At 39.7% G+C, this 257,929-nt stretch overlaps 1 protein-coding gene across 3 annotated transcripts; it reads right to left on the bottom strand.

Moving 5' to 3' along the window:
- Positions 1 to 12,990: 12,990 nt before the first annotated feature.
- Positions 12,991 to 131,308, bottom strand: NFKB1 (nuclear factor kappa B subunit 1). 3 transcript variants are annotated; one of them, XM_019415962.2, is made up of 24 exons: positions 131,200 to 131,308; positions 106,087 to 106,132; positions 101,637 to 101,712; positions 97,014 to 97,051; positions 93,011 to 93,109; positions 63,850 to 63,998; positions 53,676 to 53,839; positions 51,484 to 51,642; positions 49,720 to 49,824; positions 47,168 to 47,259; positions 44,915 to 45,053; positions 37,553 to 37,696; positions 36,150 to 36,239; positions 33,999 to 34,184; positions 32,726 to 32,867; positions 29,140 to 29,254; positions 23,851 to 24,052; positions 23,227 to 23,396; positions 22,784 to 22,886; positions 20,144 to 20,268; positions 18,689 to 18,755; positions 18,197 to 18,369; positions 17,293 to 17,461; positions 12,991 to 13,833 (listed from the first exon to the last, which is right to left on the bottom strand). In XM_019415962.2, exons 2-24 carry the CDS (start codon positions 106,123 to 106,125, stop codon positions 13,676 to 13,678), a joined length of 2,904 nt encoding a protein of 967 aa, XP_019271507.2. In that variant the 5' UTR covers positions 106,126 to 106,132; positions 131,200 to 131,308; the 3' UTR covers positions 12,991 to 13,675. The 3 variants fall into 3 exon arrangements, with proteins under 3 accessions (XP_019271507.2, XP_019271499.2, XP_019271516.2); XM_019415954.2 differs by having other exon boundaries at positions 97,014 to 97,054; XM_019415971.2 differs by lacking the exons at positions 93,011 to 93,109; positions 97,014 to 97,051; positions 101,637 to 101,712; positions 106,087 to 106,132; positions 131,200 to 131,308 and adding an exon at positions 76,057 to 76,080.
- Positions 131,309 to 257,929: the final 126,621 nt, after the last annotated feature.

The following is a 257,929-nucleotide window of genomic DNA, read 5'->3' on the forward strand; positions in this document are numbered from 1 at the left end:
TCCGTATCAAACTAAAGAATTTTCTGGGCCGGGTGCTCTGTGAGGTAGGCTTTGAAATGCATGAGCCATAATTTACATCACAATTCTGCCCTTACTCACTCAATCAAGTTACTTAACTTCTGTGTTCAGTGTTCTCGTGGTGAGATGGGAATAATTACATTCACCCTGTACCTTTGTTTTGAAGAATAAGTTTTAAATTTAGTTGGAGGGCGAGGCCCAGTGCTGGCAAGTAATGAGGGCTCTGTAAATGGAAGCACCATCCTGGGATGTGAGAGAAGGCAGGGTTTCCAACCACACTGACATGGGTTGCAAACCCCAGGTTCTGAGGCCTAATGGTTGTATAACCTGGGGTTACCACTTGACCTGCTCTTTAGCTCATCTGTAAAATGCAGATAATCTCTAACCTTCAAAGGTAGTTCTGTGGACTAAACAACAGGAGCAAAATAAATGCTGAATAAATGGTGGCTGCACTTTACTTTTTTTTAACATCATAATCATTTTTACCCAATTAATACATGAGGCAAGAGTAAAACTGAAGCAAATAAAGGCAGATGTCTTCCAGATGTATTTTTAAGAGGGGAAACAGACATCAGAACAGAATGAATTTGTAAAGGAAGAATAAATTAATGAACAGACAGAAATATAAGCTGACAACAACTGTTGAAAGGAGAGAAATATGCTACATACACATCATTTCTGTAGGAGAACGGTAACACTGGAAACATTCTTCCACACTCATGTGTGGCACTGTGGTTAGTCATTTCTACCATCTTAATAGATTTTATTTTGCCACATTTACTGGATTAGAGTCTGATGTGCTCACTCTTGGCTCTGGGTTTGAGAAGACTTTTCTGTTAGTAGTTATGCAAACATTAATAGAATGGAAGGAGCAGGATCCGGTCCTTCTGCTGCACTGGATGCAAAGCACATTCCGGAGAGCGTGAGATGAAGAGAGGTCGGTTCACAGGATTCCATCTTCTTGTCTGAGAACGAAGAGGACAATAAAAATGGTAATTTTCTCATTCACATTCACTGTAACTCTTCTTTATTTTTTTTCTTACTTGACTTTTCATTGTGAGGGGTTTTCAAACCATGGGAAGTCACTTGGAAAATAAATAGGAAGATTGTTTTCTCTGTTGGAATGAAAGTGAACTGGAGCGCAGGAGAAATAAAGCTGTGTTTCCCACGCATTCCCAAAGTGACAGAGACCTAGACAGAAAGAGTAGTCTCTTGGGCTCTCAGAAATGAAACTTACTCCCCAACTTGGAAAAATTGTGGGAGAAAAACAAGTAGATATTATTTGTGCATGAAATCCAAAGCATTTCAAAACATGCCCAGAGTCTGCTTTGACGGTGAATGTAATCTTATCAGTTCAATAAGCACATAAAATCTAAAGGGCTGTGCAGAAAACGTATTTAATAATATTCTCAAGTGAATGAGGGAATTCTTGTTTTCTAATTGACTTATCAGAGGGCATGAACCTGTGTGATACTGTACAAACCCCTAAAAGTCACAGACAGATCCGGTATTAAGACACATCTGTGTTCTGACTCTAAGGACTATTTGACTTAAGAATGTATTCATTCATTTAGCAAGCATTTATCGAGGAGCACTCTGAGCATCAGGCACTATCCTTGTCCCCGGGGGGATTGCAATGAAAAAAGGCAGACCAGTTTCTGCCCTCCTGGGCTGTCCATTGTACAGGTGTCCTCGAAAACCAACCTCTGTGCTTCAGGGCCCAAATATAACGCAAACACAGAGTTTGGGATAAAGGGGAACAATAGCCAGGCAAAGGGGGTTGCAGCAGGCTCTGGCCTTCAAAACCTGCAAGCCCCTCCACCCCCAGGAAAGGGCTGGGGGGTTTATAGGGAAATACAGCATCCAGCCGGTTTCGACAGGAATTCTGTATGCTGCCAGCCTCCTTAGTCCAGTTAGTCGTTTTCAGGGTGGTATCGGGTTCCTAAAGCAAAAGGCTAAGAGGGAGGTGGGGAGCTTTGCAGAGGAGAAGAAAAAGGTTACTTTATTTTTTTATTATTATTTTTTCAGTGTATTAGGATTTATTTATTTATTTATTATTTAAATCAAAGTTAGTTAACATAGTAGGGGCACCTGGGTGACTCAGTTACTTGAGCGTCCGACTTCAGCTCAGGTCATGATCTCACTGTTGGTGAGTTCAAGCCCTGCATCAGGCTTTGTACTGGCAGCTCAGAGCCTGGATCCCGCTTGGGATTCTGTGTGTGTCTCTCTCTCCACCCCTCCTCCTCTCACGCTCTGTCTCTGTGTGTCTCAAAAATGAATAAACATTAAAATAAATTTTCAAAAAAGTTAACATATAGCGTAATTGTGATCTCAGGAGTGAAATTTAGTGATTCATCACTTACATAAAATCAAGCTCTGCTGAAGCATTAGTGCAGCCATTTTGATTTTTGTTCAACTTCATGCTTTTAAGTGGTTTCAGGGGGAGACAGACAATAAGCAAGTAGACAAGGCTATTTCAGCTGGTGGCAAGTCCTATAAGGTTACTGTGACAGTGATGGGGAAGCTATGTTAGATAAGGCCATCTTGCTCAACACTTTAGGAAAAATTTTTTGAAAGTTCATGATAAACAAATGAAAAAAAAGTTTTTCAACTGAGAAGAGAGTCTTAAAAGACCTTACTGTAGGGATGCCTGGGTGGCTCTGTTGGTTAAGCATCCGACTTTTGATTTAGGCTCAGGTGATGATCTCATGGTTCATGGGTTCGAGGCCCGCATCAGGTTCTGTACTGGCAGCGAGGAGCCTGCTTGGGATTCTTTCTCTCTCTTTCTCTCAGTCCCTCCCTCCCTCCCTCTCTCTCTCAAAATAAATAAATAAACTTAAAAAAAAATAAAAAGAGAAGCCAGAAATTAAAAAAAAAAAAAAAAAAACCCACAAAACCCTTCACTGTAAATACCTGAGGAAGAAAAAGGACAATACCAGGTAGTTGGCTAGGCTGGGCTCTGAGCTTGTGATTGTTAAGCTGAGGCTGAGCTAACCTGCCAGGATGTCTTTGAGCCCTTGAATATGGGCCAAATAGTGAATGGGTTTTTGCAGAAATAGGGGTATTGCATCACTGTGTCAGGTTTTATCACTATCTCTCCTTATATCTGTAGACATGGGTTACTGAATCCTGCCATGAAAGAAAAGTTTGCAACAATAATGCAGCTTAATCCCTTCCATCAGATCTCAGCCTTTACACAGGATTTATTGAGCAACAACTTGTGGCACACTATGCTATGAGCATAATACAACGTACACACCTGTAAAAGGATGACAGTAACACCTAAGCGACCCCAAATTCCTGGGAAATGGGATGTCGGGATCATGGAAATTTCTGGTTAGGAACTAGTAAATCATTCCTGGTTCATCATCCACGTGAGAACAATACTCTTGTTCTTATTCTGTTATTGTTACTTATTATGGCTTTTGTAAAATTTACTGGATCTTGGGAGCCAATTCACATATTTCTAATCGGTGGGGCAGACATTATTGGTGGGCCCCCCCTACAGCTGTTGTCCCCTCTTCTCTGCTAATAGAGGTGACTTTGTGTCCTGCCTCAGAGACTGAATTGCAATTGGTTATACTAATTGGATTCTCCTTTGCCAGTGATTGGTCTAAAGTGAGGCACGTGGCCCAATTCTGGCGAATGAAACACAAGGTGGCATTTAATGTAGGGTTTGCCGAGACAGCAGAGTGAGGGGAGGGGTAGGTTTTCCTGCCAGACGAGAAACAGACCTGAGGACCTGAGGAGGGACTCTACTGTTGGGTGAGGTTGAGAAGCTGCTGTGTGAGGACCTGACACTTGGAGCTGCTGCAGCCTTTTTGTGAACTTGAGGAAACATTATTGACATGGTGGGACGGTGGAGGGAGTGTCAGAGATGTTGAACTGTTGAGTGAACCCTGTAATCTAACTCCGGTCTTCTTACAAAAAATAAGGCCCTATTTTTCTTAATCCAGTTGTAGTCAGGTATTCTGATTTTATAACCCAAAGCATGTGAATTGATATAGCCGTTAAGGGTATGAGCTTTGAAATCAGACATAACTTATGTTTGAGTTCCAGAACCCCCACTAATAAGCTGTTCGATATTGTATTTAAGTTACTGAGTTTTTCTGTGCCTTAGTTTCTTTATCTTTAAAACTGGAGTAATAAGATGATAATAATAATACTAATAATAGTGAAGGCTTCATTAGATGATGCATACATACGGATAGCACACAATAACTATTCAACAAATGTTAGCTATCACGATTATCCTTTCCTCTGTGTTAAATCATCAAAGGAAGACTAAGCACTGAGTGATGGTTGGGTACCAGCCAGGGGAGCTGCTGAGAGTGAGTGGCTGCAGCAGTGGGACCTGGAAGGGGGAGTGGTGAGCACCTTGATTCCTTCCCAGAGCCTTAAGCTCATCACCCTACTTGGTCATTCTGAAGTTACAACTGTAGAAAGTGAGGGTGAGGTCACACAGGTCATATTTGGCCAGCAGATGATTTTGTTGGCACAAAGAGTGGTTTTAAAAGTCGAATTACTTGGGGCGCCTGGGTGGTTCAGTCCATTAAGTGTCCAGTTCTTTAAATTTTTTTTTTTAACATTTATTTATTTTTGAGAGAGTCAGAGACAGAGTGCAAGCTGGGGAGAGGTAGAGAGAGAGGGAGACACAGAATCTGCAACAGGCTCCAGGCTCTGAGCTGGAAGCAAAGGGCCCGACTCGGGACTCGTACTCACCAACTGCGAGATCATGACCTGAGCCGAAGTCAGATGCTCAACAGGCTGAGCCACCCAGGTGCCCCAAGTGTTCAACTCTTGATTTTGGCTCACGTCTTGATCTAGCGGTTTGTGAGATGGAGCCCCATGTCGGACTCTGCACTGACAGCATAGAGCCTGCTTGGGATTCTCTCTCTCTCTGCCCCTCTCCTTCTCTCTCTCAAAATAAATTGATAAACTTAAAAAAAATTTTTTTTAAGTTGAATTATTTGTTACCATTTAAAAAAGGGACATTCTGGGATGCCTGGGTGACTCGGTCAGTTAAGTATCTGACTCTTGATTTTGGCTCAAGTCATGATCTCATGGTTTGTGAGCTCGAGTACCACATTTGGCTCTGCACTGGCAGTGTGCAGCCTGCTTAGAGTTCTCTGTCTTCCTCTCTCTCTGCCCCTTCCTTGCTCACCATCTCTCTCTCACACACACAAAATAAATACATAAGCATTTTTTAAAAGGGAACATTCCATTTAAAATCTAGATCTATCTATCTCTGATCTTGTAATGATATAAGAAAAGAAAACCACTATTTGCTTAATCCACTCACAGTTATTTTTATTTTGTAATTAAAAGCATTCAAACACATACAGACCATGAGCCTGGAGGTCAGACATAACTGGGCCTTGGAGAGGGTGGTGTGGGCGACTGGGTTTTCTCCCAGTTGAGGGACTCCTGGTCATCAATTCCCTGTACTTGGATGTCTCTAGTAGGGAAGTCTGTGGAGGCCCGACTTATCCTCCACAGGGCGGGTGAAGGAAGAACCCTGCTCATTTATCATGGGAAGCCAGCCCAAGGTGGGTGAGGGACATGCTTCCCTATCCATATTTTTGGTGCTTGAACAAAAAGATTTTTAGCTCATCAAACTTGCAAATACAACGAACTAGATTTGGCCTTTTAAAGATCCAGATTGTGTTTGTGCGTGTGTGTGTGTGTGTGTGTGTGTGCATGTGTGTACGAGTATGTACGCAAATGAGGCCCGCATGCAGTGCAGTGGCTATGGGCGCATGCTCTGATATTGAACTTCCGATATGCAAATTTGGCTCCAACACAGACTGAACTTGGACAAATCACTTAAGCTCCACACCTCTGTTTCCTTATCTCTAAGATGGGCTTAATAGTAATAACTAGCTCATAAGACTGTGAAGATTGAAGAAGGTGCAGCAGGTACAGCGCCTAGCAGGGGTGAGCAGGAAATGCCCTAACTGGAATGATCAGGCCTACAGGAGCTTACACTGTTCTTGTCCAAAGAAAAAAAACAATTTAACTCTTCTCTACTAAGGAAAAATAATCACCAGGCTTCTGTGACCTGAATTGAAGGGAAAGCATTCAGGCAGAAAGCCCAAGAAGTTTCTAATTCCCTCTTCTTGTAGGCCTCTTTCCATTTTTATTGAAGCAAAAAAAGTCGAGTAGCAAGAGGCATGCCAGCTGTTGCATGATTGTGCAAAATTCTGCTTCTTCCAGCAGAGGCCTCCTGTGCACAGGAAATGAGGCTGGCGGGGCGGCGGAGGGGGGACGGCGGAGGGGACAGCCGTGGGCCACCACACTGGTTTCCAGGAGGCTTCCCCTGAATAAGGCAGGAAGGAGGGGCTGGGGAAGAGTTTGCAGGGCCTCCTAATGCCGGATGCCCTAATGCCAGTGCCGCCCAAATGTGCAAGTCTTTCTTCAAGGAAAGAAAGAAAGTGAAGGGAGGGGGTTGGGGGAGGGAGAAAGCAGAGGGGAGAAAGAGAAAGAAAGAGACAGAAAGGGAGAGAGTGAGAAAGAGATAGGGAAAGAGGAAGGAGAAAGGGCGAGAGAAACAGGAAGAGAGGCAGAGAGAGAAGGGATGGAGGGAGGAAAAAAGGAAAGATGGAAGGGAGGGAGGGTGGAGGGATTATGATTTTTAATCCTAATTTGATTACTGTGGGTGGATGAGAACTTGGCACAAAGCCTCTAGAAGAGGTGAAGGATGAGGGAGAAGTCAGATGAGCGTTTACAAGGCGCCGTAAGGGTGGGAGCAGTGGCGAGGGACGGAAACCCGAGTTCAGGCGTCATCTGAAGAAAGGCAGGAACCTGGTGAGGCAGAGGGAGTGCGGGCATGTGGGTAACACGAGGCCCACGCATTCTTTCTTGAAACTTTAAATCTGGGTTGCTTTGCCTTTCAGATCTAAAATGGTCCCTGGCTCCTGTAAGTGTGCATATGTTGATCGTCACTCAAGAGGTGCTCTGGGGGTAAGAAGTCAGGGCCAAAGGGCGGCTTTGCCCTTTCCAGATCAAAACTGGGGAGAAGGCCGCTAAGGACCACTGGCTTCCAGGAGCGCGGGAACATTTCCGGGGCGGCCCTGCCCCCTGCTGGAGAGGTCCCGTCCCCGTGTCCCCGTGGCGGTGATCTCAGGCGTGGCGGGAGGGGTGCAGGCCGGGGACTTTCGGGAACAGCGGCGGTGGAGCTTGACGGGGCTGGGACTTCTGGTCCTGGGGCGGGATTCCATATTAACACGTGGGCCTCGGGAGAGTTTGGAGGCCCCGCCTGGCGTGAATTGTTGGCAGAAGAAGAGGGGGAAGCACTGGCAGAACCTGGCAGAGTGTGGAGGACCCCGAAGCAAAGGTGGGGAGAGGGACCGGAAGGAAGGCCAGGGGGTAGGAGACCGGCCTGAGCGCGTGGCCCCTCCTGGGGGGCTGCTCGCAGGGACCAGTGTGGACGCTGGGTGATGTCACGTGTGCTGCCGATGGGACGCCGCTTTCCCGCTGCTCTGCCAGCCCTCAGTACCTGCTCTTGGCAGATTCGCCTTCCCTCTCGTAGCCCTGTCTGTGTGACCTTCCCTTTCGGAGCAGCCACGCGTTCTGTGATGGGTTGCAGAGCCAGGCCGAGGAGTGCCGTGTGAGCACTGAAGGCCGAGTCCAGACCTCGCTGCTTCCACTAGACCAGGAACCTCCAGGTACCTCGGGGGCTTTGTCATGTTGCAAAAAAATGGGCAGGAATTAAAACCCCTCCCTGTTTACTTCTCAGATTGTTATGAGAATAAATATTTGAAAATATTTTGTAAACGAAAGTTTTCAGCTTTTGTATTTTGATTTTGTTTTCAAAACTACAAAAGGAAATTTATTTCAACAGCAAAAGAGAACATTTACATTCGAACACAGTGATGAAAGGATGTCCCGCGAAAGAAAAAAAAAAAAAAGCCCCTAACATGGAGTTTTTTATTTGAATTTCTGAAACAAAATAAGTTGGGGATTCTTGCCTTAGGAAAGGAAAGGGGGAACAGCACAACACTTCTTCTTGCCAGAGCATAGTCCTTGCAGCTTGGTTGTCTAGTATCCAGCATCAATTCATGACCTACCCTGATCCTCATACACTCCCATCATGGGCCTGGAGGGTTCATCTCACCGTCTTCAGCACCAGCCTGCTTCCTGGGCCCCAAGAAGGAACCTCAGGGGAAGAGGTTTCCAGAATTCTGTTTTATTTGTTATTCTTGTGGCCTGGAGAGAATATTATTTCACTTAGAACTCCCTCCTGTTCCTTTTCCATTCATCGCAGAAATGGGAATGAAGGCCCTGACCGTTCTCTGCAGATCACAAGGAGGATAAACTTGCTTGCCCCTCTCCTTTGGGCAGGATCCCAAGGGCCACGGCCCCTTGATGCCCCTTAATCTTGGCATCAACAAACCCAAAGTCTCTTGTGTGGCGTTGAAGGAACTACAGACCACAGAGGGTGGAGAGCAGGCTTCTCCTCGAGTCAGTGCAAGAGCATTAAGACTTGGCTGTACCTTTACCCCGTCCTACCAGGTCTGATACCCTTGCTCCTCTGTGAGGATTTCCTGAAGAGAAATTTACAGTGCGTCTTTCATTCTTAATCCTGGGAAATGGTTGTGTTTGGTGATGGCCATTGACCATGACTGCAGGGGGACTTTCAGAGTGAGTGAGTGTTTGCATATACATTGGAATTAGAAAGAACTTCCAGGTTCAGCCTCCTCCATCAGTTAGGTAAAGAACTTTGATCTGTGCCAAACATGGGATCAGTTCACCCAAATCAACCCACTCCTAATAATGGGAACAAAAGTTGATCACCCTATAGCTTCCCCGCTCTTAGAGTGGCCATGAGACTGGTCTATTCAAAACTCCCATTTAGTGCCACCTGGGTGGCTCAGTCAGTTAAGCTTTTGACTTTTGATTTCGGCTCAGGTCATGATCTCATGGTTTGTGACTTTGAGCCCCACATTGGGCTCTGAACTGGCAGTACAGAGCCTGCTCGGGAAACTCTGTCTCCCTCTCCCTCTGCCCCTCCTCTGCTAACAAAAAATCTCTCTCTCTCAAAAATAAATAAATAAACATTAAAAAGAAAAAAACCCACCAAACAAAAAACCCTCCAAAATTCCATTCAAAACTCCCACAAGTACTTCTCCACGCTCTTTTCCCCTTCCAGCTATCTGGGACTGTCAATCCCCAGCAAGACCCTGGGAGCCATGGGCTGGAGGAAGAGTGACTGTCCACCAGGATCCTTTCATGACAAAGTAGAAGAGAGACACCCTACCTACCCCCTGTCCCTGCTGCAAATGTGGCTATTAAACTGCCTTACTGGAATTGGGAGATCTTGCTGTTAAATATTTTATGTGTGCCTTAGTTTACTCATCTGTAAAACAGGAACGAAATTTTTTACTTCACAAGGTTTTTAAACAAGTAATATGAGCACTAATGAATGATGGCCACCCATTGTAGTGCCTGGCACGTAACAGATGCTCACAAAATCCTTGTTGAATACGTATCTTCATTCCTGGAGGATTGTTGTGATATTTCAATGAAAATGTCATTTTGGAAACAGAGATCAAGATGGAAAAGCTAGTTGATGGAAATGAAAAAATGATATTTCAGCCCCTTCCTCCCTCTGTTTTAAGAAGCTTGGACAATCTGAGGAACTAGTCATTTGTCCAGGGGAATGGAGTAGCCTATTATAGGTATCATGGAATCTGTAATACAGGAGGATGACATCTGTTTAATTTCAAGTCCCTTTTTAGTGTCTTCCCCAACCAAAGGACAAGAATTTATAGTCTCTGGGATTGGTGTTTAAATAAAGCAGCAGGCTATGGGTACCTGGGTGGCTCAGTCAGTTGAGTGTCCAACTTTGGCTCAGGTCATGATCTCACAGCTCGTGAGTTCGAGCCCCGCGTCAGGCTCTGTGCTGATGGCTCAGAGCCTGGAGCCTGCTTTGGATTCTGTGTCTCCCTCTCTCTCTGACCCTTCCCCACTTGCACTCTGTCTCTCTCTCAAATAAACATTAAAAAAATGAAGCAGCAGGTTTATGTTTTTTTAAACATAAAAAAATGACAGTAAGGATCATAAACAGGATCAAAAATTCCTTGTACAGATTTGTATGGATTTTTTTCTTTCTCTTTGAAATATAACATCTTTCCTTCAGAGGACTTAGACATCATTAAAGAGTAACCTCGGGGATCACAGACCTAGATTTGAATCCTGGGTAAATTAGTTAATATTCAGATTATCTGTTCCCTCGCTGTACAATTGGGGTTAGGTATGTACCTTATAGAGATGTACTGTTGCCAAAGGGATTGCACATAAATTTGCCTGGCTCCTTCCTTTCCTTTGTCTTGCGAAGGTGCATCTTGCTAAGACCCTCGGCTGGTTTGTGAGGCCGCACTCAGTAGTGACCAGGAATATCCACATCATATAAAGTTACTGCAGAGGACTCAGGGGGGTCGTGAGACTGCCCAGCCTGCAAAAGTCTAGGTTATGCCTGCAGAGTAAAGATCACAAAGTTCTGAGAAAGCTATTTTTAAATGGCTTCCTGCTGAGAGACCAGCTTTCTGGAAAGGTTTATTTCCGGCCCATTGTAGCTTTCCACCTGATCTCCTACAATCCTTCTGGTATTTATCCCCATCTGCTGGTACAATATGAGAGACACTCCTTCCTCAGAGGCAGACGGCTGTTGATAGCCTTTTTGCTCAAGCACCATGCAGGGGCTCAGGCCAGCACTGAGATCTGGGAGGAGAAAGAGGAAGTTTCTGGAACAGAAGAGAAACAGGGCTTCTTATTAAAGAAGGGGAATGTTATTTTTAGTCTCTGCATGAGTTGCTTTTAGTTGTTCCTCTGGGGAGTCAGCTTCTCTTTAAAGTGACTCTCTGGTATGGGAGCTGTCAGGTTAGAGACCTGGAGAATGTAACACTCCACACAGAGAACTTAAAATATCCACCGTAATTTTACTCGTGAACCTGCTATTTGCTCAGGGCTCCGCTGAACAGCTTGTCTCTACTTGAGCAGCACGGGCTAAGGCAGCTTGAAGGTTAGACGGGTGTGACGAATGGCTGGCGACTGGAATCCTCTCGAGGCTTCCTTCCCTGATGCATCTGCTGGTTGGTACCGGCACTGGCTGTGAGCTCAAGTGAAAGCCATTGGCTGAACACCTACATGTGGCTTCTCCATGTGGCCACTTGGCTCCCTCAGAGCATGCTAACTGGGTTCCAAGAGGGGGCCTGGGCAGAAGCTGCATTGCATGTTCCTACCTAACCTCGGAAGTCACTTAGCATCACTTCTACCCTTATTGTAGGCCTCCATTGACAGAGAAGAAATGTAGGCCCCTCCCCTTAGTGGGAGGAGTGTCAGCATCCACAACTTAAGACAGGAGACCTGTGTTGGCCTGTGGAGAATGACTGCCACAGAGAGGAACGGGTGGAGGAATGGAGGCATGGGCTTGTTGTTGGAAAATTAAGGAGAGCAAGCTACTTTTTCTTTTACTTTCAAGTACAACTTTCAAACACTGGAAGAATGGATTGGAGCATGTGGAGAAATAGCAATGTAAGAGAAAAACAGAAGTAGAATTGAAAAAATATATTTTCTTTATTTGGGACACACGGTGACACGAAGAACCCAAACTGGTTTTACACCAGACGGCAAAGTCTTGCTTAGAAAGGCCTCCTCTATTTCAAGATTATTCATCCATGATTTCTAGTATTTCTGTGGTTTAATTTTTGATATACTTGGAAATCATTTTGATGAAAGGAGGGAACTGAGAGTTCAGATTGACTTCTTCCAAGTGATTAACCAGTTGGAACATACACTTACTGATTAACCATCTTTTCCTTATTGATTTGAAATTTATCACATCCTAACTTCCTATTTTGGGGTCTACTTCTGGACTCCATTATTTTAATCTACTTTCATATCCTACACTCAGATAATTCTCCAACCCGTGAGCTCTGGAACTAGACAGATCTAAATTCAGAAGCAGCTTAGCCACTGCCTACTTGAATTCTTGGGCCTCAATTTGCTTCTGTGTAAGTTGGGGATAATTGTATATATCTGATTCGGTCATTTTCAAGATTGCATGACTTCATGTGTTGTGCAAAAGCGGAGACCATTAGCTCCCAGCCCCGTGCAGGTTGGGCTCTCTGGAAGCCGGCTCTGAGACGGAGCTTCATGAGTGGGATGTTTATTTGGGGGTGCCCTAAGATCAACGCCTGTGGCTGGCCAGGGGAGGAGGCAGTAACTGGGCAGGGGGAAGACCTGTGTTGTGATGCGGACCCAAGCACCAGCCCAGCCAGTGAGAAGGGGCTCGAGCACAGACAGCCCTTCAATACTGTCCTGGGCCGACCAGCATTTGTACGCCGCATCAATCAGTGTTACTTGAGGCCATCAGCGAAACGAGTGTGACCTGGGTGAGGTGGCTTTCTGAGGCTGAAGCAGCCCCCAAAGGAACTGACAGGTGGAAGCCTTTTGCTAAGTGTGTTCCCAGCGGCCGGGTGGACGTGTCCTTTGGTAAAGAGGCTTTCTTGGTTGCCTGTCACAGAGTTCACCACAGCCCCTCACTCGAATGCTTTTCATTTCTCCTCTCCCTTATTTCCAAGTCTCTTGTGAACATTTCCAAGTGATGAACAGTTCAGCAGAGATTCACGCTGGAAGGCTGCCTGTCCCGAGCCCTCTGGTAGGCGGCTGAAGTACTTTATGCATCACAGAGGCACTGGGAACGCACCGAGGTGTGAGGAGGAATGATTTTGCACGAGGTGGAGTAAGGTGAGGCGATACAGCCTAAATGAAACGAGCCAAGCAAGGATTCGACAAACCCAGAGCTTTCATCTCACCTTAAAACACTTCTCTTTTGATCATTTTTGTTGTTCATTTCTGGGTCAAAAACTTGACTCTGAAGGGGAATGTGAATGTGATAACCAGGCTGTGGAACGATCCCGTGATTACAGGGAATCATCTCAGAAAAGTATTTCTGGAGATCAAACAAGATGAGGTCATCAATTTGCTTTTCTTTTTATTATAAAAGTAAAATAAAAAATAGCATTTATAAATCCAACATTTTTTCCTTTAAAGTATTTGATCTAAAAAACATATTTACAATAGCAAAATGCAGAAAAGGGGGAAAATACCATTTTCAGCACTGATTGTAACCATGTTTAAATATTGACATGTACAGGTTCTTTTTTTCAAATCACATAGATAACCACATTAGAAAAAGCAGTAAGCCTTTTTTATTATACACCGTGTGACTCTCATTTAAAAATATTCCTTTTCTTAATCCTTAATCTGAGTGCACGCCTGTGCTGTGGACGGCCAGAAATAACACCAGGTGGACACTGGGACACCTTTTAATGACAGTGGGAGCGCAGCAAGGGGACAGCAGCAGTGACCATGGAAAGCAGCCGGTAAAGCTCAATAAGCTAATTCGCCCACAAGGAGGCGCCAGCCCGGCTCGCCGTGACCGCTGGAGCAGCTGGAAGTGGACGGGACTAACATTCATGTGAGAACCAAGAAAGGAAGCCACCTTCAAAAGGCCTTGAATTAAATTCCGAGTGATTCAGGCAGGCTGGTTTTCCTCTGAGCACCTCTGGATGCCCTTCGCCTTCCTTCTTTTGGACAGTGTGGTGGAATTTCAGAGCTTTGGTTTTACATGGTGCGGGGCGCTGCCAGCAGGCTAGATTTTGCCTTCTATAGGTCCTTCCCGCCCGTACTCACGGGGCACTTTGTTAAGAGTCAGCAAGGAGCCGCCGCCGGTCAGAGACTCTGTAAAGCTGAGTTTGCGGAAGGAGGTCTCCACGCCGCTGTCACAGATGCTGTCGTCCCGGACCTCGTCTGGGGGAAGAAGCACAGATTCACTGGGGTGCGGCTGGGCAAAGGCAGAGTCTTAGCTCTCATACACCTTCCATTCTGGCCGGCCTCAGGGTTTGGATCTATAAGGCTCGTGGGCTGCTTCTGCCTATCGGGTTCCCCAAGTCACCGCGCCTCCCCGCCCGCGCTGCCTGCCTGTCTCTACTGTGCACGGTGAGGGGAGGAGGGAGAACCTTGAGAATATAAAAACTGTGAAGACATCAAAATTAGTCAAATGCTTTCACATCTCTTTTTTACCATGTTTATCAGAATCCTTTCTGAGTTCTCCTAACTCACAGTGTACTTTTTTTTCTTAGAAATCAGGTGTATTTTTCCAACCACCATATTACCTATTTTATAGCTGGGAAAATTGCTGAACCCTGGCAAAATAAATGGGTGACAGAAGCAGGAGGTAGAGATGAGACATCTCTCCGGGGCCTCACGTGCTAGTGAACGCTGTATGTTGCGTCCAAAACATTCTGGTGGCAAAGAAAATAAGGTGATTATGATGAAAATGAGTCTGTACTGAACAATAGGTCAAATTCTTGTTGAGAAGTGTCTTTAGAGATCTGAACAGTGTTGAGTTATTCCCCATAGAGAGGAAGTGATCAAAGAAACACAAGTCTAATATACACAAATCAAAATGATACCTTCATGTATATTCAATTCCAATATTAAAATATTAAGACCTTAATGGCATTGACACGGCTATTGTCTTCTAATTGACTTGTTGAGTTAATCCAATGAGCCAGTCTTTACTGGGTTTCTTTTAAATTTTTAAAAAATGTTTATTTATTTTTGAGAGACAGAGAGAGCATGAGTGGGGGAGGAGCAGAGAGAGAGGGAGACACAGAATCCAAAGCAGTCTCCAGGCTCTGAGCTGTCAGCACAGAGACTAACGCAGGGATCGAACCCGCGAACTGTGAGATCATGACCTGAGCTGAAGTCGGACGCTTAACTGAGCCACCAGGCACCCCTCTTTATTGGGTTTCTATTATGTGCCAGGAAGTACAAGGTATTTTAAAAACAACTACAAGTCAGAAATCAAATAAAATTTCAAAAATATAAGTATTTTCTGGGTGCTGGGTGGCTCAGTCAGTCGGAAGCATCTGACTTTGGCTCAGGTCATGATCTCACCGTTTGTGAGTTTGAGTCCCACAGCAGGTGAGATCAAACCCCGCTTAGGATGAGCATGAGCCCCACTCAGGGTGAGACCCACTTCTCTTTCTCTCTCTCTGCCCCTCGTGGGATTGTCTCTCCCTCTCTCCCTCCTCCATTCTCCCTCATTCACTGTGCCCTCTCTCAAAAAATAAAAATAAATAAAATAAATAAAATAAATAAAATAAAATAAAATAAAATAAAATAAAATAAAAAAGATATAAGTATTTTCCTGTTTCTTTGTGTAAAAGGAGCACCAGGTCAGGATATAGGAGATGTGGATTATTTTCCTGGTAGTCACATTATTCCTTTCTAAAGTGCACAACATCTGTCCTTACTCTCCTAGGAAGGGCCCTGATAAGTGACACTTGTGCTGAAACTGAAAGGCAAGAAGGAACCACCAGGTGAGGATCTTTGTAGGGAAGGGAAAGAGAAGGTTCAGGTCTTAAGACTGGCTCAGACCTGTGAGCAGAACAGTTGCAGGTGGGGGGGCCCGGGTGGTGGGGCAGGAGGAAGGGCATATGAAAGCATTTACAAGAGAGAATGGACAAAGGGACACTGCCTTTATTTATTTATTTAAATATGTTTATTTATTTTTGAGAGACAGAGCACAAGCTGGGGAGGGGCAGAGAGAGGGAGACAGAGAATGTGAATGAGGCTCCAGGCTCTGAGCTGTCAGAGCCCGATGTGGGGCTTGAACCCAAGAGCTGTGAGATTATGACCTGGGCGGAAGTCGGCTGCTTAACTAACTGAGCCACCCAGGTTCCCCAGGGACACTGCCTTTATTACTTACTGCTCTATCTTCAAAGCCTTATACTGGGCTAGGCACTCAGGATGCACTCAATAAAGATTTGGTGAATGGATGAATGAACTGGAAGGTATAAAACGGGAGTGACATAAAAGCAACTAATTTTTATTTTTTTCCTTTTTTTAAAAAACTGTTTATTTTGCGAGAGAGGGAATGGGAGCAAGCGAGTGGGGAAGGGAGAGAGAGAGAGAGAGAGGGAGTGAATCCTAAGCACAGAGACTGATGCGGGGCTTGATGACCTGAGCAGAGATCAAGAGTTGGACACTCAACCACCTGAACCACCCAGATGCCTCTCGCCTTTTTTTAATAGCACTAATTTTTAAAAAGAATCTCACTATCTGTTGTGTTGAGAGTGGACTGAAGGGAGGGGGACAGCCTGGAAGCAGGGAGACCGATGAAGAGCCGCTAGAGGAAGTGGGGCAAAAAATGAGGGCGGGTGCACAAGGGTGGTTGTCTGAGAGCAAGGACTGGGCTGTGTGTGAGGTGGTTTCTAGCAGCAAGTGTCCGTGGGCAAAGTCTCAGATTTTTGTCTAAACCTGGAGGATGGCAGTGCTTCTGCCTGACATGGCCAACTGTTCATCTTTCAAAGATGAGCAAATTCTAGTTGCTGCTATGTTCTCAGTGGTGTGTGAGCCGAGGACACTGGATGAGTCAGGAGAGGGAAGGGGGGTGGGGGGTCCAGACAGAAAGTGCGGAGTGGTCGCTGAGAGAGGGCAAGAACCCATTTACAGGGAAACAAAGGGTTATTGGGCTGTGCTGGGAGTCTGTTATGTTATGTGTTTCAGATGAGTGACGGAGGGGTGGGTAAGGGTCAGTGCTGTAGGTTGGGAGGAGGCGAAGAGAGAAGGTGAAGCCATTGCAGGGGTGGAGGTGAGGAGCTAGGGTGCTGTGGTGGGAACTGGGGCCAGTCGTGGCTCTATAAGCCTTGCTCTGTATGTTTCTCTCTCTCTTTTTTAAAGTTGTTTTTTTTTTTTTTTTTTTTTTTTGAGAGAGATAGAGCAGGGGAGGGGCAGAGAGAGAGAGAGAGAGAGAGAGAGAATCCTAAGCAGACTTTGCACTGCCAGCGCCCAGCCCGACATGGGGCTCGATCCCACAAACTGTGAGATGATGACCTGAGCTGAAATCAAGAGTCGGACACTTAGCCGACTGAGCCACCCAGGTGCCCTCTGTCTTTTTTAATTTTAAGAAGTGAGAGAAACACTATTTGCCTTAACCAGCCACATCATGTGGTTTTTAATATTTATTAGGAACTGAAGTGACCCACAGATTAATGTGACTGTTCCTGGGGACAGCCCCCCACCTGACCGGTAGCAGCAGGAGAGGGGCAGAGGGTAGAACCTGTGAGCTGCAGGGGGAAAGACAGACACACTGGACCATGTACTCAGGGAACGATGGCAGGGAGGACAGCCATATCCCAAGACACTGAAGACGCAGTCTGGGGAGCAGAGATGATCTCAGCTGTCCTGTTGTTTCCTTACCTACTGGTGACCTTGTGGAGGCAGGTGAGAGGGGCAGTGAGAGGGTCTTCCCTGGGCTGGGGGCTGCAGTTCCCGCGGTGCAGAAGGCGGCCTGGATCACTTCAATCGCTTCGGTATAGCCCATCTGTCTCAGGGCCTCCACCAGCTCTTTAATTGTCCCCCCAGAGACCTGTGAGGAAGACAGGAAGAGTGTGTCCCGGTGCCAGGAGCAAGTGGGCAGGCTGTCAGCATGACACGCACCACCCCCCTTAACCCCCGAGAGCGCCTGGCGGCACTGGAGGGGTCAGAGGGAAGAGCGGAGAAGGAGACACACGGTCGTCGAGTGGAGTTTCCTGTTTCAGCTCAGAGACCACTCAGGAAATCACAGAGAAGTGGCTTCCAGTAAGCACAGGGGACAGAGAGGGAGAGAAGTGCTGAGGCAGTGAAACTCTACCTGCAGCGAAGGTCACGCCGTATCCCTGTTTGGGCTGAAGCTCTGAAAACCACCGAGAAACAAGAGCTAACAAGGAAATCTTCAGTAGAAAATAATTTCACCTCACAGAACCCTTCCCCTCACAGAAAGCTGACTCCATGTCCTGCCACAGGATGAAGGCATGTTCTTGGGGCCAGGAAGGTAACGCACATGAATCACAGTTTGTTCGGCGGGGGGAGGGTCAAAGTTCCCTCTAAGTAGGATTTTTGCAGGAAATCGCAAGGTATTTGAAAATAGGGAACACCTGAAGGTATCTGAAAGCTGTCTTCTTACAAAAGCGGGTTTCCACCCTGGCCTGGGTCACCCTCCCAGGATATGAGCCATGAGTGACTGGTTTTCCTCCTCACAGTTAAGGGAGGGGGGAGGGAACCAGGCCCAAGTCAGCGATGTTAACAGAGGAGGGTCCAATAAAAATGTGAGGTGATGTGTTACCTCGTAGTTGTCCATAAGAGTTTTAGAAGGAGCGGGACTCAGCCGGAAGGCATTATTTAGTATCCCCAGGCCTAACTTCTGTGCCAGGGTAGCCCAGTTTTTGTCTGGATCAGGGATTTCTAGCAACTTGTAGAGCTGCAACTTGGCATCTTCAGTCAGCTGTTTCATGTCTCCTGAAGGAATGAAGAAGAAACACGGCTGTTCTAAGCGACCAGAGTCACTCTGGAGGGACTGACCATGGCCACACGGCTGCCCTCTAATGCCCAGTGGGAGCAGTGAAGCTCCTCTCCTCGCAGTTGGCAGAAGCCCTGCCGAGTAGCAGCACTATACGCGTTTTGGTAGATTACGACTGGATATTCCCCCTTGCATACGTCCAGGATCTTCTGATTCTGAAACAAGCCACTGTGCCTTTCACAGTCCAGCCTGGATAATGCTGGCTCTCCCTCACCCCTTTAAATGACAGTGTGGAGAGGACACTGGTTAAGCGCTCACCTTGTGCGAGTAAATCATCGGATGTAAACTCTGGCTCATATGGTTTCCCATTTAATATATCAAACACCTGTTGGGAAGAAAATCATGGAAAAACCTTACACATTAAAGGCGCCAGGAGGGGAATCAGTTTCTTTATGATCAAGAATTGTGTCCTCCTTAGGAGGGCCTAGTACCCCAAAGGTGGAGGAATGGGAAGGAGTCAACACCGTGACCCATGAAGTCATGACAATGCCCTTTGGGGAAAGAAAAGTCCTGGGGGCTCTGGGGCCAGGAGGCTGTGCTCTACAGGGGCCTCTGAGGTGGGTAGGAAGACCCAAGCCAACCTTGCAGAGAGCCAGGGCCACAGTCCTTCTGAGGGACGGACACCATCCAGGCCACCAAATCAGCCATGTGTTGGCACGTGATGTCTCCCTGGGAGCCAGGGTGAGAGCTGAGCTTACTCAGAGCTGTGAAGCTATGCCTCTTTGCTGCCCCCCCCCGCCCTCGTAAAAGCCTTATGAGAATGAGTTTAGTAAACTTGATCAAACAGGTATAGTAATGCTCACAAGGCCTGATGTTCTCTTTCCAGCACCTTCTACATTTTAAATTGAGGGGACACAAAGGTCTCAGGTTAAAAGGAAAAATAAATTCCATAGCTACAGAGACCCTTCTGTGTTCTCTGCAGTTCACTTTGGGTGTGCTGACTTAGGTAAGGACAACATGGGGTCACTGAAGTGGGTTATCTTTCTGTGTTCTGTGGTGAGGCTTCTGGGAAAGCCAGGTGCTCAGCATAAAAGGGGAACCGTGTGGTCTCTGCCAGGGTCACTCAACTCAACACCACGGCCCGCGAAGAGGCCAACAAGCAGTTTTTGGATGTGGAGCAGCGCTTGCCCCTAAGAAAGTCGATTTTGTTGTGTTGGAGATCAACACTGGTTGGAGGGCCAGCCTCCCTCTGGCTCTTCTTCCTGGGCTGTAAAGACCTATCAACTGTTTGCACCTTCAGATTTCAGGTCACTAGAGTTTGGAGGAAGAGTTGAAGTTTATTTACTATGTTTATATTTATTAAAGTCCTCAGAAGACTCCCTGGGTTCTTTTTATGTAAAGGAGTCACTTACCATAGTTCTAAGACAACTGGAACATCTATCCTAGCTTCAGAAATGCAGCTGGGAACAATTCTGGTGTGAGCTCAGAACGGGAAACTCTTACGTGAGTTGTGTGTTTTCTCCTGCAGAACCCTCTCTCACAACTGAACCCTGATCTGATTAGGCATATGCTTTTACACTCATAACTCTCCTGACCTAGATCTTTCATGGATAGGCTTTTCAAGATAAATATGTCTCTTGACAAGCAGACTTTCTTAAAAATAAAAGGCATGTGCTTTGGGGAATAAAGACCCAGGAAGACCATCTGTTCTTATATTCCTGAATCATTAGCTCCCTCTGGAGCTGCCATCAAATAGCCTGGAGCCACACTCACCTGCCAGTTGGTGGCCATATCTAGAGGTGTGGTTCCAGGCACGACTCCTTCATCCTCTCCATCTTTTTCCCAAGAGTCATCCAGGTCATAGAGAGGCTCAAAGTTCTCCACGAGGGGATCTGCACCTGTGAAGTCAAGTTACACAGCATTAGGCAAACCCAGATCTTGTTGACTCTGAACTGCTTGCAGAGCTCAGGTTTCCAAAGGCAAAACACAATAGCTCCTAGAGGCAATTACACCTGGATAATTTTTATTTTTCCATTTTATTTTTAAAATATATTTTGGGGGGGGGGGGCGGCAGAGAGAGAGAGAGAGAGAGAGAGAGAGACAGAATCCAAAGCAGGGTCCAGGCTCCGAGCTGTCAGCACAGAGCCTGACATGGGGCTCAAACTCATGAGCCACGAGATCCTGACCTGAGCTGAAGTTGGACACTTAACCAACTGCGCCACCCAGGCGCCCCCACCTGGATAATTTTTGATACATAAAACATGTTTCTACAGAAATATTCAGAGAGCTTCTTTTAAATTCTAATTTATTTTGACTGTAAATATGTCTGATGATACCCTATATAGCTACTGACATTTTCAACAACAAAAGACGTGGAGTACCCTGACCCTCACATTTAAGTCTCTAGGACGGTTTTCAACCGAAAGATGCACCTTTCGTCTGAGGGGTAATGGCAGCAGTTTACAGGGACTGGGGTGTGCCCTCAGCATTAAGGTCCTAATTTTCTGTTTAGGTTTGTGCCCACCACTGCACACTCTTCACTCCATTCTCCCACTTGCTCAATAGAACAAAGAAACTTGCTGTATAGGGACAACATGCTCAGTTTTCTTCCTGGGTACAGCACTGCCAGGGTCCCGATCCTTAAACAAACAGACACCACAAAAAAACCTTCTCTTAGGAGGTACAGTTATTGAAAATTTTAGGGCTGCTCTTGGAAGAATCTAGTCTGCTTCTTAACGTGTAGCAAGAAAACACCAAAAGTCACTTAGAGATTAGAGCTAGAGTTACTTCTTAAAGGCTTAAAGACTGTTTTTATGGGACTGTTTAGTCTGATGTCTAACAAAACGGTAGTAAGTTCAGAACACCCTTCTGGGAAGAACTTGTTTTTATCTTGCTGGGAGAATGTTAGTTTTGTGCCAACTTCAATAATAGGAGAGGGCCTAATGAAAGTCAGAGAAGGATCTTCATGCTGTTTCTTAGTTCTTCCTCCCAGGCCTGGCCTGATCTTGAAGGCAGGGAATGCCACGTGACCATGGAAACAGTGGAGGAACTAAGAGGAACAATGTATGGGCTGGAGAAGGCTGGAGGAGCTGAACTATATCTCTCCTCCTTAAGTGACCTTCTTCAGGACTTTGAGCTCAGGACTAGGATTTGCATCTGAGTTCCTTCATTTATATAGTGGAGAAACCGCTACTCGCTACTCCTTTCATGGGATACTGAGAATTCAAGGGAAAGCATTTTTGAAAAGGTTATAGCTTCTTGTCTGAAGGAATTTCTTAATTATAATCAGTGACTACCCAAACTATGCATACATAACTGCAATCAGAGTGTCCTGCTCAAGAGAAAGTTCAACTTGACAAAGGCTAAGAAGAGGCTATTGTTTCTTTGGATACGATTTTGTTTACTAGAAAAATGTGGGGCTCTCAAATAAAAAGTTTGTACATCTTCCTGGACTCAATTTTGAAAGAAGGTACTTACTTCACTCTGTTTTCTTAAATTTATGAAACATTTACTTCCCAAAAAGGTTTTAATAATCTCTAAAGTAAATCAGATATGCCAGAGAAGGTCTGAGATACTAATTCCATTAAACATTTGTTGAGGTCTAAATATACAAGGCAAGAGAGATTCAAGGGTGAGCAGCGATAATTTTCTATACTTCACAGGACTAGAGAAGTGAACGGAGTAACACCTGCAAATCCTTGAGCAAAGTAGGAGAGAGAAACAGAGTAGAGAGAATAGGGTCTGGAGGTTCAGACGACCAAGTGTGATTCACAGGTATGCCACGTACTGGGACCCTGGGACTGGTACCCACAGGTCTCTCCAGTCTGCCTCCTTGGCTGTGAGATGGCAAAAATAATAATGGTACTTACCTCAAAAGGTTATTGCAGATTAAATGAGACCATGCATGTGACATGCCTGGTACACAGTAAGGTCAATAAAGGCTAGCCATTTCTAGTGCCTCGCATATGATAGTACTCAATACGTGACCCATTTGTTTTTTCCTATTATTTCAACTTCTAAGAGACCTCTGTTGCCAAAGGAAATTTTAAAATTATGTCATATACCAGTAAACTTTTTTCTGCAGACTTCTGGCAATGTCTGAGGCTGGTACTGCTCAGAGTTCTTTAAGGAATCAAATTCAACTTTTAAGAAGATCTTCTGTCGTGGGAGTCACCTAAACCACGAACACCCAAAACAAACAGATGAAGTAGAGAGTAAAGATTGACATGCCCATCAGGATGAAGCCCGGGATTACTAGTCCAAAGAGCATCATGCAGTTAAAGCGTGATTTGTATTTACTCATGCCTTTCAGCAGCAGCTCTGTGGCTTAAAGAAGATGACATGGCTGCTGAATTGGGGTTGGGTTTGCACTCCTGATAGCGTTTTCCATTACTAACCGCCAGGCCGCCTTACCTGCTGCTTTGAGAAGAGCCGCCAGCCTGGTGGACCCTCTCCCGGCTGCTATGTGCAGGGGTGTGGTTCCATCATATGTGGTACTGTCTACATAGGCATCACCCTAAAATCCAGCCAACACAGGAAAGAGTTAGTGGAAGGTTCTCTCACGGTTTAGTCCCCACCTTCTCCTGTCAGCATGACCCTTCGGTCATGTTAATAGGTCATATTACTAGCCCAGTTGCTATTTGGGGCAGACTCTGTCACTGAAAACATCTCCAATTAGAGATACTGGGCAGATGGTGTCAGGAATGCCCGAAGCTGCTACTGTGGAGCCTTGAGTAGATACTGAATAAACAGAGGTACTGTAAGGAGAAAACCTGTTACTGACATCATTCCTTGAAAAGATGGTCTCAATTCCCTCTTGGGAATTGAATGCCAAGGCAAATACGTGTGTCCTTTACCTCCAGGAGCAGACAGCCAGCAAGGGAGATGTTGTCCCGCTCCACAGCTAGGTGCAGCGCCGAGCGCCCCGACTTCCTCTCCTGGGCGTTGACGTCGGCCCCGGCGGCCACCAGCAGCAACAGACAGGCCATGCTGTTGCTCATCACGGCTATGTGAATGGCGGTTAGACCTGCAGCCCAAGCACAGGGACAGTCATGGAGCTGGAAGGCTGCTCACAAGATGGCAAAACTGGACCCTATGGAAGGAATGCTGTCAAGTTTCAGCACGCCTCGTGTCTCCACTCCACACGGCCTCAAAAGGTGCTGTAAGTCTGTTGTTCTGCATGTAAACCCACAGTCTGCTTGTATGTTCTCAGGAGAAACAGAGCAAATAAACAATCTCTGGATAAATGATGCTTTCTATGCTCAGGCCTCTGCTTTTTCCTCCTACTAACTATTCCAAATCATCTTTAAAGAAATTAGTTATGGTGAGCAACAGAAATTCTCACAAGAGATGACGAACTCCAGGTGTCTAAGGAAAGCATTTTGGGGTGCAAATCAAATTACACACATTTATCAAATAGCTACCAATTGTTTAAAGAGCAGACAGAGAAGGTTATACCATAATGTGTGTTTGTCTCTTACCTTCCCCATTAGGGTGGTCGATAAGTAGTGCTGCCTTTTTGTGCTTGAGTAAAACACTGAGAATTTTATCTTGTCCTTCTTTGGCAGCTAGGTGCAAAACAGAGTTACCCAAGCGGTCCAGGAGGCTCAGGTCGGCCCCGGCCTTCAGCAAGTCCTCCACCACAGCCTCCTGCTTGGTGATCACGGCCAAGTGCAAGGGTGTCTGGCAAGTAGAGAAGGGGCAGGAGATACACTGGTCAGTGGCAAGCACCTGAACCCATGGGCTTGGTAGCTGCCACTACAATAGGTGGAGTCATCCCTCGGGGCCATTTCCCATTGCCAGATTAACGCCTCCCTACCGCAGATGTTCCATATCCTGTGCTAATGGAGTGTGTATGCTGGACTGCTATTGAGCCATGCAATAATTAAGATTATTTTTATATTTAAAATTCTTAACAGCTTTCTTGTTTCTCATTACAGCCCGCTGATTGTTAATATGTGAATTCTTCTAATAATAAATTTAAATTTATTGAATTTCTAGTAGGAATCTATCTTCAGCTGATAATTCTGTATGTTAACAAATCAAAGCAAGGCTACAAATTTACTGAAGAAGTTGAAATGAACTACTCAATAGAAGCCAATTAACAAAGGTGCCATGATTCTACATTAATATGGAAAATGAGTTTGCTAAGTTAAAGAATATTTTTCCATGGACTGGCTCCATGAGGCAAATCAATAGAACTCTGGCACCTCCATTGTAATAACAGGTGTCAAAGGGTTCTAAATGTCTTTTTTAAAATTAATTAATCTATTTTGAGAAAGTGAGAGCATGACCGGGGGAGGGGCGGAGACAGAAGGGGACAGAGGATCTGAAGCAGGCTGTGCTGACAGCACAGAGTCCTTATGGGGCTCGAACCCACGAACTTCGAGATCATGACCTAAGCTGAAGTCGGACAGATGCTTAACCGACTGAGCCACCCAGGCGCCACAGAATTCTAAATGTCTTCACCAGGACAATAGAACTATCTCACTAAGAGGGCTCGGATGAACAAACAAGTGGAAGTGCCGGCACCTAATAGGTGCATAAACAGCCATCTGACTTAACTCTGCCCACAAAGTAGTGCCTCGGAGAATGCAAATGAGATGTTTTGCAAACTGAGTGTTTTCAAAATGAGCAAGACAAACACAATCAGGAAAGTATCTTTCAAAGAACTGAGGTCACCGACAGAGAATGGCAGTATATTTTTAAACAAATCAGTCTATTTCACAGAAGTCTCTGAAATCCAGTCTGTCTAGTGACAACTTGCCTAAACTTTTCTCCCTCAGTAAGCGATCACTGGCCACAGCAGAGCGACAGCAGGTGAGCCACAGCACTCTGGCTGCAGGATGACCACAGCACAGGAGATGCTGAAAGACGCTCCCGTGGCCGTGTCTCAGTTACAGTGATGAGCTCATACAACACAAACAAGACAGACTATTCGGCCAAATTACCATTCTCTTTTATGTTTTTCATCTTTTACAGCTTGAAATAGAATGATGTCCTCAAAACTTTAGATACTGTAGCCAAGAGCCTTCTTCTCAAAAAATAAATATGTTAAAAAAAAAAGCCTGCATTTATTAATCTAAAATGCTATTTGGGGGAGATGAAAAAAGTCTGAAAGAGAATGAGACGGTAAAAAAGATCTGAAATTACAAAATATTATACGATTCAGAAATCAGCAATTATCTCTAGACTTAATACGATTTTTTTCATGTTATACAAATTCTGTTACTATGATAAGCTTTTTTTTTAAGTTCTCTCCTATAGTATCACCAATTTTTCAATTTCTTAATTTCTATGAGATTTCAGGATGTGGATCTTTAACCCCAGAATTATAGAATGTAGTGTGGATTGCATGTGAGAGTATACGAAAATGTCTATATATTTCAAGTATATATGTTTATGTAGCCAATATATGGAAAAGTACTTACAAATGTAATAGTTGTATTTGGGAATGGAGTTGGGAGACTTGTATATTGCCAGGGAGGGCAACTTTTGAGTTTCTAGTATATTTCCTTATGTACCATTTAAAGAACCATGAACATATATTATATTTATAAAAATTAAAAATATAAAAGAAAAAAACCCCACATGCACAAAACCCCCCACTAATGTTACATGGGAATGTATGCAAACAAAACAATCCATATCAAACACATTAGAGTGGTTGTCTATGGTCAGGGGGAGAAGAAGAGGAAGGGTTTAAAGGCAACAGATTTCAGAAATGTTTTCAGAAGAATCCTAACTCTATACACTTGGATTATTTTGAGTGTATCTCTAGAGAGTGGGTGGGGAGAGCGATCTGATCATGACAGATGGTCACAGAAATGTACTAAGATTAGTGAATGGTATTTTGGGAGGTTGTCTAAGACAATTGCCAAATAATCCAAATTACTTAGAGAACTCTATAATTTTTCCATCAAGAACAGTTAACAGAGAAACTTTACAAAGATAAATGCAGCCAACTTTTAGCCTTTTCTAGTTCTCAGAGCAAAGTTGTGATTGGTATATGTTTCAGCCATACAAGGCATACCAGGGGATCCAGAATCCTTGCCCATAAATGAGAGCAGTGGTAAGTTGGGGGAAAAATGGACTTATGGTCTCCTGAGAGTCCCTGTATCAGAAGGCGTGGAAGTGTCAAGGGTGGTGGTTTTGAGATTTTTGTGTGTGTAGCCTACTGGAGAGAGTCTCTATATACGTAACCAAATGATACAGTAAGGAGGTTAGCACATAATAAATCACAACTACTAATCCTGCTGTGTGGTGTCCTTTGCAGAGCCTATTTATAAACAGAAAAACAAGTAATTCCTTGAATCTGACCTACAGGCAGTGACGTTAAGCAGTCTTTGAGAGGAGGACCGAGAAGTGACAGTGTCCCGTTCCCAGTTTTATTTGCAAACTTGTGATGGCTGAGAGGAACAATCCGTCCTAAAGCCCGAGAGAATCAAGCTTTACGGGCCAGATGACTCTCCAAACACCAACAGCCCCCAAAATGGTATGCGAATCTGAAGACATCCTTTAAATGTCTACCTAAAATTAGAATTCACTTTCATTGCTTTATATTCTCAGTCAGTGAAGAATCCCCAACTTCATTCTTCCTTTGACATTAAGCATTACAGCCAGGGAAGGAGCCTAAAGCCTTACATCAAATGGGAAACTTACTTCCCTTCTCAGGAAACACCTATGCACAGATAAAAATCTAGTGACAGCCACATGTAAACATTTTAGTTCGTTTGCTTTGAAGAAATAAAAATGATTCACAACACCTGCTTTAACAATTGAGAAGGGGAACAGGTACTTTACTGTGCAATTAACTGCACATGATTGTTGTCCACATTTTTAGAGTGACAGATATGCCTGGACCAGGCATCCGAACACACCATCCAGGCCAGCAAGGGCTGGGAAGTCACTTTGGGTGCAGTGAAGGGAGGGAGAAAATGGGAAAGATGAGAAGGGGCCAGACCAGGAGACTGGGACCAAAGCCAGGTGGGCTGGGGCAAAGGCAAGCTAGGAGGAGACTGTGCTCCTGGGCAGGAAATGGAACAGCCCCGGTGGTAGCGTGCCCCTAACCAGAGAGACCGGCTCCGACGCCAGCATCCAGGCTTTGGTTCCGCCAAGCAGAAGTTTCGATCTCTGCATGTGCCTATCAGGCACCCTCACAGGGTCCCAGCTACCTTCTCTCTGCCATATCTGCAGACTTCTGTACCAGGGTTCCTCGAGTTGCTTTTGAGCCCACTGAATTCCTGTTCAAACCTGATCTGGGCAAAACTCTGGTGTTCCCTGTTTTCCTCAATTTGAGATGTCTTTCTGTTTTTGAAAGACACTTTCTCCTCAACCAACCTTTTTACCTTTCCGTATTCTGATTTCAGCACCCTTTATTTGATACACACTTAATCTAGATGTTGTAAAAATGTGTTTTAGCAGACGTCAAAATTCTTATAAATTACTGGCTTTCCAACTTAATTTTTTTTCAGTTGTATTTTTCTTGACAAATATGATGTATTACTCTAGGTTTCTCTGTACTGCATATTTGAAAGCTGCTAAGAGAGTAAATCTTAAAAGTTCTTATTGCAAGAAAAACAAATTTGTAACTATGGGTGGTGATGGATGATAAACTTATTTTGGTGATCATTTTGTGATTTATGCAAATATCAAATCACTATATACCTTAAACTAATACAATGCTATATGTCAGTTATATTTCAGTTAAAAAAAGAGAGAAGAAAAACAGGTGCTCAACATCACTCATCAGGGAGATGCAAATCAAAACTACAATGAGATATCACCTCACACCAGTCAGAAAGGCTAAAATCAAAAACTTAAGAAACAAGTGTTGGTGAGGATATGGAGAAAAAGGCACACTCTTGCACTGTTGGTGGGAATGCAAACTGTTGCACCCACTGTGGAAAACAGTATGGAGAATCCTCAAAAAATTAAAAATAGAACTACCCTAAAACCCAGTAATTGCACTACTGGGTATCTACTCCCAAAATACAAAACACTAATTCAAAGGGATACATGCACCCTTATATTTGTAACAGCATTGTTTACAATGGCCAAACTATGCAAACAGCCCAAGTGTCCATCAACAGATGAATGGGTAAAGGAGATGTGACACACACACACACACACACACACACACACACACACGGATATTATTCATCCATAAAAAAGAATGAAATCTTGCCATTTGCAACAACATGGATGGAGCTAGAGAGTATAATGCTAAGTGAAATAAGTCAGTCAGAGAAAAACAAATACCATATGATCTCATTCATATGTAGAATTTAAGAAACAAAACAAACAAGCAAAAGGGGGAAAAAAAGTGAGGAGCAAACCAAGAAACAGGCTCAACTACAGAGAACAAACTAATGATTACCAGATGGGAAGTGGGTGGGGGGATGGGGAAAACAGGGGATGGGGATTAAAGAGTATACTTAGTATAATGAAAAAAACACAACAAATTAAGAAAAGAAAAAAAAAAATGGATCAACTCTTTGACAGATTTCTAAAGTGTAAACTTTGTCTTCCCCCAGCATGAGTGGGGGATTTCTACCGTGGAGTGATTTCTATTACATTCATAGGTTAAAGGATCCTAAATCATAAATAATATTCCCAAGTAATGGGCTTTTAGGATATAACTTATACAACAATGCACTGTATTTTTGCTACTGTTAACATTATTAGAAATAATACATATACACATGCACACGCACATGTGCAAACACGCACCAACGGTGAAGTTTTCTTCAGTTGGTGTTTCTGCTTACCTGGTAGAGATCATTTCTCATATTGATAATGTCATCAGAAATCAAGCCAGACGTGACTTCTAGTAGATCCCTCACAAGCTGGGCATGAAGATGGATGATTGCTAAGTGTAAGACACTGGAAAAAAAAGAGTGGCAATAATCAGCTGAAGTGTTAGTGAAAAAAAAAAAAAGATTTCCAAGAAACGATCAGACTTGCAGACTGAACCTGGCTCTCATACTTAAGTTTTATTTGGGCCCCAAATGCCTTGAATATGAGGTGGGGATGTTCTGTTGCTTATCCAGGCAGCTACACTCACTTACCATGCTTGCCTGGCCTCTAGGGGCATTTTGGTTTGACCTTTGAGGTATACAGGGATCTGGGCCTTGAGGCAGAGAGGCCTAAGTTCAAATCCCAACTCTGTCTCCCTGCAGTGGTTTTGGTGCATTTTCTCCTCTAGCCTCTTCCTGGCTTCCCTTTACATACAGATCATGTATGGAAAATGCCCAGCACTTGGAACTATTCAGAAAAATGTAGTTACTTCACCTAGCCTTGCCAGCCTCCTCTAAAACACAGTGTGGTGTCTTTTTAAAGATCTTTCCAGACCCCAGGAGGGGAGGATAGGGTTAGGCTTTTAACTACTGGGAGAAGATTCTTGAGGCAAATTTCTGAAGGAACAATGTGATTATATTTCTCCCTTGTAAATATTCCCTCTGCCTGGAATGGTTTTGCTCCTCTTCTCTGCCTAGACAATGCCTACTCCATCCTTCACATTCCAGTTCAAACCTCACCTCGTCTCTGAACTTCCTAGGCGGACCACACTGTCTCCACTCAAGTTCACTGCTTGTTATGCAACTGTAGTTTTTCGTATGCCTTTCTCCCTCTCTGACCTGTGACCTCAGGGCTGGTTCTCCCTGGGTCAGCCTCAAGCCCTGGCACACAATTTAGGCACTAAAATTTAGGCACACAATTTAAGCACTAGGACCTTATGCTAATGAGGTCGAAAATATCGGCAGGTGCCAAGCATCACTCCTAGGGACACAATGTTTTAATTGTTAAAACAACTTCCTATTAAAATTAATTTGAAATGATGCGACACTAACAACAATAAAAGTTGTTTAGAGCTTCTATTTGCCAGACCATCATAAGCAGTTGACATACGTGATCTTATTTAATCACAACAAGAAGCCCTGTGAGGTAGGTTAACATTATCCTCATTTTTCAGATGATGAAACTTGGACTTGTAGGTATAAGAGAACTCAAGTCAGGTCATATAACTAGTGAGTGGTGAAGCTGGGAGGCCAGCCCAGGTCCACCTGGCTCCAAAGCCATCTCTTAATCCCTTAAGCCACCCTGCTGAGGGGGCACATGGGCACTGCTCTGTGGAGTCACAGATGGACACCTAAGATAATGAATATTCCAAAGTATGGACAGATTGTGATACAGAGCACACTCAAAGTATCGCATGGTGGCAGGACAGCTGGGCTTTGAGGCACAGCCTCGATTTTCTCCAAATGAAAAATCTTCGGTGTCACTTTATTCAGACCTCTTTCTTAGCAAGAGCAAGTGTAAAATTTTACTAGGGATTAACATTGGCACAGGAGGGCCTGAAAAACTAACTTCTGACTTCATTACTTGAGAGAGCAAATGATGTCAAGGGGTCACTACTGACTCTTGAAACGTGAGACTGGAAGAAGACTTCTAAAAAGGGCTTCAAGTCTGATGCAGCCATGACGCATTTGTACCAAGAAAAAGGTCATACTTCAAAACTGCCTAGAAATTTCCATGCGCAGCTCAGCATTTCATAGCAGAAGTACATTCTCTCTCCCCCTTAAATCCTCACACCTTCATGGGAATTTCCCCAACACCAGAAGTTCTTTTCTTTTCTTTTCTTTTCTTTTCTTTTCTTTTCTTTTCTTTTCTTCATTGTATATGCTGTGATGACTAATGGTTACAAGATTCAGATTATTAGCTGAGCGTGACGAGTTCAATGAAAACGAGACCTGAGCTGTGAGGACCAATGGTTTTCCTTTGTCTGCATTCTTACGAGGGCTCCTCTTTGGTCTCTCCACATCGCTCGTCTCTGCCCTCTACCTGTGGCAAGCCCCGAGGGCCTGCTTGCAGGAGGAGTATGTTTGTGGTCCTAGGAGGGGACTCTAAGTATTCATGTTCTGCTGGGTGGGGAAAGTCACCTCCTTGGTCCCTCCATATGTGTCCTTACACATGCGTGGTGTATGGTGTATGAAGGGAAGGCTGTGGAAAAGATTTCGGGGCATATGCATTCAAGTGGGTGCATTGAGGGGAATGCGTGCGTCTTCCCCTCAATGCACCCACTTGAATGCATGTGCCCCGAAATCTTTTCCACAACCTTCCCTTCATATACCAGCAGCCCTTCCTAGCTTCTATGTGCTCATCTTTCTCAGGCTCATCAATGCAGCAGGTCCCTGAAAATATCACTTGAAACCCTGTTCTATCTTGGTTAACTGCTTTCTCTTGTGGTTCCATGTTATTGAGTGCTAATTGGATTCTTTAACCCTGTAAAAGCATTCTGCTGTTCGCAGCATTGCATGAGGAAGGCTGTACCGGTTCCTCTCATACTGTATAACAAGGCCAGTGGTTATACCACATCCTTGGTTACGTTGCAAGGAATGAGAACAAAGGTCTCTGTTTGAAACCCTGAGGTTGGCACTTTCCTGAAGTGTTTGATTCAGTTTTTTAACTGAGGTTGAAAACATAGCACTCAGGAACTCCTCTACAGAAAAGGGTTTCTCAGTGTTGACACTATTTTAGGAAAGTTTTAGATAAGGCCCTTGACTCGAATATGAGGGCTGTTGTCTCTTGTTATTCTCACTGGCTTTTGAGATCATTTTGGAGTCTCGATGCGAGGACTCCGAGAACTGTTTTAGAAAGAAGCCAGGTGCTTTGCAAATATAAGCTCAGTAACAGCAGAAACGGAGGCATGCTGAGTGGAATGTTGGACTCCCACACAGCGTGGGTTATGGCTGTCACAGGAGTCTGATCCAGTCCCAGACTGGTAACCAGTAGCAGAGGCAGTAGGGAAGGAACCAATAACTGGGAAAGAATGACAATGATCGCTTACTTGTTTTGTTACCATTGTTGTTGTGCTGTCTTTACTGGGCTTTTTCTTGACACTACTACCAGGAGAACTGTGCAGCCGGGGTAACAAGTGCTTTAGGAATTTGGTTGGACCACATTTATTGTCATCTCATTTTGGTAAATAAAGCAGATGTTATTAACCCAATAAATAAATACGTGTTTGTTAAATTTTATCCCAAATGTTATCCCAATAAATAAAGCAAGGTTTTTGAAAACGTACCATTCCCCGCACATATCTTATCCTTCTTGCCCAGCCTGATGTGCTCTTAGATGAAGGCTTAAATGTTCTAACGTCCAACAGGTGGGAACCACAGGACCGGAGAAGCAAATTATGGATTCAACCTCACTGACACAGGACTGTCCGTGACAGTCTTCCAGTTACAGGACCCAATACCTTTAAACAATTCTTTTTATCCCTAGCCAGTATGCATACGATGATTTTCTCACTTCCTTACCCTAAAACAACCTTTGTTTGCAAAAGTCCTGACTTACCTGTCCCCATTCTCATCCTGCACTGCAGCGAGATGGCGCTGAACAGCCAGCAGCATCTTCACATCTCCTGTCACTGCGTAGTCAAAAAGGGCATTGGCATGCCGCTTGGCCAGCTGCATAGCCTTCTCTAGGAAGAGGTTATCTGCAAGGCAATGAGCACAATCACAGTGGAGTTTCCTATACTTGCTCTACGGGTGTGGCATGCCTGGGGCCAAAACCATCAACATCAGTGTTCTGATACCTCGACCCACATCGTTTTAGTTGCATCTGCTCCTTTCAGTGCTCCTGGGTTGCGTTCGTTAGCAAAAGCACAACTGCACGTTGGCTTACTGACAAATACAGAGGCTGATCTGAAAACTCTGTCTGTGGTTTGTTAGGGGAAAGAAATTTAGATAGGTCTGTTATTTCAGGGGGAACAATCAGTCTCCAAATAATGTTGATTGGCTTGACTATACTGTAAATAATCAATCTCTTGATGAAATAATCCTTCATTGGAGTCTTAAACCACTGTCTCGTTAGGCAAAGTGTCAAAAACCACAGTCTCTGCCACAGACTTTCCCTAAGCCATCCGTGTTCTTGTGAAGTTTGCTTCAAGGTCAGGAAAAGGCAAATTTGGACCTGAGGGTCAAAACCAGTATGTGGCCTGTTTTTATACGGTCCCCTACCTAACCATGCTTTGTATGTTTTTAAAGCGGTATTTAAAAAAAAAGAATTTGTGATAGAGACCATAAGAGGCCACTAAGCTGAAATATTTGCTCTCTTTCCCTTCTCTTTTCTCTAATGAGTACTGGTTCAAATTACGTGCAAAGTGCACTGTCCCCCTTAATCCTAATTGTTCAAAGAGGGCATCAAGGTAAAAGGAAAAGTTCTCATTTTCAGGCCAAGTTCTACTTCAGTGTGATGGTCCAACTACGGTCTAGAGGAAGAAGACTATTGAAGTTATGGGAACTTCTCTATTATCTGTGGTGGAAATGAATTAGATTATCTCCCACGATATCCTAAAACTGCATAATTATGATTGGAGAATGCATATGCATATTCCAGTACTTTATTCAGAGATAACACAGGGAAAATGGAAATTTCAGTGTGAATTAAATGCTCTGACACATGCTTTTCAAGAGGCATACAGGACTCTGAAGGGCACACCGAACAAGATATTGATATATCATTTTTAGATTAACAGAAAATAAACCGGTCTTCTGACAATAGCTTCCTGGAACCAACCTATCCCCTCACCAGTCAATACAATGTAATCACATGTGTACTCACTTACCCTGAAACCTAGAATTCTCTTCCTTTACTCCTACTGTATACGTCAGGGTAACTTCATCTTCTCCAGTGCCAGACTCCTTATCTTGTTCTGTGGGTTCAGTTACTTTCCCAGAGAGGTTCACTGCGTCTCTGTCCACACTCTTGCTGCAACCCTCAGGGTCATTTTTAGATGGGGAGTCTATGGTTCCTAAGATAAAAGCAGAAACATTAGATTTTTCTCACTAAATTCCATTAAGTGATAATTCCCTGTTTCAGCGAAGGTCAGATAAAAGATAGGCAAGTTTACTGCAAAGGGAAAAGAAAAACAGTAATTTGAAATTCCTTTTAAAATACTCATATCATAGGTAACCTGTTTTGGAGCTATTTTAAACTCTCGCGTCTCAAAGACACATTTTTACGGAGTGTGACATATTCCATTAGTTTCAGGTGTACAATATAATGATTTGATATTTGTATATATTGTCAAATGATCACCACAGTAAGTTGAGTTACCATTAGCGCACATAGTTACAATTTTTTTGTGATAAGAACTTTCAAGATCTTAAAAAAAATTTCATATACACTTTTAAAAACTTACATTTCATTCTGTTTATTTGTAAAGGAGAAAAATGAAATAAAGCTCTTCTGTGAATTGCAGGGAAGTGGAATTTTTAAAGTTTAAATAGAAACAGAGGAGTTATGGGGTGCGTGGGTGGCTCAGTCAGTTAAGCTTCCGACTTCAGCTCAGGTCATGATCACACAGTTTGTGAGTTCGAGCCCTGCATTAGGCTCTGCACTGACAGCTCAGAGCTTGGAGCCTGCTTCAGATTCTCTGTCTCCCTCTCTCTGCCCCTCCCCCACTCATGCTCTGTCTCTCAAAAATAAATAAATGTTAAAAAAAATTTTTTTTAAATAACATATAATAACAATAAAAAAAGAAACAGGAGTTATGGGGTGCCTGGGTAACTCAGTCAGTTAAACATCCAACTCTTGATTTCAGCCCAGGTCATGATCTCATGGTTGAAAGATCGAGCCCCCTGTGGGGCTCCTCACTGAGCCCAGAGCCTCTCTCTCTCTCTCTCTCTCTTTCTCTCTCTCTCTCTCTCAAAACACCCCAAACAAACATGAATTATTTTTTTCCTAATGCTAATTAACCAAGCAAGTTGTTAAGACATAATATCAAGTCACATTCTGTAGTGTGGGAGTTACTCGGTATGCCATTTCTGTGCTCTTTCCAGTCTGACCATATTATCTGGCAGGTACTATGAAAGCACCTATGTTTTGTGAGCAGAGCTGGTTCAAATCCAGGTCCTGCCAATAACAGATATGTGCCTTCAGTGAGTGAATGAACCTTTCTGAACGTTGGTGTCCTCTGTCCATAAAATGGAGGCATTACTATTTTCCTTAGAGCAATCATGAAGATGACAGTTAAAACATGTAGAAATAGCACCTGACATCAAACAGGCATTCAATACATGGGAAGACTTTATTGTATTATTGCTTCAATGGGTACACTAGAATGGACACGTAATACAAGCTACGAACACAGCATGTGACAACTGCATATGAAGGGATGCATTTGAGGGGAAAGGCCATCCCTATAAAACTCAAAATGTCTTCAAAAGTGTAGCATTTGAGAAGAAAACAGGAGAGGACAGTTAAGTTTGGTGACTTTTTTAGTCAAGTGTCTCCATATGTCCCTTTTTAATGCTCTTTTCTTCCCCTTGTTCATGTCACTTAAGAAGTAAATATAGGGGCGCCTGGGTGGCTCAGTCGGTTAAGCGGCCGACTTCGGCTCAGGTCATGATCTCGCGGTCCGTGGGTTCAGGCCCCGCGTCGGGCTCTGTGCTGACAGCTCAGAGCCTGGAGCCTGTTTCGGATTCTGTGTCTCCCTCTCTCTGACCCTCCCCCGTTCATGCTCTGTCTCTCTCTGTCTCAAAAATAAATAAACGTTAAAAAAAAAAAAAAAGAAGTAAATATATAAGTAGAAACATAAGATTGGGAATAGAATTTATATTTGCCACAGGAAATAACATTTTTTTATGCAAAAGTATCTTCTCAGTTTACCTGCATTTATCAAATTTTTTCAAGATGACAATGTGATGAGTAATAATATAAAACTTTTAATTTTTCATTCTTTCTTCACTATTGGAAAAAAAACTGTATTACTTACCATGTTTCATCCCAGCATTAGATTTAGTGGTTCCAGGATGGAAGGTAATTCCACCGTATGTAGGGAATCCATAGTGGGGGAAGCCATACCCTGAAATGGCAAGCAAAACTAATGAAACCTCATGATGGGTGTATGTGTGTGTGTGTGTGTGTGTTTTATGAAGAGTCAGCAAAGTTTGGTGTCCTTCCCTCAGGTGAGCACAGGCTTTGGTGTGGGAGGGCAGAGTGCCCGACGTGGTGCTGCCATTGTGAGTTAGTAAGACACATTGTGGGGATCATGGGATGATCAGAATTCCACTCGGACCAAGTTTACATTTTGGCAACTCAGGCAATGCCCAGGCCTGGGGCCGCATGGAGGAGTTCACGCTGGAGAAAGTCTCCCACTGTTGTGTGGGAGTGCTCACCACCCAAACTCAGACTTGCTGACACAGAGGGCCTTCAAATAATGTCTGGCAGGAAAAACTGAACCAAACAAAATACAAACTACCGAGTCCTCAAGGAAACATGACCACACTGTGCATGCTCATGCATTTTTGGTGGGAGCATAAAAAGTCGTACGTAAAATTAGAGGTCATACTCTCTGACATTGTAATTTTACTTCAAAGAATCTAATTTACAAAAACAGTCTGGAATAAAAGAAAAACAACGTGGACAAAGGAGATCAGTAAAAACAATAAAAAACAGGAAACGCATTCAAGTAAGTAATACTATGGAATATTCACTTGGTGAAATATGAGTCATTAAAATGATCCTTAAGAAATTATGCTTACATAATATTTATATTACCATGGAGGAAATGCTTATGTTAACCCATTAGGGAAAAGCAGCATATATGACTCCATGTACACAATCATTTATGATAATAAATAACTAACGTAGGTAAATAGATTAAATACAATGCATTATGAAGATTGTAGCTGTACTCATGAAAATGCAAAAAATATCTACTGTGACGTTTGCACAGAATAAAATTAGAAGAAGTTAACCTTTGATGGCAGGATTTTATGTGTCTTCAGATATTCTACAATGCTAGTATATATAACATGAAATCTTTTTAATGTTGCCAAAGAAAACCAAGACAAGTATAGAAGCAAAGAAGGAAGGAAGGGAGGGAAGGAGGAAGAAAGGAAGAAAATATACCAAAACGTGAATAGACACGTTCTTCATATAACTGAACTTGAGTGACTGTTTTTCTTCTTAGAGTTTTTGGTATTATCTACATATTGCCAAGTGAACATGCATTTCTTTGAAAAAATACACTTATTAAAATTTTAATTAATTTCCTATGTCACACTCAGTAACGTCACAGCCACTCAACCCACAGACCATCTGGGAAATCTAGGGAAAGACAATTCTAGCTTCTCCAACGGGAAAAGCTTTAGGAAGAGGAGACTCAATTCGTACCTGGACCCGTACCTCCGGCACCCCCTCCTCCACCGCCACTGCCAAACATGCCTCCACCTCCAGCTCCAGCACCACTACCGCCGCCGAAACTATCAGAGAAATTAGGCATGAGCTTCTGCCGTTTCCTCTGCACTTCCTCTTTATCTGTAGTTAAAGGAAGAGAAACCAAAGGAGAAAAGACTGATTCAATTCCACAACTAGCCACAGAAAGAATATTGATTCTGATGGTATTTTTAAACATCTTAAAGGGAAACAGAAATCACCCAAGGAGGAAGAGATGCCAAATTTCAAGAAGCATTATATTTATTCCAATGGCTATGAAGATGGAGAACCAGCCTCGGAGAGACCACAGAACAGTACACACCCAAATCCTCTCTACAGTTAAGAAACAACAGTTTCTGAAGTCCCCAGTGTCATTCAAATTAGCGAAAGACTAGACTTCCCATCAATTATTAAGATACTAGAGATACCAGAGAAGAAAAACAATATTGAGCATTTTCATTTGGTCATACAAACCACTATTACCAACCAACTAACATTTGTAATGCATCTACTGTGAGCTAAGTGCTAAGGGGAAAGAGAAGAATGAACAAGGTCTTTGCTGTCAAGAACCCTCCAATACAATTGAAAGGTTGTGGGGGAAAGACTTGGGAGAGATAGCATCATAAAGCTCTCTATGTTAAATTTATGGTTGCAAAGCAGTGTTCCAGGGGGTCAAAGGAGAACTTCCAGGAAGTACCTATGGGCTGGAAAATTCAGGAAAAGCTTTCCAGAATCTACTTTATATCAGGAGAGGGCAATGGGAGGATGAGCTGGAAATGGGATGTAGAGGCAAAATAATGAAGGAAAGAATGCGCACTGTGTGCTTATGGATCAGTCTAGCTGAAGTGAGAGTTTAGCATAAGTGAGTCTTGAGAAGTGGGGCTGACTGGAACCACACTGTCGGGCTCCTGGATTGTGAACCCAAGGAGTTTACAAGCAGGAGGGCCACTGGATGTTTCTGAACTGGGGGATGATGTGTACAGCGTGCTAGTTTAAGAAGATTCATCTGCCACTGGTGTGTAGGACAAAACAAAGAGTCAAAGTGAGAGGCAGAGACAGTGCAAACGGAAGGGAATGGGGCTGTTCCTTAGTGGTCACCGTGATAATACAAATGGGTGGACCCCAGGAATGCAATGAAAGAGGGATTGGCAGTCATTGGTGACTGAGGAGATACAGGAGGCCGAAAGTCTAAAGACTTGACTTAAAACACAGCGATGCCCTCTGAGATTTTTGGCTGTCCAGGTCTAGATGCCATTTGCACTATCATTCCTCATTCCTCGTGTCGTTGTAGTTTTTCTTTTGCTTCTCACTATCTGTTCTCCCCAGCCCACTGCCATTGTGGTCCATTATTGAGCTCTTGTTTCTTCTTTCTGTTTCCCTTTCTCTTCTCTCATTTTCCTATCATGTATTTTTTTTTTCCCCTTCTCTCTTTTGGACTGAAAGGGTGATGTAAAATTTCTGTTTAAATAAACAGGCAATGTGGTATTCTTTTTTTTTTTTTTTTCAATCAGCAGCCTCATACTTAACAATTGTCCTATTTCCAATTCTTCAATGTTAGTTTTGGCCATTGCTTATGTCCAGAAAGATCTCTACTTATTTCTAATTTTGTGGTTATTTCAGCCATCTCAGGGCTCGAAAGAATGCTTTTACTGATTATTGCAGTCACCTGAGCACAGCTGGAAGACTGAAACATGGAAAAGTAGGATAGCAAAGTACCCTTAAAATAATCCTTTAAAAATGGATCATGTCCAGACCTGTTAGGAAGAAAGCCAATGTGGGTCAACTTTGAAGAGAATGTGCTTCTACTAGAAAGCATTGGCCTCAAAGTAGAGAAACTTTACAAATTTCCTTTTCAAAGGTTTTGAACAGATTTATAAAAATTTTCCATCAGTTGTACTATAACCAACTAATAGTCATACTTATTACTCATCCTATAAACTGGGGATCTCACATTGAATATTAGTTCATTAGAAATATGAAACACAAAAGGGAAGCAGACAACTTATTCATCTTCAGGAGTACATGTTATCTGCTGATGTGTTCTACCAAAGAGATCATTTGGTACTCGCTATGTACTTTTTCTGTTTTATAAAACAGAAATGTTCAATGGTTTTATTTTACTGTAAAATGGGAATTTTTCAGTCACTTTAAAAATATTAACTATTACACATCCACTAAGATTTCAACGACAAGAAACTGATACAGAATATTTCATTATGACAAGTTTTTAAATAAAAGAACCAGCCTGAATTTCCCCAAAATTGAACATGGAGATAGTCTCATCACATTCATGTATCCCTGTGGTCTGCCTTTGACAGTGGCAGCATGGGTTGTACTATGAAACATCAACCTATTCTAGAAGGGACCTAAGTGGTCCTTCCTTTTACAGAAGAGGAAACAAAAGCTATGATGATTAAGGGACTTGTCAGAGGTCAGGGCAGAGTGAAGATGAGATTCAAAGCCAGTGAGCTTTCCATTCTATTAGACTGCCATTCTTTGGGAAACACTCCAAAATGTCTTTGCTTCCTTTAATAATTGGTGATTGCAGGTAATAGTCTAGTTCACAAATGTAGATAAACTTTTAGTATCCACCTCGTTTTGATATGTGTATGCCTTCAAAAGTATCTCATTCGTGTTTTTTGGGTTCTAGTGTGCTAGTAAAGATGTCTGCATCTATCCTAAGCATTCCTTTCATAATTTAAGGATTATGATTCCATTTCTTCTGATTCTCCACCTTTTCAGACTGAAAAATCACATGGTCTTTTTTTTGCCGTTCATATAGCAGTTCCTCAACTATCTTCTTCCCTTGCCAATTGTCCCTCTCTCGATTATTTAACTTGTCTTCCCTAAGCCCAACCATCTCCATGACATTTTCATGAGGTACAAGGTCAAAAACTATATCAGGTGTCGAGTTCTGGAATAGATGGTTCTGTACAATGAAAGGAATATGTTGTATTTCTTTGTCTGATGTCCTCCTTGATGGCACCCAACAAATTAACAGCCTTTGGGATAAGGATGGCAACTTGGTTGGTCAGGCAATAAGTCAGCTCCCATATTATAAGAGCCAAGATATGGAAGCAGCTCAAGAGTCCATCAACTGATGAGTGGATAAAGAAAATGTGATATATATATATATACACACACACACATATATATGTGTGTGTGTGTGTATGTGTGTGTGTGAGTGTGTGTGTGTATGTGTGTGTGTATGGCATAAAAAAAATAAGATCTTGCTATTTACAATGACATGGATGGAGCTACAGGGTATTATGCTAAGCAAAACAAGTCAGTCAGAGAAAGACAAATACCATATGATTTCACTCATTTGTGGAATTTAAGAAACAAAACAAATGAACAAAGAAAAAAGAGACAAACAAAAAACCAGACCCTTAAATATAAAGAACAAACTGGTGGTTACCAGGAGACTGGTGGGGGATGGGGGAAATTGGTAAAGGGGATCAAAAGTATACTTATCATGACAAGCACTGAGTAATGTATAAAATTACTGAATCACTATGTTGTACACCTAAAGCTAATATAGCACTGTGTATTAACTAACTGGAATTAAAATTAAAACTTAAAAAAAAAGACAGCTCTCAGATATATCTCAGCATCTACTATATGACATCTACTAAGGGACGCCTGGCTGGTTCGGTCGGCAGTGCATGCAGCTCTTGATCTCAGAGTCGTGAGTTCAAGCCCTACCTACATGGGCATTGAGACTACTTAAAACAAAATAAAATATATGACATATACTGTTCTAGATGTTGGAAATGTACTAATGAACATGAAAGACCAAATCTATGAACTAAAGAATATTCTTCCTATTAGAGGGTGGAAGAAGACAATAGATACCTAAATTCGTTGATAGGACAATTTTGCTTACTGATAAAAATAATGAACTACACAAAATTGACACAGGGAATGACTGCAGGGGCTGGGGCAGTGGAAGGTGTGTTCAATGACCTCTGAGAAATGTACACAAAGATTCCCTGGGTTGTATAGTTTTAATTCATTTTCATACACTTACTCTTATATTCTTATTTAAAAAAAATTTTTTTTAATGTTTATTTATTTCTGAGACAGAGAGATACAGAGCATGAGTGAGGGAGGGGCAGAGAGAGAGGGAGACACAGAATCAAAAGCAGGCTCCAGGCTCTGAGCTGTCGGCACAGAGCCCGACGCGGGGCTTGAACTCACAAACTATGAGATCATGACCTGAGCCGAAGTTGGTCTCTCAACCAACTGAGCGACCCAGGTGCCCCCACTTACTCTTATATTAAATGGCCTGTTACTTCTCTCTCTCTTTTTTAAAAAATATTTATTTTTGAGAGAGTGAGAGAGAGAGCAGGGGAGGGGCAGAGAGAGGGGGGGAGAGAGAGAGTCCCAAGCAGGCTCCACACTGTTAGCACAGAGCCTGATGTGGGGCTTGAACTCATGAACTGTGAGATCATGACCTGAGCTGAAAACAAGAGTTGGGTCACCCAGGCTCCCCGGCCCACTACTTTTCTGGTTATATGTCTGGTGTGATTATTTCTCCTTGTGATTATTTCATTTTGGGATTTACAATCCAGAAAGTTTTACTGACCAAGGTAATTTGTTACCTTCAATAAAACAGTTCTAATCTCACAATGAATAAATATATGTTACAATATATGTTGGCCATTCTTTCTGTGGAGCTCAACTTCTAACTCTTATTTTTCCAGATGATTCTTCTTACTTGTTTGTATTACATGGAGCTTTTAATCAATGACAGCCTGGAAGTGCTTGAAGCATACAGGTAGGAATTTGAGCTTTCAGGAGACCCCATTCTCTAACCTGAGCATCTGATAGATCCTATTATGAATGAACACCTGAACATGCCCTTGCTGTATCTCACTCTTTTGATGAACAAATACCACTGGAAAAGGTAGACTGGCAGCCTAGAAACCAAGCTCAGCTTTGAATGTTTCTCGATGCATACATGTGTAGGTAATCTGGGTATCCTTTTTAAACATAATTCTCTGTGTTGAAAAAAATGGACATTATGTTAAGACATATTTTAGGAGAAGAAATTAATTGTTTCCATCAGAAAGTCCAAAAATTTCTCTCCTGTGTCTATTTAAAAAAGAGTGTTTAATCAAAAGCAGTGATTTTCATCTTTCTGCAGACTGAAGCATTTGGAAGACCTCAGGTTGTCACTGGGTGGGGAAGTGAGGGCAGGTGGGCTGGCTCCCCACCTCCACTGTAGTTATTTATTTATTTAATTTTGTTAATGCTTTTTCTTTATTTTGAGAGAGAAAGAGAGTAAGAGAGAGAGAGCAAGTGGAGAAGGGGCAGAGACAGAGGGAGAGAGAGAATCCCAAGCAGCCTCCAAGCTGCCAGTGCAAAGCCTGACATGGGGCTCGGACTCGTGAACTGTGAGACCATGACCTGAACTGAAATCGAGAGTCAGATGCTCAACCAACCGAGCCACCCAGGCAACCCTCTCCACTTCCACTTTAACCAGAGCCTGTCAGGTGTATGCACTGGGATTTTGCATGAAATCTTATGTGGACTGGGGGGAAAAAGGCTCTTTTGTTGATAATGTTTTCACACCACAGTAATGGAATGCTGTGAATCGGGACCATCAGTAAACAGGTCACGATCTCTGAAAAGAAACAAGAACTCATGGAATCATCTTCTAAATGCTCCCACCACAACATGAGTTACAGGCAAAGAAGCCCTCTTCAAGGATCACACATCACATATTGCTACCACAGGATCCAACACTCATGTGGATCATCACTGCAGCACCTTTGTGGCTTCAGACATCAGCCAGGACCTGGGTGCTCTGTGACGATCATTTCATTGACCTCCCACTATGGTCTCACTTCCCTCTAATCCAGGGGTTTCTGATTTTGTTTGTGCCATGACCCCTTTTTCAGTCTTGTGAAGTGTTACGGATCTTTTCTTAGAATCATACCTATCAATATGTAAAATTACAAAAAAAGCTGATTATATTAAAATCCATTTCTATCCTTGGAACTCTTGGGGTCAGTGGACTCCAGGTTAAGAAATATCTTTGAGCAATTTTCCCATTTAGGGGCCTATTAAATACACTCAATGCTGAATTTCCCACCCTGCCCTCTTGAGTTCCAGTCCTGCCTTTTGATTGGCAGGAACCAAAAATGTAACATGTTTTAAATTGAGCTCCCTCTCTGTCCACTCAAACGTACTTTTGCTCCCTGGATTCTTTCACCAACTCAACCATGTAACAACCTTCCTAGGCTGGGATTCCTGGAACCATCTATGACTCCTGAATTTCTCCTTCACCTCCTACCTCAACCAGCATCTGGGGCTTAACGCCACTGCCTCCTTGCATTCCTTACACTAAGACCTTTAGGAACCTCCCCATTTCTCACTTGGATTCTTGCATTACTCTTCGGACTCTTCATCTGCTGCTCAGACAGTTCCCTCAGTGTTCATATAAGGAAGTCAGAGCCATCATTCCAAACCCAAATAGGCCTGGTAATTCCCTTATCCAGATCAATCAGAATTCTTCAGCTGCCAATCACAGCACTTCTGAGCCTGGCCTTGGCCTTCCTTACCTGTCTTGGTCTTCAGTGGTCCATCTCCATGCCCAAAAGGCTCATTTCTCTCTGAACTAACATTAATTGTTCAGCTCCTCAAGTTTCCAAGCCTAGGAAACACTTTCCTTCCTTGTTTCTCACCTAACTACTGAAATACACCCCCAGGTTGAAGGACCTTGAAGAAGCCTACTTCTTGGTGGCTTCTATAGAATTAAGGGTCCTCTCTCCTTGGCATTCTCATAGGTGTTTGTAGATGCTTCCCTTTTGGAGCTTATCAAAATCATAAATCACATTATAAATATGTAAGGAGACTATCTCCCCTTCTCAGGGTATCTTTTGTGAGGAAAAGAATGGTGCTTTATTCATTTTTATGGTTCTGCACTGCATGGTGGCTGAGTATCCTGTTTTATCGCCTGAGGCCAGATGATGGAGGGGCTGAATCTCCTGAACAGCAAGCCTTATCATAAGGTCCATCTCAACTGCCCAAACCCCGAGATCCTCAATAAATGACAGATTCTCAGATTCAAAGACAAATTCTCAACTGTCTAAATCTCATATAAGCTTGGTAAAAATAAGATTATTTTGAAAGGCTGGACTCAATTCCATGACCCCAAAATAGTATAATACTTCTCTCTTCTCTAAAAATAAGTACCATGGGCCCAGGGGCAAGTTCCTAGGAAGCCATTCAAAGGAAGTGAACAACTAATCTCTTCTAATCAGCTTTGTCCTTTTACCGGAACAGTCACAAGAATGTAAGTAACCCAATTACCTTTGATTTCAGGGTAGTAGAGAAAAGGTTTGGGTTCGCTAGTTTCCAAATCAGATTTCCTCCGAAGTTGGACAAATACGGAAGCCGGTTTTGTGATGTTGACATCTTTATACTTTGGCGTTTTGAAGACGATGGCAAACTGCAGGATACAAAGACCCAAACATTAGGGTAGGCCTACATTTTGTTTTTCCAGCAATGCTACTCATTAAACGTATTAATAATTATGTTTAATTAAACTAAAAAATACAGCATCCTAGAGAAAGTTACAAACTCAGAATTCTATACCCATACATTGTGATTAAATTGCCACTGTGAATTAAAATGAGACTATGCTAGGGGCACCTGGGTGGCTCAGTCGGTTAGGCGTCCGACTTCAGTCCAGGTCACGATCTCGCGGTCCGTGAGTTCGAGCCCTGTGTCAGGCTCTGGGCTGATGGCTCAGAGCCTGGAGCCTGCTTCCGATTCTGTGTCTCCCTCTCTCTCTGCCCCTCCCCCGTTCATGCTCTGTCTCTCTCTGTCTCAAAAATAAAATAAAACGTTAAAAAAAAATTTTAAATGAGACTATGCTAATATTTTGCAAATCTTTATTTTTATTTGTCTAATATTTTAAATGCCTTCCAGTTGAAAATAATCATGTGAGTAAAATGCATCGCATACACCTCCTTCTTCTCTTCTAAATCAGCCTTAAAGTGCTCCAAAATTATTTACAAGGCAACATCAGAAAGACTGGTTGTCAAAAGAGAGAGTGAAGAATGTGCTACTACAATGAGCCCACAGGTTGGCTGATGAGAAGAGGAAGCTAAATCCTGCAGAGACATCCTAACAGGGTCCGTGTATTTTGAAGGGAGGATGGCCAATGCTCTAGGGATAGAGGGCATTCTGTAACACTTCTAAGACAACCTCTTCATTAATTTCTGTCAGTGCCACAATAGTTAGGCATTTTTGCAGTTTCTTGTTTGATTTTTTTTTTTCCACTATGTGGTGTATTCACAAGGTTCAAGACTTTGTAAAATACAGAAAGGTATACAATGGCATATAGTGAAAATTCTCCTTGCCAACTCCCATCCCCCAGCTAGGTGGTCCCACTGTGTGCCTGTCCCCAGAAGTAAACACAGTGAAATTATTAATTCTTTTTGTATTCTTCCATAGTTTCCTTATGCATATGCAAACGTGAACATTCAATCTTTCTGACATCGCTTGGTTTTATATCTTTAAAAAATTTTTAATGTTGTATGTTTGAGATTTTTTCCATATTCAGAGATTACACATTCTCTTTAATAACTGCGTAATAGTTCATCACACAGACACACCATAATTTATTTACTGGCCACTTATTGGTGGACATTTGGATTGTTTCCAATTTTGTGTGTGTGAAAATAGTATTTCTCAATCACTCAGAGTGATGGAGACGGGGATATAGCATTTCTATCTCTTAGTCATACACTCAGTTGTCACTGGGAAATCTTGATTTATCATAATGATATCAGCCTATAGTAGAAGTCTCTTCCTTTCAATACTTTTCATTAGAAAACCTTTTCAAAAGTGTTGTCATAATTACTCTGGTAGAACACCGTAATGGACCGATTGTGTTCCCTCAGAATTCGTTATTTTGAAGCCTTAACCCCTAGTGTGGCGTTATTTGGGGAAATGGCTTTTATGGAAATAATTAATGTTAAATGAGATCATGAGAGTTGGGTTGTGATTGGATAGGATTAGTGGTCCTATAGGAAGAGACACCAGAGAGCTTACTCTCTCTCTCTCTCTTTCTGTCATGTGGGGACAGAGCCAGAGGCAGCTGTCTGCAAGCCAGGAGGAGAGAGCTTTAAACCAATAACCAACCCTGTTGAGCCTTGATCTGGGACTTCTAACCTCCAGAACTGTGATGAAATAAATTTCTGTTGTTTAATACACCTAATCTATGGTATTTTGTCATGGCAGTCTGAGCAGTCTAATACAAAAACTTAAAATATTTCCACTAACAGACCCAAGGGCCACTGCCTTAATGGTTAGGTGATCAGACACCCAAATGAAATGCCTTGACATGGTTTCAGAGCCAATGGACTAAGGCTTTGCTCATAATTCTATGGTAGGTGACTTTTCTGGAAGACCTGCAAGAGTCTTAAAAATAGTACTCTTTTATGAAAGTTAAATAAGTATGATTTTTCCTTTTTCACATATGGAAATTAAGTACTGAATTTCAACGAGACAGAAAATGCAAAATCATCATCATCAGCATTATCATCATCCACTTACTTGTCTATGAACATCTGTAGGAGAAAAATCTCCAAATCCTTCCCAGATTCCACCATTTTCCTCCTCTTCATAAAATCGAATTTGGATGTCATCTGCAAACAGTCACATTCAGGTGTTTAATTTCACATAATAATATTTCACAACATGCTAAACTTTCAGCTGGTTCAAGATTTTACCTACAATGTACTTAAACATTTAAAAAAGTAGTTACTAAGAAATAGACTTTTAAATCATTTGAAATTTTCAAAATTACTGAAATTTTCTTTATTAGTTACCACAGTAATGGACCCTGAGTTTCATTTACATTGAGAGAATACTAGATTTACCTATTCAGTCTGACTTTTCTCTTAATCAGTCTTTGCCTTTCTCACTTCTCCATCACTAACCCAAATCATTCCTGAGGAACATGAAGGATATTGAAGAATATCAGAACCCCAAAAGGTGGTTCGAACACCATATAGATCTACATAATAATATTTAACTTACATGAAGTTAACTGCATGGCAAGCACTAATTTAAGTGAATTATATGTATACATTAACTGACTTAACCCCCACAATAACTTTGAAATGCAGGTGTACTATTAATATCCTCATTTTGCAGAAGAGAAACTGGAGTGCAAAGAGATTAAGTAACTCATCCAAGGTTGAACAGCTAGTAAATGGAGAAGCCAGAATTTGAACACAGACTCCATCCAGGTTCACGATCATTCTACTATGCTACTTCCCTATAATACTTTATCAGTCCATATTGGGAAGTTGTTACAAATATTATATTGGTCAAGTCCCTTTGGATTAGACTGCCTAAATTTCACACTTGCATCATGGACTCTACTTCTGCAGAAATATGACAATATAACTCAGATTGACATCTCTCTGGATTCACTTCCCATTTTATAGGAGGGACTGCACTATTGACTTATAAAAACTAAGTTCATATTTCTATTTAAATAGAATTTTAGGGATGCCCAGGTGGCTCAGTCAGTTAAGCATCCAACTCTTGATTTTAGTTCAGGTCATGATCTCATGGTCTTGTGAACCTGGGCGTGGAGCCTGCTTAGGATTCTCTCTCTCTCCTTCTCCTTCTGTCCTTTCACTGCTCATACTCTCTCTCTCTCTCTCTCAAACAAAAAAACAAAAAAACAAAAAAACAAAACCAAAAACACCCACAGAATTTTAGAAATGTTGGGGTTGGAGGTGGATAAAACATCTCACTATCTCCTGGTTGATTCCCTTTCTTTCAGGTAGGACTCCCTTAAATCTAGTTACTAAGATGCTTTAAGACAGGCAGCTATAACACTTCTTTTAATAAGAGAAGTAATGTAATGATAATGATTAAGAATCACATTTACAAATAAAGGTACTCAGATTGTGTTTACTCGCTGTATGCACACCAAGAATTTGGAAATGCATATTACTTGGATACAATGGGTTAAAAGACTAATACCAGGATATGCACAGAAAGTGTAAACATTTTTTGGATAAAGATACATGCCTTTACCTTACAATCTGATCCTATTTTTTCTGACTTTTTAACCTCAGGCCATTTGCCTCAAATGAGAATTTTCTTTTTTTAAAGTCATCATTCTTTTATTTAGGAGCTATATTTTTGGTTACGCACTCCTTACTTTGAAAATGCTCATCATTTTGTAGTGAGTAGATCTTTATTACACTATACATTCTATCACTGTATTTTAAAAATGAGTTGTTTGAGAAAATAACACAATCTCCTTCAGCTTTTGCTAATTTATAAATCTTGTATCATAGCTAATGAAAGGTAAATGCCAAGAATGTTTTCTGAAAGTGAAAATTCTGAGAAACATGCTCTGAGAATTTCCCCACGGTTCCTATTCTCTTTCTTTTTCTTAATGACATCAGAGTGTCACATGAAAGTATCTGGAGAAGCTCTCTCAGCTTCTCAGTGTTGCAACAAAACCGTGCAAGATAAACAAAATAAACGATTTTATACTATGTAAAGCATTATTTATTCTGTGTCCATGTGCGTGCGTGTGTGTGTGTGTGTGTGTGTGTGAGTGTGAAGCATGAGCTATTATTACTCATTTATTTTAGTTTAACTAAGTTCAGATAGCAAAATTTAAAGTACAGAAACACTTAAATGTCACTGATTACAATTGTCATTATTTTCTTAATTCTCTTTACTTCTATTGAAAAAAAAATCTTTTTATGATTATTTATTGGTTTTGAGAAAGACAGCAAGCATGAGTGGGGAGGGGCAGAGAGAGAGGGAGAGAGAAAATCCTGAGCCTGATGTGGAGCTCGAACACGTGAACCAGGAGATCATGACCTGACCGAAAATCAGGAGTCAGACACTTAACCAACTGAACCAACCAGGTGTCCCACGACTATTAAAATTTTTTAAATGAATTAGTTGGGTTGAAAAAACACAGACATATTTGGAAGAAGTGAAATGTGTAAATGTTCTAAAGGAGTTCTATGGCAGAAGAGGGATATTATGGGATTTGCTGTCAAAAAGGGACTCACAGACACACTCAGAATTACATTTCACACCTTGAGACTGGAGCATATATTTACCTTTCTGAACCTTGTCACAGAGAAGGTAAATCTCTTCCCCTCCAGTTACACATCCAGCTGTCCTGTCCATTCTTACAATTTTCAAGTTGGACGCATTGGGGGCTTCTGTCCACAGGAGAAAAACAACAAACATCATGGTTTATCCTCAGCTTCACAAGCCATTCTCTTATGGGGAATCCTGCTCTTAGCACACATTAACCAAAAGAAAGTTTAAATAATTTATTGTGATGAGCATTAATATACAGAATTGTTTAATCAATATGTTGTACATGCTAAACTAAAATAACACTGTATGTTAATTATACTTTAATTAAAAAAACAAATAGATGCTTTCACTCATCGCTTTAACAAGGATACAAATAAAACAAAAAAACCTTCGCAAGTCTTCAGAAGTCTTCACTTCTTGAGCATGGATCATTCATTACCACTCAAACAAATGGGGCAGAAAGAACAGTGTTTGTTTCTTCTACTAACACAGTAAGAAAGATTCATACAGAAAGAGAAAGAGTTTTTCTGATGTTTCAGGAAGTTCCAAACCAATGGATTCGTGGAATTTCATTTGGGTCAAGACCTTCAATTATTTCCATGATACCGATATACTATTTATAAGAGTCTTAAAAATGTAGAAAAAGCACAATTTTCTTAAATTATTTATACATCTTTATTTTACAGAAAAGAAAAATGGAGCTGTAATATTTCTTTTCCCCAGACTAAATTAGAATTCTGTGTGGTTAGGGGCAAAAGTTTCTTGTGGTAATAGTATAAAGCTTCCTTTTTTTTTTTTTTTGCTCCCACAGCTGCATTTTAAGGTGATCTTTAGTATACAAGTCTACATCATATTATAACTCTTTCACTTCCCTTCAAACTTGTTGAAATTAGAGAAATCAGTTAGCTGTTGTACTAGAGGCATGGAGTTTTCTACTTAGACCAAACTCTATAAACTTTCAGCGAGCCTAAATATCATGCTTGCAGGCTCTTTTGAAATATTTGTTCAATAAATCCTATACATAGCAAACAAGAAATCTGCATGGTAAATGCTGAAGACCATTGTAAAACTTTTTTAAAAAGTTCTAGGAAGTACAGACTGAAATAGAATTTTGAAGCCATGTACTATCTATGCTACTCATTCAGCTAACCCTCCTCTCTCGATAAAAGCTGTACTATGTAAGAATGAAGATGGACTAGAATAACAGTTGTTTTTATTAACATCTCTTTAGAGCCTCAATGAAAAATATTGAGATATTTTTCTATCTGAGAGTACCAACAGTATAGGAATTCATAAATAATAAAAGATTTGCCATTGTGAAATGGCATGTAAGAGACCAACATGTACATGTGAGGAAGGATAACCATATTTATTGGGCACCTCATAACATTCACTTCTAATCTAGACATCAACTTTTTTTAAGTTTATTTATTTTTGAGAGAGAGAGAGAGAGAGAGAGAGAGAGAATCCTAAGCAAGCTCCTCGCTATTAGTGCAGAGCCCGACACAGGGGCTCGATTCCACAAACCAGGAGATCATGACCTGAGCTGAAGTCAAGAGTCGGACCCTTAACCGACTGAGCTACCCAGGCGTGCCTAGACATTAACTTTTTAAGCTAGAATTTAGCATTCCCATTTTGTAGACAATAAATGTGAGGCTCCAAGTGATTAAATTACTTGTCCTGGGACTTTGAGCTAGTAAGTAACTGCCAACGGTAGGGTTAGAAGTCGGTGCTTAATGCTACACCAAGCTGCCTCCTGTTAGAATTCAAGGACTCACTGCTGTCATAGATGGCATCCGATACCACGGGTTCCAGGCGCCTTGTGAAGCTGCCGGTGCTATCTGGGAGAAAAGCTGTAAACATGAGCCGCACCACGCTGAGGTCCATCTCCTTTGTCTGCTGAAGAGCTGCCTGGCGGATGATTTCCTTTTCCCGATCTAGGACCATACAGCACCGTGCATTCATACCCAGGGAAAGAGTAAAGTGAGCACGTTTTAGATAAGATGCTTTTGTAAAGCCCAAATAAAGAACATGAGTTAAAATAACTCTATTTTTTCTTTTGCAAGTATCTGTATTGCTAATAAAATTTTAAAAATTGTCTCATTTATATCACCCATATTAAAGGCATCAAAAGAAGACCTGGATTTTCTCTGGATTACAGTAAAAACTGTCCTCTGTGTACCAAATTACCTCTCTCTTTTTTTTTAAGTTTATTTATTTTTGAGAGAGACAGCGAGAGCACAAGCAGGGGAGGGGCACTGAGAGGGAGAGGGAGAATCCCAAGCAGGCTCCGCGCTGTCAGCACAGAGCCCGAGGCAGGGCTCAGATCTCATGAACTGTGAGATCATGACCTGAGGCGAAATCAAGAGTTGGACACTTGGACAGAGCCACCCAGGTGCCCCCAAATTGCCCCTCCTCTTTCTTATCTTCTCCTGACCTCTCCTTTTTCTCCCTACAATTATAGTTAAAGACAGCAAAGATGTGACATAATGGAATGCAACAAGCTGATGACACATCAGGTGTATTGCAAGCTGTGAAAATTAAGTATTCCAAAAGCTCTGTGAGCACAGGGACTACGTTCATTCCACAGTGCCCAGCACAGTGCCTGGCACATAGCAGGTGCTCAAAAAGTGCTTCTGGAGAAAGTCAATGACTCAACTGCATTTGACTCCTCCTTTGCCTCCTGGTGGAGCTTTTGTGCTGATGGATATAGTCATATTTAACTTACTACATCATCAGAGGTGATAATTCGAGTGGTGAGTACTATAAAAGAGCTACAGATGAAGAGGTATGGAATTGCAAAGGAGGGGAGCATCCAGAGGCTTTGGAACAGAGGAGATGTATGTATGTTCTAAATCTTGAAGGGATGGTACAACTTGAACTCATGAAGAGAGTAAAGGAAGGCATTCCAGGAAGAGGGAGCAGCAAGAATAGAAAGAATGTGCCATGGTGAGGAAGTGAGAAATCATGGTGCCTCTGTGGAATAGCTCAGTTTGGCAAGAAGGTATGCAGTGGGAAACAGTTGGAAACGCAGACTGGGGCCAACTTACAGAATTGGGATTTTGTAGACAGCAGGGCAATACTGAGCGGTGGTGAGGTGGAGGCTTTTGTGAGACCCATCTGGTTACAGGGTATACACTGGATCACAAGTGGGGAGGGACAGAAGCAGAGCAAGGAAAATGGAGTGAGGAGTGGAGTGTGCGAGAGAGCACGGAAGAGCAGGGCCACAGACTAGAGATGCAACACAGGCAAGAAGGGTTCAGAGGTGACGGGAAGGTTTTGGGTCTGGATGTCAGAACATGTTCAGTGGAAAAACGGTGATCGATTTGGGGTTGCTGGAGTAGGAGGTGATCACAGGATTACCAGACCAATGGACAAGGTTTAAAAGCAGACACTTTTGTACGTGTGGTAGGACAAGGATTGGAGTTGAAAGAGAAAAGTACAGGTAAAAGCAGGAAAACACAAAATCATAGCATTTGTATGAGAAAGAGAATAGTTTATGATGTGCCTGAAGAGCCCAAAGAGATTCCTTACCATAAGGTGAGCGGGGGAAGGCAGAAGAAGAGGTGTTCTTTGAACTAAGTGTTGAACTATGAACTGGGTTTGACAGGCTGGAAAGGGCAGGGTGGGGTGTTTTAGGTAGGTACCTACAGAGGTATGAATATGTATCAGGTATCGGGGGGTAGTAATGGGGAGAGGTGGGTACATGATGGAATTGGAGATGAATCTGGAAAGGTGGCTGGGGCCAGACTGAGAGCTTTGTGTACCAAGCTAGGGAGATACAAATTTTATTCTAGAAAATAGCAGGATGCCGTCAAAAGGTTTCTGAGCAGGGAAGGTGTGGTGGTGGTGTGGGGCACTAAATTCTGGGAGAAGGAGAACCATGAGGCACACAGAGGAGCACCTGGTCTACACACAAGCAAAGGAGAGCCTGATCTTGAAGGATCAAGGTTGGTGGCATGGCACTCACCTGTGAGCTGCCGGTCTCCTCCGCCTTCTGCTTGCAAATAGGCAAGATCAGGATGTACCAGAAGTCCGGGATTGTAGCCCTTTGTACATGCCTCTGTCATTCGTGCTTCCAGTGTTTCAAATACTTTTTTCTTTGTCACATGAAGTATACCTAAGTTTGCAAAGCTGGAGAAAAAGGCAAAAACAGCCACAACAAGCACTAAAGGTTAGGCAGTCAATGACTAGAGTCTGGTTTCACTTTAGCAAAATGGCTTTTAAAAAACACACAGGCCTCAATCACTGGAGCCCACACTGTAATCAAACACATTACTATTTCTACAGTGAAACATATAGAGTAGAGTTACCAAGGAATAATAAAGACTATAAACCACCACACATCGGGTCAGATTGGGTTTTGCCACCAAATGAGTCTGTGGCGAACTCAGCAAAATCTTTTGGTTTTCAGAGTTTATTAGATTTTCAAATGATGATTAAGCGAGTAGGGTATACGTGTGTGTGTGTGTGTGTGTGTGTGTGTGTGTGTGTGTATACATACATATACATATACATATACATATACATATACATATACACTACTAAGGAAGTTTTACCTAGACTCATTTTAAACAATTTTCCAGGACAGTTGTTTAAATTTTTTTTTTCAAATTCTGAATACAGTACTAACTTATCTAAATTTTTTTTCTAAAGAATAAGAATAATATTATAACTCGAAGAATTTTTTTCTTTTGGCTCATCTTTGGCTTTCTGGATAGGATTTAAACTCTACATGGAGTCCCATCTTCTGTTGGGTGATCTGTGAGGCTGGAATTATTACCACTAGAATGCCATCGAATTCTCCATGTTTTCAGGATGGAGCACTTTTATCTCATGAAACCTACATACCTATAGGATAAAACATTTTAATAAGCTAAATAAAGCAATTTAAGGGATTTTGGAGAAATTATATAAAATACTCCAGACACTAATTTTTAAAGTTCATGAAACAAGAAAGTATATTCAATAAACATAATACAACAACAAAAAAGTACTTTACCAAGGAGACCCATTCATTCAACAAATATTTGTTCAGCTCCTTATTAGTGCCAGGCAGTGTCCTGGATGCTTTTGTCAGCACTCAGGAATCCCTCCCTCCATAGAATTTATGTGCTAGTGTAACCAGAGAGAAGAAACAAATAGAGAAGCAAATTTTACGGTATAATTGAGAAGGCATTAAGAGTACCAAGAAATAAATAAATAAAATAAATAAATAAGGTGGGAACGGAGAAAAGGAAAGGTACACTTAGAACACATGATGCTTTAAAGTAGGGACAGGCCAGACAGGGAGTCACTGAAATGATGACAAGTGAGCAATGACTGAAAGAAGGTGAGGGAAAAGATGTGGATATACGGAAAAGTATTCAAGGTGGAAAGAGTAACAAGTTCAAAGACCCCGAGGGAGGACCACGACTGGTGTTTTCGGAAGACAATAGCAAGGAGGCCAATGCTGCTGGAGGAAAATCAGCAAGAGGCCAGTAATAAGTGAAAAGTTCAAAGAGCCGGGGAGCCTGTGCGGCTCAGTCAGTTAAGCATCCGACTCTTGATTCTGGCTCAGGTCACGATCTCATGGTCGGGAGATCGAGCCCCATGTTGGGCTCATGCTCAGCGCAGAGCCTGCTTGGGATTCTCTCTCTCTCCCCCTCTCTCTTTGCCCATCTCCCGATCTCTCTCTTTCTCTCAAAATAAATAAATAAACATTTAAAAACAAAAAGAAAAGTTCAAAGAGCAAAGTGGGGGCACAGATCTTTTAAAGCCTTGTAAGCTTTTGCCAAGACTTTTCTTTTGCTCTGGCTTTTATTCAGAAAGAAAGAAAAAAGATTAGTAAGGGAAAGACAGAAATATTGTAACAACTGGACTAGATGAAACAAAGACAAAGATAGTCTAAGATAATAAGGACTAAGATGGTGTGGGAAGACCAGATGAACTAGGCGAAGAAAATATAGAAGGTGAAGGCAGAATGAGATGAGCACTCATACAGAGGTCCAGAGATACAACGAGACACGTGTCCAGACAGTGATAGAAAAAAGTAGGACATGATTGTGGCATAATGTATACATTTATTAAATCGCTATGCTGTGCACCTGGGACTAATGTAAACATTGTGTGTCAATTATACTAAAAAAGAAAAAGTAGAATAGCTGAGACACACAGAGAAGAAAACAGACCAAGAGAATATAAACTCCTGAGGGCAGAGATCTCTGGTGCCTAGAACAGTGCCTGACATATGGGTGTCTAACACGTGTCTGTTGAATAAATGAATGCATGAATTAGCACAGCACAGAAAAGGTGCAATGGGACATGATGACATGCCTGGAGGCACAGGTAGTTTTTTAATAGAAACAACACCTCCATCTTTTGGCCTTTTAGGCTGGACTCCTATATAGAACGTGTACCTCCATATAGGTAATGACACTGGCAAACATCTGTTACACTTTACCACATATAAAGTGATTTTCATGCACATTATTTAACTAATCCCCGTGAAAAAGGCGTCATCCTTATGTGAATAACTTACTTACTCTGGTAATAAATGGAACAATATAGAAGCCAGTCTTCTGTTTCAGATAATGATGGGAGTAACAGAGACCAGATTGAGTCTTTCACCTTACATAACATAAAACATATGAAAAAATGGTTTTCCAACACTGAACAATGGCAGCACAGGACACTGATCCTTAAGAGAGCAACTAAGGTGAATCCTACAATTATGCTGGTTTAATGCCTAGAGTTTTCTGATTGCAGCATAGGAAGGGAGACTCTAAACAGACCTGGCCATCTCCCCGAGTTTGGAGATTGAGTTAAAAATCTGAGAAGGCCAAAGGGGCCAGAATTCACAGGCAGAGAACCAGAGAAGAGCCACACACAGAGATACTCAGAGATGTACACAGGTTTTGCCTTGAGTCTTCAGCTAAGTACTGATTGGAGATGTGTGTGACGAAACAACCTAAGGCTGAGGAAAAATCTAAACAAAACAACAAAAACAAAAAACAAAAAACAACCAAGAAAGAAGCAGACAAAGATTTCTTGGAGCACACATGGGGCTGGAATAGTTCAAGAAATCTTGTAATACATAAATCATCAGCATGAATATTCAGAAAGTTACTGGCTTTGCAATGGTGTCAAATTAACCCTAAAGGCTGCTCCTGTTTCCCTAACAAAGCTTAGAAGTAAGTCTAGGAAGGATAAAACTGCTCCCAAATTTAATTTCTATCAATGTTCAAAAATATTCAAAGGCATACAAAAGAAAGAAAGAGAGAAAGAAAGAAAGAAAGAAAGAAAGAAAGAAAGGAAAGAAAAAGAAAAAGGACAGCATGCAACAATCCGAAATTCAAAATGTCTGCCATTCAATCAAAAATTATCAGGCATGCAAAAAATAGGAAAATACAACTCATAATGAGGATAAAAATCTATCAATAGCAACAGATCCAGGTGTGAGACAGAACACAGAATTTAAAGACACATACATTGAAATAGCTATTATGGATATATTGTATAGGGTCAAGATAATAAAAAGCTTTAGAATATTAAGGAGACACATGGAAGATATTTAAAAAAAGACCTCCAGCAAACCTATAGAGATGAAAAAACGGCAATGTCTCAAAAGATAAATACACCGAATGGAATGAAAAACAGATTAGACACTACAGACAAAAGGATTAGTGAACTTGAGAACATAGTGATAGAATTGTTCAAAATGAAACACAGGAAAAAGAACAAATTTTAAAAAGACAGATCTCCAGTGAGCTGTGGGATAATTTTAAAAGCCAAATACACATGTAATTGGTGCTTCAGGAGAAGAGGAAAATGAGGAGTGGATGGAAAAAATATTTTGAAAAGTAATAGCTGACAAGTTTAAAATTTATTTAAAAAAACTATAAACCCAGAGATCCAAAAATCTCAATGAACCCCAAGCACAAACAACATGAAGAAAACTACATTAATGCCCATTTAATCAAACTGCTTCAAATTAGTGAGGAGAAAGGAAAAACTAATAAAGAGAAAATCTAGAGCTGATAGAGAAGATACGGCACTTGATGTGAAGAGGAACAAAATATCAGGAGGGCAGCAGACCTCTTGATGGAAGCAAGGCAAAAGCCAGAACACCTATGGGGTAGTATATTTTCAGAATGTGAAAGAAGAACTCTGTCAACTTGGAATTCTATATTCTTCAAAAATATCTTTCTAAAACAGAGACAAAGTAAAGAGCTTATAGACGTTTGATAACTGAAGAACTGATCAGCAGCAGACCAGCAGTAGAAGAAAAAGGAGAGGAAGGGCTTCAGGCAGAAAAAAATGGCACCAGACAGAAATGTTGACCTATGAAACAGAATGATGGGCACTGTAAATGATAAATACATGTTTAAATATAAATACTTTTTTCCTTATTTAAAATTTCTTTTAAAAGATAATTGAGCATAGGGGCACCTGGGTGGGTGGCTCAGTTGGTTAAGCGTCCGACTTTGGCTCAGGCATGATCTTGTGGTTGACCAGTTTGAGCCCCATGTCAGACTCTGTGCTGACAGTTCAGAGCCTGAAGCCTGATTCGGATTCTGTGTCTCCCTGTCTCTCTGCCCCTCCCATACTCATGCTCTGTCTCTCTCTGCCTCTCAAAAATAAATAAATGTTAAAAAAGAAAAGATAATTGAGCATTAAAAACAAAAATAAAAAACAATATATTGTGGAACTTATCACATATATAGATATAAAATAGAGTACACAATAGCACAAGGGCCGAGAGGGGAAACTGAAGTGTTGTTCATATATGATATATGAAGACACACGGTGTTACTCAAAAGGAGACTAAGATAAGTGAAAGATGTATATAGTGTAACAAGCTGTAAAACAACTTCTAAAAACTATAGAGGTATAAACCAAAAGGAAGATAAAATAAAATCATAATTAATCTAAAAGAAGGCAGAAAAAAGTGGAAAAGGGGAACAAAAATCAGACGTGACAAGCAGAAAACAAATAGCAAGAGGGTAGAATGAAACACAGCTCTATGAGTAATCAGATTAAATACAGATTATTTAAACACCTCAATTAAAAGGCAGAGAGCATCGGATGGAATAAAAATAATAAGACCCAACCATATGCGGTGCATATTTACTTTGAATATTAAGACACAAACAGCTTAAAACTAAGAGGATGGAAAAAAAAATGTTCCAAGCTAAGGTTAATCAAAATAAAGCTGAAATACGTAAAACAGTATCAGTCAAGGTAGATTTTAGAGCAAAAATATTACCAGGGATAAAAGAGGGTCATCTCATAATGATAAAGGGATCAATTCATTGAGTGGACATAAGAATCCTAAATGTTTATGTATCTAATAAAAGAACTTCACAATACAAGAAGCAAAATCTTACAAACTGGAGGAAGAAACAGATATATCTATAAATATAGTCTGAGATTTCAACACCCATCTGTCAATAATTTCTAGAACAAGTAGGGGGAAAGTCAGTAAGGATACAGTAGACTTGAACAACACTATCACACAACTTGACCTGACATTTTAGAACATGCATTCAACTTGATTAGACTAGTCATTCTTTTTAAGTGCACAAGGAACATTTACCAAGACATAACATATTCTGATCCATAAAGCAAGTCTCAATAAACTTAAAAGGACTGAAATCATACAAAGTATCCTCTTAACAGTATTGAATTAAATTAGATATCCATAAATGAAAGATATCTAGGCAGGGGTATATTTAAATGAAGAGGTAGTAATTAATTGTCGAAGCTGGGTGATGAGTACAATGGGGGTTCATTATGCTATGCTTTCTACTTTTGTGTATGTTTGAAAATTTATAGAATAAAATGTAAAAGAAAACAAGAGTGGACATTATTATTAACAGACAGCACATGCAACTTAAAAAATCGAGAATCATAAATGTTAATACATGGGAATTCAAGATGATACAGCCACTTTGGAAAACAATATGGTAGTTTCTTATCAAGACAAATGGACTCTTAGCATCTGTCCCCTCATTTTCACTCCTCTGTATTTACCCAAGCCCCCCAAAAATGAAAACTTATGTTCACACAAAAAGTGGTTCTCTCATCCAAAATGGAAAATAAACTTCATGTTCTTTAGCAGGTGGATTGATAAACAGACTGTGATACATCAATACAATGCAATACTACTTAGTCATGAAAAGGAATAAGACCGCTGATACACACAACAACCTGGAGGAATCTTAAATGCATGATACTAAGTGAAAGAAGCCAGACTCAAAAAGGCTACATATTGCATGATTCCATTTGTATGTCATTCTGGAACATTCCTATATGTATAGGAGACAGATCAGGAGTTGCCATGGGGTGGACTGCAAGGTAGAGCTGACTCTAAAGGGGCACACAGCATTTTGGGGGCAATGGTACTATTCTATACCTTCCTTGACTGTGATTCTTATTTGAGTACTTGTCAAAATTCATAGACCTGTACGCTTCAAAGAGTTAATATTAGAGGCGCCTGGGTGGCTCAGTCGATTGATTGTCTGACTTCAGCTCAGGTCATGATCTTGCAGTCTGTGAGTTCGAGCCCCACGTCAGGCTCTGTGCTGACAGCTCAGAGCCTGGAGCCTGCTTCAGATTCTGTCTCCCTGTCTCTCTGCCCCTCTCCCGCTCGCACTCTGTCTCTCTCTCTTTCTCTGAAAAATAAATCAAAACTAAAAAAAATTTAAAAAGTAATATAAAGTGACCAAAAGTGACTTTAATTAGCAGCCAGGTTTGAAATCCTCTGCACTGTGCCAGATGTTTCCATTATCATCATCATCATCATCATCATCATCATCTGAGAACCACTGCTGCCCTCTGGGTTGGTTTGAATCCCCATGTCATTAGGTTGGGATTCTACAGTGGCCCTTCCATCTGGCCCTTCTACCTGTCAGGACTCAAACACTGATTTATAGCTGGCACAAGATTCAAAAGCACCCCTGACTCACAATATATACTTTAATTTGGAAGTTGGACACTTCCAATTTCACTCCATATTTTGTCCATTTTCTCCAAACAGCATCTTTTCTGTGTGTTAAGGTTTAATATTATGAAACTGCTAGTAATCGTTTTTGGACCTACAAAACCACCAATTTAATAGCTCATTGACGGAGGCCTTGTTTCTCTTTTATATTTATATATTTACTTCTAGTGCTTACAATTGGTATATGCTGTAAATATTAGTTAAAAAAAAAAGACTTCACATCTCTCTAAATTAGGGCTGCCAGGAAACAGAGGGTGTGGTGATTATTGGTAAGGAAAGTGGCTTAAAGAAAGTCAAGTAACAGATAGTTTCCACTGATTGAAAACTTCAGAGAACTAAAATGTTGTTGAAACACATTGTTGACCTTCAAGGTCAAAAATAAAACACCAAATTAAAATTATTTTTATGAGGACAGACACTAACAGCTAACTAAACAAATGAGTAAGAAATACGAAGACAAAATGAAAGCTAAATAAAAAAAAAAAAAGTCTTAAGGTAAAACCCCACAGATTTAAGCACTCAAACCTCCAATCATGCCTTAGTCATCAAAAAATGAGTATTTTAATATGGATAGCAAAATATATTTGAAAATAGAAACTAAATTTTATTGATAAACCTAAAGAAAAGTTAATTCTTTGGTTTTGATAATTTATTTAATTTTGTTTTTATTTTTTTAATTTTAGTTTTAGTATAGTTAACATATGGTTTTGTTGTACAATATAGTGACTCGATAGATTCATATATTACTCAGTGCTCATCAAGGTAAGTGTACTCCTAATCCCATCTCACCCATCCCCTACCCATCACCCCTCTGGCTTTGATAATTTAAAAGTTATTTATCTCCTCAGTGTCATTTTTTATAGATCCTCTTTGATGTGCTGGATTGGTGCCCTGCTTGTGAATATATACTCTTAACCTAAGCTATATTAATGAAAATAGGTAATCTTGATTCCATTTCTAGTATTGACAAATCTAAGGAATAACTCTGGCTATCTTCCTAAATTTCTCTCTGTGCTATTCTTACCTACAAGTTAGAGCCAAATAATAATAATCAATGACACTCCATAAATAAGTATGTGGCAAGTCTGCTCATGTTAATTTCGTAGTATTAGCTAATAGTTCAGACTAGAATTTGTGAGAGGTAAAAGGCCTGGAGATAAACTATAGAACCCAATGCTGATATTGTATAAGAGAAGAAGTTAAAGTGCTCAGGAAGTCATGCAAATTGCCCCCAATCCTACTGTAGAGTGTGACAGAAATGAAAACAGAATTCTGGTTTCCAGACTCCTAGCCTGATATTCTCTCTACTAACATGTAACAGGTTCTGACATCGGAAACTTAAAAAAAATTAAAAAGTAAGAGAGACAAATAAATCACGAAGGAAATATTATATTTTAGGAAACACTGTAAGCATAAGTTTCTCAGCTAAAAATCGATTATAAAAGGAGTATCAGTGTTTCATAGAACATTCTGAAAAGGAAAGTCTACTGAATCTATTGTAACTTTTAAGTGGCATCCTCTTGACTAAATTTCTCAGTGAAACTGTATAGGGTCACAGAATCCCGCATCACTATGATGAGACATCTTGATAACCAAACTTAGGTCATGTAGATGCTCAAAATGTTTGTTGAATGAATGAGTGAATGAATGAGTTCTCCCAACTACGGAACTCCATTACAAGAGAGGAAAGGATTTCCTCCCTTTCCTTAGAAACAGGGAACTTCTACTCCCGCTCGCTGTAGGTCTCAAAACTAAATAACCATTAGTTCCTTCTAAAACCCTGGAAGATTACTAAGCCAAGCCACAGAAACACCAAATTATAGACAACATACTGGCAGCTTTATAATAACAAATATTATTAGTAAGGAACTTCATCTATAATTTCCTCTAAAGGCTGTGATTATCACACAGATTAAACAGAACCAACACTTCAAACTGACAGCAGCCTTTTGGGGTAAATCCGCAGAAACACTAAGTGATCAATTAGTCTGAAACTCTGACAATTACCCTGCATTTCAAAGCTCTCCTAGGTCAGTCGGGAACTGTAAAGAGTAGTCCAAAACAGACGAGGAACCAACTGTGACATACAACAGGAAACAGGCCAGTCTTTCAAGAGAATGTTGAAACAAGTTCATATAAAGCACAACAGAATTTTTCAAATCAATTTAAACTTCTTCCTCCAATCTAGAGTCTTTTTTTTCTCCCCTAACATCAAAAGAATCAGATTTTAGTGACTTAAAAGAAAGCTCTCTCTCTAGGTTTTTCACACTTGAATATTTTCACAGTCAAACAAAGAAATACCTAGGAACATGAAAGTTCAACCTCCCCAATAACAACCAACTTAAAACTTGATCGGAATTCAAAGCCTGAAATGCTACCATCAACTTAATTACAGTTGATATAAATAATTCCTTTCTTTTGAGTGAATAGTCCAGATTAACTGGGATTTTATCATGAACTGTTTAAACCAGCAGTAGGACACCCTAGAAGACATTCTTAAAAATTAAACAAAATTAATTTAAAATTTCTTACTCCTTTTGGGCTGAATTTATTTTGTAATACTTCATTCACTTAAAATTCCTTGTTCTATCTGTCTAACTCTTAAATGAGTATGTCCCTTTGTATTTACATTTCAAGTCTAATGAATGCCAAAACAAATTTGCATTCCTTGGCTTCTTAATCTGAGCACACTTTCTAAACAACATAGAGCTGAAACAATATTTATCTATCTATTTCATGGTGAAAATGTTCACGCTATAAATCCAAACTCATTAGTTCATTAAAAGAATCATCAAGGTGTTTATTTCTGCCACAGTTAGGTTTCTTCTAATTAGTCCTTATCTTTATCTCCAGAAGGAAGATACTGCTGAAAGTGGTACAAATGCTTCATACATGAAGTAACCATAATTTATTATCCCCTCTGGGCCACTTTCGAAAGGGGGTGCTATAAATAATTTGGCCAGGACCACAGGTACAAAGTCAGGAAAACCCAGACATGTGGGTAATCTTTCTCCTGGGAGTTCAAGTGAGAACTCACCTTTTCATTTTAAGGCCCTCTGAGGATCTTGGGCAGGTTCCTAATGAAACGGGTGTGTTCCAAGCCTTCGGGCGCCATGTTTATCTGATCATACCTTCCAAGGTATCATCCACCCTCACTTACCCGACCACCATGTCCTTGGGTCCGGCGGTTACAGTGCAGATCCCGTCCTCACAGTGTTTTCCCACCAGGCTGTGTGCATGCAGGTGGATGTTTTTTCCATTTGTGACCAACTGAACAATAACCTTTGCAGGTCCCACATAGTTGCAGATCTATACGAGAAGCACATTGAAAAAGTTAGTACATCTGACTATACTGTAGCATGGAAAAACACTTAAGACAAACCAGTAAGTATAAAAAGTACGTGATACAATATTAGGCATACCTATACATATAGGACCGCAGCTCCATTTTTCAAACTGGGTGAGGAGCAAATGGTGGGATGGAGATCAATTAAAATGCTAATGCCGGTTGTTAGTTGTTGTGTGTGGAGAGGATACACTCCCGCAGCAGGCCATTTCTAATGCTGCATGTACTGTTAAAGTTGGAATAGCACAACTCGGCTGCTGTGTAGCCATGAAGCGTCCCTTTCCTACTAACCAAGAACACACTTCATCTGCACCCTAATCACAACGGCCAGCCATGGGTGCTGGGAAAAGATCCATGAGAAGGGATTTGGGACTGATGGATTGATGGAAATAGAAGGAGAGAGAGGAGTAGAAACAGTGTACCTCAAGTCTCTGCCATGAGATTAGGCAGGAGGTGGAGTCTTGCCAGGGAAGGGGCTCTGAAATGTCCTCGGTCAGGACACATCAGCCTTTGGCAGCGCTCTCTGCTATGAGCTCTGACAACTGAGTTACGTATATCCAGGTCGCAGTACGTCAATTCAAATAAATGCACTTCCTACGTGCAAATCCTTAGATCTGACACCTACTTAGCGCTTGTCTTATAAAACCATATTTTTCCACTTAAGATAACTCATCTTTTTAAGTGTTATGCCTTTAAAATGATGACAACAGCAATAAAAAGGAAGTAGCATGGAGAAAATGGCATTTTAAAGCAAAGACAGCTTGGACACCCTTTCTCCTCTAGTTGGTCCTCCAGCCCCCTGTAGCAAGTAGACCACAGATTCCTCCCTTGAGAAAGCCCCAATATTAAAATCATACTAACAGAATAGACCAATTTGCCTTATGTTTACTTTTCTGAATCCCACAAGGCAGAATTCTGTGATAAATTCAGCCAAACTATTGGAAATGCACTATATTTCCTCAAAGGGTAACCAGGCACCCTGGTTTGCCTGGGACAGGGTGGGGGGTGGGGTTCCCAGGGCTTTCAGGCTAACACTGGGAAGAGTTCGTCACCCTATTTCCTTAGCGCATATTTTCTCCCTTTGAGGGAGTGAGTGAACCTAAACCCAGGATCTCCCAACCATATGATCATTAGAGATATTTTAATCTGTACAAGCAGCCCATAGCTTGGAAGGAAAAGAAAGTGGACAGGAATCCCATCTAGCCACAAATCTTTGATGTAAGTCTTTCTGACATAAACTTGAGGAAGAACCTACACTTGCCAATTAAATTTCTTGGAAAAAGACAGAATCCCTTTCAACCAGTCTACTTCTCCTATAAATACCATCAAACAGATCCATATTCCATTGAGGCAAGGTTTTGTTAGGATTTTTTCAGTATGGATTTTTTTTCCCCAGTCCAATCTCTCATTGCAAGAGTTGAGAAGAAGTTGATCAGGGCTGGGACTGTTTGGCAGAGGGTTTGGGGGAGAGAAGTTTCCTGCCCTGAGCAAAGGACAGAATCCTTTCTAATCAATAGTGCAGCTCCCCTCGAAAACCCTAGGGCCTCTTTGCCCGAACTTCGGCCCAGAGCTGCTGCTAAAGTTTGCTTTCAAACCCTGTAATGCTCCTTCCCAAGAAGTGGCCTTCTGTCCTTGCAGAGCAAACTCATCACAAAGAATGTTAAGGATTAAATTTGTTTTTGACCACCAGCTCAAAGCACAAATAAATAATTTCTTAAATAGGTACAGCACTTAAAAAAGCCTTCTGGGCATACAAATAATTATGAACTTGGTTTCTTTCCCTTTTAAAAGATGCAGAAGAAAGCCTCTGCCCTTCAGGACAGGACAGGACAGGACACGGAATGAAAAGTTCTGGGTTTGCTCCAAAACTGGTTGTTGTGCCTGCATACCCCCTGGATTGCCGATGCCAGTTCAGGGCCATGGTGTCAACATGTGAGATCAGCCTTTGTTATGATGACATATTCTACAGGGACTTCTTTAGCAGTAAATGAACAGTGAAAAGCACTAAATAGACCATGTAATTGCACTTCTAAGTGCATGGAGCACAGAAATGCAACAGTGTAAGGCATGATGAAATGCTTCACTTGGGTGAAATCAGGGAGGCTTTCCACCTAAGCAGAACATCAGAAGGAATCCAGCGATCACAGCCCCATCGCTCTGGATAGTGGGACCCTTCAATTTCCCCACTGGGAAGGAATCAGTCACTAGCACTGAAGGAAAGAGTGGGAGGTGTCCTCAAAAAGTACTCACATCTTTTTCTTGCTATTACTTCATGAGCGAAGGGTGGCAAGAATGAGGAACTGAGTAGTCTCTGAGGTAAAAGGACCTGAAAAAGTTGCCAGTGACTAATGTGCAGTTTGATCCATTTGAAAGACTTCAGGTCAGCATGGCATCATCTGGTTTTTACATCGACCACAGGGCAACGACAGGGAGGCCCCTGGGTTTTGTGGACTTTCCAAAATACTGACTGAAAGAAGAAAGCTGAAGTGCGGGGACAGAAAAAAAAATGATACTATTTTCAGGTTATGTGGCAGATGAAGAAAATGGAATTCTACCTTAGAGGAGGGTGTGTTTCAGAGAATGCCACCATGACTGAGAGCTATTTGCAACTGATTCAGAAATTCGTGTCTTCTACAGAGAATTCGGTTATTTTTATTCAGCCTCCCATTTACTTCTTTGAATAGTGGTTCCCTTGAAAATTACCTTTACAGAAAGCAACTGTATCTGCCAGGAAGGCTGGGTTTATTTTTGAAAGAGTCTGAACATAGCAGGCTCTTAAATGCTAAGAGCTTAAATATAAGTTAAGCTTTTCAGTGGAAGCGAGGGAGACAAAGGTGAAAATGTGAGTAATCAGCGACCGAGAGACACTGTAAGCATGTACTCCAGGGGCAGACTAGCTAGGTTTGAAGACAATTTCACCATTTACTAGCTGTGTGACCTTGGGCACTGTTTGGTTCCTCGTTGTAAGGATTAAATATGTTAAAGTCTTTAGAACATGGCCCAGCAAATAAGAGCAATATACAGTGTTAACTACTATCTTCTTGATCCCTGTAATGGACTCCCCTCCCTGGAGATATTAAATGATACACCTGCCCTGAGGTGATTTTTTAAAAATTCTGTCTTAAAAGACCAATTCGGGCCACTTTTATTCCTAGGGTAAGTTCCCCCTCCATCCCCCCCCCCCACCCCTCACGTGACATATTTTATTGGGCTTTGTTAATTTTCTAGTAATAATTGTGTTATTACAGTAACAGCTATCATTCTTGGAGGTGCTCAGGATTTCTCAGCTCCCTTGATGAAATTAAACCTTTCTTCCAGGAGCTTTATGACTCAATACCTACTGATGACCGCGGGCTTTTTGAGTAAAAACCAGAAACCTAGTGTCGCAGATAATACCAAACTGAGTCAAATCACCTCCTTTTATTTCAAGTTACTCTGACATGCTCTAGCAAAGTTCATACTGGTTCTTAAGAGGTGATTAACTAGGCTAAAATTTTCTGGGAATTAGAATTTGAAATGTCCAGTTTACTTACTGAGTAAATTTGACCACATCACACTGGCAGAAGAGTTAACATGAATGTATGAGGGTGACACATGAAGTAGTTCTTTTCTGCTTAGTTTTTCTCATGAATGGATGATGGTGATGATGATAATTGGTGGGAAGAAGGAGGAAAAACATCCACAATTTTCAAACAGAAATCTACACTAACTTTACTTGCATACCTAACTTTGTCCTCTACTCCTAAAGCCGCAGAGCAATGTGATTAAATCCAAGAGCTCTTAAGTCATGCTGCCAGGCTCAAATCCCTCTGCTGCCACTTATCAGAGCCGGGTCAACAGGGAAAGATGGTTAACATTTCTGGACATCAATTTCTCCATCTTTAAAATGAAAGGAACAATGCAGTTGATTTCACAAATTGTTTGAGGATTAAGTGAGTGAATACATCGCTTGGCACCTAATGGGATTAGCAAACTCAAGGATAAACCCATTCTCCTCTCCAGGCTATTACTTCACTGATAACCAAAAATGTACCCATTTATTCAGTATTTATTAGGCTCCTTCTAAATTTCATGCACTGCATGCAGTAGGTCAGGGAGTGAAGGGATACAACGTGAGTGCAAAACAGATAGAACTTCTGTTCTTATGGGAATTAAAGAGCGGGGCTGATACTACTCAAAGAATCTCACAAATAAATGTAAATGCCTAACTGTGAAGCCCTTACAAAAGACATACATAATGGGGATTTGACCTGGTCAGGAAGTCAGAGAAAGCTTCCTGAGGGAGTAATGAGGGCTGAGCTCTGAAAGAAGGGCAAGAGTGTAACAAAGGAAGGTGTGGGTGGGAGACAAGGAGCTGAGAAGAGTGTTCCCAGCGGGGAGAACAGCATGTACAAAGGCACTGTGGTGAGAGTCCCCCTCTTTGTCTCCCCAACCATACTCATTACTACCTCGGGGGGTGTCCCTCCCTTCTCTTTCTTATTTAGAACCACTCATTCCTCAAAGTAAGACCTAAATATGAATCTTCCATGACACTCTCCTCACCACTTTGACCCACAAAAACCCACTACTGTCCCCTTTTGGGGAGAATGTGATTGGAGTGGGGCAGGAACACCAAATCAACTGATTACAACAAGAAGGTGGTAACACCAATTGGCAACTAAAGGGTTATTGGCTTATCTCTCTTGCTTGTTAAACTCCCAGAGCACATACACCAATACCTCCTAACATACTGTTCTCGTGAAAGGGAAGGGAGTATGTTTACTCAGCCAATCTTCACATCAGCCCTGTGGGGTCAGTAGAGGTATCCCATTCCACAGCTGAGGGAAGTGAGGCACATTAAGGTGAAGCGAACTGCCACCATTCCCATAACCGGAGTGCTGGGAAGCCTTCTGAAGCCGTCTGTCCAAAGCCACAGCCAACTCACATTTTCCATTACGTTGGCTACTGCTGGCTCAACGACTTTCTCTTTTGTGTGTGTCCAGTCTGCCCAGTGTGGTGCAGCTCTCCCTTGCCTAGTACGGTGCTGGTACATGACAGCTATTCCTGAATAACCTGTTCGTTTGGTTTTGTTGGTGTGTGATGTGAGAAAGGAGGACTCAGGGTCAGTAGTGAGGTGGCAGAAGTACACTTGTCCTCTTGCAAGGCTCCGCATTAAAAAAATCATGCCACAGACATCATTCAACCATGCCCTCATTCTCCCCTGTTCGGTTGCAAGTCAGATTGTAAAACAAGAAGTTGAAGGAGGAGGCACAGGGAGAGGGAAGAAGGAGGAGCATGAAGAGGAGAAAAAGGACAGTAACAGTTTTCATAATATGTCTTCTCTCAGTGATGACAAATCGATGTTATTGTTCTTTATTATCTGTCGAGCACCCAGGGAGTATCGAATAACCTGTATTAAAGGAAATAGGACACAACCATGTCTAACACAGTTTCTGGCGTAGAGTAGGAAGATGCTTGGGAAGGTTAGTTCTTTCTTTTTCAGGTAAGGGATTTAAAGCTGATCCAATCTGGGATCAAATCGCAGCTCTTTCTTCTTCCACCCATGTGGCCTTACATAAGTTTGGCAACCTCTCTGAGCCTCACGTTCCACATCTACAAAACGGGTCAATGATGTGACCTCAGATGGCTGTTGTGATGTACTGGCACGTGGCGGGTACCACGGAGGCACCAGTTTCTTTTCTTCTCTTTTATTTATAAAGGGCCCGTTTCTCCTTAGGTCTCTCGGCAACCCTTTTGGGTAGACAGGGATGGCACTATCATCCTCATTTTGCGGATAAGAAGACAGAGGTTCAGACAGATTAACAAGCAACGTAACCCAAGGTCGAACAGCCAAGACACGGAGGGACCTTGGAATTCGTCCCATGCCTTCTGAACGTGAAGTAAGTGAGGTGTTCTTAGGTAGGATAATGCGAAAATATACTCTTTAACACATTCACTGGTGATGACAGGGTTGTTTCTCCAACAATGCTCCTGGCTTTGCCCTGATTCAGTCACACTCTTTTACTTTGTTTATTGCCCTACTTGTTTGACCAACAACACATATGACTCACATGTTAGGCTGGGATAAGAAAGGCAAACAAACCATGCCATTAAGACAACAAAACATGCTAAGAGGGTGTTATCCACAACACAGAGAGAGGGATAAAATCTCTGTCTACATAAAACTTTGAGTTTTCTGCTTTAAAACTTTGAGTTTTCTGTCATACTTTGACCTAAAAATTTTTTTGTCTGTTCTATTTTAATTTTCAGCTTTATTACATTAAGAGAGCTGCTTATAAATCATGATTCTTTCAGAGAATCAAGTAACACTTTTCTTCAGGAATTGTTAGGACTTGTACCTCAACAGGTGTCATTACCTCATTAACAAATTACAAATAAATCTTTACCCTTCATATGGCCCAATTATCCATGGCTGCAAAAGAACACGGGAGGAGTACACGATACGTAACTTAGGGTTGAAGTATGTTACAAATGTTCACTTATAAGCCAGTTTTTTGGGATTTGGGTTTAGGCTGAAATAGTGGCATTCTGGTACCATTTCTTTTCTACATCTCTTACTTTCCTCGCTGCACTATGTGCATTCTCAAATTCTTTTGCTGTTGTTGAACAAAGCATGAAATATATAATATCTAGTCAGTCCTTCAAAAAGATATCCTGACTCTTGACCACTTCTCACCACCGTCACTGCTGCTCCCTGGTTTAAAGCCATCGTGATCTGTCTCCTTCCCATGCCTGCCCCACTTTCCACTGCCTAGTCTCCTGAGCCATCCTGCTCAAGTCAGGTCATGCCAAGTCTTGTCACTCCTCTGCTCAAAGTCCTCCCAAAGTGAAAGCTGTTGAAGCTGAATGATTAGTACAAGGGGACTCATTATGTTGTTCCAAGTATATGTGATTAAGATTTTCCATGATAAGAAGTTAAAGAAAAACAACTCCAAGCCCTCCAGTGTCTTTCCATCTTAACAGCCCCGGGTGAACTGACACCCCCACCTCCATTTCCCCTTTGATTTTGTTTCTTACTGCTCCCAGCCAGGCGGCCTCATCGGCCTGCGGGCTGTTCTCGACCTGGCCAGCTCAGCTCCCGCCTGAGAGCTTCTGCACTGCTGTGTCCTCTGCCTGGAACGCCCTTTCCCCGGACACCTGCATGTTCTCTTGCTTTCCTTCAGGCTTTGCAGAAATGCCACTCTCTCAGGGGGACTTTCGTTGCTCACCCTACCCCTGTCTAAACCTGACCACTCCAATCCCTGCATTCCTTGCACCTTTCTTCTGCTTTTTCTTCCTACTAAATACCATTTAATTCACTGCACATTTTACTTATATTTTGTCGATTAGAATAGAGGCTCTATCAGAGTAGGGACACTGATTCCTTCCTGGGTAAATCTCCAGTGCCTGCAATATTTGTCACATCGTCAGCATTCAATAATTAATTGTCTAGTGAATGCACAATTAAATAATTAAGATACAATTAAAATGTTATCCATGGAAGGCAACTGATTAAAACATAAAGAGCTGTATCAAGTAGGAAGTGGAAATAAGGCAATTATATTCCTTCTCTTGTTATTTTGTCTTTTCAAAAAAATAAAATGGCTAGATCCTGGTGTCACCTCTCAAATAGGCTATTTAAATTAGAACATGATTATTATACACCAGAACATTAGCCTAAGTTGGTAGAAGGGTGTCTAGGTAGGGGTTATAGAACCCCAGGATGGTGACAGGATGGTAACTGCTGAGTGGCAGGAATTCAGGCAGCTGTGGGAAAGTGAAGGGAAGGTCACTCTTAAATCATTTCCCTGGGAAACCCAAGCTAGCAGCTCTTAAAGTCCAAGACACCCCCGCATACTTTCCTCTCTTCATCCTAACTGCTGTTGCCCATAAGGCATTCTTTTGCTGTGCTGGAGTCTTAGCACCTGCCTCAAATCACTATTCTTTGCTTTGTTATTGCCCTCAGGGACCCAGAATTCGCATTTCTGGTCCACCCCATTTTCACCGTCCCTTCCTCCTCTTGTGAGAAGGCTCTTTGAAGTTCACTCTGGTGACTGACAGGAATAACCACCCGCAGGACTTTATCATGATACAGTACAGCTACACCTGCAAGATCTCAATCTACTGGGCTCCCTTTCAACAAAGAGCACCAGGCTCTGGAGTCAGACAGACCTGGCTCTGAGTCCTGGCTCTTCCCATTCCTAGCTGTGTGCTCCTGGGAAAGTTACTTAGTCTTTTTGACTGGGTTTCCCATCTGGATAATGTGAATACAAATATATAATCTCTGAATTTTCACATGGATTAAAGAAGATCATTTAAAGGGTCTAGTACAGTTCTTGATACGTGGCAGGCACAAAATAAAGGACAGTGGTTCTTTTTAAAAAGATTTTTTTTAATGTTTTATTTATTTTTGAGATAGAAAGAGACAGAGCATGAGCAGGGGAGGGGCAGAGAGAAAGGGAGACAGAATCTGAAGCAGGCTCCAGGCTCTAAGCTGTCAGCACAGAGCCCGACGTGGGACTTGAACTCACGGACTGTGAGATCATGACCTGGGCTGAAGTCGGATGCTTAACTGACTGAGCCACCCAGGTGCCCCTAGGACAGTGATTCTTATTTGTGTCTTCCTGTCTTAAGCAGTTTATTTGCAGTTGAGATTTCCTCTCACTTTGTTGAGAAGGTAGAAGCCATTGCATGAGAATCTTTTTAACCTCCCTTCTCCTTATTGCTCCCCAGGCTCAAAGTGTCCCTATTACTTCACATATCCTCTCCTAATTCCAAGAAAGGTAGGTCTGTTCCCGTTTCCAGAGCTGACCACTCTGTTTTTGCCTAGTGCCATACTTATGCCAGACATCCTTGAATTACCTCTCTCTTCCTCTCAAGGGGACCTTTCCTCTTAGTCACAAAACATGTATAATCTTTTTCCATATTCTAAAAAATCCCTTTCCTGATAATGATGATGACAACTGTAAAGGTTAGCATTTATTCAAATCTATGGGCCAGGCACTACACCAAGAAATACAGAATGATTCTTTAATTTCATCTTCTTTAATAACCCAGTGAGAAAGGTTCTTAAAAGGTACTTATATGCCTGCTTCAGTGCCATTCTCTTTTTCCTTACCAAGTATGCAAACAGAGCTCTGATCACCCACGCTGTACTTCCTCTGTAGCCTACTGAATCTGTAGCCCTTTGTAAATTAACTAAATCCCCTATCCCTCAAATGAAAAGTGCGTCAAGGTCATGATTGACTCCACGTTTCCAAACCCAACAGCCATTTCTTATTCTTCATCCAGTGTAACCTCTCAGAAATCTGGGATGTGTGTGTTACTGTTCCTTCTTAGAAACTGCCCCCCCATCACTTTTTCGACACTTCTGCTAAGGTGCTCTCCTTCCTCCCCAAAGAGAAGTCTTTTCAGAGATCTAGCCCTTGGTCCACTTCTAATCTTTACCATGATCGCTCTCTTGATGCTCTTATCTGGTTTCCCAGATTTCATTGTCTGTGCCATGCAGATAACTCCTTAATTTCAATCCCATGTGCTTATCTTCCTTTTAAGCATCTGTAACACTTTCAGCTGTTTGTTGAGCATCTTCCTGTCCATGACATCCTTATAACTCAATTTGCCCGTGACTGAACTAATCGCCCTTGCTCTCGAACCTACTCTACTGGCCGACAGACAAAACCACCACCTTCCACACAATTGCACCAGAATCCTCCCTATCATCCTAGGTTCTTCTGCTGTCCTTCACATTTTAATCAGCTGCCAAATTTCGACCAGGTCATACCTCTAGAATCTCTGGCAATTGTCTTTCTTCTCTATTTGCATTGCCTTAGTTCATCTATCTCAACCTGAACTCTGAGCTTAACTCCTGAATAATCACTGCAGTTCTTCTAGCTGGTGTCCCTGTGCCTTTCCCTTCCAAAGTCCCTGAGCACATTGCTACCAAGTTTGTATTCCTAAAGCACAATGCTGAGTACAGCATATCAGCCTTATACTGAAACTTATATAGTAATCTAACCATTTCCCACAAAACCCAGACTAAATTCTTGAGCGATACACAATCTGGCCCTGTCCTACCTCTCTAACCTTATTCCCACCTTTCTCTTTCACGTACTCTTCATGCTAGCAGAATTATCCATTATTCCCATTCAACCTCAGATTTCTACTTTTGAGGCTTTGCTGCGGATTTTTCTGCTTGTGCTGTTTTCTCGAGCTAGATCTTTACTTTTGCATTTCTACCTTTCCCTCAAGATTCAGGCCAAAACCTCTGCCTCAAAGTCTTCTATGACCAACCTAACTAGCTGGCTCTTACAAGTCTGTCTTGGGGCCATCAGGTTATTCATTCTTCCATTCAAAAAAACAAAACAGAACAAAACCCAAAAAACAAAAACCTAAACAACTTTATTCAACAGTCTCTACATGGCAGTCACAGGTGCTGACTATGTAGTGGTGAATAGAACAAACACAATATTTTCATATTTCAGGTCTTTAAGGACATATCTCAGTTCTTCTGTGAACTGATTGATCCTTGAGGACAAAGGCGCTACTTAATTCTTCTTTCTATGTCCCCAACCCTCAGCACAGAAACTTTTAAGTTCTTCTTAAAAGAACTAATGACTCTGGTTCCATCTTGGGTTTCAGTACCAACTAACTAACTAAATAAATAAAAATAAACAAAAGAACTAACGACTGAATAAATCGTTGGCTTCAGGCTACCCGGAGAACGAAGGAGCAGCAAAGTGCTCAACCGCCCTGGGCCAGCAGTGACTGGAGGCAGCTGACACACGGCCCAGCAAGCTGTCTTACTCTGAGGTCTGGGAGGTCTGGGAGGTCTCTGCAGAGGTGTTACTGTCCTGTGATAGGGTCTGTCTCACTAACACAACCATGAGGGATCACCCTGAGGAGTTTCTAAAAAGTTTCAACAAAAGGCCAGTAAACTTGTGAAATTCTCCTAACGCTACTAACTCCTTGGCTTGGAATCACAGTTGGGACATGGACCCCTGGCACCATCTTCGTTACTTAGAAGACTATTTTTTGAAGCACTCGGACTCCCTTAGGCTTTTCCACTGAGAAAAATAACTGCCATTTACACACAGACCGGCTGCAGGGATGCTACATCTTTCATTTTTATAAGTTAAATTCTCAGGTGAAATTTAACCCTGACGTGCAATTTCCCAGTTGTGCAGGGGCTGGGCCAACGTGGTGGGATGGGTGGAAAACAATCAGCAGGGTAGGTTCCTGGTAAAACAGAAGTGAGACCAGGAGGAGGGAAGCACTGCCTTGACCACAGGCCCTGTGAGATCGGGGCGGTGAACCTCACACTCACCAGCCCTGCTTACACTCTGTCAGTGCGGCGACAGAGGAGGGCTCTCCGGGCCAGCATCCCAGAGACACGCCGGCACCTCCCACCCGAAAGCCGCCCTAACTTTACCGTGTCCATTTATGCTGTCAAATCACTGAAAAATATCCCAGAAGTGCAAAATCAGGAAACTTTAACCTATCTAAAGCTGTAACTTATTTTCAAGTGTGACCCTGGGTTTGGGAGAAAACAAAAGGGATGCTGGCACAGTTTGTACAGTATGAATAAATTGTGCTTAATGGAAATGCCTCCAAATTCGTAGATTGGTGGAAGAATGTTCTCCTGAAGTCTGCGAATTTTCAGAGAAGTACGTCTGGGTTAATTTTTGGTGCTGAGTTTTAGCGCTCCAGTGAGCAGTTAGGGTTCTAGCCATCAGTTCCTGCTGCAACCCTGCGTTAACCACCTGTTCTCCTGGGCCCGGAATTCTCTGTTTGCAGAATTACTATATAAGGTCTGAGACATCTTCCAGCTCTAAAATTCTATGATTCTTTCTTATATGTAAAGTACACACAGGACAACGCCCAAAGATCACATTTTCAAACTGAAGAAAAAAAAAGTTTAAAATCACAGAATTTCTGAGTTGGAAGGAACCTAACAGATAAACTTAATTTTAAAATTGCAAACATTTTAAAAACATTTCACCACAGTTACAAACTGAGAAAACATACAATCAACACTCAAATTACCTGTTGCATTGGGGCCTCTGATAGCATGGAAAATCAAAATTCAGAGACAAAGAAAACCTTTATGTTAGGCAAAGATTTCAACTTTTGTCATTAAAACTGAAAATGAGTACCCATAGTATTTATTTTCAGTTAATTCAAGGAAGGCGCTGCCTTGGGCAGTCAAGTCCTGATAATAAAGATCTGTCTTTTCTGGGGATATGTTAGAAATGCTTCAGTTACACAAAGGAGGGGAAAAAACAGACAAGCAAAACAAAGTCAGAAGGAGAAATTTTAGTCTTCGAAAGTTTTTTCTTTTAATGCATACACACTACATAAAAATAATCAGAAGGATCAGACCAACCATAATTTTAGGTTTCTGATTTATTTATTCTTTGAAAATAGAGATTATTAATCAAAGTTGTTAACATTGTTTTTAAATAAAGTTTCTCAACACATTGTTTTTGACCCAAACTTGATTTAAGATCATTAAGATTATCTTCTGATTCTGATACTCAAATTTATTTGGGATTAGATAACCACTCCTTTCTTTCCTCTTAAAGGCATACAACCATCCTCATGATATATTTTTCTTGCTTAGAAAAGCTATTCTATCACTTTCATGGAAACCCACTGGTTAAAGAAGTAATTAAATAATTTGGCTTTCAATGACTGAAAGTACGTAGAGACATCATAAAATGATGTTTAATTTGTACTGGAATAAATACAGCTGCCTGTACAAAAATGTGGACCACTTTGGGAAGAAGACAATTAACGGCTCCTTTCTTCAGAAGGAAAGTACATAAGATAAGGCATTTCAACTCTTCTTCCGTGATTTCCTGTGGAAAACCCCTACTAAATTAGGAGAATTATGAGTGAGTAGAATTGGGAAATTTTCTTTGTCTGATTTCTTGTTGCCATTTTATTGGCTAATTTACATCCCAGACATTGATGGAGCAAAAGAGAAAACGCGACCTAAGTGTCAGACTGAGGTTAACCAACATGTTGTAGCATCTACATACTATGATGTAAGCAAAGGAGGAAGGGGGAAACACCAAAATTTCTAACAAGCTCTAAAATAACATCAGCCAGGAATCTGGAAAAATGGCAGGACTTTAAACCTGCAAAAAAAACCCTTCAATGTGATAACTTCCTATTGTTCAGTCTGTATAAAGTAACTGAAACACAAAGCATATGAAGGAAATCATACACTTTGATGCTTGGATGAAATGTTCTGCAAGTTCTTAATTTCTATCATTTTAGGGATTTGCCAGAAAAGTGTAACTGCCCTATAACCAAATCCTGATTTCCTTTATTATACAGTTACTAATTTATTAAGCAAAAAAATCTTTCTAAAGGCATTAAAAAAAAAAAAAAAAGAAAAGGAAATTTTCTGACCTGTAAAGGATCTTAACAGGAGTTAGCTTCCTTGCTCTGTAGTCTTCCAGTTTATTTATAAACCAATCCAGTGACCATGAACTTCATCCTGAGGCTATCTATACATTCTACCCGCAGGCAGCTGCTCTAACTCCCAGTGGCAAGGAAACCTCTTTCCCCTGGGGCTTCCATTCATTCCATTTATTTCATCCTCTTGTGATGGACAGGATAAAGCTCATCTTTTCTTTCCCTTGATAGCCATTCACATATTTGATGACAGCCGAATTCTCTAGGCTATAAATCTCAGGCTCAATGACTACTCCCTTCTGAAGAAGGTTTGAGTTCTGTCACCATTCTGCTCTGAACACACTCAAGGTGCTTTCTATTTCTGTACAAATGTGGTGCCCAGCAGTGTACACAATATTTCTGGTGTGTTCTTTCAACAAAGAGTGGAAGTGAGACCACCACCTCCTTGGTCTTATATAGCATACTTCTGTTAATGCTGCCTAAGGGGGAATTACTTACTTTTTGGATGCATTCATCTCCTTTAAAATGTAACTGCTTAAGAATTTAGCTCTTTGACCCAGCTTTTCAAAACTAATTTGAACTTAAATTGTGTTATCTATCACTTCATGTTCCTGCAGATGTGATAAGGTCTCCATTGAAGGCACTGATAAAATAAATTGAAGTGGTCAGGGAAAGATCTCGAGGCTGGAACTCTTCCTCTAGGTTGACATCACCAGAATGAGAAATACTGCTAACCCCTTAAGTACCAATCCAGAGATCACCAGCATCTCACTATTTTACCCCTTTAGAAATCCTATAAAACAAGACATAGAGGTACATTTGGTGTGACTGGTTCTTACTAAGGTGCCTGAGATGGATATCCAGCTCTCTAGCCTCTGGTTTGGAAATATACCTATCAAATGCCATGAGCATTCTGTCACAAATTGGGGGTGGGGGTGGGGGTTGTAAGTATGTAAGCAAGGAGGTGATCTCAAGTAAGGCTGCATTTTCCCCTAGCTCTCCCCAATGTACACGCACGCACGCACACACACACTCATGCACGCATACTTGCACACACACACTGCAGAGCATCCTTTGAAGAGGCATCCCTCCGGCAACTTTTGGGTAACAGCTGTATTATCATCCTGTATATGTCTGTTTCCATGTAACCCTGGGGGCAGAAATGATCACATTCATGTGTGTGACCATGGAACATAGCTCAGCACTCTGACTGGCATGTGGGCTGCACTAGATAAACATGTACTACATGAGTGTGAGGAAGGGAGGACAGCCAAGCGGCCTTTGAAACCTATACATGGAATGTTCTAGGTTTAGATGGATTCAGGTTTCTGAACTAGTAATCCAGAACACAATTTATATCAAGACTCTGATTCCTTTCCTGTCTATATTCTTATTTTTAAAAATAATAAAGCAGGGGTGCCTGGATGACTCTGTTGGTTAAGCATCCTGACTCTTGATTTCAGCTCAGGTCATGGTCTCAGTTATGAGACTGAGCCCAAGTCAGGTTAGGCTATGCACTGGGCGTGGAGCCTGCTTAGGATTCTCTTTCTCTGTCATCTCTCTTTGCCCTTCCCCTGCTCACATGTGCTGCGCTCACACACAACCTCTCTTTCTCTCTCTCAAAAAAAAAAAAAAAAAAAAAAGTTAAAAAAAACTTGACTTCACCATGATTTCTAAAAAAGTCTAGTTAATTTCCTATAAATGACAGATAAAGAGATTGATAAATAGATATTCGAAAAACAGGGGCGCCTGGGTGGCTCAGTCGGCTGAGCGTCCGACTTCACCTCAGGTCACGATCTCGCGGTTCGTGAGTTCGAGCCCCGCATCAGGCTCTGGGCTGATGGCTCAGAGCCTGGAGCCTGCTTCCGATTCTGTGTCTCCCTCTCTCTCTGCCCCTCCCCCATTCATGCTCTGTCTCTCTCTGTCTCAAAAATGAATAAACATTAAAAAAAAATTTTAAAAAAAAATAAAATTAAATCTATAAGGATGGGAAATCCTTAAAACTGAATACGAACGAAAAGTTTGACTGTGTAACCCAATGATACCATAAACCATATAGAAGGATAAAAATTTAATCCAAGAGATTTTTGAACTTGAATATCCTCTTTTGAATATATTTGAAGGTCAAAAGAACTGCAAAGAAAGTCTGAACTCTAGTTAGTAAGCTTGTACTAGTACTGACATTGGAATAGCAATTCAGAAGCTATTCTGTATGTGCCATAAGGCTGAGCAAAATGAGTAAGTACACTGATATCACTGGCAAGTAGGGTTTCTATTACTGGAGGAAGGAGATACAAATATGGAATGGGGGAAGGAAGGGAAGAAGCCTATGGTGTTAGACTGGAATCAGAGCTATCAGCAGAAATTCAAACCTGTTTTTAAAAATGAATTTTCTAGCTTTATCTACTGAAAGCCTAAGGAAATTTCTCCAGTAAAAGGAACCAGGTCTTCTTAAAGAGATGGAGAATCCCAGGACTGGCGTAGGGAACGTATAGGATGAGCCGAGTGCATTCTATTATTTCAGAAATAAGGAAGTATTCAAAAATTGAGTGGGGACATAGCAAAAGGACAGAGGAGCTAGTACGAATGACTCTCACTGGCCAAGACTGGGACCAATTTAACCATCAAAATAAATAATGACAGGAATGGCTTATAATACATTGACTAATAACCAATGAGTACCTCCTGATACTAAAAAAGTTTTTAATGGAATGTGAAGAAGAGAAAGCTCTGATTTTTTTATTATTTATTTTTTTGAGGAAGTTTTTTTTTTTAAAGCAGAATTCTAACTCACAAAAGGTAAAAGGAATGATATAAATAGAAAATCACAAGGTCATCATCAATTGCTAGTAATAATTAATTCAGGAGAGAATCATCCATGGATGCTAAAACCATTGGGAGAAAAAGATGAGCATGGTGGCTTGTACCAGGGTTACAGCAGTGGAGGCGGTGACAAGTGATGAGATCCTGGGGCAGTTCTGAAGGCACAGCCAATAAGATTGCCTGATGGGTTAGATGCGGAGTGCAAGAAGAAGAGAGGTATTCAGGACAACTCCAAGGTTTTTGCCTGGAACAACTGAAAGGATGCAGCTGCCATTTTCCAAGAAGGGAAAGATATTAGGAGGAGTAGACTGGTATGAAAGATTTGCTATGGAGAGAGTCCACTGAGGAATCTGAGGCAGAAGAGACCCATTTCAACTCCGAAAAGTTGGAGACATGGCTAAGGTCTAAGATATAGTGTCCCAACTCACTGGGACTAGGACATGGGTCACCAGATTCCTGGTCAGGTGTGGTAGGGGAGGAAAAGGAGTAGAAGACTGGTGAGATGGGAAGAATGAGATATAGAACAGCAACTGGAGCGGAGCCTTGAAGGCTGGTCTAAGATGTGATGTTTCCATGTTATTACATCATGTTAATGGTGTCTTCTTTAGCTACATTATGATAGTACTTGTGTTTCTTTTGGGAAGCCTCACTCTAGCGCTTTGAGATGTTGATGATGCATTCATTATCCAAACAATTACTGGCCACCTGCTATATACTATTCCAGGTGCTGGAGATACAGCAGCAAAAACAAAAACAAAAACAAAACAAAACAAAACAAAAAACAGAAAAACAATTCCTGCCCTCTTGGAACTAACAATCATGCTATAGACATTTTCATGATTTTTTAAATTAAAAACATAAACATGTCTTGAATGAACATTTAAAGCTATAGATGTGTCAGCTGTTTTCATGTCAATTACTTCACTTAATCCTAATACTATTCCTGCAAAGTAGGTAGTTTTATTTTCGTCTTATAAATGAGGAAATAAAGTTGAAGAGATTAAGCGACTTGTAAAAGATCACATCACCTATACGTGGCACAATCTCGAGTGAGATCCAGCTTTTGCTTTTAAGTATGGTATTCTGCTCACTAGACCACAGCCCTATTTAACTACTATATGACAGATGTCTTCACTTCAGCAACTTAATCGGTTTACTCAGATCCTGCAAAGTCCCTGGTATCATGTAATGCATGAATAAAGCACCTCATATGAAGCAATTTATGATCTTCTGTTGATCTGACTATTGATCATTGGGGTTAATAGCTAGGACATGATCTCATGTTTTCTTTATGAAACCTTACAGTGGTACGGATGAAATTGGTTTGACCAGCTCACAGGAGTTGATTGTTAAATTTGCAGAAATTTTGCAAGCCAGTACTTCACATTGACAGCTTGAAATTGACCATGGTGGCAGTATTTATATGCAGGAAACTGACAAATACTATAAATCAGGGCTTTGCTTTGTTCTTCGGGAGAGCCAGTTACTAAACATTTACCAGCACACAACTGTCCTGAAGGCCCAACAACTACTCAGTGGGAAAAATATCATAGAAATTACTTTCTTAAATAAATTATTCAAAATACTGGAAAACTTCTCTAACTTTTCTACTACTCCCTAAATATATACCAACGATATACAAGGGAACACTATATATACATGTAAATATCTTTCTGAGTGCAAAATGGAACTAAAATGGTCTTTATCCCATACTTTAGGGCCACTAGTTTATAAGCTTAATGACATAACATCCGTGTAATGAGATGAGTAGTGCTCCCCCAAAGTTCATGTCCACCCAAAACCTCAGAATGTGACCTTATTTGGAAATGGGGTCTTTGCAGATGTAATTAATTAAGATGAGGTCATATGGGATTATCATGGGCCTGAAACGCTATGACTGATATTTCATAAGGGAAAGGAGAGACAGATTCAGACACAGAGAGACAGAGGGAAGACAGCCATGGGAAGACAAAGGCAGAGATTGGAGTGATGCAGCTATAAGCCATGGAATGTGAAGGATTGCCAGCAACCACCAGAAGCTAGAAAGAGGCAAGGAAGGATTCTTCTCTGGAGCTTCAGAGGGAGCATGGCTCTGTTGACAACTTATTTTTGGATTTCTAGCTCCTACAATTATGAGAGAATAAATTTCTGTTGCTTTAAACCACCCAGTCTATGGTAATTTGTTATGGCGGTCCTAGGAAACTAATACAATACTCATGCAAATTAAATTAGCATGTGCATAGTGTTTAATATAACACAGTTAAGGAACCTAACGAATGTTTAATAAATTCCTTTCTGGAATCCTGCTACCTATAAGATCTTCATAAGAAATTACACATTACAGGGGCGCCTGGGTGGCTCAGTCAGTTAAGCATCTGACTTCAGCTCATGTCATGATCTCACTGTTCAAGAGTTCAAGCCCTGCATCAGGCCCTGTGCTGACAGCTCCGAGCCTGAAGCCTGCTTTGGAGTCTGTGTATCTCTCTCCCTCTGCCCCTCTCCCACTTGCACTCTGTCTCTCCCTCTCTCTCTCTCTCTCTCTCTCAGAAGTAAATAAACATTAAAAAAAAAAAAAAACAAGATCATGTGTTACATCTAAAAGTAAGCTTTTGGTATAGTTTCTCTTTTCAATCTCCTACTTTACTAACCCCAGATAGAAGGAAGCACATGGTGTAAATAGAGTGGAAGCAATCCTGATTAGTGAGGTTGTGCTACAAATAAATTAGTGGACTGATGAAGCTTTTGTGTAACTCTGTGATCCCATAAACCAATCAGAAAGTTGCCATTCAACACTCAAATTAGTGTGTTTGGGTATACTAAATAAAAGCAACTATCATTTTTAAGTGCTTACTATGTGCCATGCATTGAATAACTCAATTTATACACATATCCTATACAGTAGGTACAATTTATACACATATCCTATACACACACTTGTCTCAACTTTGCAGATGAAGAAACTGAGGCCTGGCCAAGTTGAGTAACACTGCAAGTTAGTGGCAAAACTAGGAATCAACATCATGCATGCCCAGCCCTGAACTAACTGACCTTAGAACCAATGCTTTAAAGCCTAACAGTGTGGTCCACAAGCCAGCTGATGTCACCCCAGCCCTAGAACCTGTAAGTGTAGAACCTGAGATCTGTAGCTCTGTTACCTCCTTCTAGGACATCAGTCAGACACCTGTTACTCTCTCTCCTATACCCTTTATCTCACCCTTTCTTTCAAGTTTTCCATCTTTCTGTGCTATATTCCAGGAAACTATTTCAGATCTATTTTTTCAATTTAATAATTGAAATCGACAGTCTCTAATCTTGATTTTAACTCATTCCCTAAGGTAAATCAGTTTAGTGATTATATTTTTAATCTGGAATCCTGCTTTTTTCTTAACATTAGTTCATAAGCAGTTTTCCATGTTGCAGTCTTCATGTTAGTTTTTAAAAGCAGTGGCATATTTCATTCCGTAGTTATACCATGATTTGCCTATTCATTTACCTGTTGTTATATCTTGTCCTTGTATGATATAAGTCCTTAGAACTTATCATAGAATCCAAGATTGGCTAAATGTCCCATTGTGATTTAGCATATGTGGAACGGGTCCCAGGCATCTCTGTGGTTAGAATACTCTTGGGTGACTCTGATGCACACCAATGACAGAGAAGCATAGATTCAAAGGACCCCCATGAGTAGAGACAAAACCTTAATATTTTATTTATTTTATTTTATTATTTTTTTAGTTTGTATATTTAGACCAATTATTTTAGATCATTATTGTTATGTTAGATAATTACTGATAAACATTTCAGATAATTATTTATAGCACTCAAGGGTGATGTTTCATATTTTTCTTTTGTCTGCTCCCTCTGACTCTAAATCTTTTATCATTTCTTACTTTCCTATCATTTTCTCAAACTTTTTTTTAGGATTCTATCTTTTTTTTAATTAAATATAATTTATTGTCAAATAAACCATACAACACCCAGTGCTCATTCCAACATGTGCCCTCCTCAATGCCCATCACCCACTTTCCCCTCTCACCCACCTCCCATCAACCTTCAGTTTGTTCTCAGTATTTAAGAGTCTCTTATGGACAAACCCTTAATATTTTAGTAATGAATAGTATCCCATGATGGTTAAGAGTGTAGACTCTTAAATCATACTGTCTGAACTGAAATCTTGGACTCCAACCCAGAAAGACTATGAGACTCAGGGTAAGCTTCTTAACTTTTCCAGGCTTCAATTGTCTCATTTATCAAATGAGGATCAGATAACTTACTTGCGTGGATTGTTGCGTTGACTAAATGAGATGATGAAAGTAAGCATAACAATCCACTCTCAAAATCATTCTGTTGGGTGGATGGGGATCTAAAGGGGAGAGGAACTGTCTGTGAAAGTCCGCATGCACCTTCCAGCCCACCTGCAGGAGAGGCAAATGCAGACCAGAGGGTTCTGATCTGGTACCCTCCTGAAGGTGAGGAGAGGAGATGGAGACTGCAGGGTCATCTACAGCCTCCTGTCTAGACCTGCTGACAGGTTGAGAAACAGCTTGTCTGTTGAGGAGGAGGTGTTATACATTTAAGGGCTATATAGTACTTCCGAACATTCTTTTTTTTAAGTTTATTTATTTTTGAGAGACAGAGAGCGTGAGCGGGGGAGGGGCAGAGAAAGAGGGAGAGAGAATCTCAAGCAGTCTCCGCATTGTCAGCATGGAGCCTGATGTGGGGCCCGAACTCACAAACTGTGAGATCATGACCTGATCTGAAACTAAGTCATACGCTTAACCAACTGAGCCACGCAGGTGCCCCCAGAATATTCTCATCTTAGCAAGAAGAATTACCGCTATGGGACTTTATGAGACCTGAGTTCCTGAATGGAATGGGGAGACACTATACAATCTACAGACTGGTAACTGGTAACTGGTTAGTTAGAAGCTATCAGAGATTGGCTTTAGATTGAACAATGGTCCCAGGATAATCATGTATTTAGGGAAGAGTAAAGGGGAGAGAAATGAGAATGGCCAGCAGAGGAAGATCACCAAGCCAGGGCTGACAAAAACAAAACTTAAAATTTAGACAATTTGTGGTTTCCCTGATAATCTCTAACAGTTAAGTCTCACAGCTATGATCTCTGTTAGAAGTTTCCTTAATGAGTAGCTCTCTCTAGTTCATAACAGAGACTAAGAATACATACAGTGAATTTAGAGGGCTATTTTTAAAAATATTCTACAAGGTAGTATTTTGTTTCAGGGGCCAAATGCAAAATTTCTGAACTAATTGAAAGAAAATTTATCTAGAAGTGTAGACTGTGGTTACACATGGGAGAGAGTTTTGCCTGCTTGCCTAGAGCAGGACCTGACACACAGTGCTCAATGACTATTTGTTAAATGAATTTTCTCTCTTTTGACTTCCATCATCAATGGTTAACTTTATGCTGAATCACCATCAATATGGAAGGGCAAGAGAGAAAAAGCAGTGAAGCCCATTCACCTTTTTTGTCTGGTGATACTAAATCTCACCTCTTTTCCACCCTATGGCCAAAGTGAAGGCAGGCTTTCCAGAGCTTTGTGTTGGAGGCCTGAAGTATTTTGACTCACTTAAAATGGATTAAGAAATGCAAAAACATAACCGTAAAATTAAAAAGTACAAAAATAACAAATGAAAAAAAATTGACAAAGACATTATATACATACATATGCACACAGTCTTTTAATTAGCTGCTGTCAAAAAGCTAAAAAGACATGTAATCTACAGCCTTGATTCCTGACCATGTTTGAGCCCATCCCTTTGAAAATCTGATAAACAGCTATCTCTTCACAAAAATGTATATATGCTTACATAAAATTCTGCACAGAAACTCAGAAGTCCCAAAGTTCTCTGAAACCACCAAAAAGGATCCAGGTTACAAGCTCTCTCTTCAATATACAGGGCCTTGCACACAGGGGATATAATATTTCCCACATGAACATATATATGCAAATAGTAAAGAACTACTGATGGAAATTTTAATAAACGCTACAAACTCAGGTTCTATATGCATGCCTAATGGATTACTGGTGATTTTCTTTCCTGTTGCTTTTAGTGATCAACTCAGATTAAATTATTCCAAATTAGTATTAAAACTAGATCCTCATAATGGCAAACCTCCTGGATCAGACAAGTTTATACAAAGGAAAGGAGATTATGCAAGGATATGTGATAGCTTTAAATGCCACAGCAGATCAGCCGGTCTTTATTTGACCTTGACAGAACTTAACATTTAGGATTTTTAAATGAGAGGCACCAGAGTGGAGACTTAAAAAAAAAAAAAAAAAAAATCAAGTGGGCACAGGGGACAACAAAAAAAGCTGGTTTTGACCTAAACATTTTGACACATGCCTTCTGTTCAACGTACAACACTCAAGAAAGAACACATATGTGAGAATCAGCTTTCAGAAAACATGTGATTAAAAATAGTGACACGCACATCAGCTGTGTTTCAAGCTGTAGTCCACTGCATTCGATATTTATAACTAAAGAGAAAATAAAAATACCAACTGGGGAGCTATTTGTATTTTAGAATGAAGGTCACTGACACTGATTTCTGTCTGGCATAGAGTGAGCCCCGCTGGAGGCTGATGATCCTATCAGCTGAGGACGGGGAGTTTCTGGAAGACCATCACTGAGAGTTTCTGAAGCCCCATAGGGCTGCTCCCACTGGCACCCTTCCTCCTCTGTGAAGAGGAAAGCAGTTTGATTAATAAAAAAAATCTGATGCATAACTTTCGGGAAAAAGAGGGAAACGAGCCTTCCTTGGCACTCCTTGCTGAGTCAAAAACAGGCAGGGACAAGCTTGGCCCCGAGGAAGGTACTTGTGCTTTTCTGCCAGCCTCTCCCATTAGGAGCTCCGTGATGAAATCAGAACTGAAGAAACTTTAAAGAGACACTTTACTGGACAGTATCAAAGAATATTAAATGTTTAACAACAGGAAAGCTTTTCTTTAAAAAGGGCGAGACATTAAGAGTCAGTCTGTATATGTGCTCTCCCTGGATTTTTCTCTTAATGTTATTCTGTTGTTGTTGTGAGTCAGAATAAACTCCACATTGTAAATGAATAAATTTTATCTAGATGATAAAGAAGAATCAGGAGGATCAAAGTGAACACTGATCTTCAGTGGAGCCCAGGTTTTAACCCTTATCTGCCCTGAAAAGGAGCCATGATATAGAATAGAAAATTTGGGTGGAAGCCAGTAAAAATTAATTTTCTTGAAAATGCCAGTATTGATAGAAGCATCCTAATGGAGTAAAAATATTAAAGCAGATCAGAGAATGAAAGTGCAGAATACTGGTTCACTTACGAAGAAAAAGGAAAAAATGATAGATGGGTGGGGTTGTAACTGTAACTACGTTTCATTTTAGAGAGACAGAGATCAGAAGTTCATTCTGTAGAATGTTAAGATCTATTACATCTAGATGGTGTATGTGGTGTCTGTTATACCAACTTTTAAATGTTTTTGAATTATGCTTGAAGCATTCTGTAATTAAAACAATTTTTAAAAAAGAATCTGAAGACTTACACAGCAAAGCTCTAGAAATCCAAATGGAATTCTGACAGCAAAGAAGCACGCAGAGCACCAGGGGGTCCCGCATCGGAGTTCTAGAAATTACCTCCACATGGTAAGAGTGTGTCTAAGCCTAGTCTACACCCAGCTTATTAGAGATAGGGTTTTAGGGGTGCCTGGGTGACTCAGTCGGTTAAGTGTCCGGCTTCTGCTCAGATCATGATCTCACAGGTTCGTGAGTTTGAGCCCTGAGTCGGGCTTTCTGCTGTCAGCACAGAGCCGGCTTCAGATCCTCTGCCTCCCTCTCTCTCTGCCCCTCCCCCACTCGTTCTCTCTCTCTCTCTCTCTCTCTCTCTCTCTCTGTCTCTCTCTGTCTCTGTCTCTCTCTCTCTGTCTCTGTCTCTCTCTCTGTCTCTCTCAAAAATAAATAAAAACATTAACAAAAAAAGAAACAGGGTTTCAGGCATGGCACAAAATTCCAGCAGAAAAAGGAGGATTGGGTAGACTCCTAGAGTTGCTTTAAAATGATTTAAGTTGAGGGGCGCCCACGTGGCTCAGTCGGTTAAACGTCTGACTTCGGCTCAGGTCATGATCTTGCGGTCCATGAGTTCGTGCCCCGCGTTGGGTTCTGTGCCGACAGCTCAGAGCCTGAAGCCTGCTTCGGATTCTGTACAAATGCTCTCTCTGCCCCTCCCCCACTCGCACTCTGTCTACAGTGTCTCTCTCTCTCAAAATAATAAACATTAAAAAAATTTTTTTAATGATTTAACTTAAGTATCATATTTGGACAATCATCAAGAGAGTAACCCAAGCAGGTTTTACATTCACACACTCTATAAAGTGTAGTTAGGGGTCTGCAGCCCCCAAGCCACAGCCAACCCCATAGCTTTTGGGTGGCCTCCCAACACTTTGCTGCTGCCTGCATGTGACTGAGTGCATGCTGAGCCACCAGCCTTTCAGAGGCATCTCAGGGGGGTGGTGTGCCCACAGAGAGGGGTGATGGGAAGAGAGAGAGGGAGTGAGGTCTGAGGGGAGAGGCAGACCAGTAAGAGGCCATAGGTGAGGAAAAGGCAGAGCCTGTAATATTTCCCTGTTAAACCTGAACAAATGTACTTTAATAAGCATGTAGCATATGTAAATCTCAGATATAGCATTCTTTGCAGTAAATCTAAATGCCCTCCCTCTGAAGTTCCTGCCGGAATGGATTCTAGGGGTAATTGTGGGCACCCTTGGTTATACCTCCCTCCCCTGGAATGGAGGATGAGGACTGTTCCAGAAAGGTTCCCACCGCTCACACACAACAGCTGCTCTGCAGGTTCTGTGCCTTGGCTGAACCTGTGTCCACTTTCACTTTCTCTTCTGCAACACTTCATAACCGAGTGCCCACAGAACCCTATGTTAGCTTTTAGATATGCTGTTATCATAGAATATGGACTGTTTTAAGACATTTTTTTTCTTCTCTTTTCTTTCTCCTTAATGCTAGCTCAGGTGTAAGTTCTCCAGGTATGTTAGCTCAGAGACCCTAGAAGAAATTATACACTCACTGTGATCATTTTGAAAATAAGTACCTACTAATAATCAGGAAAAGTACATATGTTTGCAAAATAATATATTTAGGCAATTTCATATATTCCATATAATCCATGTGCTACAGCTTTACAGTAGAAAAGTATGCACAGGAGAAAGGTTAAGGTTGAGTCAACCCTGCATCTAGATCAGTGGTTCCAAAGCAGGGTAATTTTGGCTATGCCTAGAGACATTTTTCGTTGTCACAATTGTAGGGAGGCTATTGGCTCCGAGTGGGTAGAAGCCAGGCATATTGCTGAATATCCTGTAATGCACTGGCAAGCCCCCCACAACAAAGAGTTTTCTGGCCCAAAATGTCAGTGGTGCCGAGTTTGAGAAGCCCTGATAAAGTTGTATCTGGCCCGCTGCTTCCCTTACAGCCACACGCAGAGGGGGTACTTAGTTAACTACAGCAGAAGACATGGGCAATTGTAAAGATCCTCTTGATAAGAGATACATACTGAGGGCAACTCTTTCTTCTGTCTAAATTTTACAGAGAATAAGGGTTTAAAATCCCTTTGTAACCTAAAAGGTCCCCTTTTACTATTCCCATTAAGAGTGATATTGGGAGAAGAGGTCTGGGAAAACTACCTCATGGTTGTGTCTTTCTCTCCCTCCTCCTTATCCCTCTGATTAGGAGCTTTTAAGGTAAATAAAATGACTTCCTTTAACCGTTATGAACAGCAAAGGCATTTAAACTCTCAGTGAACAATGACAGGCTAGAAGAACAGTGACAGTTTGTAACAGATTCTCTAAACTGTTCTTTTGCTTACAACTGGACTAAATGCTTAATAAATACATGTTGAATTAGTGAATAAAAAATAAATGATTGGGTGAAATAATGACACTGTAACTGAAGTTTAATAATGATCAATCTTACACATTTATATTTTGACTTTATTATTAGTTGTTTACATACCTATATTTCCCAGTAACTATTAACCTCCCTGGATACAGCAATTATAATTTGATAAGAATATTTAATGTCCTTGTTGTTCTAGGCTGTTTCATTTCTAAATTATTTTGCAAATATGAGGCAGTAACCACTACCTGAGAAGGATGTATGAAGACTAAGCACAAATGAATATATGAAGTTTTTCTAATCAGGTAATAAAGTTACATAAAAGGTAATGCTATGTATTTGTTAGTATCAAGAATTGTTACCTGGCCACAAAAGACTGGGACAATACAAGTAAACGGTTCATGAAAATACCATTATTTACATAGAGTTTGTATAGAGCCAGTCCAGAAAAAAACCCAGTTTTTCTCTTGATGTTAATTCTTCAGTAGTTATAGCCAATATCAATGCTGATAACATGCATCTTTCAATTATCCTTCGCGTAAGCACACACACACACACACAAACATGTAACATGTTTATATGTATGATGCACAGACATATATGTTAAAAAGAGAAGTGCTAGACCTGACTCCCTACCATCTGAGTCCCCTTTGCCGCCTGGGCCTCTCTCCTTCGGCCTCCTCACAGACATTACCTACCAGGTAGGTACCTACTTTTTCCGTACCAGGGTCATTATGAGGATCAGAAAAAATTATGTATGTAAAGCACTTGGCAAGTCTTTGGTGCTTCATAAATGCTAATTCCCTTGTTCAGTTGCTGCTCCTCTTTCCTCATCCAGTTTCTAAAGGATCTGAGACTGTGGTTTCCTTCTGTGAGTTAAACACATCACATTTACCCTGCCTGATGGCCTTGAAGGGGAAAAATGACTTTCATTCCACACAGAAGCTAGAAGACTTCAAATGCAAATGGGATTGGTAGGACAGATACTATATAATATGGGTGAGCTTCACTCATAAGGTAAGGAGTGACATCACAGTATTTTGTCTTTTGTTTTGGAACAGGGACAAGAAATTAGAGATGCCTGGGCCTAGAAGTGGAGAGGGAGGAGAGGGAGGAAACAGAACGTAAGGCTGGCAAAACCAAAGCAAATTTCCTTCACATCGCAGTTTTACTAAGGCTCTGTCCTGTTGCCCTTCCCCGATTCACAAAAGCAAATCAACAAAAAAACTCAGGTATTAGTATGTTCTACCCTGAGAGATGCACACACCTGAGTGGGAAAGGAGTTGCTAACCATTTGCCAAAGTCTTGAATTACCGAACAAATAAAATTTTTATAAACAGTGCAATTGCAATTACTGACTGGCTTATCTGTAAAACTTTTTATCAGTCTATGAAACACAGCATCATGTGCTGGCGAGGATGTGGAGAAACGGGAACCCTCTTGCACTGTTGGTGGGAATGCAAATTGGTGCAGCCACTCTGGAAAACAGCGTGGAGGTTCCTCAGAAAATTAAAAATAGACCTACCCTATGACCCAGCAATAGCACTGCTAGAAATTTACCCAAGGGATTCAGGAGTACTGATGCATAGGGGCACTTGTACCCCAATGTTTAGAGCAGCACTCTCAACAATAGCCAAATTATGGAAAAAGCCTAAATGTCCATCAACTGATGAATGGATAAAGAAATTGTGGTTTATATACACAATGGAGTACTACGTGGCAATGAGAAAGAATGAAATATGGCCTTTTGTAGCAATGTGGATAAAACTGGAGAGTGTTATGCTAAGTGAAATAAGCCATACAGAGAAAGACAGATATCATATGTTTTCACTCTTATGTGGATCCTGAGAAGCTTAACAGAAACCAATGGGGGAGGGGAAGGAGGAAAAAAAAAAAAGAGGTTAGAGTGGGAGACAGCCAAAGCATAAGAGACTGTTAAAAACTGAGAACAAACTGCGGGTTGATGGGGGGTGGGAGGGAGGGGAGGGTGGGTGATGGGTATTGAGGAGGGCACCTTTTGGGATGAGCACTGGGTGTTGTATGGAAACCAATTTGACAATAAATTTCATATATTAAAAAAAAAAGAAACACGGCATCATGTTATAAAAATAAAAAACTCAAACCACCTCTGAGAACGATATTCTCAATTAGACCAACAAACAGAAAAAGAACCTGAAGATGCGTAAAAGTCCTGACCAAACACGTTACAGGCATGTCAGGAAGCAGTAGGTTCCAAGGACCATCACATGTAGTTACACAGTTGCTCAAATAAAGGCCCTAGAGTACTTTCAGGCTCTCTGTGAAACACTCATATATATTTTTTCATCTAATGTCTAAAAGTGTCTAAAAGACTCTATAAAAGTATAGACCATCAAGATTTCTGCATTATGGTACTGAGGTTTAGAAGTGTTGTTGGATAACCTAGTCAAAAGCACACTGCGAATAACAGAGCCTGATCTGAGTTCGTGATCTTAAATACCATGCCACATAATCCACACCCTCGGTCATCTGTTGTTTTTCACCAAATCTCTAAAGGGCTGAAGGGAAACACCTCTTTCAAAGACTTACTAAAATTTCCGGAAGTATATTAACCAAAAAACACTTGAAGATGATCAAGAAATAGTAAACATTTGTTAATGTTGAAATAATTTATCCTAAATGAAAACATTAACAGAATTTTTGAATCTGCCACTTCTATGCTAAGGGACAAATTTCTATCTAAAAATTATAATGACCGTGTGACTGGCTTAGGAGTAAAGGCAGACTATATACACTTAAAGCATTCCTTTCTTTTGCTTTTAAGAAATGAAATCTTCCAGGAAGATAGAGAAGGACACCGCAAACTTACTTTGACCTGAGGGTAGGACTTCTTGTTCTTTTCACTAGACGCACCAGGGAGTCCACCGTGGGATGGGCCTTCACATACATAACGGAAACGAAATCCTCTCTGCAAAGGTGAATACGGAGCCAACAAGTTTGAGAAATACTTATTAAAAATTGTAGGAACAAAGTTATATACACATTTTAAATTCTTGTGTATATCAAATGAGAGAGGAAAAGCATCAACTGTGAAAGAGGACTCTGCAAATGAGAACCACTTTTCCCATAATCTTATTATGAACATTGATGCGAATTGATACTTGTCCACTGATCTGTGGCTTAGAAGCCAGGTCCCTAACCCTGCAGAACCTCTCCTGCTGGGCACATGTGGAGAGTGAACTGCTGGAGAGTTTAAGCCTCGGACTCGACATGTTGCAGCTTGTTTGAATCAGAGCTTCCTCGTCTCAAATTGCTGCTGCCAAGCTCTGAACTTGGCCATATTACTGAGTTATGCTGCTTTGACTCCTACTTAAAGGAATTCCTTTATCTACTCTGATTACAGTTGATTCAGAGGGAATAAGAAATGTCCTGTTAAATATACTGCATCAGTGTTGCAGAACACATCCTATGCAACAGTTCAGAAGATAAGGTTTGGACTTCATGGTTATTGATATTATCAAGCTCAATCTTGATATAGTAACTGACCTGGATGAATCCAAAACCAGATAATCCTTTTCGATATGGTTAACTCAAGAATTCTACAGATATAGTAGATCAGTGAAGAGTTAGCTGGAAGGCTTTGCCATGTGTACTACTTACTGTGGGCTGATAAACATGGAAGCTCCATGTTTTGTTTTGCTTTTTTAATCTATACAAATGAGACGATTAGACAAGACCATCTGTAAGGTCTATTCCAGTTCTAGCGTTTTATGATTTACAAAGATAACAGTTATAATTGTGCATATCTATATACGAAGAATAAAACAAGGACCGTTATGAAAATGGATCGGATATTAAGGGAGCTTAGCATTAAGGGAGATTTCATTGTTTTTCCTGAAAGACTCAACTTTGTAATGATGTCAATCAATATGTAGTGGTGTTATAGTTTAAACTTAACCAGACAGTTCTTCTTTTTTCGAATCCTTTTCAAATGTCTTAATATGCTCTATGGGACATCCTCACCTTTCATTTATTTTTACAGTGGGATTGATTTCATATAAACAGTGTCAGATCACTAGGCCATCGGGAGGTCCGCACACCCATCACTTGCTGGTAGGGGCTTTCTACCGTGCATACTCTTTTAACAATTGCAAAGCCTGGCAAATGCAAAGATTTTAACAGCTTTGAGCCCATGGGACAGTGTAAAAATTCTTGCCCTCCTTAGATTGCACTACATTTCATTATGCATCATAGGGTCTTGAAACAATCTGAATGATCCAGGGGCCCTGAACTAATTGAAACCTCTGGTAAGCATCTGGAACTGCCCCTATATTTTCTGAAAATTTTCTGATCAATCTTAAAGCATATTTCACGAGATGAGGAAGGTCTGAAGTAAATTCCCTAGTGTGGGAAAGTTCCTCAAGTCACACATGGATCTAGAGTGTGCAATCAACTCAACAAATCGGGACTTAAAACGACTTTTGCCTATGACTCCTCAGGAGATATCAAACCTAATACCAGGGAAACCTTTTGAGGTGAGGTTAGTCCTTAGGAGCAATTCCTCTGTTTAGCTTCTTACAAAATTTAAACTAAAAAATAAGTTACAAATTCAGCCCTATACCTTTTGTAGACAGAGGCTGTTGGCTTGTTTTTATTAATTATATGAACTTTCTAAAAGCATGAAAAAGCAGCAGCATGTGCAACATGAGCCTCCAGAATTGACTAACCATAAAGATAGAGATTTATTGACTATTAATCTATTTAAATACAACTTCCGTTTTTAAACAGCATTAGATAATTAGCACTGAATAATATGCAACGAACTGGATATTCTAAAGATTAGTAGTCTACGTTATGACTCATGTCTGTCAGAGCTGGGGACAACGATGGCAAAGGAAAAAGAACATTCTCCTAATTTTTATTTTAAAAATGAAAAAAAAATTAATGAAGAAATTCATTATTTTTAATCACAAAATCCCTTTAGGACAGGTGGAGAAACATATACATGTGTACTTTAAATTTATTATTATTATTTTTTTTCAGGAAGATAAGATGTCTTCACATGCATAGTTCTAAATGTGTTTCTGATTCTAAATTTTGAGATTAGAGGTTTGTCGATCCACAGCCATTCATTTTGGTAACTCCATTTGCTTACAATGAGTCATCAACCTCAAAGGCAAGGGCTATGTCCATCCGGTCAGAAAGTTTGATTTAAAGACAATCTTTTTACTTTCACTGCAGTCAGACATCAAAATAACTTCGGTTTGGTAAACAAACACACTGTTTTACTCAGGCAAGCTTTCACACATCTACGTAGAGTGAATTAAATTTTGAAATTTGGAACTACACAACCCCATAGGTAAATCATAAGTGTCCATTTTTTTTTTTTATGACTCTTGGACCCATAATAAGGAACTGCATTTAAAAATTCTTATTGTAGTGCTATGCTTATAAAAATAGTATTTGAAAAACATGCTTTTCCTGGTATGCAGAGAAACAGATCTTAGCTTGATTTCTCACTTTCGTGGATTACACAGATTTTACAAGCTAGAAAATTTTCTGGGTGGCCAGACTGCTGAGCAGACTTCTAGGGGATAAACTTCCACGGGGAGGATCCTTGAGAGACTTAGCTACTTCTTGAGAGAAGTCACCGCTAAAGAACTGGACATGGAGGTAAAGCAAAGGTGAATCACGCTGGCAGCCCACGGAGTCAGTCTGCCACAGCAAGCAAGTAGAATAACGCTCCCAAGTCTCGTGTGGCTTTCCTGTCCCCACCTCAAAAACTTTTACCTCAGGTCAGCCTTATCATGATAGTTAAGACAGTTATAGCCTGTAAATTCTGACCCCAATCCAAGTACATGTTACAATTACAGTAACCATGATGGAAGCTTTATTTAAGTTCTTGACCTAGTTAGCATTCATTTAATGTTACACAATGCAAAAGTGTTACACTCACTCAGCCGAGCCACGAAAAGCATTAAGAAAGGTTTTGGGTAATAACTCCAAGACAGCAAGTATATGCATCCCCAGTCACACAAATGTGGTAAGCACATCCATTCAGAGATTTATTGACTTTGTCCTCATTCTGTGGGGGCCTATACTATTCCTCTACCAATCCCCCTAATAATTGAGCTCTCCTCACTATAAGGAAGTATTAAGATTCTCTTTCCTCCTTTTTCATAGCAATGGTCCCATCCAATTTCCAATAAATATTTATCCACAGAGTTGGAGCACAGTGAGGAAGCCACTTCTATTCCCAGGCATCCTCTATAAAACCTAGTGGTGAGAGGAAGAGCCTGATGAAATGAAATGCTCCTCTTTTGTCTCCAAAGGGGTCGAGTCTAAAGCTAACACGAGACAAAAGAGGACTCAACTGTCCATTTGAATACTTTATCTACACCCTACTGGTACTTCTAGCCTTTTAGGTCACATGTTCCAAAGACAAAACAGAAAAGGCTGGAGCTTTTGAAGGAAGGAAGAAGGCTAAGAAGTACCACATGTACACGGACAGGGTTGATGGGTGTAACTCAGTGTATACGAAAAGCCTATCTCCTTAAACATGAAAATGAATGGAGACAACTCTGCCTTTCGTAGGAGTGGCTGGTAAGCAAAGGTGGTGGAGATTGTGAGATACCAAGGATCTACAATCGTCTAGGTTTTACAGAACTACGTACTGAGGCTCAGGACACTTAGAAGAATGACTAATGAAGTAGGCGAATAAAGTTGTTACACAATTTGGGCTGGGTGTTGAACTTCTAGATAAGCTACTTCCTTCATAAAGTTCACTTATTTTATTCGGTGCTTGAGATATTAATAGGAAACTTATGGATCTAACATTGAAAGAGGAAGTCCCATCCCTTTAATCATCTTACCTGTTTAGGTTGCTCTAATATTTGAAGGTATGGACCATCTGCTGAACATGAAAACAACAAACAGAAAGCAAAAGAAACTGTGAGCCATCTCACATTTGCTATAAAATATAAAGCAAGTAAAAACTGAAATTATGTCTTTAAATAGAGGTTTCAAATTCATTTTTTAGCTAAAATTCCATAATGATATGACGTGCCTTCCTCAATTGAAGAGCAAATTTATTCTTAACAAGTTCTATATCTCTAGAGACTCACAATAAATAAACATTTGCTGAACCCCAAGAAACGGCGAGATGTCTGTCAGGCAAGGACAAAGATGTCAATAGCTTCACAATCTTGTCTACTAACAAAGCATTTTTGAAATGACACAAATACCAGTTAAAAGCAGCAACCATTTCCTGGGCACCATGACATTTCCTTTTGCCTTCACATCATTAGACACAGACTTCCATTCCTCAAAGAGAATGTGCTCAGTGTGAAAGTATAAGAGGCTAAGCTAGCGCCTACACGTGTGAAATACACAGATAATGATCTCAGGCTACCTGCCTTTCCTGATGCTAAGTATTCGGTTACTTCCCCTTATTTGAATCCCTAAGTACTGCTTTTGTTTCCCAATTGGCCAGATTGTTTCTTTTCCCTCCCAAATCTAATTTGGTCTGTCAGACATAGTGGACTTTTCCTGTTAATCCATAGTTTTTGATGTTTGTATACAACTTCTGAATACTGTGCCGAATTCTTCTAAAATGGCACAAATATTTTATAAAATCCTGAAAATAATTTAATTGAAGATAGGTGCATTGTAATTAATTATTAAAAACACATAAAGAAAACTAGAAGTTTAATCTATACCCTGACTATACCTGCCTTGGAAATTCAAAGGAAAATCAGAATCTCTGATAGTATAAATACAAACTGTTCAATATGAGAAAGTCTCTAAGTTCCCCAGCTGGTTTCTATGTCAATAGTATAATAACCCATAGTTCTGCAATAAATAGAGGCATATGGTGTTTCTCACTCATTTGACTGTAAATTAAGATGTTTGATACTAACAAAATTCTAGGAGAATGCATCTGTGCTCATTTCAGTTCACTGTCTCTTAGCCTGAAGTTCATTCTTTTAATAACAGAAGTTTACATTATTTTATTTATTATTTAAATAATTTTTCAAGTTTATTTTTTAATGAGAGAGAGAGAGAGCGAGCACAAGCTGGGGAGAGGCAGACACAGAATCTGAAGCAGGTTCTAGGCTCTGAGCTGTCAGCACAGAGCCCAATGTGGAGCTCAAACCCATAAACCCCAAGATCATGACCTGAGCCGAAGTCAGACGTTTAACTGACTGAGCCACCCGGGAGCCCCCATATTATTTTAGATAAATACATTTACAAGGAAGATTTAATCCTTTATGTTGAAATTAAAAATAGACTATAACTTAAGAGAGAATTTATTTTTATCTTTTCTGTATTATGATGAATCAGGATAAGGCTAGAAAACCGGAGCAACAAAGGTAGAATTATTTCCTGCTATTAGGCAAGAAATTTACAAGGAAGTCAGTTGAAAAATGACTGAATCTAGTAAAATATACACAAGAAAGGAAAAATGGGTAGTGGCTGGCCAAGGTATATGTAATTTAAGAAAATTATCTTCTCTTCTCTGTATGAAATTTATCCCTGGACACTTTCAAATGCTTCTAAAAAAACTGCAGTTTAAAAATTCCAAAAACTGGCTAGAATTTAATTTTTGATAAGGAAATAAAACTGCTTGGCAATAGAAATATTTTCACACTACTAATATAGCCTGCGTGATAACGTAACAAATCTACTCATAAAAACATTCCCTCTAGAATGCTAAATCAAGAAGAGAGGTCTCTAAAAAAGCAACTTTTGTATGTCATGGAAAATACAGAAGAGTTGGATCACATCTACATTAAATTTCAAGTCTCTCACTTATTAACTCTTCTAAAAATACTTGAAGTGTTGCTATTATTTTTGCTGTATGGTTTTATTTCCTTTTAAATATGTGAAATTCCAAGGTTTGGGAATTTTATTAGTGAAATGGGGCCACTTTTCTCTTTTAGTGAACACACTTAAAAGTTGAGCCAACTAGAAAATTAGATTTGATATGCGTATATTCATTTTAATGCCAATTTTCTTTTGGCCACATTTCAATGCCATGAAGTAACATCCTATTATGTAGAGAAATTTAAATTACAGTATATATATTATGGACTTAAAAGTTATACCATATCCCACAGAATTTTTAACACGTGGTAGAACTAATAATAGTTTTAGATTTCAAGAAGATAAAACAGTCCATATGAGAATTGCAAGTTAATATTGGTTTACATAACCTTTCTATCCCTTTAAAATGTGAGTAAAACATCCATACATCTTGAATCATAAAAATTGGACCATGCCACTGCAACAAAGAGGGAAAATCCTAGCAGTAAAAATGATGAGGTAATAAGTGGAATATGAGGTTTTGAGGTATAATTTTGAAAGTTTTTCTAATACTATGGCAAAATAATTTCTACAACATGAAGCTCTGACCACAATATTTATGGAGATGTTTCTTTTGATAATCGTATTTCAACCTCCATAAACGTGATGTAATAAAAACAAAGCATCTACTCAGGGTACTGTTTGGCATTTACAGGGCATTAAATGGAAATGTTTATGTCTTCTCAGGGCAAAACCAAGTTCTTAAGAGTTTCAATAAAGCATTGATACTAAGAAAGATACTTTGAACCCCAGAATAAAAAGTTCACAGGAAACACAGAAGTTACCAAGATATTTACTTGTTCACAGGAAGCTGACCTAGAGCTCAGATTGGACAGCACTTCAAGGGACCTCAGATACGGCAGCCTGCATAGTATGTTTTGTGGGGTAAAAAGAGAAAGGCCTCAGCAATACAACTTCTACTAGGGAAGGTGAACATATACCAGATTTACTTTTTCCCTCCAAGAATACCTAGAAATACATAATAGAGATAAAAATGCAGAAAAACATTCTTACCTAAAAAAAAGAAAAGTGCGTACCATAGTTACAATACAACAATAATTATAAGCGAGAACGGTACAAACTGGAAAGTCTCCCAAGAAGACAAGGAAGTCCACAGTAAAGAAAAGAGCTGATGTCCATCTCAGTGATTACAACGCTCTCTGTTTGTTTTTTTAATTTTTTAAGTAATCTCTACATCCAATGTGGGGCTCACACTTGTGACCCCGAGATCAACAGTCACATGCTCTGCTGACTAAGCCGGCCACATGCCCTAGTTACAAAACTCTTTGTTTTATATACAACTTCCATAATTTACTCACACTGCCTCAGAACATCTGTTAAGTCCCACTGGTGACTGGAGGAGCACATAAAAAGAGCCATCACATAAGGCTGACATACAAATCAATTAACAGAAAGAGACTAAATGAATTGGTTTTTTAAATCACTCATATGAGATTCAACAATTTGACAATGGTGATAATGCAGTCATGTTAGAAGGAAGGATGATTATCATGAGTTTTCTCCAATTCGTCAGAATGTGAAGCTAAAAGCTTTTTTAAAAGACGATTTTTCTACTGAGATGATTCTTATGATTTTTGTAAACTTTGTTTCCCCAGTGCCCGGCATACTGGATGGCACATAATAGGAGCTCAAATAAATGCTTGGGGAATAGATCTGAGAAGCTGAGACTACCTCACATACACACATACATACATACATATATGTATATATATACATGTATGTGTATATATATGTGTGTGTGTGTGTGTGTGTGTGCACACACACACACACACACACACACACACACACACATATATATATTCTCTGTCAGGAGTTATATAGAACCTAGAGCTAACAAGATTGAGTGAAAAGGAAAATGATATAAGTAAAAAAATTCCTTCTGAGCTGTCTTGGTAGATATCACTAACAATTTAAGTCAGACAATGGGTAAATGGGATAGAATATTTTCATGCAAATATAGTTCAAAAAAGTATAGTGAGGGGCACCTGGGTGGCTCAGTTTGTTAACCAAGCGACCAACTCTTGATTTCTGCTTGGGTCATGATCTCACGGTTCATGAGATCGAGCCCCATGTCGGGCTCCATGCTGACGGGGAGTGGAGCCTGATGGGATCCTTTCTCTCCCTCTCTGCCCCTTCCCTGCTTGAGCACAAGCGCATGTGCAATCATGCTGTCTACCAAAACAAATAAATAAAACTTGAAAAGAAAAGTATGGTATAGTGAAAGTTGTTTTTTTTTTTTTTTTTTTAATTTTTTTTCAACGTTTTTTATTTATTTTTGGGACAGAGAGAGACAGAGCATGAACGGGGGAGGGGCAGAGAGAGAGGGAGACACAGAATCGGAAACAGGCTCCAGGCTCCGAGCCATCAGCCCAGAGCCTGACGCAGGGCTCTAACTCACGGACCGCGAGATCGTGACCTGGCTGAAGTCGGACGCTTAACCGACTGCGCCACCCAGGCGCCCCGAAAGTTGGTTTTTTAAAACATAAATCACCACTTCCTTTCTAGGCATCTTACTGACTTTCTAAAAGAAGCTATTAGCAAATCTTGAATTTAAAAAAAAGCAAAAACAAAACATGTGACAGAGAAACAGAGATGAGGAGTTTTCTTACCTGTAGGTAGGGGCATCTCTGGTTGAAATATTTCTGGATTAAATATCGTATGAGTCAAAGGATCCAAATGAAACATCTGTAAAAAAGAAAATGTAAATAAGTCGATCCTTATTTTTCCAACATCGTATTAAATATTTGAATTTGCTACACATAAACCAGTTATTGGAAGAAAAACTGAAGCAAAAAAAAATCTGAAAATATTTCAAATCAGTATTTTAAAAATATGTTCATGAGACCTAGCTGAGTTCTCACGTGTACAGAACTTTACATGTGGGCTCATTTTTTTGTGACAAAGGGATTTGAGAAGAATGGCCTAGCTACAAAGTCCAGAGAAGCCAGCACCCAGTATAGCTTGCTTACCAGGATATCTTCAGAGCCCAGTGTATGTTTAAAACAGAGCGGATCCTTAATCTTTTTTTAACAAATGACTTAAAACCTGTACTCTCTGAGAAATATGAGCATAAGAATATGATCTTAGAAATCCTAGAAATATTTCTTTGATAATGGTAAATGAACTACTCTAGCCATACGACTTCAAAGCCTGTAAGACTTAGGCAACAGCCCTGGAACAATTTACAGAAAAACTGAAAATATAACTTATGGTCTGAGCAGCAGATATAACTGAGCCCTGAGCTCCCTCATTTCTTTTTTTCCACCTTTGCTTAACTAGCACAGTGCAGAGTACCTGAAATCTAGTGGGTGTGGCAGGCTGGATAATGTCTCCCCTTAAGACACCTACATCCTAATCCCCAGAACCTTGAATGTTATCTCATAGAGCAAAAGGAGTTTGCAGATGTTATTAAATTACGAATATGGACATAGAGAGCTACTTTTAAATTATCCAAGTGGGCCCAATAAGAGGGATGGAGGAGGTTGAAATGAAGGTAGGAGGTGTGACAGTGGAAATAAGAAGTTGAAGTGATGAGGGTGTCACAAGCCAAGGAATGGAAGCAACCTCTAGAAGCTCAAGGAGGCAAAGAAAGGAAAGCCTCCAGAAGGAACGAGCCCTTCCAACACCTGGACTTCAGACTTCTGACACTTAGACTGTAAGAGAATACATTTGTGTTATTTTAAGTTACTAAATGTGTGGTAATTTGTTACAGTAGCCAACAGAGAACTCATACAGTGGGCAGGGATCATGTGTTGATTCAATTACATATTCTATCCTGGTAAGTTACTAATAATTACTTATCCCAAGAGAAAATTTTCTTTCCATTTAGTTCATTTAGGACTTAAAATTCATATTTCTGGGGCTCCTGGGTGGCTCAGTCGGTTACGTGTCCAACTCTTGATTTTAGCTCAGGTCATGATCCCATGGTTTGTGAGTTCAAGCCCTGCGTTGGACTCCGTGCTGACAGTGCGGAGCCTGCTTGGGATTCTCTCTCTCCCTCTCTCTCTCTCTCTCTCTCTCTGCCCCTCCCCTGCTCAAGCTCTGTCCTCTCTCAAAATAAATAAATAAACTTTAAATAATTAAATAAAATTCGTATTTCTGGGCTTAGCATTTGTTTCAACCTAAATAAGTCATCTGTTTGAAATATCTGTGGGCTGCATAAAAACCAAACCATATTTCATATTTGTGATATACTAGTCAGTAAGTGTGCTAGAGCTGGTATTAAACAAAAAGAAAAACCAGCATTGCAATTTGCTCCTTTTCTTTATTAGTATCATATCAGAGGTTCCTGGAACCTAAGATCCTAGTATGCCTAGTTAAATGAAACGTAAGAAATACAGAGTTTAAATAAAGAACGCTTCAGATCCAGTTGTGAGGTATGCAAATTTTCAATTGAGGAACAGCAAATGTGCTCCACACTTCAATGCTTAAGAGTAAAGTTCATCTATGCTATTCATTGTTCACTGGAAAGGAAATATAGGAATCAAAAAACATTATTGCAAAAACAGGCCCCACCGTATTAGAGAGTATTCAGCAGTCTCAGAGCAGAAGAGATGACCTAGCAACTAATGTCGTCCTTAGGGTCCTGCAGGTGGCTAAAATGACTGAGTAGAGGGCAGAGCACTGGTCTGAGGAGAGATACACACATTCCACTTCTGACAAGGAAGACAAGCCGTGTTGTGCCCTGCAGCTTGCATTGTATATTAGGTTATGGTTGGAGAGCAAATTCCAGAATACATTAAAACACTGAGGATAGCTCACTGAGGACACGTGAACCTCAGGAAATATACGCCATTAAGCTTCAGACAAGAAAAAAAAAAAACCCATACTACAAGGACCTCTTGCCTCAAAAATGGAAATATCAGAACATACCCCACCCCTGTTGCTGATGATCACAAAAGTGCCCACATAAGAAAAACTCTCGAAATGAATGTTTTCAGCAGGTTTTACTTTTGTGTGGCATAAAGGACCATCTCTTGCTGATAAGATTTCCTGTGTATAGACAGGAAAGCATGGTCTAAAACCAAGCAGAACATGCTTGTTAGAGTTTGCCTTTAAATGTTAGAGACAGCATATTAAAAGTGAAAGGTAAAACACAGGTTTTGATAATATGAGTAGCCAAATATCTTTTTTGCTGTAATCAAAGAAAATGTTCCTAGATTGATCCCTCTAACACCATTTGTATAATAAAATTCCACAGGAGCATCTTAATGTGAAAAGCTATGCCTACCCATTCTTTCTAAATAAATCAGAACATTATCAACAGTAATGAATGCTACACAAGCCCATTTTATTTGAAGAAGTGATACCAGATCCCTTATAAACTATTTCACTTTTGGTTTTATTTTCCTGATTGCTTGCATGTATAAATTTGGAAAATCCATTTTTTAGGTGGTAGCCACCAAAGTTTTAATGTGAAATGATTACGAATCTTGGACTAGGGTGTCCTGGTACCTAGTTTTCCCTCTCTTTGTCTCACCTAGCAAACTACATTTTCCAAATCGCAGCTTACATGGGCTTTCTCTGGAAAGTCACTCATAATCCTGCTCTGCCCTCCAGGTAGTAGAGCAATCCCTTTCAACATTTCTGGCTCATTTTGTGCAGAATACTATGATGACATTTATCACCATATAGAAACTGTTCATACCTCTGTCCCTTGTATTAGAATGGCAGCTATATTAGGGTGTGTGTATCACTTCTGTAGTCCTCCTTAGTCAATGTTCTGATATGTAGTAATGCCTCAACAAACAGCTGATGAATGAATAAATCTCAATATTTTAAATACTTCTTAAAAATCATCACATTAAAAATTTAATATTGCTATTATACTTACCCTAGTGCCTGAAAGTTGCTTTCAAATGGTTTATCTAACATACATATAATATAAAAAATATAAAACACATGTCTATGTGTGTATAGACACAGAGAGAAAGAGAGGGAGGCAGGAGAGAGGGAGACAGAGGGAAAGATGGGGAAGAAGCAAAATATTAATAACCAACAAAGATTTGTTGAGTATTCAATATTTCTATAGGCCTGAAATTTTTCAAAGTAAAAAGTTGGGCGAAAAAGTTGGTATCCCTTCTTAATTGAAAATAGAATTATAATGAACAGTTTTATGTTCCTAAAACATATTCATTGCCCATTCAGTCTTTTCAACACCCCTTAGAGTGGGGGGGCCAGCATTCCTATTCCTTATTTCTTTGCAAATAAGAAAAGTGGGACTGGGGGGAGGCAGGTGTAAGTGATTCCTCAAGTTTAAAGAGCTGTTTGTTCAGTGGCAGCCAGCACCTACATAAAGATACTCGAATTCTAAGGCCAAGGTCTTTTCACTACACTAATCTTCCTCCTCATCAGATGAATTTTAAATACTTTGTGTTCCCCCCACAAAAGATACATTCAAGCTCTAATCCCCAGTACCTGTGTACTTTACTTAGAAATAGAGTCTTTGCAGAAGTAATCAACTTAAGATGAGGTCAGATGGAAGGGTGGGCCCTAAATCCAATGACTGGTGACTGCATCAGACAAGAGAGAGGGAGATTTGGATACAGAGACACAGGGAAGAAGGCGGTCTGCAGGAATGATGCAGCCACAGGCAAGGAGCACAGAGGGTTGCTGGTGACCACCAGAAGCTTGGAGAGAGGCCTGGGACAGATTCTCCTTCAGAACTTCCAGAAGGAACCAACCCTGTCATCATGTTGATTTTGGATTTTGGTATTCTAGCCTCCAGAACAGTGAGAGAATATATTTCCGTTTTTTTAAGCCACGTGGTTTGTGATAATTTGTTACTGTAGCCCTAGGAAATTAATATGGTAGTTATCATTTGATCTGTAGATATATAATTTTTATGCAACAGTATGTGTGATGAAAGGGTTTCAGTTACTTATTTTCTATGGCATGTCCTCTCTGACCGTACATGTAGGGACAAGGAAACTGCAAAGACAATTTAAAATAAATTTTTACCAATTTTAGAGTTTTCCTGATAAATATGGTGGCTGTTTCTATATATTTTAAAATATAATTACGTTTATTAAAAATTATCAGTTAAATTATAATACTCACTTGTTCATGTGCTCCCAAATATGAATCGTCTTCTGCCATTCTGGAGCTATATATCAAAACAAAACAAAACTGTAAGAATGGAATGACACTTAAGAATATCGGACAAAGGGCTAGTATCCAAAATCTATAAAGAGCTCACCAAACTCCACACCCGAAAAACAAATAACCCAGTGAAGAAATGGGCAGAAAACAGGAATAGACACTTCTCTAAAGAAGACATACGGATGGCCAACAGGCACATGAAAAGATGCTCAACGTCGCTCCTCATCAGGGAAATACAAATCAAAACCACACTCAGATATCACCTCACGCCAGTCAGAGTGGCCAAAATGAACAAATCAGGAGACTATAGATGCTGACGAGGATGTGGAAAAACGGGAAACCTCTTGCACTGTTGGTGGGAATGCAAATTGGTGCAGCCACTCTGGAAAGCAGTGTGGAGGTTCCTCAGAAAATTAAAAATAGACCTACCCTATGACCCAGCAATAGCACTGCAAGGAATTTGCCCAAGGGATACAGGAGTACTGATGCATAGGGGCACTTGTACCCCAATGTTTAGAGCAGCACTCTCAACAATAGCCAAATTATGGAAAGAGCCTAAATGTCCATCAACTGATGAATGGATAAAGAAATTGTGGTTTATATACACAATGGAGTACTACGTGGCAATGAGAAAGAACGAAATATGGCCCTTTGTAGCAACGTGGATGGAACTGGAGAGTGTGATGCTAAGTGAAATAAGCCATACAGAGAAAGACAGATACCATATGTTTTCACTCTTATGTGGATCCTGAGAAACTTAACAGAAACCCATGGGGGAGGGGAAGGGAAAAAAAAAAAAAGAGGTTAGAGTGGAAGAGAGCCAAAGCATAAGAGACTCTTAAAAACTGAGAACAAACTGTGGGTTGATGGGGGGTGGGAGGGAGGGGAGGGTGGGTGATGGGTATTGAGGAAGGCACCTTTTGGGATGAGCACTGGGTGTTGTATGGAAACCAATTTGACAATAAATTTCATATATTGAAAAAAAAAAACTAAAAAAAAAAAAAAAAAGAATTCCATCAGGTAGGGGGCGCCTGGGTGGCTCAGTTGGTTAAGCGTCCGACTCTTGATCTGGGCTCACAATCTTATGGTTCGTGAGATGGAGCCCCTTGTCAGGCTCTGCCTTCATAGCACAGAGCCTGCTTGGGATTCTGTCTCTCCCTCTCTCTGCCTTCCCTCTCCCACCCCCAAACCTCATTCACAGTCTCTCTTGAAATAAATAAACTTAAAAAAAAAAAAAAAAAAGAATCCCACCATGCAGGAGTAAACCATATTATTCCAGTAAGACCAAACATAATCCTTTTAAAAAGATTTTAGGAGGGGAACATCTTCCTTAAAAGAGTAGTTCCTCTTTGGAATCTGAATCTAACAGCAGGAAAATTGCACCATCGAGGAATTCACACTTATGTACAATCCGAAATCCTTATGTCAAGCTCACAACAGTGTCCTAGAGTCTGGTACAATCCATCCTCTGCATAAAGATCATACACACTCACATTCTTAGGTCATTCCTTTTTGTCACCATCTAGACTTGAAGGATTTAGTCTTAGCTCTTTGTGCAGATTATTTTCCAACCTTTCAAGAATTCTGTGATGGTCCTAGAACTGTGTCCAAGTTTTCTACCTGCTTCTTGAGCTAAGAAGCTCCGAGAAGGTCCTCCTGCCTCACACTTAGAATTAGGGATGGCCATTTGATGAAACGCTCACCGGTGGGCCATTGGAACTACTGCGTGCCATTCCCAGGTCTATTGCTCTAGGTCCTTGACATGCTTCCTTCGTGGTTTTGTTTCTTTTTCTCTTTCCTGCTGGATAAGACCTAGACGTGAAGAAGACCCAGCCTCTACCACATAGATGATGATAAGTGGCAGCTGACGCTGGTGGTGATGTAGAAAGAAATAAATTCCCTTGTTCTTTAACCTCGTGTATCGTGGGGTCTCGTTATTACAACAGTCTAGTCTTTACCCTAATGACTACATTACCTAACAGTCTAGTAAGGACAAAGTCCTCCAAAGAGGATCCTGGCTTCCAATGAAATCCTCTCCTGCTAGTGACCTCTGTGACTTATAAGGAGTGGACAAGCCTTGTGAGGATTGCTAGTGGGATACAAAGCAGTGTCCAGCTTCAGCAAAAGGGAAAAGGCTACATCCTATGGAATAAGAACTCCGTGCAGATTTTAAAGAAATATTTGTCTCAAATAAGAAAGATTTATAATGCAATATTCCTGCTGAAGATTTACAAATAACTGTAATCAATTAAGATAAGCAGTTAAATAAAGGAAAATTGCCCTGATACCATAGAAAGGAATTAAGTGATTCAAAATTCCAGAGTTCTTCCACTGCTGGGTGTGTGACTCTGGATATATGGCCTCTGTTTCCTTATATGTAAAATGAAAGGTTTTGATGGGATGGACCTTTGAAAACAGTAGAATTTGTTGAGCTTGGAGTTATGTTAGCTAACAAATGCTTATTGAAAGAACAAATCACAACTCTTTTTGTAAACCTGGATTTTTATATGTACTTAGGTATATATCTATATTCAAGAATCACTATAGGGGTGCCTGGGTGGCTCAGTCAGTTAAGCGTCTGACTTCAGCTCAGGTCATGATCTCACGGTTTGTGGGTTCGAGCCCCACATCAGGCTCATGCTGACAGCTCAGAGCCTGGAGCCTGCTTCGGATTGTGTCTCTCTCTCTCTCTCTCTCTCTCTCTCTCTCTGTGTGTGTGTGTGTCCCTCCCCCACTTGTTCTCTCTCTCTCTCAAAAATAAACACTTAAAAGAAAAGAATCACTATAATAAATTTCAGGTATTTAAAGAATACTAATAAAATAATAAGTGTTACCTTGAAATACAGTGCTAATACCAGTTATAATACTCTTGGGAACAATCCTTATTCTTAGAACACTACAGGACTCCAAACTTCCAAGAAAAATATTAAGACAATTTTTTTTATCTTTAGGTTTTCCGTTAATGTGAGCTGACTACGTGAATCCTCTCAAACAATCTTAGCACATGGTCTTCAAAACAGAGGTGAGACTGTTGACTTACTAAAATGACAGAATCCATTCAGTACCTGTTACTCTGATTATGTATGTGTGTGTAGATGTGTACATACATCTGTGGATGGTTTCCTGAACTTTGAATGGATAGATTCAATAGCAAGTGGCCCTCACTCTGATTTTAAAACTCATTCTTATCATGATCATTACTGTAGTTAAAACTTTAATTAAGGGGCGCCTGGGTGGCTCAGTCAGTTGAGCGTCTGACTTAAGCTCAGGTCATGATCTCGCAGCCTGCGAGTTCGAGCCCTGCATCGGGCTCTGTGCTGGCAGCTCAAAGCCTAGAGCCTGCTTCTGATTCTGTGTCTCCCTCTCTCTCTGCCCCTTCCTCACTCATGCTCTGTCTCTTTCTCTCTGTCAAAAATAAAAATAAACATTAAAAAAAAAACTTTAATTAAGATCTCTAACCTGTAGGCACAGGACAAGCTACCCAAGTAAATACAGTCCTCTTGCCAACATCATCCCCATGATTTTTGCACAAATGTGTGGCAAAAGATCACAGTTTTAAAAGCCCAACAGCAGCCCAAGAGATACCCAGGTGGTGATTAAAATATGAACTTTTACAAGCTTTGTAAGATAGTTAAGTTCACTGTGAAGAGCTGAGGTGATTGTAATCCTACAGTGATGTCAATGTTAATTCATAATTTAAAAATAAAATGTCAAAAGAAACCAAGAATTATTTGGAAAGGATGAATCATTGAGTACTATTTGCATTAATTGTAAAAGCAGGGTTTATTACAAAGTTTTGAAATACCAAATAAGTCTTTGGAACTAAAGGATCAGGAAAGACCAGGGAAAGCCCCTACTGCCCCCCTACTCCCTGAGCCCTTCCTCTCACTTTCCCTTTGCACAGTTCCGTGCTTTTGAGGAAGGACCTTGAAACAGAAAGGAAGATATTGGGTTGACTGGTGAGAAGATGGGCTTAAGCTCTGCATCTCTCCTATAATGGTTGAGGCTTTCAGGAAAATTTTCACACCGTGGAAAGAGAAATAGAAAATGTAACTAGCTAGCAATAAAAACAGCTTCTCCAGGGAATTGTGTGTATTTCTCACACGAGAGGCATAATGTTATAACTGGCTATGTTCCGAATATGTGACGAGCGCTACATGAAATGCCTAATGGATTATTTTCTGCACATCTGTGACAATCTCACCACTGACACCAAAGGCCAGCACAAAGAGTTGTTAGTGAAGGCAGCAAGGCCAAGGCCACTTCCTTTCTTATAACTGGAGATATTTTCTAGGATCAGATATATTCACATTTTTTGAGGGCCCACTGTAAGAGAACATACTCTTTTTATTCTATTAGATTTCATAAAAAGAAAAAAAACAAAACTTTTCAAACCCATTGATTTCATGACCGTCTAATGGGTCATAATCTGCAGTCGGAAAAACAGAATTTCAGATGCCATTCAGAGGATGTGGGTGGGAATCAGAGAGATAGTGTCTCTATTTTTAAGATTATATTCAGCTATAACAGACCCTACTTAGGTGTAATTTTAATACTTTATCCTGGTATGAGGAAGAATGACAAGAAAAAGAGTGACTTTTCACCATTTTTCTGTTGCATGATAAATTGATATAGAGAAAAGCTATGCTGGAGTTTCTTTCCTTTTTAAAAACATTTTTTTGGTTTATCTATTTTGACAGAGAGAGAGAGAGAGAGAGAGAGAGAGAGAGAGAGCAAGCGGGGGAGGGGCAGAGAAAAAGGGAGAGAGAAATAATCCCAAGTAGGCTCCAAGCTGTCAATTCGGAGCCCAATGTGGGGCTCGAACTCACAAACTGTGAGATCATGACCTGAGCTGAAACCAAGAGTCGGATGCTTAACCAACTGAGCCACCCATGCATGCCTGGAGTTTCTTTCCATAGAGGAATTTTTTGGAGGAAGTGTACTGTAAGACATACACACATGTGTGCTACATTCAATGTGAAACATTCAACTGCGACTATCTTTTGGCTCTGTAATTCCACGTCCAGAAAGTTGTACTAAAGAATTATATGAGTAAGCGTGCAAAAATAAATCAATAAATAAGGACAAGGATATGCATTGCCACACAAAAAAAACTGGAAACAATCTAAATGTCCTTTGATAGCAGATTGTTTAATTACAATTATGCTACATTCACACCTTATATATTATGTAACTGTTAAAAAGAATAATTTGGATCCATATGTAGTGACATGGAGACTATTGCTCCCTAAGTTATACATTCCCATGTTTTAATTTTCTAACTCATTTATTTGATTAGAAATAGACATTTTTAAGAAAAAAAAAAGAGAAAAATCAAATGCTGTGCTGAACATGAAGTTTAACTGTGACATCTTTAACAATTAATGACATATAGTGAATAAAACATGAAGTATAAATGAGCGAAAAATTTCTAAGCACTACTGGAATCCTCCTCATAATAAATATAATAGAAAAAAATTAACTTTAAAGGGGCTTTTTATTTACATCTTTCTTGTGAGATATCGGCTTAATGATGATGAAAGAAAAGTTAATGGTGGGTTTGCTTTTCTCAGAATAGCTGATTTTTAAAAATTTTTTTTTAATTTTTTAACGTTTTATTTATTTTTGAGACAGAGAGAGACAGAGCATGAACGGGGGAGGGTCAGAGAGAGAGGGAGACACAGAATCGGAAGCAGGCTCCAGGCTCTGAGCCATCAGCCCAGAGCCCAACGCGGGGCTCGAACTCACGGACCGCGAGATCGTGACCTGGGCCGAAGTCGGACGTTTAACCGACGGAGCCACCCAGGCGCCCCTCAGAATAGCTGATTTTTAAAAGTTTTTGAAAAAAAACAATATTTGCAATCTACTGCATTCAGATTTATATAAACTCATTTTCCATATTTTTCCATGCCTTAATCCATCTTCAGCTCTGGATTGTTTTATTTGAGTGCAATGAGACTATGTGACCAATGCAGAAGTGCTACCTCATAAGTACAAACACATTGCGGTTGGAGCCGGTGTGAGGTCCCTGTCACAATGGAATGCCACTCTAACAGAGATGGCAGATACATACACAACATTCAACTAGTAGCTCATGCAAAGCTTATTAACATAGTTAATGGGACATAGTAAATGTTAACCATTTTGTTAGAGCATAATAAATATATGTTTATATTAAATTACAGGAAGGAAGAGTAATAGAGACAGTGAAGGTTTTAGGCTTTCTGAGAAGTATCAAATGTCTACGGCCATGCCGCCCCGAACGTACCCTATCTTGTCTAAGAATCAAGTACTTTTCTTTCCTATTCTACATTTATAGGCACACTGCCACATTCCCTCCTTAACCCTATCCTTACCACTGTTGAATAAAATGCTTGCATTTTGCCACTAGGGACATTTGGCAATGTCTGGAGACATCTTTAGCTGTCACACTAGGTGGATGGTCTAGTGTGTAGAGGTTAGAAATGTTGCTAAACATCCCATAATGCAGAGGACAGCCTTTTACAATGAAGAAGCATCTGACCCTCAATGTCAATAATACCAAGAAAGAGAAACCCTGATGAAAGGCATCATATGACTTTGGTTCACATGTAGAAAGAACTAAACTTTATTGATTACCTCCCAGAAATCAGGAATCATAGCTGGTGCTTCACATTTTTCACTTAATTTTCACAATATTCCTGAGAAATAGGGTCCCAGATGAGAAAACTGAGGTTTACAGACAGTAAGTCATTTGCTGAGGTTGACAGAGTAATGCTAGCTAATTTGACTCCACAGACTATGATGTGTTCATTTACCTAAGAGGCAGATGCGATCTTTTTCTTGACCTCTAATTTTATTCATTTTAATACAGCACTTTGCTGCAGGCTTCCTGAATGTTCTGGTTGGAGCTAGTCTACCCATAGCACCCGAAAAGCAGAATAGGACTGTGACAATGCACTCAAGTGAGTTCTTCCTGAGATAATCAAATGTGAAGGTAAAAATGCCAAACAATAATAGCTCAAGCAGTAGTTGCTTTTTAGTTTGTTTTGTTTTAAATATCTCCTTTGTTCAATTACAAAGAATAGAAGGAAAATCAAGAGACTCTCTTTCTGAAATATGTCCATAGGAAACACCATAATTCACTAATGACATGATAAAAGTATGTATATCTTTAAAACTAAAGTATACTGAGGGGCGTCTGGGTGGCTCAGTCGGTTGAGCGTCTGACTTCGGCTCAGGTCATGATCTCGCTGCTCGTGAGTTCGAGCCCCACGTCAGACTCTGTGCTGACAGCTTGGAGCCTGGAACCTGCTTTGGATTCTGTGTCTCCCTCTCTCTCTGCCCTCCCCCACTCACACTCTGTCTCTCAAAATAAATAAACATTAAAAAAAAAAACAAAACTAAAGTATATTGAAATATTTCTTGAATGCATTGCTCCCTTCATTAATTTAGTCATTCATTAAAAAAATATTTAGGCTTCTAATGTGTCAGTTACCAAAGACAGCAAAGTATACAAGAGTGCACTCCCAGAGCCTACAGTTGTGGTAGACTGAAAACAATGATCCAACATTCTTTGCAACTCTACCCAACAAAAGGTAAAATCGATTTCTCCATCCCTTGAATCCTGGCAGGCCTGTTACTTGCGTCTGTACAACAGAATGAGAAAGAAGCGTGAGTTTTAAATGCAAGCTTCAATAAGACTTGCCACAACCATTCTTGCTCTCGTGGAACACTGCTGCCAAGGGAACAAGCCTGAGCTTGCCACTGGAGGATGAGAGATCATGTGGGGCAGGGAGGCACAGTCCAGGTTGACGCACCCCTAGAGCAAACAGCATCAGATGAGCAACCAGAAGACTTCAGAGGTCAGCAGAGCCAGCCCAGACCAGATGACCCACAGAGCCCACCAAATTGAGAGAAATAACAAATGTTTGTGTTTTAATTAGCTTTGTGGTAAATTTTTATACAGCAAAAGCCAACTAATGTGACAGTTTAGTAAGCAGAAAGACAAATAAGGAAAACCAATGCAACATGGTAAGTGCCATGGGAAATGGAGGGTGTGTATGGCATGGGTTAGTCATTGTGGTAATTCAGTAATTACATTTTCTTTGTTAGGGTCCTATTCACAACTCCCCCCCCCCCCCCGGCCGCCCAAATTTGTACTCATTTTTACTGTATTTGCTTATTCAGTTCCCAACACAAAGGAAACAAGTACATTAGCCAAAAATACTGTGATGTAAACACAAATAAAATTAGTACTGTTAAAACCTACAAAATGTAAATATTAATACATGGCTGCTAGCTTTAAACAGTGATATGATTAAAAAACAAATTATAGTATTTTAAAGTTTTTTTTAAAGTTTATTTATTTTGAGAGAGGGAGCGAGAGAGCGCACAAACTGGGGAGGGGCAAAGAGAAGGAGAGACAGAATCCCAAGAGGGCTCTGCACCACTAGCACAAGAGCCCAATGCGGGGCTCGAAACTAGAGATCATGACCTGAGCTGAGATCGAGAGCCAGATGCTTAACCAACTGCGCCACCCAGGCTCCCCAAAAACGAATTACAATCTTTTAATACTATCAACTCTCTAATATCTAAAATCAAATTAATTATTCCTGCAGCAATGGCCCTGTTCTTGACTTTCCAATTTCTGCCAGTATATCATTGTCTCAGATACGCAGTCACCATTTCCTCCTTTCCTTCTCCTTATCTCACACATAATCAATAACTGATTTCTGCTGATTTCTTCCTTGTGTAATTTCTTGTATCTGCCCCTCCTATCCATTCCCACTGTTGTATCCTACTTGAACTTTCACTGCCTCACTTCTGAATGATAGTAGTAGTCTCCCTATGATTCTCCCTTATTGTGGTGTTTCTTCTTCCTTAAGCACCTTTCATATTATTTCCATATTACTTACAAGATAAAGTCAAAAGCCCTCACTCAGCTTATTATATTACATTAAATCATATTACAAACATCACCTATTACTATGTCCTAACCCAAACCCTTTATTATAGGCAGATTGATCATTCAAAAATGGCTTGCTCATTGCCACCTTGTATTTTGTTTCACAGTAGCCTTGCATCCTGAAATGCCATCTTCCCAACTTAAATATCACCTACTCCTTAAGCCTCTACTCAAATCCGACCTCTGCCCAGAAACTCTGTATTTTCTCTGTAACCTATAGGTATGTTGTCCACATAAGGGCTATCACACTTATGTGTACTGGTGATTTTACCCTTGATAACATACTGTTCTACTGCAATTTAACTATACATACATATATATAATCTTCTTAAGTGGATATAAATGCCTAAAAAGCAGACACGAGGGCTTTACTTCTTTGTATCACCAAATAAGTAATACTAAATACTTTTTAAAAATTAGTATTATATAAATGGTAGAAAATACTGCAATTTCAGATTTGTCAAAATGTGGACTTCAGTCATGTCAGGGTAACAATTACTGAGCTTGCCCTACTCAACTGTAAAACTGTACAAAATACTTGAAGCAATAATGGAAGACACTGGACAAGACACAGCATTGGGCTATACACCACAAGAGAATGGAAACACTTGAGGTGAGCTCCGAATTCACTTAAAAAAAATTTTTTTTTAACTTTTTTTTTTATTTATTTTGAGAAAGAGAGAGAGAGAGCATGAACAGGGGAAGGTCAGGGAGAGGGAGACACAGAATCTGAAACAGGCTCCAGGCTCTGAGCTGTCAGCACAGAGCCCGACGCGGGGCGTGAACTCATGGACCGTGAGGTCATGACCTGAGCCGAAGTCGGCCGCTTAACCGACTGAGCCACCCAGGCGCCCCCGAATTCACTTTTTGACTGAGTATGTTCCAAACCATGACACAAGGAAGTAGAGTCCAAACAGAACAGCAATCTCTCTGGGCAGAGCATCAGAAATGAGGAATTTCCACAGAAAGAAAGGCTCAGAAATATGCATAGGGGTCACCTCTGGTCAATCAATAAATATTACGCAGTATTAGTGCAGAACCAGACTCTGCAAAGCCTACTGGAAAAAGATAGATGCCAGGGATCTAAAAGCTAAATGGAGGTTCCAGAAGTTTTGAGAACCTATAAGAGACATTGAAGTTCCAATTATCCAGGATGAAGAGATATCACTGAACAATCTGAGGATTCAGGTTTGACCCCAGAAAGATCATGCTATTGGGATAAAGAACATACCCAAGAATAAAGGCTACTCTAAACTCATCTTTTTAAAAACAGGTGATTCACCAGTAAATTTATTGCCTATTACCAAAAAAAAAAAAAAAACCCTTAACACTCTTGAAAGGAAGACCAAACTACATACTCTCTACAATGTAGTACCCACAATGGACAATAAAAAAGGACAAAACATATGAAGAAGTAGGAAAATATGACTCAAAAGAAAACAATGACACAAATTGTGGAATTAGCAACCAGTGACTTTAAAACCATTAATAGCAATATGTCCAAAAATATAAAGGAAAAGATGAATATAATATATGGATCAGGAATCCTGGAAGATAAATTGAAATAAAAAAGAAAAAGAACCACGGAAAATTTTATTTACTTAAAAAATTTTTTTTAGTGTTTGTTTTTGAGAGAGAGAAAGAGAGACAGAGACAGAGTGCAAGCAGGGGAGGGGCAGAGAAAGGGAGTCACAGAATCCAAAGCAGGCTCCAGGCTCTGAGCTGTTAGCACAGAGCCCGATGTGGGGCTCAAACTCACAAACTGTGAGATCATGACCTGAGCTGAAGTCAGACACTTAACCAACTGAGCCACGCAGGGGCCCTGGAAAATTGTAGATCAAAATGGGATTTCACTAGGTGATCTGATCAGCATATTGAAAACTATAGAAGAAAGGATAAATAAACTTTAATAATAGTCAGTAAAAACTATCTAAACTACAGAGATAAAAAGCAGAAAGAAATTAAGATACTTTTAGTGACCTATGAGACAGTATCAGGTGGTCTTACATATGCGTAATTTAGAGCCCTAGAAAGAGAGAGAAGAAAAAATATTTGAAGAAATGGCCAAGAATTTTCCAAACATGATTTAAAAATAATTTTTTATTTTATTTATTTATTTTGAGAGAGAGAGAACACAAGCAGGGGAGGGGCAGAGAGAGAGAGGGAAAGAGAGAATCCCAAGCAAGCTCCACACTGTCAGCACCAAGCCTGATGTGGGGCTCAAACTTACAAACTGTGAGATCATGACCTGAGCAGAAATCAAGTCAGATGTTTAAGCGACTGATCCACCCAGTAGCCCTCACAAATATGATTAAAAAAAAAAAAAAAATCAACCCATAGATCCAAGAATCTCAAAGATCCCCATGTTGGATAAACACAAATAAAAACATGCTTAGTCATATCACAACCAAACTGATAAAAAAAAAAAAAAAACTTAATACAAAAGATGGGGCTTCTGGGTGGCTCAGTTGGTTGCACGTCCAACTCTTGATTTCAGCTCAGGTCATGATCCCAGGGTCGTGGGATCCAGCCCTGAATCAGGCTCCACGCTGAGCGTGGAGTCTGCCTAAGATTCTATTTTTCTCCCTCTGCCCCTTTACTTTGCTCATATGCTCTCTCTCTCTAAAATAAAATAAAGATATTTTTATTGTATGCTAAAGTAATGCTAAAGAAAACAATACTAAAAGCATCCAAGGACAAGGGAGAATAATGATAAGCATGATGGCTGACTTCTCATCAAAAATGATGGAAGTGCTGAAAGACAAAGTTTAGTGTACAGTTCTATACTCAGCAAACATACCCTTTAAAAATTAAGGTGAAATTGACATTTTTCAAATAAACAACAGCTGAGAGAATTGCATGATCAGTAGGCCTGCTGCATGTTAAAGAAAGTTTTTCATGCTGAAGGAAAATGATACCAGACAGAAACTTGTATCTACATGAAAGAATGAAAAATGCCAAAGATGATGAAAATGTGTGTAAGTATAAGGCTTTTTTTCATATGCTATTAAAAAAATACAACATATTTTGGGGTTTACAGCATATGCAGAAGTAAAATGCACAACAAAAATAGCACAGAGGAAGGGAAAAGGACAAATGGAAGTATACCATTGTCAAGTTCTCACACTATATGTAAGAAATTATATGTAAGGAATGTTATTGCATTACTTTATGGTAGATTCAAGGATGCATATTGTAATCCCTAAGGTAACCAGTTTAAAGTATAGCCAATGAAGGAGATGAAATGGAATTTAAAAACTAAACTTGACTGGGGTGCCTGGGAGACTCATTCAGTTGAGCGTCCAACTCTTGATCTCAGCTCAGGTGTTGATCTCAGGGTCATAAGTTCAAGCCCCACATTGGGCTCCATGCTGGGTGTGAAGCCTACTTAAAAATAAATAAACAAGTAAAAACTAAACTTATTCAAAGATGGCCAGAAAAGAGGAAAAAATGAAGAAAGAGCAGATGGCACAAACAGTTAATAACTACCAAGATGGCAGCTTGGTAGTTGCCATCTACCAACCAATAATTATTATTGTTGCCAACAATAATAACATTAAATGGAAATGAACTAAATGAACCAAAAGAAAGTAAAGATAAGTCACACTGGACAAAAAAAGCAAGACCCAAGCTTATGCGTTTCATAGGAATTACACTTTAATATAAAAGACTCAAATAGTTTAAAAGTATCAGGATGGAAAGTTATGCCAGTTATACCATGGAAATACTAAACATAAAAAATCAGGGTATACTAAAATATCACATACAGTAGCCCTCAAGAGAAGAAATATTACCAGGGGTAAAGAGAAACATTTCTTAAGAATAAAAGGGTTAATTCATGACAGAGAAATAATGATCTTAATGTGTATGCACATATTAACAGAGTTTCAAAATACAAGAAGCAAAAAGTGGCAGAACTAAAGGAAGAAACAGAAATATCTATAATTATAGTAAAGATCTGTAACACTCCTCTCTCAGTAAATGATGAAACCAAATCAACAGAACGTCAGTAAAGATACAGAAAATTTAGAACAACATCATTAATAAAACTGAATGCTTTGATTTTGAAAAGCACTTAGTTCTATGCATTAGAACTGAGAACACTCCACCAATGAGTGTGGAAGACACATTCTTTTCAAGTGTACATGAAACAGTCACAAAGACAGACCATATGCTGGACCGTAAAACAAGACTCAATAAATTGTAAAGAAGTGAAAGCATACAGATAGGTTATCTAAACATAATAAAATTCAATTAGAAACCAATGACAGAAAGATATCTAGAAAATCCTCAAATACATATAATTAAGTCAAGATGCTAAACTGTGGGGGAGAAAAGTACCTCTTAGAATCAATAAACCATAGTAAATATAATCTCTTTCACTCTGTGAGAGAAGCATCTAAATTCTTGCTCTATCATGTCTTCCGTAACCATGGAGGACAGGGATTTTCTTAGAAAGATCAGAATGCATTCCAATGTGTTCCATAAGTATCAAATCTTTGCCTATGCTTGTTTTCTTAATCTAGATGACTGAAATTTATAGGATCAAAAAGATGTTTTAGACATTTTCTAATCATAATTGAGTTCATATATATTAAATGTCAGATTCCATTCTAAGTAAAATTGCTTTTTATTAATAGCATAGTAGGATAAATATGGTGAATGTAAATTTGTATAGCTAGAGAACTTCTCTAAAGATTACAGTATATTAGATAAAACCTTACATGTTATAACTGAAGTCACTCATGAGCTACTGCTGCCTTCCATTTCCATATAAAAACCAATTCAATACATTTACTCAAAGTGTGAGGTCTTTCCTTCAGGTGGCATCAGAAAAGGATTTGACTTATTACAGATTTCTTTTCTAAAAATAGAGGATGATGGTGGGGGAAGGGGATGAGGGATGGATAGGTGGAACATAGGGGATTTTTAGGGCAGTGAAAATACTCTTGTACGAAACCATAATGATGGATACATGTCATTATACATTTGCCCAAACCCACAGAACACGCAACACCAAGAATGAACCATATATAAACTATGGACTTTGGGTGCTTGCAATGTGTCAATGTAGGTTCATCCCTTGTAACAAATGTACCACTCTGAAAGGAGATATTGATAATGGGGAGACTGCTTGTATAGGAGCAAGGGTATATGGGAAATCCCTTGTACCTTACCCTCAATTTTGCTGTGAACCTTAAACTTCTCTAAAAAAATTAAGTCTTAATTTAAAAAATGGAGTGCAACCAAATTTTAATTTCATGTCTGATCTTCGTCTTATGTGCCATTTTGGAGTATTTGTACTTTCAGGTTGAAAAGGAAATAGACCTCAAGAATTATGAATTAGAGATTAATATTTTGACCAGATATAGAGAAACTGATCAAGTTCTCTTAAATTTGAATATGACAACTTCAGTTTGGACTTCATTTTTATTTATCCCCAAATGCTGATAAAAGTGCATCTTTTATGTTTTAAATGAAAAGGACTAATTATGTGAACCAGCAACACTTGGTTCTCTGGATGAGGTGACAATTGCCCTGGAGGGAGAAAAGGGTTTCCTTGAAGCAATGAGCACAACAATGACCTTCCAATTACCCACACACAAATGTGATCTGCAAGCATCAAAATCAGGCCTTATACAGGGACCTTTCAGTCCTGGAATCTAGTTATGAAGCCGTTTCCACACTGACCACTCACACAGATAAATCCTTCAGTTTATGCAGATGCCAATGTATAAAGTGAGCAGGAAGAAAAAAGTGAACTACACTCTCCTCCATGTCTGATAAGGTCTGATGTGAATACTCCTTTCTCCCACATCTCTTTGTCAGTGACCTTGACTGTTGGGCAATAAACAAAATATTCACTCAAACTCATAAATGACATATTAATATGAAATGTGATTTGGTTTATATATTTACTAACATATTTTGTTTAGTGATTACAGTCTGAAATGAACTGACCTTAGTTAGGGCTTTTAACTGTACCACAGTTCTTACTTGTGTGAAGCTTATTGTTAGCACCTTGGAGTAATGAATTCATTCAGTCAATTCTCAATTGTATGTGGATGAATTCATACATGGACTCATGGAATCAACATGCATATAATGTAAAAGTCATTAATTGAAACCTTTCAAATGAGAGTGAAGGGTAGGTGTCCTGACCATGAAGGGGCAGAAATAGGGCTTTTGGGATGCTGGTAACGTTCTTTCTAGAGCACCACCTAAGTTAAATGTATTCACTTTGAAGTAAATCATTAAAGCTGTACTCTTATGATTAATGCAATCTTTTAGTCATGTGATTCTCCAATGTTAAAAAGGATGATGTAAGAGAAAATGTTTTAAACTGAAAATACATGATCTAAGCTCCATGAAATTATGGACTTCTGTCTTGTTCAGTATTCCTAGTACCTAGAACTTAGCATATGGAAAGGACCCAACATATATTCAAATGAATTAATGGTTAAAAAAGAAATCCAACTATGTAAGGGCAGAAAAGCTTATATAAAAAAAGCAGATTCCCCTACCCCACATCTCCTCTTCTCCAATCCCACTTTTCAGAACGACTGGCTTTTTTACATTCTTAACTTTCTCTTTTTGGTTTTCCTGGGGTTCTTTTCATATCTCCAAATACTATGTTTATACCTTTTTCCTTAATTTATTGATTTTAGACATTATGTTCTTGTTCTGACAGATGAGGATTGAGCTTACATTACTACCACTCCCCTTTTTCCCTCCTGCAAATAAAGTTATAATCAGTGAGAACTTGAACCCATTCAGAATTAAAATACTGAATTTTATATTCAATTTCTGTATCAAGATTGCCTTCAATTTCTTTGGAGAAATATGAATGTAAGTTCATAGCAGACATTAATTTATAATGAAAAGAGGTAACCCCAGAAGCACCTGATGTCAAAAAGAAACTAGACTAAGACCACATATGATAACTCATAATCCAAAAATAAACAGTTCCTCATATTACCATAATGACAATCAATAATAGGGGCACCTGGGTGGCTCAGTCAGTTGGGCATATGATTCTTGATTTCGGCTCAGGTCGTGATCCCAGGGTCATGAGATTGAGCCTCATGTTGGTCTCCATGCTGAGCGTGGAACCTGCTTGAGATTCTCTCTCTTTCCTCTGCCCCTCCCCTGCTCGTGCATGCTCCCTCTCTCTAAGTTAAAAAAAAGAAAAAATTGTCTTTGTACTTTCTCACATGTATTTTCCTTAAGTTGACCTATCTCAATAAGGCAAGAAAATCTGAAGTCTTCCGAATAATACTATTATATCAAAGAAACAAATAATTTTAGAAGTAGATGGTCATTTAGCCTAACCCTCTCATTTTTTCACAGAGAGAAAATGAAACACAGAAAAATTAATTAATTTGCCCAGAGCCACACAGCTTAATCAACAGCTACCTAGTCAGTATCTGCTGACATTCTGTCTAGTTATTTACTTACTCATTTAGCAAACTTATTATGTACATGCAAAGTAACATAAAATCCCTGCCCTCAAGATATTTTCCGTCTAGAAAACATAAGAAGTCAGAACATGGACTGAGAGCACATTATTATGCGAAGATCAGAGAAAATGGATAGAGGATAGAGAGAAAATTGGCGAAGACTGAACCATGCCTGAAGGTTGATTAGTTGGCCAGGAAGGGAAGGGCGCTCCTCACACAGGGAGGGTGCAGGCAGAGACAATCAAAGTGCGAAAACACAGTGGATAGGGAACTGAAAATTGATGTGGATGATTTGAGAAATAGAGGATAGGTGAGGAGCAAGGGTGGGAGGTGAGCTGTGCAGGAATCAGCTTGTGAAGACAACAGAGATTCATTTCAGAAACATAAAGATTGTGACATCATCAGACTTGCACTTTAGAAAGCTGACCTTTATGTTGGAATGAAAGATGGAACAGAAGGAGACAATCAGGAGGCAACGTAAAAATGAAAGCTAGAAATTCAATAAGGAAAGGATGGATTCTGGAGGTGAGCAGGAGGCTGAATTAATAGAACTTGGTGATTGGAAGAGATAAGTATGCATATAGAATAGGTTCCTAGATTTCTGGCATGGGAACCTACTGAATGGGCCATAGCGGGCTAACAAGTGCATTGCTTAATGTGGGGGAAAGGTAGCAATTTGGTGGATGAGGATGACGATAGATTTGATACTGGGATACTGATGGGGGTATCTATGTGAATATACTTAAGAGACTCGGCAATAAAATTATTGTTTCTATGGTTTCCTTGAATGACTGGATTCCTTCAGTTTAACAAGTATTTAGTAATTATAGCACAACTGCTCCCCAAATCATCCATCTATTTCAACACAGGACTGAACTACTCTCAACAACCTGGACTAATTCCTATTTGGCTATTATAGTAGACTTTCTAAGAGAAATGGGATACTTTCCCTGTCCATCATAAAAAAGAACATCAGGGTCAGTGACTCCTAAGGTACTGTTTTAAAATAATCAGGAAATATTAAATGTTCTAAGGTGTGTTTAAATTTGGTTCGGTGTCTAAAATGGGAAATTCGGTAAACACATGGAAGAAACCATAAAGATATTTTATTAAACGAATGCTATGTTATGGCACGAAAGCAAGGAAATACATTTAATTGCTAAATACCATGCTTTTGACTTTAATTTCCCAGGTGTACTGAGGTTTGCTTAATCACAACTGACTTCTAAAATTTTTTTCAGAATAAGGGGGAAATAACCATTGTTTTCAATTAATCAAAAATAGGATAATCCACAGTGAAATGCCTATTGAAAAGTTCTTTTCAATCTCTCTCTCTTTTCATTATGACCCTCCCCTCCTGATACACAGAATTTATCCTGTTCATATTCAAGTCACAAATAAAATTCAGGACCTAATTTTATAGAGGACTTTCCTGCTAAACATTACTTATGCTTTCATTATTCTTCATTTTGACCAAATTTCTAAGACTCACAGGTTAAACACACACACACACGTTAAGTATTTAACTTACATCCCTTACTATGTATTAACAGCATAATAAATAGGTAAAATAAATGGTTATGGTATGAGATTGGCTATGTTTTTGGCTCCTGCTAATCTATCTCCAACAAAAAGTATTTTCCCAGTCTTCCTGGTTGGCTTGAAATTAGCATTGTGAATACATTTTTAAAAGTAATCTTTCTACTGTCTAGATTTTATATTAAATTTTAATTTTATATAGACCAGTATTTTTTTGCATTCCCTTAAGTACTTTCCTCAATATCCAAGAGAATTAAAAACATTAAGTTTAATTTAATTTTTATTCTTTACTTTCTTCATGCTCCTTTCTACCTTAAATTTCCTCTGTATAAAAAACCATTCATACTCCTATCCTTCCACATCACCTTTATTTTAACATTATTTTAGAAAATGTATTTTGAAAATGTATTTAGAAAATGAGGAGGGAGGGGGCAGAGAGAAAGGAAGAGAGGGAGGGAGGAGAGAGAGAATCCTAAGCAGGCTCTGTGCTGACAGGGCAGAGCCGGAGGCAGGGCTCGATCTCACAAACTGTGAGATGGTGACCTGAGCCAAAATCAAGAGTTGGACGCTTAACCAACTGAGCTACCCAGGCGCCTCCTATTTTAACTTTATAAGTCATAAAGGTGCTTGTATTATTTAGACAGCATTATACAAGATGCTATAAATTGTAAGGGATTCTTTTCCTTCAACCTCACTACCATTCTTAGTCCCTGTTTAAAAAAAACCAAAAAACAAAACACTGAAGTTTATAAATCAAGTCTTAATGATCAAACATGAATAAATGGTTAAATCCTAAAAAATAAACCTATACCTAAGTTAAGAACTGCTAGACAAAGAAACTCTTCCAGTATCAATAAAACATGAGTCAGGAATTCATGTTAATGTTAAAAAAAGAGTCATTCTCATCATTCCTAAAATTCTTATCTTGGAAGGCATATTTTCTAAGACAATTAAGTAATTTATTTGCACTCTTTGAATTGCAGGCGTGGGCACAGAACCAATAAATTGGTAGACTGACTATGGACTCTGTCATCACTTTTAATTTTTCTTCTTTCATGCTTGATATATGTTAGAATTGATTTCTGGAGATAAAAGCTGACTTCTGGAGGGAAAGGTATGTCCCGACATTGAAAGACAGTGTAATATGTTCAGTCCAAATCACATGATAAACAATAATGAGTAACAAATAATTTTTATAAACGACTGCCATTTATTATAGCAATCGAATTTTTTTAAATGCTAAACGCTTTCTATAGAGGCGTGCTTATCTTTATGCAGGTTTTGTATTTTTTATAAACAAGAAAATCTCACCTACAAATACTACTCATACATCAAGAGCCTCAAACCTACAAAAAATCCATAGCTTTATTTTCCAGTATAGAGTGTATGAATTGTCCACAGATTTTTGACTAATAGAGGACAGTATTATAGTTTTGTGTTTTTGTTTATGCTTCTCTTCATGCCCAGAAGATGTAGACTGAGACGATTATATAATGCAACACAGTAGAATTCATCCCTCCCACAGAGACTTCTCGCAGGGAAGCTACAGGAAAAGTACTTGGATTATTTTATTATTTAAACTAACAAACTCTGCTGCTATTCACTGTGAGTACTTTTGTTTCTTTAAAGTATGTATTCATTTTGAGAGAGACAGAGACAGCGTGAGTGGGGGAGGGGCAGAGAGAGAGAGAGAGAGAGAGAGAGAGAGAGAGAGGAGAGAGAGAATTCCAAGCAGGCTCTGCGCTGCCAGCACAGAGCCAAATGCAGGGCTTGAAATCACAAACTGTGAGATCATGACCTAAGCCGAAGCCAAGAGTCAGACGCTTAACCAACTGAGCCACCCAGGCACCCAGACTGTGAGTACTTTGTTCAACAATGACAGCTTTACAGTGCACTTGTTATATAAGTAAACATTCAGTTTCTTCCTTCCTTAGTTTGTTGGCAACAATAAAAATGACTGATTACACATATATTTGTAAATAATTTTTAAAATTAATTTTTGAAGCCTGAATGTATGTTTGTAAGTGTTCAAAGAGAGGTCAGTGTCAAAACCAGAGTTAAGTGGGCAGCAAAGCAGAGTGGACTTAAATCAGCAATTTCCAATAAAATGGTTCTAACTCTCCCTGGGGTCAGGACACCAGGACTGTGAAGTGTTGGCCTTGTGCCCTTTCCTAGTCTGGAGGGTACGTTTCATAAATACTGTCTCATACAGAATACCTGATTAGATTTAGAGTTTCAAGGACAGTTTTCTGAAAATGCTACAAGAGAAAAATAATCAACAAAACCCTGACACAATGAGGTCCTGGGTTTTACAGTGTTGCAAAATCATTCAAGTATTAAAGTGGAAAATACAGTAAACCTTGCTAACTGCCTCCTCATCCTTAAGGTTTTCCAGCTAGTAACTTTCCCCACCCCCAATTTTTTATATGCGGTAAGTATTTAATTCTGGATAGCTTAACACATTTTTTTACTTTTTAATTGATTAATTTCAATAGGCCTTAACAATCTCTGGATTACAAAGCAGTGTGTATAGCATTGTTTCTTTTTTTGGAGATACTAATATTGAAATTACAGTTTCAGTGGAGCTCAGAGAAATTCTAGAGTAGCCAAAAAGTTACATTTTTTACATGCATAAGCATCTTTTATCATTTCAATTACTTTATTACCTTGTTTCAGAAGTGCCTTTAAAATTTGGAAACTAAAAGCCATTTTTCCCCCAGTTCATAGACTCATCTTTCAGAATGAAATGCTTTCCTTTTGGAAGGCACTGGATACTTTTTAACAAATTATTTGTTCTAGTAAATTTCAAGTGCTCCTTAGATAAGAATATAGTATTTAGGAAGCAAGAATTAGTTTTGGGGTTCTTTCTTCCCAGAAGATAAGGCAAAATAGTGCAATTTTTGTTCCTTGCAGAAAACAGTTGCCCTACTTTTGAACAAAACAAAATAAAACTTATGTCATTCATTCACTAAAAAATTGTTATGGATTACCTACTATGTGCCAACAAGCACAATGCTGAATGCCGGATAGGCCTTTGTCAGTATAAATTAGATATGTTTTCTTTTCAGCTGGAACTATAGGATTTTGATTCTTTCAGATAGCTCTTTTCCTGCCTATTATTTTTTCCTTTAGATTCTTTTTAAAAAAATAATTAGCCTCTTAATAAGCCATACAGAATCTTACTTTCTTCTTTAAAGCTCCACCAGTCAGAATCTCTTTTCACCATTTAAAGAAATGGAGTCTATAAATAGTTTGAACTTATTAATATCTATTGAAAGTATGGGCCAGAATAAAACCTGGTTATAAGATTTTTGACCTAATGGTGAACTATAAATAAAAAGTAATAAGCCAGTCTGTAATGGGGAATTAAACTATCCATTTCGTTATTCTAATTGCAAAAATAGGCAACAAATTAAAGGAGATGAAACTTGTACTACTAATAATTAAATCTATTAGTTCTTACAGAAAAATGAGGAGAATAATTGATTTCTTTTTAAGATTTAAAATACAATGATATTTTTATGAATAATACTCTAAACAAATATTTTCATTCATACTTTACTCTTGAGGATTCTATAATCTTGAACAAATCACATCTTTTATTACTTTTGTGTAAAACTGTTAGGCTTTAAATTATTTGTAGTGAAGCAATCAAATACTATTTCACAAGTTATTTTCTAAACAATTAGCTGATTTTCAAGGGAAGGTCTATCAGCCTCAGCTGAAATATGAAAGACAGGACATTAATTTGCACCCAGGAACACCCTCTCTTAATACAGCAGAGACCAAAAGTATAAAGCAAGTTTATCATCATGGAAAGAATGCTATTTTTTTTTTATTTATTTAAGACTGAGGCACTAGATACTCATTAATGAAATATTACAAAGACAGGAGTCTCAGTTATGTTACTCTATTAACTCTACCAAACTATGTGGTTTCAAATATTAATCTTTATTGTTTAAAACAAAGGTCAAGGAGCCAAACTAACCTGTAGAACGGTGCCACAAGTCCAAACATTCTTTCCTAAGGCTGAATGCCTCTAGTTCTTAAAAATCCTCAAGGTCTCCTAAGGAGTGACATGGTCAACTCATTGCGGTTCTAAGGAGTGACAGGGTCAACTCGTTGGGGTTCTAAGGAGTGACAGGGTCAATTCATACGGGTGCATATGCTTCTGATAGTTTACCTGCTCACCTCTGAGACAACTACAGGTGAGTTCAGTTATTTGTGGGAGGTGCAAGAGTGCGAATGAGAATCAATTCTCAGGAAGCAGCATAAATTGCTTCAGTGTGGTCTACTGGTCTCCAAGAAGCAGTTGTCAATTAGCTCTGACCAGACATAAATGTAGACGTAGAGGAGAACGTTTCAAAATGTCCTCTAACACTAAATTTCTTTTTTTCCTTCTCTTCCTTCTTCTGTTCTTACAACGTAGAACAATCACGCCACCATAGATGATTCATACTATAAACAGAAAACCAATCAATCTCCGTACTAAAAGAAAATTTATGAGAAATTTTGTATAGCCATTGATTCTAACCCATCCATTCCTGCTAATGTGACTCCTGTTCAATCTGAAGTCTTGAAGAGCGTAATGTGAATGCTTATTCTGTTGGTTAAACTATTCTGCATTTCCAGATACACTTTATACTGCAGTTATCTCTATGCTCAGAACAGCACATCTACGAAGAAGTTCTGATGAAGAAAAAGATGATATTTTGACTACTTTATCAAAAATCCATACAAAACTCATATTTTTCAAACTTATTATTTTAAAACATCAATACTGTTCTGACTTCTCCCAAGTTCAAACTAATTGAAGGTTATGAAGTAACCACTTCCCCCCAGAAGCCAGAACTTTCACCTCTTCTGAACAGGGGGAATACCTCTCATAAATTAGGTAAAAAATAAGATCTTGCTGATTGAATGATAGTCCAAGATTCCAGCAGCCTGTGATTTCTTATCTAGATCTTCTATCTACCACAACGAGCCATCCCTGAAAGTCAAGGCAGTAATTTCATCAATTATCTGAAAGTTTGAAAGCAGTAGTAAAAACAACCTGCCTAAATACCAGTTTCTTAAACCAGCCTCAGTTTGTTCCAAGGAACATGACAAGAGAAATACGAGAAATATGATCACTAAACCTAAAATTCTGCGTATTTCAGACTGAGCGTTTACTATCGGCAACTCAGTCATCACAGATGGGCTTAAGAGGCAGAAGTAAGAAGGAAGTACAAAGATCAAAGCAGTGCTTACAAAGGGGAAGGACTATTTTTGTATACATACTCCAGTATTTACTAACTCGATTTGAAAAACAGGGTGTTTATTCAGCCCATCTGAATGACAACTGCTGAACATTAGATCAAACTGAAATTTGAAAACAAAGACAACAGATTTTCAAACCCTAATTTTCAAACCCACCAAGCCCTAATTGGATTATAGCATTTCCTTTAAAAAGTCTTTCAAACACATTAGAAGTGATTTACTATTCACAGCAAGCAGTATTTCAGTGCCAGCATTAAATCTACACATAATGAGCCTTTCTTTGTGTTCACATTTGTCCAGTAGGCTGTGGCCCAGGAAGACATTTTATCTAAACAAGCTCCAGAGGGCATTGAGGAGTTGCAGGTATATTAATATGGATGAATAGTTTCAGGAGATTTCATGTTTCCGTTTATGATACATGTTTAGCTCCCCTTAGCAATTTAATTACACGATAAATGTAAAATGCTACAGGAAACAAATCTTTGTATTTCCTGTCTTCCCAAGTTCATAAGCTCAAAAAATACTTTGCTTCAAATTATTTACATAATTTCTTTACTGCATCAAACAGTAAAAGGATTCACCTCTAGAAAGCATAATATTAAAATTAGGAAAACAACATACTTCAGCTAAGAACTTTATTTTAATCAAGATTCCCTTTTAGTTTTAACAAACACTATGCAATTTAAATTACTCAAGAATATTCAATTGAGATGCTTTGCTATAAAAAAATAAGCACTGAACATCTTAATCCCAAGCTTCAGGGTTTACCAAAGATCACCAGTTGACAGAACATTTGTATGCCAGAGTTATTAAATGTTTTAGTAATACTATAGTCATTTTCTCAGATTATGGGCTTTATAACAATATCTTTAAGTTAAATATAGTTATTTAATAAGCTGCAGTGCTGAAACACCCTACTTAACAAAGTCCATGAAAATGTCTTAAATCTTGATAATCAAATACTGTGTCATCAAGTCCCATTTAGGTTTCACTACAGACCAATAAATCAGGGCAAACATCTCCATTGGTATCTATTTGTAAAGACTATAGGAAAACTTGTGTTTAGGATAGGCTTTGTTTATATCATCATTCTTGTTTTGGAGGTCATGCACGACACCCGGTGCTCCGGTGCCGATGTCCAAGTGTTTTACATAATCGGTGTCTAAAAAGTGCTCTAAGTAGGTAATTTCTTTTCTCAGACGCCAGGCCCTGTAGGGTCAGTACCAGGGCCTCCTTATTTTTTGAAAAGTAAGGTACAGATTCTATAGTAGGTGAATATATTATGTCCTGGTTGGGGTGTGCGTGTGAAGCAGAGGCTTCTTTTTGAAGTAGGGGATGAAGGAATAAGGCTGTTTTATTCAATTGGGGGGGGGGGGTGCTGGGGAGGGCTTTCCCAGTCAAGAGGACTGACATACACTTCTGCTTTCATTTCATGGACCGCCCTTAGGTGAAATCTGGTTCAGCACTGCACCAACCACCTTCCCCTCTCCAAAGCGCACCTCAACCCCCAAGCCACCCGCCAAGGAGGGGGTAGGGGTGGGGGTGATGATTTTAAAAAAGTTTGCAAGAGTTCCCCCCTGCTTCCCGTTCCCGCCCGGCGCTGGGACGCGGGGAGACAGGGCGGCCCGGGCAGCCGCGGCCCTCTGGCCAGCCGGCCCCTGCGAAGTCCAGATGTGCCTTTCGCCCCTGTCGCCAATCCCATGTGCCTCTCAACTCCTGTCAACCTGGTCCTGCGTCCGGTCTAGCCCAGCGGTTAGCGCAGGAATGAGGAAGTCTGAGCAGGTCTAGGGGGTGCGGGGCGGGTAGGTGGCGGGACTCGGGCCACACGTCCCCGGCGTGGCCCCCACTTGCCCGAGTTCGGCTTACCCTGGTGGCGAGTCCGCGCTCGGCCTCCCTGCGCCTGTGGGCTCCCCTCCCGGGAGGCGAGGGCCTGCGGGCTGGGGAAGGAAAAGGCGGCGGCCGGCCGGGGCCGGAGCGGGTCCCGTGCGGGGCGGGTCGGGTCCGGGCGAGCGGGCGCGCGGTCTCGCCGGGCCGGGCCACAGTCAGCGCCGCGCCATGTCCGCAGCGCGGGCGGAGGCAAGCGCAGGGCGCGCGGTGGCCGGGCCGCGGCGGTGCCGCCTTCCCGGCCGCGGCGGCTCCGGCCTGGGCTGCGCAGGGGCTCTCGGAGCGGGGCCGGCGGCGGGGCGCAGGCCGAGGGCGGCGGCGGCGGCGGCGGCGAGAGGCCCGATCGACGGGAAGGGCAGGGGAAGCTGTCAGCGCGTCGCCGGGCCGCTCCGGTGGCGAAACCTCCTCTTCCTGCCCCGGCTCGCTGGTGCACTTCTCTCTCTTTCTCTCTCGCTCACTCTCTCACTTCCTGGCTGGAAATTCCCACTGACGTCGAGAGAGAAGACAGACAGACGGACACCCGCGCGCACGCAGCGGGGGCGGGAGGTGGGGTCGCCTCCGGGGGTGGGGGAAGCCCGCACTTCTGGGGGCGCCGTGCGCCCCCGGCCCGGCCTCGCCGCCCAGCTCGGCTCCCGCCCCTCGGGGCCGCTACGGGGCGCAAGACTAGGGGCGCGCGTTCGGCAGCCCGGACGCCAGGGTGCCCTGCGGGGCTCCCGCTCCTGGGCGGGCGCTCCCGAAGCCCCGAGGACTACAGCCGACCGGGACGCCCCCTGGAAGAGACTGCGGGGCCGAATTGTCCCGGGAAGCAGGCGGCGCGGAGGCGGCGGCGGCCGCTGCGAGGCCGTTGGAGCCTGGCGGTCCAGAGCCCCTAAGGACAGGCCCAAGCATCTGGAGGGGATGATGGGGCGGCCTGGAGCCAAGCACGCTGTGTATAAAAATAAATCCCATCTATGTATTCCTTTTGAGTTGTCTCATATCCCCTGAAATCGCTTCACAGAGTGAACTGGGATTGCGATGTCATAACTGACTTCCGTCCAGTGGATTCTGAACACCTGGTTTTTGGTGAGGTCTTCAATCTCCTGGTCATGACAGTTATTCAGAACTTTCATCTGCAGGGTGTCCTCAGGCCTTTATGATAATTACCGTGGATAGAATTATAGCGATGGTGGTAGCAATAGTTTTGGTTCACAGCTCATCACGAAATATTGTTCCCCGGGGGAAGGGAGTTGTTCTCTTTTTTTCTGGAGGGACCACTACTAGAACCCTTAGGCCCCGCTGTGACCACCATTCGCTAGCTTTTGGATTTTACGAGCCATGCACTGGGCTAGGCAAGGGCTGGGGAGTCACCACTGAGCTAGTGACAACTGCGTAAATTTAACTTTAAAACCTTAGTAATCACGCAATCACCAGGCAGTGTTGCTAGAGCATTTGATTGCCCTTGCAAGTTGGCCATTGTTTTCACGCCCACTCCCAGCCCCCTTTCCTCCCTCCCTTCCCTCCCCAAGGCTATAAGAATGTTCTCGGTAGAGTGTTTGGCAAAGGAGTAGAGATCCCTGTGATTGACTTTGGGGTGAGTCTGTACAGTGACTCTGGGATCATCCAACAATCTACCTTCAAGCGATTTCATTTAGCTCCCACAGGTTGTTTGAACAACTGGAATCCGGGGAATTTGTAAAGACTAAAGACAATGACTTTTAAGAAACTCCATGTTATTATTTTTAAGACATTATTAGAAATTGTGCCAATATTATATTTTAGTAGGTTGATATTTAGTGTAATGTAAAATGATTTTTGCCACTAACACGAGTAAAAAGAGTGCAAACCTCATGAAAACAATAAAGTGTTAGGGGAGTAGTTTTCTTGTAGGGGGCAGATAGGAGCATTCACACTCTTGGTGTAGGGGTGTGCGCTGTGGGGGAGGAGGAGGGTAGCCCATTGATAAAAGAATGTATAGGCAGGCTTGTTAGAAGAGCAGAGCCAAGGGGGCAAGAAAAGAAGGGGACAGCCAGGATGGTGTATCAGAACAAAAATTAAAGAGCATTATTTAATTGAAAAGGATTAAATCAAAGATCAAATTCGAAATTTTGTCACAGAATACACTGGAAATAGAGGATGAGGTGTTAAGCAGGTATATTAGTTTCCTGAGGCTGCTGTAACAAATTACCACAAACTGGGTAGTTTAAAATAATGGAAAATTATTCTCTTACAGTTCTGGAGGCCAGAAGTCAGAGATCAAGTTATTGACATGCTCCCTTTGCAGGCTCTAGGGAAGAATCTTTCTTTGCCTCTTGCTAGCTTCCGGAGCCTCCCACAATCCTTAGCATTCCTTGGCTTTTAGCGGCATCACCCCCATATCTATCTCTGTCTTCACATGGCCTTCTTCTCTGTGTCTCCTCTGTGTCTTTATATCCAAATCTTTTTCTCCTTTCTCTTATCCAGACACCAGTCATCGAATTTAGAGCTCACCCCAATCCAATATGACTTCATCTTAACTTGATTACACTAGTAAAGACCCTATGCCCAAATAAGGTTGTGTTCATAAGTACCTGGGGTTAGGACTTCAACATTATCTTTTAGGGGGACACAAATCAGTGCGTTACAGTAAGCAAAACTGTAAATCTCCCAGTTTGCTCTTTTTTGGCTCAACGGTTAATCTTCCTATATCCCTGCTTTGTTTCTCAACACTTTCTTTACATCCTGTACATACTTGCTTTAAGGAATGTTTCTTACAAATTCATCTACCCTAAGGTGTCAGAGGGCATTTGCCATTGTTAGGCTACAAAGAAAAAATGCCTAAATGTGGAATTTCACACATAAAAATTGTTGGCAAGAGCAAGTTGTACTGTGTTTGTCATTAAGTCTTTGAAATCACATGAATTTCCCTTCTCATGAAGCTGAGTATTGGAAATGTTGGTGTCCAGAGAATTTTGAAGTTGAGGTCTGTATAGTGTGTGCACTGGCAATGAGAAATTATACAGTGTGTGAAGGGAATTCACAAATGCAGATCTGTATGTCTGAGTCTTGCAAGCTCTTAAGACCCACCTTGGTGATACAACAGGTATTAATTGTATTTCTATAAAGGGTATAACTTTCTTCAGGTCAGGAAGCTACCTCAACATGCTTAGAAACATCCAAATCACAGCTCTGGGTTATGGGAGCCAAGATGAAATGGAAAGGTTTCACTAGACTTGAAATCAGACTTGAGGTGGAGTCCTCGGCTTGCCTTGAATTATCTATACAACTTTTGCCAAGTAATAGTTTGCATGAACTTCAGTTTCTCCACCTGTACAGCAAGCATAACATTTATGGCTTATATTATAAATAGTGCCGTATAAGAGCTTTATATAGGGGCGCCTGGGTGGCGCAGTCGGTTAAGCGTCCGACTTCAGCCAGGTCACGATCTCGCGGTCCGTGAGTTCGAGCCCCGCGTCAGGCTCTGGGCTGATGGCTCGGAGCCTGGAGCCTGTTTCCGATTCTGTGTCTCCCTCTCTCTCTGCCCCTCCCCCGTTCATGCTCTGTCTCTCTCTGTCCCAAAAATAAATAAAAAATGTTGAAAAAAAAATTAAAAAAAAAAAAAAAAGAAAAAAAAAAAAGAGCTTTATATAATGTTTTACATTTATGTGTCGTATTGCTATAGTCCAAAAGTTTGAATGTTCTTATGTTGAAATCCTAATCCCCAAAGTAATGGTATTAGGAGGTGGGGCCTTGGGGAGGCGAATAGTTCTCATGATTAGATGAGTGCCCTTCCAAGGGACTCCAGGGGCTCCAGGTTGGTGGGAGAAGAATGGCGTGCCTGGAGAGGGCATGGAGCTCTTTCCCTTTCCCCATTCCTTGGCCTCTGTATCTCTTCATCTGGCTGTTGATTCGTATCCTTTGTCAGATCCTTTAATATCCTGGTGAACAGCCCAGAAATAACTTAACAGCATGGACAATTTTTCCACCTATTGAGACTGTACATCATCCAGTGACTATCGCTTTGATGGGGAAGTCATTGAGGAGTACACATGCTCCTCCATGTCAACAGAGACACAAAAAGGCCATCAATTGACCAGTGACAGCTGTGTCAGTCAGACAAGACACACCCCAGCCAAAAAAAAAAATCAACAAATTATTTGAAAGCTATTATAATGACTTGCAGAACAAGTTGTGCCAGAGCAGATGCTTTGGCATCCATAAACCGATTCCTAAAGCAAATACACAGCTTTAGCACCACAAAAGCTAGACTCCCCACTTCCTATCCTTCAATTCATTCAGGGATATTAAAAAATATATCACAACTGAAGAAATTATTAAATTCTTGTGGATGTTGTTGATAAAAAGACAGAGACACTACAGAGACCTAGCTCCCCCCTTCTGCCATGTGTGAATACAATGAAAAGTCTGCAACCTGGAAGAAAGTCCTCACCAGACCATGCTGGCACTCTGTTCTAGGACTTTTAGTGTCCCCATGTGTGAGAAATATATTTTTGTTGTTTATAAGCCATCCAGTTTGTGGTATTTTGTTATAGCTGCCCACGTTAGCAGACTAAGATGTATAAACACAGCAATAACATATATATTACATTAAAATATAACATTCTACCTCACAAAGTTCTAGAGACAAAGGGGGAGATTAAGAATGTAAATCCTGTGCAAATGTAAGCATTTATCCTAAGAAAAAAGACCTGAAATTAATTTTCTTATAGGTTTAAAAGGCATAAATACTTGCACTGTTGACATACAGTGGGCTTACAGTCACCCTTGCAATATCTCTCTCTACTGATAGTGGAGTATTTCATTTCACCACCATTAAAGTGCCTGCCATGTTCTGTCCTGTGCCTGCACAGTTAGCAAGTCTTATTGAAGGGACACTCATTCCCCTATATAAGTGGTTACAAAACAAAAAGAAGATACAATCTCTACTCATAAAGTGAAGCAAGGGGGAATGACCCCGTTTGGAACAGCCAGGACAAAAGTAATTTGTACAATGGATTATTTCACTAAGAGCAAAACCAACCTGAGAGGACAAACAAAATCATCTTCCTCTTTAGATTACATAAGGAACCCAGAATTTTATTCTCTTGGCAATGAAGACACACTGAAATAGAGACAGCAATACATTTAAAAGAAGACTGTCACTGGGGGGCCTGACTGACTCAGTTGGCAGAGCGTGTGACTCTTGATCTCTGAGTCGTGAGTTGAAGCCCCAAGCTGGGTCATAGAGTTGACTTAAAAAAAAAAAGTGCCATAATTCTAAAAAAGTAATAAAATTTAAAAATTACAATATTAAAAGAGGAATGTCACTGGTCTTACAGACACTAGCAACTTTTCTATCTGTTGCAATGGGTATTTATGTACTGCCATAACTGCCTTCAAAGAGTTCGCAAAGGAGTGCTTGAAATGATAGTATAAGACGAGTATGGTGAATGTTTTCATGGAGGTGTGTCAAGTACACAGGCGTAGGTAGGGAGAAATACCACGATGCTCGCAGTATTGCCTGGTGCTATTATACTCTTGGGCTGTGGAGTCAGGTGCTACATTCAAATGTGAAGCCGTGCTTGGTTGTGTCCTTCCCAGAAAATCATTCACTCTTGTGCTGCCCTGAGTAGCTGTGTGACCCTGGAAAAGGAACATCAGTGTTCTAAGCCTCCTTTTCCTCACCTGTAAGACAGGATGATAATTATACCCACCTCATGCTGGTATTGTAAGGGTCAAATGAGATGCATGCTGGATGCTCAGAAAATTCATATTTATGTTGGCTGTTATTATTAATACTATTTTTTTTCAGAGGAAAAACTTGATGAAGAAGGTAGCATTTAGTGGATGTTGGAATAGTGGATAAGATATGATGGTGGGGGTGCCTGGGTGGCTCAGTCGGTTGAACGTCTAACTCTTGATTTTGGCTGAGGTCATGATCTCATGGTTCATGGGATTGAGCCCTGTGCTGGACTGGGATTCTTTCTTTCTCCTTCTCTCTCTCCTTCTACCCCTCTCCCAAGCTTGTACTCTCTCTCTCTCTCTCTCTCTCTCTCTGTCTCTCTCTCAAATAATGTTTTTAAATTAAAAAATATGAAAAAAAGATATGATGGTGAATTGATGAAAAAAAAAAAACAGATTGGGGAGAGGGTGAGATTTAAAGGCATGAAGTCTGAATTTAAAACACAGTTTGTAAAAAAAAAGACTCTCACTTCCTAAAAGAGAATTGCGTATTGTAATAATTAATATTAAAAAAATCTAGATTTGTTCCCAGACACCGATCTGCTGACGTTTTTTGTCTATCAACTCTCTAAAGCACATTCAGAGCACTTAAAATATGTTCCATACATAATAAAGAAATGTTCAAAAAGACTATTCTTAAAAAAGGTAAACTAAGGGCCTGATGGAAACAGGGGAAGTACATATTGTTTCACCAAAGAATTGGCCATAAAAGCATATCCTATACATGGGGAGACTCAGGAAGAAGGAGAGGATGTGGGACAGCCAGGATTTGAATTTAAGTCAACGTGACATCTACATGCAGGGGGCTGAGATGCAGGTGGAGGGAAAGAAGTTGCAATTTGTGAAGGTCTGAAACTCCTGGCAACACTTACATTTGTCCTTGAGGCAGTAAAGAAGGAATGGAATATCTATTGTTGTCCTCTTTATAGAGATCACAAAATAATAATCTTTTGCTGCTTCCAGACAATAATCCGTCTGGAATTTACCAACCATATAACTGGGCAAAACAAAGCCTTCAAAAAAAAAGACTTTTATAGCAAAGTATGTCCTAAATAAGTGAACTACTCAGGCCAGAAAGAGCTGACATTTTATGTGATCTTTTTATAATCTAAGTGAAAGATGATTTGGACTCAAGCTAATATAGTGGTAGTAGAAATAGTAATCTCTATCATTTATTGAGTACTTAGTATTTGTGATATTGTTTCCAGTGTACTTGTATGATGTTTGGAATAAATAATACTATCAGCTATTAAAAAAAAAAACCCTAAATTTCAGTGACTTAACACAATAAAAGTTTTAAAGTTTACTTCTCTTCCACACAAAATTCACTGCAAGAAGCTTGTGGTTGGGTGTCTCACCTGGGCAGCTCTTCTCCAGAGATTCAGAACTTTCCCATCATCTGACTTCACCACTGTTACGTGTTGCTTCCAATGTTGCCTCAAAAACAGAAGAGAGAGCATAGGAAATGTAGGTCTTTAACCACCTTTATTTATTTATTTATTTATTTATTTTTTAATTTTTTTTTAACATTTATTTATTTTTGAGACAGAGAGAGACAGAGCATGAGCAGGGGAGGGTCAGAGAGAGAGGGAGACACAGAATCCGAAACAGGCTCCAGGCTCTGAGCTGTCAGCCCAGAGCCCGATGTGGGGCTCGAACTCACAAACCGCGAGATCATGACCTGAGCCGAAGTCGGATGCCCAACCGACTGAGCCACCCAGGCGCCCCTAACCACCTTTAATTGAAAGTGACACAATACTTCTGCTCACATTCCATGGCCCCACTTAGCTGTAAGGGACCCAGGACATGCAGTTTGGCTGGGTGTTTAGAAAGAGGAACCAGGTTGAGTAAGCAAATAATTAAGAATTGCTACACACACATTAACTTATTTAATTCTCAAACAATCATATAAGATAGGTTGTTATTATTCCTATTTTTACAGATGAGAAGTCAAATAAAACTGTTCTAAGTTTCCATAACTAGTATGTGGCAGGGGAGCCTGGATTTGAATCCAGTTGATTTGCCTCCAGCACCCATGATCTTAACCTCTACACTAAACTATTTATCGAATGAAACGAAAAGGAGAAGAATTTAAGAGATTTTTAGAAGACAGGACCAATAGGACATGTTTACAGATTATATGTGCAGTTCAAGTGAGAGGGAGAGGGAGAGTCAGCCCTGAGTTTTTTTAGTCTGGGTGATTGGAATAGTAACATCACACCTGGAAAGAATCTATGGGAATAGGAGACATTCAGTTTTAGATATGTTAAGTATGATACACCCAGTGAAATCTCCATGTGAAAGTGACTAATGCTCAAATGGAAATTCAAGCCTGACTCAGAGAGACATAGAATTGGGGCCCTAAGTCAAGAGAGAACTGCAGAGATGTGGTGGTTGTCATGAGAGTATTTCTAAAATGTTAGTGACCAAAGAGAGTTGGAAGAGAAGACCAAAGACAGAAATTTGAGGACTAATTATTTCTGGGATTGATGAGTGTGTGTGTATGTGTGTGTGTGTGTGTGTGTGTGTGTGTGTGAGAGAGAGAGAGAGAGAGAGAGAGAGAGAGAGAGAGACAGAGACAGAGAGAGACAGAGAGAGACAGAGACACAGAGAGAGAGAGCGCGCGCGACAGCTAGCTCACATACATGCCAGGGAGCACAGGAGCACCCCTGGGAGGGGTGGGGGAAGGAGATGCTTAAGGATGCCTAAGGTGCCATCAAAAGCAGGAAGACAGGCCTGGAAAACCAGAGAAGAGAGAGCTTCCAGGATCAGAGTGCTCAATAGTGTCAAATACTGAAGTCAGTTCTGAAAAGTGAGGATGAGATAAGATAACTGAATTTGGAAATTATGAAATTCCGAGCATGGCTATATGAGATGGTTGTGTAGCTAAGGAAAGAAACCAGTCTGTATTCTGCTCACCCTGCTCACTCTGTTTGAAAGAAAAGGAAAGTTTATTCTCAAAAAGGTGCTAATAGCAGTGGCTGTGGTCTTAGGTTACTTTATGGAATCGTTTCATTATAATGATGAGAGCCAAGAACCAGACTGTAGGGGGTGAAAAGTGAGTGGGAAATGGAGAGGAGAAGGCAGTAAATGCAAAAGAATCTCACAGATTTTGGAGCGAGAAGAAGGAAAGAAAGAGAAATTAGTGTGATTCTTCGTTTATTTGACTAACATTTATGGAGTGCCAGGGTTAAAGGAAGTTTGGAAGGGTTGAAAGATAGTTTAGTGAGTTAGTAGAGTTAATAAGAAAAAGAGGATCAATGAAGGGGGCAAGGTACCAGAAGAAAAGAGAAGTGGGATGTGTGGAGGTCACAGTTTAGGTGAAGGGATTGGAGGGTGGGAACAAATCTTCCTGTGTGACAAGTGTTGAGGGGAGTGAAGAGAAGAGAAGCTTAAGAGGAGGTTAGACCCTAATCACCAGCTGAAATGCACTAAACTAAAACCAAGAATAGCTATTAAGGAGTATAGTAGTTTGTTAGGGCTGCCATAATAAAATATCACAGGCTGAGTGGTAATTAATTTTTCTCATCATTCTGTAGGCTATGAGTCCAAGAACAAGGTGTCAGCTTTGTTAATACTTTCCAAAGTTTCTTTCCTTGGCTTGTAGACAACTGTCTTCTCCCTGTGTCTTCGCATGGGTCCCTCAGTGATCTGTGTCCCAATCTCTCTCTCTCTCTCTCTTTTTTTTTATAAGGATACCAGTCATAGTGGATTAGGGACTACTCCAATAACCTCATTTTAACTTAATTAGTTCTTTAAAGACTATGTCTCCAAATATAGTGACATTTTGAGCTGTTGTGGGTTCAGAATTCAGCATGTGCATTTTGGTCAGGACACAACTCATCCTACAACAGATATCCTCTATCGATTTGCATGAAGAGACAGAGCTAGAAAACCAACTCATCCAAGTTTGCGCAGGACTATTCTGGTGCAGAAGAGTCTAGTACAGAAAGCGCTTTGTCCAGAACACCTCAGTCCCCAGTGAACTAGGGGGAGTGCTGAGGCTACATGAAACCAACAAAATTGATTTGCATAAAATCAGACTGGCTAATGAGTATTCTATTTTTTTTATGAAGGATGCTTCTATATCCTGAAAGTTTCCATTTCTAGATGTCAAAGCTATTCATAAGTCATGATTTCATAGAAATCTGGCAGAACTCATTGTAATAATAATACATTATGATAGATCTCCATTCATCATATTGGTAGCAAGACTTTTATAGAAAGCATCATCAGGACTTGTTAAAGAGCAAATTCAAACAATGCTGCTTATCTATTGACCATTTCCCTGTTTCAACAGTTTTTTAAAACTTTCAATTCAGTATGCTTTAAAATTAGTCGTTTCATGTAAACAAATTGTTTTAACAGCACGTACATAATCCTTACAGCCAAACTTCTCTGAGTGTAAGTGTGTGTGCGTGTGTGTGCATGCCCACACAGTTGCAGGCAGATGCCATTAGCTCTGCTGAAGCAAGGGAGCCCTGAAGAAAGTTTGGACTGACACTGTGGGAGCAGCTAACCCTGGTTATCTTGAGGCTGTTATGCAGTGAGACCCACAGTTCCTGAGTTGAAAGGAGTAGTGAGGGGCCAAGTCCTACTGACCTTCTCAGTGGAGTCTTTACCAATCTCTAAAGTTGCCTAAGATCCTTCTCTTATTTGCCTCTTTAGTACATAGGGCATTGCATTTAGCTCATTGTATTGAATTGTATTATACTGAATAAATCATTGTTGAGTCCATATTTAGTTATTTTTTAATATGAGAAACGTAAAACTTTCAAATATGACATCATAAAATTAAAAAAAGTAAAGCTTATAAAAAGAAAGCCCAAGTTGGTAAATATAACTGATTGAACTTACTCTGTGTGTCAGTCTGAGTGTGGACAGAAAACAAATGGCACCTTAACAGAGTCATTAAGGAGAATTTTATGAAGGAATTATTGACAGAGGTGGGACAAAGTTAAGGGAAACCAATGAGGGATGGTAAAGCATCCCAGGGATAACAAGAACAGGGAGACTTTACCACTACTAGGCTTTCAAGATCAAGGAGACAGAATGGTTACCTAGCACCAGGAAAGGGCTCGTAGCTGTAAGAAAAGGGTTTTAGAAAAGAGCTGGGCACTTCACTGGAGAAAAGGGCCATGGACAGCTCACCACATGGCAGGGAAGGAGCCCATAGAAGATACTACTCAACCTCTCTCCCTAAGTCACATCTCTAGTGTTTCCCATTAAGAGGACCCAAATGGAAGCCAGAGATACAAAGCAGTATGGAGAGACATAGAGAGTGGATCTGGAGGAGCAAATCCAGAGTATCTAGAACATAATGTAAATCCAAAGTCACTATTATAAAAAAAGAATTTAACTGGTCAGTTTTTAGTGGTACACACAGACCCCTTCTTAGCTAATTAACTAGTCCTGACAGAGACAAGGAGAAGCTGTTGGGCATAGAATGGTATAATTCTTGGAAGCATCATTATTTAAGTGTGACCTTAAATATTCTGTAATCCAGTTCCTTTTAAAAGCCTGTTAGATGGAGATTATAAATAGGGAAGAGAATCTACCCTAAAAGACATGTGTGTTATCTACTCCCTCTTAAATTCTATTCTTATAACAAACTAGATCAGTACAAAGTCTCATAAGTACAAGATTACATTAGTCCATGGAAGAATAATTTTGGGGGTTTTGAACCTAAATCATTTCTAAACATTTCATCCACCTGGTCAGATCAAGTAACTTCTCAGTTCAAAATCTTCCAATGACTTCCTCAATCACTCAGAACAATACCAAAGTCCTTACAATGATCTAAAAAGGCTCTTCACAATGTGGTTGTTTAATGACTCTGATTTCATCTCCTACCACTCTGCTGGTGGCTTTGTCTGTCCCAGGAAAGATGTCATTGTTGCTCCTTGAACACACTAAGCATACTCCCCACACTGACCCCAGACCTTATGTATATGCTGTCTTCCATGCTCGAAATGATCTTTATGGTTCACTCCCTCATGTCCTTCAAGTCTGTGCTCAAATATCACTTTAGAAAATAGCAACACCAGCCCTTCAACCTCTGCGATAGAAGTACAATGACATCTAAGTTAGTAACACCATCAGTTTGAATCACTTTTTCTTCTCATTGTGCAATCCGGCTATATTCAAGTAGCAAATGTTATACTTTAGAATTTCTTTAAGTGTCATCGGTTGTCATTGTTCTTAAGAAATTGTTTCATTGAATATGTAATTCTAGATTAGGAGTTACTTTCTCTTCACATATTAAGGATTTCATTGTACTCTCTTTGATATTCATTGTTGCTTTAAAAAAAAAGTCAGCCTGGATCAGCCTAATTGCTGCTTTCCTGATATTTTTTTCTTTTCTTTTTCTTTTCTTTTTTTCTGATTTCCTTGTGATGAATGTAAATGTGCTCTACTTTTATATGTCCTAATTGGATTATATTGCCTTTTAAATAGGACTTTCTGGATCTCAGAATTTAATATCTTCGGGCAATTCTGGAATGATCTTAATCTATTATGTTTTCCAATATTGCCTCTCCTCCATTTTTTCTATCTCTTCTTCAGAAATTTTAATTAAGGATGTGCTAGTTATAACTACTAACAATATTATAAATACCATTATAAAGTTATTTATGTCTCAATATCTCTTAACATCTCTTTATATCTTCTCGAGCATTCTGGATAATTTCTTTACATTTATCGTCCAGTTTACTAATTCTCTTTTCAGATTCATCTTCCAGGTCACTGATTCTTTCTTTAACCACATCTCATTTGCTATTTAAATATAGCAACTGGGTTTAAAATAACAAAATGTTTACATTTCTTGAAACTGTATCTTTGGAAATTCCTTGAAGCTTCAAACTGAGCACTCCAAAGAATATTTACATTTCTTTTTGCCTATACTTTGGGTACATGATTAACTTGGGAATACCTTAAATTAAATTCACTACTCCCTGTTTTTGACCTCCACATATAGTGTGAGTGGTTATGAATTCCCAGGAGAGATTTTTTTCTCTTTTTACTCAATGACAAGGCCTAGAAAGGAAATTTCTCAGCTGTTCATTCCTGCTTTTAGTTTTGAGAATGTATGAATTTCTGACTTTCACTCAACTTCAGCAATGCATTAATTTTTAAAAGATGTTATGTAGTATTTCAATTAGTTATTTCCTTTTAGTTATCTCAATCATGAAGTGCTGAGAAACACAGGGAGTTATTACATGTTTTGTAAAGGATAGATTTTTTTTTCCCTCTAGTTACAGCATCTTTCATAGATATAACTGTTAACCTCTTAAATTTAAGTTATATCTTCTTGAGTGACTTTATCACTGTTTTAAAAAGTTTTCATCTGACTCTGCCAACAGTTATATTTCAGTGAAACACCTGTTTGAAGTGTTTATCTTGGTTTTACTCTCTGGCTTGTTGGTACTAACTACTAGGGCAAGTAGTTATTTTCCATTTCCTGCTCAGACCTCAGACTTTGTATACACTGACCTATAAGTACAGGTCAAGTAGTTAGGGTCTTTTATGCAGTGGCAAATTTGTGAGTGGGAAAGTTTCCGCTCTTGTGGGCTGGTAGTGAAGCAACTGACAATCATCAACATCCAGCTGAAGCTCTGGAAGGAAGTCTTTCCTCTCCCAGATATCCCTGGGTGCAAATGAGGACTCTTTCCTAGCCTCAGGGTCCAGGAGCAACTAATCTCATGGGTACAGCTCTTCTCCATATTATCTGTCTGGATTAGATCAATCTCACACCCACAAAAAAACCAACCAACCAAGCAAATAAACACATAAATAAATATATGTAGCTCTTGAATGAAGGTGTTAATGTTAATATGTTTCCCAGGACTAGCTTTCACTAAGAACCATGAAATTCAGAACTTTGTTTTAGGCATGCCCCAAACGAAGGAGAGTGAGGGTGTCTTTTCTTTAGGAGACCTTGGAATCCATGACCTCAGGTGACCCACCAAGGTACCCCCCACTTATGTGCTCCAACTTTTTTCTTGTTTGGAGATGTAATTGAGAGGGGAGCTTCAGGGACCTGTGCTCAGTTGCCCATCATCTCATAATGCCCTTTGAATCATACCTCTAGTCTTAGTAACAAAGACAATCTCAACTGAAGGACATGACCTGAGTACCAGAGAGGTTGTTTGCTAAGGGAAAAATGGAGTGCTGTAATTAAAAGAAGGAAAAGAAATAATGAGAGGGTATAACATCTGATATTACCTATATTGTAGTACCTATAAACCTTACACATAGTAGATATACATAGACTACAGTTTTTAAAATATGTAATTTAGTTAAATGCCAGGAATAAAAACTCCATCCTGATTGCATATTGTAAATCATTAATGTGGTTCTCAAAGAGAATATGCTTATCTTGGTTAGGATGTTTTTCACGGCAAGGTATAGAATTCTGACTCAAAATGATTTAGCAACTATGGAATATTATTGGAATGTGTAGTTGAAATTCTTAAAGAGGACTTTAGATCCAATGCAATCAGCAGTTTAGCTCCCTTCCCGTCAGAGGCATGTGCTTCTGTTTTCCTGTCTCTGTGTTAGCCATTTTCTTTTGATGGCTCTCTTCTTGGTCAAAAGATGGCTTCCAGGTATACCATGGACAACATACATTCTTTCTTTCATACTGAGACAGAGAGGCAGAGACAAACACAAGGAGAGAGAGAGAGAGAGAGAGAGAGAGAGAGAGGGAGAAACTGACTTCTTATGGCTCTTTTAAGATCAAAAAACTTTCCTAGAAACTGTCAGCAACCTTTTCTTTGATTCTCACTGGACAGAATTGAGTCATGCACACATTCTTTTTAAATGGCTTTATTGAATTATAATTCAATAAGCCACACATAAAGTATACAATTTGATAAGTTTTGTTATGTGTATACACCATGAAACCATCACCACAATCAAAGTAGTGACAATATATATCACCCCTGAAAGTTTCTTCATGGCCTTCTGTAGACCCTCATTTTCACTCCTGCATTGCTAAGCAACCACGGATCTGCTTTCCGTCACTATACATTAGTTGGCATTTCCTGGAGTTATAAATAAATGGAATCATTCAGTATGTACTCTTTTTTACTGTGCTTCTTTCATTCAGCATGATCATCCTGAGATTCATCCGTGTTGTTCTGTGTCTCAGCAGTACATTCCTTTTGTAGTTGGGTAGGATTCTGTTGTATAGATATACCACAACTTATTGATGCATTCTTCTGTTGATACACATTTGGGTTGTTTACAGTTTGGGGTTATACAAATAAAATTGCTAAAACATTTCTGTAGAACTGTTTGCATGGACATATATTTTCTTTTCTCATGGGGTAAATGCCCAGGAGTGAAATGGCTGGAGCATATGGTCAGCATATGTATAACTTTTTAAGAAACAGCAATCTGTTCTCCCAAAGAAGTTATATTATGTTATATTCCCACCAGCAGCTTACAAGAGCTCCAGTTCCATCATATCCTTGCCACATTTCGTATGGATGGTCTTTTTAATTTTAATCACTCTAATTGGTATGTATGGTGTGATATCTCACTGTGACTTACTTTGCATTACCCTAATGTCTAATGGTGACAAGTATCTTTTCATGCGCTTATTTGCCATTTGATGAAATGCATGTTCAAACATTTTGTCCATTTTTAGTAGGTTGTTTTCTTATTGAATTTGAGAGTTAGTTTCATATTCTGGATAGAAGTCTTTTATCACATATATGATTTTCAAATATTTTCTTCTAGTCTGTAAAGCTTGTCTTTTCATCCTCTTTTGAAGAGCAGGTTTGATGAAGTCTAATTTATCAAAATTTTTTTTTACTACATTGTGGTTTCAGCATTGTATCCAAGAACTCGTTGCCTAATTCGAACTCACAAAGATTTTCTATGTTTTCTTGTAGAACTTTTGTAATTTGAAGTTTAAATTTAGAGCTATGATACCTTTTGAGTTAAGTTTGACATATAGTGGTACAAAATATGGATTGAAGTCCTTTTTTTCTTTTATTAATGTATGGGTATCCAATTCTCCAGAATTATTTATGGAAAAGACCGCTTTTTCTCCACTGAGTTGCTTTCACAGCTTGTCAAAAATCAATTGTCTCTATATGTGTGGGTCGATTTCTGGAGTGTCTATTTTATTCATTGATCTTTTTTCTGGCTCTATGATAATACCACACTTTTGACTGGTATAGCTTTACAATACATCTTGAAATTATGTAGTGCTAGCCTTCCAACTTTCTTCTACTTTTTCAACATTATTTTGACTATTCTAAGTCTTTTGAGTTCCTGTATGAATTTTAGAACCAGCTTGTCAATTTCCATAATTAGTACACTAGGATTTTGAATTGCATTAAATTTACAGGTCAATTTGGGGAGTATTTGTATGTTAATAATAAGTGTTCTGCCCCATAAATAATGTATTCGTCTCCATTTTTTTAGAAAGCTTTTAATTTTTATCAGCAATGTTTTGTAGTTTTCAGTGTTTTAAACTCACATTTTTGGGGGTCAGATTTATATTTTTAATGATATTTAAATAGTACTTATAATATTTAATGTTTATTTTTTTCACTAAATTTCCCTTTGATTTATTTATGGAATTGGCATATAAATTGGTATATATGTTTTATTATGTCTAAAAGAGATGTTTAAATATGTATAGTATAAAAATATATTTCTATCTGAGGAACCCTGCTTTTGTGGTTTAATTTGCAGCTTTTTTCTTAGAAGATAAAAAAATCATGCATTTACAATTAGTGTCATTTTAGAGTTCCTTGAAATAAGACAGTTAATATAAGTCAGCACCCCCTTCATTTTGTTGTACAGATACTAAATACTATAGGTATTTGTGTAATGTGGTCACAGTACTTTACTTATTTTATGTTTATTAATGGATCTTCATGATCATTTACTATTCTTATAATTTTAGAACAGAATATATTCTATATTATGAAATAATTTACCTGCTATCAGTTTATCAAATTACCTAATCTACTATTCATGTTTTTGTTTGAAATTTTTATTTAAATTCTAGTTAGTTAACATATAGTGTAAAATTGGTTTCAGGATTAGAATTTAGTGATTCATTATTAACATGTAACACCCAGTGCTCCTCACAACAAGTGCTCTCCTTAATACTCATCACCCATTTAGCCCATCCCCCACCATCCAGCAAACCTCAATTTGTTCTCTATAATTAATAGTCTCTTACGGTTTGCCTCCCTCTCTCCTTTGTTTCTTCCTTCCTCTATGTTCATCTATTTTGTTTCTTAAATTCCACATATAAGTGAAATTAAATGGTATTGGTCTTTCTCTGACTGACTTATTTCACTTAGTATAATATACTTTAGCTCCATCCACATCACTGCAAAAGGCAAGATACCATTCTTTTTGACGACTAAGTAATAATCCATTGTGTGTGTGTGTGTGTGTGTGTGTGTGTGTGTGTGTGTATCACATCTTCTCTAACCATTCATCAGCTGATGAACATTTGGTAAGTTCTTTACGGATTTTAGATGCTAAATCTTTATCAGATATGCATTTATAAATATGTTCTCCTATTCCATAGGGTGCCTTTTAGTTTTGTTGATTGTTTCCTTCACTGTGCAAAAGCTTTTTATTTTCATGAAGTCCCACTAGTTCATTTTTGCTTCTGTTTCCCTTGCCTCTGGTTATGTGTCTAATAAGAAGTTCCTCCAGCCAAGGTCAAAGAGGTTGCTGCCTGTGTTCTCCTCTAGGATTCTGATAGTTCCTGTCCAGTTTTCCCAATACTTTTTGTTGAAGAGATTCTTTTTCATTAGATATTCTTTTTGTTGAAGACTAGTTGACCATATAGTTGTGGGTCCATTTCTGGGTTTTCTATTCTGTTCCATTGATCCATGAATCTGTTTTTGTGCTGGTACCATACTGTCTTGATGACTACAGTTTTGTAATATAGCTTGATGTCTGGAATTATGAAGCCTCCAGCTTTGCTTTTCTTTTTCAAACAAGATTTCTTTGGCTATTTGGGTTCTTTTGTGTGATGCCATACAAACTGCCTAAGAGCAATGTTAACATTTTAGAATGAGTTGAAAAATGTTCTATCCTCTTTAATTTTTTTGTATATTTGTGTGGAATAGGTATTATTTTTTTCATAAATGCTTGTTAGACTTTACCAGTGAAGGCTGCTGGACCTGGAGTTTTCTTTGTAAGAAGGTTTTAAGCTACAAATTCAATTTCTTTAATACCTATAAGACTCTTCAGTTTATCTATTTCTCTTTGGTAGTTGATGTTTTGCAAAGAATTTGCAATTTTATCTAAGTTGTTCAATTTATAATCATAAAACTGTTCATAATGTTTCCTTATTATCCTTCTTAAAAAGTTATACTTTTTATTTTGAGGTAACTGTAGATTCACATGCCGTTGTAAAAGAGAATATTGTGTACTATTATACCCAGTTTTTCACACTGGTAATATCTTGTAAAACTATACTACAATATTACATCCAAGATATTGACATTGATACAATTAAGATACAGAACATTTCCATCACCAAAAGGATCCCTTCTATTTTTCTTCAATAGCCACATCCTCTTCTTCCCTTCATACCCTTCTTCTTAGCCTCTGGCAACTACTAATCTGTTCTCAATTTCTATAATTTTGTTACATTAAGGATGGTACATGAATGGAATCATACAGTATGTGAACTTTTGAAATTTTTTTTCACAGAGCCTAATTCCCTAGAAATACATACAAGTAGTTGTGTGTGTCAAAGTTTCATTTTTTATATTGCTAAGTAGTATTTGGTAGTACAGATGCTTCAGTTGATTTACTCATTGAAAACATCTGGGTTGTTTCTACTTTTTGGTTGTTGCAAATGAAGTTCCTGTAAACATTCTTGTATAGGTATTTGTGTGAAGGTACATTTTCATTTCTCTGGGATAAATGCCCAGGAGTGTCATTACTAGGTCATATGGCAATTGCATGTTTATTTTTTCTAACTTTTTAAAAATATTTTATTTTTATGTGGTCTCTGTAGCTAACGTGGGGCTCAAATTCACAACCCCGAGATCAAGAGTAGCATGCTGTACTGACTGAGCCATCCAGGTGCCCCACATGTTTAATTTTTAAAGAAATTGTAGCACTCTCAACAATAGCCAAATTATGGAAGGAGCCTAAAATTCATCAACTGATGAATGGATAAAGAAATTGTGGTTTATATACACAATGGAGTACTACGTGGCAATGAGAAAGAATGAAATATGGCCCTTTGTAGCAATGTGGATGGAACTGGAGAGTGTTATGCTAAGTGAAATAAGCCATACAGAGAAAGACAGATACCATATGTTTTCACTCTTATGTGGATCCTGAGAAACTTAACAGAAAGGGGGGAGGGGAGGGGAAGGAAAAAAGAAGAGGTTAGAGTGGGAGAGAGCCAAAGCATAAGAGACTGTTAAAAACTGAGAACAAACTGAGGGTTGATGGGGGGTGGAAGGGAGGGGAGGGTGGGTGATGTGTATTGAGGAGGGCACCTTTTGGGATGAGCACTGGGTGTTGTATGGAAACCAATTTGACAATAAATTTCATATATTGAAAAAAAAAATAAATTGCTAAGTTGCTTTCCAGAATGGCTGTACCATTTTACATTTTAACCAGTGATATCTGAGTGGCCCAGTTTCTTCACACTGTGACCAGCATTTAGTGTCACTATTTTTTATCTTAATCATTCTCAGAGGTGTGTTATAATATTTCATTGTGGTTTTAATTTATACATTCTTTTTTAGCTTCTTTTTATTTATTTATTTTTTATTTAACTTATTTTTTAAATTTACATCCAAGTAGATTCCTTAATGCCCCTTACCCATTTAGCTCATCCCCCCCCCACAACTCCTCCAGCAACCCTCTGTTTGTTCTCCATATTGAAGAGTCTCTTATATTTTTGTCCCCCTCCCTGTTTTTATATTTTTGCTTCCCTTCCCTTATGTTCATCTGTTTTGTCTCTTAAAGTCCTCATCTGAGTGAAGTCATATGATATTTGTCTTTCTCTGACTGACTAATTCTGCTTAGCATAATGCCCTCTAGTTCCATCCACTTAGTTGCAAATGGCAAGATTTCATTCTTTTTCATTTCTGAGCAATACTCCATTGTACATATATACCACATCTTCTTTATCCATTCATCCATCGATGGACATTTGGGCTCTTTCCGTACTCTGGCTATTGTTGATAGTGCTACTATAGACATTGGGGTGCATGTGCCCCTTCGAAACACCATACCTGTATCCCGTGGATAAATGCCTAGTAGTGCAATTGCTGGGTTGTAGGGTAGTTCTATTTTTAGTTTTTTGAGGAATCTCCATACTGCTTTCCAGAGTGGCTGCACCAGTTTGCATTCCTGCCAGCAGTATAAAAGAGATCCTCTCTCTCCGCATCCTTGCCAACATCTGTTGTTGCCTGAGTTGTTAATGTTAGCCATTCTGAGATGTGAGGTGATATCTCATTGTGGTTTTGATTTGTATTTCCTGGATGATGAGTGATGTTGAGCATTTTTTCATGTGTCGGTTGGCCACCTAGATGTCTTCTTTGGAGAAGTGTCTATTCATGTCTTTGGCCCATTTCTTCACCGGATTATTTGTTTTTTGGATGTTCAGTTTGATGAGTTCTTTATAGATTTTGGATACTAACCCTTTATCTGCTATGTCATTTGCAAATATCTTCTCCCATTCTGTTGGTTGCCTTTTAGTTTTGCTGGTTGTTTTCCTTTGCTGTGCAGAAGATTTTTATTTTGATGAGGTCCCAATAGTTCATTTTTGCTTTTGTTTCCCTTGCCTCCAGAGACGTGTTGAATAAGAAGTTGCTGGGGCCCAAGAGGTTTTTGCCTGCTTTCTCCTCAAGGATTTTGATGGCTTCTGTCTTACATTTAGGTCTTTCATCCATTTTGAGTTTATTTTTGTGTATGGTGTAAGAAAGTGGTCCAGATTCATTCTTCTGCATGTTGGTGTCCAGTTTTCCCAGCATCGCTTGTTGAAGAGACTATCTTTATTCCACTGGATATTCTTTCCTGCTTTGTCAAAGATTAGTGGACCATACGTTTGTGGGTCTATTTCTGGGTTCTCTATTCTGTTCCGTTGATCTAGTGTCTGTTTTTGTGCCAGTACCTGCTGTCTTGATGATTACAGCTTTGTAATACAGCTTGAAGTCCGTTAATTTACACATTCTTAAGGGCTAATGATGTTGAACATATTTTTATGTCCTTAACTTGCCATGTTTTTATCTTCTTCAGTTAAGTTTCTGTTCATGCCTTTTGTCCATATTCTAATTGGATTGTTTATTTTGAGTTTTGAGAGTTCTCTATATATTTTAGATAGTTTGTCCTTTTTTGCCCATGTAGTTTGCAAATATATTCTCCCAGGTAGCAGCTTGATATTTCATCCTCTTAACCATGTCTTTGCAGAACAAAGGTTTTTAATTTTGATAAGGACCAATGTATCATTGTTTCCTTCACAGGTTATGCTTTTGGTGTCAAGTCTAAGACTTCTTTGCCTAGTCCTGATCCCAAAGATTTCCTCCTATGTTAAAAAAAAGTTTTATATTTTACATTTTACATTTAAGATCATGATCCATTTTGAGTTTATTTTTAACTTAGGAGATTTGGTCATTCATTTGTTTGTTTATGCCTGTGGGTGTCTAATCATTCTAACACCACAGTTTGAAAAGTCTTTCTTTTCTCTTTTGAATTGCCTGTGCACCTTTGTCAAAACTCAGGTGGGCATATTTCTGTGGTTTGTTTCTGGGTTCTTTATGCTGTTCCATTGCTCTGTGTGTCTATACCACTGTTAATATCTCACAATCTCAGTTGCTTTAGCTATAAAATGTCTTGAAATTGGGTAGACTCGTTCCTCCCACTATATATTTTTTTCAAAATTGTTCTAACTATTCTAATTCCTTTGCCTTCCCATACATATTTTTAGAATAGCTTTGTCCTTCCATTTTTGCTTTTCTAATTTCTTTGTCTATTATATTACATTTTAAGATAATTTTGTCTATATCCACTAAATGTTTTGCTAGGATTTTCATAGAAATTATATTAAATTTCTATATTAATTTGGGGAGAATTGACATATTTGCTCTATGTTGAATCTCCACTCATGAACACGACGTGTCTCCCCATTTATTAGCTCTTTATCTTTCATCCCAGTTGGTTGGTTTAAATTTTTTTCCCCAATGTTTATTTTTGAGAGAGAGAGAGAGGGAGAGAGACAGACAGACAGACAGAGCATGAGCAGGGGAGGGGCAGAGAGAGAGGGAGACACAGACTCTGAAGCAGTTCCAGGCTCTGAGCTGTCAGCACAGAGCCCAATGTGGGGCTCAAACTCATGAACCTGAGCTGAAGTCAGATGTTTAACTAACTGAGCCACCCAGGAACCACCCTCTCCCCCAGTTGGTTGGTTTAAGCATACACATCCTATACCTATTTTATTAGATTTACACTTAAATTTTCATTTTTTGAGTGATTGTAAATTGTATTACATATTTATTTGTTTATTTATTTTAGAGAGAGACACAGAGTATAAGCAGGGAAGAGGGACAGAGAGAGAGAGGGAGAGAATCTCAAGCAGGCACCATGCCCAGCATAGAGCCAACATGGGGCTCGATCTCACAACCACAGGATCATGACTTGAGGCAAAATCAAGAGTCAGATGCTTAACTGACTCAGCCATCCAGGGACCCAGACCATATTATATTTTTCATTTCAGTGTTTACGTAGTCATTGCTGGTATGTGGAAATACAATTGATTTTTCAAAATGCATTTTGTATTCTGTGACCTTGTTGGACTTTCTTATTAGTTATAGGAGTTCTATTCTAGGGCCTTTGTGATTTTCTAAGTAAAAAATCTTATCTTCAAAGACAGACAATTTTATTTCTTCCTTTTTGGACTATATGCCTTTTTTTTCTAGCTTTATTGCAGCAGGTAGAACTTCTAGCATTATGTTGAATAAAACTGGTGAGAGTGGGATACTTGCCCTGCTCCCCATCTGAGGAAGAAAGCATTCAATCTTCCACTATTGAGTATAATAGCAGTTGTAGTTTTTTTTATGGATGTTGTTTATGAAGTGGAGGAAGTTCTTAATTTCTATTTTTCTTATTTTTAATTTTCATCACCAATGGGTGTGAATTTTGCCAAAATTTTTTGCTGCATCACTTGATATGATTGTGTGATTTTTCCTCTTGAATTATTTATTTATTTAAATTAATTTTTTAATTTTTAAATTTTTTTTTAAGACAGAAAGGAAGAAAGCGCATGCATGTGCATGCTTATGCAAGCCGGGGGGAAAAACAGAGGGAGAGGGGGGAGAGACAGACAGAGAGAGAGAGAGAGAGAGAATCTTAAGCAAACTCCACGTCTGTCATGAAGCCAGATGTGGGGCTCAGTCTCACAGCTGTGAGATCATGACCTGAGCTGAAATCAAGAGTCAGATGCTTGTCTGACCCAGCCACCCAGGCACCCCTCTTTAGTTGTTTTTAAAAAACTTTTTCTAATGTTTATTCATTTTTGAAAGAGAGACAGAGCATGAGGAGGGGAGGAGCAGAGAGAGAGTGGGAGACAGAGAATCCAAAGCAGGCTCCAGGTTCTGAGCTGTCAGCACAGAGTCTGACGCAAGGCTCAAACCCATGAACTGCAATTGGACATTTAGTCAACCGAGCCACCCAGGCACCCCTCCTTTTTAGTTTTTATATGTGAATTATATTGATTGATTTTTAAATATTGAAGCAGACTTAGATCCCAGAAATAAATCCCACTTTGTAATGGTATGTAAGTCTTTTTAGATATAACTGAGTCTACTTGCTAAAATTTTCACATTTATATTCATGAAAAATATTCATCTATAGGTTTTTTTTTTTTTTTTTGGTACTGTTTTTGTCTGGTTTTGGTATCAGGGTAATATTAACTTCATAAAATAGATTGAGAAATCTTCCTTTCTGTTCTGTTTGGTAAAAAAAAAATATGTAGAATTCTCTTTCAATTTTTGGTAGAAAATTTGGTAGAATTCTCCAGAGAAATTCTCTGGGCTTTGAGATTTCTTTTTTTGGAAGTTTCAAAATGATGAATTCAAGTTTGTTAACAGGTATAGGGCTATTCAAACTATTTTATACTGGGTGAGTTGTGGTAATCTGCATTTTTCAAGGAATTGATCTATTTCACCTAAGTTGTCAAATTTATGTATGTAGAGTCGTTTCCTTATTACCTTGCAATATCGTCAGAGTCTGTAGTGATATCTCTATTTTATTCCTGATAAATCTCTTGGACCCTTTTGGGTTATAGTTTTGTCATGGGTGAAATGAGAGGCTTTAACCAGTTAAGATCCCTTCTATCTCTCTCTAAAGACCTACCACACTATATGGGATGGATTCAGAATAACATATGCTTATTCTCATTTTACATGGAATATTTATTTCTAGCCTCCCTCTTATAAAGCACTAACGACATACTTAAGATTGGAATTCAAACTCTTACAACACACTGTGGAAGTTGTTTAGAGTTCAGATTTTTAAAAACTAACAACAAAGAAGTGGGAAAGAGTTAAACAGCTGCTCTTTTGAAGTCTGTTATTTCACAAATAATCTATTTTATAGTTTCATAGACAGGATTCAATCATTCTAACTCTGAATTTGGGTTTTAACTGAAAAGCTGTGGATAGTAAACCGTACTCCCTCAAATGGTTCACATCTTTTTATCAACAAGCTTAAATCCTGGTGAAGGAAGGAAGTTGAATACAGGAAATAACTCATTTAACGTGATGCATTGAAAAAATACTATCTCTACCATCAGCACCAACATCACAGGCTCAGATCCTTACGCAACCATTAATGATGGATCAAAAATTTTGTGTTGATTTACTTTAGTTGTACTATCAATTGCTTTCACATTTTGCTATGTATATATTACTATGTATATATTACTATGAGATTCATTGGCAGTTTGTGTGGGCCTACTATGAAAATGCTCGTTATACTAAAGTGTACATGCAAAGAAAGTCTAGTTGCAGGGGCAGTGGTGGTGGGTGTGTTCATATAACTACAGGATCCTTTGTTAGGTGGCACATCACCATGGAAGCCAAGAGTATGGAGCTTGGAGTGAAAGCCATCTGATTATCGACCTTTGTGTTACAATTTATTCGCCATGTCATTTGGACAATGTACTCAAACTCATTGAACTTTAATTTCTTTATGAAAAGTGAGATGAGTAGCAATTACCTTTTAGTGTCATGACAATTAGACAGTTTTACATAAAGACTCTACCACGGTGCATCGCTGATAATAAACACCCAGCAAATGGTGGCTATTATCATGGCTCTACAAGAAGAAAAAGAAATAAAATAAATTAAATTTTCCAGTTTGCCTTAGATATTGAACAGGAGTTTTAATTTTTTTTAAGTTTTTTTTTAATGTTTATTTCTAAGAGAGAGAGAGAGAGAGCTGGGGAGGGGGAGAGAGAGAGAGTGGGAGACACAGAATCTGAAGCAGGGTCCAGGCTCTGAGCAGTCAGCACAGAGCCCGATGTGAGGCTCGAACCCATGAACCCATGAACTCAAGAACCATGAGATCATGATCTAAACCAAAGTCAGACGTTTAACTGACTGAGCCACCCAGGCCACCCCTGGAGTTTTACATTTATTTATTTATTTATTTTTAACGTTTGTTTATTTTTGAGATAGAGAGAGACAGAGCATGAACGGGGGAGGGTCAGAGAGAGAGGGAGACACAGAATCTGAAACAGGCTCCAGGCTCTGAGCGGTCAGCACAGAGCCCGACTGGGGGCTCGAACTCACGGACCGTGAGATCATGACCTGAGCCGAAGTAGGCCGCTTAACCGACTGAGCCACCCAGGCACCCCTGGAGTTTTAAATTTAAATGGCATCTGTTGGAGAGCCTGGGTGGCTCAGTCGGTTAAGCATCCAACTTCAGCTCAGGTCATGATCTCACGGTTTGTGAGTTTGAGCCCCGCGTTGGGCTCTGTGCTGACAGCTTGGAGCCTGGAGCTTGCTTTGGATTCTGTGTCTCCATCTCTTTGCCCTTCCCATGCTCATGCTCTGTATCTCTCTGTCTCTCAATAAGTAAATGTTAAAAAAAATTTTTTTTAAATGGCATCTGGCTAGCAGGTACTGTTTCAGTAATTCTCTGAATTTCTCACTGTCTGAACTTCTTCATTGTTAGAAGACACAGTAAAGGATGAAAACTCATAACAATGACAACTAAGCCTGCAGCTTTTTTTAAAGAGTATTGAAAGAATAGTCACAACTGGGGCACCTGGGTGGCTCAGTGGATTAAGCATGCGACTCTTGGTTTCAGCTCAGGTCATGATCTCTCTCACAGCTTTGTAGGTTTGAGCCTAACATTGGGTTATGCTCTGGCAATGTGGAGCCTGCTTGGGATTCTTTCTTACCCTCTCTCTGCCCCTCCTCCACTTGTGCTATCTCTGTGTCTCTCAAAATAAACAAATAAACTTAAAAAAAAAAAAGAAGAATCACTACTGACAGTCATGCTCATCATTCAAGGCCAATGTGGGTGCCTCTGTTTTGTTTGTTCTTTATTATTTTTTCTTTCTGAAATGGAATAAATTTATTTCCTTGAAAGTAAGTGGAGAAACCTGTTACCTGCTCCCTTCTCAAAAAAAAGAAAAAAAAAAGGTTTTGTAACAATGGATAAAAAGTGAGGAAAACTGGCCTTCTATAACCCAGACATTATTCTTGAGGCATTCAGAGGATGATTCTTATTCTGATCCCAGTCTCCTTCCTGGTTCTTTGGTACCCATCTTTATAGAAATGCAATCTTTATATAACCATTTACAAACAACAAGACAGGATATATGGAGTTTTGTAATTGTGTTAGGCAGTGAGGTAGTGAAAACAATAGTGGCTTATTGTGTACAAAGAAATATAGCCCTGAAAGAAAATGAACTTGTTTAGGGAAGAGATTGGGAGAACATTGGGTTGTGGATTTTGTGTATTCTGCGGGATGAGAAGGTCAAAGAAATTGGCAGTCTGGGTCTCAGAAGACCTCCAACTCAGGTCTACAAGAAGATAAAACCAGTATATTTGCATATCAAGTTGCCTCCCAGAAATAGCCAAGAAGGGGATTCTGTTAATTCCAAAGAAGAGACTGAGGTAAGATCATGGTCAAGTAAGACTCTGGCTGTTGGCATTTATAAGGACTGGATAAAAATTTTCCTTGTTCAGTAGAATTAAAAAGGGGAAAAAATTAATATGTGCTTTTAAAAGAAAAGTAAAGACAAGGAGAGGCCATTGTTTTTCCTGATATGGAAATATCAGGAGGGTTGCATATGTTGAAATGCTTTACTACTAGAACTAGGAGAATGTTTTGGAAAACTTTTGGTAAAATCATTAAAATGCCAGGAAAGATAGTCTTTATGAAGTTTCAATGTAAAAGTGAAGAAGAGAATAAAAATTAGCCTAAAGAGATAGTGGTGTGAAATGTGCTGGAAAAATGTGATAAACATAAAATCAGCTGCCTGAGATGAGGAAATTGTCAAGAAAATGAGAAATCCAATAGAACTAAAAATCAACAGTGTAGTCCATAAAAGCAGACTTGATTTAACAGGGAATGTAATCAATGACATGGCAGAATGGCTTGAAAAAAAATTTTCTATAATGTGAAGACAGAAAAAAAAATATGGGAGAAAAGAAGGTAGGTATAAAGGAGTACAAAACAATGATCCATATTAAAAATTATAGGTTTTCAGGATGTGAGGGTGATCTGGCTGTGACATCTATCACCCCATTGATCTCCAGGGTTAATTCAACTGATCTGGCTGGCTAGGCAGGTGTCCCCATCCTCTCTCACCACTCCATGTGCATCTCTTCAGAAGCTACACACTTGGTCTAAGGGGACGACCTTTCTTGACAGAGGAGGACCTTTCTTTGGTCAAGGGCATACAAGTAGCTGCGTTCCCCTGTTAGAATGTCTAAACAAGCTCTCAGGGTCCATTTGTAGGACAATGTAGAATAGTGAAGCTTCCAAGACTCCAGACATATCTGAATAGCATGCTGTGTGTGGCAGTCTGCTTTTCTTTTAAAAAAGAAAAGAAAGAGGTCTCTTACTGCAGCAAGGGGAGTGGGAGCACCAGTCACCGGGCTCGAGGCGGAACTCCACGGATCCCTTTAAGAAAAGGGCAGACAAGCCAGACATGGGGGAAATCACCAGATTGGATAAGACCAAGCTGAAGAAAACGGAGACGCAGGAGAAGAACACCCTGCCGACCAAAGGGACCATTGAGCAGGAGAAGCGGAGCGAAATTGCCTAAGAACATAAAGGATTCCCCACCTCCGTCATCTTTGAGACACCCTCGTCGTGGAGGAAGAAGAACCACCTGCAAGATGCACATGAGCGACAAGCTGCACTGTGAACCCGGGCCCTCTGTGCCGATGCCACCGGCCTGCGGGTCTCTGACTCCAACCCCCCCCCCCCCCAATCTGACTGCCAAATTCTCCAGTTTGTCCTGGGATATTACAGCAAATTATTTGTATGATTCATGAAATTAAAACACACCTCGTGGCAAAAAAAAAAAAAAAAAAAAAAAAAAAAAAGAGAGAGAGAGAAAGAAAAGGAAAGAAAAAATTACAGATTTTAAGAGTAGGAAATCAGAAGTAAAAATCAAAGATTAAAAATAGGAAAAAAACAACCGATCAATTCTCCAAGCAATGCTTTTTCTGAGCAGAACCCCTAACACTATGTTGGTTTAAAAGACTTACCATGTTACAGGGGCACCTGGGTGGCCCAGTCAGTTAAGCATCCCACTCTTGATTTCTGTTCAGGTGATGATCTCATGGTTTGTGGGATTGAGCCCCGTGTCTGGCTCTGTGCCCACAGCACAGTCTCTGCTTGGGATTCTGTATCTCCCTCTCTCTCTGCCACCCCGCCCCGGCACCCCTGCGCTCTCTCTCAAAATAAATAAATAAATAAATAAATAAATAAATAAATAAATAAATCTATCTTAAAAAAAAAAGAGACTTACCACGTTACAAAGAAAATTAATGGAAAGAGAAGCATATCTCAGCAAAAATTTCCATTTTAAGTGTAAAGCAAAAGAACTTAAAAAATTTTAAGTATAATTATTTTGAAATAAAACATGTTACCTATGAAATAAAAGTCAGAAGACTTGAGAATTTTCTTTCAGAGTAGTAGATATCAGTTTATAAAGCAATCTTTTCTACAGAATTTTAAAAGGATAAAATTGTTCTCCAAGAATTCTATATTGACTCAAGTTTCTGTTTATCTGCAAAGGCAACATGAAGACACTGAAAAATGTATATAGTGGCACAGAACACACACTATCCACATGCTTTTTTATTTAAAAAATTACTTGAGGACATATTTTAGATGGCTGTAAGTTAATAAAAAAACACATCTAAGTGTTTATATACATTTATATAAAATATATATAAATGGACTTACAGCATACACTGAAAGAATTCAAACATAAAAGTAGGTATATTAGGGTTTTCCAGAGAAACAAAACCAATTGGAATTATATATACACATGTATATATATACACACATATATAATGAGAAATTGGCTTATGCAATTATGAAGGCTAAGAATCAGTAAGCTGGAGATCTGGGAAAGCCATGGCAGAGTTTCAGTCTGAGTCTGAAGACCTGAGAAATAGGAGAGCTGATGCTCTAAATTCTAGTCCAAGTCCAAGTCCTAAGGCAAAAGAGGACTGATACCCAACATGAAGACAGCCTGGCAAAGAGAATGAATTCTCCCTTCAACAATCTTTATTTTCTATTTAGGTCTTCAGTGGATTGGATGAGGCTCACTGCATTGGTGAGGACACCCTACCTTACTCATTCTACTGAATCAAATGTTAATTTCATCCAAAAACATCATTTCAGACCCACCCATAGTAATGTTCATCAAGCACTTTGTATGCGAACACCTTGTGATCTAGTCAACTTAACGCGTAAAATTAGCCATTATACTACTTTGAAATTATTTATTGTATGTTTGGTCATAGAAAATGAATGCAGATGTCAGAAAGTGTTCTTTAAAAAGAATAATGTAAAATTTATATATAAAACTAGGGCACCTGGGTGGCTCAGGTGGTTGAACGTCCAAATCTTGGTTTCAGCTCAGGTCATGATCTCGCAGTTCATGAGGCTGAGCCCTGCATGGGGCTCTGCACTAACAGCATGGAGCCTGCTTGGGATTCTCTTTCTCCCTCTCTCTGCCCCTCCCCAACTCATGTGAGAGTGCGCACACCAGTGTGCTCTCTTTCTCTCAAAATAAATAAACTAAAATAAATATAAAACTAAGTCACAATAAAGTAAGCCTAAATGTCCAGATAATATGGATGAAGACTATGAATCAGTGAGAACAATGCTAAACGGGAGAAAGTAAAAAGATAGCTAATTGTATTTTAAAAAATCGAATATGAAAGTTAGCAAAGAATGGAAAAAATGATTTTTAAACAGAGTAGCAATATAACTTAAAACGGGACTGAAATCTTCCAAATCTGCAGAAGATAAAATCAACCCAAATAGCAATGACAGAAAACAGAGGAAGTGACATAAAAGCCTGCCAAGAGGAAGAAAAAAAAGCACAACCCAAGATAATAAAATAAGATGAAATGTATCAGTCCTGATAATAAATTTAAGTGGGTTATACTTCCCAATTAACACAAAGTTTTGCCAAATAAGGAGTTTGAAGAAAAGTATCTGTATGCTGTTTTCAAGGGGCACTTCTAAAAAAACCCCACAAATTTTAAAAATAAGTGATTGGACAAAGATTCATAAGGTAAATTGAAAAAAGACATGGAATTAATGATTTCAAACAATGTACATATCAAGGTTTAAAATACTGAAAGATTAAAAAAGTAATTTTTATCACGCAGACTATACTGCACAATCAAGTTGTAACGGTCATAAATTCTTATGCACTGGCTAAAATGATATCAACATATATAGTATAAAATTATTAGGAGGAAAAAAGAAATGTACAAAAATACTACAGTTGCAGGAAAATTTAACATTCATATCTCAGGCTTTGGAAAATAGAGTGGGCACATATTTTTTCTGCCCACATCGCTTCATTTTGGAACCACCGCTCCCCAAACCCATCAGAATGCTCTGTTGTAGCCAGTTAAGAGGCTGCATCTTGGCCAGACAGGACTGGGCAACTTTGGCAGATGCTTGATGCCCCACGGACTTCTGGGATCCCTTTTTCCCAGTTTCGTGAGTCCATTCCCAGGTTTTGTATTTAACTGCTAAGTCTTTGCTCCTGAGCCCCTTACAGGCTGGCCCTTGGGCATTGGAACCGAGTTGTCTCGGTCCTTTCGCTTGAGGAAGACAAACTTGGTGGTGTAATTTATGCTTCAGAGCTCCCTTAATCTGGCTTCGGTAACTGTAGGCTTCTTTCCCTTCCTGTGCAGTTTTCCCTGCTCCTTTACAGTTTTCTCCTGGACACTGGTCCTTAATATATCACTCTCAGTGGAATTCTTGACTCAAGAGCTGTGCCTGTGACACTTGACCAGAGATGGCAGGTGACCTAAACTGCCCAATCAGAGTGGTTTATCTTTCTAACTCAAGGATTGGCTAAAGTTGGGCCATTTACCCTAAACTGGGTCAATCAGAATCCTTTATCTGGTCTTGGCATGGTGCTGGGAGAACGAAAGAGTGTCTAGAAATTCCTGGGATTATAGTATGCAAGGACCACATAAGCTTGGATTTCCTAGGAGCTATCTCGTTGCCAAGTAGCCTGCCTGAGGAATGGGGAAAGCAAGCCAAGCTAAGGGAATAAGAAAGACAGTACCAGTTCCATCATTTGAACCCCTAAATCCAGCCTTTGCTGAAGAAGTTTACATTTTGGAAATTAGAGTTGTATTAGCTCACTACTTCTTTAATGAGTTGTGCTACTTTGAATTGGGTTTCTGTTATTTGCAATGAAAAGATCCCTAACAACCTAACGGTTCAAACAAGAAAGAATACGGTTTCAGACAGTTAGAATAATATAATTAATAATGGATTTATAGTAAATAATCTTTGAACATGAGATGGACTGTACTTCTTTCTAAAATAGGTAGTATTCTAGCCATAAAAACAACCTCATTTTATTTGTCAAAATACAACATTCAAAGAACCCATTCTCTAAAATGTAACAATCTTAGAAATTAATTGTAAAAGGTTAAAGAAATACAAAGAATTATATGGAAATTAAAAAATCTTTCTCCGGGGCACCTGGATGGATCAGTTGGTTAAGCATCTGCCTTAGGTTCAGATCATGATCTCACAGTTTCACAAGTTCGAGCCCCAAATTGGGCTCTGTGCTGACAGCTCAGAGCCTGGAGCCTGCTTCAGATTCTGTGTCTCCTTTCTCTCTGCCCCTCCCCTGCTGGTACTCTGTCTCTGTCTGTCTCTCTCTCTCTCTGTCTCAAAAGTAAATAAAAAATTAAAAAAAAATCTTGCTACAATAACCTTAGGGTAGAAAGAGAATCTAAGCTTAACAAAAAATGAAAATGTTACTATTATGGGGATACCATTTTGGAAACAATTCTCCATTGGATCCATATTTCTTTTTATTCCCCTTCATTGTTTCAACACGCAAGCATATAGACCAATCTGCACTCCTTGGCTCAGGAAAGGGATGTGGCAGCATAAAAAGAAATAATAATTTTTTCTTACAGTTATTTAAGTTGTCTTTTAAAAGCTTAGAGTCTTTAGAGAAATACTGAAATATGGAGAAAATGTTTGAATAGTGGTGGTGAGATATTTTCTCCTACTCCACTCAGAATAGAAAAATATTTCTAAAATTAGAAAGCGAGGACATCACCACTGGAATTCTGCATAGGACCCTTGTATCCTATCTTATTAGCAGAGCTCTGGGAAATGGCGTCTGCCTAAAGAAGGAAAGACTGGCGAGTGGGTCCAGGCCCACAGGGATCGTAGAAAGTATGCCAAGTGCCCTTGCCTTAGGGTGGCATCAAGTCTCACTGTCACCATGTCTGGACTGATGATGTTCAAGCCCTGGGGACCAGAATGGATGATGAACATCTCAGCTGGTGCCTATGTGGATGGTCAACATTGAAGAGAGATGTCCTGCCTTTCACCTTGGTGCTACATAAACAACTTTGGTTAAAGGGGTGAAAGGAACCCAAAGTTGACTGGCTCCTAGTGGAATGGGAACTTGAAATAGATACTAAGTTGATTTGTAGAAAAATAAAGTAAGTTTTATTTCTGATGATTTTGACTCTGTGACTAAAATTTAAAGTCCACCACACTTCCTATTAACACTTGTGGGATGTGGTCAAAGAAGCTTGGGAAAGCAGAACTTTACTTCCTTGGCTCTAATCCCCTAACCTCAAATGCAGACTTTGTTCATGTAACTGAGGTTCATGGAGCTGGTTTAACACTTGAGTTTTAGAAATGTGCCAATTTCAACTTTAAGTTTTTTGGCTTTTGCATTCAATTTAGTAGCCACATTACAACAATATTTATGATGTGAAAATCTTGCTCCTCTGTCTTTCTTTTTTTCCCCCTCAGCACCCAGAAGAACTTTCCTTCTTCTGATGTAAAACCTTATAATGGGACCGACTTGCAAGGGTATTTACTGTCTTGTACAAAATTCTATGTTTGGATGAAACTGTTGATATTATCCCAGTTTTCTTTTTGCATTTCTTTTGTAACCCTGTAACAGCTGTTTGGGGAAGACTAAGGTGAAAGTCCTGTATCTCAAAACGTAAAGAGAAAAGCACATTGATGAATCAAAAATGCAAATTTCGCTTTTACCGAAATAATGCACTGAAATGTACAAATACATTCTGTCTTGAAATTTTATATCCCACTTTGGGGCCCACTCCCTCACTTGTGGTCTAGTCAGGGATGGAGTGCATTAGACAAGTCTGTTTCTATGGATTTGGGGAGTGTGCATATATTCTGCTATTACATTTTGAAGATAATTAGTTGACGTGGGAAAGAGAAGGTGAGTTGAAGTATGTTCCCATCTCCTTCCGGATTGCTTGTCTGTTTTTGTTTGAGGGTGGGAGCATTTGGTATATAGTGCCTGCATCTCCCTTCACACCATGTTAGTGAAACTTTTACCCCAAATTGGGCATATGGTCTTCCAAGTTTACTGAACTATTTCTTTTTTTTTAAAATTTTTAATGTTTATTTATATTTTGAGAGAGGGAGAGAGAGAGAGAGCAGGGGAGGGGCAGAGAGAGAGGGAGACAAAGAATCTGAAGCAGGCTCCAGGCTCTGAGCTGTCAGCACAGAACCTGACGTGGGCTTGAACCCAGGAACCATGAGATCATGACTTGAGGTGAAGTCGGACACCCAACCAAGTGAGCCACCCAGGCGCCCCTAAGTTTACTGAACTATTTCAAGTTTAAAAACAGAGCCAACTATATTCATGGAAAAGCTATATTAATGGAAAGCTGGAAAGAAGCGTATTAGGGAAAATTAAACCTGCTTCCTAAAGTCCCGAAAAATGTTCTCTTTAATTTCTTTGTGGTTACCCACAAAACATAGAAGTGCTTTCCTCCCTCTAATTTCTAGGTGGCATAGAAGGGTTTTGCTTGTACTTCGTGTTGCCACAAACATGCAGTAGTCCATTTCATCTTTTTTCCTCTTTTTAATTCTTGTGCCACTCTAAGCATGTTCTTCTCTTTTCAAACTACACAGGTATATATATGCTGGTATTGTCTCTTTTTAAGTTTGCTGTAGTTAAGTGTATGCCAGGCTGAGCCAGATAGAATTTCATGAAACAGCCATTTCAAGTAATGAAACCTCTTACTAGTGGAGTACAGTTCACATTAATGTGATTAGCAATCTAGCCTTTTTTCCTAAACAGAAGGAAGAATTCAAAACCAAATACTTTAATATATATATTATATTATATTATATTATATAATATATTATATAATATAATATATATATTATATTATATAATATTATATATTATATATTAATATATATATATGAACATATGTTCATATATATATGTTCATATATATATATATAGATAGATATAGCCATGAATATTTCGAAATTACATTTTTAACATTTAAAAATATAAACCTTCATTGTTGAACTCTTTAAATTTTCTCTTCTATCATGTAAAAATGTTAGATTATATTATCTTAATGTTTCTCTTCTAGCTCTAAGTTTCCCTTTTGAACCTTAGTAAAGTAGAATTTGGTGGATTTTTAACAAGTGGTTTGGGTCACAAACTTATACATTTTTTTCCTGGGAAATAATATATGACAATTAGCACAACTATTCTTTAGAATTTTGAGTCATCCCAAACTGCGCATGATTCACTATTTGTTCATGTTTTGGTTTGCTTTAGATGAAAAATTCACAAGGTGCAAAAAAGAGGAGACGTTATCCTAGAATATATTTAGTCTTTAAGTTTTAAGATCTGTGCCTAATAAGAATATTACACATTAATGATGAGGTAGAATTTTGTAGGAAAAGAAGAATAGCGGGGCTTTTAATCTCCATATTTTAAGTTCTTCACAGTGTATCTCAATGAGTAAATACAGGCCACTTTCTTACGTTAAGAAAGAATTTCTTTTTTTTAAGTTACTCTATGATTTAAAGCAATGATGCACATGGTGAATATCTTCCTGTATGGGAGCACAGATTGAGAGACCAGCTAATGATAAGAAGGAGAAGCCTTTACAATTGAACATTGATCTGAGGCTGGGGCAACTGGAATAATGGTCAGTCTTGGGGTGCCTGGGTGGCTCAGTTGGTTAAGCCTTTGACTTCCACTTAAGTAATGATCTTGCAGTTTGAGGGTTCAAGCCCCACGTCGGGCTCTGTGCTGACAGCTCAGAGCCTGGAGCCTGCTTCAGATTCTCTGTCTCCCTCTCTATCTGCTCTTCTTCTGCTCAGGCTGTATCTCAATCTCTCTCTCCCTCTCTCTCTCTCTTTCTCTCTCTGTCTCAAAAATAAATAGAATAAAGGTGAGTCTTATTGTTAGTCTGAAACCTTGCTCAGAAAGCACAACTTAATTCCTGATTTCCTCTCTGCCAGGTTTTTCTGCCACTATGTCCCAGACTTGACTGGCTATTACATTTTTAATGACTTTTCTATGGGGAAAGTATGAGAATCAAAAATGCAACTCCTAGGAATTGATGAAGTAGCCAGTTGCCCCAGGGCAAATCTGCAGGAGTAAGGATGGGTCAAAAAAGGAAATGGATGTTTATTGAGTTTTCTTACTGTGAACTTCACACCATGATTTTTAAATTTTATTTTATTTTTAATGTTTATTTTTGAGAGAGAGAGAGAGAGCGCAAGCAGGGAAGGGTCAGAGAGAGAGGGGGAGACACAGAATCTGAGGCAGCTTCCAGGCTCCGAGCTGTCAGCACGGAGCCCAATGCGGGGCCTGAAGTCACAGACTGTGAGATCATGACCTGAACCGAAGTTGGATGCTTGATCCACTGAGCCATCCAGGAGCCCCATGTACTTGACACTATGTTAAATCCTGCACAACTATAATGTGTGAAGCAAGTTGTTCATGAAGACATTTCAGGAATCATGCTTCAGTCATTGTTTCTCAGTTAAAATCTGTGCTGTCCTTGTGTCCCTCTTTCTTTGAAAATTGTAGTAACTTCTTAAAAAAATTTTTTTTAACATTTATTTATTTATTTATTTATTTTTTAAAAAACTTTTTTTTTTATTTTTAACGTTTATTTATTTTTGAGACAGAGAGAGACAGAGCACGAACCGGGGAGGGTCAGAGAGAGGGAGACACAGAATCTGAAACAGGCTCCAGGCTCTGAGCAGTCAGCACGCGGGGCTCGAACTCACTTACCGTGAAATCATGAGCCAAGCCAAAGTTGGCTGCTTAACCGACTGAGTCACCCAGGCGCCCCAACATTTATTTATTTTTGAGAGACACAGCGCTAGCAGGGAAGGGGTAGAGAGAGAGAGAGGAAGACACAGAATCTCAAGCAAGCTCCAGGCTCCGAGCTGTCAGCCCCATGCCTGATGCAGGGCTCGAACTCACAAACCGTGAGATCATGACCTGAGCTGAAGTCGGACGCTCAACTGACTGAGCCACCCAACTGCCCCTGTAGTAACTTCTTTTTATTCTCACTAGCCAAGATTTTTGTTAGAACGCCCCATGTCCCCAGGTTTGTCTCACTTTTGAGAACAAAATTAAGTATAAGATTGCCCCAGTGCCTTTTCAATCTAAACCGACTGCCCCCACCTTATCCTTATCGCTATTCTACTCCCTCTGAATCAAATGCACCAGACACCTCTCTGAGAACCTCTGCTCTAATTACTGTCACACACACTGCAATGAATGCTGCCACCTGCTGGCATCTTCTGAAGAGGTGAAATCTAGTAAGCCAAAACTTGCACTTGTTTCAGATGTTATTCGCCACCGCACTCCTCAGACAGGGCCCTTCTTGTATTTATTCTATGCTTGCTTAGAGCCATCCATGTCGGACTACTTATGGCAAAACAAAAAAACTTCAATTGGGACATCTATGCTCCTAGTATGTTCAACCTGATGGAACTTGAAAACCTACCTGGTGACTCTATTTTGCCATTTAATATGCAGCAGGGATAGAACTTGATGCTACTGGAAAAAAAGTGAAATCTTTGATGACCACCTGTTTATACTATACGTAGAAGTTTGAGGCAGAAGCCATGACTTTAATCTGGAGCACTTGGCCGCACTAAGCCAAATTGGGTGAAAATTTTCTTGCCACATTACTATACATATTTGCTTTAATTTTAACTGACACGATCCACTAATGCTCGCAATAATGTAGTTGCTAGTAAACTGTGCCATGCATCTGAAAAGTTTTTAAATTTTATCACTAGTTGATTCAAAATAGGCCAATGTTAGTTCATTGGAATGGATTGCCGATGATTTTCAACATGTAAACAATTTGACCGGCAGAATTCCTAGAAATATGTCAGAAAAAAGTTAACACAAGGAACATATTTGTGAATTAAGAAAGATCCCTTATTTATTGATTGATGAAAGTCTAATCCATGTATTTTGCTCTTTTGGGGGAATAGTCAAAAGTAGATTTATCAAAGGCATTTAAAAATTTTTAAAAACATTTATTTATTTTTAAATGAACCTATTCAAGGGGTACCTGGGTGACTCAGTTGATTGAGCATCTAACTTTTGATTTTGGCTCAGGTCATGATCTCACAGTTCATGAGCACAGAGTCTGCTTGGGATTCTCTCTCCCTCTCTCTTTCTCTTTCTCTGCCCCTCCCTCCTCTCGAGTTCACACTTTGTCCCTTTCAAAATAAATAAACTTAAAAAAAAAAATGAACCCATTGAACAGTAGAAATAACATATTTGTAAAAATAATGATATTTTCCAAAACAAAACAACATTTAATGACCATTATTTTATGTTTTGGTGAATGAATGTAATGGCATTGTTTTACTTTTTGCACATCTCTTTAGTGTTTGGCTTAATGAACATGACCGAATTTTCATATCTGCTTTTGCATTCCATCTGTTGAAATGTGTTTCAAAGGCAGTTTTGGTTTAGTTATTGTTGAATGCTTAGTACCCACCATAAGACCTAGCACATACTAAGCTTAATAATGCTAATTGAATGAGTGATTAATTCCTAATCTTTTCAGATGTAAAACTGCCTGAATTCTTTAGATTAATTTACAAAATCCTCTTTAAATTTAGCAGTGGGTATGGCCATGGCAATCAACAGGTGCGGCCTCTTCACCTCTTGCTGGTCAGAATACCTTTCTGGGATCACCAGAACTGGTATCACTCAGGAACTTGTGAGAAAGGCTGAAGGTCAGTCCTTACCCCAGACCCACGGACTCAGAATCTGCATTTTAACAAGATCCCGCAGGTGACCCATGTGCACATTAGAGTCTGAAAAGCACTGCCTTGAAGCACCTTCCTTGCTATGATTCTTTTCCACGTGGCTCTAGAATTCGTCCTTCCATAGACTGCTGTTTTCCTAAACAAGATTATTTTGCGAGTAGACTTTGCACTACTTTCTAATTGAGTCAATGAAAATAAGTTTTCACATCTTTGTTTCCCTCTTTCTTTTCTAAAGGTTGCTCAAGCTTAGAAACTGTGTGAATTCCTACTGCTGAGCTGTGAATCGGGGGCTTTCAATAAGGGAAACTCCCTTCCGCGACGATCTGATTAAAAATTTTAAATGATTGGGGCACCTGGGTGGCTGAGTCGGTTAAGCTGCCGACTTTGGCTCAGGTCATCAACTCGCGGTTCGTGGGTTCCGTGGGTTCAAGCCCCGCGTTGGGCTCTGTACTGATAACTTAGAGCCTGGAGCCTGCTTCAGATTCTGTGTCTCTCTCTGCCCCTCCCCTGCTTATGCTCTGTTTCTTTCTGTCTCTCGAAAATGAATAAACGTTAAAAAATTTTTTTTAAATGGTTGAACCAATGGACGGCTGTTAAGATTTTGCTGCTTATGTAGTTTTTTTCTGTAAAAGAATGTTTGTTTGGTGTGGCGAAGACCCAGCACAAATTCAAGGGAAGACTTCCTGCCACAAATTATTTTAGCAGTTCCTGAAAGAGAAAGTAATTATTACGCATCAGTTAGGTCTTTTTCTTTTTTTAGGCTTTTTTTCCCCCCTCCTGAGATTGCCCCCGTATAAATTTATGGAGGGGGTTAGACCATTTACTTGATTTCATTTAATTATTTGCTTTTCACTTAATTCACTCAACAACTTAGTTTTTATTAGAAAGACAACTTTGGCTGATTTTTAAAAATTTTTTTTAATTAAAAAAACGTTTATTTATTTTTGAGACAGAGAGAGACAGAGCATAAACGGGGGAGGGTCAGAGAGAGGGAGGCACAGAATCTGAAACAGGCTCCAGGCTCTGAGCTGTCAGCACAGATCCTGACGCGGGGCTCGAACCCACGGACTGGGAGATCATGAGTCGCTTGCTCAACCGACTGAGACACCCAGGCGCCCCAACTTTAGCTGATTTTAACTTGCCTAAAGTTACTAAGATTTTTAGTATAAAAAAAGCACTTACGGTAGTTGTTATTTTACTTTGCGATTTAATGAGATGCTTATCTTAAGTATGTATTTTTAAAGTCAGCCCCAGCACACAAAGCAGCTTGCAGCTGCAGCCTGCCTGGGTCCAGGACTTCCTTCCCCTGAGGAGAGGTCCATCCACATGCAAGTCTGGGGACCTGCGGCAAGGCGAGAGAAAGAAAACGCATTTGGAAAAATTAAACTGCCAAACACGGGTGCAGGTCTCATCCTGGTACTTAATCACTCTTTGTAGAAATGATCTGTTTACTAACAGGTTGTAAAGGGTCCTGGAAAGAGTCTTGGACTTTGGAGTCAGACCCAAGTCCTGTGTGACATCCTGGGTCTTCTCAGAACTCCAGATCACTTTTTTTTTTTTTTTTTTTTTGAGTTAACAGTGACAGGTTTGAGCTGTGGTTTAATGGTGTTAAAAAACAAAGTTCCGTGGAGCAAATTTGAAGATCTAATTGGCTTCATTAAATGATTCATGAAGGGGGCAACATCCCCTCTAGCAAGGAGAGGGAGCCCCAAGGAGTTGCACAAAATGGAAGGTTTTTAAGAGAAGAAGCGTGCGGCAGTAGATAAGGATTGTTTTGTAAGTGCTCAAAGTAGGTGAGTGCACAAATGCAAGTGTCTAGGTGCATGCTAACAGTTCAGGCACCACACATTCATGTTTTCTCACTTCATCCTCATAATACCCTTATGATATAACAATCGCTAACACCATTGTCCCAGACAGTGTTCTAGCTTATAAATTCTTTACGTTTATTAACTCATCGGATGTTTGTAGCAATTGTCTGATTCATGAAAGTAGGTATTATGGCTATACTTTTCATTTACATATGAGAAATTAAGGAACCCAAGGGTGAAATAAATTGCCCAAGGTTATACTCCTAGATATCAATCTCTATTGATTGATTTTTATACCATTTTGGATCCAGTAGCTGTGCTCTTAATTAACATAATGAAGTTGCTATCAAATTTCCCATTTTGTGAGCGAGGAAGTTGAGTATGTGTTTCCTTATAATCACACATCTATCTATAAATTGCCAAAGCAGGGAATTGGGTGTGAGTTGCCCACCTATAGGCTAGGGTTCTTTCCATTACAGCACATTTCTAGACATTTCATTATGACCCTAGAGACAGAGGTTTCCAAGAAGTGCCTATCTGAATCTCCATTGCTAAAAAGATCAAGAAGATTCATCATTTGAGGCAGAGTAAAAGCAAAATAAAGCTTTCCTGCATTTCAACAAAGCCTCTTTGTGTATAAGTCTGTAATATTCTTTGTGGTTCCAGTAAGCGCATCTTAAGAGAATAGAGAGATGTTGTAGAAAGCCCAAGAACTACATGGAAAAAGGATGGTGGAACTGCTGTGTAAGGGCCTATTAGCAAATGAGGGTGCTTCAATCCAGGACAACAAAACTGACTATGAATGTGCCTAACATCTAAGCATTACAAAATGTAGGACCAGCTTTTAAAACAAATCCCCAAATACCATTGAAGCTTGAATAATTTAACTTTTTAGAGTTTAGTCTAAACAAAAAGTTTTAGGGGTGCCTGCATGGCTTGGTCAGTTAAGCGTCTCACTCTGGATTTTGACTCAGGTCATGATCACATGGTTCGTTCATGAGATAGAGCCCTGAGTGGGGCTCTGTGCTGACAGCATGGAGCCTGCTTGGGATTCTCTTTGTCCCCCTCTCTCTGTACCTCCCCATCTCTCTCTCTCTCTCTCTGGCTCTGTCTCTCAAAATTAATAAATAAACATAAAAAAAACCCCCAAACTGTAAATTAAATGTTTTAGACATTGGATTCGAGACTACTGGAAGTAACTAGACCAATTGGGATAAATACATGAATCCATTTTTAAAGGTTTGATAAGGGACACATATCCTTAATGTGTAATGGAGGAAAATTTAGCTTTATTATTTACCTCTTATCCTTGAGATATCCAAGAGCTTGGTGTCTGGAATCAGGTCTAAGTTAGAACCTTCCATCTACCTTCTACTTGTTATATGACTTTGGGCAAAATTCTTAACCTCTTCGTACTTTAGTTTTCTCATCTGTACAATGGGATACTAATGATCCTCACGTTGAATCAATTTTGAATTGAATTAAACTCATGGAATGTAAACACATGAAAAGTGCTGGGATGAGTACTGGATGTCGTATGGAAGTGATGAATCATGGGAATCTACTCCCGAAGTTAAAACTACACTGTATACATTGTATGTTAGCTAACTTGACAATAAATTATTTTTTAAAAATTCAAAAAATATTAAAGTAAACACATGAAAAGTGCAAAAATGAGAGACTGGTACATTGACGGGACTCAGAAGTTGTTGACTAATATTATTAGGTATTGTGAATGCACAAGATGGGGTGAGTTACTTGTCCTTTGTCCCAGTTCAACTGTTCTCTGTTTTAGGACGATAAACCAGAAGTATTTCAATAAAAAACAAAACCCATTGTTTTCCCATGCCACAGAATTTCTTGGTGGAGCCCTTTGGTGATATGCTAGATTTGTCTGTGTAGGGTAAAACACGTATTTATACATCATAACTGTTCTCAACTGTTTGCATTTTCTATTAGAGGTTTGAAGATGTTCTATCTGACAAAGATACTAAGGGCTTTCTTATTAAATATGCATCCTCTACGTCTCTTCAACTTGATTATATGTTAGGCACGTGGGAAGGTTGTTGAATGAAGAAATTCACTGGGTAAACACCTAGTGAATGGTTCAGTGACCGGGCAGAAAACTCCCATGAGCAATGGATTCTGCCTAAGAAGTTACCTTGTTCCTGACTGAGTCAAATAGAAAAAAGTTATGCAGAACATTATTACTAGGAAGCTAATTCTTCTGTGTGTGGTGGTGGTCTAGGCTTTAATGGAGCGAGTGGTTAGAAAGTAGAAACCATCTCATCTGAAATAATGTCCAGTGTGTACTTATAAAACAAGAATATGTGACCTCTGTTATAGACATGCTGGCCACAATTCCAAAAAAGCTTCAAAAGCACTGCCAGTGAAATGAGGAAAACATTCATTTTGTTAATAAAATGCACAAGTTAGATGACTGTGCTTAGACATTTTTTCTTTTCCAGGATGGCTAAAGAATTTTAGATATTTACATATATAAAGCATTAGAAGAAAGTGCTGTTAAAAAATTGGAGGAACTTTTACATTCATGTATTTGTATTTCAAGTGGATTCAAGTTTTTCCAAGAGCCATTGATACTTTGTAAAAAGAACCATAAACAATTTCATGTCTTTCCACTGAAGTCCATTATTGGGAATTTGTTTTAATCAAATCATTGTCTTTCTGTCTTACTCTGTCTTTGATAGAACTTTAGTCACGCTCCTCTGAGCACTCTCTTCAGCTAAGGCCCTTATAACCTTGGCCTTCCTTGTCTGTCTTGTCCTAGCTGGGCCTGCATGCATTATTTTAGCAAGAATTCCCTGACCCTTGGTATCTGATCACCGTTGATATCTGATTAAGTTCCTCATCCCTACCTTTGATGTATAAATCCTAGGCTTGCCTTTAGCAAGATTCATGTGAGGTCAGTTTAGCAAGAATCCTCCTACACTTGATAGCTCCTCTTAGTAATTTCCCATTCACTGACCCCCTCACTCTGTTTCTTGGCTATCCATTACCATTTGTTCTTGTTGTATTTGGAATTGAGCCTGATTCTTTCCCTCTTATTGCAATAGTCATATTATAATAGTCTTGACTAAATTCTTTACTATTTTTTTAAGTGTATTCATTTTGTGTGTGTGAGAGAGAGAGAAGGAGAGAGAGAGAGAGAGAGAGAGAGAGAGAGAGAGAGAGAGAGAATCACAAGCAGGTTCCACACCATCAGCGTGGAAACTGATGTGGGGCTCGAACTCATGAATATTGAGATCATAACCTAAGCTGAAATGGAGAGTCAGATGCTTCACCAACTGAGTGACCCAGGTATCTCTACTATTTTTAACAAGTGTCAGAATAATTTTTCCTTAACTCTATCTATCTGTCTATCTATCTATCATCTATCTATCTTGCTAAAGAATTGGAAACAGCCTTAATATTTAATAGTAGGGGGTTGACTAAACACATTCAAAAACAAAATCTTTCAAACAGCATGCTGGCATTAATAAATACAGAATGGCCAATGCTCATAGAACACCATTGTCCACACTGAGTTAAGGGCTTTATCTGCTGGCCTCCAAAAGAAACCAAAAGTCACCAAGAACCTAAAGCAACAGCACTCTTCATCTTGCAAACTTTGCTTCATTATTCTCTTTGGCAGTGGCTTCCTCTGCTCCTCTGACCTTTGAGCAGAAAACATGGCTGCTGTCCAGCTGCTCACATTTTTATCAAGGAGCTGACCCTTCTTTTCTTTCTAGAAGGGAGCAATATCAGGGGAAACGATTCCATCCTTTTTTCTATTCCTGTGGCATGTTCCTGCTTATAGAAGGAGAGCTAGTTTACCTTCCTGGCAACAGGGAACAATGACTGGTTCACACTGAGTTTTCTTATCCAGCCGTGAGGTCATGGCTTCCGAGTGTGGTTAGCAGTCTCTTGTCTCTTGTCTCTTACTTTGTGGATCTCTGTTGCCACTTGTCCTTTGTCTCCTTTGTCTCCTGGTGGTAACAGGGCCAGACAAAGGCTTGTCTCTGGCAGGCCAGTTTCGTTCTAGGCCTGCTAATGGGTGAGAAGATGAAATGGAGCTGCTCTGTTGGCCCAGAGGTCTTCGTTTCAGGAGAGGCCTCAGCTGAACGTTGTGTGCCCCAGCATGTTACCAAATTCTTTGTTTGGGATTATTTGGTATTACCTGACCTACAATGCCTGGTTGGTTCTTCGTTCTCTAACTGGACCCTTATGAATATTTCTCAGGTGTGAGACAACAGGTAAGAAGGCAGTGGTGTGCTGGTAAAAACTGGCTCTCTGCAGGGGAGGAGGGGGAAAGGCTCGGTTTGCCGCAGGTGCTGATTTTGGTAATGCGAGTGTTCCATCGTGGTATGTTTCCAGCTCCCAACAGGCTTCTGCACAAAATTTCTGAGTGTTCAACCATCGGTCCTGTGCATGCGCTCTAGTACAACATGGGAGCGAGGGGAGCCATTAAGCTTCAACACATGTGATTCACGGGAGTGAGGGAACAACTTTTTGTCAATCCATTTCCCAACTTCTGGGGAAAAAATTCTTAGTGACCCAGCTTGTCCATCAAGCTTCTGTCCCTAGTTGTGTCATCTGTCCCTAGTTGTAGTGACCAAGGGACCATGACTATATAGTAGCATGGTTGTTGGAAGTCTGTTGTAATGGATCAGAGAGGTAACTAGGAGTCGGCGTGTGCGGGGATAACATCCCACTCTCAGCTTGGGTCTCTCCACTGCAGAACCGGCAACAAAGGCTTATGTCCATGAAGTTTACTTAGAAACATGACCCCAGAAAGCCAAAGTACAGAGCCAGTAAGGAAAGAGAGAAACACAAAATATACATTACTAAGTTTACAGACTGAACCCTTCTGGTAATACTGAGTAATAAAAGGGCAATCTCCCCAAATGTTACATAGTGAGAAATGAGCTGGGAGTTGCCCCAGGCCATCATTGGAGCTTGAGAACAAATCCAGTGCAGATGAGGGTCGAGCTAAGTGAGAAGCCAAACCAATCCTAGTGACATCACTTGAATCCCTGGATCGAGATACACTATGTGCCAGCTCTACGGACCACTGTCCCTCCTTCGATTTTGGTTGTGTGAACCAATTCATTTTCTTACTGCGTAAGCCAGTGGGAAACATGCTTTCTGCCACTTGCAACTGAAGAGTTTCAACTGCTCTACTTCCAGGATAACACAGATCGCATTGTGTTCTAGTTGTTTGCTGGTGTCTTCTCCAGTAAACAGTTGCCTCCTTGAGGTCAGGGCTCATGCATCTTATTCAGCTTGGGGATTCAGCGATCCCCAGCACCTAACAGAGCACCTGGCGTGTGGTAGACATTCAGTACCTGTTGGACTGAAGGGATAAATGTGTAAAAGTAATTTGGCATCTTTAATATTGACGCTTTTAAGTCTATTACTGCTTTCTTAAAGAATATTAGTGGGCTAATCTTTTTTTGTGCAGAGAAGAAAAACAGATGAAAATTTATAAGAAAATGTGATGAAATACATTCAGGCAGGGAAAAAGAGGATGGTTAGATCGAAGGGTTGACATTATTTAAAGATGTTCTATCAAAAGTATATCTCTTTAAACCATTTTTTTTACAATAATAGGACTAAAAAAGGTTAATAAAGGTATAGTTACAATTGATTGATTTTAAATTGACGAATATAATGGAAAGATTTCTTTTTTCTCAGTTCCTACTTGTAAGGACAAAATTATGGCAAAGAGAAAATGCCATGATGTTGTTAATATTTTATCTTGCTTAGTCCTAAAAGAGACTTATCAGGAACAATTATGATCTTCTAGACTAGATACTCACAAAAGAGGGGTGCCTGAGTGACTCAGTCTGTTAAGTGTTTTACTCTTGGTTTCAGCTCAGATCATGATCTCAGGGTTTGTGAGTTTGAGCCCCATCATGCTGAGCATGGACCCTGCTTGGGATTCTCTCTCTCTCTCTCTCTCTCTCTCTCTCTCTCTGTCTCTCTCCTCTCTCTCTCTCTCCATTTGCCTCTTTCCCCCAATTGTACTCTCTCTCTAAAATAAAAATTAAAAAAAAAGAAAAGCTTATTCCTTTTATATTCATGCCTTTATATTAAGACTATACTATCTCTTCCCTATTAATTGAAAAACTTTCTGAAAGAGAATCTATAAAGTAGGAGGTTCAGGAAGCCCCCAGTTTAACCCAACTATTCATCATTCTTTCTGCATTTTTTGCACATGGCTAGTTGAATGAGCATTTAAAGCAAACCTGGGGTGCCTGGGGTGCCTTGGTTAAGCGTCCATCTTCAGCTCAGGTCATGATCTCATGGTTCATGAGTTCGAGCCCTGCTCAGGCTCTGTGCTGACAGTTCAGAGCCTGGAGCCTGCTTCAGATTCTCTGCCCCTCCCCCATTCGTGTTCTGTCTCTGTCTTTCTCTCTCAAAAATAAATTAAAAAAAGTGAAAGCAATCTAGATGTGAAACCTTAAAACTATATATGATCATCCAAATTGAATAGTGAAGCCATTATCTTGGATGCTCACTATTTGACTTTGCTGTTGGCAAGAAACTGGAAGTAGTGAGTGCTATTCAAATATATTTCTCTAGAACCTACCATTTAGAAAAACAGAATGCTAATTAACAAAAAAGTGAACATATTTTAATAATAATATGTCGAGGACCACAATAACTTTGAAGCAAGCTACAAACTTTCTTTCCCTTAAGAAACCCAAATACCAGTTTTTATTAAGGTAAAATATGAGCAGCTAATAAATTCCAAATAACCTCCTCTTTTAGATTGGTAGCTAAAATGAAAAAAAAAACAAGAAACCTTTTTTAGTCAAAATTCCAGACTGAATCAAAAGAAGAGGGAAAAAAATGATCCTTCTTGACTTTTAGTAAGATTCAGAAATCAGGAGCAAATTAAGTCTGATAGGAAGAACACTTGATGATTGCTTCTTTCCAGATAAGGGACCAACATGTCAGCACTGGTTTCCTTCGCGTCTGACAATGCCCCACTTGCTATGGGTATGTGAGTGGCTGTGTTAGTGTATGAGTATAGTCTATTATGAAGGCTGAACAGACCATTCACAGATATAGTCTATACATCTACAGAACTGGAATGAGTAAATCATGACTCTGCATTTCCACAATGCTTGTTTTTATTTGTAAATACTCACTTTGCATTTTCCCTTCCAGGAGCCTTTCGAATATAGCTTCATCTTGATTAATTCCCCTTCAAGTCATTTATGTTAGAGAAATTATTAAAATTTGAAAAAAAATATTAATGCTATGAATCTTCAATGTGAATTTGAGCTTACAATATTTTAAATTAATGAATCTCTCTAGTAAAAATGAAATATTTCACCTCCCAGACCATTTGTGCTATATATTTTTTTCATGATTTCGTATCATTTTTCTTGAAATTGTTAAGACTTAAAATTTTTTTCATTTAAATATAGATAGCAAACATTATATTTTGAATTTTAAATAAGATATTGGTAACTCTTTGAACTACTTTCAGATTTTTTTTAAACTGTTAAAAAAAAAGTTTATTTGTACTAAAATGTCCTTGCTGTAATTAACAAAATATTGTTATAGGATTAGATAGGTATCTGGTCAGAAAGCAGAAAGACAACTGTAAAATCTAAAATCGTCTCTTGATTTATTAAGAAATCTTCCCCTCTCCCTTCCTTCCTCCTTCCTTTCTTCCATCCTTTCTTCCCACCCTCCCTCCCTTCTCCCTGTCCGTCCCACCCTGTCTGTCTGTCTCTCTTTCTTTTTCTTTTTTAAAAGGATGATCTCAGTCTGGAATAAACATTCTTGCGAAATTGGCCGGGATTTTTGCCAAGCATAGGGTGTACACGTCAGCTGTTTTCTGGAAAATAATTGCACCATGTGACAATGTCTATTATTTTAATTAGTGCTGAGGAGTGCCTCCAAGATATTTCATCAGATCAATCTTTCTTACACAGGCAATGGTTTTTTATTTCTTGAAATGCTGATTAAGCAATTAGATGACATTTGACATTTTGTATAGGTGAACAAAATAATTGTTATAGTTAATAAGCCAGAACTCACAGTAGTAATAAGCCATCCCCTACAAAGGCTTAGGACCTGCATCTTGAAGAGTTCAAGACAATCTTTAGGGTGCAGTGCTCACATTACACAAGGAAACATTAAACTCTGTAAATATTGTATGGGAAGGCCATTCTCTGGGAAGGCCCTGGCTTGTCTGGGGAGCAGAAAGTGCTTCGTCATATAGAGCTTCCCAGGTTTAGTCAGTCATTCCTGGGTCTGTTGTAATTCCAGGATACTTGCATATGTTAAATTCAAGAAGTATTAATTCCAAGATCTGAAAAAAAGAGCGACCTTGCGAAACTATTGTGAACAACGCGTCCAGAAATCCACAAACCTGAAAACAATGTGTTTCTAATAGCGCTGAGGTGGGGAAGGGAAGCTTTGTTTCCTCTTTCCACAGCTGTTCCCCTATTATCACTGCAGGACGAACTAAAGATTAGGACAAGAAGTGTGTGAATAAAGGTGATTTGAGGCTTTGAGGGGTCTGGAAAGCCACACCTCAGTGGGTGAATATGATCTCAGGGGTGATAATTCCTGATATCAGGCACTCTGGAAAGAGGAGATTTTTCAGACTGGCACTGAACTGACATATGTTTGGAAGAAGGAATTCCCTTCCTCTTCTGGGTCTCTAGGCTAAACACATGAAAAGACACTGGCCTCTGCTTGTGGGAGGTAGTGCTTATCGAAGACAGTGCTTACCACTTAAGTGCTGGGAGCTGATCTAGCCAGGCTTCAAGGAGTACTTGTCACAGTGTGCAAGCTCTGTCATCTACGCCAAGAGTCACTTTGCTCTGCTTTACCCCTGGAGGAAAAAATGCCATATTTTCCTCTTTTCTGCCTGGTTCATCCCTCCATTCCTCAGACAAGTTCAATACAGACATACAGACAAGTTCAATATTAATAAATTGTCAAGACATGTTTTGCATTGCTTAACAAACCTGGGTCTCATTTAGTCCAGGGAATCTGGGGAAGGTTGCAGTTTTCAGTCTGTTGTTCTGTATACCTTTTGGTTACCCAGGATGGTTCTGCGGGGCACTCAAAGTGGGCAGAGTTTTTCGAGTTCTGCTCTGGTAATAAATGCAGCGACAAGGGCCTCTGCTGAGGTTTCTCAGGCTTAGCACTGGGGCCCCGGCACCCACAGTACACTCTGTGTCTGAGGCTCCGCCAACCTTTGGGGAAGCGCTTCTGGGTGGGGGCCTGTGGAAACGTGAAGCCTGGTCTTCTCCTTGTTGGGGCTCTCACCTACCTCAGCTCAGACATTTACCTCTGTACCCCATGTGACAGCCCCCTTTAGGGCAATTTACCCAAATCATGTAATCACTTCTGAGCAAAAGTCTGACTTACTTTTTAATTTTTTCATTTGTGGGGGTTATGAGTGAGGACGTCTTCCACCTCTTTTTAGTTTCAAAACAGAAAAAGAGGTCAGTTTCCTTCACCTTCCACCCTACAATGCTACCTCCTAAGGAATCTACTAGGATTCCACCAGGATTCGGGATTACCAAGGTCTAGTCTTTTCTGGCAGGGAATTAAAATAAGCAGGAGGGGTGGGGGGAGGGGACATGGTTTAATTTTCTCCTCGTGATTACTCAAAAACCAAAGGATTAGTTCAATCTTATCACACATTCACCCTGATGGAGCTTCCTACCGTTCCTCCTTTTTATTTAGTCAAATCTTGTTTAAATATGCTGGCCCTGTTGCAGCGTTACTTGTTGGTATTAAACGAAGGGCCTTCGTCCAAAATTGGGCAAGGATGTTAAAGGTGAAAGGGCGTTTTCTCCTCATCTCAAATCCACCTAGTGGTGACGGGTGTAGGAAGTGAATTCCCTAAGGAGAAATTCATCCGTCAGTTTGAGATGGGGCTGCATGCCTCTGCTATCCTTTTTCTTTGTGTGGCAATCTTTGCACCATTGGGAAGATCTGGATTTTATTTATATTAAGGAAGAGACAATTTTTTATAAAAGCCATGGCTCTGTTGGACTCCTGGGTATTATGTGGCACTTGCTGTTGTAACTAGGGAGACCTCCTAAATTATGCATTTTGTATTCCTGTTTCAAGGCAAAACTGCTTTCCTTTCTGACAGGAGAAATTAAGAAGAGTCCTTAGCCTCAGAAGCAGGATAAAAGGGAAGGAGAATGATAGTCACAGGGTTCCTCCCTCTCCCCATATTTCTTTTCTTTTTTTTTTTTCTTGTTAAAACAGAATACAAGTGAACCTAAGCCAACTAGTTGCATAAAATTTTCATTTCTGCCTCTAAGTCAAGTTTTGTTAATCAGTAACTATGTTTGAAGAGTCGCTACAGCTGGATTTTTTTTAGTGCTAACAACAGGACTTTGATAGACATAGAGATAATTTGTGAGATTCTGTTATCTAGGATGGACATGCTTATAAAGGAAACAAGCAGTTACTTTAATATTTTGCCTGTATGATGATTAGAATTACGGGAATTAGATCATTTTAAAAAAGGCAACCAAACTATGTTGCAATATCTTAAAAACAAACAAAAAAACCCCAGTGGTATATTTTCTTTAGTTTTGAACTAGATTTATAGCTATTGCAGTTAAAAAAATTTTTTTTAATGTTTATTTATTTTTGAAGGAGAGAGAGACAGAATGTGAGTGGGGGAGGGGCAAAGAGAGAGGGAGACAGAATCTGAAACAGGCTCCAGGCTCTGAGCTGTCAGCACAGGGCCCAACTCGGTCGGCGCTGGAACTCACCAATGCGAGATCATGACCTGAGCTGACGTCGGACGCTTAACCGACTGAGTCACTCAGGTGCCCCTAGCTGTCCCATTTTTTTTTTTTAAATGAATAATTACCCTTGAATATGACTGAATAATTTCCAACGCGGGTTTTCAAGGCTGCTTGAAAAAGAAATCTACTGCCACCCAGCGTCGAACTCCTAGAATAACTGAATTCCGGCGTTTAGCAATATTTGTAAAATGATAGTGCCGCTTGGTGGCACTATGGGACAAGGGCATTCGAGGCACAGCCCTCCATTTGCGTACTACTTGTTTCATTCTTCATAAGAGCTTGTGAAATGTGACAAATAAACTGTTTTCCTTTTCAGATGAACAGTGCTATGTTTTCTAAGACAATCTGACCTTTTTTTGGAGCTGCCCATTGAGCTTAACCTCCTATGTCATGAGAAACCTGAACACCTTCAGATTTAATTCCTGATTCTTGCCGTTTTAAGGCTTTCGGTAGTTCAAACTAGATTGTCTTTTCGTCTCCTTCTCCCCTTTATCTATGTAACTGTAATCCAAACCAATTTCAACGTTTTTTTTGTTTTTATTTTATTTTTGGGACAGAGAGAGACAGAGCATGAACGGGGGAGGGGCAGAGAGAGAGGGAGACACAGAATCGGAAACAGGCTCCAGGCTCCGAGCCATCAGCCCAGAGCCTGACGCGGGGCTCGAACTCACGGACCGCGAGATCGTGACCTGGCTAAAGTCGGACGCTTAACCGACTGCGCCACCCAGGCGCCCCTAAACCAATTTCTACATGAGGAGAAAGGTCTAAAACATTTCCACAAACACCAAGCGAAAATATGCAACCTATTTCCCACATTATCCAAAAGAAGAAAGAAAAACAACTCGGATGAAACCATTTCAGGGGATTTTTGTATTTAAAAAAGTGTGTTGGTGGAGGGGATAACTTGTTTTAAGCATTAAATCTAGTGGGAAAAATTTACCTCCTAATAAGAGTATCTGCCTGAGATAATAATTCATTAGAAAGTGACCCATAGCTTGAGTCCAGAGAAATCAAGAATGCTTTTCTTTAATACAATTTATTATGTGAACATACTTCAGGTTTTATTTTGTTTTTGATACCGTTAAATTTGGTAGTAGTGACATTGGGAAATGAAATTAATTCCATTTCCTCTAATTGGCAAAAAAATTCTTGAGGAAATTGCTCTAATAAGCTGACTTCCCTTATGGTTATGCAAGCAAGAAATAAAACAAATCAATGTTTGAAAACCTAACAACTGGTTAAAATAAACACAGTACCCAAACATATCAAAACATCAAATAAAATTTTGATACTTTGTGTCATCTATCCATCCATCCACCCACCTATCCATCATATGGGTATAACACATACATCCATATTGTCTTGTTTAGTTTTTGCGATTTTGTAAGTCTAACATATTAATGGTAAAACTATAATAATTCTGTGTAAATACTGCTGCTAGTGAAACAGGAAGACTAACTGCCAAAATATTTCTTTGGTGTACTTTCCGGTAATGACGATCAAGATTTTAAAGGCTTAGGAGAAGTGGGTTCCCACAGCTTGTCACAGAGCAATAGAACAAACTTGTTTGAAAAGCAGAATCAGCCCTGTAAATACAGAGAACAAACTGATGATTGCCACAGGAGAGGAAGGTGGGGGGAGGGGCAAAATGGGTGAAGGGGAGAGGGAGATCCAGGCTTCCAGTTGTGGAATGAATAAGTCACCAGGATAAAAGGCACAGCGTAAAGAATATAGTCAAGGATATCGTAGTAGCGATGCATGGGGACAGATGGTAGCTACACTTGAGGTGAACACAGCATACACTATAGACTTGTCGAATCACTGCATTGTGCAAATGAAACTAATGTCACCTTACGTGTTAAATATACTCAATTTTTTTTTTTAAAAAAGAATTTACTTGTTTGATTAGATTTCCTTGTCATCCCCGTTAGCCTCTATTCCAAATCACCACGATTCTCCTCCACATTTGACTCTCAGTGCTCTCAGTAGAGAGCCTTGTCTCTTAACTGACAAAGTTGTGGCCACCTATCAGTTGTTAGCCTGCCCCACCCTTCCTAGTATGTATTTCCCTGCCTCCTCTCCTCATCCTCAGAAGATGAGGTAGTCCTGTTTCTGCTCAGAGCCAAACCTTCTCTGGGAGCCCTTGGTTCCATCCCTCCCTCCCATTTCTATGGCTGGAATGTTGTTTCATCAATCACTCCCACTCTGTTCTGTATTTCCCACCTTAATCTTTCTGTTGGCTCTGAGCCTAAGTCCACAAACCCAAAGTCCTTCTCATCCCTAAAAAACAGACAAACAAAATACCCTCTGAAACAATTTAAACAATTCTTATAACCAGAAAACAAAACAGATACAACACACAAAAAATCAGCTGTTTTTTGACCTGAAATTCCCCTTTGACTTGCATTCCATCTTTTCCTTCCTTTTTTTTGTCCTTGAGTCGTCTTGTTTTTTTCATGTACTTTTCACTCCTCAACTTAACTAAACTCTGTGGTTTCTTGATTGACACAATTTGTGAAAGTTGCCAATGGCCATTTAACTCTTTAAAAAAAAATTTTTTTTTTAGTGTTTATTTATTTTTTGAGAGAGAGAGAGAGAGAAAGAGAGAGAGCGAGTGGGGGAGGTGCAGAGAGAGAGGGAGACACAGAATCCAAAGCAGGCTCCAGGCTCTGAGCTGTCAGCACAGAGCCAAGCACGGGGCTCAAACTCACAAATGTGAGGTCATGACCTGAGATGAAGTTGGACACTTAGCCAACTGAGCCACCCAGGCACCCCTATTTTATTGGACAGGTTTGCCAACTTTGAGAAGATTTATCACAACATCCTCCTTAAGACCATCCAGTGTTTTCTTTGTAGTTTTCTGGTCATCTCTGTTTTGTCTTCTCTTACTCCATTCATTCCTTAAATGTTGATTTCACCTTGTTTGATTCTCAGATTTTCCCTCTTCTCATTTGGCATGAAGAATTATTTTAAATATTACAAAAGGTTTTAATGTTTATTTATTTTTGAGAGAGAGAAAGACAGAGGGCAAGTGGGGGAAGGCCAGAGAGAGAGGAAGACACAGAATCCGAAGCAGGTTCCAGGCTCTGAGCTGTCAGCACAGAGCCTGACACGGGGCTCAAACTCATGAACTGCAAGATTATTACCTGAGCTGAAGTCAGACACTTAACTGACTGAGCCACCCAGGTGCCCCATGGCATCAAGAATTTTTAAACACAGGTTCTTCAGGGGTCCACAGACCTCCTGAAACTGTGGAGAATTTTGAATGTTTGGTTATGTGTGATTTTCTAGTGAGAAAGTCCATAATTTATAGTAGATTCTCTGTCTCTGTATTCATGTCTCTGAAAAGGTTAATAATCACTGTTCTGTGTGGTCTTCCAAGGTGATCTTAGCAATTAATTTAGTTTTTAAACATCTAAGATATATCAAGGTTTACTAAGTGAAAGTATAATAATTTTATTAAGTAATTTTCAAAACAATTGTATGAAGCAGGCATGATAATCCCCACTTTACAGATTAGGAAACTGAGGCACTGAGACATAAAGTGACTTGGCTAAGGAGATGTAGTCGGTAGTTGTTGTCCTGGTTTGAACTGTCATTTACTTGTTGATCATTCTCAAGCTCACGTCTCCAGTCTGTATCCCCCGAGCTTCAGATTCATGGATAACTCAGTAAGTCATCTCCATGGATGCCCCACAGAGTTACAAGCTCAACATTTCTGACACCAAGTTGTCTTCTTTCCTCAACCTGTTTCTCTTGTATTTTCCATTCAGGGGCCATGCGATGGGAGTCACCTTCACTGTTGCCTTTCCTGTCCTACATTTAACCAATATTCAATCCGACTTAATTTAAATCCAAATTATTGCTGCTTCAGTTCAGGTTCTAATCATCTTCCACGTGGCCTTATGTAAAAATGTCCTTCCTACCTGCCTAAAATCCTTTGATGACACAGCACCGTGTGGTGACAGGAGAAATGAGATAGGCCTTCCCCGATCTCAACAAACCCTACCTACCTCTTGGCAGCTATCTCCAGCTTCTCTCTTCCCATGAGTTACCTTGATTTATGCTGAATTATGAGGTGTTCCTCCAGATACCCTGGTATTTCTCACTTTAATGACTATGTTACGGGGTCCCCTCTGTCTGGAATACACTTTGCTTCCTTTTTTCATTTTTCCTCCAGCTGAGTCCTGTTCATTCCCAGGTGTCACCCTGTGAAGACCTGTAGGCTCATTCCCTGTGCTAACACGATCTGCTGATGGGATAGATGAGAAAGGGAAGAACTGTAGATGACTTCAAGGTTTCGGCCTCAGCAACTAAAAGAATGGGATTATCATTCTTTGAGATGGGTGAGAATGAGGATTTATGGTCTAAGATCATGATCGGGACATATGTATGCAGTTTGAATGAATAGTAGATGTCCAAATGAAGTTATTGATGAGGGATTTGGCTAAAAGAGACTGGAATTCAGAGGAGAGGCCCAGACCAGAGGTAAGCATCAGTATATACATGGTGTCAAAGGCATGAGACTGAATGAAAGTATCAAGGGAATGAATGAAGGTCCAAAGACAGAGGTAGTAATCTGTTTATGTATCCGTATCCTCATCAAATGGTGAGATCCTTGAGCTTCTAGGTTATGTTTCAGTCACCCTTGTCTTTTAAGTACCTTGTGGAATACTGTGTACATAAGCTTTGCTTAATAAAATGAATGAATGAATGGGTGTATGGATGAGCCAAAATGGGTGATATTAAATAGAGGTCACTGAGTCCAATATCTATAGGACTTCAGCAATATTGCAAGTAAATGAAGCAGCTTAGGTGTGAGTGATAGGAAGTGGTACTGATCATGGGAAATTGAGAAGTACATGCCCTGGGAAAAGGGGGAAATCATACCTCAACTCCACTTGATTGCTACTAATCACAAATGGGGGTCATGTTGTAACCAACCATTCAGATTTCAAGAGAAACTGGAAAGCTCTGATTTTTTTAATGTAAAATTTTCTGTGAGCCAAGCTTCTGTAGGTCAAACGAAATTTGTCCTGAATCTGTTCATTATCCCGCCAGGCCATGACCCTTGATCAAGTAGTTCAAAATCATTTCATAGATGAAGAAAAGCAGGCCTTTCTATTATCTATTATTAGATAGAGTACTACCCTTAACAGGCAAGCAAATTACTCTTTAACCATTTGGCTGACATTTAGGCTGCCTTTTCGCTTCGACAGAGACGCATAAAAATGTAACAATGAACGCCACTCACTAAATATTCTTCTGCTTTAACTTGATTTTTGAAGTCACTCTTTTAATTTGGATTCCAGAGTTTTAATTACCACATGTATCAGTTTTCTAATTTGAAAAATAATCACTTCTGCCTTTATTGTCAAATAAGGTTATTATGAAAATCGAAAGAGATATTCTATATTTAAGTGATTTGAAAGGTTTAAATATAATGCAGCTGTGATGTGTTTTTATCACATCACTCCAGAGGTTAATCCAAGATAAAACATAAATAGCTCGCTAAGCTTAATGATCTTAGCCAATATGATATCATATAATGGGTCCTTTTCCCTGAAACCTAGTTGTTTTCCTCCCTCAATTTTAAATTCTTCCTAACTTTGGAATCTAGAAATATATAGAATAGGGGTGTGTGGGTGGCTCAGGCAGTTAAACTTCCGACTTTCAGGGCAGGTCATGATCTCATAATTCCTGAGTTCGAGTCCTGCTTTGGCTCCAAGCTGTACTGATGGTGCAGAGCCTGTTTGGAATTCTCTTTCCCTCTCTCTGCCCCTCACTCGTTCACACCTGCGCACGGTCTCTCTCTTTCTTTCAAAATAAATAAATAAACTTAAAAAAAATACATAGAATAGTGTTATATGGGATGTCCTGTTAATGGAAAATTTTAAATATTTCTTTCAGTGACTAGGATATGACATCACATAAGTACTTTAGAAACTAGGCAATGAAACTGTGTCTGTGTTTTGAGAACAAAAAAACAAGACAAGAGGTACTCTACACCTTGAACAAGTTTACACAATTCAAACCTGAAATCTTCAGGGTACATAGCATAAAAGTGAAACTTTGCAATCAGGTTTTTCAGGGAATTCTTTAGGAAAATACTGCTGGCTGGAGTCTAGGGCAGTGTTGTCCTATATAGAATTCTGCTCTATATCATTTATTCATATTGTTGAATATGGAAATATTCATATATTCCAATACAAACTGGAAAGAAGAACATTAAAATTACTATTAATTCCAATAACTAGGGATGCACACTATACAAATTTTGGTATGTTTTCTTTCAGATACACACACGTGTGTGTATGTGTGTGTTTGTGTGAGTATGCATTTATATGCATATATATATATGCACATATATATATATATTCCACTTTAGCAAAAGTGGAATCATAATGTAGATTTCACATATTTTTAAACATTGCATCATTAAATATCCTTCAAAAGTATAATTTCAATGGCTTCTTATTTTTATACTGTAGTCTATAACCTTGTGGAAAAGTATTTAATACTTTTAATACTCGTTCTTTGGTCTTCTCTTCATCTAATGGTAGGGGCTTTTCATTGTGTTTATGAATTTATCTTGTAAAAGTTAGTGGGAAAGGGATGCCTGGGTGGCTCAGACCTTTGAACATCCGACTCTTGATTTCAGTTCAGGTCAAGATCTCCTGGTTTGTGAGACTGAGCCCCTTGTCAGGTTCTGAGCTGAGCAGCACAGAGCCTACTTAGGATTCTCTCTCTTCCTCTCTCTCTGCCCCTCCCCTACTCGCATGTACATGCACACGCTCTCGCTCTCAAAATAAATAAATAAACATTAAAAAAAAGTAAATGGGAAAATTTTAACAAGGATAAAGGGGTTTTATACCTTGAAATAACATCTGCACATCTCTACAATGATTTGTTTGACTAATGAGCCATATTTAACCCATCACTACCTAAATGCAAATTGATTATTTGGCTTGAATGTACAGATTGAATTGTCACTACAACTGCTGATAAAGTAATTACAATGATGGAACCAACTGGTGCTCTTAGCATTAAAAATCTGTTATATCTGATCTAAGGAGATGTGATAGATGATGCACTTCTTAAACTTTACTAGCTATTTTAAGTGCTATTTATGCCTTGAGGCTTATTTCATCCTTAAGTTATATCTCAAAATCTTGTAATAAATACTTACACTTCTACATGATTGTATGTTTTCCTAAAATTCCAGTTAATACCATATATAATTTTGCAGCATTTATCTATTAATAAAAAGTTACATGGCTTTTAACATCAACATGGTAAAAAAAAACCCCATGGTAATCTTTGCCACCTCAATTTTAATTTAGTATTGTTAAGTTAGTAGTGTTGTGTTTTTATTTTTAGGTCACAAGAATCATTTGCTGTCTCATATTTCCTTGCCATTGTGTTCTTCTAAAATTTCAGCAGAAGAATTGCTTGATCATCAGTTTTATTATGAAATTATGAAATTATGTACAGATATGAAAAGTTGGTGGATTTTCAAGGCAGGTTTTATTTTTATGATAGGCTCCAATGTAGAAAAAATCTTCAATGGCACCTCTTCCCTCACCCGGAGCTGGGACTATTTTAAAGGTCCCACAATTATCTTGGATGCAGTGACTTTGTCTTCTCATTTCCTGCTCTCAGAAATGTAGTCCTGCCCCTTGTTCCATCGGAAGGTATGCATTTATAGGCACTAGGAAATTTTTTCATTCCCAGTCTAAACTAGGAAATATCTTGGCATATTCATAAGGGATAATCTATTTAACATAACAGGTAGAAATTTTGTGAGCTTTTAACAAAAGTTAGAAAAAAAATGGCCTACTTTCCGCTCTTTCCATAATAGAGAAAAAAATACCAGGTTTTTAACTATAAATCCCCAAAGGCTCACCATTGCTCCCTGTGAATAAATTTAGAGAGCTATTTTTGGTCTCCTATAGTAATACCAGACATCAGTAAGCCAACATTATTCTCCCATTAATATTTCTGGTATTATGGTGTGGTGCCTCGCTGGCTCAGTTGGTAGAGCATATGACCCTTGATCTCAGGGTTGTGAGTTCAAGCCCCATGTTGGGTGTGCAGCCTAGTTAAAACAAAACAAAACAAAACAAAAATATTTCTAGTATTGTATGATATAAATTTGTATACATAAGTGAAAAGCTTTCTTTTTTCGAGGGTTCCTGGCTGCTTTAGTCAGTGGAGCATGTGACTCTTGATCTTGGGGTTGTGAGTTCAAACTCCATGTTGGGTGTAGAGATTACAGAAAAATGATATCTTAAAAAAAAAAGTTTTCTGGTTTCAAATAAAAAATGTTCAATTTGTTAACAAGGAGAATTTGATAGAGTGAGAGAAGAAGACAGCACAGACCTAGAGACTGTATGGAATCAAGTACAGTCATGTTAACACATTGGAAAATGTTAGTGTGGTTTTTTGTCAAAAATGCCAGCCATGTATTCTAATCGACTGGTTCTGTCTTTACTGTCTGGATTATCTCTAATGTCTTTTTGCTCTTTCAGTCTTCCGACACCACTTCCCTATATTAAATCCCCATGTTGGAAATAACTGGTGTGTTTTCTGTTTTCTTGGCTGGACACTGACTGAAATGTTTTGTTTTGTTTTATTTTAAATTTCATTTTTTATTTTTTAAAATTTACATCCCAATTAGTTAGCATACAGTGCAACAATGATTTCAGGAGTAGATTCCTTAGTGCCCCTTACCCATTTAGCCCATCCCCCCTCCCACAACCCCTCCAGTAACCCTCTGTTTGTTCTCCATATTTATGAGTCTCTTCTGTTTCATCCCCCTCCCTGTTTTTATATTATTTTTGCTTCCCTTCCCTTATGTGTATCTGTTTTGTATCTTAAAGTCCTCATATGAGTGAAGTCATATGATATTTGTCCTTCTCTGACTGACTCATTTCACTTAGCATAATACCCTCCAGTTCTATCCATGTAGTTGCAAATGGCAAGATTTCATTCTTTTTGATGGCTGAGTAATACTCCATTGTATATATATACCACATCTTCTTTATCCATTCATCCATCGATGGACATTTGGGCTCTTTCCATACTCTGGCTATTGTTGATAGTGCTGCTATAAACATGGGGGGGTGCATGTTTTCCTTCAAAACAGCACACCTGAATCCTGTGGATAAATGTCTAGTAGTGCAATTGCTGGGTCGTAGGGTAGTTCTATTTTTAGTTTTTGAGGAACCTCCATACTGTTTTCCAGAGTGGCTTCACCAGCTTGCATTTCCATGAAATGTTTTCCTAAAACTGTAAATTGACTCCCTTTTAAGGTTAAGATACTACGTATTACTGTTTTCATATAAATCAGATCATGGTTTTTAGTAATTTTTCATTTATTTAAAAATATGTGGTATCTTCAGGAATTTCTATTATGATTAGCTCAGCACTGTGTTTATCAGCATTATCTATTCTGCTTCTTACTAAATACTACCCACTGTGCAAATACTTAGAGAGATTTCTTATTGCAGGATCATGATCATTTATTAAATTATAACTTACTTCCTTTCAAAAAAGATTTGAGATATCTTACTGGATCACACACAGTATAATAACATAAAAATTAAATACATTGATTTACAGTAAAAAGAGATATGGAATGTTGAGATATAATTTTTAAAAGTTAATAATATACAAAAATATATGCTACAAGGTCCCTCAAAACTCTATAAGAGAACTACCACATATTTATATTTGGTTCCAAACTTCTGATTCATCAAAATCAAAAGGGAAATATTATCAAGTAAAGAGAAATATTGTCTATATAATAATAATAATAATAATAATAATAATGAAGTGATAAAACTAAAGAAGTTAATATTCTTCTGCTTCTAATTTTGAGGAAAATTTCCCCACAAATTTAGTATTTTGGATGCTTGAGAATAGGTTACAGAATGCTTAAGAATAGAACACGGACTCTTGGAATGAATAATATTAGCAACAACAGCCTTAAAATTAAAACAGCTTGCGTGGTACAGCTATTTCCCATAGTGCCCTTCAATGCAAGTGGAGGGCATAGGGCCAAAGCACCGTGTAGTAAATACAATTCCTTGTAAGTGGGTAGTACAAAAAACAAAAAGCAAACAAAAATTTAAATAAGTTTTCTTAATGTCTGGGTTGATCTGAGGATAAATATTTAAACTATTTATTGGGCTGAGTGGACTCTATTCCTCTTAATTAGTACTTCATGAATATTATTTCTTGCACTTTGTTGATAAAAGTTGGCCAGTGACAGGCATTTTATAATTTGACATATGCCTTGGAGTAATTATTTGGTGTTACTGATTGAAGTACATGAATTTTTAAAACTCATATCCTTCAAAAAGTATTTATTTTAAAAATCAACTGAGCAAAGAGAAAAAAGTATGCCCCCTTAAGAAAATTAAGGTGCCGAACTTAGACTTTGTCTTGAATAGGCACTGACCTACCTCTGCATAGCGGAGGCCTGTGGAGCGCTGTAGAAAGTATAAAGATTTTTCTCAGAAAACAATTCTGGGTCTACTCCAGGATAAGGGCAAATCAATAAACAAGGTTCCAAAGTTCTACACTGTAGACCATGGCTTTGACAATTTTAGCCTGGAAAAATTTCAAAGAAGAATTGCCCATAAAAAAATTTTTAGAAATCCATTTGTGAAATGTCTGAGTTTGAGAGCTTCCCAGAGAACCTTCTGGGGGTATTTGTGAAGTGTACTTCATACTAATAAAAAGTATTGATATGCTGTTTAGCGTTGTTGATTTAAACCAATTAAACCTTAGAAGACATCTGCCAGAAATGTGAATTGCATTTGGAGATAGTTGGCCTTAAATGAACTCTTTCTGACTTACATGGTAGGAAGATTGTGTATGGAGTCCAGTTACAGTCACAAAATTGTTCTCTTTTTAGTTTTAATTTTTGTTTTTTGTTTTTGTATTTTTTTTTTTTTTTTTTTTTTGCAAAGGGAATTATACGTGGATTATAAAGTTGGGATTGATTTCTCTCAATTTCTTTTTTTTTTTTTCAACGTTTTTTTTTTTTTTATTTATTTTTGGGACAGAGAGAGACAGAGCATGAACGGGGGAGGGGCAGAGAGAGAGGGAGACACAGAATCGGAAACAGGCTCCAGGCTCCGAGCCATCAGCCCAGAGCCTGACGCGGGGCTCGAACTCACAGACCGCGAGATCGTGACCTGGCTGAAGTCGGAGGCTTAACCGACTGCGCCACCCAGGCGCCCCGATTTCTCTCAATTTCTAATAGTCTTAATGAGATTACTGTTAACTGAGTGTCTACAAGTTACTAACAAGTTGTAAATGTTAGTATTTTCCACACAACTGCTCAAGAAAGGTGGAAAATTACAATAAGTACTCAGAGACCTTCTAAATTTCCACTTAGTAGATATGGACTGAAACCATATGTGGGTGGGGCACCGGGCTGGCTCAGTGGGAAGAGCATGTGACTCTTCACCTAAGGGTTGTGAGTTCAAGCCCCTCATTGGGTGTAGAGCTTACTAAAACAAACAAACGAACAAACCAACCAACCAAAAAACTGTGTTGAAGGAGCCCTCAGTGACTAAACTTGTATGTAATGAGTAATACCTCAGTCACATAAAATGGCTTCTCTCCTCTGAGTGACCTCACACCTTCTTTATTATCATTTCTAATTCTAACTCAGGTGCTGTAGCATGCAGAACTTCAAGAGTAGATAAACAGACATCACCATAGGAGGGTGGGTAGAGGGGAGAAGGAAAAAGAAATCTGGCATGTTCTAAGGCTTTAAAAAAGATTAAAACAATGACTTTTATCTCACTTCAAAAATTGCAAAAGTAAGGTATGTTTAGTGTGAGTGACTTATTATAAAGATAAATTTAAAAAGTGAATGATTAATAATTTTTCCCACCTTCTCTTCCCCCTACCCTGTTGCCCTGGATCCTCACAAGTGGCAAATGTTAACAATCTGGTATTTATCCTTTCACACATTTCTACATACTCATTCATTCTCAGACTTACACGTATGTACATGTGAAATCCCGTGACTCTTGAGTTCAGCTTCTCTTTTCTTTCAATGGACCCGGACTTGGACTGCTTGTTTTCTTATGGACATTGAGTAGTTGCTACAGCAGCCTGGGCTATGAAATGAGGTCTGGTAAGAAACTTGGAAAGAGCACAGAAAAGATGGCTCTATGGTTTCAGCTAGGATGACTCAAATGCTTGGAGGAGACTTGAATGACTAGGGCTGGAAATCTACTTTTAAGGCAGCTTCTTCATCACCCATCTCTCTGGGACTGTGATGGCTGAAGAACCAGCTCATCTGGAGTTGTCAATGGAGCCTCTGTCTGTCTGCCTACCCTCTAGCATGGTAGGTTCAAAGTAGTCAGATTTCTTCTATCGTGACTCAGGTGATTCCCAGGCTGAGCAAGGAAGAAACTGCATAGCTTTTTATGACTTCACTTTAGAAATCACATGGTATTGCCTCTTCTGTATGCTATTGGTCAAAGGAGTCATGGGCCCACCCAGATTCAGAGGATGTGTACGTGGGCTCCACCTTTTGATGGGAGGTCAGGTACAAATTTTGTGGCTACTAACAGTACCCATGTAAAATAGTTATCCAAGAAGCTCATATTTGCTTTGTATCAAAGTGGAATACAGAAAAGCTAATAGGCAGATAATTTTGTGTTGCTCTTTTAAAATTTGTTCTCTTATTTATTTTTTTAAAGTTTATTTATTTTGAGACAGGGAAAGAGCATGAGTGGGGGAGGGGCAGAGAAAGAGAGAAAATCTCAAGCAGGCCTCACGTTGTCAGTGTAGAGCCTAATGTGGGCTTCAGACTCAAGAACCACAAATCATAACCTGAGCCAAAACCAAGAGCCGGGTGCTTACCCCACTGAGCCACACAGGCACCCCTAAAAGTTGTTCTTTTAAAACATAGGACTAAGATTATCAACAATAGCTAAATTATGGAAAGAGTCCAAAAGTCCACCAACTGATGAATGGATGAAGAGGATTCTATTGTGTATACAGTAGAATATTACTCAGCCATCAAAAAGATTGAAATCTTGCCACTTGCAATGACATGGATGGAACTAGCAAAATAAGTCAGAGAAAGCCAAATACCATATGATTTTACTCATATGTGGAATTTAAGAAACAAAACAGATGAACATAGAGAAAGGGAAAAAAAGAGAAGGAGGCAAACCATCAGAGACTCACAACTATAGAGAATAAACTGAGGGTTGCTGGAGGGATGGTAGGTGGGGTGATGGGCTAAATGGGTGATGGGCATTAAGGAGGGCACTTGCGATGAGCAACAGGTGCTATATGTAAGTGATGAATCACTAAATTCTAGTTTTGAAACCAGTATTATGCTATATGTTAACTAACTAGAATTTCAATAAAAACTTTAAAAAAGTAAAATAAAACATAGAGCTGAGTATATTCTGAGTCTAACCAGGCAGGACATATTCTTAGAGATTATAAGTGCCAGTGTCAAAGTCACCTTGCCAGAGAAGACCTTGACTAAATCATGGCAAGAATTCCTCATTAACTTCTTTATTTAGCTTGAGCTATTAATCACCTCTTCTAAAAGTAAAAACTTTACTGATACTGAGGTAGAAATAGGCCTGGGTCACAAAGTTCAGAGTCATTGCCCTAAAAATAAAGCTGAGCCAAAAAAAGCTTCTTGGAATCAAAAGCTTCTTGTGACTTGGACTTGTATGGTCTCACCCAACACAATGATAATGTCAGCTTTTCGATCTCCACATCTGCCTTCACTGGTGGTTCCAACAGTGGAACTCAGGCCCTGCACAATCATTTATTATACTTAAGGGTTCACAGGACAGCAAGAAGTTTGTGGCAAAACTATGGCTAAGTGGTGGGCATGGTACCAGGAGTTCAGATATAAAGATGAACGATGTAGGGTGCTGCCCTCAAAGAACACACAGTTTGGTGGGTGTTTCAGGCATGTGAACAGATAAACCGTAACACAAGGCATTACTTGTAAATGAGCCAGGTGATCTCAGAGGGAGATCTTCCTGCCTGGGTGTTCACCTGGATTAGAACCAATAACCACTACCTCTCTGTCCGCACCTGAGCCTTTGAACCTTATCTCTTATCTGGCCTTCTAGGATGTCTCTTTGACAGACTTCAAACCCAGTTTTCCCCTCTGCCCAGATTTTTTGCATTAAGTTCTGACTTGTATTTTTGTCTCTTTATCTAGCTTTTTGCCTCCCCTTCCCTCCAAATATCCTATCTCAACACCGCTTATTGTATCTGTGCTCTAAAGCCTGAGGGCAAGAGATTCATTCATTAATATATAAGCTGAACAGTGACTATCTGCTGGGCAAAATGTTAGATGCTGGGGATATAGTGGTAGGCTGGTTAGATACAATTCCTTACAAATATTTTGTAAGGAGCTTAGTTCTAGTATACCTCCTCAATTGTTGGAAGTATATGCCCAGCCTTGTCAAATGTGGGGTGGTATAGACACTGAGAAAATCAGAGAAGCCTTTTTTATCAGGTGAAATTTGATCTATGTTTTTCTTCATGAAAAAATAGAAGTTTTCCAGGTTGGGATGGGGGCGGAGTGGGGGGAAGATCAGACATTTCATGCAGGAGCCATAACACATGCAAAAAGTAGCAAGGACATGGCCAGTTTGGGAGATGAAGAGAAATTCATTTTTGAGTGTAGTGAGGCATATCAGAGTGAATCCGGAGGAGTAGGTTGGGGTCATATTGGGAAGAGCCTGGTATGGATGGCCCTTCTGATTAAGTTTGGACTTAATCCTATATACAAGGGAAAGTCAGCAAAAACTTATAATAGGTTTGTGACTAAATCAGATTTTTCTTTAAGAAAAACCCAGGAGGATGATCTAAGAAAAACCCAGGGGAAAAGAAGAGTAGCAGGAGATCAGTAGGAGACTATTGTATTAGCCTAGATTAGAACAAAGAGGGATGAGAGCCTGAGGAAGATACGGAAAGAGGAAACAGAGAGAAGGGGTTAATTCTGCTACAACATTCTAAGGTGGAATCAGGAAGGGTTGGCCACCCATTTGGTATGAAACACTTACTTGATGGATGGTAAGATCATGAATTTAAGATGGAAAAAAAAAGGAAAGGGGCGGATTTTATAAAATGGTATCAAGTTTTGTTTTGGATATTTAGATATTCAAGTGAAGATGAACTGTAGGCAGTTGAAGACTTTGATATGAATCTAAAAATGGAGAGAAGATGGGCTAGAGACCCATTTCTGGAGGCCTACAGGGAGGCAAATGGGCAGAAAATTAAACAAATATTTGAGAAAGGAGAAAAAAATCAACAAAGATATGGAATCAGTGAATAAGGAGGAGAACCAAGGAAAGATTAGCCTCCTGGAAGGGAGGAAAGGTCAAATAGATGAGTAGTGTTGCTTTGCTGGACAAAGTTCTGTGAGTGCTAGAGTCGGGTATTGACACATGGAATGACAAAGATATAATAAGGATCAGTTGTCAGCTCCGCTGGTTTAGGAGGTTGCCACTGATGGTTGCACCAAAGGCGATCTTACGTGTGGTTTCTGACCCTCCCTTTTGGTTCTGGCCAGTCAGGAGTCAGAATGGAGTTAGAGCCCTTCCCAGATTGGTCTGACTCCCAAGAAAGAGGAGACTCTAGAAACAAGGTACACCCCTTTACAAACCTTGAAAAGCATGGAAGACACCATCATTGCTTCTTGGGAGATAATAACACTTAGGGTTTATCTCTAACCCTATTTTTCCATTTCTGCTCCCGAATTTCATTTGCCTTATGCTTTGGGTTGAATAGAAAACAAATTTTTGTTTTCTATTATATTAGAGATGTTTTTGAGTATACATGTTATGAAATTTTATGCTGGAAAATATTTCAAATTGTTCTAATCACTTCCTCTCTGGGAAAAGGGTAAGAGTTTTCTCTTTCCCCTCCAAACATAAATACACAAGCTGACATGAAGAGAAGACTTTTGTCCAAATGTCATTTGTTTCCATAGCTTATTTATTCATTCATTTAATTTACACTGTATTAATTATAAATGCTCCAGTTATTTCAGATGAGTCATTTAATTTGCCCAGTCGCTTGTGAGTAGTGTTTGGTCTTATCAGATGCTAAGTGACACTTACTCGGGTGTGGTGGAGCTAGGTCAGGATGATGCTGGCTAAGTACCCTGAAGGATTGATATCCAAATGCTAGATGATCTAGCTGGATGAAAGCACTGCTTTTAGAGTACAAGAGACTATAACAGCCAGGTGACCTGGATATAATCATAACAGTGGAGGATAGTCACCTTAAAACCAAACCAAACCACGTCAAACCGAACAGTCTGCCCTAGGAAGGTGTATGGGGCAAGGGCTTATGGGAGCCCTGAATTTCACTGCCAAGATTTAGTCTTTGCACTCCCTCACTGTTAATAGCATTTTCATTTTTATTCCTTCTAACTGATACAACCTGTGTGATGACTGCTTCCTTCTTAAAAAGTAGATCTTAATCAGCAGTGTAATTGAAGCCTTTCCTGTTTGGCTTATGAATGAAAGTGTTCCATTATATGCATTTAACTAGTCTTTCTTCCAGATCGGAATCTCTGTTGTGAAATACAGTGGCAATCATGCAACATCTGCTGGCTTGTATCTACTCAACTATCTGCGTACAAGGCGTATTTTTCTTACTTTATAATAAATACCTTGAAAGTAGGAAACACTAGCTTTTCACCCATCTGTCCATCCAGCCATTTACCTAAAATTTGGGTCTCTGTGTCACAGGCAATGTGATGAATTTAGGGAGGACCAAGACAGTCTTTTCCCTCAAGGAGCTCATAGTCCAGTTAGGGTAGTGGTTCCCAACAGTGGCTGCACATAAGCAACACTTGGGTTGTCACGCTTCACTTCCAGAAAGTCTGTTTTCTTGGTGCTAGAGTGTCATCTGTGTACTGGTATATGTATTTTTAGAGCACTCAAGGTGATTCCAGGGGCAGATTGAGAACCACTGAGTTAAGCAGATAGGCCTATATTATGTTAAGTTCTGTAACAAAGAAAAAACAGAATTTTGTTGGCACACAGAAAGAAATACAGTCCTAATAAATTGTTTTTCTCTTACTCCTCGTAGCACCTACCATAGAGCACAAAGTCTTGAATATAGTAAACATTTCTTTAATTAATGAACTTATGACCATTAGGCTTGATCATCTACTTCAATATCATTAGATGATTTTCTGTATTGCAATTAAATTAGGACAGTTCTTTCATTTATTAATTGGCTTTCTGTCCCAACTTAAAAAAATTTTTTTTAATGTTTATTTGTTTTTGACAGTGAGCAAGAAAAAGAGAGAGAAAGAGAAAGAGACAGAGCACGAGTTGGGGGGGGGGGGGCAGCGAGAGAGGGAGACACAGAATCTGAAGCAGGTTCCAGGCTCTGAGATGTCAGCACAGAGCCTGATGTGGGGCTCAAACTCACGAACCGTGAGATCATGACCTGAGCCAAAGTCAGATGCTTAACCGGCTGAACCACCCAGGTACCCCGCTTTCTGTCCCAACTTAAAGAGTGTTTGAGGTCCTTTTTAAAAAAATTTTTTTAATGTTCATTAATTTTTAAGAGAGAGACAGAGTATGAGCAGAGAAGGGGCAGACACACACACACACACACACACACACACACACACACAGAATCCAAAGTAGGCTTCAGGCTCTGAGCTGTCAGCACAGAGCCTGACGTGGGGCTGGAACTCAGGAACTACAAGATCATGACCTGAGTCGAAGCTGGACACTTAAGCAACAGAATTTAGATTCTTCATTTTATTTGATAAAATCAAATTTATATTTTTATGGACAAAATTATTTTTTGATTTCAAAAAACCTGACTTGTTTTTTCCTATCAGTTTCTCCTAGATTAGTCCCAATCTGGAAATTACTCTTCTCACTGAAGTTTAAATGAGATAAAATCCCCCTCTCTTCACAGTAAGCCTGAGATTGGAGAGCACACAGGGGCAGAGTGCTGCGGGCACAGCTCTAGTCCAGCTCTGGCCAGGCTGAGAGAAGCCAGTTTTGGGGGAACCAGTAATTGGTGGCAGATGTTAGGGATGTATTAAAGGTAGCCAACCTCATCAGAAATGCTACTGATCAGAGTTCTTACACAGAACTTTGAGCAGTTTCAGAACAGAGCATAAAAATCTGCAAGTAAGACTTTGGCATAGGAAAATGGCATCTCAACGTAGACCACATTTTCTAGGGTCCCTTGAAGCTCAGTGGGTCTATGTGACTATTTTTTGCGAAAGAAGACGTGAGTACATGGTGTGTGTGCTGCTTCAGACTTTTGTTCTTGAAAAGGTTCTCTCCTCTTCCCTGTCTTTCTTCCCATTCACTAATTGAAACATGCACGTGGTGGGGAACTACACTGAACTATGTGGATAAAGACAAAGGTAAAAGGAACAGAGACCTTGATGCTTCTAGCAAGCAGAGGTGTCATTCTTGCTCAGACTTTTATGTGACAGCAGAATAAATTATCAAATTCAAGCCACTGCTACGTTGAGCACAGTCTGCACCATACCTTAATTCACGTTTTTTTCATCTTCTAGGTCAACCATGTTGAATGAAGTACAGTTCCCTCAACTTGCAATGTGATTTTCAATATTTTCTTCCCTTTACCTGTGTGGTTCCCTGTACATTTTCAAATACATTTTCTCCACCAGCCAGGTAAACTCCTACTCATTTTTAAGACTCAGATTAAATATTAGCCTCTCTGGGAAGACTTCCTTGAGATATCCATGTAGAGGTGAGAATCCTTTTATGATTGTCCTCGATAGACCTTGTACCTAATTACAATAATCACAATATATATACTTTATTGAGTATCTACTGTATGTCATGTACTTTGGATTTGCTTTGCATAAAATATCTCATCTGTTCTCACAACAGTTTTATGGGGTGTATGTATGAAACTCATTTTATAGATGAGAAATCCAGACTTGGAGAGAGAGAAGTTAGTTAATTTACTCTAGTTCATAATGTTAGCGTAAATAAGAACACTGGAATTCAAAGAAAGATTAACCTGGTTCCAGTTGTATCTACCCTGCCTTCATCACAGCCCTTCTCATACGGCATCACATTTATTTATTTACATGTACACCCTGTCCTATTATACTCTGGATTCCTCACATCTAGCTCATTTCAAGTAGATACAAGTTAAATTAACTGTGCTACCACTCCATTTTCCTCACCAGTTGGCTGCCAGAGTTATGGTATAAACTCTAGAAACAGCACCACACTGCAAGTGCAGGGCCAGGGGCAATCACTGTTCCGTATTCTGGTCTCTCTTTGTATCTGTAATTGAGAATGCTCCATGTGCTCTGCTGGCTTTGGTTACTGCTAGGCAGTGTGCTAGTCTACTGGGGTTGTCGTAACAAAATACCACAGGCTGGGGGGCTTAAACAACAGACATTCAATTTCTGGCTGTTCTGGAGACTGGAAGTCCAAGATCAAAGTGCTGTCAAGGTTGGTTTCTAGTGAGACTTCTCTTCCTGCCTTGTAGATGGCTGCATCCTTACTGCATGCACGTTCATATGCATGAAACATATCTCTGGTGTCTCTGTCCCTCTTCTTTTTTATTTTTTTAATTAAAAATTTAAAAAAATGTTTATTTTTGAGAGACAGAGTGTGGGCAGGGGAGGGCCAGAGAGAGACAGAGACACAGAATCTGAGGCAGGCTCCAGACTCTGAACTGTCAGCACAGAGCCCGACGCAGGGCTCGAACTCACAGACCATGAGATCATGACCTGAGCCGAAATTGGATACTTAGCCAATTGAGCCACCCAGGCGCCCCTCCATCTGTCTCTTCTTAGAAGGATACCTGTTGAAATGCATTGTTGCATTGTTGAAATGCATTTCTATGCCCAAGATGGAGCCACCCCTGCCCCAGGTGCCCCGTCCATACACTGAAACTTAGACAACTTTCGCTCCCTGTAAATGCTCCTCTTGGCCAGAAACACAGTATATCCAGTTAGCCGATTCCCGTGTGCCAAGCCAACTCTGGACTCTATACTTATTTTATCATTCCTTATTTGTTTTCTATTTTTCTCTTTTTTGTTCCATATTCTTTATCCTATTAAAGTTTCCTGGTTTCCATCCCAGTTTGCAGTTCCCTGGATCCTTGGGAATAGAGGCTGCCTTCTTCCCAAAGGGTTGGATAAAGTTTATTTATCACCTAAATTGTTTTTCTTAAATCATTAAAAAAAATTTTATTTTAATGTTTATTTATTTTTGACAGAGAGAGAGAAGAGCATGAGCAGGCGAGGGGCAGAGAGAGAGGGCAACACAGAATCTGAAACAGGCTCCAGGCTCTGAGCTGTCAGTACAGAGCCCGACACGGGGCTCAAACTCACAGACCACGAGATCATGACCTGAGCCGAAGTCAGATGCTCAACGGACTGAGCCACTCAGTCGCCCCTCTTAAATCATTTTTAACATCACACACACAAAAAGCTTTCCTCCTCAATATATTCCCTATACACTACTGCCCGAATGTGTCATAAAAGTATTCAGTGTGCCAACTCAGCCTACCTCATCCTCAGTTTGCTAATCTTAAAATGGGGATAATGATAACAGTTCCATTTAGCTCATGATTTTTTTCTTTTCATTTTTTAGTATTAAATGCAATAGTGTTCAGAAAGTGTTTTCCCAGTGAAAGGTGCTATATCTGACATGTTCTTTCCCCAACTGCCTGGTAAGTGTTGACTCATTTTTAAGACTCAGATTAAATATCACCTCCACTGTCGAGCTGTTATTCTTGATTTTTCATAATTGTTGGCTAGTGCCTGGGTGAAGTTTTTACATCCCCAGGGGCCAGGTTTAATTCAGGTGGAATAAGAAAAGAGCATAGCTATTTTGCGGAAGCCTTGTAAGTAACCAGCACTTTGCTTTTCTAACTTTGGAAGTACTTGGTCCTGAGTAAGTCCAGACACAGAGCAGGCCCGGTTTCTTCTTTCCTTCTCATATCACTTCTCCTCAGTGTCTTACAAAAAAAAGAGTAAGATTTGAAGTCAGATCAATCCGAGTTTAACTCTTGATTCTGCAACTACCTTCTCATTTGATCTTGGGCAGCTCGTTTTACCTCCATGAGTCTCATGCTCTATGAGTCTGATGCTTCGGACGGAATTGCTCTTCTGATTTGGCTCCTACCTCTGCAAGGGCATACAGTTCAGGGGCTGAGGGTGCAAAAGAAAAGAGAGGGGTGGTGGAGAGGGCAAGGAAGAAGTACTGAGAACTGTGAGGACAAGTGGCTTTTGTGGCATTCTTTGTGTTTTTATTGCCTGTCCTCAAACTGGGATTTGTGTCTACAGTCTCTTATGTTAATTTCTCACTGGGTAAAATCAGGCTTGTATCATCTTTTGTAAGTTGTACTCTTTGTGCTTTGGGGAGGCAGAGGTCATAGCTCATGCACAGTGTTCCAGGAGCTGGAGGAGGCAGCAGGAGGCATTGCTGTCAAGCAGGTGGGCAGGCCATAGTTGCCCATAAAACACGTGGTGTGAACTGGTGGTTATCCTGTTAACTTGGCTTAGAGTATAGGAGATTGTGAATTTTCCAAGAAGGAGAAATAATTTTTTTTTTTTTTTGACACATGGGACTGAACAAAATAAACCTTCTCTGATGGTTTCAGATTTGCAGGTCTCTAAGGAATTTGAAAAGGGTGTGCCAATTAAGCAACAGTGGAAGCTCCACAAACCGAATCAACTAAGAATTTCGAGGCTTGCACAAGTACTGAATGTGGTCCAGGCCTTTTCAGTAAACATTTATTGCATTTCTCGATTCTGAGATAACACCTCACAAGAAGAACACATTTGTGAAAGGACAGGAAAGGTTTTATCGTAAGACTTCCAGTAAGTGCTATTTTATTCCAAGATGACCTGAAATGCTTAGTAGTGACTTAGAGGCTTGATCTCTCCTGCCATAACCTGCTGTTGCTGTTAGGTATAGATTCATTTTTTTTTTTTTATTTCAATGGACAGTGCTTATCCTTACCCATCCAGTGATTTAACATAAGCAAGGTAGATGTGGTTTGAGAGATTCCGGGGAAATGAATTGACAGGTACCTAAAAGCAAAGTTCTGTAGTAATGACTGGGTTATAAAATTTGCATCTGGGAAAAGTGTTTTGGCACCAGGAGCGAGGAGAATGGAAGAAAGTACTGGGAAATGGGAGGTATAAAAGGCAACTATCTCCTGGTCCAGACAGTATTTGCTCCATCCTGTCCTTATGGCCTGTCCTGTCCCTTGACATGCCTTACTTGGAAAATCTTGCATGAAGAAGCAAAATCAAGCACATGTGTATCAGTCAAAAGGTAGTGAACATTGAATGACTCTTAAATTAAGGAATCAGGTGGCCTCGGTTACATAGGCACTCCTATTTTTGGTTTTTAAAACAACTTTATGGGGCACCTGGGTGGCTCAGACAGTTAAGCGTCTGGCTTCAGCTCAGGTCATGATCTTGCGTTCAAGGAGTTCGAGCGTCGGGCTCTGCGCTGATGGCTCAGAGCCTGGATCCTGCCTCAGATTCTGTGTCTCCCTCTCTCTCTGCCCCTTCCCCACTCACGCTCTGTCTCTCTCTCTCAAAAATAACTAAACATTAAAAAAAAAAATTAAAATTTTATAAACTGAGCATGATTTTCTCATTTAATAGAAGAGAAAATGAGGTACAAAGTGGTTAAATGATATGCTTGAAATCATCACGAGCGAGTGCGTGAGCCGGGATTTGAAGCAGACCTGCCAGAGTTGACAGCCTGTTGTTGCTGCCCTGCCCCATAGGCCTTGAGGCCACTGCTCTGTCATAGTGCTGTTGTGAGGACTGAAGTAGGGGCATGCCATGTGTGAAGCTGCCACATATCAGGCCTTTTCCACATGTTAGTTCCCTTGCCCTTTACCTCAGGTGCCAAAACCCTGCCCACGTTGAAATTATTTCCTTCTCCAAGATATACGTGTGTGTGGGCGCGTGTGCATGTATGTGTAGGATATAGGGGGTTTGTAATAAGGCCCATGTTGAAATGGTACCACAATGATTAATCACGAAAAAGACGTCAGCTCTTGGTCACTTGATTCTCATTTGTTTAAGAGACAATAAAGTTCTATTTTCCATTGTACTTTGGGCATAGATTTGAGGGGAAGCCTAGAAACTGGAGGATTAGGAGAAGATACATACGTAAAATGGAAACTGTGGCACCATTTCCAGTATATAAGGGGGCAAGCCAGAGCCTCCGTAAGGAGTTCAAGAGGAGGCAGACAGTGGCTTATGTGAAAAGTCTCTTCATTGAGGAGTTCAGAATAAGCTGAGCGTTGTAAGACAAGGGCTCAGTAGGCTGGTGTGAGATTAATGTTTCATCCTGAAGACTGTAAACCTGTGGGCGAGGGTCTTACAGTATAGTAAGATTTTTGATCTGAAGAAAGGGCATGCTTTCCATGAAAATGGTAATAAGGTAAGATTCCTGAGGGTCAATGGGATGACTTCACTATCCAATAATGGTGATGTGTGTCTAATCTCTGAAGGGCCTTTGACCATATCTATCTAACAGTCTAGGTCTGATAATTCTGAGGTTGTGTGTTGACTGATACTCTCTTTGAAGAGAACTTTGAACTATAGTTTCAAACTAGAAAGAAAAAATAATCAATAGTCAAAGAAAAGTGAGGCAGCTAAGGAGCCCTAGTTTTAGGCTTCTGAGCAGTTGAAAGTCTGCAGATCCATGCCAGGTTTTTACACCAGGGAGTGAATAGGAAGCGGAACCTTCCTGGAAGAGCTCTCAATAAACACTCTTTCTTCTTTCTTGCTTCCTGCAGGAGACTACCTCTATTCTCATTTTTACTGAATGGAAAAAAATAGCGCGTGAGCAGACAACAACAGCCAGAGGGACAGCTGAGTTTTGCAAAGCACAAGCCATCCTACACATCTCCCTGTTGTCTGCCTGCACATTAATGTGGGCACCGCCTCCTTCTCCCCCCTTGGGCTCTGAGTTTTGCAAATCATCTGTCAGCCCTGCTAAAGTCAAGAAGAGAGAAGTTTGGCTTCACATCTCTCTTTCTTCCCCACATTGCACCACCACTACAAAAACAAAAATGAGAACAAAAACAAACAAAACACAACAAACCGAAGCAAAATCCTGTCCTAGACAGTCAGTGATTTACCCCAGTGGGGATCAACCGGCAGAGGCTGAACTCATGAAACAGTCAGTGTCTGAGTAGCTGTCACTGTGAGGCTATTACCATTTTTTTTTTTTTTTTTTTTTTTTTTTTTTTTAGTCTGGTCCAGACATGCTGTTTAATTAAAGAAGGTACTAGATCCAGGAATTTGGTATTGGGGATTTAATTATGGGTCATAATGACTTGTGGGCTTTTAACATGCCTGGAGATAGAGTAAGTGACGCAGGTTATGGCCCTGAGCCTGTGGCCTCTTGTCTGAGGAGGTCTCTCCAAAGCAATTTGCCTCACAGATTTCTCTCAGACTCTACTCTTTTTGATCCAAGAAGGGGGCCAAGAGTTGTAGATGTAATTCTTAAAGATTTCCTTTGAAATTCTCATCTTAGTAATCTGTCTCATAACTCAATTTTATACCTGATACCTTTGGTACCTTGATCTTTTTTTTTTTTATTCTTTAAAATATTTTTTTAAGTTTATTTATTTATTTTGAGAGAAGAGAGAAAGAGAGAACCAGTGTAGGCCAGCAGAGACATGGGGAACAGAGGAGCCAAAGCGGTCTCCATGCTGACAGCAGAGAGCCAGCCCCATGTGGGGCTCAAACTCATGAACCATGAGATCATGACCTGAGCCAAAGTCTAACACTTAACAGACTGAGCCACCCAAGCACCCTTGTACCTTGGTCTCTAGTTGGAACTTCCAAGTTAATATTCTGGGGTGTGTGTGTGAGGTTGGGGGGGAGATGGAAGATTTGGATAATTCTGATTTTCATCTTTATGTTTATCTGTATTTTCTTAATTTTCTGTAAAAATCATATATTACTTTTGTAATAAGAAAAACTCATATGAAGTGTCACTCTCATTAATTTCTTTATCTTTTTAGCTCCAAAATGCTAAAATAGACAAATTCATACTTCTGATCATGTAGAGAAAGATTGCGTGCATAAACAAGGTAGAGGAATCTGGAGAAATGTCTGTCTACCTATTTTAATTTTAATTTTGAATTATTTCAAATTTGTAGAAAAGTTTCAAGCATTTTACAAAGAACTCCCCTGTATCTTTTGTCCAGAGACTGCATTTCAGTTTCCCATTACTGTGATACCTTTTATAGCAAAAGGATCCTGTTCAGGACAATGTGTTGTACCCCATTGTCAAGGTCTCCAGTCTACTTCAATCTAGAACAGTTCCTCAAAATTTCCTTCACTTTCAAGTCCTTGATATTTTCAACACAATAAGCTAATTATTTTATAGAATTCAATCAATTGGGATTTATCCATTGTATCGTCATGATTATAGCCAGGTTTTACATTTTTGCAGAATATTGCAGGAGTAATTCTCTGTTCTTCCCATTGTATCCTATCAGGAACATACTGTAGCTCTTTGTCCCTTTACTGGTGGAGTTAATACTCATCACCTTATCAAGATGTGTCTGCCTGGCTTTTCTATTGTAAAGTTTCTTTTCCTCCTAATTAATAAATATTTGTGGAGAGAGACCTTGATATTAGGTAAAAGCTTTTTATTTTATTTTTTTATTTTGGGAAGAGAACATGAGGAAGAGGAGAGGAGCAGTGAGAGAGAGAGAGAGAGAGAGAGAGAGAGAGAATCTTAAGCAGGCTGCATGCCCAGCACGAGGCCCAACTCAGGGATCAATCCCACAACCCTGGGATCATGACCTGAGCCAAAATCAAGAGTCAGACACTCAACAGACTGAACCATGCAGGAGCCCCTGATATCAGTAAAATCTTATTTCTTATCCCACCCTCATCTGTTAGTTTTAGCATCTATTGATAATGATTGTGCAAATTAATTATTATTCTGATGATTAGCCAATTGTGATTTTCAATTTTGTCATTCATTCTGTATTCATTAGTTGGCATTCTACTCTAAAGAGGAACTTACTTTTCTCTCGTTTATTTACTCATATATTTATTTATATCCATGATCCTTTGGATCTTTAACAAGTGGGTTATAATTCATTGCTGTTACTAGTTATTTTGATGCTCAAATTGTTCTAGATTTGGCCAGTTTGACAGCTCTTTCAAACGGATTTCTGAGTCTGTTTGATGTGTCTCTGTTATTTTTTGAACATGTTCTAGGATCATCTTGTTCTTTCCCTACTCAAGTCCTAGAATTAGTCACTTTTTCCAAGCACCTTGGTTCTGTTCAGTGGAGAGTGATATTTAGAAGTTCAAGATCTGGGTGACAGCAATGCTTATTGCTACTGAGACATTGCTGCTCCCACATTCTTTCAGTGGACAGCGTTAGAAAAAATGTTTGTGTACACACATCTGTATCTGTATTTATTTCTATCTATATATATTGCAAAACATGAGTTCACTTTCATGCCTCCCATTCCAGCTCAGTGTCAAAAGATATATTCCAGCTTTCCTTCTTTCTGTATTTGTACCTTTCTTCTCTGACATTGAGAAATATTGATACCATTTATCCTCATCATATTTACTTAGTTTTTCAATCTCTCTGAAGATCGCTGTCTCTGGACCTCGCTAGGCTGCTGCCCCATTTGGCCACCCTCTTTGAGCGGGTCCTGCCTCATTCAGACACCCTTGGGTGGATTCTGATCTCTTCTGGGCTGCTTTCTTGTCCTCTGATTCCCTCATGAGGGCCCTGGTCACCTCTTAGCTGCCATCAAGGAGAGAAGGAAAAAAAGAAAAAAGAAAAGAAGAAAGAAAGGAAGGAAGGAATCTGAAGAAACACAGTGTTAATGATACAAAAACATAAAAACCATGTATACAATCATTGTCTTTTTGGAAACTTAAGTTACAGATCATATTGCTTTATAGGTATTATTATGGAATTATTGTATTGATGCCTAAAAGAAAAGTTAAAGAATTTCTAATCAAATTCTCTCATTCAACACATATGAAATGAGAGGATAAGTTACTTGGAAAGATCACATAACTAACTAGAGGCCCTAGTGTAAACAAGAAGTCAGGATATCTGAGTCTCTGGAAGGTTCTGTCTTCGCCACATTATTCTGGGGCATTAGAAAATGATTTATTTTTTTAAAGTATCAAATATGATTTCCATATTATAGTGGATATTTGTTGTTCTTGCTTTCTCAGCATACCAGTTTTTCCTTTGGGGAGATGTCTCATTGCCATCACGCTCAGCCATCACCAAGTGTGGGGCTAACTCTAGTCTCTGGCTCCAGGGTTGGGCATGGCCTCAGGCCTGGCTAATGAGAGCCACTGGGGGGCTTTTGTGGAGCTCTCAGGAGGTAGGTTCTCTACACTGGGGTTGCTAAACTGGTAGGAGGCAAATCTGGCACTGTGTGGGAAAATACGGCCCAAAGATGGACTAGATTACAGTTTAGGAAAAAGCTGCCAATTAATGTAGCCAAGAGATGAAGAGAGCTTCCTGATGATAGTCTCAAACCCTGGATCAATTTGTGCTTGAAACCATGTCACATCCTTAAACTTCAGACTGTTGTGTAATCCAGTAAATTGTTTTGTTTCGTTAAAGCAATTTGAATTGGGCTTCTGTTACTTGAAACCTCAAGAGTGTATGCTCCCGATTAATATGTCTGTCCCTAAAACTGGGAAGCCATAAAGCAGAGCTGGGTTTATTGTCTGTTAACTTGATGTCAAGGAGTTCTTCCTCAATACTTCGATACAGGACAGGAGGAGGGAATGAGAAGTATTTGTTGAATGCCTGGTCTATCAGAAGAAAACAAGACCTTTTTGCTTAATTAAATCACCACAGTTTCACCCGTGTGAAGTTTCTAATCGGTTAACAGAATAGATCTTCAGTGGTAAACCACATCATCTTTCAGCAAACAGAGGACTTTATCTCTTAGGAGTTAGCCTCCACAAAGAGATGATTCCTACTGTGAAGCAATGGTAGTTCACTGACCTCAGTTTAAAAATAGAGATGTAGGGGCGCCTGGGTGGCTCAGTCGGTTAAGTGTGGAACTCTTGATTTTGGATCGGGTCATGATCTCATGGTTGTAGGGCTCCATGCTGGGCTGGAGCATGCTTAAGATACTCTCTCTCTCCCTCTGCCCCCACCCGGCTCATGTGTGTGTGCGTGCGTGCGTGCGTGCACGCGCACGCAGGCACACTTTTTCTCTCCCCCTCAAAAAAAAAAATAAAATAAAAATAGAAATGTATATATGTCAGATTGGTTGTTTTCTCTGCAGTACACTAATATAATAGCATACATTTTTCTTACCATAAAACTCTTACTAAGACTTCCTAAAATTAAGTGATTAATGTTTCTGCTTCTTTTTTCCTCCTGAACCTCAGGAAAGACTTGCACAATGTACAGTGAAAGAGAGGAAGGGTCAAAGGCACTCAAGAAATCCAACTATTTAGATCATCAGCTGCTAAATAATGAGAATTTAGTAGTAGAAAATTTCTAAATATCTGAGCAAAATGAAATACGACAGTAGGAAGAATTGATGAAGGCCAAGGGAAGGCAGAGTTTATGTGGCAATTTTTTTTGTAAAACATGTATGAATTCAAAGATTTTTAAAATATCTAGAACTGTGCTAATTAGAATCTTTTATGTTTGCCTCATTACTAAATTTTTTTGGTAGTTCTTTGTTTTAATGTATGTTTTTAAGTTTTTAAATTTATTTTAAGAGAGAAAGAGCAGGGAAGGGGCAGAGAGGGAGTGAAAGAGAGAGAGAGAGGAGAGAGAATCTGAAGCAGGCTCTATGCTGTCAGCACAGAGCCTGACTCAGGGCTCCAACTCATGAACCATGAGATCATGACCTGAGCCAAAATCAAGAATCAGACACTTAACCAACTGAGCCACCTAGGTGCCCCTATTTTTTGGTAGTTCTAATACATACTCTTCTTATTTTTGTTTGAATATGCTACTCACATTCTGGCTCCAATGTTTATGAGCAGCTTACGTGACAGTCTTCCCTTTGAACATACGGTCAGTACAACACTTTCCTTGACAGCCCTGTTCCTCCATGTGACTGCTTTTCTAGGTTGTGCTATCCTTTGAAATTCTTCCTTTGGTGTTTTCTGTGGTGATCCTGCTTAGAACACCACAACCCTTCTCATTGTCAGATCCAGAAACATTGGAGAAGAGTTGCAATTATTTGAAAATAAAAGATACATGAAGTAAAGCAGACTAATACATATGGTCCTCGAGTAGAATCGTAGTTCAACGTTCTGCCATCTGGGTCAATTAGTCTTAGCAACACTTGCTAAAGGAGTTTGAGATTAAGAGAGTGTCCAAAGTAAAGTTACAAATTTGCATAGGGAAGCAAAAGTCCTTTGTTTTTGTTTTTTTTTTTTTACATTGATTTATTTTTGAGAGACAGAGCACTAGTGGGGGAGGGGCAGAGAGAGAGGAGGTGGGGGAGAGACAGAATCCAAAGCAGGCTCCAGGCTCTGAGCTGTCAGCACAGAGCCCGATGTGGGGCTCGAACTCACAAACCGTGAGATCATGACCTGAGCCAAAGTTGGACACTCAACCAACTGAGCCACCCAGGCACCCCACAAAAGTCCTTCTAACATGAAAATGTTTGCTAATGGACTTTTCCATAGAAAATTACCCCCCATTTATGCTTCTCTTCCCTCTAACGCCACTAGAGATTTTGATGCCTATGGTGTACCTTCTCCATTTGCATTTTAGAGAGTTTTGGATGCCAAGATAAAATGCAAATCTATTGCAAAGTGAAACTCCAAATTTTGCAAAAAAAAAAAAAAAAAAAAGGAGGATTACATCCAGTGTCAAATACAATGTTGAAGAATTCCTCAACCTTTTTAATTGCAAAAAGAATATCAGGTGCAATGAAACCAGTTAGCAGTAGAAGATAGTAAAAATCTATGCAGATTATAGAGTGATTGGAACTTCAAAAGGAATTGATTTGAAAAGCATTTTGAATATCAAAAGATGAAGAAATGTACTCTAGGCCCCCAGTATCTGGAAGCACATGATTCTCCTTTTGACATATTGTCAGAAGGTTAAGAGTAGCCTAACACTTTAACACGACACCTACATCATTCATCTCATCTCGTCTCATCATGTGGGCATTTTATCATCTCATATCATCGCAAGAAGACGGATGAGTACAGTACAATAAGATATTTTAAGAGAGAGACCACATTCACATAACTTTTACTACAGTATATTGTTATAATGCCTTGATTTTATTATTAGTTATTGTTAATCTCTTACTGTGCCTAATTTATAAAGTAAACTTTATCATAGGTATGTATGTCTAGGAAAACAACAGTATATATAGGATTTGGTATTATCTACAGTTTCAGGTCTCCACTAGGGGTCTTGAAACATAGCCTATGTGGATAAGGAGGGGAGACTACGGTACTCAGCAGTCAAATATTTCTACAAAAATGATGAGCCTTCGACCATGCTGCTTGATCAAATGTGAAGGATGTAATATAGTGATCCCTTGGAATTTTGTCAGAAAAATGCTGCCAAAAAACACCCCAGATCCAAACAGTATTTGGCTCATAATTTTTATTTGATAACAGGTGGAAACCATTAAGTTAATAATACTTTTTGGCTCATGGCATACCATTATTATTATTCCATTAGGTCTCTCTCTTGTTCTGTCATCTATCTATCTATCTATCTATCTCACTTATCTATTCATCTCTCGTCTCTTTTCTGTTTTTATCCCCTTTCCTAATTCTGTTCAGCAACTTCCCCTATGAACTCTAACATATTTGCGTATCCAAATAATGTCATCCTTTGATCCGTGACTCTTGACTTCTAGACTCCGCTTTAGAGAAATCTGAATAGCATGGAAACAAATTTATTAAAGAACACCAGGAGCCTCCATCACTCCTCCATCACAGTGTTCAGAGCTGGCCTAGCATAACCTGGATCCTTCAACATTCACACTCCTGACTAACACCATTTAGTTCCTGCGGGCAGAACCTCTGTGTCTTGTGCCTGTATCCTTTGAGTGCAGATACACAGAAGGCTGTGCTGTTACCAGCATCAGAATAGACAATGTCTGCACTGTGGGAAGGGTATGAGCGGTGCAAACACTTAGGTGAGAGAAAAGACATATTACGTTGTCAAATCCTTGTTCTCAGATAGTATGAATGTCATAGAATCTGGCTAAATGAAATATCATTTTAAGTCTTAAATTTTTCTTGACTTCTCTTTGTGTCCATTTCTTGCTTCTCTTTGTGTTCATGTTGTGTGGTTCGAGAGGGATTTGTGAATTAGCGTGTTATGTGCAACAGCTACGCATGGCAGCCAAGGAAATGTCTGTGATTCAGTAATTACTCAGCCAAGCATTGTTGTACCAGAACAGAATAATGCATGTGCAATAATAATGAAGTTCAATCTCATTCCTGATATTTTGTCAACATATATATGCATGTATATCTGTAAAGATATCCTTCCAAACCCTTAAAAAAATTTTTTTTACATTTATTTATTTTTGAGAAACAGAGTGAGACAAAGCATGAGCGGGGGAGGGGCAGAGAGAGAAGGAGACACAGAATCCCAAGCAGGCTCCAGGCTCTGAGCAAGCGGTCAGCACAGAACCTGACTCGGGGCTCAAACCCACGAATCGTGAGTCCATGACCTGAGCTGAAGTCGGACGCTTAACCAACTGAGCCACCCAGGCGTCCCTCTTACAAACCTTTTTTAATGTTTATTTTTGAGAGAGAGAGACAGAGTGCGAACGGGGGAGGGGCAGAGAGAGAGGGAGACAGAGTCCAAAGCAGGCTCCAGTCTCTGAGCTATCAGCATAGAGTCTGACGTGGGCTCAAACTCATGAACTGAGATCATGACCTGAGCCAAAGTTGGACACTTAACCAACTGAGCCACCCAGGCGCCCCTCTTTACACATGCTTTTAAATTTTATCATTAGGCAGGTAAATTTGTCATAGTAAAAGTATAAAACATTTTATTTAATAATTTAGCAGTTTGATTTATAGCTCTTAAATCTTTAGATATAGGCAGACCTCTATCTGCATTCTTGTTCCAGGCCCTGCAAATGTTACATGTGGACTTGATCCATTTATTTGTTTGGTTTTGCTAATTATGTATGGTTGTTTTATGTACATTTTTAAAGAAAAACTGTAGAAGTGCTATTGTCTTGTAGACTCCATCTTGTTTTTCCTTTTAAAAAAATAACAAACTTGGCTTCTTGTTATAAGATTTATCCATGTAACTGTTTCTAAATATTGTGTAATACTCTTTACTGTGTACTGTCACATTGTACTTATCAGTTCCCTTGAAGGAAGACTGAAATTGTCTACAACTTGCTTTTATGACAAACAGTGCTATGATGAGCATGCTTGAATATGTTTCCTACAGATTTGTGGGATTGTTAGATTTCTTTCCAGAAAGACTGCACCAGTTTGCACTCCTGTCAGTAGGGCGTAGGGGTTCCTCTATTTGTATATCCCTGCCCAAACTTGACATTATCTTGCTTGCTAATTTTTGCCAATATAATGCATACAAAGTGTGGTTTAAATACACATTTCTTTTTAAAAATATAATTTATTGTCACATTGGTTAACATACAATGTATACAGTGTGCTCTTGGTTTTGGGGGGTAGATTCCCATGATTCATCACTTACATACAACACGCAGTGCTCATCCCAACAAGTGCCCTCCTCAATGCCCATCACCCGTTTTTCCCTCTCCCCCATCCTCCCCCATCCTCCCCCATCAACTCTCAGCTTGTTCTCTGCATTTAACAATCTCTTAATGGTTTGCCTCCCTCCCTCTCTGTTTGTAACTATTTTTTCCCCTTCCCTTCCCCCATGGTCCTCTGCTAAAATTCTCAAGTTCCACACATGAGTGAAAACATGATATCTGTACTTCTCTGATTGACTTATTTCACTTAGCATAATACCCTCCAGATCTATCCATGTTGCCGCAAATGGCAGGATTTCATTCTTTCTCATTGCCAAATAGTATTCCATTGTATATATAAACCACATCTTCTTTTTCCATTCGTCAGTTGATGGACATTTAGGCTCTTTCCATAATTTGGCTATTGTTGAAAGCACTGTTGTAAATATAGGGGTACATGTGCCCCTGTGAATTAACACTCCTGTATCCTTTGGATAAATTCCTAGTAGTGCTATTTCTGGGTCATAGGGTAGTTTTATTTATAATTTTTTTGAGGAACCTCCACACTGTTTTCCAGAGTGCCTGCACCAGTTTGCATTCCCACCAACAGTGCAAGAGGGTTCCCGTTTCTCCACATCCTCTCCAGCATCTATAGTCTCCTGATTTGTTCATTTTAGCCACTCTGACTGGTGTGAGGTGGTATCTTAGTCTGGTTTTGATTTGTATTTCCCTGATGATGAGTGACGTTGAGCATCTTTTCATGTGTCTGTTGGCCATCTGGATGTCTTCTTTGGAAAACTGTCTATTCACGTCTTCTACCCATTTCTTCACTGGATTATTTGTTTTTCAGGTGTTAAGTTTGGTAAGTTCTTTATTGATTTTGGATACTAACCCCTTATCCAATATGTCATTTGCAAATATCTTTTCCCATTCTGTTGGTTACCTTTTAGTTTTGTTGATTGTTTCCTTTGCAGTGCAGAAGCTTTTTATCTTGATGAGGTCCTAATAGTTCATTTTTGCTTTTAATTCCCTTGTATGAGTTTCTTTAATGGCTAATGAATTTGGTTTCTTCTGTGAATTGCCTGTTCATAACTTAAGCCTTGTCTTCTTTTTTTGTTTTTGAAGGAGTTCTTATTTTAAATATTAGATCCTTGTAAATATCACAAATTTCTCTCAATCTGCCACTCATTTGCTTACTTTATTGACATTGTTATTTGTTGGAAAGACATTTTTACTTTTGTTTTAAAAAAAAATTTTTTTTAACGTTTATTTATTTTGAGACAGAGAGAGACAGAGTATGAACGGGGGAGGGTCAGAGAGAGGGAGACACAGAATCTGAAACAGGCTCCAGGCTCTGAGCTGTCAGCACAGAGCCCGACGCGGGGCTCGAACTCACGAACCGTGAGATCATGACCTGAGCCGAAGTCAGCTGCTTAACTGACTGAGCCACCCAGGCGCCCCAAGACATTTTTACTTTTGATCTAATCAAATTAATCAAATTTAACCTATGGCTGTACAACTGGGATTTTATGTAAGAAGTTCTTTCTCTTGTTCATAAAGACATTCTCCTCCATCAGTCTCTCTAAAACATACCATTTGATCATTCAGTCTTGGGACTGTAATCCATCTGTGATCTCATGTTGTATATGGCGTTAGATCTTCAGTCCATACAGTGAGTCACTTTCCAATGGCATCTACTGCAATAGTCCTTATTGTCCCCACTGATTTTTTTTCCATCATATTCCCATGTATACAATAATCTATTTTTGAGTTGTATATTTTGGTACATTGTTTCATTTTCTCTTCTTGTATCATAGTATCATCTTAATACGTTTTATTAGCTGACAAGGAGGTCCTCCCCTTTGCTCTTTTTTCAAAGTTACTTTAGTTATTTGTGGGTATTTATTCTTTCATATCAATGTTTAAATTACATCATTGAGTTTTCTGGGTTGATTTCTCAATCAATTGAGGCTGTATTATATTTTTAGAAATTATATATTTTCTCTCTTTTTGTGATCTTATTTTTAAGATTTTGGCATTTCTACTTCTGTTCTCCCTATCTCTTAGTTTTTCTTTTATATTTTTATTTATCTTTTTAAAAAATATTTTATTTTTAAGTAATCTCTATGTCCAACATGGGGTGGGGCTCGAACTTACAACTCCAAGATCAAGAGTTGCATGCTCCACTGACTGAGACACACAAGTGCCCCCTTTTTTTATATTTTTGTCCCTTTACACTTTTCTGATAGTTTCTGGGAGATGATCCGTTACTTTTTCTTTCAGTTTATTGACTTATTCACTAGTAATACTATTTATCCAGTTTATTGTGTTTTTGTTCAATTATATTTCTTCAACTTCTATGACTTCTTTTCCTGATTCTTATTACTACTGTGCTCCTGTGTATTATTAAGGATAATTATTATACATACTTTAACTTCTTCATCATGTTGTAGATTCTTTTCATTTTGATTTCTTTCTTTTCTACTGGTTATATTCCTTACGTGATTAGTTATGTAGGCAATTCCTAGTATTTCCATGGAGATATTAGCTACGTGTCTGGAAACATATATTTGGAAGAACTCTAGACCTTAGGCAGTTCCAAATGAATAAATAATTTTAATCAGGATAAGTGGTATGTGAACTATAAATTAGGTCAGTGTGAAAGAATGGATATGGGGATGTTAGGTATGTTAGAATTGATTGGTTGGTAATGGGAGGTCTTTCTGAGGTTACAGCTGAGTGGGGAGTAATCAGGAAAGAATAGCAATGAGCAGGTCTGGGAGATAAGCATTCCAGGTAGACACATATGTATGTACTTTGAGGACAAATAAGCTTGGTGTATCTTGAAGAACAGACAGAAGGCCAAAGTCATTGGAGCAGAATGACACAATCATGGAGTGTTACTGACTGAGAACAAAGAGATCGCTAGGGCCTAGCTTATACAAGGCAGTGCAGGCCATGCATCAGGAGTTTGTATTTTATTCTGAATGAGATGAGGAGATTCCTTAGGTTTGAAATAAGGAATGAAATGATCTCATTTGATCCCCCTGCCGAACATTTTATTATGGTAATTTTAAACATACAACAAAGTTGAAAGAATTTTACATTGAATACCTGTATGCCCATAAATAGATTCTACTATTAACATTTTTCAAACTTGTTTTATCACATACCCACTTACTTGCCCATTCATTAATCTATCAGACTTTTAAATGTATTTTATAATAATTTACAGACCCCAGTAGATTACCTGTAATTAATTCAGTATGTATATCGTTAGCTACAGTCTTTGGTTCTTTTATTTTGGCAAAAAATTTACATAAAATGAAATGCACTAATTGCTGGCTTTTGACAAATACTTCTACCTGTGCAAATCAAACCCCTACAGAAATATAAACCTTTACTGCCACACCAAAAACCTTGTGCTCTTTTCCAGTTAACGTTCATACCCGCTGCTCCAGAGGAAAGTACTGCGCTCACTTTTTCCCACCATCGATTAATGAAGTCTGTTGTAGAACTTCCTATAAATATATTCACACATTATGTACTCTTTTGTGTATGATGTCTTTCATCCAATATGTTTCTTTTTTTTTCAATTCATCCATGTTGTTGTAAGTATCAGTAACTTGTTCTTTTTTATTGTGGAATAGTATTCCATTACCACAGTGTATCTATTTTATTGATGGACATTTGGGCTGTCTGTGGTGCTTGGCAATTATGAATAAAGCTGTGGCAAGATATTTCATAAAAATCTTTCTGTAAACATGTACTTTCATTTCTCTTGGGCAAATCCGTGGGAGTGCAACTGATGGGTCATAGAGTAGATCTGTTTCATTTTACAAGAAACTAGCAGACTTTTTTTGAATTGCTCCTGTCATTCTTACTTTTATTTTTTTTAAGTTTTTTATTTTAATTTATTTTGAGAGAGAGAGAGAGAGAGACAGAGACAGAGACAGAGAGTCCCAAGACGGCTCTATGCTGTCAACAGAGCCCAACTTGGGGTTTGATCCCATCAACCATGAGATCATGACCTGAGCTGAGATCAAGAGTTGGATGCTTAACCGACTGAGCCACCCAGGCTCACTGAGTTTTAAAAATGGTCATGATTGCAGTGTGGGGAGGATTGTACGGGGATGGGAATAGAAGCTGGGAAGCCAGTATATTGCCATAGCCTATAGCTGGAAGGTATGTGTGGGTTTTACCCAGAATTTTTGTAAAATATTTGTACAATCTTTAATTGTTAGTAAAGCTGATATTTAACTCAGAATGTGAAAACTAACCACTGGGCCAGTTTCAGCTGCATACTTTGGAGATATGGAAAGAATTTAAAACTCCACTTCTACTTACAGGAATGAGTCCTTCATTCTAGAGAAGGAAATACCTGTAAATCATGCAGGGAAAATATTTCAGTGAGCCTGTGTGGCGTTGTCCTGGTGAGTGATGAGGTATCTTTTTTTTTTTTTTTAATTTTTTAACGTTTTTTATTTATTTTTGAGACAGGGAGAGACAGAGCATGAATGGGGGAGGGTCAGAGAGAGGGAGACACAGAATCCAAAGCAGGCTCCAGGCTCTGAGCTGTCAGCACAGAGCCCGACGTGGGGCTCGAACTAACGGACCGCGAGATCGTGACCCGAGCCGAAGTCAGCCCCTTAACCGACTGAGCTACCCAGGCGCCCCGAGTGATGAGGTATCAAGTAAAAATGTATTAGTTTAATTGTTGTTTTTTCTCTAATCACAAGGTTTATATATGTTTTTTATTTTTCATTGTAAAATAAAACACAGATCCAGAAAAACCACACAAAGAATTGTATGGCTTCAAATTATTATAAGCTGAACCCTCTTTTAACTACCACTCCGGCCAAAATGTAAAACTATGCCAGCCATTCCAAAAACGTCTCCAGGTGACCTGTTCCAATCACACTCACCCCTCTCTCCAAAGTAACTACTACCCTAGCTTTTATGGTAATCACTTCCTTCGTTAGAATTGTATCATTTCAGGGGCGCCTGGGTGGCTCAGTCGGTTGAGCCTCCGACTTCGGCTCAGGTCACGATCTCGCGGTATGTGAGTTCGAGCCCCGCGTCTGGCTCTGTGCTGACAGCTCAGAGCCTGGAGCCTGTTTCAGATTCTGTGTCTCCCTCTGTCTCTGACCCTCCCCCGTTCATGCTCTGTCTCTCTCTGTCTCAAAAATAAATAAACGTTAAAAAAAAAAAAAAAGAATTGTATCATTTCAGTGTGCTTCTTTAGATACTACAGTTGATTTTGGCTATCAAAAAAATTTGGTATATGTTTTATGTGTCTTTTATTCTATAGACTTATCCTCCATTGCATCTTTTGCCTTACAGTTTATCTGTTGAAGAACCTAGTCCATTTAACATGAAGTGTCTTACAGCCTGGACTCTTTTGATTGCATCCTCATGGTGAAGTTCAGCATTCTTTTTTATCTTTTGTATTTCCTAAACATTGGCAGCTGGACCCAGGAGCTTCATCAGACCCAGGTTTTATTCCACTGACCCATGTCTGGCTCCTTTTCTTTATCTGGTGATAGCAGATATTAACACTCATTTCCTCAAATTATTCGTTCATTGAAGGTTATAAAAGGATAATACTCTAATTCTATCATGGTTTTCAGTTATTAGTGGAAATACTTTTATAAAGAGATGCTTCCTCCCCTTACTACTGGGTTATCTGCTCGTACAATTTATAGGAAAGTTAGGATAACTTTATTTTTGATTCATGCCCTTTACTTACCTATTTTTAGGCAAAGAATTGAAATTAGTTCCCTATCCCTCTCTGAAGGTGAATGATTAGTGTATATATATATATATATATATATATATATGGGGAGTTTAAAAAAGGTTTTAAAAAATTCTCTTACCTGCAATGCTAGCAATTGTGCTAGCCTTAAAAAAAATGGCTGCTTTGCCAAGAGATACATTGTATGTGTGTGTCTCACAGGAGAAACAAACTAGCACAATAAAAATGATGACTAATTGTACTTTGGGTAATATAACTAGCACTTTTCACTTTCCACATATAATTTTTCTGTAAAGCAAGACAGGATACCACTTTTTATCTGCCCTATGACATAATACATTGTATTAAGTCACTATCCTTATGGAAGTTTCTGTCTTTATATTTATATAGGGAATTTTAAGTAGCCATTTTACTTGCTTCATAAATCCCTTGGCAGTCAAATATTGTAAGAGAAAGGAAATTGAGAAATCATAGAGGTACCTCATTAAGAGTTAATTTGTGAGAATCTAAAGTTGACCAGACTCTCATAATCTCACTTTATTTCTTTCATTCAGGAAGTAGAATAACTTCATCTCCAAAAAACAAAAAAAGAAGAGATGTACTTTGACGAAAGGCTGTGCTGGTGACCAGACATTTTGGGACATGGGGTCATAACTGTCACCTGGGCGCGGTGGTCGTGGCTCCCGTTCAGGCTGCACCCCCACACCACCACCCTGCTTCTTTAAAGAGGAGTAACTGTAAGAAAGTTCTGTTCACTCTCCAGTGCTGAAAAGGGGCTCAAGTAAGCGCTGCACATTTTTTCAGGCCCTGGATGGAGTTAGGAACATTCGTAAGCCTAAAAAAGTCTTATCCTTGGGAACCATTCAGCTAATACCTTCTCTTGTGGTGGGGTTTGTTGAGATTTACAATTGTTATTCTATGTGTCCTATGCAATAATAAAAAGGCACAGGTATTTGACACTTTCCAAAAGTTTGAATGACCCCACTTTGCTTTTCTGAGAGTCCCTAAGTAAAAGAAATCCAAACAGGATTTTTGTTTTTACAAAAAATGCCATTACTGTACTAGTGTAGGCCTTTCATAAAAGCGAAATGGGTTAATGTGAATTTTTGGAAATTGGGTGATACTTTTCATTTTAGGCCATTTGGGCTTATGAAAGTTTTCACAGGAACGCTCTGTTTTTGGGTAGCGGGGGAAACCTATATCATGACATCTGCTTTAGCGCCCCAGCCCAATTCCAGATTCCGTTTTGCAAACACCTCTCATTCTCTTGGTTATAAAAACTCCTAGTAGCCACTTGCATAATTGCTAGCATTTCAGGTAAGGGAGTTTGAAAAAAGTTTCCGACCTGCCCCCCACCCTCAAAAAAACCTAGAGCTATCCTCAACAACATTATGAGTCACTTTCTGTAAGTAATCTATGAGTTTGTGTATGAAAGCACTGAAGTTCTCTATCATTTTATTTATTTATTCATTTATTTAATTTTAATTTTTAAAAATTTTTATTTATTTTTGAGAGAGAGACACAATGCGAGTGGGGGTAGGGGAGGGGCAGAGAGAGAGGGAGAGACAGAATCTGAAGCAGGCTCCAGCCTCTGAGCTATCAGCACAGAGCCTGATGGGGAGCTTGAACCCATGGACAGCGAGATCACGACCCAAGCTGAAGTCAGCTGCTTAACCGACTGGGCCACCCACGTGCTCCAAGTTCTTTGTCATTTTATAGCTAAAATGGTTTTGTCTCTATTTTTGGCTTTGTTTTGATTATGTAATTTATCTCCTAAAGATGTCACCCTACTCAATGAAGTTAAGGTATAAACGTATGAAATGAAAAAAAAAGCATAATTATCATTTATGTAGAAGATTAATCAATACCATCATTATGGACCGTGACTCTTCAGCTACTGATTAGTTAAGCTGATTTTAGCCAGTCCCTGTTGCCTGAATTTGGTATCTAATAGTCTTTTCACTGGCTGTTTGAGTTATTTTTATTTTTTTATTTAAAAAAAAATTTAAAAATATTTTTATTTTATTTTTGGGAGAGAGAGAGCGTGAGTAGGGGAGGGGCAGAGAGAAAGAGGGAGACACAGAATTCCAAGTAGGCTCCAGTCTCTGAGCTGTCAGCACAGAGCCCAACGTGGGGCTGGAACCCACAAACCGTGAGATCATAACCTGAGCCGAAGTTGGATGTTTAACTGACTGAGCCACCCAGGCACCCCTGGTTGTTTGAATTATTTATTTCAAACTGAAGCTGCTCTCTATAAGTTGATCCAATTTAGCTAGCAATCAATCTGTGCTACCTGTGCCCACTCTGTCCTACCTGAGGAGATAAAAAGGTGGATAAAATAAGCCCCCATCCTTGAGGAATATACATTCTAAAGCAGTGCTATCCAAAGTGTGGGTCACGGACGAGTGCCAGTTCATACACTGTTTCTTACCCAGTCTATTATGAAATAAGTACAGCAATTGAGAGCAAATGTTTAAGAAATACCATAGCAATTTAGGGATAGTTGATGTGTGCTGATTTTGTTCTGCTAGTAATTTATTTTTGTTGTGTTTTTGAAAAGTATTGGTCTGAGACAGACAGAAAATTAAAAAAAATTTGTCTTACACTACTGATAGTTTGAGAGGCACCTGTTAAAATTATGTCAGACATGTAACCAAATAACTACAGGTAATCAAAAGGTAATCAAGAACTATAAATGGGTTTCCTGTCATCAAATTAATCTCTGATTTAAGTATTCTCTTTTTTTAAAGTTTATTTATTTATTTTTGAGAGAGACAGAGACAGTGTGAGCAGAGAAGGGGCAGAGAGAGAGGGAGAGAGAGAGAATTCCAAGCAGGCCCTGTGCCTTCAGCGGAGAGCCCGATATGGGACTCGATGTGGGATTTGAATCCACGAATTGTGAGTTCATGACCATGGCTGAAACCAAGAGTCAGCTGCTTAACTGACTGAGCCACCCAGGCACCCCTAAGTATTTTCTGAATATCATAAGTGGTTTGCTTTTTTTCTTTTATTATTTTTTAGTTGGGCAGTAAAATCACATACAGTAAAATCAACCCCTTTAAAATATACACTTCACTATTTTTTAGTATATTCACAAGACTGTGCACCCCTACCGGTACTTAATTCCAGAACATTTTTATCACCCTGAAAAGAAACCCCAAGCCAGTAAGCAGTCATTCCTCATTTCCCCACCTCCCAAGCCCTTGGCAAACACTAACCTGCTTTCTGCCTGTATAGATTTGCCTATTCTGGACATTTCCTTCAAAACATGATCTTTTGTGGCTTCTTTCACTTAGTGTAATGTTTTCAAGGTTCATCCATGTTTTCACAGATATCAATCATCCATTCCTCTTTATGGCTGAATAATAGTCTAATGTATTGATATACCACATATTGTTTATTCATTCACCCGTTGGTGAATATTTGAGCTGTTTCCACTTTTGGGCTATTTTGAATAATGCTATTCTGAACATTCATGTACAAGTTTTTCTAAAAAGATGTTTTTAATCATCTTGGGTATATGTGTAGGAATTGCTGGATCGTATGGTAACTATGTTTAATTTTTTGAGGAACTATCAAACTGTTTTCCAAAGAGGCTGCACTATTTTACATTCCTACAAGCAACATATGAAGGCTCCAATTTCTCCACATTCTTGCCAACATTTGTTACCATTCATCTTTTTATTATAGTCATCCTAGTGGGTGTGAAGTATCTCATTTTAGTTTTGGGTTGCATTGCCCTAATGACTAATCATGTAGAACACCTTTTATGTACTTTTTGGCCATTTGTAAGTCTTCTTGGATAAATGTATATTCAAATTCTTTGCCAATTTTTAATTGAGTTTTTGTCTTTTTGCTGTTGAATCGTAAGAGTTCTTTATATAGTCTGAATTCTAGAGTCTTACCACATACATGATTTGCAACTATTTTTTTCTTATTCTATGCGTTGTCTCTATTTTCTGGACAGCGTTTTAAAAGTATAAATGTTTTTTATTTTGAAATTCAAATTTATCTCTTTTTCCTTTCTGTTAAAAATTTTTTTTTTAATGTTTATTTATTTTTGAAAGAGAGACAGAGACAGAGCATGAGCAAGGGAGGAACAGAGAAAGAGGAAGACAGAGAATCTAAAGCAGGTTCCAGGCTCTGAGCTGTCAGCACAGAGCCCAATGTGGGGCTTGAACTCATGAGATCATGACCAGAGCCGAAGTCGGACACCTAACTGAGCCACCCAGGTGCCCCTTTTCCTTTCATTACTTGTGCTTCCATAGTTAAATATAAAAAAACTACTGTCTAATCCCATGTCACAAAGATTTGCACCAATGTTTTTCTTTTTTTTTTTAAGCTTATTTATTTATTTTGAGAGAGAGAAAATGGAAGCTCGAGAGAGATGGGGGGGGGAGAGAGAGAGAGGAATCCCAAACAGTCACTGTCAGTGCAGAGCCCGCCAATGTGGGCCTCGAAGTCACCAACCTGTGAGATCATAACCCGAGCCGAAGTCAGATATTTAACTAGCTGAGCCACCCAGGAACCTCTGCACCTGTGTTTTCCTAAGTGTTTTATTTATTTATTTATTTATTTATTTATTTATGATAGAAGAATGCCTTTTTTCCCCCCCTAATGTTTACTTTTGAGAGAGAGCGTGAGCAGGCGAGGGGCAGAGAGAGGGAGACAGAATCTGAAGCAGGGTCCAGGTTCTGAGCTGTCAGCACAAAGCCTGACACAGGGCTTGAACCCATGAACTCTGAGATCATGACCTAAGCCAAAGTCAGACCCTTAACTGACTGAGCCACCCGGGAGCCCCCATTTTGCAGTTATTTTAAATGAAATAGTTTTCTTAGGGACACGTGGCTGGCTCAGTCAGAACATGTGATTCGATCTTGGGGTCGTGAATTTGAGTCCCACGAAGGGTTGTAGCGATTACTTAAATGAATAAAACTTAAAAAAAGGAAAATAAATGGTTTTTTAAATTTTATTTTCAGATTGTTCATTGCTAATGTATAAGAAGGTAATTGAGTTTTGTATATTGACCTTGTATCCTATAACCTTGCTGAACTCATTTATTTGCTCTAGTATTTATGTATGTGTATTTCTTAGGAGTTTTTATATACAAGATCATGTCATCTGTGAATGGTTTTACTTCTTCTTTTTCAGTCTGGATATTTTAAGTTCTTTTTCATGCTTAATTGCCTTAGCTAGAACTTCCAATGCAATGTTGAATAGAACTGGTGTGAGCAGACATCCTTAACTTGTTACTAACCTTAGTGGTGACCCTTCTATTTCAATCAGAGATATATAAAATGTGGGCTGTATCTCCACTGTGATTTCAATCCAGTCCCTCCTATGAGGGTTCACTTTATCGTTTTTTGGGGGTATTCATATTCTTAACACTTTAAGATTTTAAAGAGTAATCCTTCATTTTGTGTAAAGTATGAACAAATCTAGACCAAGATACTAAGAATTATAATATATACAATAATCTTTTAAAAATCCAGAAGATAATATATAGAATGCTAGACTAAAGAGCTAGTTGTCTTATAATTTATCATCCACTCTAAGTTTTATTATTGTGACTGTAATGAACCACTGTGATCTGAATAAATTTCACGACATAGTTCAGAGGTAAGGTGCAAGGGAAGGAAAAGGTAGCTCTTGGTTGTTCAGGACTTGCTTAGCCAGCAAGTAGGATTTGCAATCATAGGACTTCAAGGTTGGAATTGCAAATCCACAAAGTTCAACCATCGTCCATGCTTGAGTTCCTTTTACACTTAGCTTTTCTAAGTACGTATGTAACCCTGTGGTTCAATCCCTCTAGTGAGAAGAAACTCTATCATACAAGCAAGGCCACCTATTCCACCCTGAACACTTCAGAACATTTATTGTTTCAATGACCTAAACTTTTTTTTTATCATTAAAGCCTTCTGCAGAGAGTGGTAAAGCAAGTTAAATGAGACAAGGTTATTATTATCCACAGTAGTACAGTTAGCTAGAAAGTTAAAATTAATTGCTCCCATGTAATTTAAGAATGATAAGTATTAATTTCTTTTCATTTAGAAAATGAAACTTGATGGACAGTCAAATATCAAAAATAAACCAAATACTATTTCTTTAAGTTTAGGCCACAGTGATCTTAGCATCATGTGTATGATAGGAGAAGTCCATCAATTAAAACATGTTTATCAAGGACCTCTGTTGTAGGTGCTGTGGATGGTGAGAAAAACCCTGAGATTCCACCTTTTAGTGGGCTTACAATCTCTTTGATCAGGTAAGATAAAAATGGAAATAATAACTGAAAATATGAGGACACTGACAACATGGCCGATGAAGGGTTAAAAATAATACAATGTAGGGCTTCCCAGGAAGGTGAGGTCCTGAGAAGTCAGTGGACACATTATGGACATTGGAGGGTCTGCGGATTGATGGAGGACAGGACTTAACTATGGAGGATGGGGTGGGGGGCTAAGCCACACCTTCAAAGATGGTGTGATTCTTAGATGAGAATGAACAAGGAGGCCATTTCAGGCTGAGAGGTGTGAGCACAACCACAGAGGTGGGAAAGGAGTAGAAGGCCTACAGGCAAGTCTGAGAGCTGCACGAGAAAACCTTGACAAGGTGAAAATGGGGTAGATGGTAGAGGGCCAGGCTAAGGAACAGTAGGGTTTTGTCCGGCAAGTGTTTGAGAAATAAAAAATGAGTTTAAATAGGGGCATGCTGTGCTTCTGAAACCCTAAAAACCCAGAAGAACAAGTGAGACTACAGTTATGTAGCCTTGTGATTATTGCAGAATTTCAGAATTGAAATGAAAGTCCACCGTATGTGGAAAGTGGTGGGAATAGAAAAGCAGGGCTGGATGTTAGTGAAGTTATATAAGAAGAATCAAAAGAATTTAGAGGAGAGGGAAGATGGCGGCGTAGGAGGACGCTAGGCTCACCGTGCGTCCTGCTGATCACTTAGATTCCACCTACACCTGCCTAAATAACCCAGAAAACCGCCAGAGGATTAGCAGAACGGAGTCTCCGGAGCCAAGCGCAGACGAGAGGCCCAAGGAAGAGGGTAGGAAGGGCGGCGAGGCGGTGCGCGCTCCACGGACTGGCGGGAGGGACCCGGGGTGGAGGGGCGGCTCGCCAGCCAAGCAGAGCCCCCGAGTCTGGCTGGCAAGAGTGGAGGGGCTGGAGGGAGTGTGTTCCGACAGCAAGCGCGACTTAGCGTCTGGGAGGTCATAAGTTAACAGCTCTGCTCAGAAAGCGGGAAGGCTGGAGGACAAAGGGAGGGAGAGCTGCTGAGCCCCCGGACGGCAGAGCTCAGCTTGGCGGGGAACAAAGGCGCTCGCCAGCGCCATCTCCCCCGCCCATCCCCCAGCCAAAATCCCAAAGGGAACCAGTTCCTGCCAGGGAACTTGCTCGAGCAGCGCAAACACCCAACTCTGTGCTCCTGTGGAGCCAAACCTCCGGCAGCGGATCTGACTCCCTCCCGCTGCCACAGGGCTCCTCCTGAAGTGGATCACCTAAGGAGAAGCGAGCTAAGCCTGCCCCTCCTGCCCCTGCGCACCTTGCCTACCCACCCCAGCTAATACGCCAGATCTCCAGCACCACAAGCCTGGCAGTGTGCAAGTAGCCCAGACGGGCCACGCCACCCCACAGTGAATCCCGCCCCTAGGAGAGGGGAAGAGAAGGCACACACCAGTCTGACTGTGGCCCCAGCGGTGGGCTGGGGGCAGACATCAGGTCGGACTGCGGCCCCGCCCACCAACAACAGTTATACACCACAGCACAGGGGAAGTGCCCTGCAGGTCCTCACCACTCCAGGGACTCTCCAAAATGACCAAACGGAAGAATTCCCCTCAAAAGAATCTCCAGGAAATAACAACAGCTAATGAACTGATCAAAAAGGATTTAAATAATATAACAGAAAGTGAATTTAGAATAATAGTCATAAAATTAATCGCTGGGCTTGAAAACAGTATAGAGGACAGCAGAGAATCTCTTGCTACAGAGATCAAGGGACTAAGGAACAGTCACGAGGAGCTAAAAAGCGCTTTAAACGAAATGCAAAACAAAATGGAAACGACGACAGCTCGGATTGAAGAGGCAGAGGAGAGAATAGGTGAACTAGAAGATAAAGTTATGGAAAAAGGGGAAGCTGAGAGAAAGAGAGATAAAAAAAATCCAGGAGTATGAGGGGAAAATTAGAGAACTAAGTGATACACTAAAAAGAAATAATATACGCATAATTGGTATCCCAGAGGAGGAAGAGAGAGGGAAAGGTGCTGAAGGGGTACTTGAAGAAATAATAGCTGAGAACTTCCCTGAACTGGGGAAGGAAAAAGGCATTGAAATCCAAGAGGCACAGAGAACTCCCTTCAGACGTAACTTGAATCGATCTTCTGCACGACATATCATAGTGAAAGTGGCAAAATACAAGGATAAAGAGAAAATTCTGAAAGCAGCAAGGGATAAACGTGCCCTCACATATAAAGGGAGACCTATAAGACTCGTGACTGATCTCTCTTTTGAAACTTGGCAGGCCAGAAAGGATTGGCACGATATCTTCAGAGTGCTAAACAGAAAAAATATGCAGCCGAGAATCCTTTATCCAGCAAGTCTGTCATTTAGAATAGAAGGAGAGATAAAGGTCTTCCCAAACAAACAAAAACTGAAGGAATTTGTCACCACTGAACCAGCCCTACAAGAGATCCTAAGGGGGATCCTGTGAGACAAAGTACCAGAGACATCAGTACAAGCATAAAACATACAGACATCACAATGACTCTAAACCCGTTTCTTTCTATAATAACACTGAATGTAAATGGATTAAATGCGCCAACCAAAAGACATAGGGTATCAGAATGGATCAAAAAACAAGACCCATCTATTTGCTGTCTACAAGAGACTCATTTTAGATCTGAGGACACCTTTAGATTGAGAGTGAGGGGATGGAGAACTATTTATCATGCTTCCAGTAGAAGCCAAAGGAAAGCTGGAGTAGCCATACTTATATCAGACAGACTAGACTTTAAATTAAAGGCTGTAACAAGAGATGAAGAAGGGCATTATATAATAATTACAGGGTCTATCCATCAGGAAGAGCTAACAATTATAAATGTCTATGTGCCAAATACCAGAGCCCCCAAATATATAAAACAATTACTCACAAACATAAGCAACCTTATTGATAAGAATGTGGTAATTGCAGGGGACTTTAACACTCCACTTACAGAAATGGATAGATCATCTAGACACACGGTCAATAAAGAAACAAGGGCCCCGAATGATACATTGGATCAGATGGACTTGACAGATATATTTAGAACTCTGCATCCCAAAGCAACAGAATATACTTTCTTCTCGAGTGCACATGGAACATTCTCCAAGATAGATCATATACTGGGTCACAAAACAGCCCTTCATAAGTTTACAAGAATTGAAATTATACCATGCATACTTTCAGACCACAATGCTATGAAGCTTGAAATCAACCACAGGAAAAAGTCTGGAAAACCTCCAAAAGCATGGAGGTTAAAGAACACCTTACTAAAGAATGAGTGGGTCAACCAGGCAATTAGAGAAGAAATTAAAAAATATATGGAAACAAATGAAAATGAAAATACAACAATCCAAACGCTTTGGGACGCAGCGAAGGCAGTCCTGAGAGGAAAATACATTGCAATCCAGGCCTATCTCAAGAAACAAGAAAAATCCCAAATACAAAATCTAACAGCACACCTAAAGGAAATAGAAGCAGAACAGCAAAGACAGCCTAAACCCAGCAGAAGAAGAGAAATAATAAAGATCAGAGCAGAAATAAACAATATAGAATCTAAAAAAACTGTAGAGCAGATCAACGAAACCAAGAGTTGGTTTTTTGAAAAAATAAACAAAATTGACAAACCTCTAGCCAGGCTTCTCAAAAAGAAAAGGGAGATGACCCAAATAGATAAAATCATGAATGAAAATGGAATGATTACAACCAATCCCTCAGAGATAAAAACAATTATCAGGGAATACTATGAAAAATTATATGCCAACAAATTGGACAACCTGGAAGAAATGGACAAATTCCTAAACACCCACACTCTTCCAAAACTCAATCAGGAGGAAATAGAAAGTTTGAACAGACCCATAACCAGCGAAGAAATTGAATCAGTTATCAAAAATCTCCCAACAAATAAGAGTCCAGGACCAGATGGCTTCCCAGGGGAGTTCTACCAGACGTTTAAAGCAGAGATAATACCTATCCTTCTCAAGCTGTTCCAAGAAATAGAAAGGGAAGGAAAACTTCCAGATTCATTCTATGAAGCCAGTATTACTTTGATTCCTAAACCAGACAGAGACCCAGTAAAAAAAGAGAACTACAGGCCAATATCCCTGATGAATATGGATGCAAAAATTCTCAATAAGATACTAGCAAATCGAATTCAGCGGCATATAAAAAGAATTATTCACCATGATCAAGTGGGATTCATTCCTGGGATGCAGGGCTGGTTCAACATTCGCAAATCAATCAACGTGATACATCACATTAACAAAAAAAAAGAGAAGAACCATATGATCCTGTCAATCGATGCAGAAAAGGCCTTTGACAAAATCCAGCACCCTTTCTTCATAAAAACCCTTGAGAAAGTCGGGATAGAAGGAACATACTTAAACATCATAAAAGCCATTTATGAAAAACCCACAGCTAACATCATCCTCAACGGGGAAAAACTGAGAGCTTTTTCCCTGAGATCAGGAACACGACAGGGATGCCCACTCTCACCGCTGTTGTTTAACATAGTGCTGGAAGTTCTAGCATCAGCAATCAGACAACAAAAGGAAATCAAAGGCATCAAAATTGGCAAAGATGAAGTCAAGCTTTCGCTTTTTGCAGATGACATGATATTATACATGGAAAATCCGATAGACTCCACCAAAAGTCTACTAGAACTGATACATGAATTCAGCAAAGTTGCAGGATACAAAATCAATGTACAGAAATCAGTTGCATTCTTATACACTAACAATGAAGCAACAGAAAGACAAATAAAGAAACTGATCCCATTCACAATTGCACAAAGAAGCATAAAATACCTAGGAATAAATCTAACCAAAGATGTAAAAGATCTGTATGCTGAAAACTATAGAAAGCTTATGAAGGTAATTGAAGAAGATTTAAAGAAATGGAAAGACATTCCCTGCTCATGGATTGGAAGAATAAATATTGTCAAAATGTCAATAGTACCCAAAGCTATCTACACATTCAATGCAATCCCAATCAAAATTGCACCAGCATTCTTCTCGAAACTAGAACAAGCAATCCTAAAATTCATATGGAACCACAAAAGGCCCCGAATAGCCAAAGTAATTTTGAAGAAGAAGACCAAAGCAGGAGGCATCACAATCCCAGACTTTAGCCTCTACTACAAAGCTGTCATCATCAAGACAGCATGGTATTGGCACAAAAACAGACACATAGACCAATGGAATAGAATAGAAACCGCAGAACTAGACCCACAAATGTATGGCCAACTCATCTTTGACAAAGCAGGAAAGAACATCCAATGGAAAAAAGACAGTCTCTTTAACAAATGGTGCTGGGAGAACTGGACAGCAACATGCAGAAGGATGAAACTAGACCACTTTCTTACACCACTCACAAAAATAAACTCAAAATGGATAAAGGACCTGAATGTGAGACAGGAAACCATCAAAACCTTAGAGGAGAAAGCAGGAAAAGACCTCTCTGACCTCAGCCGTAGCAAACTCTTACTCGACACATCCCCAAAGGCAAGGGAATTAAAAGCAAAAGTGAATTACTGGGACCTTATGAAGATAAAAAGCTTCTGCACAGCAAAGGAAACAACCAACAAAACTAAAAGGCAACCAACGGAATGGGAAAAGATCTTTGCAAATGACATATCGGACAAAGGGCTAGTATCCAAAATCTATAAAGAGCTCATCAAACTCCACACCCGAAAAACAAATAACCCAGTGAAGAAATGGGAAGAAAACATGAATAGACACTTCTCTAAAGAAGACATCCGGATGGCCAACAGGCACATGAAAAGATGTTCAACGTCGCTCCTCATCAGGGAAATACAAATCAAAACCACACTCAGATATCACCTCACGCCAGTCAGAGTGGCCAAAATGAACAAATCAGGAGACTATAGATGCTGGCGAGGATGTGGAGAAACGGGAACCCTCTTGCACTGTTGGTGGGAATGCAAATTGGTGCAGCCGCTCTGGAAAGCAGTGTGGAGGTTCCTCAGAAAATTAAAAATAGACCTACCCTATGACCCAGCAATAGCACTGCTAGGAATTTACCCAAAGGATACAGGAGTACTGATGCATAGGGGCACTTGTACCCCAATGTTTATAGCAGCACTCTCAACAATAGCCAAATTATGGAAAGAGCCTAAATGTCCATCAACTGATGAATGGATAAAGAAATTGTGGTTTATATACACAATGGAATACTACGTGGCAATGAGGAAGAATGAAATATGGCCTTTTGTAGCAACGTGGATGGAACTGGAGAGTGTGATGCTAAGTGAAATAAGCCATACAGAGAAAGACAGATACCATATGGTTTCACTCTTATGTCAGTCCTGAGAAACTTAACAGAAACCCATGGGGGAGGGGAAGGAAAAAAAAAAAAAAAGAGGTTAGAGTGGGAGAGAGCCAAAGCATAAGAGACTGTTAAAAACTGAGCACAAACTGAGGGTTGATGGGGGGTGGGAGGGAGGGGAGGGTGGGTGATGGGTATTGAGGAGGGCACCTTTTGGGATGAGCACTGGGTGTTGTATGGAAACCAATTTGACAATAAATTTCATATATTAAAAAAATAAAATAAATAAATAAATAAAAAAGAATTTAGTGACTTAGAGTCAGAGGGCAAATAACTCTCACTTTTTGATAATAACTAGTATAAGACAGGCATTTATATAATGCACATATCAATATATATGTGTGGGGTGCCTGGGTGCCTCAGTCGGTTAAGCGTCCAACTTCAGCTCAGGTCATGATCTCACAGTTTGTGAGTTCGAGCCCCGAGTTGGGCTCTGTGCTGACAGCTCAGAGCCTGGAGCCTGCTTTGGATTCTGTGTCTCCTCTCTCTGCTCCTCCCCTGCTCATGCTCTCTCTTTCTCAAAAATAAATAAACATTAAAGAAAATGAGATTTTGGCTCTCTGTTGAAGAAAATGTCTTTGGAAAGGGGCTGATTTTTGCCACTCTTGTACTTAAGAGTCAACAATTTATTCATTTTTCTGGAAAGCAAGTTGTATTAGAGGGAAGAGTAGAGAAAACCTGGAAGCCTGACATGTGTGCCTGAAAGGGCCGAAAGGTAAGAGAAGTGCTGAGAAAAATGTTACCTTTCCCATTTTACCTGGAGGTTACAGCATAACGTACAAAATAAAATTAATATTTACCGCTGACACAGCACTTTAGTGGTTCCTTCTCTGAAAGAATCTGGGAAGAAGGTTAAACCAAGATAGGCAAACAAGACAGTAGCATGTCATTTCTTAACTATGCAGATGAGGTATTCACCAGTACAGCTGGAAGATAGAGGACAGGAGAGGGAGTGGTCTGGAATTACCAGAACAGGAAAGGAAGGGAAATGTCGAGTTTGCCCCTTTCAAGCCAAGATGTATCAATGGGCCACAATAAAAGTGACTCTGCTCCTCAGGTTTAGGCAAGTTGCTTAATCTGGGTCCTCTATCTTTTGTTACCAAGACTAAAAACCCCACTGGAGTAATCTGTACAAACAAATCAATGCGTGGAGAATTAGGAAAATTGGTCCAGGACAGAAGAGTCAGGTGGTGGTATTCTCCTAGTTTTTCTACAGATTGAAAAAAAAAATCATCTTGGAAAAGGGACTTAGGGCTCACATCTAAATGTGTGTATAGAGAAGGACTCTGGCTACCTTGTTGCAGAGTCCCAGGTTACCAACTTGGATTTCGCTGTGCTGGTATGTTCTCCATTTCCAGGGTTTTGTCTGGACTGAGGGGTCACTTATTAACCCTATGGGGTTATTTTGTACCAGGCCTCTTTGTCAGGTTACAGAACTTGGCAGTTTCACCCTCAAAACAGAGGTGTCATTTTAACACAAGTAGCAGTCAGTGAGTGAAGTCAAATAATTTAAAAGGAGCACAATGGATGCATTAAATTTTTAAAAATTTATTTATTTATTTTGAGAAAGAGAGACAGCACACAAAGGTGAGTAGGGGAGGGGCAGAGATGGGATCCCACAAAGACTCTGTACTGTTGGAATGGAGCCTGACACAGGGCTCCATCCCACAAACCATGAGATCATGATCTGAGTTGAAATGAAGAGTTGGATGTTTAACTGATTGAGTCACCCAGGCACACCTCGATGCATTAAATTTTATCACAGTCTCTATTATCAGTTGTGTAAGACTACTCTCCTCTGGAAGGACCAAAACCTTCAGAAAAAAAGATCAGCTTTCTCTTATTTAATACATAGGGGTGTTATACATTATTCTGCAACACAATCCTCAAGATTTCTACCTAAAAGTTTCTCTTTAATTTGTGGGTAATTTCTGTGGAACTGGAATAATCAGATGAGTTCATCTATTTTCTCTTTATCAATTTGCAGAGAAGGAGTCAGATAAAAGGATATGGCCACATTGCTTTCATCCCAGAATAACACTCAAGTGCCTGAGGAGAAGCCCAAAACACAGTTCAAAGTCTTTATTTCTAGTCTCTGGTGAGAGTGCGACAGGAAGAATGTGGGCCTGTTCTTACCTGCCTGGGATTGAAGAGGAAGGGTGTGTGTGACCATCCCCTCCCACCTTCAGTGACGTTGCCATCTAAGCCTTGCAGTATGTATGGAGTCCCCACTTGCCCTACACTTGTACCAAGAGAATTTAGCTGGATGATGGGATCAGGAATCCCTCTGAATGTTGTGCCCTGAAGAAAATGTGGCCATTTCTAGTCATTGTGTAAAATGACATAAAGCTAACAGATGGCTGTGGCCTCTGTCCCTCAACACAAATGCCCCTGGCTTTCTACTCCCTCACAGAGATAGAGGTGAATCCCTGCTAAGCCACACTTGTGAGGCCGCCAGCCTGGGGCGGAGATGAGAGCCCACAGAAGAAGCAGCGGACCACAGCGCTGCAAGTTCTGAGCCTCTCTTGTTGAGAAGCAGGGAGTACCTATTTGAGCTCTTTAGTGAGTAACAACACCTGTTTCCTCTGGCAGTACTCCTTCATCACTTCATTGATTCTGCAGTGAACCATACTCTAAAGCTTTTACTGGGGGGTCTGGTCTGTGAACATTCACTCCTAGTTCTGTCTACAGGAACAGGTGTGAGAACTTCAAGGTCACAAACAATGACCACCTTGGAACACTAATTCACTATCTATGTGAGGTTAGCATTTGCACATTTGATACGATTTTCTGATAAATGATTAAGGACAGTATGGAACGTGCAACCAGCCAACTGCTCAAGGATGGCTGGCTTAGGAGATTGGCTCTCCATCCTCTGAAAGACTAGGCTGAAGAGACCTGATTTTTGTAGCACATCCCTCTCCCTTCCTGAGTTGTAGTTGGATAAAACACTGGGCTGCATACCAGGGATTCCCAGCCCACATGGTATGGTTGGTTATTCACAAAGGCATAGTGAAATAAGAAAATTCACAAAATGGAGTGGGTCGTTGGCAAGGCCAAGTTGATTGCATTTAACAGAATTTTTCAAAGTTTAAGACTATGCTTTTAAATTTTAGGTGATAAAATGTCTTTCCTCTTAAAGGAATATTATGTAGAATAAGTGTGGATATACATGTATGAGAGCACCCATGTATGTAATTAATGTACTTCCTCAGCAAAGGGAAGTGGAAAACTGTCTCTTTCTGACTCTTCTGGGGAAATGTTACTGGTCTCTGAAGTTCCAAGATCTGGGAGCCACCGTTTTGTGCCGTGTTTTGTACACTGGAATGTAAATATGGTAAGAGTTCATCTGAGCCTGTTTCTTTAAAAAAACTAATTGGTTTATTTTAGAGCAGTTTTAAGTGCATGTAAAATAAGTGAAAAGGACAGAGAGGTTCCATAAGCTTCCTTTGCCCCCTCCCCCCCCCCCCCCAGTTTTCCCTGTTATTAACATCTTGCATTAGTGTGGTACATTTGTTATAATAGATGAATCGATATTGATACATTAGTATTAACTAAAGTATACAGTTTACATAGGGGCTATTTGTGTTGCACATTCTATGGGTTTTAACCACATATAATGACATGTATCCACCATCACAGCATCACACAGTATAGTTTTATTGCCCTAAAAACACTCTGTGCCTTGCCTGTTCATCCTTCTGTGCTTTGATCTGTTCATCAGCAACCAATGATCTTTTTTTCTGTCTCCATAATTTTACTCTTTCCAGAATATCATATTGTTGCAATCATAATATGTAGCTTTTCAGACTTATTTCTTTCATTTATCAATATGCATTAAAGTTCCTCCATGTCTCTTTTGGCTTAATAGCTCTTTTTTTTTTTTTTAATCACTGAATGATACTCCATTGCCTGGATCTACCACAGTTTCGTTTTCCCATTTGCCCATTAAAGGACATCTCGGTTGATTCCAACTTTGGCAATCATGAATCAAGTTTTATCTTGGCCCATTTTTTTGCATTTAAAAATACAAATTCATTTACTACTACTAAAAGGATATTCATCATGAAAATTTAGAAAGTACAAGAAATATAAAAAAGAAGATAAATGTTATTGGTCACCTGACTCCAAAGATAAAACTGGTAACTCTTAGTGTATATCTATACTCTCTTTTCTCCCTAAATCTATATATAGCTATATTTGGAAGCTATATCTATGTCTATATATACTTTAATATTTTTTTATAAACTTGGGAATCATAGAGAGAGAGCTATGTCATATATATATTACATATGTGTATGTAATATATATAGTTTTGTATCCTAGTCTTTTTCCCACTTAACATGGAAACATTATGTGTACATATTTTCAAATCTTTAAATTTTATTCTTTGGAGATGGTATTTAAAATTACACAGTGACTTATTGTATGATAAGTGTTTTTTTATTTTTATTTTATTCTTAAAATGTTAACATTTATTTATTCTTGAGAGAGAGAGAAAGAGAGAGACAGAGCATGAGCATGAGCAGGGAAAGGGCAGAGAGAAGGAGACACAGAATCCGAAGCAGGCTCCAGGCTCTGAGCTGTCAGCACAGAGCCTGACGAGGGGCTCAAACTCATGAGCTGTGAGATCATGACAGCTGAAGTCAGATGCTTAACCGACTGAGCCACCCAGGTGCCCCGTAAGTATTTTTATAAATCAACTCTATGTTATTTCATTCTACTCCTATTAAAATATGAACTCTAAGAAAGCAAGGATTTTAGACTGTTCTGTTCATCAAAGGTCCTTTAGTGCATAGAAGAGTGTCTGGTAGGCACATAATAGGCACTCCAAAAACATTTGCTGAATCAATGAAAGAATTGTATTTTGGAAATTTGTATGATTTCATTACCTAACTCCTTAGAGTTAACCAAGAACTTACTCATAATAAAAGTTACTGCTTGCTAAATTGGGAATCAAAGTAATCATGTGGTCTTAAGGGACTGAGTACTGTAGTAGCTTTAAATATAGTGGCTATTTTAAAATATAGTTAGTGATGACAGTATTTCTACAACTTAAGTATTTTGGTGAAGGGTAGTTGGTTCCTGCCCTGCCCCGTCTCTTGAGAACAATGGCACAGTGTTGCTCAGAGGCTGAGGAACAGTATTTGGATCACGTGGAAACAACTCCTCTGTGGCAGCAGCAATGCCTTGATGATAGAGTCTCAACCAGGCAGTGCTTCTCAAGTCTTTCTTGGATGGGAATCACTTACCCAGAGTGGTGAGGTGCCACAGATTCCCTGTAGATTGCCCAGAAAACCAACTTCTTCCCCTTAGCTGACGCCAAATGCCAACCATGCACTTAAGTGCTGTCATTTGTTTGTATCCAACAAAGGGGAGGGGCAGGGAATGGCAGTGACTACACATTATTTAGATGGTGGATAACTGGGAAGGGTGGTTCACCAGGACATCCAGTAAGACTCTTAGATTCACCAGGAAGTAGGGAGGGTAGAGTGGTGGGCAGACATGGGAGGCTTCCAGTTTAGAGCATGGACCTGAGGTGGAAGCAGTGAGAGGAGAAAGAGCACTATCAGAGTGAGAAATAAAGTCAAAGCCTTACTTCTCAGCCTTGTGGAAAGGGTAGTCCTATTTAACACCTTATTATTCCATTGATTGAGGTCATAAATTAAAATCATGGCATTAAAAAGTCTTTTCAAAGTTTACTGTTTTATGGGATTGACTTAATTTCCATCTGAAAATGTTGGCTTTGTATTACAAGCTTTTGTTTGTTTGTTTGTTTGTTTATGAGAGAGACAGAGAGAGTGAGAGTGATGGAGGGGCAGAGAGAGGGAGGGAGAATCCCAAGCAGGCTCTGAGCTGTCAGTGCAGAGCCCAACCTGGGGCTCAATCCCGTGAACTGTGAAATCATGACCTGAGTCAAAATCAAGAGTCGGGCACCTAACCAACACTGTCACCTAGTTGCCCCTGTATTATAAGCTTTTAAAATTGCCTTCTAAGTAATAGGTTTAAAAAGTCTGTGGAGATATGTATCCATGGTTACAGCAGTAATGTATCAAAGATTTCTGAAGATAGCATTTTCATCCTAGATTTTTTATAGAATTTCTATTTATTAATCTTCCTTCTGTTTTGCTTCAACCTTTCTATATGATTTGAAAACTTGTTTGCCAGATTTTCTGTTGTTGTAAAAATGTTTAGTAACATTGAATAATGTTTTTTTTTAATTTATTGATTCATTTATTTTACCAATATTTATTGAAGACCTCAAATCTGTGAAGTACTTGAGACATGATGGGAAATAGAAACCCTCAAAAGTTATCATCAAATATATGACATAAGCAAATAAACAGGCAATTAAAATATAGCATAAAATGTCTTGAGAGCACATAGAAGAGACACCTAATAAAAAAGTCAACATCAGAGGTTTTTAAGAGTAAGTGCCAACTAAATTAGGAATGGTAAAGTTGAATGGTCATGGTGGATGAAGGGTGGAAAAAAGTATTTCAAAAGGAGGAAGCAGCATGCAAGGACCCTGAGGCAAGAGATTGCATGGCTAGTCAGAGACCTAAAAACAGCTTAATAGATCTAGTCTACCAAATGAGAAATGAAAGATGAAACTATGGAGGAAAACTAAAAGACCTTGCAAGTCATATTAAGAACACCATGCTAGAGACAACTGGGGATATTTGAAGGTTTTTATGAGTGAACAAGTAGGATTAGATAGTCTAGAAAGCACACACTGACTTCCCTGTCCAGAACAATTTGGTGAGGGGCAAATCACAAGGCAAAGAGATTTGTAAGAAGATTGTAGCATTTTCCAATTAAGAGTTGGTGGTGGCCTGAATCCAGGATAAAGGCAATGGGCTTGGAGAGAGTAAACTAATTTGAAAGGCATGATAGAATCACCTGAATTTAATAATCAATAGCCAGATAACATGGATAAAGGAGAAAACTAAGAGAATGGCGTTGACCGTCTTCATGTGGGTTTCCCTTCAAAGCAAGTCTGAGTCAAGGACTGGGGTTCATGAGATTTATTTAAGAAGTGATCCCAGGAGGTAAGAGTGGGAGAATAGAGAATGATTCAGAAAAGGAGAAAAGCCAACTCTAGGAAGGAGGAAAACCAAAAGAAGTGTGCATTACTGAGCTGTTTATTGCTACAAAATCTGGAATACAATCTTGTGGGGAATCCTCTGAGAAACGATGTTGAAAGCTCCTCAGAAGTGTCCCTCTGGACCACTGGAGCCAGCCTTTATTTCTTGACTCTCCTCTCTTTGGTTTGTAGTTGCTTCCAGGGATAACTCTTCTGATCTTGAGAACTGCTGAGCAAGTTCTTAATCTTTAGGAGAAAACTCTGAGGCAGAAAAGCTGAGAGAACTACTTGAGGTAAAACTGGAATTTGAGGTGGGCGAAGGGGTTTGACATGGGGCACAGATAGGGTCCACCACAGTGACCACTTTTCTGGCTCAGGCAACCAGATACCCCAGCAGTGAGTTCTTGAAATATTTTTGAGACACACATGTGGTGAGATCTAGCAGGAGTGGGATATGACCTGGTGATTAGAGATGGTACCACAATCATGAGTTTAAAAGCCACAGCCTAATCAGAGGTCATGTACGAATTTGCTGGGGTTGCCAGACAAATTCCACAGACTGAGTGGCCAAATGTACTTTCTCACAGTTCTGGTGGTTGGGAGTCCAAGACCAATGTGTCTACAGGAATGATTTCTCACGAAGGACTCTGTCCTCGGTCATCTTCTCCTGTGTCTTCATATCATCTTTTGTCTGTGTCTACCTATGCCTGAATCTCCTCTTCTTATGAGGACATCAATCATATTGGATGAGGGCCACTCTTATGATCTCATTTTAATTCACTTACCTCTTTAAAGGCCATATCTTCAATTGTAGTCACATTTTGAGGTACTGGGCATTAGGACTTCAACATATGAATTTTGAGGGGACACAATTCAGCCCTAACAGGTAGTAATTGACACAAAGGGAATAGATAAGCTTGTTCAAGAAAAGAGGGCCTAGAACAGGGTTTGGTGGGACACTAACATTTAACAGGAGTAACACAGACCTAGCAGGACTCATATTTAACAAGAACAAAACAGACTGATAAGGAGTATAGAAAAGTAGAAGCGGGGGGGCGCCTGGGTGGCTCAGTCGGTTAAGCGGCCGACTTCGGCTCAGGTCATGATCTCACAGTTTGTGAGTTCAAGTCCCGCGTTGGGCTCTGTGCTGACAGCTCAGAGCCTGGAGCCTGCTTTGGATTCTGTGTCTCCCTCTCTCTCTCTGCCCCTTCCCCGCTTGTGCTCTGTCTCTCTCTCTCAAAAATAAACATTAAAAAAAGAAAAAAAAGAAAAGTAGAAGAAAAACGAGGTGACTATGGCTTCATGGAAGACAAGGAAGAAAAGTAGAAGAAAAACGAGGTGACTATGGCTTCATGGAAGACAAGGCAGGGTTATTTCAAGGAGAGAGTAGTCAGCTGATGCCAAATGCTGCTAAGAGACCTAACAAAGGAGGGATACCATGAGATGGTTGAGCTTGTGTGTTGTTAATTGAAAAGAAGGTACAAAGTTTGTTTGGGAGAAGAGTGAAAGAGTATATAGGCTCCAACAGAGCATAGAGTAGGTCAGTGAGTTTGAGTGCTACTGGCAAGAAACCAAGGGCCAGGAAAGGGCTGAAGGTAGGGAGAGAGAGGAGACAATTGGTGAGCAGGGCCTCAGGTGCAGGGAGAGAAGAGAGTTTGTTCAGATATGGGACTGACTTCGGATAAGTGTAGAGATGCCCCTTCTATTTGTCTAGGATGGAAGGAGGAAATGATGGGAGAACTAGTTGGAAAGTAAGGAAGGATGGTTAAGAGGCAGGGTGTTGGGGGAGAGAAGATAGTTGAGTTAAAGCAAGGGTTGAAGAAAGATTTCATAAAATAGAATGCAAATATATTCTGATAAATATTTTTTGTGTTGTTAAACCCAATATTACTTTTCCCTGAAGTTTCTGAAATTACTTTTCTTTGTGAAATTAGTGAGTTAATGTAATTTAAATTTTTTTTTTTACATTTTATTTATTTTTGATAGAGAGACAGAGCACAAGTGGGGGAGGGGTAGAGAGAGACGGAGACACAGAATCCGAAGCAGACTCCAGGCTCTGAGCTGTCAGCACAGAGCCCGACGCGGGGCTCGAACTCACAAACTGCGAGATCATTACCTGAGCTGAAGTCGATGCTTAACTGACTGAGCCACCCAGGCACCCCTGAGTTAATGCAATTTTTAAAAAGATGAGTTTAGTGGAAGCACAGTATTCATAAAAGTATTGTTATTCTATATATACATGATTACAATACTATTGTTGTATTACCTCCCATTTCCAAAAACTATAAATGCATACATTCTTCTACAGAGGCCTCAAGAGGAAGTGTCACAATATATCCCTGATCTCTTTGCGAAAATTCAGTATCTTCGATACGCTGCCTTATCTTGCCATTACTGATACAGAGGGCAAAGAGGAAATGGGAAGACAAGTTTATGGGGATATAGATGGTTGATTATTGGGAACTATCACATCACAGACCAATGTGATTATAAACCTGTTCACTTTGTATAGATGATGCACTTTATGAATACGTTTGTCAGGGCTCCTTAGTTCTTTTTACTCAGTTCATCGTGCTACATTCCTGCCATTCTTCAGAATGCGGAACTGAGCAAGAAATCTTCATTTATTGCATTTGTTTGCATAATGATATCTCTGATTTCATATTCTTTATCTATAAATTGCCATAATATCCAGGAGGAAGTTATTTTTCTCATTTAGTGTAATTAAGATAATAATCTTAAATGTCAATGAAATTAGAAGGTAGGGTTGATGATGGGGGATTTTAGTGGAAATTAAACTGATTTGATAGTGAAAAGCTTTTATCCCAGTTTGCATTTTATCATTTACCCGCTTAGATGTCACAAGAAGGCCGTTGGCTCATAAGTCACTTAGTTTCCATATCTGTAAGATAAAAGTTAAAAACTGCCTTTCCCCAATACGTAGGATAAATATGAAGATTAATATCTGCTAATAGCTTTGGAAGGTATAATATAAAATAAAGACATCACAGTTTACCTTAGGGTGAAATATTAGTGGTAATGGGTGCTTGCAAAGCATAAACACATATATTTTTTTAAACTTTCACTTTATATCATCATTTCATTTACTAATATTTCAAGTATCAGTTTTAAAGTACTGAATATATAATATGGGATAAAATGTGTGCCAGTTATTAAAATATTTAAAAACACTTTTTATTAGTAGTCTTCAAATTCCTAAAAAACTGCAACAAATGCCTTGAGAAATTTGTAGCGTTGGTAAATAAAGAGTACTGAAATCCCAATGGAAGCCTTTTGTATCACATGTAATTGATACTCTAAAAGTAAATGCATCACATCATTCAGCAAAATTTCACTAGGGACCTACTGAGTGCCAGGACCTGGAGCATGCCAGTAAAAAAATACATCCATTTGCTTTTGGAATTTTTATTCTAGCGAGACAGACAGACAATAACTAAATTAAGAAATGAACATATTATATTATTTGTTTTGAAGAAAAACAAAGTATGGTAAGTTATCTTGGCAGAAATGGTGTCTGGGGAGTGGAGAGAAGGGTGAGGGTCTTGACCAGAATGAGTGCACTACAGAACGAGAGTGGAGTAGGCAATGACAGCACTAGGAAGTGACTCTCATAAGACATTTGCTATAAAAAAGAAGCACAGACATAGGGCAATAGCATAAGGAAAATTTAGGGCCAAGGGAATTTTTATTTATTTATTTATCTATTTATTTAAATGTTTATTCATTTTTGAGAGACAGAGAGAGACAGAGTTTGAGCAGGGGAGGGGCAGAGAGAGAGGGAGACACAGAATCCAAAGCAGGCTCCAGGCTCTGAGATGTCGGCACAGAGCCCCACGTGGGGCTCAAACCCACGAGCCGTGAGATCATGACCTGAGCCGAAGTCAGACACTTAACCGGCTGAGCCACCCAGGCACCCCATAAGGTCAAGGGAATTTTTAAGTGATAAAAGATCATGTGTTCTGCTCATGGGAATAATCTAATACAGAGTGGAAATGATCTATTAGTTTTCTGGGGCTGCTGTAACAAAGTGCCACAAATTGGGTGGCTTAGAACAACAGAAATTTATTGTCTCACACACTTCTGGAAGTTAGAAGTCTGAGATCAGGTTGTTGGTGTGGTCGTACTCCCTTTGAAACCTCTAGGGGAATCTGTCTTTGTTTCTTCCTAGCTGCGGTGGTTTACCAGCAATCTTTGGCATTCCTCGGCTTGCAGCTGCGTAACTCCAATCTCTGCCTTCATCATCATGTGGTGTTCTCCCAGTGTCTCTCTGTTTTCACGTGCCCATTTTCCTACAAGGACACCAGTCATATTGGATCAGGACCCACCCTACTTCAGTACCACCTCCTTTTAACTAATTCCGTCTGCAGTGACCTTATTTCCAAACAAGGTCATGTTTTGAATTACTGAGGGTTAGGACTTCAATCTGTCTTTTGAGGAAAACAATTAAACCCATAACAAAGTGATAGCTTAAGAGATACAAGGAGTGAAAGGAACTTTTAAGAGATAAGAGATCATGTTTTCTCAGGAATGATCTAATACGGAGGGAAAACCTGATGATACGGTAGCAGAGAAGATACAACGTGGCGTCAAAGATCTTGAGTAATCAAGAGAGGACGTGATCCATTGTACCAGTGGAGGGCTGGTCTTGGAAAAAAGCTTGGAAAATTCATTTGCTTCACCAGGAGAGAAAATAGAATTTAAGAATTCAGGGGCACCAGGGTGGCTCAGTCAGTTAAGCCACCAACTCTTGATTTAGGCTCACATCATGATCTCATGGTTTGTGGGTGCGAGCCTGATGTGGGGCTCTGAGCTGACAGTATAGAGTCTGCTTGGGTTTCTCTCTCCCTCTTTCTCTGACCCTCCCTTGCTCATGCTTTCTCTCTCTCTCTTCTCTTAAAATAAATAAAGTTAAAAAAAAAAGAATTCATATAAGTGTGGCTATAGATTTGATGTGGGAAAAGAATTTTCTCTTCTGAGGGTTTATATTTTCTCCGTGAAAAAGAAATAAATGTTTCCGATTTGAAATTCAGGTCAATGCCATAATCACAATTAGTATTATTTAAGGGAATTTGTGGCACATATGAAATAACAGCACAGTGCTTGAGACACACACACACACACACTCACACGCACACACCTATATATGACTTTATGCTAGATACTCAAGATATATTACCTACTCTAATTCTCACAATATTTGACAAGGCATCTCCTGGCTAAAGATCCTCTTTTTCGATCTACCACAAAGGTTTGGGTTAAGTTTTACATATGTTCACACAGTAGCCCAGAGGTTAACGGATAGCACATTGTCATGTCAATAGGTTCTTGGAAGATTGTAATATAATTGGTGCAAAGCTGAGAAGAATAAAGTTAAAAATTTTTAAAAATGTTTATTTATTTTTGACAGAGAGAGAGCGAGAGAGCACAAGTGGCGTAGGGACACAGAGAGAGAGGGAGACACAGAATCGGAAGCAGTCTCCATGTTTTCAGCTGTCAGCACAGAGCCTGACGTGGGGCTCGAACTCACGAACCGTGAGATCATGACCTGAGCCCAAGTTGGACGCTTAACTGACTGAGCCACCCAGGCACCCCTAGAATTTAAAATTTTTTAAGAGAAACATTTGGGATATAGGTTTAAGATTAGTTAGTGAATATTTACCAAAGAAAACCACTTTATTAAAATCACTGTTTATCAATACTCACTCATGTGCGATAAATGACAGAATCAAGTCCCAAACCAACCAAAGGACAAAGTGCCTCTTTTGTCTTTTAAAATGTTTAGGGGCGCCTGGGTGGCGCAGTCGGTTAAGCGTCCGACTTCAGCCAGGTCACGATCTCGCGGTCCGTGAGTTCGAGCCCCGCGTCGGGCTCTGGGCTGATGGCTCGGAGCCTGGAGCCTGTTTCCGATTCTGTGTCTCCCTCTCTCTCTGCCCCTCCCCGGTTCATGCTCTGTCTCTCTCTGTCCCAAAAATAAATAAAAACAAAACGTTGAAAAAAAAATTTTTTTTAAAATGTTTAGGGAACTCCATATTATTTTTTTTTCTTGTCAGGTGGTTTGGATAATTAGCTGTTACCAGCATTCAGGCCAAGAAAAGAAATGAAAAACAAAAAACTCCAAAAAAACAAAAAGAAAAAAAAACCCAAAATGAAACAAAGGAAAACCTGTTTTAACAGTTATGAAAAATTCGCAAGTAGCAAAGCACTGTGAACAAGCACACTTAGATTCGTCATAACCGACTTAACCAACTGAACAGGCTGATCACACACTGTAGCCTCTTGGTACTTTGACCCTGCTTCTTGGCCAGAAGCCCAGGGATGAGGCATTGTCTCTTTTTGTTTTTGTTTCTAAAATGTAGGTGAATTCGTTAGCCTGTAGTGCTCTTTACCGTCCTTATCAATATTTATATCAAAAGAGGATGGCAAATTTGAAATATATACTGCTTATGATTTTGAATGTTGGTCTTTGTTTTAAATGAGTCAACATTGAAAAACCAATTTACTTTTTCTTATTTAGCCTACCTTTGCTTTAAATTGACTCCTAATATTTAAGAATATGAACTGTATGTGAAGAGCTCTGGTGAAGGCAGTGAATTAATTTTCCAAATGTTGACACACTAGAATTGAAGTGCCAGATAATAATTCAAGCAAAGGTTATATGATCAAAATAACATCTGTAAGAAAATGATGACGTTTGGCAACTACACATTAATCTGGATGATGCAGTGAAAATCCCATTATCTTCATTGTAGGCTTCCATCAGATCTGCCTCATAGACCAAATTGTGTCGGAGTGATTATGTCTTCATGGTAACTATGGATTTGAGACAGCAACATATGGATATTATTACTATTATTTTATTTGTATTTTTATTTTAGAGACAGAGAATGTGTGAGTCAGGGAGAAGGGTAGAGGGAGAATGAGAATCTCAAGCAGACTTTGCACTCAGTGCGGAGCCTGACGTGGAGCTTCATCCCATGACCCTGGAATCATGACCTAAGCCGAATTCAAGAGTTGGATGCTCAACCAAGCCACCCAGTGCCCTGGATATTATTTTTTTTTTTTGTGGCATTGGAGCTGTAGTCATAAATATTGAGTGCTATAGTGTCAGCAGGGACATATAGGAGTGAAAAATGACAGTGATATCAATGTTCTCTAATTATCTTAAAACCCAGGCATCTCTGAACCTACTTTAGAAATGGTTTTGTTAGGATCTGGTCTGTGATGGTACCCACCCCATTCTTTGGTTCTATATCTACAGCAGATCTCAGGGGCAGTGTATACAGATAACAATGCTAAACATACCTCTGCCTTTTCTAATCCAAGCCATTTTGCTAGTCTTATTCTCCAGAGTTGGCCAAAATGGAGTATCACAAACTTCTTTTAAAATAAAAGAGCAGAAAAGACACTAGGTTTTATCAGCTTCAACTTCTGTCTGAACTCTCTGCATGAAAATTTATTTTGGCTCCACGTTTGTTCCAAGATTTTTCTGAGTCTTTTTGAAAATTCAAATCCTAGAATCACAAAATGATGAAGAATAAAGTGGGCAGAGACCTAATAGAAATAATTTTGCATTACCAAAAAAACTTGAACATTGGTAAAATCCTTTTTATTGGTAAGGAGGAAGAAACAACTTGGAGAAGTTGCTTATTCCACTTTAGATATCTTAGAAGAAATGCTTTAGATTATTTTATTTTAAATTATTAGTTTTATTTAGATGTTTTAGTCTTTAAATATTTAATAATATTTAGATAAAAACTCTCTGAAGTAATTATTATTCCTATGTAATATTTCAGATAAAAACTTGCTAAGTGGTAGCTGCTTAGAATTTTGGGGGCCATTTATTCTATCTTAATCATTTATATTTTAAGGTTTTAGTCTACCTTTTCCTTTGCATGTAGGAGAGAACAGTTGTGGTTGGAAAGTTTTATGGAGCATAAAAATTATGGCCTTGGGGGATTTTTTCCCCCCCGCTAAGTATTGGGTCTGCTGACTCCGTTCTCATTCTTAATGTGAGTCTTTAATTAACCCTATAAATAAGGAGAAAGAAGAGTTCTTTCCTCAAATTAAAGGAAACCCCACAGACATGAAATCCACAATGGCAAAATTTCACCCCACCTGACCATTGGCTTTTCAATGAAAAGCTGTGCATATCCTCATTCTACTTAATTGTCTAATTTTTTATTTTGTTGTTGCCATTAGTATTAAACACTTAATTGTGAAATAATGCTTTCAGAAGATTCAGAAAATGTAAAAAATCATAAAGAAAAAGTTTCATATTCCCACCATCTAGAGATGATCAGTGTTGATAAATTTACCCATTCAAGTCTCTTCTCTGTGCATTTATTAATTTTTACAAAAATGGATTCAAGCTCTTAATGTTTTCAAAAACATTAAGACAATGTCAGCAACATTTTCCTATGACATTTAAAATATTGAAAACTGTAATTAAATAACAACCACAATAGTTGGGTGAGAACTCAAATATATAATAAATGCTTAAGTTACTTTGAAGATAAAACAGTTCAGAAATCACAGATTGGAGGTTAGATTCCATTTTTAATAGTAAAACTAATTGGGAGGTGTCAAAGGAAATAAGAACTTAATTCAGTATATGAAACTCATTTTATCAAACTTACATGATTATGGAACATCTCCTCTATTGTCCTTTCCTTCCCCCAAATTCACAAATGATAGATAATTAAAGATGACAAAAGAATCAATCTGAACTCTATATTTTCTGAGAATTAACACCATTATAGCAATTCTTTCTTCTTTTAGATGAGAGAAACCTAGGCAATAGTTATGGGACTTTGGAATAAAGCACCTACGTATGTATTTCTCTTGTAATAAGCTTAAAGACTCATGGTGCTTTTGTGTGGATAAATATTTAGGCTTCTTTTAACGTGAGTTTTTCTTATAACTAGTTGAATTACCAAACTTCAGCGGAAAATATATTTTTCTGTCTTGAAAAAGAGCAAACATGGTCTGAATAACTTGAATTAAGAAATAAGCTCTGGTGGGGCGCCTGTGGTACCTGTGGTGGTGGCTCAGTTGGTTGAGCGTTGGACTTTGGCTCAGGTCATGATTTTACAGTTCCTGAGTTTGAGCCCCAAATCGGGGAGCCTGCTTTGTCTCCCTCTTTTTCTGTCCCTCCCCTATTCTGTGTGCATACACACACACATGTGCTGTCTCAAAAATACATAAGCATTGGGGCACCCGAGTGGCTCAGTTGGTTAAGCTGTCTGGCTTCAGTTCAGGTCATGAGCTCACGGTTTGTGGGTTTAACCCACATCGAGCCTGGAGCCTGCTTCGGATTCTGTGTCTCCTTCTCTCTCTGCCCCTCCCCTGCTCATGCTCTGTCTCTCGCTGTCTGTCTCTCTCAAAAATAAACAGTAAAAAAAGTTAAAAAAAAAATTAAAAAAATTAAAAAAAAAAAAGAAATAAGCTGTGGAGATCCTAGAAGACACCCAAGGGTCATCAGTTGTCCATTGGTTGTCCATGCTTTCCTTCAGACAAGACATTTCTAACATTTTTAAAACATATTTATTATTGAGAGACAGACAGAGACAGAGCATGAGCATGGGAGGGCCAGAGAGAAGAGGAGACACAGAATCCAAAGCAGGCTCCAGGCTCTGAGCTGTCAGCACAGAGTCGGACGTGGGGCTCGAACTCACAAACTGCGAGATCATGACCTGAGCCGAAGTCGGCCACTTAACCGACTGAGCCACCCAGGCACCCCGAGACAAGGCATTTCTAGAGACTGTGCCTGCAACATAAAAAACCCTGGACATTAGTAAATCCATAATTCTCTCAGTGGCTTCAGAGTTTATGCCTAGGGAACATTTCTTTTATCACAAATATAAGTTGAACACTTCTCTACAGTTCTTAGGCTATTAGGATATGTTATTTTTATGTTATTAAGAATTATTTTTTAAAGTTTACTTAAAACTTTAAAGTTTTAAGAGAGACAGAGAGAGACAGAGCATGAGCGGGGGAGGGACAGAGGGAGACAGAATACGAAGGAGGCTCTAGGCTTGGGACTCGAACTTACGAACTATGAGATCGTGACCTGAGCTGAAGTCAGGTGCCCAACTGGCTGAGCCAGCCAGGCGCCCCAGGGTATGTTATTTTTAGATGGCAAGTTTCCTGCGTATTCTAACCATTAGCTTTCCTTGTAATATCTATCCTGCTTTTATTTTATATTTGTGTAAATCATACTTTATTCCAAGTACATTTATCTACATTAAGACTTTCACATAAGAATGGATCATATTTAAGTGTAAAGCTACCGGTATCAAAGCTTGGGTTTTCATTTGTGTGCCAAGAATAATTTTCCTCCTTCTGAAAAGTACCAAACAAAGTATCAAAACAAGAAATAGAACTAGAAAACATTAAAGTTTCTTTGATAAAATGACAAACTCCCTCCAAGTTAAAAAAAATAAAAATAAAGAAAGCTGTGTTTTCTAGAGTGAGCTAGAGTGAGCTCTTTGGACCATGCTCTGGCCCCATAGAGAAGTACTTTTCTTTTCTTTTTTGTTTTTAATGTTTATTTATTTTTGAGAGAGAGAGAGCGAGCGAGCAGAGGAGGGGCAAAGAGAGGGGAGAGGATTCAAAGTGGGCTCTGAGCTGTCAGCACAGAGCCTGACTCGGGGCTCAAACTCACAAACTGTGAGATCATGACCTGAGCCGAAGTCGGACGCTCAACCAACTGAGCCACCCAGGCGCCTGAACAGAAGTACTTTTCTATCTGGAGAAGATGATCTACCTAGTCTGTTTGATGTTGTTGTGTGTGTCAGAGAGATAAATTGTGTCACGATGCTGTAAGCCTTGCTGAAAATGACATCTCAACCTGGTTTGGCTAGTTTGAAATCTTAGTCTTCCTTGGCTTTGTAGCTTATAAAATGTTTTAATTTGTATTGTCTCAATAAACTCTCGTAACAGCCTGGAAGAGCTAAGCAGATGCAACTACAAAGATGACAAAATGGTTCATGTTTCAGTTAGAATAACTCAAGTCTTCTGAAGCTTGTTTCATTTCTCCTTCCTCAGTGCGTGGCTGCCAGGAGACCTTCGGTTGGAGGAGTCTGTGTGCATTCCTTACAAGATCATGCAGCTCTCTCAAACAGGGTTTCATTGCTTTACCAGGAGTCATAGATGAACGCGCAGTAACAGTGAGAGCACTTCTTGTCCAGCAAAAATGTGGTGTGAATGAGTTTCTGGAAAAAGACTAGAAGTGAAGCTGGTCAAAAGGACCCTTAAGTAGATTTAAACTTGGGATAGTACAGACACTGAGGAGACAACACTTGCTGTTTGCTTTCTTACTTCCAGTAGACACATTTAAATTCTTAAGTTAAAAGTGTTTTGTGAACTAGATAAGCCAGTGATACCACTGTCGCATGCGTGCACGCACGTGCACACACACACACACACACACACACACACACACACAAGCAAACAGTCAATTACCACTTTTTAATTCCTAATCTTTTATATTTTAATGGGAATGGGAGATACTGGGACTAGAAGACTTGAAGTAAGGAAAGGCAAAGGAAGAGGGTGTGGGTCTCAGGTATTACGGGGTTGAGAGCCCAGAGGAGAAAATGGTTCCCTGTTATAGTTTTCATTTTGTAATTCTGCCTAAGGCTAAGATTTGTACTAAGTTTAACTCGAAAACAAAATTCTTAATTGTTCTTACATGATTATACTTCCCAGCAGTTCAGTAAAGCTTTGGGACTCTGACCCTCAAGAGTTGGGAGAGTACAGATATGGGTAGTATCTCTCCCGTGGAGACTTATTTATGCCAGCTGGTCAGCTCACTCCATTCCCCCTCCAAGATCTGGTACTATTCTGGATTCACAGAATGAAGGGTTGGATGCCTTTTGGAGCTATTTTTATAAATCTATCCTATTTTTGTTAGCTTTCTGTGATAAAGAAGCATGCCAGCCACACAGCCTGGGATCTCTGCATCTGCTGCTCAGGACTGTCCCCATTGGGCACATAGAGACGCATTGACTGATTCTAACTCCCCATTTTAGAGGCCACTCAGGATTCTACCACCATCTACAGTTTGACCATTTTTATTCCTTTAATTATAAAGTTTTTAAAAAATATTTTTATTTATTTTTGAGACAGAGAGCATGAGCAAGGGAGGGGCAGAGAGAGGGGGAGACACAGAATCTGAAGCGGGTTCCAGGATCTGAGCTGTCAGCACAGAGCCTTATGCAGGGCTCGAACTCACAGACCGTGAGATCATGACCTGAGCTTAAGTCAGACACTTAACCCACTGAGCCACCCAGGGGCCCCTATTCCTTTAATTATAAAAGATGTACCTTGTAAAAAATTCAAACACCATAAAAGTATATGAAGAAAAAGGTATGTTTTCTTTAATCTTATCTTTTGAGAAAGATCTTATTCTTCCCTTTGAATCCCTTTGTTCTCTAAACCTGCTCCTTAGGAGGAAAACATTGTAAATAGCTTGGTGCATGTTCCCCCAGACCTTTGTTAATTTAAGTGCACACACACACACACACACACACACACACACACACACACACACACTGCTGTTTATATTGTTTTACAACATATTCTGTTCTTACTGTTTTCATTAATTTATTCAACACCTTTCCATGTTAGTACATATAAAATTTCCAAAAATTTTAAGAATATACTAAAAATTGTATGGAATTACAAAGCACAGAAAACCATGGTGAGGTCATGCTGGGTGAGCTGGGCTGAAGGGGAGCAAAAGACTTGGAGCTATGGGTCCTTTAGAAAATAACTAAAGAAAAGGAAGAAGAGTGAAGAAAAACAAAGGCTAATATAATTTTGTTTAATTTAATCGAATTGAAGTCACACTGAGTATTATTACAACACTGACTGGTATTTTTTTTCTGGTGGTAAAATGCAAAGAGGCAGATTTGGACCTATGCTCTAGTCTAAATGTGTTACTTCACCATTTCACTTGACTCTCCTGAGCTTTCTTTTCCTTAAAAAACGACCAGATTAGACTTGATGTTATCCATGGTTCTTTCTATTTCTGATTAGTGCTTTAATTTCCTGGGGGAAAAAAAAGAGCCTCAAGAATTTTGTTGGGTATAAAGTAGTCTTTGTTCCAGAGTATTCTTGGTTGTTCTTGTCCATTTCTCAATGGCACTTCACTTGGCTGATTACACAGGTCACATTACCCTACCATGTTAGCTTATAATAATACTGACATTCTGCTTTACAGTTTATAAAGAGTTTTCACACACCTTATCACATCCGATGTTCACAGTTATTCAGTGACACAGATTGAGCAGACATTATTTTAATCCCCATTTCGTAGATTAGGAATTTAGTTCACACAGGACATGAAGAAATTTGATTCCTACCTACATTGTCTGTAGTACTGACAGCTGAATAGACATATAGATATGCGTGATATGGACAGTCATTACCTTGCTCTAATTTGAGAATTTTAAGTGTGGGATGTTTGTAATAATAAGGAATGGATATTATTTGATACTTACAGGAAAAAGGAAGTTTAAAATCACTGAGGCTTTTTTTTTGCTTTTTTTCTTTTTTTTATACCACAGTGACCATAAAGAATCTTTTGGGGCATCAGTAGATAAAGATGCCTTTGACCCAGTGGAACTTGGAGAGTTTCTGGATTCTGTTAGATCCTGCTTCTTTGCTCTAGATTCGCCGGTTCCAAAGACTGCCTTGTGGTTCTCCATGCTCTTTTAGGTCTTCCAGGGCTTTTCATTTTGCATTTCTTCATCTCGAAATGTGCTTCTTCTGCTCTTGTCTTTCTGTCAAATGTCTACTTATCCTTCAAGCTCAAGGGTTACTTGCTCTGTCAGTTATTTGCTCAGCATCTCCTGCAGATATAGGTGCTTTTATCTCTCTACCGCAACCTTTAAGATCTCCGTTATAGCAATCATCTCATTTCTGTCTAAACTGAAGTACAACCTTCAGTATCTTCTTAAAAGGAAGATAAAATGCATCCTTTTACTCTTGTATTCCCAGACAGCATGGATACAGATGTTAAAAATACGTATGAAACGAGGAAATTAATTTCACTGAATATTATGAAGTCAGGATTTAGCAAAACTTAGATTGAGTTTCTACGTAATTTGTTGTGGGAACTTTCTCCTTTACTTCTTAATCCTGTGTTTTATCTTTTAAACTTTGAAGCAATTACAAATTTATAGAAAAGATGCAAGCAAGGACCTTTCCCCGCTGAACCATTTGAGTGTAAGTTGCTGGTCTAATGTCCTATTACCTTGGAAAACTTTAACATGTATTTTCTATATTCTTTGACCAATTCCTTGTTTTCAGGCACAACAAGAGATTCCAGGGGTGTCTTGTTCTTCACCTGCCTGGTCCTAGAATCAACCCTTTCTCTAAGGAGCCCCCGTTCCTATTAGAGGAGAATAGTTTTTATTTAATTTTTTATTTTTTAAAGTTTCATTTTTACTTAAGTATCCTCTACACCCAACACGGGGCTTGAACTCACGACCCTGAGGTCAAGAGTGCCATGCTCTGCTGACTGAGCCAGCCAGCCACCCCCTGAGAATAGGTTTTACATGCTTAGCTCAGTGCCACAGGTATGCTCATCGATTGCTATTGGGGCATCACTGTTCCCAGGACCTGGCAGTGGACAGAGCTGGGGATTATTTACAATTATATCTATTTTTTATCTGTTTATACTGAAAACCATGAATTTGCAATGACTTTTCCAATTCCAACCCAACAGCATGGGTTTTCTCCCTTTCCAAATTTGCAAACCCTTTTCTTGACAGTGAGGAAACTGGCTGCTACTTTCTTTAATATATTCACTTGTTCAATGAATCTTTTTATGTCTAGCTAATTTTTTATTTCTGCTACGATTTTCTTCTCCCCAGTTCTCTCCTTCTCCTGCTTGGGTTCAACACCCTATGATTCTGCACCCAAAATTCAGTATGAGAGGGATTTCCACCCATATCTGAGCAAATCTCAGCCACCAGCTGGGCGTCCTACAATTCAACTCAGTTTTGACATTATCTATCTGGAGATAGCACCAGATCCATAGATTAACGGCTCGTTCCTGTAAGATTACCCCCTGCCTCCGGCAGTTACAAAGTCCAGGTTGATACCTGTGCACTGACCTACTGACTAGATTTGAGGGTCCAATGACTCACAGATCTCTGAGAATCACTTTACTTACTAGATCCCCAGTTTATTGTAAAAGGATCAGGGATAGCCAGATGGAAGAGATGCGCAGGACAAGTTATGAGAAAAAGGACTGGAGCCTCCACACCTTCTCCAGAGGCAGTCTGTCTCTACTTTCCATCAATCTCCATGAATTCACCAACCCAGAAGCTCTCTAAACTTAGTCCTTTTGGTTGTTGTTGTTGTTTTATGTTTATTTTTTATTTTTGAGAGTGGGAGAACGAGAAGGGAAGGGCAGAGAGAGAGGGAGACAGAGAATCTGAAGTGGGCTCCATGCTGACAGCAGTGAGCTCAATGCAGGGCTCAAACTCATGAACTGTGAGATCAGAACCTGAGTCAAAGTTGGACGCTCAACCGGCTAAGACCCCCAGATGCCCTTGTCCTTTTGGGTTTTTATGGAAACTTCATTACATGGGTATGGTTGATTAAATCATTGGTTTTTGGCGATTGAGTCAATGTCCCTGACCCTAGGGATCAGGGGAATGGGATGGAAAGTTGTAGTCTTCTAATCACATGGTTGATACTCCTGGCAAACAGCCCCCATCCTCTGGTGGGGGTCCAAAAGTCACCTCAGTAACATAACAAGAGACACCTTTGTCACTCTCATAACTTAGGAAATTCCAAGGTTTTAGGAGCTGTGTGCCAGAAATGGGAATGAAGACCAAGAACATATTTCTTATTTTAAATGACACTATCAATCTAGTCTTGAAGCCAAGACTACACTGTATGTTAGCTAACTGGGAGAATAAAAAAAAATCATTATCACACGTGCCACGTGAGGCAGCTCTCTGCTCACCACAGCGTCTGGTACCTAACGCTACTGTTCAGCAGGGTTTCTCTCCTCACCATCAAGCACAGATGACTTTATCACCCATCCAGACTCTGACTCTCCACACTCAGCTGCCTCTCTGTCCCTCAACCCGTGTATTCCCTCCTGTCTTTGCTCTGGCTCTGAGATACCACACTAAGCCACTGTGGATGCACTCAGTCTTCTAGACTGGGCTCTGACAAACTGTGCTGGGACGAATGCTCCCCTCATCATACCTGGGTGCTAACATTCTGTGTTGGAGTGCATGCACATATTCTTGCCCCATTAGGGATGCATCTTCTGATTTTCCACGTTCCCTTCACCATCTGGATACGTGTGTCAGCCTGCGTGGGCTCTAACTGCTCACACTAAGTTTCCCTCCTTCTTGGATATCCTTCTTCTCTTGTTCAGGTTCCAACACCCCTCTCTGGGCCACTGCGACTGCCCTCCACACAGATACTATTTACCATGCTATGCTCCACCTCGTGGCTGTAAGACTGGAGGGAGCAGAAGAGAAGGGAAGGGGAAGAAGGGAAAGGGTTGTGCTATCGCTTCAATTTGCTTATTCGTCCTTCCACGGGGAAATGAATGCATGAGAAAGTTTAAAAGATGCCCATTTGCTCCTTATTTGCAAAAGTAACAAAAGACGTGGACTAAGAAAAATTTGAAGCTATTAGAAAAAGTAAGACTTGACTTTAAATATCGTTTCCACTGGAGAATTGAACTTGTATTTCTCTTATAGGTGTTTCATGTTTTGTTCTGATAGATGACTCCTAAATTAGACATTTATAAATAAGGCTGGAATGGATACTTGTTCTTCTCTCCTAACTTTCTTGTTTCATAGATGAGGGAATTGAACCTATCACCAAGTTTCTCAGGTGACATTGTCCGGAAGAGAAAGCATCTTTCAAGATCCTGGCTGGTGTTCCCGGCATTCTCTCCTAAACATTATCATTTAAAATTATTTAAACTTTAAGGCAAATTTCTGAAAGAAATTATAGTTTATAGCATTCCATTTTATATTTTAAACTGGAAGTCCTTTTTTCAGTAATGATATGGCTGATACAATGTCATATTTTGGTCCCTAAAACATTATCTGAGTAGTACTTTGGTGATTATGTTTCATTAGAGTGGACAATCTAGAAATTAGCCTTACCAATTTGGTAGTTAGTAACTCGTAATTTTCTGAATGTCCTGTCTTAATTGCATGCCTAAATTATGTTAGCTGTATTTGGTAAAGTTGCCAAGCAAGTTGATTATTATTTTTTTAATTTATTGTCTTTTGGGGTTGATGGGTAGGTAAAATATATGTACAGAGACATGAATGACTAATACAAAAATTTCATTTAAAAAATCCATAATACAAAATTTGTATTATTA

This window comes from Panthera pardus, unplaced genomic scaffold (genome assembly GCF_024362965.1).
Source record: "Panthera pardus isolate Hobbes unplaced genomic scaffold, ASM2436296v1 HiC_scaffold_13, whole genome shotgun sequence".
NCBI classification, from domain to species: domain Eukaryota; kingdom Metazoa; phylum Chordata; class Mammalia; order Carnivora; family Felidae; genus Panthera; species Panthera pardus.

Excerpts from the sequence above, each read along its gene's own strand:
- NFKB1 (XM_019415954.2), bottom strand. The coding sequence starts at position 106,125 with ATGGCAGAAGACGATTCATATTTGGGAGCACATGAACAA. Across the intron at positions 29,255-32,725 it reads CAGGATGAGAATGGGGACAG|TGTCTTACACTTAGCAATCA; the intron begins GTAAGTCAGGAC and ends TTTTTTTTCCAG. Across the intron at positions 22,887-23,226 it reads CTGGCTGTCTGCTCCTGGAG|GGTGATGCCTATGTAGACAG; the intron begins GTAAAGGACACA and ends GCTGGATTTTAG.